The sequence below is a fragment of the Sorex araneus genome, chromosome 2 (genome assembly GCF_027595985.1).
Source record: "Sorex araneus isolate mSorAra2 chromosome 2, mSorAra2.pri, whole genome shotgun sequence".
In the NCBI taxonomy this organism is placed as follows: Eukaryota; Metazoa; Chordata; class Mammalia; order Eulipotyphla; family Soricidae; genus Sorex; species Sorex araneus.
Genome location: NC_073303.1, coordinates 150885598 through 151166063, shown reverse-complemented (window position 1 = coordinate 151166063; position 280466 = coordinate 150885598). Strand labels below are relative to the sequence as shown.

General features: G+C 37.3%; 1 protein-coding gene and 1 pseudogene across 1 annotated transcript; one reads left to right on the top strand and one right to left on the bottom strand.

Moving 5' to 3' along the window:
- Positions 1 to 11936: 11936 nt before the first annotated feature.
- Positions 11937 to 12876, top strand: LOC101551289 (40S ribosomal protein SA-like; annotated as a pseudogene).
- Positions 12877 to 101029: 88153 nt separating this feature from the next.
- On the bottom strand, positions 101030 to 265609 carry MORC1 (MORC family CW-type zinc finger 1). Its single transcript, XM_055128982.1, has 27 exons — positions 265545 to 265609; positions 260676 to 260729; positions 255533 to 255567; positions 251417 to 251485; positions 248641 to 248731; positions 247700 to 247808; positions 242797 to 242956; positions 240643 to 240748; positions 220965 to 221090; positions 209320 to 209399; positions 208355 to 208428; positions 203766 to 203830; positions 201317 to 201460; positions 197928 to 198082; positions 176738 to 176866; positions 173466 to 173571; positions 165425 to 165563; positions 145744 to 145809; positions 144212 to 144457; positions 140563 to 140667; positions 126876 to 126945; positions 122132 to 122198; positions 119429 to 119575; positions 113186 to 113270; positions 111897 to 111950; positions 103485 to 103679; positions 101030 to 101155 (listed from the first exon to the last, which is right to left on the bottom strand). Exons 1-27 carry the CDS (start codon positions 265607 to 265609, stop codon positions 101030 to 101032), a joined length of 2868 nt encoding a protein of 955 aa, XP_054984957.1.
- Between the last annotated feature and the right edge of the window lie 14857 nt (positions 265610 to 280466).

The window sequence follows — 280466 nt, the reverse complement described above, 5'->3', positions numbered from 1 at the left end:
CCCTACACTAATGTCCTCAGATTCCCGCACACCTTCCAGTCTGCCTCTTTCACAGGACTATTTTTAGTTTTGTTGCTGTGGTTTGGATCTCATGCTTACAATATTGACTGTGTGGTAAAGACATTAAGATATACCACACCTTGGGCTGGAGCAACAGTACAGCGGGTAGGGCATTTGCCTTGCATGCGGCTTACCTGAGTTCAATTCTCAGCATCCCATATGGTCCTCTGAGCACCACCAGGAGTAATTCCTGAGTCCAGAGTCAGGAATAACCCCTCAGCATCGCTGGGTGTGACCCAAAAAGCATATATATTTATACATATAAGTATATGTATATATACTTATATATATACAACTATATAACTATATATACAACTATATATATATATATATACACCACACCTTGTTCCCAAGGTCTTTTGCCCCTACACTTTTACTTCCCCTTTCAATTTCTTTAATTTGCTCTCCTTATTATTTCTATACTCTGGAGTCAAGTATTCTTCTTTTGATATTTTCCATCCCTGTGTCCTGTTACTCTATAAATTACATTCAAGTGAGATCATTCAGTACTTTTTTCTGACTTCACTTTACATAATATCCTCTAGTTCCAAATAAGTTAGAGCCAGTTGCACGATTTTATCCTTCCTTGAAGGTGCATAGTATTCTATTTTATGTATACAATGCACCTTCGTTATTGAATTCTGTTATAAGATACCTAGCTTGATGCCATGTCCCCACTATTGTGCTAAGTGATACTATAAATAATGGCTTACGTATGTCCATCTAAATGAATTTTTGTACCCCAGGATTAGATGCCAAAAACTGAAATTGTTGGATTATATGGCAGCTATATTTTGACTTTCCTGATAAACCTTTACACTGTTTTCCTGAGGGGTTGAATCATATAACAATCCCACCAGCAGGAAAAGTTTGCTGGGATGGAGAGAGGAGCACTAAGTGAATGATGGTTGGAAGGATCGCTCGGGATAGTAGATGCATGCTGAAAGTAGACTATGAACCAACCATGATGGCTGCTTGATATCTGTATCGCAAACCATAACACCCAAAATGACAGAGAGAGTAAGAAGGAATGTGCCTGTCACAGAGGCAGGGAACAGGAAGGGATGGGGGTGGGGGAGGGATGCTGGGGACATTGGTGGTGGGGAATGAGCACTGATGGGTGGATGAGTACTTAAACATTGTTTGACTTAAATGCAATCATGAAAGTTTGTAAGTCTGTAACTATCTCACAACAATTCATTAAAATAAAAAAATTATTAAAAAAAGAAAAGAAAAACTATCCCACCAGCAATATGAAGATTCCTTGTTCACTACATCCTTGCAACACAGTTCCCAGGGTTTTTTATATGTACCAGTCTCATTGGTCTAAGATGGTATCTCATTGTTGTCTTGATTTGGATTTACAAGGAATTATGAGCTCCTTTTCATTTGTCTATTGGTGATCCACCTATGTTCTTCTGAGAAGTGACAGAAATTTTTAATCAGACAATATTATTGATATTATTTAAATTCAGTTTGGGAACTTTTTCATATTTTATCTATCACACATGTTTATTATTTTCTCAGTGTTGCAGGAAATATTGAATATAGCTCCTATAATTTTTCTATAAATTTTATTATACCTATTATCCTGCATTTAAATAGTGAATTTTCCTCATTGTGGGTTGTATTTTTCTACTTCTTTGAAAATCTGGTAATTTTTTATTGGTGATAGACTTTTGGTTTATTTGTGTATCACCCTTAACTGTATCTAGAGATCACTCCTGTTAGGGCTTTGGGGGAACATATGTGGTGCCATGAACCAAATTGCACAGGCTACATGCAAGGATATTGGCTTTCCTGATGTATTATCACTCCAGTCCCTATGATGAGTATTTTTTTTAAAGAAATATTTTATTGAACCACCGTGAAAACAAGAAAAAAAATACAAAGCTTTCAGGTTTAAGTCACAGTCAAATACTGATTAAACCACCATCCCTTCACCAGTGCACCCGTTCCACCACCAAGAATCCCAATACACCCCCCTCCCACCCCACCCCCCACCTAAGTAGCTAATGATATTCCCATTATTCTCTATATATATTGAGTACATTTCATATTTCCATACAGAACTCACTATTATTGATTGGAAATTTTCCCCAACAATCAGGCCTGCCGAATAGGGATCATCTAATAATTTCTCTTCATTGGTAAGAGTGAAGACTTTGAGTCCGCGCGGCCGCAATTGCGGCCGCGCGGTTTTGGGTTTCTAATATTTTAGCTCAGTTCACAGTCAAGTCTTAGAGGGTGGCTCTCACCGCGTGGCTGCTGCCGCTGCCGCCATTTTCACTCAGAAAAATGGGGTGGAGAGGGAAAAAAATCCCTCCCCGGGCTGCACGAGGTTGTAGCTCAGTTCACAGTCAAAATGCATGATGAGTATTTTTAATATTTAATACTATTGTGCTTTTTTCAAAGGAAGTAGTAAAGTTACTTGGATACCAATTTGACACATTAAAGCTTTGCTTTCAAAATTTGTTAGACAGAACCAGAGCAAGATCTTGCCTCAGTGAGCAAGAACAACTTTAATTAGATTCAAAAGTACTCTGGTCCTTATGAATTAAGATTTACAATCTATTCAAAACAGGTACTTTTCTTAGTCTTGAGTGAGCTCGGTTAAATATTTTCAGGTAGGTCTCTTATAAGCTTTGATAAGTTTCTCATCTGCCTGCACTGATTTAGTTGAGTAGGCAAGAGGGACTCTCTAGGTTTCCAGAGTGCCTCTATATGCAGGCAGCTCCCCATTCTCCAGTACTTGGCTTTCTTTCTTTTTTTTTTTTTTTTTTGAGTCACACCTGGCGATGCTCAGGTATTACTCCTGTCTCTTCACTGAGGAATTACTCCTGGCGGTGCTCAGAGGACCAGATGGGATGCTGGGAATTTAACCTGGGTTGGCAGCATGCAAGGCAAATGCCCTACTCAGAGCCCCAAGTACTTGGCTTTTTTGATTTCTCTTGATCTGAAGCTGGATGTTGTCAGATTAGGAGATCAGTGGACATTATGCATTACTTTACCTGTGTAAAACCTGAAACTATCCCCCAGAATAACACAAGATATTCCTGTAAGTAAGAGTTGTCTCTTTATTTTCAATCTGCCAGGGATTTCAGTGCTTAATCATGTGATGTCCAAAGTCTGGAGTTCCATTGTTCCCTGTACTTTTCTTTGACTCCAGAGGTTTAAGATGGGAAGAAATATGTATCTCAGTGTAAGGGTGGCTCTAAGGTGTCATTCAATCTGACCAGCAGTGGAATGCTCAGTTCCTCATACTACTTAGGTATAAATTCTACATACATCTAATATGTCTGTTCGTTAACCAGTATTCTTTGAAACTATAATTGCTATGAATTTATGATATTATGCAGTTATTTAAAGAAATTTGTCACTCATGAAAGTTCATAGAGCTTATGTCTCAGAAAGAATATCATTTGAAGTTTTCACATTTCATCTTAAAAATGTAGAGGGAAATAAAGGGAACCTTTCACTAGGAAATAGATTAATCACAGTCTTTAGATTTTCCCTGAGAATGTCTTAAGGTCCCCAAAAGTTTACTTAAATCACAAAAATAGGAATGATAACTCATTTCCCTTTGGCATTAAAGAGCTTACTCCTGCCAGAGTAAAGGCAGGGTGATTAGTTTTGATATATGCCTTAAATCTCTCTCTCAGGCTTTTTCCTTCACTTGATGAACAGAACAGACAATTTATAAAACATCAAAAAGAAAAAAGATCAAAATTTATATATAGGAATAAGGAAGAATACAAATCAAAGAGAAACACTTTTGCTACTTGCCATTTCTTTGACCTCTTCTGAGTAATCAAGCTACCCAGCTGAGGAATGCAGCTCTTAGTGTCTAAGAACTCATGGGTGACTGAATTAGAGGTGAGTACCTGAATCTAGACATCCAATCCTTCTTTACGAACCAAACTAGAAATAGGAGACTGCATTGTTCTTAGTGAGGTAAGAGCTAAAAATCTGACATAAAACTGAGGAAGCAAGACACCACTATAAGGGCAATGATACTGAAATAAGCATAAGAAAATGCTAGAATAATATAGAGTTCAAGACTTTCTAAATAATCATGCTCAACAGATGACTGTTAAACAAAGACAAGTGGAATTTTGTGTGTTTGTTTCTTTATTTACTTCTTTATATCAGGGAGTGCTCAGGGCCAACTCCTGACTCTGTGCTCAGGGATCACTCCTGGTGAAACTCAGCGGACCATATGGGGTGCTGGGGAATCAAACCTTGGTCAGCTGTATACAAGGCAAATGTCCTACCCATGTATCATGACTCTGGCCCCAGGGATTATTTTTAAGAATTGCTAAATTATGTTAAATGTCCAAATGACCGTTAGAGGGGAAAAAAGTTTCCCCATCTGTATAATCTTCAGAGCGGCCAGGGGAGGCTCCGACTGCTCTCCCCCTCGCCACCCTCATTGGGGGTGGTCTCAGGCTGCTCGACCAGCCAGGGTGGTCCCTTGCCATGGGCAGACAGAGGAGGAAATGAGAGCCAAAGCGGTTGGTTGATCAGTTGCTGTTTATTCCATTCTCCCCATGCAACTGTTCCAGTCTCTCTGAGCCCCCTATTCTAGCCTCACACTGCCCCTCATTCCCGTCTCTTCCTGTCTCTCCTGCTCATCTCTCCATGCTCCATCTCACAGGCTGGGCTCTCTCTTTCTCTGTGTGCCTGCTCCTAATTCTACTTCTACTATGCTCCCCTTGCTAGTCTCTCCTCGCCCGTTCTTGCTGCCCTAGTCTCTCTCATTTCCCTCCAACTCTCTTGTCTCTCCATGCCTAGCACTCCGGGCCAATGCTACACCAACATAAGAAAGCCCTTCCTCACTGCCCAACAGGCTCAAGGGTAGAAACTCATCCAGGGGTGTTCCTCTTCTTCTTGTCCAATAACTTGATTAATATCTTAATTAACATCTTAATATTAGTTATTTTTGTATGGATACAGTAAGAGATACATTGAGGTTTGTCGAGCAGCTCTCCTGGGAACATCTTGCCAGACTAGAGTACAGTGCTCAGGCCAGATTAATCATTCCTAACTTTAGCAGTTTCCAAATATAGTTAATTGCTTTTTGGATCATGACAGCATTTGTCCATGACCAAGCTCTTAACTTATAGTTAAGAATTATGGCACTTTGGCCAGGCCCATTTCTTTTTTTTAAAAAAAAATTATTGAATCACCATGAGATAGTTACAAGCTTTCATGTTTGTGTTACAATCACACAATGATCAAACACCCATCCCTCCACCAGTGCACATTCCCCACCACCAATATCCTTGGTAACCCCCCCTCTCCCACCCTTCCCCCTGCCTCCATGGCAGACAATATTCCCCATCCTCTCTCTCTACTTTTGGGCATTATGACTTGCAACACAGACACTGAGAGGTCATCATGTTTGATCCATTATCTACTTTCGGCACACATCTCCCATCACAACTGACTCCTCCAGCCATCATTTTCTTAGTGATCCCTTCTCTATTCCTTCTGCCTTCTCCCCTCCGCTCATGAAGCAGTCTTCCAGCTATGAGGCAATCCTCCTGGCCATTGTATCTATTGTCCTTGGGTGTCAGCCTCATGTGATGTTATTCTATATTCTACAAATGAGTGCAGTCCTTCTATGTCTGTCCCTCTCTTTCTGGCTCATTTCACTTAGCATGATACTCTCCATGTCTATCCATTTATAAACAAATTTCATGACGTCATCTCTCCTAACAGCTGCATAGTATTCCATTGTGTAGATGTACCAAAGTTTCTTTAACCAGTCATCTGTTACAGGGCACTTAGGTTGTTTCCAGATTTTGGCTATTGTGAACAGTGGTGCAATGAACATATAGGTACAGATGTCATTTCTACTGTGCTTTATTGCATCCTCGGGATATATTCCCAGAAGTAGTATTGTGGGGTCATATGGAAACTCAATTTCTAGTTTTTGAAGGACTGTCCATATTGTTTTCCAGAAAGGCTGGACCAGTCGGCATTCCCACCAACAGTGAAGGAGCATCCCTTTTTCTCCACATCCACTCCAGCACTGGTTGCTTTTGCTCTTTTGAATGTGTGCCAGTTTCTGTGGTGTGAGATGATATCTCATTGTTGCTTTGATTTACATCTCCCTAATGACTAGCGATGTGGAGCATTTTTTTCATGTGCCTTTTAGGCCAGGGCCATTTCGATGCCTGGGTAGTACATAGTTCACTGCTTGCTCTGGGTCCATTCAGTCCCTCGTCAGGACCCTGCTTTTGGGGTGCTAGGAAGTAAGGGCAACTGAGGCTTAAGTCAAGAGAATAGATTCCCAGGAAGTAAATATCATTGAGAGTCAATTAACTCCCATGTTATAAAGCATAGCATTTACTATCTTCCTGTGCCCATACAAAAAGGACATTGTTCTAAATTTACCATGCAAAGGGCTTCAGGAGAAGAGAAAAACAATATTTTCAAGTCAACAGAGCACAAAGAAAGAAGTTACAAAAACACAGATGAATGGGAGCACTGTGATGGGAGTAACCCAATAAAACTAAGCTCCCTGCAGCAAGGCAGAAAGGACAAACCAATGTTATCCTACACCTGTCCTTGAATATTAGAGGGTCTTATGCTATGTAAAATGAATTTAATAAAAGAAACAAATATTTCATGACTTTACTCATATGTGACAGATAGAGAATACTAGCAAATAAATTTCTTTTAAATTTTGTAGGCATAAACTCAGTATCTGTATTGCAAATCATAATGCCCAAAGTAGAGAGAGAGTATGGGGGAAATTGTCTGCCATAGAGGCAGAGGGAGGGTGGGAAAAGGAGGGTATACTGGGGCTATTGGTGGGGAATGTGCACTGGTGGAGGGATGGCTGTTTCATCATTGTATGACTGAAACTTAAATATGAAAGTTTTGTAATTGTGTCTCACAGAAATTCAATAAAAATAAATAAATAAATAAAAATTTCTAGGCATAAAGCTTCCTTAAGGAAAGACATAGGTTACTATGCATCTATTTTATAGTTTGCATAAAATATGTATAACTCCATGTCAGAGAAGTAGTTCATGAGTTAAGGTGTTTGCATTACACAGTGTGAAATGGAATAAAGACAGCCTTTTCAACAAATGATGGTTGGATATACTTACTGCATAAATACAAACAATAAATTAAAGCTGGGTCCATATCTCACACCTTACACAAAAGTCAAGTGAATGTGGATTAAAGACCTAGAGATAAGAACTGAAATCTATAAAGGGCACTGAGAAAAATATAGACCTAGACTGCAAGGGGTCTTCAATGATACGATGCCTTTGGCAAAGGCTACAAAATCAGAACTAATCATATAAGACTACATCAATCTTAAAAGTTTCTGTATGGCAAAACGAAACCCATTCTAGAGTATAACATGAGGCTCCCATGGCCATGCCACCGGACTCCATGCCAAGCTGCTTCATTCAGGGTGCTCCAGAGGGGGGCAGGTGAGAGCCTTCCCCACCCTAAGGGACCCAGCCCCAGCAGCTGACTTCCACAACCCAACCACCACCATGCTCAAGGCCACTTCCCACATGCTTAGACCGAGCCTCACGCATGAGTGAAGTCTCATGGAACCCAGGTAATGAAGAACTTTGTGACCTTTAACTCTGGGCTCAACGAGACCCAAAAGCAAAGATCCTCTACCCGTTTCCCCCAGTCTCTGGTGACCCAGGGCTCACACCCATAAGGCACCTCCTGCTGGTGCCAGATAATCTCATCGGTCACCATCCAGACCCCTGGCTGCTTCTCCTGGAAGGGAGCATAACATGAGGTCCCCATAGTCATGCCACTGGACTCCGTGCCAGGCTGCTTCACTAGGGGAGCCCCAGAGGGGGGTGAGTGAGAGCCCTCTCCGCCCCAAGGGACCCAGCCCTGGGAGCTGACATCCACAACCCAACCACCACCACACGCAAGGCTGCTCCCCACATGCTCGGGTCAAGCCTCACATATGAGTGAATGTATTCCTGGACTGCATGGCTGTGACACATCATAAGACACTCCCTATCCACTCACCATAATTACCACATCACATTTGATGGGGTTCTGACACTAGGCAAAAAATCATAGAGGGAAATATATATATGTGTGTGTGTGTGTGTATTGGGCTTGAGAGATAGCACAGCAGATAGGGCATTTACCTTGCACATGGCTGACCTGGGTTCTATTCCTCCGTCCCTCTTGGAGAGGCCGGCAAGCTACCGAGAGTATCCCGCCAGCATGGCAGAGCCTGGCAAGCTACCCGTGGCGAATCCGATATGCCAAAAACAGTAACAACAAGTCTCACAATGGAGACATTACTGGTGCCCACTCAAGTAAATCAATGAACAATGGGAGGACAGTATTACATGCATTGTATACATATACATATTTTCAGATATATATGCCAAATCTCACATCACCCAAACGTCAACAACATGTTAGTGATATCCTATAGAATATTTTAATGACTCCTGCCAAAATAGAACAATCTTCATACTGTTTCCTATATGAACAATTTTTTTGTAATCATGTTCAGCAGTTCTTCATGACAATACAAAATATATTCTTTCAATTGTGTTTTCGGACAGGGCTTGGGGCTTGCAATGGAAATATCCCAAATTTGGTGTGGGAAGATGTAATGGTGGTGGGATTGGTGTTTGAATATTAAATGTAATCAAATAATGTGAACTAACAATAAAATAATTTTTTTAAAAAAAGAAACACATTCTACAACTAAATGACACCTTGAGTGAAAGCGAATAATTACACTCAATGCATCAGATAATCAGTTGATAGCTAGGATCTATAATGTGGAAGTCGATGTGGAGGTCTCATTCTGTTCAGCAGGGAGAACCCTTCATGGGGCTGAGAAGGGGATGCAGCTGAATGAACAGACGCAGAGCCCAGAGGAGGGAGAAAAGGCATTTATTCTATGGCAGTTACAGTATTTTATACCTCCCTGCTGGGAGGAGGTGGTATATTATGCACGCCCGGGATCCCCAATAGAAATGCAGGGTGTGGCACGGGATTTAGCTAGTGATAAACAAATGCTGATAGGATAAGATCAGTAAGATTAGGAGTGGCAACCTTTGCTAGGTGTGGCATGGGGTTAGCTAGTGATAAACAAATAGTGACAGGATAAGATCAGTAAAATAAAATGGCTCCCTACACTATAAAATGCTCACAAAGATCAATAGCAAAAAAATGTAAAAGCCCAATCAAAAAATGGGCAGAGGAAATGAACAGACACTTTTCTAAGGAAGACCCAACAGGCACATGAAAAATTGGTCAACGTCATTTATTATTAGGGAAATACAAATAAAGACAACAATAAGATTATCATCTTACACCAGGGAGAAATGGCACATATCAAAAATACTGAGAATAATCTGTGTTGGTCGGGATGTGGTGAAGAAGAAACCCTCATCCACTGCTGGTGGGAATGTTGTATGGCCTATCCCCTATGGAAAATAGTATGAAGGGTACTCAGTAAATTCAGTAAACTCATATTGAACTCCTATATGATCCAGCAATTCTACTTTTGGGTCTCTATTCCCAGGACAGAAAAACAATCATTCAAAAGAATATATGAACGCCACTATTCATTGCAGCACTCACTACAATAGCTAAGATTTGGACCAATGTTCAACAAAAGATAAGTGGATCGTGAGGATATAGCACATAAAAACAATGGAATGCTATAAAGCTGTAATGAATGATGAAATCATGCAATTCACTGCAGCATGGATGGAAGTAGAAGACATGTTAAATGAATCCAGAAGAAGGATAAACACAGGATGATATTACTTATATGTTATAGTAGAATAACTGGATAAGATAATGTAATGTTTTAAAAGGGGGATGCCCTAGTTAGCCTTCGTCCCATAGTAGAAGGAGAAGAAGAAAAGAATGAGTGGAAAGGAAGGGGGAAAGATACAGACAAGAAGCACCTGGAATCATTTCAGGGGAGTCTGGAACAATGGTGGTGTTAAGGAATGATAGAGCCAAATATCCAGACCACAGAGTCAGCAACATTGAAATCAATAGACCCAAACTTTAATAACCAGACTTAGTTGCCTGACAAGAGGATGGGCTGGTCAGAGTGGGGGATAAGGGAGGGAACCTGGAAGCATTGATAGAGAAAGTTGACATTGGCTGTGGGATCAGTGGTACACTATTTTATGTCTAAAACTCAACTATGAATATCTTTGTAAATCACAGTGCTTTAATAGAAAACAGTGAAAGAAATTTTGATGAGATCTTTGTAACGAATCCATTTACTTTCATGGCTCTTCTTTTAATAATTTTATGGGTATTTTATCTCCATCTATGTTTATGTAACAATGCTTATGTAAGATACATTCATTGGTTGTTCGTAAAGCACTGCATTTACTCATCACAGAAAAATTTATGCATGCCCATGTTTTATTGGGACACATAACAATGATCACTAATACAGTCAACTAACAACCTGTTGAGAGGCACCTAACTCAGGAAATTTTAAAAACATGATTTATTGGTCTAAGTATTTGTCATGCTGTGGTCAGAGGCCTGCACATTTGCTGGAAGAAGAGTGGCTGCCATACGGGAAGGTCACTTCGTTATGGTAGAGATGGGAGGGGAGGAGTGATAGGTAATAGTTCATTTAAATTGGTCCTTTTAAATCTCAACAACCTAAGGGATAGTCAGTCAATTAGATAACAGAAACAGCTCGAGGGAAAAGTTAAAAACATTAAAGGGGGCATATAAAAGGGGACTTCCTCTTTGACCTGTCACCTGTGCTGGGCAGATGACAGGAAAGCTGGGGTCTCATCATGTACACACAGCCAGAGAAAAATAGAAAAGCCAAAGAGACAAAGCACAGTGGGGTAAGAACCTTGAAAGGCCGACACAAAGCCTGAGCAACAGACTACAAAGCAGCAAATCTCAGACTATGATGGCCAGAAAGAACACAGGACATTTCAGAGCTGCGTGGGAGAGGATGAGTGACATTGTCCACTGGAAAGGGAAAAGCAGCAAGAGACAGAACTAGCAGCATTATCCACTGGAAAGGTCAGTGAGAGGATAGGGTGAGTGATGTCATACATAGGAAACAAAGAGGGAGCCCTGGACATAGGCTAAATAACTAGAATTACCAACTTATTACATAATAAAGAAACATTTATATACATGTACTTATATAAATTTATTTATTGAATATATTGAATACATAAATACATTTATTTATTGAATCACCGTGAGTTATACTGTTACAAAGTTGTTTATGATTGGGTTTTAGTCACATAATGTTCCATCACCTGCCCCTTTACCAGCATACATTTCTGACCACCAGTCTTCCCATTTCCCTTCTACATCCCCTTCCTATCTCTATGGCAGTCAGTTTCTCTCTCTCTCTCTCTCTCTCTCTCTCTCTCTCTCTCTCTCTCTCTCTCTCTCTCTCTCTCTCTCTCTCTCTGTTTGTCTCTCTCCCCTCTCCCTTTTTGGCATTATGGTTTCCAATACAGATACTAAAAAGTTATCATGTAATAAATAAACTTTAGTACCACAAGTATCAGAAGTTTTCAATGTTCATTTTACATGTAGAACTTAAGGACCCATACTTGGGAGTAACCAGTTTTAAGCTATCAAATTTACGAATATATTTTATCATTTTAAACCAAATTTATAGAATAAATTTTTAGAATTCTGGATCCCCCATACCCACAAAAATCCTTACCATGGAAGCCCTAATAGTACCTTACACTCTATGAATATAAAGACTCACTGAAACTCCAGTAAAAATAAATAAATAAATAAATAACTGGGTAGCCTTTCCGCGCTTCCCAGCGAGGGATCCATATGGCTTTGTTCAAAATTTCCGTCATAACTTAAAGGGAAATTTCACAATGTCCGGAGCCCTCGATGTCCTGAAGATGAAGAGGAGGATGTCCTCAAATTCCTTGCAGCAGGCACCCACTTAGGTGGGACCAACCTGGACTTCCAGATGGAACAGTACAGCTGCAAAAGGAAAAGTGATAGCATCTACATCATAAATTTAAAGAAAACCTGGAAGAAGCTTATGCTTGCAGCTTGTGCCATTGTTGCCATTTAAACCCCAGCTGATGTCATTGTGATCTCAGACAGGAAGGCCGGCCAGCGTGCTGTGCTGAAGTTCGCTGCTGCCACAGGTGCCACTCCAATCACCAGCCGCTTCACTCCTGGAACTTTTTCACCAACCAAATCCAGGCGGCTTTCTGGGAGCCGAGACTTCTGTGGTTACTGATCCCAGGGCTCACCACCAGCCCCTCCCAGAGGCGTCTTACGTGAATCTGTCTACCACTGCTCTGTGTAACACAGACTCTCCTCTGCGCTATGTGGACATTGCCATCACTTGCAACAACCAGTGAGCTCACTCTGTGGGTCTCATGTGGTGGATGCTGGCCCCGGGTGGTTCTGTGCATGCGAGGCACCATCTCCTGTGAACACCTGTGGGAGGTCATGCCTGATCTCTTCTTCTACAGAAATCCTGAGGAGATTGAAAAGGAAGAGCAGGCTGCTGCTGAGAAGGTTCATGACCAAGGAGGAATTCCAGGGTGAATGGACTGCCCCAGCTCCGGAGTTTACCATGACTCAGCCTGAAGTTGCAGACTGGTCTGAAAGGGGTACAGGTGCCCTCTGCGCCCATTCAGCAGTTCCCTACTGAAGATTCCCAATCACATGACCCACTGATTCCACTTCGGCATCTACCACTAAAGCACAAGTGCTCAGCCTGCCACAGAAGACTGGTCTGCAGTGCTAAAGGCTCAGGCCACTGAGTGGGTTGGAATCACCACTGGGTGGTCTTAAGCTATTCTTTTAGACTCAAACGGAAAATGAAAATAAGGTTGATGGAAAAATAAATGAGTTTCTAAAATTAAAAATTAAATAACTGGGTAGTTTTTAAGAACTGGCATGGGTTATCTTAGACTAAGCAAGAAAGTAAAACTATGTGGTTCTGGAATAAAGGCATACTCTCAGACCAATGGAACAAAATAGAGACCTATACCTAACACAAATTGTCAGATTTGTGGATAATTAATCTATGGCAAAGGAACTGGGTGCATACAGTGGCACATAGAATAAGATGCCTCTTCAATAGACAGTGTTGGAAAAACTGTATAGCCACATGCCCAAAATGGAATTAAATTCTCTGTGTTATGTCACGCACAAAAGTTAACTAAAAGTGGATTAAATACCTCACTCTTAGGCCAGAATCGATAATATACATAAAGAAAGCATAAGCAAAATCTTCAGGATATGGACTTCAGGGTAACTTCAAAGATTTAGCTCTACTTACATAGAAAACAAAAACAAAACCAGATATATGGGACCACATCAAACTGAACTGAATTTTTATAGAAAAAGAAACTCAACCTAAAATTAGAAGAAAACCTATTGAGTGGGACAATAGGTTTGCACACCATACATCAAGATATGTAAAGCACTTACAAATTCCAAGAACAGAAACCCTATAACCATATCTAAAAAATGGAGAAAGAAGATAAACAAGCACTATATTGAAGAAGACATATGAATGGGTAGTAAGCATTAAGCATATGAAAAAAATGTTTATTTATCATCATTTATTATCAGGGACATACAACTAAGACTAACAATGAGATGTTATCTCACTGGTGTGAGATGCAAGTGATAATGATGTTTATCAATAAGACAAGTGTGTGAAAAGGGATCTCATTCAATATCAGGTGGAAGTGGGGCAAGTATTGCTGTCTGTTTCAGTCTCTATTGAAAAGAGTATGGAAACATCTCTAAATAGTACTAGAACATCCATATGACCCAGTGATTCCACTTTTTTGGCATCTACCACAAAAGCACAATGAAAAAATAAATGCACACTTATATTCACTGCTTATTCACTGTCTATTGAAGAGGCATCTTATTCTATGTTCCACTTTATGCACCCAGTCTCTTGCCCCTGCACTTGGCTGTCTTCACCAGGGCCCTTTGGAGAGGGAGGGTTGAGTTCCCCTCCCAGCCCGTAGCAGAGCCCCGGCAGCCGAAGACCTCCAGAACCCATGCTCAAGGCCACTCTCCACATGTTCGGACGAGCCTCATGCATGAAGGAACCAGCAGAGGAACCCAGGTGTGCAGGACTCGGGGCTGAGAACTGCTCAAATCGGGACTAGGCCTCCTCACCCAGATCCCCCATTTTCCAGTAGCTTGGCAGCCACATCCACAAGCTGCCCCCCCTCTTTGCTGTGTAATCCCATCAACAGCCAAGGTACAGAGACTATAAAACAAAGCTCCCAGAAGTGCCTATAAGCGCCTCTTACAGCCTAGTTCTCACTCTCGGAGAAAGTGGCAAGGTACCAAGAGCATCCTGCCCATACAGCAGAGCCTGGCAAACTCTCCGTGGCGTATTCTATATGCCAAATGCATTAACGATGATGTCTCATTCCCCTTACCCTGAAACAGCCTCCAATGTGGCACCACTGGGAAGAATGAATAAAGAGAAGCTGCTAAAATCTCAGGGCATGGATGAATGGAGACGTTACTGGAGCCCTCTCAATCAAATCGATGATCAACAGGATGACAGTGATACAGTGATGTTCACTGCAGTGCTAAGTACATACACAGGTATGGAAAAAAAACCCTAAAATGTTCAACAAAAAATTATTGGATAAAAAAATGTGGTATATGTATATATTCAATGGAATATTAAGAAGCTATAAGAAAAGTTAAAATTTTGCAGTTTTTTGTCACTTGGGTGAATCAGGAGTACTTCATGTTAAGCAAAAATAATACCAGATGGACAAATGTGGGATTATGCCTGTTATCTGAGAAAACAAGGGAATTGATAAGACTGAATGATGACAAACTCTCGATTTTCAACTGCAACCTCAGATTACCAGATAGTGTGCTTAGGGGCTTGGGGTTGGAAGAAAGAGAGAGACTCAAAGTAATAGGACAGTGGTGAGTTTTTTTATACTTCAGTGGTGTTGAAAATACAGTGATGTTGTATATCAAAACCATAAACATTAACACTATTGTGATCACATTTCATAAATTATTTTTAAAAATGTTATAAATTCAGGAACATGACAAGCAATTCTTTAGACGTACTCTTCATTCATTCTTTATATCTTATTAAAATTGTCAGTAATAATATCATTTGTTTTATGTTATCACCAAGTTTATATCAGTTTGAATGAATTCACTTTAAAAAATAAGATTCTGGGAAAAATGAAGTTAAGAGACTTACAAAGCTCAAATGCTAGAGAAAAGACCGGAGAAGTGGGACAGTCACTTTTTCGCCAGAAGATTGTCCAACAGCTTTTGTTGTGGGAGATGTGTGAGGATGAGGTCTATTTCTCTAAACAGGACTTCTGCAGTGTGCCCTGCTCTATTGGCTCTTAAACTTTTTTTTTAATTTTATTTTATTGAATCACCATGTGGAAAATTACAATGCTTTCAGGCATAAGTCTTAGTCATACAATGCTGAAACAACCATCCCTTCACCAGTGCCCATATCCCACCACCTAAAAGAAAAACAAAAAACCACAGTACGCCTCCCATCCATCCCGCCCACCCCCGCACCCGACCTTGTAACTGATAAATTTCACTTTACTTTCTACTTACTTTGGTTACATTCTATATTTCAACATAATCCTCACCATTATTGTTAGGAGCACCCCACTAGAGTCAGACCTGTTGTGAAGGGAAATGAGGTCGTGCGGCCGCAGTAGCGGCCCTGCGGTTTTGAATTTCTGTACTTTAACAACTAAGTCCAGGGAGATTTCTTCCGGATATTGGATCATTGCAAGCTTGTAAACCCCATCTGTGGTTGTCATAATATGGCGGTCCCCGCGCCCTTCATCCCCGGGAAGGGACAGGCGAGAGAGAGAAATACCTTTCCCCTCCTGGGCGGGCATGCGGTCGCGGCTTGGTTCTCAGGCTGGAGACCTTCTGCAAGTAGCTGCCCATGTTGAATTTGGTTCAGCTGGGTCTGGATTCACTCTCGTGCAGCTGCGGAGGAGCCGCACGTGCGTGTGGTCCCTGGGGTCACATCTCAGCAGCGGCCTCGGCTCTTAAACTTTTGATTACCTTAAGAAAGGAATACATTTGCTGAAGTCTACTGGCATTTTTGCCAATTTCATATTGCTTTTGACAATAACACACTCCTCATTTGCAAAATCAGAAGATAGAGCATTAATATTACATGCATCTTCTTATACTGTTCATAAGAAAAATCTGATTTATCTCATATTCCCACTCTGCAAATAAAAATGATGCATAGAACCTGCATTTTACTTTTAGTGCCAAGTAATGGACTTCCAGATCCTAGCATTCATAAAAGTACTTTTCACAATTAACAAAGGAAGTCTGAAAGAGATAAAGAGATGTCCCCTCTTGCCTGAAGTTATGAAGACAGAGAGCGCTTTCTGCATCATAAAGCACATTCAAACATTCTGATTTGATAAGGTATTAAATTGAGAATATTCACAAGAATATCAATCTTGTTTCTTGTGCAACAAGGAGACTTGTGTGAATATTCATAACAGTTACCAACTTACATTCTCTTTCTATTAATATAAATTTGTCCTTGAAATATCATTTCAAAAAAATATTCTTTTAAGACTTGGAAGACTTTATTGCCAGGTCTTCTAGCGATAGCCCAAAGAAACTTCCCATTGTGATTAGATGTCTTATTTGACCTGGCAACATTATAAGTGTTATCTCAGTGTTGCTAAAAAATGCAAATACTTACATTATTAGTAGGTAATATCAGAGAAGAATTGCTGTTATTTTCCAATTCTCTGACAGGTTTGCAGAAAACTTTTTTTTTTGCTTTTCAGGTCAGACCCATCTATACACAGGGGTTACTCCCAGATCTACACTCAGGAATTACTCCTGGCAGTGCTGGGGGACCATATGGGATGCTAGGAATTGAACCCCTGTTGGCCGCATCCAAGGTAAACAACCTACCTGCTGTGCTATCACTGCAGACCCAAAACTTCATTTTTAAAATAGGAAATTTTAGTCTACAAATTTAGGAGGCATTATTTACAAATATTATCATACAAATATTACACAAATAGGGGAATAACTCCTAATTCTACCTGCAAGCAACATATATAAAAATAAGAATTAAATAGTTTTAAAAAATAATTATAAACAGGTAACATTAAGAATACTGACAATATTTTTGTTGATATTGGCAAAATGTCTTTAAATAGGAAATATTAGAGAGGGTTTCTGTACTCAAAGGATTAGCATTTAATACAAAAATATAAAAATTCTATGTTTTGTGTGCCTAATAAATATATAAAGTTAAATTTTATAGAAGTATAAAGACAAAAGACAAGAAAAGATTTAAATAAATCTTTGTTTATAATTTTTACTCTAAGGAGTCAGTAAAGACTCTGCAAGATTGGAAAACATAGTTCATATTGACCAAAGGTAAAATTTATAAACTGTTGTGTGTTGGAGAATTGTCATTCTCTGAAAGAATTCTAAATTGACTGAGATCTTAATTCCATCTCTCCTAGGAACAGCTGATATAAACTTAGGTATATTGAATATTATAGATCAATCTCATCTGACATTAAACATCTTGATTTACATGATATGAAATGACTTTGGAAGATTTGCCAGAAAAGACTTGTACATATGACTATATGGCAGCTAAACATTTTTAAAGTCTCCATTTATTTATAAAAATATAAATTTTTTCAATAAGAATTTTATTTTATTGAATCACCATGTGGAAAATTACAATGCTTTCAGGCTTAAGTCTCAGTTTTACAATGCTGAAACAACCATCCCTTCACCAGTGCCCATATCCCACCACCAAAAAAAAAAAAAAAACAACCCACACAGTACACCTCCCATCCCGCCCGCCCCCTGCCTTGTAACTGATAAGTTTCACTTTACTTTCTGTTTATTTTGGTTACATTCAATATTTCAACACAATCCTCACTATTATTGTTAGGAGTACCCCACTAGAGTCAGACCTGTTGTGAAGAGATATGAGGTCCGCGGCCACACGGTTTTGGATTTCTGTACTTTAACAACTAAGTCCAGGTAGACTTCTTTCAGATATTGGATCATTGCAAGCTTGTAAACCCCATCTGTGGTCGTCATAATATGGCAGTCACCATGCCCTTCATCCCCGGAAAGGAAGAGGCTAGAGAGAGAAATACCTTTCCCCTCCTGGGCGGGCATGGGGCTGCGGCTTAGTTCTCAGGCTGGAGACATTCTGCGAGGAGCTGCCCATGCCAAAAGTAGCTGGGTCTGGATTCACACTCGTGCAGCAGCGGAGAGGCCCCACACACGTGCAGCCCCCGGGATCACATCTCGGCGGCAGGAGGGGCCGGTGCCACTCACGTTCCCAAGAGCACCCTCGCATCCTTTTGCTGCAGTTTTTGTCGTAAATCCCATCTGTCATAAAAATATAAATTATTTTTAAGAACATACAGTATCTTTATGAAAAGTATTGACTATATTCTAAGCCATAAAATAAGTCCCAATGTATGACAACTAATGACAAAGATTTAAATATATATAAATGTACATTCCTTGTTAAATTATTAGAAATAATTTAATATTTTTAATCCTAAAATATAAAATTGCTGACAAATTTCATATGTATAAAATAACAAAAAAGTAAAATGGACAGTTAAAACTGAAGTACAATTTCACCTACTTGTGAACTGTAGTTAAGAAATCACTGTATCACTGTCATCCTGTTGCTCATTGATTTGCTCTATGTGCCAGTAACGTGTCCATTCTCGTCTGTTGCATTCAGGGTCAGGGGAATGAGGCCCATTATCGTGACTGTTTTTGGCATGTTGAATACACCACGGGTAGATTGCCAGGCTCTGACATGAGAGATTCTGCGTCGCTCTCTTCCGGTAACTTTGTTTTATAGTCTCTTTATCGTGGCCATTGATGAGACTACATGGCACCAGGGGCAGTTTGTGGATGTGGCTGCCAAGCTACTGGAAAACAGGGTATCTGGGTGGAGGAGGCCCAGTCTCAATCTGAGCAGGCTTGGAGATGTCAACCATGGGTCCCGCATACCTGGGTTCCTCTGTTGGTTTCTTCATGAGCGAGGCTCATCCAGGCATGTGGAGAGTGGCCTTGAGCATGGCTGTAGTTAGGTTCTTGAGGTTTTAGGCTGCTGGGTTTCTGCGTGGGGCAGGAAGGGAAACTCAACCCACCCCCTCCTAGGGGACCTGGTGAAGAAAGCCTGGCGTGGGGACAGGAGATTCTGCCAGTTAAGGGTGTTTGATCATTGTGTAATTGTAACCCAAACATGGAAACTTGTAACTATCTTGCAGTGATTCAATAAAATTTAAAAAATTAAAAATTAAAAGAGATACTTAGGGAAAAAATGTATGGTCTTTAGTGCAGTGTTAGAAAAAGGTTAGAGTGAAAATTGGTACTAGATATGAACCATAAAAACTTTAGAAATCAGTATAATCCAAGAAAGGAAAAGAAGATAAAAACAGTAATTAAACAGAAAATGAACAATTAGTATCAGTAATGCAAAATTGTATCTGATAAGGTGGCATATTGTTTTCAAACTTCCAAATCAGTGTTTTGTAACTGAGAGTAATTTTGCTTCTCTCTATCCAGGGGGCATTTGGTAGTATCCAGCAACATAGGGTAATGGGAAATTCAACATGACTATGGGGAATGTTATTGGCATATAGAAGGTAGATGCCAGAGGATTTCTATATATCCTTTTACACACAGGACCATTTCCCACAACTAAATGATTAGAGAATGGATGAAGAAAATCTATTAACCACTGATGAATAATATTAGGAGTAGAAAATACCAATGTTCATGTACTCAAAAAAAGATTAAACACCTATGTTAATGATTGTATAAAGCCCTTAGACATTTAAATTATGTACAAATTCCCAGAAAAATACAAGTTATTAAAGCTAACTCAAGAAGAAACAAACAAATCCCAAATATTCTATAACCAATAAACAAAAACATATAGTTTGAAATTTTCACTCTAAAAATATATTCCTGCATATCTAGTAGAGAAAGAAATATAACATACTAAGAAGAAAAATTTGGAAATATTTTTAAAAATTTTGATTAAATCATAAAATCCCATAATAACCTAAGAAATCTTATGAAAAGGCAATGCAAAGTATTGTAGCTCCAGATTTAAATTTTTACTACAAGTTATTGTAATCAAAATTTCCAGGCACTGGAACAGAGATAGACACTCAGATTAATAGAAGAGACAACAAGGAGATAAACTTGCAGGTGTATGGGCACCAATTTATGAAAAAGGAGTTATAATATAGTAAAGAGAGACTCTAACAACAAATGCGGCTGGTAAAACTGGACAGCTACATTCCAAAAAAATTTAATTGACCCCCATCTCACATGAAACAGGAGAAAATGGATGGTCTTAAGTGTTAACAAAGGTTTACTCAAAATGGTTTAATAATTTTATACAAAGCCTATGCCTACGAAATATATTGAGAGAAACATTAGTAGGAGTCTCCAAGATTTTGACCTCAGGGAATCTTTAATCTTCAATCCAACACCACTGACAAATAAAAAAAAAATTCAGAAACAAAAAAATGGGATTACAGTAGAGATCATCCTTAGCTGCAAGAGTATAAAAGGATAAGGAAATAAAGAGTGGAGGGGTGGGGGACAAGAGACAGCTGAGAAGAAACAGGGTGTAGGAATCAAGGGACTTCAGGTATATCAGTGGTGTTAAGGAATGATAGAGCTAAATATCCAAATGACAAAATTAACAACACTGAAATCATGAGACCCAAACCCTAACAAGGAACCTATAAAAATAGCAGACTTGGAGAGGGAATTGGAGCAGGAACCTGGGAACATTGGTGGCGGGAAATTGACATTGGTGGTGGGATTGGTGCTGAAACATAGTTTGTCCAAAACTCAACTATGAATAAATTTGTAAATCATGGTGCTTTGATAAAATTAAAAAATTATCTTAAATTTTGGATCCAGAGCAGCCGCACATGAAACAGCTCCTCTGCCCCTTAAAGACTATGATACTGGAGGGCTACTAATCACTTTTGGCACCCAGTGGCTTCTTATAGAAATGCATCTAGACTAGGAACTGAGCTACAACCCCATGCTGCCCCGGGAGGGGAAAGGTTTTTCTCTCTCTACCTTTCCTTTTGGAAGGGGTGGTGACAGCCGCGGCAGCAGCACCCACATGGTGACTGCCATCTTCTAGAACCCACTACCCAGAGGTACGAGCTAGCAGTGACGTGGTACGCTAGAGATCTTGGGATGGGGGTGTTACTGGCATGCTCTCCGCCCAGATGAGATCCAAAGCAGCCACATATGAAACTGTAAACTGAGCTAAAATATCAAAAATTCAAAACCCCGTGGCCACTATCGAGGTCACGCGAGCTCATATATTCTTCGTTCTCAGCAATGGAAAACAAATTATCAGATTATACCTTTTCAGCAGGTTTGATTGTTGGGGGAATATTTTAAATAACAAAATTTTTCTGTTGAAATATTGAATGTATTCAAAGTATAAAGAGAATAAAGTGAAGATCATAAGCCACGCAGGTAGGGGGGTGGAAGGAAGGTATATTGGGGTTCTTGGTGGTGGAACATGTGCACTGGTTAAGGGATGGGAATCTAATCATTGAGTGACTGAGACTTGAAGCTGAGAGCTTTGTAACTTTTTTCACGGTGATTCAACAAATTTTTTTTAATTATCTTAAATTTTGTACTGCAAAAGAAAAAGAATTCAAAATTAAAAGAAAAATCTGTACTGCAATACAAAAAGAGTACATAATAAAAAAGGTGTCTCATTGATCAAAAGAAAACATTCACACATAACCCATGAGACAAAGAGCCAATATTGAAGCATTACAAAGCGTAACAACAACAAAACAATGAGCATCCCCATCAAAAAAATGGGGAGAGGATATAAACAAGCACTTCCTCAAAGATGACTTAAAGATACTCATTATGTATATGAAAAACATCCATCATCACTTATCGTAAGAAAAATGCAAGTCAAAATGACAGTGAGATGTCATGTCCCAACTGCAAGAATAGTCTATGTCAGGGCTGGAACCATAGCACAGCTGGTAGGACATTTGCCTTGCACGTGGCCAACCCAGGTTCTATTCCAGCATCTCATATGGTCCTCTGAACACCGCCAAAAGTAATTCCTGAGTGCAGAGCCAGGAGTAACACCTGTGCATTACTGGGTGTGACGCAAAAAAAGAAAAAGAAAGAAAGAAAGAAAGAAAGAAAGAAAGAAAGAAAGAAAGAAAGAAAGAAAGAAAGAAAGAAAGAAAGAAAGAAAGAAAGAAAGAAAGAAAGAAAGAAAGAAAGAAAGAAAGAAAGAAAGAAAGAAAGAAAGAAAGAAAGAAAGAAAAAGAATAGTCTATGTCAAAAAAAGTACAAAACCATAAGAGTTGGTGGAGATGTAGCCAAAAAAGGTGCACTCTCATTCACTGCTGGAATGTTTGCTGCTGAGTTTGGCCTTTTGAAAATGGTTTAGAGACTTCCAAATAATTGGAATAGTGCTTCCATGTGACCCTGAAATTCCACTTTTGAGCATCTATCCGAGGATAAAAAAATCTGAAATAATATATGTACACATATGTCCATCACTGCATTATTTAATATAGCTAAAATATGGAGACAATCCAAGTGCCCAACAATAGATAAATGGTAAAGAATTAATGGCATATATATGCATATATATCATACTGATTATATATAAAAATAGTTATATATACAATGGTTTTATATATAAATGGTTATACATATATATATGTATATACACATATAAAATATGTAAACCAGGAGTTGGTACTTCCAAAGAATAAACAAGGTAGAGAATCCATTTGACCTGAAAAAAAAGACTCAAATTAATCATATCAGAAATGAAAGGGGAAGGGCTGGAACGATAGTAAAGCGAGTAGGGAGTTTGCCTTGCATGCAGCCAACCTCGGTTCTATTCCCAGCATCTCATATGGTTCCCTGAGTATCGCCAGGAGTAATTCCTGAGTGCAAAGTCAGGAGTAACCCTTATGCATCACCAGGTGTAACCCAAAAAGCCAAAAAAAAAATGAAAGGGGAGAAAATACAAGAGAACACCCCCCAAATCTAAAACATGAATAAGTTTATGAATTAGTCTACTATGTTAAGCTGGAATACTTTAAAGAAATGTACAAATTCCTAGAAACATGCAATCCCCAAATATTGAATGAGGAAGAAGTAGAAAGCCTGAACAGGCTGATCACAAGCAAGGCAATTAAAACAAAAGCGACCAGTATTGGCGCGGATGTGGGGAGAAAGGGACTCTTCTTCACTGCTGGTGGGAATGCCGACTTGTTCAGCCCTTTTGGAAAACAATATAGACGATTCTCAAAAAATTAGAAATTGAGCTCCCATTTGACCCAGCAATATCACTCCTGGGAATATACCCTGGAGAGGCAAAAAGGTATAGTAGAAATGACATTTGCATTTCTATGTTCATTTCAGCACTGTTTACAATAGCCACAATCTGGAAAAAACCGGAGTGCCCCAAAACAGATGACTGGTTAAAGAAACTCTGGTACATCTACACAGTGGAATACTATGCAGCTGTTAGAAAACATGAAGTCATGAAATTTGTCTATAAGTGGTTCAACATGGAAAGTATCATGTTGAGTGAAATGAGTCAGAAAGAAAGAGACAGACATAGAAAGATTGCACTCATATGTGGAATATAAAGTAGCAGAGAGGTACAAGCTAGCAATGATGCAACTTCTGGCAGAAAGCCCTCTGAACTTAGTCACTAAAACACTAAAATACAGAAATCTAGAACTTCACGGCCACTACTGTGGCCACACGACCTCATATCTCCTCATTCTCAGCAATGGAAAACAAATTATCAAATGCTTCCTTTCCAGCAGATCCGACTCTGGGGGGGGGGGGAAACTTCAAACAATAATAGTGAGTTTTTTGTTTGTATGTAATCAAAGTAAAGAGAAAGTAAAGTGAAATTTATCTGCTACACAAGCGGGGTGGAGGGCTAGGGAGGTGGGAGGTGGGGGGAGGTGTTTACTGTGGTTCTTGGTGGTAGAATATGTGCACTGGTGAAGGGATTGGTGTTTGAGCATTGTGTAACTGAAACTTAAGCCTGAAAACTTTGTAACTTTCCACATGGTGATTCAATTTAAAAAATAAAAAACAAATAAATAAATAAATAAATAAATAAAACAATAATTAAGAATCTCACCAAAAATAAAAGTTCCAGCTCATATGGATTTACAGGTGAGTTTTATCAAACCTTCCGAGAAGATTTACTGCTGTTGATCTTTAGGCTCTTCCAAAATATCGTACAAACAGGAATCCTTCCTAATACCTCCTACAAAGCTAATATCACACTCATACCCAAAGCTGACAGAGGTGTTAAAGCAAGTAAACAAACAAAAACCAAGAAATCTTTCAGATCAATCTCTTTGATAAATATTAATGCAAAAATCCTCAACAAAATATTGGCAAACTGAATCTAAAAGCATATAAAAAAATCATATACCATGATCAAGCAGGATTCATCCCAAGCATGCAAAGATGGTTCAATACACACAAATTGATTGACATAATACATCATATCAACCCAATGAGAGATAAAAATCATATAATCATATCAATTTGTGCAGATAAAGTTTTTGACAAGATTCAAAATCCATTCATGGTAAAAAGAAAAAAAACTAAATAAAATAGGGGTGGAAGGAATCTTCCTCAAGATAGTAACAGTTGTCTATAAAAGGCTACAGCCAACATTATTCTTTCTTTGTCTTTTTTAAAAATTTTTTAAATAGAATCATCATGACGCACTTTTACAAAGCATTCATGTTTGCGTTTCAGACCAATATTATTCTTAATGGTGAAAACTGAAAGCAATCCCACTGAGATCAGGCATGAAGCAAGGATAACCACTGTCTCAACTCTTATTCAACTTTATTGAAAGTCCTAGCCAGAGCAATTAGGCAAGAAAAGGAAACAAAAGAGATCCAAATTGGAAAAGAGGAATTAAAATTATGTCTATTTGCAAATGACATGACAATATACACTGAGGATCCTAAAGAGGCCACGAAATAGCTCTTAAAAACAAACCAATACAGCAAAGTGGCTAGCTACAAAGTCAATATTCAAAACTTGATTTAAATACTATATACAGATAATTAATCAGAGGAAAAAGAGACTTAGTGTCTATCCCTTTTAAAATAGTGTTCAAAAATATCTAGAACCAAGGAATTGTCTTAACAAGAGCTGAGAGACTGATACCACAAAAACTTCAAAAAACTTAGAAATTAAAGAAGACCTTAAGAAATGGAAAAACATTTCATGCTCATGGACTGGAAGAATCAATACTGTCAAAATGGCCATCTTACCTGACCATCCTATATAAACAATTATATGGATTCAATGCAATCTCTTAAAAGTTAGACAATATTCTTTAAAGACTTAGAACAGTCAATTATAAAACTTATGTGGTATCATAAAATAACCCAGATAGCCAAAACCATAATGAAAAATAAGAAACTTCATGATCCACCTTGAAGCTATAATATAAATCCATAGTGATTAAAAAAATGAGGTCAATGGAACAAAGAATTACTATCTGACAAATCTCTATATATATGTTTAGTCAATTTTTGACAAAGGAGCTGAGCGCATGAAACGGAATAAAGATAGGCTCTTCAACAAATGGTGTTGGGAGAAATGAATAATCATGTATAAGAAGTTAAAGTTGGATCTATATCCCACACCTTACACAAAAGTCAACTGAAAGTAAATTAAAGATCTTGATACCAGACATGAATCTATAAAATATATTGAGGAAAAGTATAGGAGGAATGCTCCAAACTCTAGACCTCAAAGGAGTCTGCAGTCCCATGATGCCATTGACAATGGCTACAGAATCAAAACTAGTCAAATGGGACTGTAAAAACTGAAAAGTTTCTGCACAGAAAAAAAAAAAACATGGGCTAAGAGTAAATGACAGCAAACTGTGTAGAAGAAAATATTTGCACTCAATACATCAAATAAAGGGGTTAATGCCCAGGATCTATAAACTACTCACTAAGGTCAACAAAAAAAACCCTAAAAATCCCATTCAAAAATGAAGAGAGAAATTGAATAGAAGGAAGACCAATGAGCAGTCAACAGGCACATAAAAATATGCTCATCCACTTATTATTAGAGAAATCCAAATCAAGACAACAATGAGATATTATCTTACATCAGTGAAAATGGCACGTGTCAAAAATACTGGGAAAAATCTGTGTTGGTAGGGATGTGGAGAAATAGGAATACTCATCCACTGCTGGTGGGGATGTTGTATATGTTGTTTTTCAAACCCTATAGTAAACAGTATACAGGGTACTCAGTTAATTCAGAATTGAGCTCCCATATGACTCAGCAATTCCACTTTGGGGTATATATCCCCAGAACAGAAAACCATTCATTCATAAGGAAAATCTACATTCAATACAATAGCTAAGATTTGGAATCAACCCAGATATTCAATAATAGATAGTGAATCATGAAGATATGGAATATATGCACAATGGAATACTACACAGTTGTAGGAATGATGGAAATATACAATTCACAGAAACATGGAAGAAACTGGAAGATATCATGTTAAATGATGTAAGCCAGAAAATAATGAGTAAACACAAGATGATATAATATATATGGTAGTTAGAATAACCGGATTAAGGAATGAAATTGTTTAAAGGGGATGTCTCGATCACCCTTATCCTCAGAGTATATGGAGAAGGAAAGAAATGGATTGGAGGGGAAAGAAAAGGTTTCTCATCTGAGAAGCAATGGGGAAAAGAATCAAGGGAATATAGGTATATCAGTGGCATTAAGGAATGAAAGAGCTTAATATCCAAACTACAGAATCAACAACACCGAAATCATGAGACCCAAACTTTAACAACTAAGCTGGAAAGGTGCCTGCCAGGAGAGCAGAATTGGGTGGGATGGGTTTGAGTGGTTGTGGGAGGGAACCCGGGAACATTGGCAGAGGGAAGTTGACAATGGGGGTGGGATTGGTGCTGGAATCTTGAATATCTAAAACCCAACTAAGAATAACTTTATAAATAATGGTGCTTCACTATTTTTAAAAAAAATAGGAAATTTAAGATGAGAGAATTTAGGATTTACGTCATTGTTACCTGTTATTGTCTGCTAAAACCCATATTTAGACCACTTGATCAACTTAGAAGCATCAATCCAAATGAACAAGGTTCATCTCGAAATAAATTGTTCTGTTTTGTTTCATATCATTGTCCTTTTCTAGCTCTCCTTCCACAGCCTACTCCCTGACAGAAATTTGATCCTGAGTGAATGTTTTGTGACGAAAGATAGCGATCAGTAGAGGACATGTTGCAGTGTGAAATCAAAAATAAAATTTGGCCAGACATGTAGAGATTCCCCCCAACCATCGATATCTATATCTGAAAGTAGTATAATCCCATGAAAACTGTCAGAAGTCAAACTGGCAGTAAGTAAATTTTTGTGAAAAAATTTTTGTTCTCAGAACCAATATAATCCCCTTTCCAATTATAAAAACATGTGAAACCTAAGGCAGAAAAAACATACTAAAACTTAGGAAAGATGTGACATGTACACAGCCTGTATAAAGTAGTTTCAGGAAGACATTTGGCTGGCATCTCTCTCTCTCTCTCTCTCTCTCTCTCTCTCTCTCTCTCTGAGGAGTGTGATATTTCTGCTTATTTTGTTATTAAATAATATCAACAAAAAACACAAGAGGTATTATTCAAATTTCTTTGGGTTAACAGAAACAAAGTTGGTTTTTTTGTTGTTGTTTCTATTTGTTTGGTTTGTAAAAGGGAAGTGGCACACAAAGTGAGGTTTTGAGAGCAGAAAACTCATTCATTTTTGTCAAAATTAAATTATTTGCAGCGATGTAGCAGGCATAGTTCTAGATACTCGAGTTTTTCAATAATAGAATTTGGCAGAGTTATGTCCTTCTCTCATGCTATTCTCTAAGCAACTTGGTGTTTTATTGCTCAGGATTTTATACTCTTGGGTATTATTAAAGCCAATGGGATGTGGGAAAGGCAAAAATATGGAGCACAGCCTCTTTCAAGGCTCTTGTTAATTACAGCCCTAGGGTCACCAGTGCCTCAGAGGGCTCTGACACCTATTAGTAGTAATAAGTGAACTAATATCAATAAAGCAACCTAATAAAATGACATTGTGTGCTGATTATTTTAGTTGATTCCTACTATTCAATATATGCTGTACTAAAATGATACCAATTTTTTGTCTTGAAATGTTATCGACCTCATTTACTATCCAGGATAATTAAACAAGTAAAGATAATTGGGCAAATGAAGATGAGAACGCATGGTAATTGCTTGACATTCGGTGCTCATCAGTAGATAATTCATCTAGCTCAGACATGATTCTTTTTAATCTACCTTTTTTCAATTTGGGTAATGTCTCATTTAAGTGGGGAATTAAAAGCTTGTTCAATTATAAAAGATTGTTCCATAGGTAGAATAACAAAAAAAAAAAGAAACGCTGAGCTATCTGTATTTGTTTTTTGTTTAATAATACATCTGTGATACTAAAAAAAATGCAAACTCTTTGGGTCTCCCTTTGAAGGCATTCAATGAATAGTTAATAAGTGCTTTCTTGATAATCAATACCTATGTTCACTAAGGAGAGAAAATAATTCAGAAGAGTGAAAACAAAATTATCTGATAAAATTTGAAATTTTTCCCAGTCCTCAAAACAAAATACTCTTATTAAGTAATTTTATTCTTTTATTTGAGATTTAGTAATTTTATGAAAATTTTTTCTAATAGCTTTTTAAAAAACTTTACATCTGGGGGAAAAGCCAAACAGCATAGCAGCAAACAGCTATTGTATCTGATAGGAGTTTCCTAGGAAAGAAAATATGGTTAATAATTTTGAATCTTTTTGTTCTGTTTTGAAAGCTTTTTCTAATGTAATGGTTTGTTTATAATATATTCACCATCTTATGTAAAATGTGAGATTATACAATGAACCTAATTATGCTCCATATATCAGAAGCAGTCTTTCCCTGAGCAGATATACAAGAATTACTACCAAATATATGAAAGCATATCAATTGCATATTACTGTTGCTTTTCTACCATACAAAGTAAGAGTTAGTTGTGATGTTTCCCTTTTGTTTTTGTGTAGTTACAGAAGGGATCAAAAGTTAAAGTTTAAGCTCTAAGATAGAGCTTCCTGCTACGACAAGGAAGACCTCTCTAAGGTTTTGAAGAAGCCCTAAAGGATATGCTATTTGGCAAAGATTTGTCACTCTTCTGACAACTTATGACCTAGAAGGAAAGCTGATATGTTTATTCTACGTTAAAAGTCTATCTCATTTCAAAAATAAAAACTGAAATAAAAAGACTGCTTGCTATTAATTACTTAGGTTCTGAAGATCCTTGAGAAGCTAAGTTCTCTGCAGGACAAAATACATAGAACATGAAGAATCCCTTTGTAGGGAATGAATTTGCATCCATTTTCAAAATGTGCACTCGTTTTGTAGTTCATATGGAAAAGTCAAAGGAAGTATTTGAGCATTTTATTTTTTAATCTATAATTTCTAATTTTCAAGAATTTAAAATAAATATAGCAAGTTTTAAATGTATCTACAGGAAATACATAGAAATAAAAAACTTAAGAAAAATTTATAATTTCTTTTTTACAAATGTACAGAACAACCTAACATATTAGTGAAAGATCTATTCTTCTCTGGATCTTTTCTTTGTCTACTTGTGATTGCCTTCGACAATTTGTCTCAACAAGTGTCAAACCTCTTGACCTGTGGCAAACTGAAAGATATACCATGTTGTGTGGTCTATAATGTGACCAGTTACAAGGATTTTGAAAACTCTTGGCAAGATGACAATTGCATAGAGCATTCAGATTCCATTTTTGTTATTCTCAGGTGAGATGATTGCGAAAATGATATATTTGATACCGCATCTAGAATGGGAGATACAAAGAGTAAGTAAAGCTATCTTAGTGGTGTTAACACTAGAACATTGATCCATGTATAAATCTTCTGAAATAACATCTGATGAATTTCTTCATGTTACCAGAGCAACTGTCAAATAGATTACCATAACACTGCGGTGCCATGAAGTATTTTCTTCATAAACTCTGAATATATTAGTATTTTATTCATTCAACAGATTTTGGTTTTGTTTAATTTTTTAAAGACTAAAGATGCTCAGGGCTTACTCTTGACTGGGTGCTCAGGGATAACTCCTGGCAATTTGGGGGGATGGGTATGAGAGGGGAATCATATACAGTGCTAGGGATTAAACCTGGATTGGTTACATGCAAGTCAAGTGCCTTAACCTCTGTACTCTTAACAAATTTTGTTTTAAAACATCACAAATTTCTCATCAATGATTAAGTAGTTTGATAAGTCTGGGTCAGAGTAGTAGTAGACTTGAGGAACAAGGGAAAGACAAAGTACCTCATCCCTTCAACCACACTGTATTCTCATCCTACAGGTATAATGGGCTGAATTAGCTTCTGTTTTAGAGATACAACCCATTTTGTTATGTCTGTCCGTGTTCTTCTTTTGCTGAGTAGTGGCCCACTGTGTAAATGAAACTCACAGTTGGTTCATTTATTCAAAAATCATTGGATATTTGGTTTTTCTAGTTTGGGTTATTACAAATAAAATTGTGTTAATATCCACATACAAATTATTGTGAAAAGTAAATGTAAAAAACTAAGGCTTGCCGAGGACTGGATCTGGACACCGAGGACTGGACAGCCTGTAGTCAAGGAAAGGCGAAGGAAGAACGAGGACCCAGCTGGTTGCTGATTTGTTACTGTTTATTCAATCTTTAAACTTCCATCTCCCCCATTCCCAGCTCTGGCCTCTCTCTGGATCTACTCCCCTCCTTCTCTAGTCTCTCCTTCCCCATGTCTCTCTCTCGGAACCCCTTTTTGCTCATGGCGCAATACATTGATGTCACCAAAGGCACCAAAAGATCTTACAGGAAGAACATTGAGGCAACATTATTCTCTTGTATCTGCAGGCCAGTAATCTAGGCCTCCGGAAAGAAGATACAAAACCAAAACCAAAGCCTTCCTTGGGCTCAAAAGCACTCAGATTTACATACCAAAGATTGGGCTGGGCTGCCACATGAAATCTACGTTTTCAATTACAAACTAGGCAGCACCTGAAATCTATGTCCCAAAGACTAGGCTGGGCCAGAGCCTGGAATCTACAATGTAACAATCAAGCTTAAAAGGTTCAATAACAATAGCAGAACACCTATTCTCTAGGACAGATACTCTTTCAGCAGGACCCATCAATGATGAAATCCCATGGTTGTGTTTCTCCTCTCCTTGTCCAACAAACATATAAGCATTCATAATATTAATCGTTTTGTATGGGCATAGCAAGAGATGCATTAAACTTTTAGAATTGCACTCCTGGGGTCATTTCAATCTCAGACTACAGTGCTCAGGCCAGATTAGTCTTTCCTATCCCTAGCAGGGTCCTAATCTTGTCATTACTTTAAGATCATGACAGCTCTTGTCCATGATCAGACTCTTAACTTATAATTAAGAATGAGGCACTTTGGCCAGGCCCATCTCGATGCCAGGGTAGCACATAACTTACCGCTTGCCCTGGGTCCGTCTCATCCCCCGTTGGGACCCTGCCTTTTAGAGGGCTAGGAACTGAGGGCAACCAAGACTACAGTCAAGAAAGCAGATGCCCAGAAATTAATAATATTCAAAGCCAATTAACTGTCTTTCTTTGTCCATACAAAAAGGATTTGCTCTGAATAAACTATGCAAAGGACTCAAGGAGAAGAGAAAAACATTATTTACAAGTCAACAGAACACTAAGAAAGAAGCTACAAATAAACACAGAGGAATGGGAGCACTGTGACGGGAGTAACCAAATAAACCTAAACTACCTGAAGCTATGTAATCCTACAAGTAAAGCATGCATTTCTCTTGGATAAACTTTCACTGAATTCCGATGGTATATGTACAAAAGTCCTTACTTAAGGTATTTTTTAGGTTTTGAACTCTTGATATTTTTAGCCAAGCCATGAATAATAAAAGAAAAATTTTAAATAATGTTATTTGGTTCTCATATAAATCTTATAATGAGACAATACTGAGCAAAATGATGTTATTTGAGGACTTAAATGGTTAAATAGTTAAGAAAATGCAAAAATGTTTTCTAAATTATTTGTCCCAATTTACATTGTCACCAACAATATGCAAGATTTCCAATCGTTCTTTATCCTGACCAGCAATGTATCTATAATAATAAAGGAAATCAGGATTCTCGAAGTATTTTAGAGATAAATTTATTCAAAAAAATGTGCATGGAAAAATTAAATAGCTATATGTAGCTAAGAGAACTTCATAAAAAAAGAATAAAGTAAGTGTAATCAGCCCTATTTCAAAATATACTTATAAATATACATATATAAATACATATTCCCAAACATATGCATGTATTTTTAATTGATTAAGTTATATAGTATTGACAGGAGTGTGATCACAAATTGATGGGATAGAACAAGGAAACCAAAAACAGATTTACACAAAAAAAGAATTTTTGACAAAATTGCAAAAATTATCCAAGTATCATAGTCTTTTAAACTAAAGGCTATGGAATCATTAGATAAAAGTAAGCATTAAAGTACTTGATTTGGTTCTCATACACTTTATAAAGATTAAATAAGTTGCTGGGAGTAGCACTCAGCAGTCAAACACTTTACATGCCTGTGTGAAAACATGGGTTTTACATTCACAATCATACCCCAGAAAATCAAGTACCTTGGAATCAGCCTAACTAAGGAGGTCAAGGATCTCTACAAGGAAAACTACAAAATGCTAATCAATGAAATAAAAGAGGACAGAGGAAATGGAAACATATTTCCTGCTCATGGATAGGAAGAATGAACATTGTCAAAATGGCAATACTCCCCAAAGCACTGTACAGATTCAATGCAATCCCTATAAGGATACCCATGAAAAATTTCAAAGAATTAGAGCAAACACTCCTGAAATTCATATGGAACAATAAACACCCACAAATAGCTAAAGCAATTCTTGGGAAAAGGATGATGAGGCATCACCCTCCCCAACCTTAAACATTACTACAAAGAGCATGGTACTGGTCCAAAGGCAGATCTGCAGACCAATGGAACAGGGTGGAATATCCCTACACAGAACCCCAATTGTACAAACATCTAATCTTTGATAAGGGAGCAAGAAATGTGAAGTGGAGCAATGAAAACCTCTTCAACAAATGGTGCTGGCATAACTGGACAACCACTTGCAAAAAATTGGGTTTAGATCTCAACCTATCACCATGCACAAAAACCAGATCAAAATGGATTAACGACCTCAACATCAGACCAGAATCCATAAGGTATATTGAAGACAAGGTTGGCAAAACTTTCCACGACATTGAAGCTAATGGTATATTCAAAGATGACATGCCACTGACCAACCAAGTGAAAACAGAGACAAACAAATGGAACTATATTAAACTAAGAAGTTTCTGCACCGCAAAAGATACAGTGACCAAAATACAAAGACAATCTATGGAATGGGAAAGAATATTCACCCAATACCCATCAGATAAGGGGTTCATATCAAAGTTATTCGAGGCACTGGTTGGAATCTACAAGAAGAAAATATCTAACCCCATCAAAAAATGGGGCAATGAAATGAACAAAAATTTTCTCAAGGAAGAAATACGAATGGCAAAAAGGCACATGAAAAAATGCTCTTCATCACTAATAATCAGCGAGATGCAGATCAAAACAACTATGAGATACCACCTCACACCACAGAAAATGGCACACATCCAAAAGAACAAAAGCAAACTCTGTTGGCGTGGATGTGGGGAAAAAGGGACCCTCCTACACTGCTGGTGGGAATGGCGACTGGTTCAGCCCTTTTGGAAAACAGTATGAATGCTTCTCAAAAAATTAGAAATTGAGCTCCCATTTTACCCAGCAATACCACTTCTGAGAATATATCCTGGAGAGGCAAAAAAATACAGTCGAAATGACATCTGCACTCGAATGTTCATTGCAGCACTGTTTACAATAGCCAGAATATGGAAAAAACCCGAGTACCCTAGAATACATGACTGGTTAAAGAAACTTTGGTACATCTACACAATGGAATACTATGCTGCTACTAGAAAAGATGAAGTCATGACCTTTGCATATAAGTGGATCAACATGGAAAGTATCATGCTAAGTGAAATGAGTCAGAAAGAGAGAGACAGACATAGAAAGATTGTACTCATCTGTGGAATATGAAATAACAGAATAGGAAACTAACACCCAAGAATAGTAGAGATAAGTACCAGGAAGTTGGCTCCAAGGCTTGGAAGCTGACCTCACACGCTGGAGGAAGGGGCAGCTCACATAAAGAAGGGAACACCAGGTAAATTGTGGTTTGAGGACCCACACAGGATAGGAGATATGCACTGAAAATAGAATATAGACCAAACATGATGGCCACGCAGTACCTCTGTTGCAAACCACAACACCCAAAAGGAAAGAGAGATCAAAAGGGAATGCCCTGCCACAGAGGTGGGGTGGGGTGGGAGGACGGGGTGGGAGGGATACTGGGAACACTGGTGGAGGAGACTGGGCACTGGTGGAGGGATGTAAACAAAATGCAATCATGAAAGCTCATAAGTTTGTAGTTGTAACTCATGGTGATTCACTAATAAAAAAAAGAAAAAAGAAAACATCGGTTTTATACTTGGTACCATACATGCAAACAAATGAACTCAAAATAAATCGAATAGCTAAACATAAAATATATGTAAATATTTTAAAGCACAAAAGTCTTTGAAATTTATGGCTTGTTAGAGTCTCTTCATACAATACTAAGAAACTGTCAATAAAAGGAAAATAGATAAGCTATATATCAAATCATTGATATATGGAGGATCTATTGAGAAGAAATAATTGTAAACTACAGAGAATAAGAAAGTATTCTTAAAAACATATAAATAACTCAAAATTAAACTGCCAAAATATCAAATTAGAATGTATCCTAGCATTTTAATGAACAGGATACATGGATGAAAAATTGGCACATGAGAAGATGTTCAATCATTAGTCACTAGAGAAATGCAAATAGAAACTATAACAAGATATCACTCCATAGCTATCAAAACACATTACATAAAATGGTGAGAAAACCATGTTGTGGTTTTCTACATAGAAGAATGCATGTAGAAACTGAGTTAGTCACACATGTTGGTGAGAATGGATCATAATACAGCTTCTCTAGAACACAGTAAGATAAATTCTTTCCAAACAAAACATAAAATTATCATACAACCCAGTAATCACTCTTTCTGTTTTCTTCTATACCTATACATACATTGCTAATAGCTTTATTAATAATTATCCCAAAGCAATAACCACCCAGATCTTCCTCAATGAGTGAATGAATAAGAAACTGTAGGATCTTCATATTACAGAATTAACATGACCCAGAAATAATAAGAAACTAACTATTAATACATACAACAACCAGAACAAATTGCAAGAGAATTATTCTAAGTTTAAAAATTTCAGTTTCACTAAAACTGAAAATTTGGTTTTCACTAAAACCAAAAGTAAATGATTAGATCAAGCTAAAACTTGATCAAACTACATCAAGCTAAAAAATTTTTACACGGAAAAAGAAACGAGCTTAAATTAAGACACAGTACTGTACTCAGATAAAGGAAGTTCAACAACACAAAAACAATAACCATATTAATAACTTGGAGATGATATGAACAGAAACTTACCTGAAGAAGACAGACGGATGTGTTGGAGCCTGACCAGATTCATGAGGAAGTTCCCTAGTCCCTGCTTCACAAGCAAGGCTGTGTCAGAGCTGCAAACAGATTGGAACTTTGATTGAACTGGGCTGGGGTCAGCATGTCACAACACAGCTACTCCTTATTATAGATTAACTGTGCTATGCTCGGATGAAAGTGAATCAAATACCTTACCTGGATATTTTGTAAGCTTGCATAGATTTAGATTTACAGAGAATGAGGAAACAGAATGTATGGGAGTGGGATGTAAAAGATTTACAAAGTAGTCTGCCTGGTTTTATTGGAAATGTTGTGCATTACTAAATCACAAGACAATATGTATTTTGATCTTAAGTTCTTTGATGAACTCTGATGCATGCTATGTGCCTGATAACCTAGTAAATAACCTAGTGAAAGGAGACTGCAGAAGCCAATCAGTGCTGAATGGCTGAGTGAGCTTCAGCCCTTGGTGCTTGATCACTCCTCTTTCCTTGCATATCTCTGTGCCCCCAACTGATCCATCAATGCAAAACTAACACAGATGTTCAGTAGGCTATGAGAAAGTTTTTAATCATAATTTTTTATCAGAGACATGTAAATCAGAATGATAATGAGATGTCATCTCACATGAAATGGCATTTATCAAAAAAAACTAGGAGCAACTAGTATTGGTGGAAAAATGGTAAAAAAGACCCATTATTCAGTGTTGTTTTGTTCATCCTCTATGGAAAAGAGAATGGATATTCCTGAAAATATAAGAATAGATTTCCCACATGACACAGCAATTCCACTATTCTGCTTCTTGGCTTCTACTTCTCCAACACAAAAATATTAGTTTGGAAATGTCTGTTTTCATTGTCTGTTGAAGCACTTAGTATAATACTTAGAATACAGAAATAATCCAAATATCTCATTATACATGAGTAGATAAAGAAATTGTGGCTTATACACACAATAGAATAATATGCAGCTATAAGAAAATTTAAAACTTGCTGCTTGCAGCAGAATGGATGGAACAGGAAGTTAGAAAGAGAAGGACAAATAGAAGATAATTTCATTCATCTGTGATATAAAAAAGCAAACAAAGAGATGATATCAAGTGATAACAAGATCTTGGTTTTGGATTACAAACTTGAGATTACTTAATGGAGGAGTGAATAAAAGAAATGGGGAGGCAAACTAGAAGTAGCATGGAGAGACTGGGGTCTTGGGCAATTTGTTGGTGGTGAGGTGTAGTAACTGTACATCAAAACTACTTAGTACTAAAGCTATTGTAAATGCGTTACCTAAGGTGCAATAATAAGAATAATGTTCATTGATTGATTTACTCGAATGGGCACCATCGGGAGACTTGTTGCTACTGTGTTTGGCATATTGAATACACCATGGGTAGCTTGTCAGGCACTGCCATGCGGGCGGGATACTCTCGGTAGCTTGCAGGGCTCTCCAAGAGGGATGGAGGAACTGAACCCAGGTTAGTCAAGTGCAAGGCAAACACCTTACCCACTGTACTATCGCTCCAGTCCAATAAGAATAATGATATTTTAAAATTCAATTCCACATTTTAAATATTCTATGATTGCATTGAAATCTTATTTTTGAAATGGCAAATATATAGAAATGAAAAACAGGTTAGCAGTTGCAAAGATTCCAGGAAGATGGGAAATTTGGTGGGGAGGGCTACTAAAATGGCAAATACGCAGTAGCTTGACTGTGCTAGTGTTAATACCATGGTATGAGACCATACTACAGTACTGCTGTTACCATTAAGGAAACTGGGTAAAGAGCTCACAGTCTCCTCTGTTTTCTTTCCACAATTGTGTGTATCTACAATAAACTCAGTGTTCCTTTTTCTCTTTTGCTTTTTTGGGCCGCACCCAGCAGTGCTCAGGGGTTCTTCTTGGCTCTGCACTCAGGAATCACTCTTAGTGGGCTCAAGAGAGTCTATGGAAGAATGCAGAGATAGTACTCACTGTGCTATAGTTCTGTCCCTGAAGCTTTGTCTCATCTTATTTTTAACATTGTCTCCTTAACATCTATCTTGGAGTTTAGCAGATAGCTGATCTACAGTAGGTGTTTTATTAATAAATTAATAAACACTGTTTTTGAAGTGTCCTCTTCATTCCACTGCCCAGCAGCACAGAATCTCAGATTGGCTTTCTTTTGATAATAAATTCACTAGGCTCAGTGGAGGTTATGGCTAAGTAAATGTGGATGTGTCTTACTTTATTTGATTTCATAACTGTTAAGGGGGATCGGCTTCTCTATGGGGTGGTGACTGCTAGTCTTTCTTATTCCTCTCAAAATGGTTAAAAAAATAAAGCAAAGGAAAAAATTAACATGGCATCTACTCAGCTGGAAATAATACAATTGTTCAAATAACTTTCTATACTAGTCATATAATTTACAATTGGTTAGGGATTTTATTAGTTTTTCATTCAAAGGATCATTTTAACAGGTAACAGAATATTATCCATTTTATACTTTTGTCATTTTAATCTTTTATTATCCAAAGCATATCATACATTTTAGTTTTTCACTTGATATGACATTAGCATTTTCGATTTCTATTGGGTCACGATACAATGCTGTGACTATACTACTTTGGCTAAAATATATCACTGTTACTGTTACTGTCATCCCGTTGCTCATCAATTTGTTCGAGCAGGCACCAGTAATATCTCTTATTGAGAGACTTATTGCTACTGTTTTTGGCATATCCAATATGCACGAGTAGCTTGCCAGGCTCTGCCACGCGGGCTCAATACTCTCAGTAGCTTGCCGGGCTCTCCGAGAGGGGTTGAGGAATCAAACTCAGGTCTGCTGCATGAAAGGTGAACGCCCAACCACTGTGCTATTGCTCCAGCCCCTAAAATATGTATGCATTTTAAACCAATGATGCTGAAAATATTGAATAATTTTTAAAATATAAATCCAGCAGAGTGTCAATATTTTTCAAAAAAATATTGATTCACTGTGAGATATAGTTACAAGCTTTCACATTTGAGTTACAATCACACAATGATCAAACACCCATCCCTCCACCAGTACACATTCCCCACCACCAATATCCCCAGTATACCCCCCCTTTCCCACCCTCCCACTGCCTCCATGGCAGACAATATTCCCCCATACTCTTTCTCTACTTTGGGGCATTATGGTTTGCAATACAGATACTGAGAGGTCATCATGTTTGGTCCTTTATCTATTTTCAGCACAAAACTCCCATCCCAATCGATCTTAATGGATAATTTTGTGCCATATAGATACATGTAGAATATATATATATGTATATATATATATAACACATAGAACACATTGGTAACTTAATGAGAGGAGAGGGTTGTGTAAAGAACTTCGTATTTCATTTGTATGCAAACCAATTATTTTTCACAGAGGTCTTTAAACTATCCTCTAATATGTTAATTATGCTGGATATTCGCTGCTAATGCCAAATTTCATTCATTTATTTTTCAAAAGAGCCTAAAGCAAAGAACAATTTGGATGTTATTTCATAGGATTCACATCTCTTATGCTGTTATCTTGATTATCAATGTCTTCACCATGTTCCAACACCCCAACTCCAAAAAACCCATTGTCTTTCTGATGTCATCCCTCATCACCTGTTCTAACCCACCTCATATTAGGCTTAAAAATAGATTAAAATGGAATCTAGTACACTTATGTCCTCAAAATTTATAGCTAGATCCGAAGATACATGGCTAAATTACTTTTACAGATAACATTCATGACAGTAGTAGCACTGTAGCACTGTTGTCCTGTTATTCATTTATTTTGTTTGGGCAGGCACCAGTAACATCTCCATTGTGAAACTTGTTGTTACTGCTTTTGGCATATCGAATACGCCATGGGTAGCCTAACAAGTAGTAATGAAAATAATATTTTATTATTATTTTTCAACAGAACCAATCTCAAATTAAAAGTGAACAAACTTAATGAGAAAAATGCTATATATCTTTCATACATAATGTTTTATGTGCATTTATTTAGCAAAAATATAAACCACCAAAGACGTCTTTACTGCAATCAAATTGCATTATAAAATAATTCAAGTGGCCAAACTTTCAATCAAGTTATACCCCTTTTTTGTTTCTCTCTGTTTGATTTAATTATTTGCTGACGGTTTTACAAACCCATATTTATGTTTATTTTTTAATATAGTCTATCTTACCATAAATAAAGTATCTGCTTCATTAAGTATCTGACTCAATTTCAACTAAATTTTGTGTGTTTTTAACTTACTTTAGTCATCTTCTTATAGAGAGTTCTGTCTTACTCCTATGCTTTACCAAGTTTAATTATAGCTTTGGGAAATTAAGTTTAGATTGGCTATGTAGTAAATTGTTCAAATTGTCACCACTTTTCAGACTAAGTTTTTGTTTTGTTTTGTGACCATGATAACAAGAGTATCACTTGAAATTGTGTGAATAGAATGCCTGATAGAACCTTTCTAAAGAGAGAACTGGTCAGAATAAGTATGCATTGGGTATTAGGTCTTGGCTGGGTTTCTAAATTAGTTGTTACAAGAATTATACTCAAAATCATTATCATCATCATCATCATCATCATCATCATCATCATCATCATCATCATCATCGTCGTCCCTTTGATCGTCGATTTTCTCCAGTGGTCTCAGTAACATCTCCATTCGTCCTAGCCCTGAGATTTTAGAAGCCTCTCTTTACTCGTCCTTCCTAATAGTGCCACATTGGAGGCTCTTTCAGGGTCAGGGGAATGAGACCCATCATTGTTACTGGTTTTGGCATATGAATAGAACACAGGGAGTTTGCCAGGCTCTTCCATGTGGGTAGGAAACTCTCGGTAGCTTGCCAGGTTTTCTGAGAGAGAGAACTAGGCTATAAGCAATAAGCTTCCAGGAGCTTATGCAGTAATACTCAAAATATCACCAATTATAAAAAAAATTAATTTAGGATTTTAAAAGTGTACTTTATATCTTCAAAGTTACATGTCTAATTTCCATGTAAAATGAAGACATATATCAGCAATGTTTTATATAACCTAGTGGGATATCTGAAAGTAAGTTGAATCTCAAATTTTATGCAATATCTAACCTGAAGATGTGCTTGTGTATTTTAATAGACAATATGAAGAAGACCGAAGTATTGGAGAACATCTTATTATGTAATTTTTCAATCAACTGATATGATATAAATATTGCAAAGCAATATTAGCAAAAGTTAAACGTACTTCCTTCCTTCTTTCCTTCCTCCCTTCCTTCCCTTTGTCCTTCTTTCTTTCCTATGTAGAAGTAGAATATATAATTTGCGCAACAATATTATGTACAATTCATTTAGTTCCATGTTGAAAATCTCCATTTCCTTTAACTTTTAACTGCCCAATTATCTAAGAGCACTCTCACATGGGTCTTGAATTGCTGCTAACATCTTTTTTTATTACCTTTCTTACTTAAAACACACATCCATACTCCTTAAGGTCAATTCTCACAGATTTTAACTGCCATACCTTCTGAACTTACTACAACTTGATGTCTCAAGAAATTTAGAAAAAAGTTGCTGATCATTTTTTTATTTAGCATGACAAAATTGTATTTTGAAGAGTTGTTAAAGACTTTTATTTCCCCTGCTGACATCTTTGAATAAAAACAATGAATCAGTTCCATGCATGTCCACAGATTTTAGGATGCTCAAAATTAAAAATCTTGTAACATACTACACTTGGCAACAATTTTGCTTTACATTGTGAGTTAACGAGAACATACTTTAAGAGTTTTATTCTTAGAACATTGGTTTTTAGGAAAAATAGTGATATTAAAGATTTATAACATACATGTAGGCAGTGAGGATTTCACTCACATTTGTGAATAAACCCTTGATCTTTTTTTTAAAAAAATGTATTAAATCTCCATGAGATAGTTATAAGGTTTCATGTTTGGGTTACAGTCACACAATGACCAAACACCCATCCCTCCACCAGTGCACATTCCCCACCACCAATATCCCGGGTATACCCCCCTTTCCCACCTTCCTTCTGCCTCTATGGCAGACAATATTCCCCATACTCTCTCTTTACTTTTGGGCATTATGGCTTGCAACACAGACACTGAGAGGTCATCATGTTTGGTCCATTATCTACTTTCGGCACACACCTCCCATCCTGACTGATTCCTCCAGATATCATTTTCTTAGTGATCCCTTTTTTGTTCCATCTGCCTTCTCCCCTCTGTTCATGAAGCAGTCTTCCAGCTATGAAGAAATCCTCCTGGATCTTGTATCTATCTACTGCCCTTGGTGTCAGCCTCATGTGATGTTATTCTATGCTCCACAAATCCATGCAGTCCTTCTATGTTTGTCTCTCTCTTTCTGACTCATTTCACTTAGCATGATACTCTCCATGTCTATCCATTTATAAGCAAGTGTCATGACTTCATCTCTCCTAACAGCTGCACAGTATTCCATTGTGTAGATGTATCAAAGTTTCTTTAACCATTTATCTCTTCTACAGCACTTGAAACCCTTGATCTTTTAAGTCCAAAGCTAGGTTTGATATCTGGTGACAAAGCTGACGTGAAATAAAGTTATCTTAAAAATAGCATGCATTTCGTGTACTGTGTAGACTAATTAACAATATAGTCTGAAAAAGCTGATAATAGTTATTTCCCAATTTTGTTCATTCAGTTCTCCATTCTTAGAAACCATTAAAGTTCAGGCAGCTCTCTATGGCAGAGTGTGAGTTTTAAAATGGCCCATTTTTTCCTGAAGTCTGTTATCAGTAGTGGAATCATTAACAAGTAGGCAATAATTCCCTGGATTCCTCTTGGAGGGAAGGGGTGAGAAATGGAGCTTTTGTGCAGTTTCTAAGGATATTTGAGCCTCTGAAACTAACAGGGTCTTCCTTGAGTAAAAGAGGAAGCCACAGTTTCCCCATGCGACTTTTATTTATTAGGCTTATCAGTTATTTTAGTTATTCCAGTCATTTTAGTTTGACAAGGTTTGACAAAGACATAATCCTTTCCTTTAATCAGTTTTCAAAATTAGCCACTGGTTAGCATCCTTCAAAGACAGCTCAATAACTTTAAAAATCATTATTTCATCATGTGAAATCAGCAGATTGATATGCTTCATTCACTGTTGCCATTATCCTTATTGTTGCTGTTCTTCAATATGTTCAGGGAGAACATATTGAATGTGTTTTCTGAATTTTTTGAACAATCACGGTGATTTTTAAGGACTTCCTGATTCTATGGCATTTAATTTGTAGATGTGATATTACAGATTATCCACAGTCACTACAGAAGTTTTAGTATGCACAGAAACCACACCTGACCGTATTCTCTCAAACGTTGTAGCACTGCACTGTAGCACTGTCATCCCACTGCTCATCGATTTGCTCCAGTGGGCACCAGTAACATCTGCATTTGAGACGTGTTGTTACTGTTTTTGGCATATTGAATATGCCATGGGTAGCTTGGCAGGCTCTGCCGTGCGGGCGGGATACTCTCGGTAGCTTGCAGGGATCTCCGAGAGGGGTGGAGGAATCAAACCTGGGTCGGCCGCATGCAAGGCAAACACCCTACCCATTGTGCTACTTAAACATTGATATTCAATAAATTTCTAGACCAGTAGTTTCCAAAATCTGGTCTGCAGAAATTCCCTGCCAGTCCATCACAAGTCATTGCTGCTTAATACAAGGTATGCCCTAGATAATTTTTTTTATTTTTACAGTATTTGTCTATTTAACCAATATGTAAAATATATAAAATACTTTCTATATTAATGGCTTTTATTCTGTCTTAGCAGTTCACAGAATAGTTCTATTTTGGGTTTGTTTGCTTTGAGTTACATCTTGTGATATTCAGGGATTACTCCTGGGCATGTGGTCAGGAACCACTCCAGACTGTGCTCGGAGACCCATATGTAGTGCTAGGAACTGAACCATGCCAGCCACATGCAAAGAAAATTCCTTAATACCTGTACTATCCCTTTGGCACTAGTTTTCTTATTTAGACCAGTACACAGGTTTGAAAACTCTAGGTAGGTATTAAGAAAAATCTGTTTTAGAAAAAAGTAAATTATATTTTTCACATACTTGACTGCATAGACTGAGAGCTTTATAGTGTATACAACATGTCTGTATAAATATTATATAGCTATGTTATCATATATAATATACTTCATTATTTAATATGCAATATATACTTCCCAGCATTTGTATCAACATTCAATAAGTAGCTTTAAGTGTAAATTCACCTTTTTGGACACTTGTCCACATGAGACAGGTAGTATGAAATTGGGAGTCTGCTTATATAGAACAAAACTCTCTTCTCCTTAAGAAAACAAAACTACTTATCTGAGAATAAGATTAATTATATATATACACATATGTGTATATGTAAGCTAGTGACAATCAAAACACTAAGGCCAATCAACTTAAGAATTCTCTGGGGTAGCAATACCACTCCTGGGAATATATCCCGGAGAGGCAAAAAGGTATAGTAGAGATGACATCTGCATTTCCATGTTCATTGCCGCTCTGTTCACAATAGCCACAATATGGAAAAAACCAGAGTGCCCGAAAACAGATGATTGGCTAAAGAAACTCTGGTATATTTACACAATGGAATACTATGTAGCTGTCAGGAAACATGAAGTCATGAAATTTGCATACAAGTGGATCAACATGGAAAGTATCATGTTGAGTGAAATGAGTCAGAAAGAAAGAGACAGACATAGAAAGATTGCACTCATATGTGGAATATAATGTAACTGAGAAGTATAAGTTGGCAACGATGCAACTTCTGGCAGATATCTCTCTGGACTTAGTTACTAAAATACTAAATTACAGAAACCCAAAACTGAGAGGCCGCTAAGTGTGGTCACTCGATCTCACACTTCTTCATCCTCGGCAATGGAAAACAAATTACCTAATGCTTCCTTTTCAGCAGGTCTGACTTTAGGGGAGAGACTCTCCAAACAATAATAGTGAGTTTTGTTGAAATATTGTATGCAATCAAAGTGAAAGTAAAGTGAAATTTATTAGTTACACAGGCGGGGGGGGGCTTAGGGTGGGGGGGCTAGGGGCGTGGGGGGGGTTGGGGTGTGAGGGGGCGGGGTGGAGCTATACTGGGATTCTTGGTGGTGGAATATGAGCACTGGTGAAGGGATGGGTATTCGAGCATTGTATAACTGAGATTTAAACCTGAAAACTTGTAACTTTGTAACTTTCCACAATAAAAAAAAAAAAGAATTCTCTGGGTAAATATCACCTAGGTGTCAAGGTACAACAAAGAAGTTGTTTGTTTTTCACAAAGTTTTTAACAGACTCATATCCCAATTCTCACAGATGGCTCAAATCTAATGAACTGCTCACCAGAGTAAAACAGCTTAAATCTGAATCTTCCAAAACTTGACTGTAGTCACTTTATGTTAGAGAATTTTGGCAAGTCGCCCTCTGCCTCTGAGCTTAACTGTCAGAACTATTTAGACAAAAGCATTGCCGAAACGTTTATCTATGCCCACATCTTGCTGATTCCTGATATCTACTTATATTATTAATTGTGGGAGCTCTCCTCTACCAGGCCAATAACTTCAATCTCATTCCACAGGATCTGTCATCAATAATGAGACAAACACAGTACTTGTCCAGGTAGTACGACCACCTGATCAGTCCTTAATGAGGAGTCACCAAGCCACTTTATTTAGTGATCCCACATTTCCCGTGATTACCATCATTCACCATTAGGCAGTACATACTTAAAAAAAAAAGATAATATGTTTATATAGCCAGGGCCTATGGATATATGATAGATGGGCGACCAAACTGCACATTTAATGTATAACTTTAAAGGTACGTAATGATCTACTTTTTTCTAGACAAATGTTCCTTGCAAGGCCACATAATTTACGGTTCTCATAAACGTACTAAAGCTTACTCAGACCTAGCAGGACATTTCCTGCTTTGTCTCATATTTGTAGCTTTCCTTGCTAAATTTGTTTTACTCAGGAGGCCTCCCAAATCTTGGAGCCTATTTAAACAGGGTGATTTTCCATAATTAATATTTATTTTCTTAGAATCAAATAGTTGAGAAAGAGAATAAAACAGACAGTAGAAGTTGAAATATGAAGATATGTGGTTGAGGTATTTGCATTTCAAGAATGCATGCTGGTTTGTGGTACCGGAAGACACAGAAAGTTACAATTATCAATCTTGTTGTTTTTTATTTACTTTCCTGTTGAGACCACACTGTAGAGATCAAGTCTAGGATCAGAACTGAAATTTTTCAGCTCCTTATCAATGTTAGTTATACTGCACCAAATGTCTCTAATTGTGTTCTGTGCGTAGAATGCTGGAGCAATTTTGGACTCGAATCTTTGCTCTGCTGACTCTACAGTTTTTCACCAAATAAAACAGAGAATATAAGGGGGGAAAAAATAAACTAACCCTGTTGATTTATTTATAGGCAGTAAACTTGCAAATAGTAATATTACGTAGACAGAGGATAATTCTAGAGACAGGAATTAGTGGATCTTGGAAACATCATGTTGTAATTGTTACTCAAAGTTTATGCTAAAATATTGTTACTAGAGAGCTGGAGAGATAGTACAGCTGGCAGAATGCTTGCTGTACAGCTGGCTGACCCTGGAACTACATGTGGTTCCCCCAAGCCCTACCATGAGTGACCTCTGGACATAGAGCCAGGAGTAAGCCCTGAGCATTGCTGAGTGTGACCCCCAAACAAACAATCCAACCTCCCCTCCAAAAAAACATTGTTTTTATGCTTAGTTTTCCATTCTCTGGTTTTCTTTCTTCATATAGATTTTTAAGGCCTTAAAATAAATAATATACAAATTCAGTCACCCTTTTCAAAATCCACTATTACTCATCTTTTTTTTCAAGTTTTGCCTTGTAATGAGAATAAGGGATTCTCATCACATTAAACTCACATTAAACTCATTAAACACAGGAGTTGCATTATTTCCTATCTGAAATGCTCATCTTATTAGCATTTCAGAATAATTAAGTCAGGATTTATTACAATTAAAAGAAAACTGTTTGCAATGTATGAAAAGCTTAAAAGGAAAAAAAATTAAAAATAAAATCTTGCATGCCTGCTGTTCTTTAATCCACAGTGGTAGAACTGCTTTCATCTCTATACCTTTGAGTTTTTGGTGAAGTCATATATAAAAAGAAACTGAAAATTATATTTCTCCCTTCTTTAAAAGTAAGTGACTAAGAAACAAGCCTTGAGCTGGAAAGACAGTCCAGTGGGTAAAGCACTCGCCATCTTTTTCATTTTGGTGAGGTGACTTCAGCCAGAGCAAGCACTAGAGTGAGGGTTGACATTTCCAGGGCTCTACTGACTGGGATTAAATGGTTTGTATTTCTATTATGAATGTTATTGCCCACTGGTGCTCAGCTTGCACGGTTGTATTGGTTCTGGATAGTTTTCCCTAATTCTGTCACACTGTCGTAGCACTGTCGTCCTGTTGTTCATCCATTTGCTCAAGTGGGCGCCAGTAATGTCTCCATTGTGAGACTTGTTGTTACTGTTTTTGGCATATTGAATACACCACGGGGAGCTTGCCTGGTTCTGCAGTGTGGGCGGGATACTTTTGGTAGCTTGCAGGGCTCTCCGAGAGGGACAGAGGAATCAAATCCTGGTCGGATGCATGCAAGGCAAATGGCATACCTGCTGTGCTATCGCTCCAGTCCTGGTTTCTCTTCAGATCGCATAAATTCCTAATTTTACTTTTTCATAAATTAGATATTTTTACTATGCAATTTGCAAAACATGGTTTTTCAGAGATAATTATCATTTTGTACAACATCAAAAAAACATTGTTGTAGGTATGGTTTCCTGGAAAGCTGGCTCTGAGAGTTTTTATGGCCAGACTATTTATTGTGAAGGGTCCTTGAATTATATTTGGAAAACACAAGTGAAGACTGCTGTCAATTGTGACGCAGGCTAAGCTTACCCGGCTAACTCCACTGAGTAGTTCTGGAGTTGAAGGGGGTCTTGGAGCACACATTTTTGGCTTGAAATAATGGGACTTTATAACCCACAGGTAGATTATGCAGTTCCTCTAAGAAAAGTTTTAGTGAAACCAGAAACTGTTATTCCAAAAGAGTAAATAAAAATCAACAAAGTTAGTGAAACTTTCAAGAAAAATAGAGAAAACCCAAAGAAATCAGATCAAGATTAAATGGGGAAAGTTGTAATGAACATCTCAGAAATTTAAAAAAAAAACCTCAGATTATCACAGAGAACTCTATGTAACTAATCTTGAGAACCTAGAAAAAATAGATAAATTCTTAGACTCATATAACCTTCCTTCTAAAATTAAGTGAGGAGGAAGTAGAAAACCTGAATAGGCCAGTCAAAAGCAAGATAATTGAAACAGTAACAACAAAATCTCTCCAAAAACAAAAACCCAGGTTCAGATGGGTTCACTGATGAGTTCTTACAAGTTTTCATAGAAGGCCTACTTCTCATACTATCCAAGTTCCTTCAAATTATTAGATAAACAAGAATCCCCCTAAAGAGTTTCTCTGAAGCCAGCATGGCCTTAATACCAAGAACACATACAGACATTACTAAAGAGTAGGGAACAGAACGGGAACATGTGGTTCCAGGGTTCAAATAGAAGCTCTGGATTACTATTCCAGTACTGAGAAGTTCATCTTTAAGACTCAGGTGAGAGAGCTAATGTATGCATCCCCAGAAAACCAAAACTCAGAGAGACAGCATGCACATGAAGCCTCAGAGAGAAAACACCTGTGTGCAACTGCAAGATGCTATTCATGCTTGTGCAACCTCAGACATCCAGCTGTCCATCTCAGCAATCACCCCCGATTACAAATTGAACTCTTAGAGCAAGAATAGTTTTGTTTTAGTGTGTCTTGCAACAACCAATATAAAGTAAGCTAATTGGTGCTTGCTAATGGGGCAAGTTTGGGAAGTGGCGAGTGAGAAACTGGGAACATTAGTGAAAGGATGGTCATACTGGTGATGGGATTGGTGTTGGAACATGAATGCCTGAAATGACTATATTATGAGAAACTTTGTAAGTCATGGTGCTTGAATAAAGTTTAATAGAAAAAAATATTCTATTGAGGTGAATGATGGTCTCCCCACTGCTTCTCCATTCATCTCACCAAGAGGAAGCATAGACAAGCAAGGCCAGTACGCCCTCCATTCCCTTGGAATTTGCTGAAACAGCAAGCCAGTCAAACTGCTTTCGAATTTGATATCTAGGTCTATGTGTGGAATGGTAGAAGAAATGAAAAAGAAAAATGAAGTGTAGGGACACAGTGTGGAAAGAGAGACAGACAGACGCAGAGACACAGAAATAAAGATTGAGGGCGATTTCCCTCAGCCTTGGGGAATATGTTGAAGAGAATGAAACCTATGCTCAGAGAATAGCAAAAGATGAGGCGTCTCAAGAACTGCTTTTGTTTTTGGGTCCTATGTTCAGTCTTCTGAATGCTTAAGTTACTGCCTGATGAGATTCCGTTTTCTACTTAAGCTGTTTTGAGTTACTTTTCTGCACTTGATTCCTGCATTGGAATTAATCAGCATTCTCTTCTTTTAAGCTGGTATAAGCAGAGTCATCAATTTACTCTAAACCATGATACACATACTGCTAAAATAGGATTTAGTTAGAAGACAAAATAAAACCCTTTATTTTCCATGCCATATTAAAATTTAATCAGAATGGAGTAGTGCAAGAGGGACGGGAGGAATAGACTATATACCCAGCCAACTGGACAGTAAATCTGGAGAGACACAAACTCTGACCAGGTCCAGCTTTCCCCAATACACATGATATGGGAGAGAAGCTCAGAGAGCATCCATGGAAGAAAATTTAGAGTTCTTCGTTGTTATAGCATCTAGCTTTCACTGTTAAGTCTGCCCAAATGGGCCTATAAATTCAATGTCATTCTAACAGGAAATAACAGCAGTGAGTTTTGTGAAAATTGATAAGATGATTTTTTTTTATATGGAGATGGTCAGAAAATTGCAGAAAGCTGATGCCAGATATCTTCAGTTATTTTAGCACTACAAAAACTGAGAAGAGTTTGGAATTATTTTAGGGACAAACAAAGCAATAAAACGGAACAAAGCATTAATTCTTTATCTTCAAAAGACTCTAAAACTATGCATAGACAAAAAAGTTGCAAGAATCTTATCAAAAATTTTCCCTACTACTTGTTACGCTGCCTACCAAATATTACCATCTTATGATTGTCTTTTAAAAATTTATTTATCGTTGGTTTACAGTTGATATGAAATTTCAAAGGTTTATCTTCTTATATCTGTGTGTATAACCAGTTCCATTATCAAAAATGCCCCTCTACCTATTCTTCACTCTTTCTCTTCCTGTAATTATTGTAGTTGTCACTAGATCCAGGAATTATTTTTATTGTTTTTTTTGCCAGTTCACTTTTTCACTTATTTATGTTCCACATGCTTGAAAACATCAAGCAATTTTCTTTTATTTCTATAGTTATTTAACTTAGAATCGTCACCACAAAACCATGCATTCTGTCCCCAAGCATAACTTCTTATTTTAAACGGCAAAGCAGTATTCCATTGAAAATACACTACAGCATCCTTACGCGTTTTATTCTATTTATTTTTGTCTGGCTTTGAGAAGATTTCCCCAGGAGTGCCTAGGAACACCAGGGATGCACACTGTTTGCTCAGGAAGGAGGCCATGAAGTTCCAGGGGTCCCCATCCTCGGCCTTGTTCATCCCAAGCATGTATCCTGGAGTCATTCTCTGTGCTCCCTCCTCTGGTCAAGGTCTTATTTTTAACTTTTGGTGTTTAGAAAACTCTCCTCTGTTTGCAAATAAATATCATTTATGTTTTCTCTTTCACAAAATTTTGTCCCTAATAATTGCCATGTTTGGGGAGTCTTAATATTTTTTTGTAAATGATGAGCTTTTATAGTATTAATGAAGTGCAAAGTCTTATATTCCTCTTTTTTGTATGTGTGTAGGAGGTTGGGTCAGACACTCTAGTGCTTAGGATTTACTCCTGGTTCTGTGCTCAGGAGTCACCTCTAGTGGTGCTTAGAAAACCATATACAATGTCCATGATCAATCTGGGGTTGCTGGGGCTTGGAAGACAAGTATTTTATGCGTCATTTTGTTTTCTTTCTCCGGCTCCCTTAAGTTTTATATATCCATTGTATTTAGTCTTTTGTCACACTCAAACATAATTCAAATTATTTTCTTTTAACTTTTATCAAAAAATTTTCTTTTAAAAATTAAAAAAAAATTAAAAAAAACATTCTTTGCATTTCCTGATTTTATTTATCTCCATCCCCCCTTCCTCCACCCCCGCCTAACACACACAACACTTTATTTAAACACTGTGGTTTACAAAGTTATTTATGATGATTCATTACAGGTATTCAATATTACAACATCAATCCCCAAACTACTGACACCTTCTCTCCACTATTATCACCATTTTCCCAACCATCCCTCAAGACTACTCCTAGTGGCAGGCCCACAATAATTAATTATACATTGCTTATTACCCATAAGTGGCTAATAAAAAATATTTTCTTAGAAGAAAATTAGTGAAAATGGTTCTAACTCACCACATGGATATTAAGTCCTTGTGTGAGGGATTATTACAATTTTTTTACAAATTAATCTTTGTTGATAACAATTTGTACTTGTGTTAATGTTAGTTGATATCAGTTGGCTTCTACATTACGTGTCATCATATCTGGTGTGCTACTACTGGATTGTCAGTGTTGCAGAGCTTGGAAAGGTCATGACAGGAAACTCAAAATTTAACTGGTCAGTCCAGTTGCCGTTAAATTCTTTAGTGCTGAGTTTACATGGTGGCAGAGGTGGTTCATGGGCATGCCTGCTGGGGCTTCCCGAAATACAGGGAAGTTAGCCTATCCCAATTTTGGGAAGGGACCACTATGTTATTGATAGGTGGAAATAATCAGTCTGGATAAAAACTGTGTGCTGGAAGTGGGTAAAAGAACAAACATGATAACCTCTCAGTACCTGTATTGCAAACCATAATGCCCCAACGGAGAGAGAGAGAGAGAGAGAGAGAGAGAGAGAGAGAGAGAGAGAGAGAGAGAGAGAGAGAGAGAAGAGAAATAGAGAAGTGCTGGTCATTGAGGCAGACTGATGGGGAGTAAGGGTGACAGGAGGGAAACTGGGGACATTGGTGTGATAGAAAATGTACACTGGTGGAAGAATGGGTGTTGGATTGTTGTATAACTAAAACCCAAGCATGAACAGCTTTGTAACTATATCTCATCGTGATTCAATTAAAAATGGTGGGGCTTTGGGCTCAATTTTAAGAATTTTGAGATTTATTCGGAATTTGAAAAGCATCTTGCTCTTCATAGTGACAGATCATTCTACTTTTTGAAAACATATTTGAAATTATACGAAGATCCAGAAATCATTTATAATCAAGTCAGGTAATCAGAAGACACATAAACAAATCACATTTTACTAAGAAAACAGACAAACTAAAGCACAAAATTGTCAGCCATCTGTGATGATAATGATGATAACAATATGATTTTCTTGTGTGATCAAGAAACTATTTAAAAGTCAATTTCAAAAGCATTTTAAATGATTGTCAGTTGAGAGTATATGAACTCCCATGAAAAATGAATTTAAAAGCCAGTATAAAATTATTTCTCCATTATGACTTTTGTGACATAATGAATAGACACCATGAGTGAAAGAGAGACTCTACAAAGAAAACTGAAGAGTTCTGTCAGAAGTGTCACTATTAAGATGTGTCATCACTGGCAAGTTTTGCGGTTCTGCCATCATTCAGCAAATATTTTTTGTACTATATCTCTTCATTGCTTGAGATACAGAGCTATTTGCCTTGTGAAAAAAAAGAAAGAAGTTAAGCACTGGATATATTATTTAATATATCTATTTAAATTGTTACTGTTAGATAATGACCACCATATCTAAATAATTATAATGAATTTATAATTAATTTTGATAGTATGTTTCTCAAAATGTCATTTAAGGCGCAAATGCATATGCACTTTTGCACATTGTACAATATAGATCCTCTGTATTATAACATAGAGTAGTAGAAGATAACAGATACTACAGAATAAATTTTAAAAGAAAGAGGAAACAAGTGTGGGAAGGGAGGGACATTTGTGATTACACATTATTTTTTTTTATTTCCATACTAAAGGACATTTTATTTTCCTATCCTCCCATTATTTTTTGTTGCAATGACCTGACCTGGGGTACACACACCTGGTTGAGCAACAGGCAGACATGCCCATGGGTGGTCACACTCTTCAGTTGTACTTAGTACATTTGGCTGTGAAACACCAAAAGTCCTGCTTTTTGTCATGGCACGGGGTCCAGAATCATGATCAGCCTGCATGGAGTGGTGCAAGGAATCCAATTCACGGTTAAGATTTGAAGGCAGGTGATTTGCCCCCAATCTCCATAAGACACCTGCAATTTTGAAACAAGTTGTCAGGAAAGGGCTTTCTGAGATTATGGCAGTTAAGTAAAAACCTGTAGAAGAGCAGAGGAAAGGGTCTGGAGCAATAGCACAGTGAATAGGGCATTTACCTTACATGTGGCTGACCCACGTTTGATTTCCAGCATCCCATATGGTCGTCCCAGCACCAACAGGAGTAATTCCTGAGAGCAGAGCCAGGAGTAATTCCTGAGTGCAGAGCCAGGAGTGACCCTTGAGCATAGCTGGGTGTGACCCAAAAAGAAAAAAAAAGAGCAGAGGAAAAATCATAAATCATACTGATATCTTGGGGAAAAAGCCTCCCAGAGAGAAAGAACAGCAAGAAGGAAGTCCCTGAAGTTGACTGGCATCTGGCATGTTTTAGGGAAACGTGGTTAAGAGATTATTCATTCCACTAAGGAATGAAAGTGTCTGAAGGCAGTTTAAACGTCTTTACAATTACCAAATTAGGAATTATCGTCTAAAAAGTGACCTTGGTTCCATGTATCTAATGCCCTAAACATTCTGAAAGCTGGATCCACAAACATGCACTTAGTAGGTAACATGCTAGGCACTAACTACATGCTTGAATACGTTGTCAACTTAATGACCATTCCACAAAATGTCTTTTCTTACTCTTCACTTTTGTTGCTTTGTGATGACTATTGCAATAACTGAAACTAAGTGCTTGGTTGTGGCACTTACGCACTTTAGTGTACATGGTTGTGTTGGTGATCATAAACAGCAGTGCTACTGGGATCATGTTTGGTGTGTGGGACTATGACTATGCAGGAAACAAAACTCCTGGCTTCACATCTGCAAAGCAGGGACACCAACACTTAATCACATTCCCAGGTTTGCCAGAGAATATTTTAAATTTCATTTTAGGATGTGGAAAGTCAGACTTACTGAGCTGAGATAAGTTATCAAGGGCAACATGGTTAGTGAGTGATGGAGATTAGATTAAATGAGCCTGCATGCATGAAAGTCTATCTCCTTTTTTGCTATCCCTCGAGTGTAATTTTCCATGCAGGTCACCATGGCTCCAAGCTACTTAAATGACCACTGATAGTGATGCACTGCAGATGGCCTCTCATTATTTCCAGAACAAGCCTGAGCATGGCCTCAAGAGAAGAGATATGAGAAGTTGTGCTTTCTGCACATAGTGTCACCAGGAATATCAGGGATTTTTTATTTTATTTTGAAAAAAAAAAGTTTTCAGGTGACTTCTTTGAAGACAACATATTCCAAACACAATGGGCAGTCACTTAGAATGAGGGATAGGGACCAAAAAAGTAATAACCTGAAGTTTAAGTCTAAACAAATTTGGTAGGCTGATGGAGAGCTGAGAGCATGTTTTATATAGAGGAGGCCCAGGTTCAATTTCCTGCCCTACATGGTCCCCCTAATTCCTCAAGGAATACCTACCAAGCACCAAACTGGAGTAGCTACATCATCAGTTGTAACCCCCAAACCAAAAAAAAATTAATAATAGTAATAAATAAAGAATCTTAGTTCATGCATCTTGTATCAAATGAAATAATCCCTTCTTTTAATTGAATCATGGTGAGATACACTTTACAAAGTGGTTCGTGAGTTGGTATCAGTCTTATAATGTCCTTATACCTGATCCTTCACCAGTGTACGTTTCTCATCACCAAAGTCCCCAGTTTCTTTCTTAACATTTTTTTTAGTTTCTCGAGCAACTAACCTTTTGTCATACATATGACATCATTTCCTTCATGGTAAAGTGTATATTCTCCGGGCGGCTAGGGAAAGCCCCAGCGGCTCTCCCTCTCACCCCCTGCATTCAGGGGACTCTGGCCGCTCCCCAGCCAGGGCTAGCCCATGCCATAGGCAGAAGAAGGAGGAAGCGAGGGCCAAGATGGTTGATGATCAGTTGCCATTTATTCCATTTTCCCCACGCGACTGTTCCAGTCTCACTAAGCTCCACATTCTCTTCTCACACTGTTCCTCATGTCTCTTCCTGTCTCTCCTGCTCATCTCTTCATGCTACCTCTACAGCCGCATCTCTCATCTCTCCATGTGCCTGCTCCAGCATTCTTCCCCTACATTCTTCTCCATCTAGTCTCTCCGTGCTCCATCTTGCTGCCCTGCTCTCTATCATGTCTCTCTAATCCTGCTTTGGGGGTAGACACCACACCCTGTCTGTTGGTAGCAAAATCGACATATCAAAGACCCTTCCTGACTACCCATCAGACTTAAGGGTGGAAATTCCACCTAGGGGTGTTCCTCCTCTTCTTAGTCCAATAACTCAGTTAACATCTTAATTAACATCTTAATTCTACATTTTGTGTGGACACAGTAAGAGACACATTGATCTTGTAGGGTGGCTTTCTTGGGGACATTTTGCCACAGATTCTGACTACAGTGCTCAAGCCAGATTAATCTTTCCTAATCCTAGCAATGTCCAAATCTAGTTATTACTTTTTGGATCATGGCAGAATTTATCCATGACCATGCTCTTAACTTGTAGTTAAGCATTATGGCACTTTGACCAGGCCCATTTCAATGCCAAGGTAGCTCACTGCTTACCGTGGGTCTATCCAGTCCCTCGTTAGGACCCTGCTTTTGGGGTGTTAGTAAGTAAGGGTAACTGAAGCTTAAGTCAAGAGAACAGATGCCCTGGAGTGAATATCATTTGAAGTCAATTAACTCCCAAGCTACAAAAGCATAGAATTAACTGTCTTCCTGTGTCCATACGAAAAGGACACTGCTCTGAATTAACTATGCAAAGGACTTAAGGAGAAGAGAAAAACAGTATTTACAAGTCAAGGGAGTACAGAGAAAGAGATTACAAATAAACACAAAGGAATGGGAACACTGTGATGGGAGTAACCCAATAAACCTAAGCTTACTGCGGCAAGGTGGAAAGGACAAACCAATGTAAAGTGTTCAAGGTGACCTAGAATCCTAGCATGGAAGGGACCTCAGAGATTGGCTCACTAAAAGGTCAGCTGAGGAGACCTTGACTCAGAGGATGGAAGTAACTTATAACTTATTTGGTCACAAGAATCCAAATCTAGGTTTTAGTCCATTGCCTTTTCCTCCACAAAACTCTTCCTGCCTAAATGTTTTTCTCAGTGTTGACAGTCATATTTCTGATCAACTTTATATTCCCTGGATTTAATTTGAATGTCCAGTTTTGCCTACAGTTGTCCCCAGGGGAAAAATGGGTATTAAAAAAGCTATTCCCTGTCCACACAGTTTTAATGATTTAGATTTCTTCAGCAAGCACAAGAGCCTAGCTTGGCTTTAAATGTCAGAACTTCTCTGTATTTCATTTTCATTTTTAAAGGTTATTCTGGTATAAATGGGGTGAGTAGGAGCAGAGCAAGTAGGCTCTTAGCACTTATGTCATTTCTTTAATGCACTAACCCTTCCTTTGGGCCTCTTCATTTGCCTCTTAGTCATATATTTAATTTTAAACAAACCAGTTTCTCATTTATTTCATGACTCCAATACATTTTGGAAAGAAAAATGAGGCATATATGTATGCCCAACTAAAACCATTTTTTTGACCCCACAGTAAACTCTTCTACTTTAAACAGCAGTTTCATAGCAGAAGACGTTTCTCTTGATGGCATATTCTCTGTTCCATGGAGTCAAAGCTCAGCAGAAGGAAGTGCTCATCTCTACCCGCTGACTTCCTTCCTTTCTTTCTAGTGTGTCTTCAATTATTTACAGAGTGAGTCTTGTGATTCTGCCCTTCTTTGAAGAAGCCTAATTGTGTTATTTTTACTTTGGGGGACTCATGGCCAGTGCTCAGAAAATGCAAATTTCCACTCTATGATTCTTTGGCATTCAAGGGTAGGAATATAAATGTTAGGGCCATAAAATATGGGGCTGGGAGGTTGCCAGGGCCACCCCAGTGGAACTTTGGGACTTCTGGAGCTGTGCCTGGGTGATAGATTTGAGAACCCTGTCTGGCACAGACAGAGGGACAAGACAAATTAAGTGAGGAAATAGAAGTTTGTTGCGGTGCGCTCTGGGACATTACGAACCTCTGTTGAGGCTGGGGTAGAGCTGCGACCTAGAAGAGATTAAGAGGATTTTTAAGTTGTCTTGGGTGGGAAAAGAGGAGAAAGGAACAAAGACCAGTGGAACCAGTGTGTTTGTTTTGGCCTGTTATCTGTATGGGATGGATGTGAGGTAGCACAGAAAACAGTCTGGTGGCTTCCTGTCCAGGTGAGCCGTAAATCCTGTACTCCATGCTGAGAGTAGGATGGTCTTTGATTTTAGGAATGTCACTATTTCATCTGCTGGCTGCCATCCTGGCCTGAGCAAACCTGACACTGGGGATGCTCAGAGTAAGTCTGGACTGAATCATATGCAAAGAAAGTGCCTTAATCCCTGCATTAATCCCTCTGATCTCTGACATGTTTTCTGATGTCAAACTAAGGGTAGCATTCAGAGAAAACTCTAAAGCCAAATCTGACTTGACTACGTAAGTCAGTTCTGATTCTAGAGGGTAACGGGCAGAGAAGGTTTCAGGTATGAAATACAGGGTTACTGGAGCCTGTGGAAGTCACGTGAGAACTACAGAGGCTCAAAGTCTAAATGGAAGTGGCGTCTAAGGTAAAGCAGAGTTCCATTGCTCTTTATATGGCACCCGCTAGGAGTAAGGTGTCCTAAAAGTTCTTGGCTTCCCAAAACTACCCCATTGGCCCTGGTTGGTAATAAAGCTGCAAACTTTTAGTTCTAAACTCATTCCTTTATTTTTCTCTGTGAAGTGGACTTTAGTTGTATAGGGATCTATGCTCGTTGCCAACTATTACCCTGTTAGCGTCAGTCAAAGATAGTGCTAGAGGAAACCCACAGGGTGGTAACTCTTGAAAAAATGTAATTACTTCTTTGAGTGTCAGCTACCAGACACAAAGTGGGGATAAGAGCCAAATTATTGAATTCAAGAGTACTTTGTGACTACAGGAAAAATAAATAGTGGGTTGTCCTTTCTTCCTAATGAGGATCGACACTTCAGCAAGGGCCCGGGATGAGTGAGGATATTGTTAAGGAGACAAAAGCTGCGCTAATTATTTTACCAGGGAGAATTTAATACTAGAAATGGGATAAAATGACTTCAGAGGACACACACAGGAAAGAAGAAGACAGGATAAACAGAAATACTGCCAGCATGAAGCAGCGTCCTTTCTTGGCCAGGGAACCACAGGGCAGCAGTTGAGGTGATTGGAACACAGAAGCGTCAAAGTGGGAGCTGAATTTTGGTTTCTGAAGAAGTGATTCTGAGGAATGCGGGGGTGGGTGGGGGAGGATTGAAGTCAATTGCCTCTGCCAGGATGCTGTCACTGGAGCAATACTGTAACTGTAATGATGTTCTCGATGTTCTCCTTTGTCAACTCTACTGTTAGAAAGCTCAGAATTCAGTGATTCCCTCCCCCCACCCCCCAACACACACACTGAAAATGAGTAGAGCTTTGTGGCATTATAATTACCTTTGCCCTGTTTTATCTGTAATCATTTTATTTTCACTTTTTAAAAATAGTACTACTTTATTTTCTTGTGAATAGTCTCAAAAGCATTTAAAACCCCAGGGTATTTTTCCCCACCTATGAGTTGTGAAGATATACACAACCAATATCTTCATGTCTACTTTTGTCTCTAACTTCCCTATCTCCTTTTATACTTCCTTTCTACTACCATTCATGCCTCATCCACCATATTCTTATTCATATCAATGACTATGAGGGAGAGCCCAGTTCTGTAGCTTCAGTTGTGTGTTTTTTACTCAAATTTGAATAAGAAAGCATAATTAGGACGCCTTTAACATAAAGACAACTCACATCTGCTCTTCATGGGCCATTGCCACTCTGTTGCTATAAGACAGCTTTGGTTTGCATTGACAGATGTACTAATGGGCCTGTGATATAGAACCCCAAACTTTAAAAAAGTTCTAACCATCAAGAAATCCCATTCATCATTTCATTTTTTTGGAAAGGATATATAAAATGAAATGTCAGAGCTATAATGTCAGGACCGTTTAAAATGTCAAGTGCTTGTTGTTTCATAGCCTAGCTGTCTGCTATTCTGATCAAACCTCCAACTGGCATAATAATTACTGATGATGCATTGCATTTTCAGGTACAACTGGATCAAATTTATAACAAATCAGATGGAAATATTCTCATTGCCCAGCCTGAATTTTTCTCTTTTTTTACTACATAACTTAAAACTGCTCCTTTGGAGCAGAACATTATTACTGATACAAGACAGTATTCAGGATTAAAAAAAAAGAGAGAGGAAAATTTCTCAATAGGAGAGAACTCATTTATAATATGCAAAGGTAACAAGAGCTAAGAGGCAGTAAACATATTTGCCAAATGCATATTTAAGATGCTGTGGAAAAACTGTCCAGACAATAAGTTTCTATTTCAAGATGCAGATTAATTTAAGTGTACAAGGAAATATACATGTGAATTCTAATTTGAACTGACAGATGAAGAGGAAATACTTCTTCAGTTTAGTCATCATGTTAAAATCTGCAGAATACTACTAGAAAAACAGAAAGGCAACAATACTTAATGTGCAGGATCTTTATAGCAGTCTCTGCTGGGTGTAAGTGATGCATATATAAGCTAATAATCCTAATTAAAAACTGAAATCAATAGCTTATACATGGAGGACATTTTCATTTCTTCTCAAATGAAAAATTGTATGCCCACTGAAAACTGGGAAAATATTTCTCATAGCTAAATAATTCTTATTTTTCTTAGATCAGTCTTATCAAATGATTTGAAGGAAAACTTTTCTCTTTTTGAAGCATTTGGACGCAACATCCAGAAAATTCTGATCACTTTCTTTGTGCTGCTGATGATTTCTGAAGTCAAATCTTCCGGAAAATAATCATTCTCAATGATCACTATCACCAATTGCTATTTCCAAAATATTGAGCGATATTTTTTATTGGCACCCTTTTTTCGTTCTTTTACCAAAATTATACTTTAAATTTATTGAAGAATTTTAGGTAGAGAAGTATAAAATGATGAGTTGCTAAAGTAAATAAAGATGATGAATTTTAATTTGAAGACATTGCATAATTCATCTGATACTCACATTTACATTTATATCTCTACACAGTTTTGATTATTTGACCTCTAAACTTGAAGCTATTCCCAAATCCTATAAGAAGACTGCAATCTCTAAGATATGAAGAAAATGACCATTTGCAAGTTTATTTTAATATTCTCTATGAGGAAATATTTTCAGTGGCAGGTAAAACATGCATTTATTCCACATAATTTTTGGTTGTCAATTCTTTTTTTTCTTATGTTTTATTCCTAATCTTGTCGTCTTAACAGCTTTTAGACTGATATTGGATGGCCTAGCATGATATGAAATATACCCTTATCGCTACATTCAGGCTGCCATATTTTTTTCACTATTCTCTCATCTCTCAAATCAACTTTTTAACTTTTGTTTGCTTGTTTGGGTGCCTTATTGAGCTGTTCTGCTCAGGGTTTACTCTTGGATCTACTGTGTAAAGGCAAGTGCCCTACCTACTATATTATCTCTCCAGTCCCACTTTTCAACATTATTTAAAGGAATGGGGGCAGGAATCTCTTCTGACATAAACTATTTGAATTGTAATTATGAATTTTTTTAAAGTTGAGGTATGTAACTCTGAATGTCAAGGTGATTGTACCTGCTAGGGTTTATATCTGGGTGTAAGATCAACCAAAGACACTCACTCTTGGTAACCACAGAGTGTACCTCAGAGGCAGAAACTCAGCAGGAACTAAAATCAGGTAGTGTATTTTATCTATACTTTTTACCAAGTAAAAACAAATATCTAAGATGCCACAATGATGATTCAAATTTAAATAAGCATGAATCATCACATTTTCACAAGATACTTACCTTTTTCTTTCACTAATAAATTATGCTTTTTAAAAAGGAAAATTTAGCTCTCCTTCTTGTTTCTTTATGCCAAAGAAATATGTGTAAAAACAACAACTAACAATGGTGGGGGTAGAATCCCTCATTATGTTTTAAGAAAAATACAACTAGGGAATAAATCAAAATGAAGCAGAGGAAACTCAGCGACAATGTGTGGAAGGGGGAAGTGGTGTTGGTGTTGCTGAAAAAACATAAGTAACATATGAATAATCATCCTTTGCAAACTCAGTTGCTAAATTACCACCAAATATTAAGACAAGAAGTCTAAGTGTTCAGCATGACTAAGCGAGCAGGGGTGGGGAGTCAAAGTATGTTTTCATCATTCTCTTATACTTCTTCCTATCCTGGGCTCTGATGTTGGGTTTTGTTACCATGCCACTCCAAAGCAAGGCAGGTTATGTTATTAATGTAGAAAAGAGAGAAAAAGATGCTACTTATTATTTTTGCTTTGTAAAGTTGAGTTATAAATGATACATAATATTGAGCTAGTTTAAATTTTATAATATAATGACTTGACATAGGTTTATACTACAAAACAATTACCACCATAAGTTTAGCTAACATCCATCAAGTCACATAATAATTTTTTCCAGTCATAATTTTTTTTAAGTTCTACACTCTTAACAACTTAAAAGATGAGATTATTTAATGCTTTCACTTTTTATACTTTCTTTAATGTAACAGAATTCTGGCTAATTATATATTTTTATGTGTTTTTTCACCATTTACCACTAAAAACTAACTTTCCCCAATTAAATCATTCTTCTCTTATAACAATTTGCAATATTTCTAGATGTAAGGCAGTACTGGGACCCCTCCTGGTGCTTATGGTATGTGGGGAAACTAGGCTACACCCAGTGATACACAGAGTCTTATGGTGCTGGGAAGTTTTTAATCAGTCTTTCACAATCCTGGGTATGTATTCCACTGCTTGAGCTCTTTCGTCCCTAAAGTACTTGTTATAAAATATTCCTCACTGTTTGCCTTGTAGCACCTGACTTTAGCTTACTTACTCATCAATAATTAAGCTTTAAGATAGACTATCATGTTTTCTTTGCCACCATGAAAGTAGTGAATGTAGAAGGGGCTTAGAAAACACATCAAACAAATTGCATTCCTCTACCTAGTGTTCTTTAACATTGCTCCCAAAGACTTTAACTTATCAGAGGATTTATCCCCAAAGGAATTAAAGGAGTGGCTTGCGGTCTCTCTAGAAAAACATCATTTGTGCTTCTCATCAAAGTATAGCACTGTAGCACTGTCGTCCCGTTGTTCATCGATTTGCTCAAGCGGGCACCAGTAACATCTCCATTGTGAGACTTGTTGTTACTGTTTTTGGTATATTGAATACGCCATGGGGAGTTTGCCAGGCTCTGCTGTGCAGGCAGGATACACTCGGTAGCTTGCCAGGCTCTCCAAGAGGGATGGAAGAATCGAACCCTGGGTCGGCACCAAAGTATATATTAGCAGAAAATCAATGTTGTAAGAAATAACTGAGAAAGAGTTCATGAGACTCACATGGAACTAAAAATGATTGCTGAATTTTAGTGTTCAGGTGTTTTTTGGGGGTGTGCATGTTTGTGTGTGTTTATGTTTAATTTCAAAACATTTCAATTGGTGTAGAACTGAGAAAGTACACTTTTTTTCTATGTTGAAATATACATATGTCCATAATATACATTTACATTACTCAGTGGCTGTTCATTATATTGGTGGGTGAATTCTCTGCTCTTAGGACCTTCAGGCCAGTGTTTCAGATGCATTTCCACATTCACTACCATCTCAGCAGTTTCATTATTGATAGCGTAATTATCATGAATATTTTCTCTCATCCTGTATTTGCAGTATGGCTTTCCTGGTGAAATTCCTGGATTATGTATTTTTTCCCAGTATCACTTGCAAAATCTTTTGTAACTAAGTAAAAAACCACACCTCCAAACCTTTACTGTGCATGTACAATTCGCAGTTTTTCCTATAAAACAAATAAGCCTTTAAAAAAAAAAAGCAGTGTACAGTATGGGAACACAAATCAAAACCTAAATGAGACACTGCCTCACACTGGTGAGAAAGACCAATATTGTAATGATTTGGAGCAACAAATGATGCAGGGGATGGGGAGGAAGGGAGAGTTCTGGTATGCTTTAGTGGCAATGTTAATTTACACAGTCTCTTTGGCATAAGGTATGGCTATTTCTGAGGGGGTGGAGACAAAAATACCATAAGAATCAATAAATAATATTACTCCTGTCATTAACTTAAAGGACACAAAAACCCCATTTTAATGGCTATATGCAGAAGATTGTTCTCCTTTTGGAAAATTTTATGCTTAATTATTTAGCCAAACATGCAAAATTTCATGCTTATTCATTTAGCCAAACTTGGCTTTTTATCCACTCTATTTAGATTATTTAGTAATAATAAATGCTGATGTTCAATTTTCCATATTTGTGATTCTCTTTGATTTCTTTTTCTTGAAGTTTTGTTCTTAATATTAAAATAAAATGTTGAACTAAACAATAATGTAGCCTCATGGAAAAAATTAAAACTAAACAGAAAGGTACAAAGAAAGAATCGCTCTTTTCTCTGCTTCCCAGTTCCACTTTTCACTGTTAATTAACTTCTGCTAAACAATTTGTGCCTGTATTTTATGGTCTGCAATGCATATGCATATATATGTATATATATACATGTGTCTGAATTTTCAAAATAATCCTTCTAGATGACTTTTTATTTTGCTTTTCATAGATAACTTCTTTTCACTCATGTTGCAATTATTTATATAGTACTTTTTATGTGCCAGGAAGTATAAAGGTATCACTGTATCACTGTCACTGTTATCCTGTTGTTTATCGATTTACTCAAGCAGGTGCCAGTAAAGTCTCCATTCGTTCCCAGCCCTGAGATTTTAGCAGCCTCTCCTCACTTGTTTTTCCCAATGATTGGAGACTCTTTACAGGGTCAGGGAAATGAGTCCTGTTATTTTTACTGTATTTGGCAAACAGTTCCTGTATTACATATTTAATATGCCTTCATCATCAAATTTGATATTTGATGAAGGTATACTACAATATGTAATACAGGAACTGTTTTTGATTCCTATTGCTTTTTTGCATTTCTTTGATTAATACATCTTTTTTGTTGTTTACATTTCTTTTGATTAATTTCACTTCCTGTCATAATAATTAGAAGATAATGCCCAAGTGCATGCTTTTTCCTGTCCCAAAAGATTTAATGTTATTCTTTTGCCATCATTTGCATTCAGATTAAGAGTTGTCACATATATTTTTGAGATTCATCTTATTGCATTTTGATGTGGTATAATATTCTTTATCTTAGGTTTTACTTTTCACTATATCATCAGATACCAGTGGTGGGCTTGCTTTATATTTTAAAAGATAATATATATTTATAGGCACATAGAATTAGTCCTGTACATCTAATTGAGCATCTCTGTTACCACCAATAATGATTTTAAAATATATACTTTGAAAATAATAATAAATATATATTTGAAATAATAAACAAAATCATTGTATATATGTACTTTAACTTGGCAAATGTAAATAGACATTTTCTTTGTAAAGTTTACTTTCTTTTTTATGTGTAACTGAAGCTCTTTATTCTCCTTTGTCAAATACTGACAAAATCTTTTTATACTTCTGCAAATATCAATCTCATCTCATTTTATTCTTTTCCTTGTCATCTGGTGCACTGAGCTATGTGTATCAGAACTATTTTAAAGTCTTTTTTTGTGAGCCACAAATGACCAAGCTGTATATCGATGAGGTGAAAATAGTCTCCAATGATTTTCATGTAAAATTACATTCTATCAGTTTAAGCTCTGACTATGCATTTACCCAAGTAAAAGTGGTATACCATCATTCCAACGTGCAACAATAAACATTTTAATTTTGTAAAGTCAATAATATTTTTATTGACTGCATTTATAAAAATTTTAAAAAATAATACTTACAATATATAGTAAATAAATAGCATCTGCTATTAAATAAATAGTAAAAGTTGCTTTTACTATGCTCTCATTTCAAATGCTAGAAACAGGACCCACAGATGTTTTCTCTTTTCTTTCTCTCCTTCACTCCTTCCTTCCTGCTTTCTTGATTTCTTGATTTCTTTTTCTTTTGTGCATTGAGGGGTGTTCAGGGCTGACTTCTGGCTCTGTTCACAGGGATCTATCCTGGCAGTGTTCACAGGACTCTATGTGGTGCCAGGGTTCAAACCTGGGTCTCCCACATCCAAAACAAACATCCTACCTTCTGTACTATCTCTGTAGCCCCTCTGCAGTCATTTTCAAACTCCTATGACCTTCCATTTTTAATTATTTGTGTACATTAAGTTTTAAACATTTATGAATTATTCTTTGGCTAATGATTTTAATCTCTGGTCGAAATAGTTTATCCTCTCTATTCTAGTCCCTGCCATCCAGAAACAAATTTTATATTAAAAATGGGAACTAAACAATAAATACAACAGCATTTCTCCTGATTCATGATGGCCAAACTCATCGTATATTTCAAGTAACATTTTTTATTAGCTTAATTAGCATCTCCATTCTCCATTTTGTTCAAGTTCTTTGCTGGCTTCCTTTAACCTTCTAACGAATTCAAGGTACTCTTCTTTTGTTCCTTGCAAATTTTCACATGAGAACTGATTGATTTTATTCCTATTTTATTCCTATTTGATTTCAAATGAGAAATATTACAAAATATGGATTTGATCTGAGTAATCTAGGGAGTGATCATACTGACTTGAGATTGAGGTGTATCAGGTCAACAACAGGTTCTTAAAGTGAAAGATTGATGCAAATGGTATAATTCCATCCCCCCTCACCCAGGATTATGCTATTTCCAGTTGTTTGGCTTGTTAATAATGGTGATTTTATTTGAACTTCCCACTAGCCACTTTTTTTTCTTATTGAATCATTGAGATAGAGCATTACAAAATTGTTCATGGTTACATTTCAGTCATACAATGTTGCAACACCAATCCCTCCACCAGTGTAATTTCCCAGCACCAGTGTCCCCCAGTTTCCCTCCCACCCCTTCAAGCTACCCCCCACCCAGCCTGCCTCTATGGCAGGGACCTCTCTTCTCTCTCTGTCTCTCTCTCTTTCTCTCTCTCATTTTAGACATTATGGTTTGTGATACAGATGCTGAAAGGTTATCTTTTATATCTCTTTATCTGCTTTGAACACTTAGTTCTTGTCTAGAGTGATCATTTACAAGTAGTAATGGACCCTTCTCTATCTTAACTACCCTTTAGCTCCTACGCCATTGACCCACCATTGACCAGTCCTCCTGGACTATTTTCCCTGGCCTTGAACATTAGTTTCATACTGTTGGTTTTTTTAAAAAATATTCCACAAATTGAATGCAGTCATTCTATGCCTGTCCCTCTCCTTCTGATTCATTTCATTCAGCCTCTCCAATCTATCCATGTATAGACAAATTTCAAGACCTCATTTTTTTTCTAACAGCTGTGTAGTATTCCATTGTGTAGATGTACCATAGTTTCTTTATCCATACTTCTGTTCTCTGGCACTCAGGTTGTTTCCAATTATGAATAGTGCTGCAGTGATCACTTTTATTAGTGTAAATTGCTACAATGTAAGTCTCTACTGCCCTCTGGTGTGCTGTGTTAGTGGTCTGTTTAATAAAGATACTTTCCTCTAAGTCTTGAATCTCTTAGTAGACTAGTTGGGGCTGAGAAATCTGGGGCCTTCTCACAATAGGCATATTCCCCCCACTCAATGCCAGAAGACCCAACAGCCCTCACCCACATTCGACATTTTCGAGTATAGAAATGAACCAGCTCCACAACTGAACTTTATCAAGATGCCAAGTCACCAAATCGTTCCATATCCTGAAGCTGTGAGGAACCACCAAATTTCATAGTACTGACAGCCCAGTAGGAACACAGAAATTTTGATGGTAAAATTGCGTGGAACACCAAGATCAATGAGCGGAAACAACATTAAAAGTTCAATTGGCACCAACTAGCTCAGTTAATCCTTTAGACAATGACTTTAATGACACTGTTGTGAAATCAAGCAATTATCAAAAATTGACTTTTATAGATCTATGTTTTGATAATCCCTAGTTATAAAAACAATACAAGTAAATTATTTTTGTCCCTGCTAAGGAGGCAGGCTTGTGGAGTGGTTAGGCAATGCCAATTTGTTCAACCAAAATAATGAGCTGTGCAGCCAAGTGTGCTGACATCAAAGCTAACGTGTGCAAGCTCAGAGAGCCAACATGCATGTGTTGCCTTGTCCATTCCAATAACAACCTCCAATACAAAGGGAATGTTTATGTAAGACTAATTTTAGGTTTTAAGGTCGGTTGTAACAACAAATATAAAATAAACTATTGTGTGCCTGCTAAGGGAGTGAACTTGGGAGATGGGCGGATATTTGTGGAGGGAAGTTCACACTGATAATGAGATTAGTGTTGGAATACTAAATTCCTAAAACTGTATTATAAACAGCTTTGTAAATTATGATGTTTAAATAATTTTTTTTTTTTTGCTTTTTGGGTCACACCTGGCGATGCACAGGGGTTACTCCTGGCTTTGCACTCAGGAATTACTCCTGGCGGTGCTCAGGGGACCATATGGGATGCTGGGATTTGAACCCGGGTTGGCTGCGTGCAAGGCAAACGCCCTACCCGCTATGCTATCACTCCAGCCCCTAAATAATTTTTTTAAAAAAAGCAAAAAAGATACTTTGGATTCTTTGTTATCTTAGCTTTAGTCTTAATGCCTCATTCACCTTCATCCTTAAAGGAAAAAAAAACTCATACTAACATGTTGAATAAACACTATCTTTATTTTTAAATCACCATTTGTAGAAATGTTACCTCAGCTGTAAATAAAATATGCTCATTTACTAGTTTGCTGAGATTAAAACTATCTGTTGGAAACACAGTTCCTTCTTTTGAAATATCCTTGTCTTTACTTTGAGTAAGTTTCTTACTTGGAGACAAAGTAATGCATATTTTAGAGTAGGAAGAGCATGTGGAAAAAAATAAGGCAGAAAGAACGAAAGGTAGAATAGATAGAGCACTAATGGAAACAAGTACAAACAGATTCAACAATTTAATAAGGGAAGAATAAAATCTGATTAAAGATAGCATAATGAAGGAAGGATACCTACATAGCAGCAATGAAAATAGATTTCTTGACATTTTCATTAGTTATCTTCAGTATAAAGTAAATAGTGATTAAATATATCCCAAAGAAACAGCATACATTTCTTCATTTTGTACTCTCCCATTTTCCTTTCTTCATATTTCCCTTACTTTTCATATATTCCAAACAGTTCCACATCATACATTAGATGTAAAATGGTTACTGAAAATTTAATCAATTGAGTCATACCAATCAGAGTCTGATCAAATTGTGAAACCCGAATGATATACTATTTAATGTGTCCTGCTTTCATATAAATAACACTTACCACCGCAACCACCTTTGTAAGGAAAAAAATAGTCCAAGGAGAGTAGCTGAGCATTATTGTTTATACTGATCTTATAAAACACCAAATTGGTGAATTTATTAGGACTCAGATTGCTAGCCATTGAGGCTTTGCACAGCCTGCGAAGAGAAATTGAATTAGAAGTTTCAACTGTGCTGGAGGAAAATACATTTTGTGACCTTTCTATCCCAAGGTGATGAAGAATATTCTAATGTGTTAATGTCAGTTTTGTGACCCAATTCGTTACAGATGTTAAAAATAAATGCAAAAATCGTGTGTCAGCTCTGAGTAATGAGCTTTCGAAATTAAATTAACTGAATACGGTCTGAAATTTTGTTTTATATCACACAAAGGAATCCATTGCACATGCTAGGTAACAAAATATGTTAAGAGCCCACTGAAGAGAAAATTATAGTGGTCATTATTATAAGAATTCTTCACCCACAAAACAGACAATGTTCTAAATTTCTGACAAATTATCTTTGATCTTAGGGCTGAGCATAAAAGGATATTCAGTCCGCATCTAAGGTTTCCTATCCGTATTCTGCCACTGGCACCTCTGGTGCTTTGTGCCCTCTGTGGAATGATCGACTCACAAGATAGATATGTATGCCTTGGAAGGACACTGAATTTTTCTCAAACTGTGGCAGCACCTTTTCATCATAAAAGCTGTCAGGTCACCTAGGAAAAATGACATTTTCTGCTTTCCTAGAGGAAAGATTTAACCACAGTCTTTCCCCAGCCCCCACCCCCTGTCATTAAATTAAATGACCCATATAAGATGAGAAAGTCATAGTTAAATAAAATAGGAGGGAAAAGGACTAGTTAGCTGAGATTTTGAGTATAAGTATCTTGATTTCACATGAAGATATCTTTAGAAAAACTACTAGTGAAATATTTTAATTAACAGGCATGGTCATATATATATATGTGACTATATATATGATTATATCTTTTGCTGCTGCCCGGGTATTAATCATCCTGAATCCATGATTAATGATACTAAATAATGGTAATAAAAAGTACAACTCCTGACCTTAATAAGTTGAGATCTCATAGTTAAATATATGGCCATATTTAGCATCATAGTAGCATAAATTTAGTATCATATTAATGAGAGTGTTTAGAGTTTCTGTCTACACATCAGTATCTTTTTTTTTTTTGCTTTTTGGGTTACACCTGGTGATGCACAGGGGTCATTCCTGGCTCATGCACTAAGGAATTACCCCTGGCAGTGCTCAGGGGACCATATGGGATGCTGGGATTCGAACACGAGTCGGCCGCATGCAAGGCAAACACCCTACCCACTGTGCTATCACTCCAGCCCCTACACATCAGTATCTTGCCAGAGGCACCAAAGTCTAGAAAAAAGCACCAAACATTCCCACACACTGACATGATAGAGGATTGCATTATTAAGTCATAATAAAAGATTATTAATGTTATAGGATATGTACATTACTCCTATTTTGGTGATATTAGTGAGAGTGAAGGATTAATTGGGAGGAGGTTGATGAGGTCTGAGGGGTCCTATTTTGGGAGTGAGTCATCAGTGTTCTCTGTGTTTTTCCTCTTCCAGGTGAAGCATGTGATTTTCCTCTTCCTCTTCCAGGTGAAGCAGGTGAAGTGTGATTTGCTCTTTCAAATAGCACATTTACTCCTTTGTTCCCATTTTGCTAGGTCTGACACTGATCACCTTTAAGCAGAGGCTTTAGGACAGCCCCTAAACTGACAGGTACTGTGTTTCCTAGACTGTCTTTTCAGAATGTCACAGGTGAATATTTTCTCTTGGAGTCTCCTTTTCCATCATGGAGACTTTTTTACTTCTAGTTCCTTAGAACATGAATTATATGTTTTCTTCTAGTTTGTCCTTTGAGGCATCTTCCACGGGCTCCTGGGTTAGATTTCTCAATATCTGCATGATTAATGTTTTGATTAGATAATTTTTCCTTGTTCGTATGATGCTATATATTACAGGATGTTCTGTGGCATCCCTGGTATCTAACCAATAGATAGCATCACCACATACTTTTCCATCCTAGTTGGAAATATCCCCAAGAACCGACTAACGTTTCCTCAGTATTAGAGTCAAAATCACTTTGATTGAGATCATCCTCTAATGATCTGCTTTCTTTTGAGATTCATTCACTTCTCCCGCAGCTCTGCATGTCAAGATCCCAAATCCATGAAAATTCTATCTTAACTTCTTCTCATAGTGGCCTGTGTCTGATTTGAAGCAAATACTCAGCATTCTTTGTCCCAACAAATTTGAGGACTAGAAATACTTCTTAAATACATTTATTTTATTCTGCTGTCACTTTTTTTTTGTTTTTTTAAATATATTTTTAAAAAATTTATTAATTCACCGTGAGATACAGTAACAAAAATTTCATGTTTGAACTTCAATCATACAGTCATCCAACACCCATCCATTCACCAGTGCATGTTTCCCACAACCAAAATCCCCCGTATTCCCCCACTCCCATTCCATATCTCCCCTTACCTGTTTGGCAGACAATTTGCAAGGTATCCTTTCTGTACCTTAGCTACCTTCAATATTTCAAGACCAGTCCTACCTCCCCTCATACCTGCTGAAAATACAATTGCTAGACAATGTGTTTTGAATTGCTATTATGGATATAATATAACGTGTGGCTTTGAGAGTGGCCACACACTTTAGGAATTCTAAGATTTTAATAATTAGGGTCTGAAGAAATTGCTGCCGCAGATTGCTCAGGTCCGAGATTCCTGTGGGTGTCTCTGGATCGTGGACACGTGGGAGCTGTTACTTCTTGTGAGCTTCTAGAAAAAGGTGACCGCTGGAACTCTTAGAGGGCAGGTGGTGGAACAGCACCTGCCCTTATCTGGAGTGGCTCAGTTGGGAAAGGCCTATTGCAGAGTCCCGGGCCATCTCTGCCGCAAGTTGCTTGGATCCGAGATTTCTGTGTGTGTCTTGCTGTCACAGTTTTATTCCTCAGATAGAACTACATTTCATTAGTCATTGGAAATAGAGTCCCATGCTATAGATTTGAAGGCTCTTAAACAAGCAACAAACTTTCTCAAAAATGTTCTTCTGGATCTGGAGACATACTGAAGGGGTTAAGATACACACCTTACATACTGTTGACCCCAATTTGAATCTTTGGCATCTCATATGGTCCTCCAAACACCAGCAGGACAACTTCTAAGCAGAGTTCCAGGAACGGTCTTTGAGTATTGTGGGGTGTGGTTGGGCCACACCACCAGCACATAAATATTTTTCTTGTCCTCTATATCCTTGAAGTGAAATTGAGATATACACTTGTTTATTGAATCATGGTGAGATACAGTTAAAAATCTTTCATGTTTGAGTTTCAGTCATACAATGATCAAACACCCATCCTTCCACCAGTGAACATTCTCTACCACCAATGGCCCCAGTATACACCCTCCCCTTTTTCCAATTCTCCCCCTGCTTCTATGGCAGAAAATTTCCCCCATACTCTCTCTCTCTACTTTTGGGCATTATGGTTTGCAATATAGATACTGAGAGGCTATCACATTTGGTCTTTTATCTACTTTCAGCACACATCTCCCATCCCGAACTATTCTTCCAACCGAGATGTAAACACTTGATTTTTGAATTTTGCTTATACTTTTGATGTCTAGGCTGAACCCTATTCTGATATGCTCTTATTGCATGTAGAAAAGATTTATGCATTAATTTTTTTATTCTTATGGGTACAAAGGTTTCATTCTTTTGCTATTTTTGACATTATATAGAAATATGTTTATGGGCCATTACATTTTAGTAAGTAGTAGTTCATTCATTTAATTTGTTCCATAGTTTAGGTTTTTAATTTTTACTATCTTATGTAATTCTTTGATGTAAATTATAGCACTTTTATTTTTAATAACATTGCTTTGTCGAATCAAAAGGAATGTTGGCTCTACAATAAACATATTTACCCCTTAAAATAGATCTTAGAGTTATTTTATCCATTTATACTCCCCCCATTTTATATTAGAGAGTCCTTCTTGCCTTTTCAAGAATTACTACTTGTGGGCTGGAGTGATAGTACAGTAGGTAGGACATTTGCCTTGCACGTGGCCAACCTGGGTTTGATTCCCAGCATCCCATATGGTCCCCTGAGCACCACCAGGAATAATTCCTGAATGCAAATAATTCCTGTGCATCACTCACCCTTCCTAGAGTGTGACCTAGAAAGCCAAAAAGGATTACTACTTGTTGTTTATAACTTTTATCAAAACTCTTTACAATTATTAAATTAATTTCTACTCTGTGCTTTTATTTTTTGTTTTCCTACATTTGTTTTTTTTATATATTGAAAAATAAAACCAAAAAGTTTACTACTTTGGTTCATTGATTTACACATTTTAACTAATGAAAATTATGTAAAACTTTCCCTTTCAATTTGCACAATGTTCCCAATAAACTGTTTTTGCAAAGAGGCAAAGAAAAAGATAAATTGTTTTGGACATCATGTTTATTTCAATTTTCAATGCCAATATTCTCTAAATTTATATGCTTCAGAGTGTACTGCACTAAAAAAAAATGCTGATTTGCAGTACACACTCAGAAAAAGTGTGGTGAGACGTACATTGGTTCAGCAATTCAAAAGGTGTGTGTCCAGAATACCCCCCACACAGAGAGTTGTTACCAAATCCATAGGAAGGAAAATTGGATTAACTAGATAATGTCCTAAGGATACTTTATTGCTTCACTTACCATGAAGATGTTTAGTGGTTCCATTTTGTCAATAGAAACATTTCCCTCCACATCATGCAGTTCAAAACACTGCTTTAACTTTAGCTCTGTTTTCCTTGTACCACTAGATTTACAGCAGTAATAAACTCTAAAAAGTCAATAAATCCATCTTATAAAAAGCAAGGAGGAAAGGGAAATAAATATTTAAGAAGACAAATTGTTTTCTATTTGAGAAGTCATCAGTCATAAGCAAGACTTTAGTGAAACAGTATAGTCCATAAGATTTCGGCATATAACTTTTCTCTAGTGCTTCATTAAAAATAATGCAAGAGGGCTGGGATGATAACCCCGATGGTAAAACATAAGTCTAGCTTGTACTAAACCTTGAATTTGATCCCTGACACTGCATGATTCTTGCATTCAGCTGGGTGCCCCCAAATATAACAGACCAAAGTGCTTCTGACTTTTGCTGAGCTGAGCTCTGCCATAAATTATATTTACATATATATGGCCTATATAAATATACATTTAATAATAAAATAGCACATGCTGATAGGTATATAAACAAGTAACTTTATTGTTATAAACAGGTGACTTTGGGGAGTAGAGAGATAATACAATGAGTAAGGGCTTGCCTTGCATGCAGCTGATCCAGGTTTGATCCCCAGCACCATATATAGTTCCCTGAGCACTTCTAGGAGTAAACCCTAAGAACAAATCCCGGGGTAAGCCTTGGGGTGCCACCACAAAATGAACTAACTAAAAATGTAACTTTTAGAGAAAATATCTATTTTTATGCCAAAAAGTTTCTTCTGAAATTCCATGGTGAAAAGCTGACTCCTCACTGCTAATGCTTCCTGCCCCGCCCCCCCCACCCACCCACCCCAGCACAGTGATCATTGTCTCCTGGATATTTTCAGTTTCTTTATTTATCTTTCATGACACTTTGTCTTCTCATTTTGGGAGAAGAAGAAGGGGCTGCTAATCCACACTCCTGTATCCCTGGACTCCTCCCAGCAATTCTAGGCCAACTCAGCCTGCAGTTGTGCAAGGGCCTGAGGCTACAACTCTGATTCAAGAATCATCTGGGTCATCTAGAAAGTGCTCAGGCCTCCATGGTCACACTCAGCAGCACACAGAAGCATTCAGTGCTACAATGCTAGGGGCATCATGTGGTGCCAGGGATCAAATTTGCATCTGCCATTTTAAAGAAAGCAGTTTAACCCCCATACTAGTTCTCCGGCCCCTTCTATTCTCGTTTTTAAAATATTTTTTAATACAGAAAATATATAGCTCATAGAAGCCTACTGAGAAAAAAAGTTAGAAACCATTTAAAAATAATTTATGCTCATCCACTATTTTGGGGGGAACAGTTTTCCCCCAACGTGCCCAGACTCATTGCCATTAGGTCCGGGCAGATGTGGGTGAAGGATGACGGGCACTCAGAGAAACACCCTCTGGGAGCAGCTGATGACTGCTCACTTTATTGCTAAATACACACATATTTTATAAAGGGTCTTGGCTTACAAGAAGGTCCAATCACATGAAGTTCAGCATTATTGGCCTACCACCTTTTCTTCTCTGCTTCGCCCTGGTCTAATCCCAATCAAGGTTAGGTGTTGCAGTTAGGATGACTTGCTAAGCATATGTGACAGTTTCTGTGTCTTCGGTGCATGTGACTAATAGGTTGAGTGAGGCTCAAGGCCATACACCCAGTGCTGACACCCTGTTCTTGCCAACTTTGCCCAGATACTCCCTCTTGTGAGGCTTCACTTCTGAGCCACATTACAGGGTCCGATCTTTTCTGCTCCCCAGTGCCCATCGCCATGCTCCATAATTACTCATCTTGGCAAAATTTACTTTCTGATAGGAAGTGTGGGCATAGAGAGATAGTCTAGGTGCTAAGGATCTTTCCTTACATGTGTCTGACTCTGGTTTGATTCCCAGCACCACACTGGTGCCCTGAGAACCCTTAAGAGCCACTTCCAAGCATGGAGCAAGGAGTCGTCCCCGGACACTGCTGGGTGAGACCCCAAAACAAACAAGAAGCACAAGCAAATCATTTTAAAAAGATAAGAAGTATGCTGGAAAGGACAAAGAAAAAGAGAAAAGCAGGGGTAGGAGGCGATTTCTATTCTCTTTTACTTCAGCATAATTATTTTTTTTTATTTTTTCAGGTTCTCAAAGGTTCTTAATGAGCATTTCAATGTGTCACATCAGACAGCATGGTGCAGAGGGAACACGGGAGTTGTCTTCTAGTCAAGAAACCAGTTTTTGAGGGGCCCCACACTGCAGTGCTCAGCATTTACTCCTGGATATATGCTCTGAAATCACGTCCGGAGGACTCAGGGAAATAGATGGGGTGCAGAGGATGGAACCTGGGTTGGCGGTGGGCAAGGCATGTCCTTTACTGTTGCTTTCTTTAGTCCCCAGGAACTGGTTATTAATAGAAGAGAAGCATGTCTATCAGTTTGCAGGTAAATTCCATACTCCTTCTGAGAAAATCCACTAAATCTTTCTGGATTGCTAAACTGCAGGATTCCTTCCATTTGAATCATTTTTTAGCATGCATCAAAATGTATGAGTCTCTTTTTCTATAAAGATTTCATTGTGGTTGTTAATCTTCATAAAGCTTGCTGAAGAGTTGGAAGCTTAGGTAGTTTTTCTCACCCTCTTTTATATTAGTGAAACATTTTCAGTTGAAACTGAAACATCTTTGTCACTCCGAAGACTCCAAACTTTGCTTGTCCAAATGTTCATGTTATGAAAGGTAAGCAACTCGGGGGAATGTGTGACCTATCCCATAGGCACTCATAAACCTATGGTAGTATATGCAGCCACAAGAACATGCTGTCAGCAACATTTTCTTTGGAATACTTGAGATGCCAAGTCCTACTTCCCAAACTGGATATTATAAAAAACAAACCCCTTCCTCTTAGAATTAAGGGCTTTATACTTATTTGTCTATATAGTGATATGTGCTTGTTCTAAGTCTTAAGATTTTGTGTTCACTTCAATCAATCCTGGTAGAACTAGCAACCCAACAACCAAGAAATCAACAGTAGTCCTGTTTAGTGAGTAGAACAAAACCTGTTGGATTGTTAATACTTTTCTCTTAGTATTCTTTATAAATACTATCTCTCATAAAACAACTAAAACACCACAGATGCTGAATGGGAACCTACTAACTACAATGTGTTGTTTTTAATACTCTGTAATTTTCTACACTGCATTTTATACCTGTAGCCAGAAAAAGAAAAAGAAAGCATTACATAGCATTTGGGTATTACAATTTCACACTTTTCAGCCTTTGCTTTTTTTGATTATTTTACAGATCTTTACTCTTTCAATACTTTTGTTTTGTTTTGTTTTTGAGCAATACACAGTGGTCCTGACTCTGCGCTCAGGAATCACTCCTGGAAATGCTCAGGACACCATATGAGGTACCAGAGATGGAACCAGGTCAGCATGCAAAGCAAGTGCCCTGCTTGCTGTATTGTCTCTCCAGCCCTCCATCAACACCTTAATATTAAGTTTCTACTATCAAATGGAAACTTGGTTGAATGGATCTCCCAAACAAAGTTTGCTCAAGTACGCTAACTATTAATGGATTTACCTTCTTCATTTACCATCTCCTTCATGCCTGTCACAACTTTGTCTTATAAATCTCTAAAAGACTATGGTCAAAGCAAGTGAATATCGGACTATAAATAGCTGAAATCTATTTAAGATGACATTAAGATTCCGCTCCAGATTCAACTAGATGTGACCATTATTTCTCAAAAACAGGACTGACAGGTGCAGAGGAGAGTATCAGCCTGGGGCACGTCTGCTCCAAGGTTTTCCTCCTGTGACTCTCAGACAGACAAGTCAATACAATTCTCTTCTCTCTCGTTATTGTGTTTGTGTTTACCAAAGGGTTACATGGGCAACCTCCCTACAAAGACCGAGCTGGCTTATAATGCTGATGTTCCAAAGTATTCAGAGAAACTTTGATTTCATTATGGTTTGCATGACTTTGCAAGAACCATTTCAGTAATTTTTCCCCTCTTTCTTTTTTGGGTGTCATCTGTGTGATGAATGGCAGCAGACTAGACTTAGTAACATAGCCTTTAGAATAGTTGGCATTTGATGAGTTAGCACAGCAAATGAATGGGTCCAAGGCCTTCCAATTCAGTTCTGTAGCTCTGGGTGAGCTCTGACAGGAAATGAGCATAAATGTTTTCACTGTATAGTTTGAAAATAGGCAACCTGGTAATTGGCAGCCAAAGTTGTTTATGTGTGACAAAACCTTTCTATTAAGCATTAAGTGTGACCTCTTTCAAAAGATCCTTCAGGCAAAACATGTCTTCACTTAAATTTGGCAATCTATTATGCAGTGAGGCAAACTTAAAACTCGGTCTTCACAGTGAACTCTTATTAAGATGTTGAAAATTGTGTTGATGAGATGATGCTGGTGAATGCGATTTAATAACTGGTGTTAATGTTGGATAATTTTGTGGGTAAATATCTATTCTGTAAGTCAGAAGGTAAAAGCAATAATTTTCTTCAATTCAGCTATAGATTTCAAGAACAGGAGAGGAAGATATGAGTCACAGCGAAGGTGAGATGTCCTGCAATGTGACAAGGAAGAATGTTGTATTAGAGAATTTCCAAGGGATAACTCTTTGGACCTATTCAATGGACTGTAGTTAAGGTCACATTTCTATAGTTGAGCTACAGGAGCCCCTATGTCATAAAACTGCTTGGAGATATTTGATGCCTATTGGCCTTGAGGCAAAGCAAAGGTCACAAACATTCTGTATAAGAATTATAAGATAAATCAGAATAAAAACTGACTAAGATTCTTAAGTCCATTATCCCAACAAGCAATATGAAAACTACTGAAGATGAGATCCAAGAGTCTGCTTATTTTAATGCTCCCCATATGAGTCTTATGGAATTCTAATACTAAGGAAATAAGGAACCTAAGTAGTTTCTCCTAACCATGCCTTTTTGTATAGGCAATATTATCATCTAACTATTCCTCCAAGTGGCTATTATAATTGCGACTTATTCTTATGTGAATTTATGCAACTTTATTTGAAAAATAATAAAAATGACAGTTTACTGAGTTAAGTCTCAAAATGATGACATCACACAAATATAATTCAGCAATCAAAATTTAATTTCAAAATTACTAGACTAGATGTATTTTCACTTCTGGAACAAACACAAACTGCAAAAAAATATTTTTTTTCACAACCCTTTCTTCCTCTCCCATCTGCTCCTCCTCATACATCCTGCTGCTCAGTCTTCAGAAATTGCCAATGCCCTGAAATCTTCTATGCCAACTCTGGCATAAAAACACTCCATCATTTTATCCCATTGATATATCTTATAATTATGCATCAGAAAGTCCTAAAATAGTTTGATAATGACAGTATTTTTCATTGTGCTTTGAAGGAGAAGAGGATATTGGGTTGACACAGTGATTTTGTAGCCTTGAGAAGGTGGGCTTGGGAGATTATACACAAAAAACTGGTACAGGTACTGGGGATCAAACCCAAGGCTCTACATATGCAAAGCATACACTCTGCAAGTGAACTATGTCATTAGTTAGAAAAAATCATTTTAGTTGAAACATATTTACATATTTACAAATCATGTTCTTTGGATTATTCCACTTGAAGAGTAAACTGTGGGAAGATTTTCATGGGGTTTAAGACATGGAAGTTTAAACATTTTTCAGGCTACTGAGGTAATTTTGGCTTTATTGACCTCTCATTTTCTAAAGAGGATTAAAGAAAAGGGAGAGAGAAAAAATAGAGAGAGAGACTTCAAAATTATGCTTCCTTGTGGTCTCCAAAGCGTATGGAAAACATAAGGCATACTTCTTACAACTATAAAAAAACATATAGAGCTTTAAAATTGTTTTCTTCTAACATTAACTAGATAAAATTTTAGAAGCTTAATGTAAATAAGGAAAACAAGACTCTGCTATGTTTCCATACTACAGAAATATCCATGAAACATATGGACTCTGGGAATTATTCACGACAGACATAAATGATCGTTATTTTTAGAATATGATCAACTTGAGATGCAGGTAGAAAGTTAGATCACAAAACATATTTAAATGAAAATAGTTATCTATTACTACATGTAAAAGCTACCACTAATTTTTCAAGAAGGAAATAAACTGCCTAAAGCACTTGCTTGTCACTTCCTGTGTATTACTTCTAATTGTACTAGCAGCCTGTAGGTAGCCTATTATTCTTTGAAAAGGAAGAAAATTAATTTTTGGTAGCAAAATTAGGAAATGAATGAATCTAGAATTTAACCCAATCAGCTTTACTCCAAGTCTTTTATTTTTGGTACCATCCAATGTTCACCTAAAATCTTGTTATAGTAGCTAAAGAGATAGTACAGTGGGTAGGATGCTTGCCTTGCAGAAGGCCATTCTGGATTATATCCACAGCACTCTGTATAGTTTCCCAAATGAAGAGCCAAGAGTAACTCCTGAGCATGGCTGGAGCCCCCCCACTCCCCTGCAACAAAACAAAACAAACAAAAACAAAAACACAAGAAATAAAAATCTTGTTACAGTTGAATTTTCTTTTGGAAAATTTATAGACTTGAGAAAATGGGGCACAATCAATGGAGTATGTTACTTTGGATTCCTTTGTGTGAATGCTATAGTGATGGAGCTGGATACAGCAAAGTGAGTCAGAGTGACAGAAACGTTATTCTTTGGAACTTGTGCTCCTATATATCTGCTGCTGCCAAGAAAAAGCTGACTTGCATTTTACTATGTGTGTAGTCTAAAGAATGTTTGTTGGGGCCCATGCCATAGTACATCGGATTGGTGTTTGCCTTGCACGTGGTCCACCAGGATTTGATGCCCAGCATCCCATATGATTCCTGCCTCACCATTGCCCCCGAGCACAGCCAGGAGTAATCAATCCCTGAATGCAGAGCCAGGAGCAACGCCTGAGTACCACTGGGTGTAGCCTCCCAAACAAAGCAAAACAAAACCAGAATGCTTGTCTACCAGTAACCTTTGCTCTCTGCCCACCTTTCCAGATGAGATCAATCTCCCAGATGACATCTTGAGGCAGACTTCCCTCCATGTCTGCCTAGTTCCAGCAGCCTCCACGTCTTCCCTCTGCATATTAACATGCCCACTGCCACATCTCCTGAAGCATTTGGCCGCAGATTGTGTCGTGCAGCAGCTCTACTTACCAAATCTCATGCTGTTCTGCTTTACTTCTTATAGCTGAGTAAATGACAGACAAAGAAGGGCTCTCTCTGTCCCTGAAACCATAGCCTAAGACCCAGCAGGATGTAGGAAGGGACTTGTTCTCTTCCACATCTACAGCTTCGTGGAGCCCTTGACCAATTCTTTTTTTGGAATAAGCCTCTCTATCTTTGCCTGTGATTTAGCCTCCAGTATCCCCAGAGAAGTCATATCTTAGTCTCTAGTTTGCCCAAGAAATATTTTCCCACTGTCTCTGCAGGATCTGACTCTGCTTCAATTGATCCTATTCTTTATCCACACTCAGACTCATGACTAGCCATCTATTACATTCCTGAGATGTGCAGCTCATTCTTGTTTGGATTCAGTATTTTGCATCTCTTCAGAGTGTCACACCTATACTACATTTTTTTACTAATACCTCTATTCCCCTCTTCAGCCCCCATGTCCTATAAAATCTCACTGTAGATACCATCTGTTGGGGTTGTGAGAAAAAGGCACCAAAATATTATCTTAGTATATTTCAGATACATCTGCTTTGGAGTTGTGCCCAATGGTGGAGAAGAACATTTGAAATTAGTAAGAATATTTGGTTAATTTCTTTGATTCAAATTGTAAAATTTATGCTGGAACCAGTATTTCATTTTCCTGATGAGAAACGAACAATTATAATAATTATTGTGGCACTATTAACTGTTGGAGTTGGTGTAAAGCTTGCTTCACATAAAAGTCTGGCTCAGTGGTTTTCATCCATATGCTTATATAACTATAACAAGACTTATATGGTATTAATCACATGGAAACATTATTATTGCTATAATAACTCATAAAGCCATATTTTTCTGTGCATTCTCTTATTTATGAAGGCAAATAATCAATATTCAACAAAAAGTCACTAAATTATAGCCACAACCTAACACTACTTCCTCTTACAGCATTAGTTTTTTTTTGCTACTTTACACTGAATCACTCTGTGAAAAATTCATGAATTGTCATAGCCCCTAACCTAAAGACATTTAGGTGTTTTCATCCCTTTACACATGAAACTCTTCAATGACATTTATCAAAAATGATGGGGAGCAATAGATGAATTGAAATGTTTGCCTTGAAGCCTTTGCTCCGAGGGTCAGAAATATGGAAACCCAGAGAATTGCTATGCGTATGCTATTTGATTGATCAACAATTGTTAGTGATATTGAAGTTGTGCTTTAAAAATGGCAAGGAAACCATAATGTCCATAAGTAGAGAGAGAGTAAGAAAGAAATTGTCTGCCACAGAGGCAGGGGGAGGGGTGGGACGGGGAGTGGGGGGCAGGAGAGAGGGATACTAGGGACATTGATAGTGGAAGATAGACACTGGTGGAGGGATGGGTGTTCGATCATTGTATGCCCGACACTCAAACATGAAAGCTCTGTAACTTGGTGATTCAACAAAAACAATTTTTTTTAAACTGAAAAAATAAAAACTGCAAGGAATGTAGGCACTAGATTGACTGCCTCTTTCGTGGTAAATACCTTTGAATATTAGTTAAATAGTTTTGTGAAATCTTAAAATCTCCAACGGAAAGATGTAAAGGATTTATTACCTAGCTCATTTCCCCTCTAAACACACTAACAGCAATCATCACCTCTATCAGCCATAACTTGCTGGCATGTCCTGAAGAGCAACTTGCCTTTGAAAAATGAAACATAATGCTGACTTGGTAAATTGGTTCTATAATGTGATTTTTATGCAGATCAGACATGGTTGTTCTTGACTCCACTATGATTTAAAATTCTGGGAGCTCTGAGACAAAGGGTTTTTAATAATATTTATAAAACAAGGTTCTGATTATGATAGGCGTCCTGCATACTAGAAAGCTCTGACCCCAGAATGCAACCAGGGCAGCAAGTATCTTGCTTTCTGTGAATTAGAAGTCAAACTCTGGTGAGTTTCGGGAGGGCTAGTGTTTGATTTTGCTCACTTCTGAATCAGCTAAGGGTTGGAGACATATGTGGGACCAAGGCTTGTCCGGCAGCCCTATCCTCCCATAGGTAGACAGTACGCATTTCACTTACAGCTTTCTCCCTAAACTGATTTGGCAAGGGATGAAATAAAATCCAGCCTCCCCCCAGTTTAATCAACCTTCTCCTAAGGTTGTTTGCTTTCTGATGTAAAAGTTTGAATCCCTGTCCATTGCTTCGTAAACAGAAGAGATAAAAAGAGGCTACAGAAAATAGTAGAATTGACTGTGTATATATTACTAATATTCTGTACCTGTATTATTTGCTTCAAGGCTGTATTGTTTACTCTGTACCTAAAAGACAGAGAGAAGCTACTTCTAAATTAATAATTTGAGATCCAGAATCTCATAAAGATATATAGATACAAATATAGATGTAATTGATATATCCAAGCACATAGCTTTTGAGAGTTGGATCTGAGCCTAGAGTCTAATTTTCTGTCACTTTTTTTCTGTCACTGATTCTGTCCAGCATCCATGCTCCTATCTGGTACTGCATTTAGAAGCACCTAATACCTAAACACAAAACAAAACCAAACACAGCTTATTCAGTTCTGTTCAAGTGTAGAGCTATCCACTGTGATTTTGTTAAACTCCTATGCACTTCAAATATGTAGCCAGAGCAAAGAACCACAATTTCAGAAAAGTTCATTAAAATTTTTACAACAGATAAAATTTAATATATGAAAAGGTAAATAAATAACTTGAATAGGAAAAAAAAAGTCCGTGAGAAGCTCAACTGAAATGTTGATATTGATGGTATATATAAGGATGCTTATTAATTTAGAAAGTGCTAAACAAATATCAGGGGTTATGTTTGTTTTTGTTTATTTGCTTGTTTGTTTTTCTTAGTCACCAAGAAATGCTTCCTGAGATTTTCTGTGCAGTTAGTTCTGAAGTTAGCAATCTTGTTCTTTACCCTTAAGAGATTATACCATAGTGATTTGCAATCTAATAAATGCATGGTTTTTTATTTTCATAAATGTATTATAAATAGCTGCACCTTGCACTTATAAATGGTCACCTTGTAGGCCAGACAACTAGATACAGTATTATAAGAAATAAGGTAGCCAGTGGGGGTTCATGAATAGCTGCAATTATGACACAAGTTAAAATCTTGGCCACAAGATCCACTTTATAAAGGCTCTATACAAAGAGAAGCTAAGAAACCAGATAACCAAAGGTCACTTCTGAATTTCAAATAGAGCTGGGACTCCCTTAGAGGTGTCCTGGGTTAGATTAAGATGACAGTGCAGACTCTGATTCCCATTGACTTAATTTCATTCTTTGACTGTCAAGCATTGCAAGGGGCCAGCATTACCCCAAGCAGCATGCCTATTTTAAGCACAAGGAATGATAAATGACACGAAATGGCAGGGAGGCAACCCATGGAAGACTAAGCACATTTTTTAAATTCAATAAAATAATTTAACTTAATTCAAAGTATAGTTAGTCTTCAGTTTTATCAAAGCTATTATTACTGTGACCAGAAGGATCTCCTTTATTTTTTTTTCTTTTGGGGTCACACCCGGCAATGCACAGGTGTTACCCCTGGTTCATGAACTCAGGACTTACTCCTGGTGGTGCTCATGGGACCATATGGGATGCTGGGAATTGAACCCTGGTCAGCCCGTGCAAGGCAAACACTCTACCTGCTGTGCTATCACTCCAGCCCCCAGGATCTTTTTTTTGACAGAGAAACATACATCCTGTGGTTTATATCTTCCCTTATTTATTTAATGTTCTCTCCTATACTTTTTCACATGAGCCCAGTAATAATAAGGGAAAGACAGACCTCTCTCCATTTTAGTCATGAAGACATTGACAGAGAAAGAAGAGTCTTGTCCAAGATAACATGCAACGAATAAAGGTCAGAGCTAGGAGAGGGGACCTGTAATCTTCTGGGTGCTGCACCCAACCAACTGCCTGATCTAAGCTGTGATTTTCATTATAAAAGAATTCACTGAATGGACCATTTCAGATCAGCCATACATCAAAACTAAGAGTTGATTTGTGAACATATCTATATGTAAATGCTATATGAAACTATATGTATATATCAAATGCTATATGATATATACATATGCTATATGAAAATACGATCATGCCCCCCGGCCTGCCTCACTCTTCTTTTTGTAACAAGCACAAGAACGTTGTGCTTAAGATTTCAATCCTACATCCCTTATCTTGATCCCCAGAATTGTTTGAGAATGCTAACTTAACTATCCTGTGAACTTGATTAGGCTGTTCTGTTTCATCCAGAGTTTAGATGTGTGCTAGTATTCTGGCCTAAATCTTTACTCTATGACTTGAATTCAACCCCACAATTCCCGAGAAACTACTTTTAGGCGTTTTTACAAAATGCAAACCTTCTGACAGGGCTTTTAGGTCAATTTCCCACCACTATACTTTCTGTGCCAGAAATAAGATTTTTATTATCCTATTTCTGCCTGTTAGAAATGGCCTCATCTCTGCCTTCCTGCACATCGCAATCTGACAAATGATGACTGTTAGAGTACTTTGAATTCCGTTTAAGAACCTATAATGGCACTTGATTTGATACAACCCAGATGCTTAGGTGTGACCCTGAGCTTTAAGTGTTTACCTTCACACTTGCTACAGCAGCAAAATGTGGCCTCAGAGCTAGAGGGACTGAGGATGGGTTTTCTGCTCCAAGATACTCCAGTTAAAATGCCTCATTTCTCAGCTACAGTAACTTGCAGTTTTAACAACAGTGGTTAGTTAGATGCAGAAAAATTTTCAGGCAAAATGCCTAGAGGGTGTGAGTCGTTATTAGCAGTAACACTTTTTCTTATTTAGGCCCTCACATTCCTTTTCTCTCTTCATACTTTAAGTTGATCTGTACTCTTCACTGCAGGTCTCAACTGCAATGTTAAAGGTGGAACGACATCACAGTTTAGGCTGCAGCCCAGAAAATCCAACTTTCAGTGTCTAACTGTGCTGTGCTGCTTAAGGAAAGATACATTACCTCTCTGTAACTGTTTCCTTTTCTGAAAAATGATTTAAGATAGATGGATGGTAAAAAATAAAAGTACCTCTATTATTAGTGTCATGAGGATCCTATGAAATGATAAATGTAAAGTGCTTAAACCATAAGGATAAGATTTTCTTTGCAATAATATCAATTATTTGCTTTCTTTAAAATCTCTCCAAATGACTGACTTTTCCAAAGTCTTTCTTAACGAACTCCAAAATTTAACTTTCATTGATTTTGATTCTATTATAGTATTTTGACGAGCATGATCCTACTCTAGTATAAGATATTATACTCCCTTAGCCATCACTTTGGGCATTTAATGTTAAAACTTTTCTCCTCAATCAGATTGAAAGATTTCTGAAGGAATAGAAGTCTATGTCTGCGACTAACCTATCTGCAACTCCCATTCCGTCAAAATATAATTTTGAAGTAGTTTTCTACCACTACTTTATTCTGAAATGGGACTTGGAGTTTTCCTGATTCTTCCATTCAGCTTGCCTTTCTAGCAAGTGGCTGAACCAGTCTCATAACAAAAAGAAGTTATAAGAAGCTTTATCATACCCAAGATCAATGTGAATCTTGAAACTAGGAAGTTAATACAATGCTTTGCCCTACCTAAATCTTTTACCACCTTTAATTTTTTAAAGAGAGGCAAGCAAATACAATTTTTTTAAAATTCTATCACAGATTATTACAGGAAAAATCATGTTTCTATATAAAAAGCTAAAAATAATTAAGTAGTTAAGCTGAAATATTTTGGAAAGGATTTTTATTTTTGAATCAACTTGAGATACACAGTGACAAAGCTGCTCATGATTGGATTTCAGTCACACAATGTTCCAACACCTATCTCTTCAACAGTGTACATTTTCCACCACCAACCTTCCCAATTTCCCTCTGTCAACCCACCCCACCCCCAGCCTCCTACCTATGTGGTCTATGTAGTAGATACTTCATCTCTCTCTCTCTCTTTCTCTCTCTCTCTCTCTCTCTTTCTCTCTCTCTCGTTCTGGAACTTTGAGTTTGCAATACATCACCTTTTTTGGTGCATTTGTCATCCCACTATATTGCAAACTCCTTTGAGGATAGGGACTGTTTCCTATATATCTTTGCATGGGTTTTATTTCACCACACCTCCATATGCCTAATAAATATTTGCAAACGCAGTGGTATTATAATATGGTGTGTTAAGAACTTGGCTTTGCTTATAGTAATCCTCCTATCACCCAGCCCCCTGACATTCAACACATTTATTGCCTAAGAAGAGTTATTGTGGCAGAAAATCAGAAATAAAGAACTTAGCTATTGAGTTTCAGAGATAAAGTTATTTAGGATTTGGAGCATAAAATTTGTCATAAGCAAAATATCTGGAAGAATAAATATGTAAAAGTCTGTTTGTCTAGATTTTCCTGGCTCCTCCCAAATGAGATGCAGATTCCACTTGCTCACCTTGAGGCACCTCCAGGACACCTGCAGCCACACTCACAAACTACCACCACCTGCGCCACATAAACCCATTTACTGGCCTTGTTCCAGACTCTCATAAATAAATCTTGATAGAAACCAACCGGACTGGAGCGATCACACAGCAGGTAGGGCATTTGCCTTGCACATGGGCAGCCTGGGTTCATTTCATCCATCCCCCTTGGAGAGCCCAGCAAGCTACCAAGAGTATCCCACCCGCACGCAGAGCCTGGCAAGCTACCCATGGCATACTCGATATTCCAAAAACAGTAACAAGTGTCACAATGGAGACGTTACTGGTGCCCAGTTGAGCAAATCGATGAGCAATGGAATGACAGAGCTACAGTGCAGAAACCAACCAGCCTCTGAAAATTTCTCATACTTGTAGCTGGCTGAGACTCTGGAACAATCACAGAGGGGGGCAGGCGAGCTCCTGCCCTAACAAAGCCCCGGCAGCCACTGTAGGAACACACCGCCTCAGGACTAAGTGCCACTGAGAACCTATTCTGTGGAAAACTCCAGGTACACGAGTCTTGGTGGCTGAGAACTCCAGGCCTTTCCCTCGTCCCCACCTTTCCATGCTTCCTGAATATGCAGCAGCCATGCCCAGTTAAATATTTAACTTCTGGATTTTCTGAAGCAACATGTCTAAACTCTACAACACTGACATCCCAGTAGTAGCACACAAGATTGGATGGGATGTAACATAGAAGCCAACCAATGTCGACTAGCAAACTATTAATGCAGAAGACTTAACTTGCAACAAGAGCTTAGTCAAACCTCGGACAAGGACTTAGTGTCCTCATAGTGAGATACAACAATTTTCACAATTTTTTCTATGGAAATTATATTCTTTTATCATTCCATTAGCCATTTACTTATAATAAGCAATATAAATTAAATTATTGTGGGCCAGCTATGGGGTAAGTCTTGAGGCAGCTTGGGAAAATGGAGATATTATAAAGGGAAGGTGACAGTGGTGTTAGGAATGGTGTTGTAATATCACGTTGCTGTAACAAATCATTATGACTAAGCACAAATAACACAATGTTTGAATTAAATAGGGAGAAATAAAAAGATTTCATTGACTGTGGAGTTGGTACCTGGTGAAGGAAGAGTTGCAAGACATTAAGTAATGATGTTATGAAGACCAGAAATGGTTGAAGGGTGGATGACAGAAACATCAGCTAGGGCTGGCAAATGTAAGAACAAAAGCACTTGCAATTCCCTGACTAGGCAGAACTTCACTTGAACTTAATACAGAGTAGAATAAAATACTGTAAGGAATATTGAACCAGACATTCCAAGACATCCCAAAAGGCTTCATGCCTTGGAGTGTGAATAAGGAGGAATCTGTACACTTACTGACACAGGGACAAAAGTCCCCTGAACAGAGTCACACCCATGAACCACCTTTAGTGCCATGTAAGCTCATCTACTGTCTTTATTCCAGAGACTTAAAAATAAATCTTGATAGAGATCAACTATCTGTCAAACATCCTTCAGACACCAGTACATGGCTGAGACATCTGGAGTACTTGGAAGGAGATGGGCCAGCCCAGGACCTGGCCAAACAGAGACCTGGCAACTGCTTGCTCTCACACTGCAAAATTGCTGCCGTGCTTCTAGCTAGACTCCATTGACTCAGGACCAAGCCTCACCCAGAAGCTAACTTGCCAAAAATTCAGATATTTAAGTCTTTGTGGTTAAAATCTCCAAAATTTATCAGAGTTGGGATAGGCTACCTCCCCCCACGTCCCTGATTTCTGGAAGCCACGGAAGTCATGATTACATCCCAAAGCCATCACCCAGTTAAATATTTAACTCCAGCTCTACCAGCTAGTAAAAATTCTGAATCTCCAAACTCTACAACACTGATAATCCAACAGTAGTACTCCAGATTGGATGGGAAGTAACAGAAGTCAACCAATCTCGACTAATTAAATAATAACACAGAATGCTTACCCTGTAACAAAATCTTAGTAAGTCTTCATACAAGAACTTAATGTCTCCATGATGATATACAATTATTTACACTAATTTTCTTCTAATAAAATATTCCCAATTATTCTTTTAGCCATTTATTTGTAACAAGCAATACAAAATCAATTATCATGGGTCTGCTATGGTGGCAGGCTTAAGGGGTGATTGGGAAAATTGAAGACAATGGTGGAGGGAAGGTGATAATGGTGGTAATGAAACTGGTATTGGAATACTGAATATCTGTAACAAATAATTATGAACAACTTTGAAAACCACAGTGTTTATATAAAAAGTAGGGAGAAATTTACATAAAGAGCCTGACCTATTTCATGTAAACTCCAAAATATATTAGCATGGAACTTCTTTAAAATTGTATTAATGACAGGTAAGGCATAAGTATTACCATAAGGAGATTCAAATATAAAACAAAAGTTAATTCAATATACTTTAGATTCCAGAGTTGAAAACTTATGAAAATGAGAATAAACATTTAATTATTAAAGATTTTATTTTCCTTATTTACATAGGTTACAATCATATAGCAATCACAAATTGGTGCATAGTGATTTATTTTCTGATCATTCTATCTGTCATTTCTTAAAGTTTTGTTGGAACAAGTAATATAATGTAAATTTGTTCTGTGTCTAAGGGGGAGCATTGTCTAAGGGCAATGGGAGGGAAATTGTTTACATTGGTGAAGGAAAGGTCGCACTGGTGTTGCCTGAAACAACTATACAAAGAACAACTTTTTAAATCAACTTGTTTTTTTGTTTTTTTGTTTTTTGCTTTTTGGGTCACACCCAGCGATGCTCAGGGGTTACTCCTGGTTCTGCACTCAGGAATTACTCCTGGCAGTGCTTGGGGGACCATATGGGATGCCGGGGATCGAACCCGGGTCGGCCGCGTGCAAGGCAAACGCCCTACCCGCTGTGCTATCGCTCCGGCCCCTAAATCAACTTGTTTTAAGTGAAAAACAAATTTTTAAAAAAAGTCTTCTGAGTGAAGTAGGAGTTGGAGATGGGGTCCTAGCAAATACCAGTATGGACAGGTGCTTCTGCAACACCTATTAATAATTTGAGGCTTAGATGCAGATGAACCCTTAGGGATCACATGCAACCATGAAAAGTGGAGATAAAACTTTTCATGTTGTGATAGGAACTCCAAATCAAAATTAACTTCATTGTTGGAGGCTAGCCACATTTCCTGAATGCATAAGTATGTGAGCTCCAATTCTTAGCAACTACAAGAATAATAAATACATTTTACAATTTCCCTTGAGGTAATCACTTCAATGGTACACTCTATTAGAATTTGAAATACATAGTAATCCTCTTTGGTATAAATATAAGAAAAGAAGGAGAGGACAGATGGAAACAGAAAGTAAAGAATTATGCACATTTATATAAATGATAGTTCTAACTTTGTCACTTGCAATAGTCCTTTATTAAACCACAGTAAATATTTATTCAGTATCTACTTTATATCACTTGCTAGTTGTTGAGTTTGGAGAGACATATGGTATAATTAAGCATTTTTTTTCTTCATCTATCTGCACTGTTGCTTAATGTGGATAGATTCCTGAACCACTCACACATAAAAAAAAGACAAGAATAAGAACAAAATGAGGATCTAGTGTGAAGGAAGAAGTATGGTTGAAGAGCAAAGAGTATGGGATAAATTTTAGTACTTGGAACACCTGAGAGATGGGCACTGCCTGCCCTATAGCAAAGATCAAAGTTCAGTTATCTGCATAGATTCCAGAGTGCTAATTCATGCCTAGAACATGAAGTGCTTCCCAGGTAAGTGCTTTGCAGAAATCTTCAAGTGAAGCATGTGCATTCTTAGGTGAGAATAGTGCAGCTCTGTACACTTTCACAGTAGTTTAGGAACTAATATTCAGCCGCAATCTATATTTTTCACAGGAATTCTTGCTTTTGAAAAACCTTGGATGGCCCAAACCCAGCTTTAGAGATCACTAGCTTTCACATTAACCTGCACATTCACAGAAAATCATTAAGGATGACTCTACTTCCCTAGCAAGTCAAAGGTTAAATAGGAAGGATGAGGTGTTTCAGTGGTTATACAGATATTATATTGGCAGTATGGTCAATTCTTGCACCTCACCTAATTTCAAGTCTCACTGATAAAACCTGTGCAGATTTAGTATTGAGTACAAGAGTAAGAGGAACCCAGATATGCGGGACACATGGCTGAGATCTCCAAGCCTGCTAAGATCGGGACTGAGCCTCCTCCATCCACATCCCCAGTTTTTCAGTAGCTTGGCAGTCACACCCACAAACTGCCCCCAGCAACATGTAATCTCATCAATGGCCAAGATCCAGAGACTATAAAACAAAGCTCTCAGAAGAGAGTGACACAATTTTTCCTTGTGACCTCTTTATTTTTATTTTTTATTTTTCCCCCACATGGCAGAGCCTGGCAAGCTACCTGTGATGTATTTGATATGCCCCAAATAGTAACAACAACATGCTCTTTGTGTTCCTGGAGTGAGCTGACACCATTGGGCTACACTAGCACTCAACAGAGACAAATGAAGACGTTACTGGCGCCTGCTTGAGCAAATTGATGAACAATGGGATGACAGTGCTACAGTGCTACAAGAGTAAGCATCATTTCATATTATTGCATTTAAAGGAATATTCACTTAAAATTATAGTTTAGGTAACATAGTTATAGAGTATTGAACATTATGGCATTAATGCACAAATTTACTGCACACCACAACCACGAAAATAACCAAGACCCTTCATTAGATGTTTTGAACCTGATATACAATATCAAGTTTGAAAAACACTAGCATCTCAGCCTTCAAATTAACAGGATTTCCATAATGCAATAGATAATTTCTGTCTGTAGAACTAAGGAATTACTCTGTCTATTACTCAGGCAGGTGCAATTCTAAGAGAGCAGTTTCCACCACAGACCTACCATAAAGATTTACCATTATCTTTTATTATGATTCAAAAAAATCAAATTAATTCCAAGGCACTTGATTTTCTGAGGCACAATTGTGAGCAGGATTGTGTTTTTAAATATTTCTTTCTTCTCTTTCATTATTTGTATATAGAAAACTGATGTACTTTAAGGCATTGATTTTACTAGACAGATCGTATTGTTTCTAGGAGCTTTTTTTGAGTCTCTAACTAAAGAAGTGAAGGACTTTTACAAAGAAAATTGCAAGATACTACTTCAAGAAATTGAAGAGAACAAGAGGAAATGGAGACACATCCCTTGCTCATGAATTGGGAGGATTAACATTATCAAAATGGCAATACTCTCCAAAGCATTATACATATTTAATGCAGTCCCCTATGAGAATATCCATGACATTTTTCAAAGACACAGATAAAACACTCCTGAAATTTATATGGAATAATAAATCCTCATGTATAGCTAAAGCAATCTTTGGGAAAAGGAAGACGGGAGGCATCACCGTCCCCAACTTCTAACTCTATTACAAAGCAGTAACAAAGTTTTATAACAGTAGTATTGAAATAAAGACAGACCCACAGATCAATGGAACAGAGTTGAATATCTTGACACATAACCCCATATATTTTATCATTTAATCTTTGACAAGAGAGCAAGAAATATGAAGTGAAGCATGGAAAGCCTTTTTATCAAGGGGTGCTGGGAAAACTGGACAGCTACATGGAAAAAAAATGAACTCTGACCTGTACCTAACACCATGCACAAGAGTCAGATCAAAATGGATTAAATATGTCAATATCATACCTGAAACCATAAGGTATATGAAGAAAACCATAGGCATAACCTTCTATCATATTGAAGCTAAAGGCATCTTCAAAGGGACCATACAGGAGGAGCAAAGTTAAACAAATGGGACTACATTAAACTAAGAAGCTTCTGCACCTCAAAAGAAATGGTGACCAAGATACAAAGATGGCCATAGAATGGGAAAAATTATTTGTCCAATACCGATCTGTTAAGGGGTTAATGTAAAAGATATATAAGGCACTGGTAGAACAATGCAAGAAAAAGACATCCAACAGCATCAAAAAGTGGGGAGAAGAAATGAACAGAAACTTCCTCTAAGAAAAAATACAAACAGCCAAAAGGCACATGAGAAAATGCTTTACATGGATAATCATCAGGCAGATGCAAATCAAAACAACAATGGAATTATCTCACAGCACAGAGACTGGCACACATCAACAAGAACAAGAACAACCAGTGCTACCATGGATGTGGGGAGAAAGGGCCATTCATACATTGTTGGTAGGAATGCTGACTTTCTGGGGGGAAAAAAAGGCAGTCCTCAAAAAACTGAAAATTTAGCTTCCATGTGACCTAGCAACACTTCTTCTGTGAATATATCCCGGGGCACAGAAACACACAGCAGAAATGCCATATGCCCTTCTAAGGTTCATTGAAGCATTATTCACAATAGCCAGAATCTGCAAACAGCCTGAGTGCCTGAGAACAGACAACTGATTAAAGAAACCATGATACATCTACACAATAGAATACTATGCAACTGTCAGGAAAAATGAAGTTATTCACTAGGGACATTAGTGGTGAGAAATGTATACTTGACGTACGATGGGTGTTGGAAAACTGTATGATTGAAAGCCAATCATGAACAACTTTGTTAGTTTGTATCTCATGGTGGTTCAATAAAAAGAATCATACAAATAAATAAAATTGTCCTGTAAATTTAAAATTCGAGAAGTTATTTTAATGACTCAACTAAATTTTGGAAGGATAGGATTAGCTGATTTTTATGCTAAAATTTTTGTCTATTTATAAAGCTGTCAGTTCCTTAATTTAGTGGACAATTTACTAAAATTTAAACAACAGTTATGTACTCATATACACTTCCAAGACACAGCTTAAGATCCCACTATCCATGTGGTCGTCCCTTCACTATCACTGGCATGAGAGTGGCATGCGCATCCCAGAAAGCCCCTTTGGAAACCAACTGGTCATGCTTCCTGACAGCCGTTTCCATTTTGACTGCTCTTGTTCCTGCCCACAATGCCTTTTCTTGTATTCCTGTTCTTGCATACAACCACAGTCAAGAACAGAACTCTGGCAAACACTGAAATAAGAACAAAATGACTGGCATGCGATATGATACTTAACACTTTTAGAGAATTCAACAGCTCATCTTCGAACCTCACCAGGTGCCATTAGAGTCTGAGAAGCTATCTAGAAAAGATTTTTTGGCTGAAACCAAGTTGTTACAGCACAGAGTCAATCAGCAGCAGCCACATAAATAGTGGAGCAGGGAATCTGAGAGAGGAAAAAGAATGGGATAAAGAGCATTGAGAGAACACAGACAGACACAACAGGACAATGTGTGTGCTATATCTTCATCTGTTTAGGTTGCTTTAACAATCTGCAGACTGTCTGTTAGATAACTTTAACAAAGGAAATGGATTTCTCATGGTTCTAGAGGTTTGGAAATCCAAGAATAGGGTGCAAGCAGATTCAGTGTCTATTGCGGGGCCACTTCCTGGTTCATAAATAACAATCTTCTATGTCCTCACATTAAAGAACAGTTAAGGAAGCACTATGAGGTCTCTGTTAGGACATAGATCCCAATGATGAGAAATTCTGCCTCCAATGATCTAATGAACTTGAAGATCACCAACCTTCAAGCACCATAATACTGGGATTAAGGTTTCAACGTATTTATTGGAAGGAATGTGGTGGGAAGGCACCTTTAGTTTATAACTGTCTTACCTATCAGAGTTTAGAGCAAAATAATTTAGACAGTAGAACCTGTCTTCTTTTTCTGGTGATTGAGAAGTTCCTTGGAGGCAGAACTTCTTTGCATCTAGAGTAAGTAAAATTTAGAAGGTGAAAAACAGTCTATCTAAAGAGTGTAATTGATGTATGATAATCAAAAAGACAATAATGCCTTAAAAGAAATCCATTCCTGTCGTTGCTACAAGAATTAAAATAGATGTTGATTTTGCAGTTATAATTCACCCATTATTAGTTAATATTTAACTAAATCTGTATTCTTTTTCATTTTGTGTTTGGAGAAGGATTCAAATGGCTATGCAATTCCTATATATCCCAATATACAGGCAACTGTTTTAAATGTTATCAGTGACCTATACCTTTATTCTTTTCTATTATCACTCACTGTCTTCAAAAGTCATTTACTTTTCTCTGACTATTATTAACTTTTCTAATATTCTTTCAAAATATGCACATTTTGAAGTGCACAAGTCTAAAGGAAAAGATCAGCAATACACACACACACAAAGCAAGCAGAAAAAACTCTGAGCCTAGAAATATTTTGTTGTTACTCTTCTAACTTATTTTTATTCATTTCTTTTTTGCTCTTCTGATATTAATGTGTTTCAAGAAGCAAAATTAAATTGCCATAGTTTCTCATGAATGAATAAATTCAAGACAACAGTTGGGCAGCAATTTTCAGAGACTAAGAATTATCTGAATTAAAAACTGAAAATTGTAACCTCTTTTGCAAACCACAACACCCAAAAGGAGAGAGAGAGAGCAAAGGGGAATGCCCTGCCACAGAAACGGGGGTGGGGGGAGGAGGAGGGGAGGAGTGGGGAGATGGGGGGCTGGTGGCAGGGATACTGGGATCAGTGGTGGTGGAGAATGGGCACTGGTATAGGGATGGGTACTCGATCATTGTGTGACTGGAATGCAAGCATGAAAGTTTATAACTCTGTAACTGTACCCCATGGTGACTAATAAAAAATTTAAAAAATAAAATTGTAAATTGTATATCTACAAAGTTATTTGTTAATTATATTTTGATTTTAAAAGGAACTTCCCCCAAATCCTGTAAATTTTGTTTTTCCCCAACTGAATTGGTTGGATATGAAAAATATGTATTGTAGAGCATTTCAGCTTTTCATTTGAGCACAGACAACATGTGGGATAATTTGTATTGATTTTATCTGCCAATCTAGATGCAATCACACTTTTAAAAGCAGATTTCAATAATTTGCTTTTGTGTAAAATGTCACCAATGCATTAAATACTTTGAAGCAGTTTTTGTAAATCAATCTGCACTTATTAGATTTGTTTAAATGATAGCATTAGAATTCCATGCCGAGATTTAATTTGGTTTTAAAATAACTCTCTACATGCAGAACATTTCCAGGGGTGGAAAGGCTAGTTCCCAATTATTTTCATGCCGTCAGTGCTAAATGTGTTTAATGACTCACTTACCTACAAGCTGTGGGTTCTCTGAAGATCGCCCTGTTCTGTGGTATATACACATTTTACCTCAGGCTAATTAATACTTTTAAAAAGGCAAAAATGCATAGCCATAGTTAAATAAATAAAGAGTAAAAGGTCTTACCTGTTCATAATGAACTTGAAAAACATGTTAGTCTTTTGATTTAAACTTTGCAGACTCAGGAGTATCTTAAATTCAGGCAGTGTTTGCAGGCCAGATGGATATTCCATCATGAATTGTGTATACATAAGTCTTTTTAGCAAGAAATGCTATCTGACCACTAGCTTCACATTCTCTATTCCCATTGTGACTTACAATATGCAGACTTTCTTTAAGCTGTTTACATGGAAAATTTTCCAGATTTAGACCCTCACTCGACTAAAATTTGAGACTGAAAAGCTACTCTAAGCCTCTTATAGCTTAAATAAGCATAAAACCTAGTGAGATTAATTCTGTACAATTTTAAGACAGATTATTTACCAACTAATGAGATTGCATTTTAATGTCACTAGTTCAAGTTTTCCATAAAAGATAAGAAAATATTTTAGAAAGGGTACTCCTCGCCACACTGTTAGTCATATATCATGCCTACAGTTGTATAGTGGGATCTAGAGGAATGTGCAGTTATCCCAAGTTCTAGCCTGTGTTTGCCACTATCAACCACATTGAACCACTACTTGAAGTTTTTAAGCCTCAGCTTCCCCATCTGCAAAATTTTGAGAGTAAGGAGAATATTCACCTTAGTAATATTCAAAATATATTTTTAAAAGTATGTCAAAATTCAAGGCAATGCCATTTTTAATCTATGATAAGCAATAAAAGAAACTATGATAATTCATTAATTAATGAAGGTGTGAGAAAAATACACATACACTTTTTGAGCATGCACACTGAATTAACTTTCCTAAAGTGCTATTAAGCAATATCAATTAATAATGAAATACTTATACCCTTTGATCCAGTAACTCCTAAGTAGTTACTGATCCAGTAATCTCCTGAGATGTACTTACAGATATAGTTGTATATGGAGAAAATGAACATATTTGTAAGGATATGTAAAATAATCACACTCTCGAGGGAGCTGTGTAAAACCGTATCTGCAGGACTATGTAGCTGTGTAAGCCCCTTACAAGAGCGGGAATTTACAAGTGAAAGGATGCTCTAGGCTCTCCGGGTGGCTCTCTCTCTTGAAGCCTGTGTTCAGTGCTCTCGAGCAGCTTCTTCACCCGGGATAGCTGTTGCTTTGGACAGACGAAGGAAGAACGAGGGCCAAGCTGGTTGCTGTTAAGTTATTGTTTATTCAACTTCTCGTCTCTCCCAGCTCTCTCCAACACCCCCCGCTCTCTCACCATGCAATTCTTTCTTCCCACTGTATCCGTCTCCTCTATCTCTCTCTGCTGTTTCTCCTCTGTCTCTGTAACCATCTCTCCTTCAATCAGTCCATCAATTCAACCATTCTTTTCATCCAACAATCCAACAACCCAATCCAATCTATTCCCCTTTCTCCCCATAGCCACTCTTTTTTATCCTCTCACCATGCCTCCCCAACCATGATCAAAAATGAGTCTTTTTTGAGTCTTCCCGACTACTGGAGCCTACAAGGGCAAAACAGCCCTTAAGGAGTGTTTCTCCTCTCCTTAGACCTGTAACTTAATTTGCATCTTTTATTCTCCTTCCTAATATTTACCATTCTGTATGGACACAGTAATAGATACTTTTAGGCTTGTAGAGTGACTCTTCTGGGGACATTTTACCACAGACTCAGACTACAGTGCTCAGGCCTGATCAATCATTCCTATCCCCAGCAAGATCCAAATCTAGTTATTATTTTTGGATCATGACAGAATTTATCCATGACCAAGCTCTTAACTTATAGTTAAGCATTAGGGCACTTTGGCCAGGCCCATTTCGATGCCAAGGTAGCTCATAGCTCACCTCTTGCCCTGGGTCCATCCAGTCCCTCATTGGGATCCTGCTTTTGGGGATCTAGGAAATAAGGGCAACTGAGGCTTAAGTTGAGAGAGAGCAGATATCCAAGAGGTATATTATCTGGAGTCAATCAACTCCCAAGCCACAGGCTTTTAAACTGTCTTCCTGTATCCATACAAAAGTCAATTGCTCTGAAATAACTAACCATGCAAAGGACATTAAGGAGAAGAGTAAGACAATATTTACAAGTCAGAGTCTGATCAGGAGACAAAGTAATTGACAGGTAGGGAGGCAATCAACAAACACAAGCTCCCCGAGGCCAGGGAGGAAGGAATAAAAAGGAAGGATAACAAACCAACTTTATCCTACAAGGATATTCACCACTGTGTGCATGTAAATTTGGAAGACAGGAAAGACCTAAACGTGTATCAATAAGTTAACAGTTAAATAAATTTTGGCAATCAGAAGTACTTAGTGAGGGAGCTCACTCTGTGCTGATCCTGTCCTTATGCAGACTACCTTTGGAAGCATATTAAGTGTAAAAAAATCCAGCATTTTTCAGTACTATTACATCCATATTTTTAACTATATGATGGTTTATATACTTTTATATGCATTGATTTTTTTTAGATAGGTTCATAGGCAATTAGTTAAAAAATTCTTCTGGAGATGGCAAAGGGTCTAAAGATAGGAATAGAGTGGAGATTTTTCACCATAGTCCATTTCACATGTTCTGAGTTGGTACTCCGTGTATTTACATAAAAATGAAATTACACGCCCTTTGGACCCTGCTGCGGAGCGAGCATGATGAAGAGCCCAAGGAAGCACCCTTGGACTCCAAGCAGCCCACTGAACTAATTCCGGCACGGGATCGGAGAACCCACGGCGGGCTGAAACAGTGGGAACCGGGCATCCCCCAATTCTTTTAACCTCTCTCTCTCAACTCCTTCCTCCCGAGCACAGCGCAGGGTCCGCGGCTTTCTGAGCGCAAAATGGAGATGCCGAGCCTCTCTCTAGGTTTCTCCATCTTATGAGCACCATAAAAGGGTAAAAGTTTGTAGTGATGTTATTTCTGGTTGTACTTTCCCTGGACCTTATACAGAAACCCAAAACCGCGTGGCTGCGGCAGCGCGACCTAATGTCATCTTAGCATCAGCAATATGTAATGGTTCCTTTTTAATGGGTCGGACTTTTGTGGGAGATCCTAACAAGAATAGTAAGTCTGTTGCTGAAATATTGAAGGCAATCAAAGTGCTAGCCATCTCTCTAGACTGAACTAAGCTATATCCCCACGCTGGCTGAGAAGAAATTTTCTTCTTTCTCGGGAAGAAACGCGGCGTGGCGTCAACTATAGTGTGATGTCCATTAAGCAAACAAACCTGGTGGCGTGGGAATGGGATATAAGGGGAAAAATTATGTACATGGAACAGTGGGACGCTGGTGGAATCTCGAGCCGGAGCCGATACCAGCGCAAGATCTTTGGTTCCAGAAACTGCTTGCAGACACTCTACTAGTCTATCAACTAAGCCAGAGCCCCACGCCTGCTAATGACGGGAAATAACCATCTTTTTCGTTTTTTTTTCCCTTGTCAGGCAGTGTGGCGATTACTAAACAAGCGTGAACTCGGTGGTGTGGGGCAAGGGGGAAAAAAGAAAAGTTATGTAACAAACAGCGGGACTTAATATCTCTATATTCTTAGCAGTGGAGAACTATCAAATGCCTCCTTGGCAATAGGACTGTCTTTTTCTTTTTTGGGGGAAACCCCAACAACAATAGTGAGTTGTGTGTTGAAACATGGAATGTAATCGAGATAAGGCGTAAATGAAGTGAAACTTATCACTTACAAGGGTGGGGACTGGGGAGGTGGGAGGGGGTGGCAGGTATACTGGGGGGGTTGGTGATGGAAGATGGGCACTGGTGAAGGGAAGGGTGTTTGAGTATTGTATAACTGACATAATCCTGAGAACTATGTAACCCTGCACATGGTGATTCAATAAAATTTAAAAAAAAAATGAAATTACACAATTACACAAACAAAACTGGAATGTTTTATTATGCTAATTCAAAGCTACAAATATTTCTAAATATATACAACAAAAAATTATCAAGGATAATATAACAATAAGTTCTTATACTATGTATTCATACTTAGAAGATTTATTCTTTTATTACAGCTCAACAATAAAATTACCATATAAATTAGAGTTTTGTAGACATTTATATTTTCTTCTTTATAGAGTACTAACTGTGAGTGGTCAAGAAAGAGCATAAAGTCTTTTTCAAAGCATATGTCAACAGCAATTATATAACCCTTTCAGTAAAGACTTTGAAAACAATTATTTTCCAATTTTACAATCTTTTAAATAAAACCAAATTTAAGCCTAAATAACATTACCATGTTTCTTAGCAACTCACATACAGGAATCACAACACTTCAGAAATGGTCTCTGAGAGAACAAGTACAGTGAGGGAGGATGACCGAGAAATGTGAAAATGGTAAATCAGTCTCCAAGTTTACAGTTAACAATTTCCTTAGTGCTATAAACAGGATAAATTTGACAATAACAAACTACTTTTTTGCAAAAAAAAATCTTTTATTAGCAGTTTTGAAAAGAAAATCTCTACCTTTAATTTTTGAGAAGTATTTTTACTTTTTTCCTGAGAGATTATGTCCTGCAGTCACTTTATTTTTAGAATTCCGCAAGAGGGGATCATCTTCTAGAAGCAAAGTTTCCACATAATTGTCAATTTCCTCCAGATCTTCTGGATGACCCTAGTAAAGAGAAGCAGCAATCATACAAAAGAAAGGACGACAAGGTTTACTCCAGTAATCTGGGTGACCTCCTAATAGTCTTCCCTATGATTCATGCAGCAACAGAATGTACCTTGCATTTGAATAATGCTTTTAACCTTTCAAAATGTTTTTGCATTTAATCTCATTTTATGCTCACAAGTGGTTGGAAACTTGGATCATTTTTCTTCTTTAGTGGAGGTTAGTTCAACTGTCCCCTTCCTCAATTAAATTGCTTGTCATGTTCTTCAAGCTCCCTGAACCCATCCCATCCTTCTTTGTTTTATAGGCACTCATATCCCATTTTTAAAATTCATGAAATCTTTAGACTTACAGGCAAAACAAATGAGGCAGCAAACTGACATCTTGGTTGCTTCTCTTTCCACAGCAGCATCTGTTCCCACAAACCTTGGTTTATGGCCTGCCCTGATCCCTTTTCATTCTTTCACTTAAATCTCTATTGATATGATTTCTCCTTTCCTAGTTGCTTGATCCTGGCAGATGCCCTCTTTATCAACATAACCTCTGTCACTCCCAACCATGAGTCACCTAGCTCTCCAACAGAGCTGATGGATAAAAGGAATTTTAGGAAAAACCTAATACCTATGTTCTCCATCAGGGCTGAATTATACAGAGTCCCAGCCTGTTCCTGTTGATAGGCTTTACTAACATTGACGTTTATCTAGATTTCTAAATATATAGTGATCTTGAAAAATGCTTTGACACTTGGTGCCCTTATTCTGTTGGGTGAAGTTTAATCCTTTGGTTCCAATTGCCTTTTGCCTGCCACACTAGACTTCCTCTTAGGAGTGCAGGTTGGTTCTATGCCCTGTTTCTTCACATGCCTGCCTCCCTCCACCTGCTTCAGATCCACGTCTCTGCTCTATTCCCTCTATTCCACTGCAGTTACTTTGCAATCAGCAACAGGAAAGATGGACATTTCAAGTAAGAAATGAGAGTAAATATATTTGGGCAGGAGTTCTCTGAGCACACTTTTCACTGATACTAGGTACAATATATCATCATTTACAAGTTAAATCCCTTTCCTTCCTATTAAATGGTTAAAAAAAAAGAAAGAAAGTTAAATTAATCTTACTGCCCTGGCTACTGCAAGGGACTTTAGAGGCTACTAAAAGAAAGATAAATAAATTATTATACCTTCTCTTTTTACCCTATTCAAATAGAGATTTTATATTAACACTGTAGCACTGTCATCTCATTGTTCATCGATTTGCTCGAGTGGGCATTAGTAACGTCTCTATTGTGAGACTTGTTACTGTTTTTGGCATATCAAATATGCCACAGGTAGCTTGCCAGGCTCTGCCATTCGGGTGAGATACTCTCGGTAGCTTACCTGGCTCTCCAAGAGAGACGGAGGAGTCGAACCCGGGTTGGCCGCGAGATTTTTATATTAGAAGAAATAATAATATTATAGACCTTTAATAGGGTGATTTTTAATTTATATGATATATATTTTCTTTAGTCTCTTATTTTTCTTGTTATTAAGACAATAGTAAGGTGCTGAGACTAACATGTGCCAGATTTCCTACCACGTTTCCTATATTAAAAATACTGTAACCTTTTATAATCATAAGAACGAAAATTAGGTTCCCTAAAATCCCTCCTGTACAGCAGTAAACTAAACTTTCTTACAAGGTATTGTTGATAAAAACACAAACATAATTTACCATTAAGTAAAACAGCATTACTTGTCCTTTTAAATTTTAATTATATGAGATTTTAATTGTTATCTACATGCTCAAGTGGGGAGGAATCGTATCTTTTTTATTTGTAAATCAAAAATGTCTCTTGGTATGAGGTGAAATTCCACCCATTTGATGACCAGAAATGTCAGAAGTCAATGTTCTATGTGAAAGTAAAGAAAAAGTACCGTAGAAAAATAACTGTTTTTCCCAATGTATATAGATATATGATGTTTCTTGACTACACAACCTCTTCTTGAAGATTATATGAGTCTCTTTTTATTTATGCATTAGGATAAAAATATATTAACATATTTTGCTTTGTCTGAAAATAAGAAAATATTTCCTACTAGAAACATGTTACTGAGAAGACTTAGAGCAAAATAAGCGATCCTAATTTAGTTAAAGGTAAAAAAGACAATTAAAATATATACTTTCAAGGTTTACTTTTGTATTTCAATATGCTTGAGAATAAGTAGCAGATTAAGAGAGTTAGTCATGGTTAGTAAATAGATGACAAGTTAGGATGTGCAGTGAAGTATACCTGCTGAGTGTGCTTTCAAAAAAATATGTCTTGGGTACTGTTCAGATAGAATTCTGTAACTTACCAACTGAAATTTCTGCAACAATAATGCCAGTTTTGCACGAAGATTATTCAGTCTCTCTTCAGTAATTTTTCTTTTTTCTTCACATTTCCCCAGAGACACTTCACTAATCAAGCCTCTTCTATTTGCATCACAAATAATAGACTGCATTTTTTTCCTTAAGTTTTTTTCATATTGGACCATGTATTCATTCTTGAACTGAAATTTTTATTAAAAACAATTTTTAATATTAAAAATGTTACTTACCCCAATACTAGAAATCAGTTTCATATTATAATGCTGTACATAGGTGTTATGTTAATCCTGTATTTATGGAGCATGAATGCTTTGATTTTAGACATAATGACACTCTGAAGGAACTTACAATCTGATGGAAGAGGAAGAAAGAAGAGAAAAGAAATACAGTGTCCAATGGTCCAAGGACTCACATAGGAGGAAATGAGAGTCAGTCGAACAAGTAAGCTCAGAGATGCTTGCTTTGAAATGAAGAAGGAACACTCTTGCTTTAAATTGCTCTTCCACTAGTGATGACAAAATAATGATTCAAGGAAAACATAGGGCAAGTGCTTATGACTTTCTCTCCCAACACCAGCAGCATCTAGGTAATGACCAACTGGCTGGGTGCTTTGGGATTTCTCAGAAGATAATGTCATCCCATTTGTAACTCAGTTCTATAGCATAAAAAGAGCACAGAGACTATAGTAAGAGTAATTCCTGTTCTTCAGGTTGCTTAGATTTAACATAAGGACTATGGTCATATACTTATGTGTATAATCCTTGCTAATTTTAAAGTTTTGGTTGTTTCCCAAGAGCTCATTTGTGCTGAAGGTGCTTACAATATACCATATATAATGTTAAGTCCAAAGACTTTGATTTCAATTCAGGTATGCAGGTTTTATGACTAAAATTTCCAGGATTTCTGAGTCGAGAGGGCTACCTCCCCCAACTTCTATATTCCTGAAAGTCCCTGTAGTCACATCCACTACCTACAGCTGCCACCAGTTAAAACTTTAACTCTAGCTGTACCACCCCATTAAAAATTCTAAACGTCCTGGAGTGCATAACCAGAAATACATCTCAAACTCTATAACACTGATAAACCGGTAGTAGCACTCCAAATTGAATGGGATATAGTGTAAAAGGCAACCAAACTCCATTAACAAAACATAAACATAGAAAGCTTAACCTGTAACAACATCTTAGTAATCTCTCATACGAAGACTTAACGTAGCCATGGTGTACAACAATTTACACTAATTTTCTTCTAAGGAAACATATTTTGATCATTCTGTTAGCAAAATATTGATAACAAGCAATATAAAACAAATTATTGAGGGTCTGGTATGGGAGCAGGTTTAAGGGGTGGTTGGGAAAATTGGCGCTAATGGTGAGGAAAGCTGTAAAGGTAGGATTGGTGTTGAAATACTGAATGCCTGTGACAAATTATTGTGAACAACTTTGTAAACCACAGTGTTTATATAAAGTGTAGGGGGAAAAATTACATATGTAGGCCTTACCTATTTAATATAAAATGCACAATATGTTAACCATAATTGCTTTAAAAGCTTTATTAATTAAAATAGAATTATTTTATTAATCAATAAAATAAATGCTGAGACATGATTATTACCATAATGAGGTCCAATTCACTGTCACTGTCACTGTCATCATTGAGCTCATCAATTTGCTCAAGTGGACTCCATTGTGAGGCTTGTTGTTACTGCTTTTGGCATATCGAATATGCCATGGGTAGCTTGCCAGGTTCTGCCATAAGGGCGAGATACTCTCGGTAGTTTACCAGGCTCTCTGAGAAGGATGGAGGAATCGAACCCGGGTTGGCCTCATGCAAGGCAAATGCCTACCCACTGTGCTATCGCTCCAGCCCTCAGATCCAAGTATAAAATAAAATTTAATGTAATATACTTTAGATTCCAGAGTTGAAAACATATATGTAAATGAGAATAGCCATTTTACTATATTGCATACAGTGGTTTTAATTTTCTTATTTATATAGGTCAAAATATGACAGTAATCACAAACTGGTTCTTGCATATTTATTTTCTGTTCATCCTATTTGCTATCTCCTAAAGTTATGTTGGAATTAGCAATATAAATTAAATTTGTTATGTACATAAGGGTCTAGTCTAGGATTTGGGAGGAAACCGGGGATATTGCTGGAGGGAAAGTCACAATGGTGATATTGGAACACTAATCACTTAAAAAAAAACTATACAATGAACAACTTTGTAAGTCACTGTTTTTAACAAAAGTATTTTTAAAAATTAAAAAATTTAAATAAACAAAAGCTTTGATTTCAAAATGTTATTATAATTGTATCAAATTTTGAGATGGCTAGGGAATATTCTGAGAGAAGAGAGACAAAAGAAATCCTGTTTGGGTAAATATTTGAATATTTTTAATAAGAAAAATACGTTTGGATCCTGAGAGATGTACAGCAGGTAGGGCTCTTGACCAGCATGTGGCCAGCCCAGGCCTGATCACCAGAACCACGTATGGCCCCTGAGTACAGCCAAGGCTGTTTCCTCAGCACAGTGCCAGGAGAGTGCCCTGAGCACTCTTGGGATGACACACTAAATCAATGATAATAGTAATAATAATAATAATGATATAATAATAATTCAACTCAGCAGAAACAAAGGCAGCAGAACTCTAGAATTTTACACTTTTTTTCTATACTAAACAATAGTCAGGATACTTTAAAAAACAAAATCAACAACAATAAAACAAAAATTAAAAGATAAAAAATATTCAAAATATCACTGCAGTTAAAACAGATATTTCTCCTAGGGACTGGAGAAATTGTACAGCAGGTAGGGCATTTGCCTTGCACTCGGATGACCAGGGCTCAATTCCCAGCATCCCATATCATCCCCTGAGTACTGCCAGAAGTAATTCCCAAGTGCAGAGCCAGGAGTAACCCCTGTGCATTGCCGGGTGTGACCCAAAAAGCAAAAAAACAAAAAACAAAAACAGATTTTTCTCCTAAACAATAAAAAAGAACATGGTGTCTTAAATATCTGAGTGGAGCTGAAGGGCATAACACTGAGTCATAAAGTGACCCATACTGTATGATTACATTTCTATACTGTCTCTAAATTCAGACAAAACCTTAAAGATGGAGAACAGGTGGGTTGTTGGTAGGGGTTAGAAGTGTCAGAGAGGAGGGCTGAAGCGATAGCATAGCAGATAGGGTGTTTGCCTGGCACTCAACTGACCCAGATTCGATTCCCAGCATCCCACATAGTCCCATGAGCACCACCAAGAGTTATACCTGAGTGCAGAGCCAGGAGTTAACCCTTGTGCATCGCCGGTGTGACCCAAAAAGCAAAAAAAAAAAAAAAAAAAAAAGTGTCAGAGTGGAGTGGTGGATTATAAAGGGAAGTACAGAGGAGATCTTTGTGGAAACAGTTTTGTATGCTGATTTGGGTAATGATCCCACATTTGGCAAAGATCAGACATGCATTTTATCTGGGTTGGTTATTATAATATATTATGCAATTATGTAAGATGAAAGCATTGAGATAAATTGGATAAAAGGTACACAGGTGAAAGATCTGTTTTGTAATTTGTAGTGATTTAGTAATTATTTCAAAATTAGAAGTTAAAAAGTCTCATTGTTAATACAACATTTAAAAAATATTTGCATAGCACCTTTCATTCAAAGTTAGTCTCTTAAAGTTTTCTATTTTATAACCAGCAAGCTGTATTTCCATCACTCATTATCAATTTCTTCATTCATTCTTTGGCCTTTTCTCAGGTCAGTATTTCTAGGATACTTCTATAAAGGGAATCATTTTTGACAGCTTTTAAAACTCAACACAAAAAACTTCTAGTTATATTAATATTTTAATTAAGGTGAATATAGAACTGAAGCAAGATGGGTGCCTTAGATCTGATAGTTAAACCTACTCTTGTAGAGGTATTTGTGGCAGATCAAAAATAGAATTCTTTCCTAACTCCTTTAATTCAAAACAGGATTAAGACTTGAAAGAAAGAATACTCAACTGAGATTTTTAATTTTCTTCCTTGAAATTAAAGTTTTAGCAGCTCTGAACTTGAGAATCCTAACAAGTTTGCATAAAATGAGGTTGGTTTATATGTAGAGTTTTGTACCCTACAAACAGCGATAAAGAACTGAGTGTTTTAGAGGACAGAATCTACAGTAGAAATCAGTAGAAATAGCCAACGTTGAATCAATACACGAAGAGTAGGGTCCTGAAGAATTCAAAGGTGCTGCTGAATTACTGACTGCTCTGATAGAACTTAGGAAAACTGTTGATTTGGCCAGGGTTCAAAGTGATCAAAGACTCATCATTTATCAAGAGTCCTATGCTTTGATATGACTGTCTGAATTAAGAGTACTCACCTTCAAGCAAGGTGAGTACTTACATATTTGTCTCCCATGTAGATTTCAAGAAATTACTTCAATAGTTCTGTTAACATCCACCTACATCTACTTTTCATTAAATTTGTTTTCCCCTAAGTTTTATTTTGTTAAAGAACAGTGAGTTACAAAGTTTTTCATAGTTGGGATTTTTATACACAATGTTCCATCACTGATTCCCCCCACACTGTCAACTTCCCTCCACCAGTGTTCTTTAGTTCCCTCACCTACTCACCCCGGACCCCAGTTCCAGTCTGACATCTTGACAGGCATCTTTTATGTTTGGGTATTGTGATTTCAGTGTTGTTGATTTGGGGATTCAGCTCTATCATTCCCTGCCTGAATCCCTTGCCTGAATCCCTTGATCCCTATCCCTGTTGCTTCTCCTCTTCTTTTCCCCTTCACTCTAATTTTTTATTTATTAAAAAGAAAAGCTGTGATTTAAAAAACTTTTATTAGTGAATCACCGTGAGGTACAGTTACAGACTTACAAACTTTCGTGTTTGTGTTTCAATCATATAATGCTTGAGTACCCATCCCCCTACCAGTGCCCATTCTCCACCAAAATACGAATGGCAAAAAGACACATGAAAAAAATGATCTTCATCACTAATCATCAGGGAGATGCAGATCAAAATAACTGTGAGATACCACCTCACACCACAGAGACTGACACACATCCAAAAGAACAAACTGTTGGCGTGGATGTGGGTAGAAAGGGACCCTCCTACACTGCTAGTGGGAATGCCGACTGGTTCACCCCTTTTGGAAAACAGTATGGTCGCCACTCTATTTCTTATCTTCTCTCCACACTCTGGGGCAAAGAGTGATTTAATCATATACCCCCCCCACCACCACACACACATTTTAAACCATTGTATTTTCTTATTCAGTTACTCTGAATATCTCATAAAAGTGGTATCTCTTATTTGTCCTTCTTCTGGCTTACTTCATTAACATGTTCCCTTCTAGTTCTATCCATGTTACAGCAAACTGCATGACTTCATCATTCCTTATGATCACAAGATCAGGCAGTTTTGTTAGTAAAGTCATGATTTCAATTATGCTGCATTTCACTTGTGACAGCTCAGTTCCAACATTCACATATTGCCTCTGCACTGTTTGTCTTGCTTTGATTTTTTGAATTCCACTTTCTCTGAACATTATGGGGATCTATGTTCATTCATCCTGAATAGTTACTTTATTCAACCTGGCCTCCTATGTATCTAGTAACCAGGCTCTGTTACTCACAGTGTAAACAATGAAAAAATTCTTTTAGAAATAAGACATATTTGGATAGACTGAGATGACATATATGGATAGATTCCATTACTAGCATACTTGTTATAATTGCTTGTGGGGCATTAAATAATTCACTATCTTTACTTTAACTCATATTCCCCTCTATATCTATCTATTTTTTTATTAGTGAATCACTGTGAGGTACAGTCACAGACTCACAAACTTTTGTGCCCACACCTGTCATACAGTGGTCGAGCGCCCATCCCTCCACCAGTGCCCATTCCCCACCACCAATGGTTCCAGAATCATTTACCACCCCCATCCCACCGTCTCCCCACCCCACCCAGCCTCTGTGGCAGGACACTCCCTTCTGCTCTTTCTCTCCTTTTGGGTGTCCTGGCCTGCAACAGAGGCATTAAGTGGCCATCATGTTCGGTCCATAATCTACTCTCAGCCCGCACCTCCTATCCCGAACGGGCTCCCCTAGCACCCTTTACTTAGTGGTCCGTTCTCTACCTGAGCTGCCCCTTCCCCCAGCATGTATCTTGTTTAATGCAAAGGTCTCCAGTAAGTGAAAAGCAATACTCTTGTAACAGTGGTGTGAGGATCTGTACTACAGCACATCTATTTTGAGTCTGGGGTGGAAGCTTTATCACAAGGACAAAGTATTGTATTTTAGATATTAATAAGGTTAAAAAGCACATAAATCATACAATGTTATAAAGTTGTATTACATTTTTAACTTAAAAATGTAAAAAAAAGTAATGTACTGTAAGAAATTTTGGATTAGGGCAATTTTAGATTTGATCCTTGAGTCTACCCCTTCTCTGCATCATGGCATTGGAATATTATCCTTCTGAATCTCAATTCCTCATTAATAAAACAGAGATAGCTACAAGTATCTCCCAAACTGTTGTAAGAGCTAAAGAAATTAATGTAATGTCTAGTTTTAAAAACCCAATTTAATCCTTAGTTATAATCACTCTTAATCATTGAGTGAAATGAGTCAGAAAGAAAGAGACAGACATAGAAAGATTGCACTCATATGTGGAATATAATATAACTGAGAAGTACAAGTTTGCAGTGATACAATTTCTGGCATATATTTCTCTGGACTTAGTTACTAAAATACTAAAATACAGAAACCCAATACTGTGAGGCCTCTAGTGCGGTCACACTTGACCTCATATCTCTTCATTCTCAGCAATGGAAAACAAATTATCAAATGTTGCCTTTTCAGCAGGTCCGACTTCAGGAGGGAGAAGCTCCAAACAATAATAGTGAGTTTTGTTGAAATATTGAATGTAATCAAAGTGAAATTTATCAGTTACACAGGCAGGGGGTGTGGGGTGCTAGGGATGTGGGGAGGTCTAGGGGTGTGGGGGGGGCGGGGTGGAGCTATACTGTGATTCTTGGTGGTGGAATATGTGCACTGGTGAAGGGATGGGTGTTCGAGCATTGTATAACTGAGACTTAAACCTGAAAACTTTGTAACTTTCCACATGGTAAATCAATAAAAAAGTTTTAAAAAAATAAGTAGAAAAGTGCCAAGTAATAAATAGTAAAAAGCAGCTAAAAAAAATAATTACTCTTCATCAATCGTAGTTTTACACTTACTCGTGTTGATGCTAGAATAGGGTAAATATATTGAAGGTAAATATAATGTTTTATTTTGGTTAAAAAAACATTGACAAATGTTTATTCTGAAAATGTGAAATTACTTTTTACTTGGGTAATTTACTTCACTTAGAAAATAAAGATATTCAAATAGATTTCCTTCTCTACAAAACTGATTAAGTAGTGCATTTGCTGAGAGCTGCACATAAATTCATTGTGGATGTACCATTTACTTCTTAGTCTTTGGAGACTGGCATAGTTTCTCAGAATATGGTCATAGCATAAATGCATGTGAGATGATGAAGATACATATGTTAGTAATGAAATCAGCGCACAGGTTGGAACAAATAGAGAAAAGATGCCAATGAAGATCTAACATCTTAATACCAATTTCAGTGTCATGAGAAGTTCTAGAAATTCCCCATATATTTGGCCAACTTTATACCTTGGTGTCTTGGCATTGACTCTAGCGAGTTGGGAGCATACTATTTTTTCAGATATCTCTGTGTAAAGCTGAAGAATTCTATATTTTTCCCTTGGGAAATATTTAATAACTGAATACACAGTATTATATGAAGATTGCTAAAATATCTACCCAAATAAATAGCAGAGTTTTCAATAAACTGAACCAAAATATTAAATGTTTAAAACCTTTAAAAAGAAATTTTTTTCAAAAGTTATTTTAATTTCTTTTATAACATTATTTCACAACTTTTATTAGTGAAAAATTCTGAACTAGAAATTGTTGATAGAATACTGAAAACGACCCAGGAATATAAAATTTTTCAAAATAATTTAGAATATTAATCTAAAAATTATTTCTAGTTTAGTTTACTCTGACTTATGGTATAAAAATCTAGTGTTTTAAGCATTCAGTGACTCTATTTCTTAAAGAGAATGCAATTTTTTTCTTCAAAATATAGTCCCCACTAAAGTGTCTCATAAGCTTTATGCTGTGGAAACATTTGCATTTTAAAATTCAACAAGATGCTGCTTTGTGACATGTGATATGTTACAAATTAATTTAAGCCTCTAAAAGTGAATGCAAATTTGATTTCCTTCCAAACCTAATGTTTAGAAATGTGTATTATTTCTCCTTTGGAACACTAGATCATTTTGAATTTAAATTAGTACACTGAAAAGAAGCTTACCTGTTTGAAAAACATTTTCAACATTTTATTTGTGTTCTCTGGACATCGCTCGAGCTAGTTTTTTAAATGATAATAGAATAGAAAATTAACTTTGGGGAATGAGCTATCTACAACAAAGTTACAATAAATAAGTACTTATAATTTTTTAAAAGCAGCCAATTATGACCAATATTTGGTACACTAGGTCTTTTAAGCATAATTCTAATTAAACTCAAGAACTAAAGTATCCATTGTTCCATTCAAAAACATATTAAGACATCTTACATAATGAATACAACATGGTTCAAAAATCTCTCAAAAATAAAACATGGCAAAGGGAAAAAGAAATGAAAAATAATGGATGCTTAAAAAGATGGTAAGCAGGCAGTTAAAATCTGGATTTTTTCCCAATGGGAATGAATGCCAGAGAAATAAGCCAGGGAATCGCTGACATATGGGGTTGTATTAAAAGTCAGAGATTATTAAAATCCAGAAATAGCATTTAATAAAGAAGAAAATAGAGCCCTCAGAGATGTCAACATTAAGAAACCAAACAGAGAGGGGTTGCCAGGAAAGAAGAGAGGGGAGGAAGACAAGAGATGGGAATTTGTAGTCATGGAGTTAGGCAATAAATGTGCTTCAAGAGGGAAGGAGTGGCCACTGGCTAATGGCCCACAAGTGTCAGAAAGAATGCAGCATTGTCCAGCACGTGGTCACCAGGGGCCTGATATATCAGACCAGAGGGGAAGTGTCACTGGAAGCCTAATGAAGAAGAGAAAGGGAGAATAGAAGCTGAAGCAGAAACAAAGAAGAGAAAGGGACTGGAGATATGGCACAGCAGGTAGGACGTTTGCCTTGCACGCGGCCTACCCAGGTTCGATTCTCAGCATCCCATATGGTCCCCTGAGCACTGCCAGGAGTAATTCCTGAGTGCAAAGCCAGGAGTAACCCCTGAGCATCGCTGGGGCTGGGTGTGACCCAAAAATAAAAATAAAATAAAAAAAAATAAAAACAGCTGGGATAAGCCCTGAGCATATCCTGCTATGGAGCAAAATTGTATTTTGATCTCTGCAACCAACTGTTCTCAGACTACAACCTCCCTCAAATTTATTTAGACCTTTGCTCCACTGGCTCTAACATGAGTCTTAATTTTGAGTCAACCATTTGATGAATACATGCCAACTATATTCACTTAAGTCACTTTAGTCCTCATGTTGGTAACACTTGGCATTTTCTTTGATGATAATAAATTCAGGTTATTTTGTCATTCCCCCAAAGTTAAAAACAATAACACACAAAAGGCAGCTTACCTCACAACTTTCTACAAATTGCTCTACAGATGTGCAGCCAAATTCTGATGGCAGCTGATACTCTGGTACAAAATGAAGAATCTCTCTAGGAACATAAGTACAAAATAGTTAGTCATATACTATAGAGAACAGGGATGTTACACCACTGTTCAAGAATTGGCTCTGCTCTTGGGTGCTAAATATCTTGGCAAAGATCAGCACTCAAGATTGCCAAATGCTGTGTTAACCACTGCATCCAAGTGCAGACTTGGGAGATGGAGTGGCAGAAGGAGGAATCCTCATGGAAATAGAACTGTTCTGTGTTTTGATCAGATCAATTACCTATATCCTAATGGTGATGCTAGTCTAATTACACAGATGCTATGCTGTAATACTATTCTGTATAGTTTAGTAAGATGTTACCATTTCAAATGCAACAGATTCTGAGAATTTGTGCACCCAACTGAGTTTACCATAGTGGGGCTGAGGGGAAGGATTGGGTAGGATGAAGGTGGGGGTAACATTCTGATGGTGGGTGTGGTGTTGGAACATTGCATGCATGAAACCTTGTCATTAACAATATTATAAATCATGGTGCCTCAAATAAAAGAGTAATAAAATTTATTTTTTAAAAAAAGTTATCATTAGTAGGGCTGGGTAAAAAGTAAAGGGTTCTCTATTATTTCATGTAAATGCTGTGAATTTATACTTACCTTAAAAGTTCATATATAAAAATTTTAAAAAGGCAAGTAAAAAAGCAAGCATGGTTTCATGTTTATCTCAACAGAGAAGTTCATGAAGTTCTGTGCCTAATTGAGTGTTTTCAAGAGAACTAAGTATAATAATATTCTTCAAAGAAAAGGCTGACCACAGGGCTTCTGGACTCTTTAAGAAATCAAAGAATTTAATTCTCCAGAATAATTCCTTCCATCACAGTCTCCAGGATTACTCTCACAAAACCTGCATGGATCCTGCTTTTTCCAAATAGTATGAACCATTGTTCTTGACAGGAGCTGCATTTTTCCAAAAGACAACTGTAACCCACCCTTCTTAAGTGACGTTTTTTTTTTTTCTAGGATTAACCACCTAGAGACATATATTTCATTCCAGAGAGGATATAAAATCTGGAAATTTATGGCAACCATATCTTAAAAATGTGCAGTGTGTCTTTATGTTCAAGTGTATCTCTTGGATATTATCCAAAATACTTACAAAATCTTTTCAATTGTAAGAAAATATGGTACATAAAAAGAAGTTATTTTTTATAAGTTAAATTTCTTGTATTTTAAGTATATTGTTTGTGTTAATTATTTTAAGGAGATTCGATATTTAAAAAGTTAAATTTAAAAATCCCTCTGCAATGCCACAAACATCAAATCACACACATAGGCACACACATACACACACATACACACACACACACACACAAACTCCTCAGAATTAAGTACTATTGCTTATCTAGTAAGAAGAATGGAGTTGTGATTAAGTGAAAGGAAACATCCAATTATATGTGATTAGTAATAATCAGATTTACACAAAGAAAAGCTACAAGCAGAGTGCTTCCCAGGCAAAGGATATAGTAGCCTTAAGTCAGAAGGGGTGAGAGGGCTTTTAAACAAAACCCCTACTTCTTTCTTCAAAATCAGCTTCCCATCTCTAACACTGGGTTGAAACCTATTCTGAGCATTTTTTCTTTTTACGATGGGTCTTTATTCTCTTGTATTCAGGTTAAGAACAAATCAGCACTCTAAGAAGTTACTTCTAGGAAAAAAATTGGGTGCCTGAGAGGGTAAAGAGGAGGTTGGGAAGAAAGCATTCTTAACTTGTTCTCGAATTACTTGAAATCTGCAATCTCTGCACTAATATTTACACAAAATAGAACACATGTAGTCTGAATAATATCTCATATATATATGCTGCTATTTCTAAAGATACATAGTATTTTAAATATAATGCATTATGAAAAAGTTTTAGTTCATTTCACAGTAGGTTTTTCCACTTGTATTTTTTTATCATATTCAAGCTCACTACTATGGAACGATAGCACAGCAGTTAGGGCGTTTGCCTTGCATGTGGCCAACCAGGTTTGATTCTTCCGTCCCTCTCGGAGAACCTGGCAAGCTACCGAAGAGTATCCCTCCCTCACAGCAGATCTGGCAAGCTATCCGTGGCATATTCTATATGCCAAAAACAGTAACAACAAGTCTCACAATGGAGACATTACTGGTGCCCACTTGAGCAAATGGATGAACAACAGGACGACAGTGCTACGACAGTGTGACAGAATTAGGGAAAACAGTTTTTAAGTTTGGTTGTTGTTGTTTTTATTTCCTGCTTTCAGTATTTACTGCTCCAGCTAATGGTAACAGACTATAAAAAGTGAAACTGCTTTAAAAATTATTTTGATTCTTTTAAAATTTAACATAACAGGCTTATTATACTTTACTAGAGTTGAAAAAATGAAGTGTTATAACTTTATATGTTTACAAATATTGCATTATATGAACCCAAGTGTACGTGTAAAGCAACCAATTAAAGTAAGACAACCAATTAAAATAGTGCAAACATTAATGCATTTGAATTCTAAAATTACTGCATCCCAGCACCACCAAAGTACCAAAGATCTACCAGCACTGCCTTGTGTCACTTTGATCTGCCCCCTTTCCTCCCACTTCCCACTGCTAGTTACCTCAGTTCTGTAGTCAAAGTCCAAAGATTTATTATAATTTGATACTGTCTATTCCCTTGCTTTGTTAAAGGAATCCTTAAAGCTCTCCACAGAGTGACAGGCAAGGCAAGTCTACAGAACAATCATAGATAGAAAGAGCGTGGTGCATTTCCATTGTACAAAGTCACATGAACTTCACGTGTTGAGAGATTTAAAATCTAGTTAAAGACAAAGCATACTATGTGGACCAGATATAGAGCTGTGTGACAGGAAAAAACAACAAGGATGAGAAATTTGTTTTACTACTGAAATGTGAGGAAACATATTATAGGTGGCTAAAGCAAAAAAGAAAATTAGCAAATAAGAAGTTGATTTTGTTCCAGGTACAGACTGACATATTTTTACTGAAAATTAATCACCACAAAAAAGTTCAAACTGACATAGAAAAGAGATGATTTATTAATACATTTATCTTTCAGTGTACTTAACAGGCAAGTATAATGATTTCAAGCATCAAAATTTTACGTGCTTATTATGGAGATGGTTTCTGGGAAATTTTAATTTTCTATTGATGTCTAATTATAGAAGTGAAGGCACTTTAAAGTATTAGTACGCTCAATCATATTATACTCTTTTTGATCACATAGAACTCATTAAAATTAATAATAATGATACACTTAGATACAGAACAAAAGTATAGAAGTAAAAAACAAGGAAAATGATGGTGTTTCATCCAACCCTTGGTACAATCAATACTTTCTGTCAGAGAGCTCTGGATCTCAGTGTGGAGAGGAGTAGTAGAGTGGAATGAATGTGTTTCACACACACACACACACACACACACATAAACACACACATACTACTCTATTCATAATTACATGTAAATAGCTGTGGTGAAAATGCCAACTATTTGATTCAGAAAATTTAGACTTTAACCTAGAACTGTCCTCTGCAGCTAGCTAATTGTCTATAATCTGCTGTGACTTTGAATATGTTATTTAGCTTCTCTAAAAGTCTGCTTCTTCGTACTTTAAAATAATGGTAATAATAATAATAATACCAATAATAATAAATACCAATAATAATACCTTCATACATTAAAATAATAATAATAACACTAGTAATAGCAATCTCTTGTACATTTGCAATTGGGAGGCCTGGATTCACTCCCCAGCTTCATATGGCCTCTCAAGCATAACCAGGGAGTGGCCCCTGACCACAACACTGTGAGCTGCACCTGAGCACTTCCAGATTGATCCCCAAATCAAAAGAATAATATTGATAATAATACCAAACTCTAATATTTGTGAGAGCAAAGAGCTAAAATATACAAAGAAATTGGGGTTAGTGTCTAAAATACAATGACTTCATACCAACAGCTCTTATAAACAAGCCTTGATTTATTTGAAGCAATGTCCCAATCACAGGACATGTGGTCATCATACATATTTAATGATATTCACACATTTGTTCATATATATCCAGGCACCGAAATATATAATTTATGGCATACTAACAAATCTTAATGTCTGACATGCCTAAATCTTACAATGAGTAACATGCAGGACTCAAAGCTAAGGATCTTAAATATCACATCTGAAAAACAGTAACAGAAGGAAAGAAACTGGCTGAGAATCCCTGTTTTAGGAGTATATTGTCAGCCATGGCAGGATGAAACTGAAAACCATCCAGATTTTTGGACAAGTGGCCTTTTTCAATCTTGCAGTGAAGAACTGAAGTCTGGCCTGTTTATGTCCCATTCGGGGGAAAATATAGCCTGCCAGCCCAGGCACTATGAGAGGGTGGTCAGCATTCAGTGTTCAGAAATGTACCATACCGGCTACATTTTGGATCCCTAGTATTATTTGTAGATGTTTGATGCAACGTCCAGATGGATCCATTTACATGTAACACTGTAGCACTGTCATCCTGTTCATTGATTTGCTCAAGTGGGCACCAGTAATATCTCCATTGTGTGACTTGTTGTTACTGTTTTGGGCATATTGAATACTCCACAGGTAGCTTGCCAGGCTCTGCCATGCGGGTGGGATACTCTTGATAGCTTGCCGGGCTCTCCAAGAGAGGTGTAACAAAAACTATTTTCTCCCTTTTCCTGGGACAGAATGGGTATTAGGAATGTGTTCATATAAGTAGGGAATTTATGCAAAAGTAAACACAACTAGAGAACTGTGTGCATTGCTACAAAAACTCCCCAAAACCCAGGACAGCTGCAGAACTGATTTCTTGTTTTATAGTGCTTCATACACAGAACTTCAGTCTGGTTCTAAATGGATATATAGCTCCCTGCATATTTTGTCTCATCTGTTTTCCTCTCTCTTTCACCCTACTTCGAAACTCTACTGCACATAAGGCATGTTCTGTGGTTTTCTTGCCCTAGATTTTACTTTTTACAGAACCACATTAGTTTGTGAAGGCCAACCAAATTGATTGCCTGTAATAATTTAGAGGTGTTACTGATCCCATGCTCACCCAATGACGCTTATATTAAGGTACATTTTATAATTCAATATGTGTGTATGTGTGTGTGAATTTTACACTTAATTCTTTACTGTACACATAAATCAAGTTTATTTACAGAAAAGCACTATATATGGGAATATATATAAATGGTTGGCAAATATATAAATGCTTATCTTAGGAATACAATGGAGTGGAGTGGTAGCACAGCAAGTAGGGTGTTTGCCTTGCACGCAGCCAACCCAGGTTCAATTCCTCCGTCTCTCTCAAGCCCAGCAAGCTACCGAGAGTATCCTACCTACAGCAGAGCCTGGCAAGCTACCTGTGGCATATTCGATATGCCAAAAACAGTAACAACAAAGTCTCACAATGGAGACGTTACTGGTGCCCGCTCGAGGAAATCAATGAACAACGGGATAACAGTGCTACAGTGCTACAGGAATACAATGATACCACAGCCCAACAGCCACCAAAGTGCCAACATTCCTCCACCACTGTCTGTAGGATCCTTTCAGTCTGGTATTCCCCCTCACTCCTCCCATCTGCAGCTTCCAATATTGTTGCATCTTTGTCTAGATGACAAAAACTCCCTTTCCCTATTATTGTTCTCTCTGTGAAAAAACCTGACTCCTGGACTTTTGTCTTCTTTCAGTGTTCTTCCTTGGACAATGAGATTCAGGCATTTGCATTTTTAAAAAAGTCCCACCCTGTATACAATGAACAAGAAAGGAAAAGACAGTTTAGCTCTATAAATTCAGTATCTAATACTAAAACAAGATTTGTCCAAAACAATGTCTAGAAGTTCTTTGTACAGAGTAAAGAAAAAAAAAAAACCATACCAAACCATAGGCAAATTCAGTAACATTTATTTCCTGCATTTGGAGAGAAGAATTACATCTACCATATTGCCATGCCATGGAATAACAGCTCGTGTCTTGTTCTACTTGGAGGGCCATTTATCTCATGGCATTCCTAATTCAGCGTAGTTAGGGGACACAGGATTAAAGTCATTCTGTCAAGTTTTCTCAATAATGTTACCACTTAATAGTGGAAGGAGCTGTCACTGTAATGAAAGTTCAGCAAAGCAGGAAGAAATATGTGTGCAAATATTATCCTACCTTAAATTAGACAACAAATTTTTCACTGTTTCCTTGATGTAAGTGCTTTTAGGAGCCTCTGTTGGTGAAGAAGAAATGCTACAAGCACCACTCACAGAAATTTTGGCATTAAATCCAGAACATGGATTAAAATCTTCTAACGGCACACTGGTCAAAAACCAAGAAAAGGTTTATCATTTTGAAGCAGGAACCACATTGGATACTGATAAATTCAGAAACATTAAAATGCAACAAATAAAATGTTACTACACAACAAAGGAATGCAAGGACATAAAAACAATGTTCAAAACTGCCATTGATGTAGTTGTATAAATCAATTCTTAATTAGGAGAATTACTATGTTCTCATGACAAATCTTGTTTCAAGACTATTGGGTAGCTAAAAGTAAATAGAATCGATGGTCATTTATTCTGAACAACAGTAGTCATATACTATTTATTTGCTGAAACAAACATTGAAATTAATTTTTTAGCTTGGGAGAAATATATGCAGAAATAAAACCAAAAAGAAGCAAAGCCAGTTGATTAAAAAAAAATTTAGTTAGTCGAGATCTGGAAGAAGTGTGTTCCGGATGTAGAGTTATGGTCTTCAGGCAGAAGCAATGTAGTGCAGTTAAAACACGAGTGAGAATGGGCTGGAGCAATAGTACAGGGGTAGGGTACTTGCCTTGCATGTGGCCTATGTTGGTTAAATCCCCAGCACCTCATGTTCTCCCAAGTCTTCAGGGAGTGATTCCTGTGTGCAGGGTCATGATTAATCCCTGAACACTGCTAGATGTGGCCCCAAAGTCAAAATAAATAATGAAGAGTAAGAAAATATGGGAGATGATGAGAAGAAGACAAGTTAGGACTGAAGTTGAAGCAGAATAGGCACTAACTTAGAAGGGATTCTTGCATGGGAACCTCATGATTTGACAGGTGTTTAAATAGAAAAACTGTCTATGGAATGGGAAAGAACTCAGTGACAATGCATAGAGCAGTGTGCTAATGAAACACAAAAGGATCATTCAGTGTCATAGGAACAAAAACTGCAAGATGACTGGGGTCATGAAATATGGGAGATAAAACTGGCAGGCAGGAAGAGGTCAGATCAAGCAAGGTTTTGTTAGCCAACTAATAAGGAGATATTTTTAAAACACTTATGCTAGCACTTTAAATTTAATACCATAACTTGAAAGTTCTGTTTATATTGAACAGATGTCCTAAAATTCGATAATAGATTTTATCAAATAGATGTACTTCTACTGTCAACAGTTCTCTTGACATTAATTTTACTGCCTTCAACTGATTTTTTTACTTAAGATTAAGAATATTTTAACTAATGCTCAATTGTCTGTTAAATAATAGTTGTAAAATGTCTGGATGTCCATTAGTTATAACCTGCTCAGTGCTGACATTTTATTATGTAAGGTTTTTTTTTCTTTCTTTTACCATCTTGGGGATACTGAAAGTTCACACTATTGATGGTGAAGGCTAAAATACAGTACAACAGAATACAAAGAATTTCATTATGTCTTTTATCCTGCCAGCAATATCTTACAAAGCTATACTGAGGATTAAACAAGATACAAAGAACTTAGTTTAACACCTACTAAGTGCTCAGCAAATTATACTGAATTCTTCTTATTAATGCCTTATTTAATGAAAGTAAATGTGACAAGATCATTCCATTTTTAAAAAAAATGGATTGAAATTTTAATGTTTATACTGTAATTATAATTATAAGGCAATTTAAAAATGATACAACTTTCATACAATTGAGTTGGTGGGGAGGGTGAGGGTGAAAGGAATGAGTGTTTGGGCCCTTGAGGGAGGTGGGTACACTGGTGATGGGTATGGTATTGGAATTATGTGCATGAGAAACCATTATTCACAGTATTGTAAACTGAAGAATAATAATCAATAAATTTCCTTAAAATCATAATTCATAAAAACCTCAAAGTAATAATGTATAAAATAGCACAGCACACAGAGAGTGTCTTACTTTCATAATAAATTTACAACTCTAAATCAAATTTTAAGAAATATGCCTTGGCCTAACAATATCACTAGGAAGGATAAAATTACTTATTGAGACATTAAATATTAAATAAGAATCTAAGACAAGGCAACCCTTGTTTTTTGAGTTAGGTGCTATTCTGGATACCAGGGACACAATGGTGGGCAAGTGAAAAACACTTTTGGGCTGCAGCAATAGTACAGCAGTTAGGGTGTTAGCCTTGCACGAGGACAACCGGGGTTCAATTCCCAGCATCCCATATGATCCTCTGCGCACTTCTAGTGCAAAGCCAGGAGTAACCCCTATGCATTGCTGGGTACGTCCCAAAAAGAAAAAAAAAAACAAACACCTTTAACTGATTCATGGTTTCAGAGTCATATCCTATATGTATATGTGCCATTTTCAGTTCTTTGACTATATTATAGTAAATTGAATTAGCCACTTGCTGTGAGTAGGACAGTAAAAATGTTTCATTTTTTAATTCCTAAATTGTCACAGAAGAAAATGAAAAGATTTGGGAAAATGGTAAGGAATCTAGTGCATCCTTTTCTTTCTTTACTTTTGTAAAATTGTTCTTATTTTTTATTGTTTTTGCTTGATGCTATTATTTTATTTTTTTTTTGTATTTAAACATGGATAATTACTTTTCAACAATATAACTGCACTCACTTGGAACTTCTTTAACTGCAATACACTTACACTTACCTTTCCCAGTTAAGTAATGGAAAATTTCTCTTTAATTCTGGAGTATCATTACATAGCTCTTGTTTTGCTTTAAAAGAACATAGACAAAAATGAAAACAAATACATTTCGATGTCACACAATAAAATGAAACCCAAATAAATGTTAACAGTTCATTAATCACTTGTCTATAATCTGGCTTTGTATTCAAACATTATATTGTAAAATTTGTACCATATGTTTTTAGGAATACTTAAAATAACCTAATATTAGACAGTGTATATAATTATCTAAGAGCTTCAGCAACTTAAAAATTTCTTTTGAAGCAGGCAGGTAGATAGGGAAGACACTCCCCCACGCCTTGCCTCCACCACTCCAATGAATTCCTGGGAAGTAATAAAACCAGTAGCTCCAAGGCTGCAAAAATCCACCTTTGAGCACAGATTAAGGCCTGATAAGACGTTTACCTGGCACCAGTACAGACCCAGAGAAGGCTGAACTTCCTCTACTAAAGAAATTCCAGCAGGAATAAAAGTCAGGAAAAGAATTTCAAAGCAGACCATCAACTACTCCCAACCCTACTGTTTGGCAACCAACCTAACAATGAACTCTTAGCTAGGTAGAAAGCCCCAAGTAGGGCAGCTTAGATAGAATAAACCCCATGGAAACCAGCTTGAACAAAGGAAGTGCATGCATATGCTGCCTGTGCCCATGTGTTGCTTCCAAGCGTGTGTGGTGCCTGAGCACAGGAGCTGCCCTCATCTCCCCTCTTGAGATGTGTACTTTGAAACTTCATATCTAATGCTGGCATGTGTACTGAAGCTCGCTCCACTTTTGGAGATGCCCGCCTTCTCTCTTGAGCACGATACTCTCTCTCTCTGTCTCTCTGTCTCTCTCTCTCTCTCTGTCTCTCTCTCTCTCTTTCTCTCTCTCTCCCTCCCTCCCTCCCTCCCCCTATTTAAAAACTCCAAAAAAAAATCTATTCTTTACTTCACTGCTCATTTCCTCCTAAAATTCTTTTCTGAGAGAAAGACAAAGGACCCAGAAGACCTGAGTAAGGTCTAGGACTGACTTTCCTATCTTGCAAACAGCAACCCCTCACTCCAGCCTGAGTTCACGGCTCCCCAGGAAATCGGGTATTGAGGATTAACTCTCATACTGCACAGAACAAGTGAATGTCAGGTGCAGTTTTCCAGATGTGTCATGGGGCTGGTGGAACACGGTCTGTGCGGTGTAGGGGCTCATCACGGACTTTATCAGTACTAGATTTCCCAGGAATTGCTGGGGTGGCAGAGGTGGATTGGGAGAGAGCAACAGATCCCCTTCTTGAGACAGTCTCTCTCCTCTCCAGTTCACATAAGTCACATGGGGGTCTTATTGTGAGATCTTATGTCTGCTATTGGGACGCATGAGCTAGTAGGTGAGGACTTGTTATAGACTCACAAGCTTCTGCCTAAACAACACCTCTACCCATCTTCATATCCCACTCTCTTCTGTGTGGGGTTCATATTCAAAGACACTCTGAAGAGTTTAATCAGTAACTTGTCTCTGGTAAAGAGTCAAACTTTACATCAAAAAGAGATCTAGCATTGAGGCTGGAGTGATAGCACAGTGGGTAGGGCGTTTGCCTTGCATGAAGACAACCCAGGTTCAATTCCCAGCATCCCATATGGTCCCCTGAGCACTGCCAGGAGTAATTCTTGAGTGCATGAGCTAAGAGTAACCCCTGTGCATTCATGGGTGTGACCCAAAAACAAAAAAAGGAAAGAAGAGATCTAGCATCATCTAGGTCTTCTCAGTCAGGGAACCTCAGAAATGGAAGTAAAGTGATATTAGTGACTTGATTACAGCCTGTAATTTCATCTTTGTGTAGTTCATCTGTAGAAGTCTTGGGAACAGAATTAGTAATTTCAATGATTCTATCTTCCAACACTCTCCAGAAAGTTTTGTGGCAACTGTCCAAATATTTTCTTCCATCAAATAAACCCTTGCCAAAAAGTTTAGGGCTATTGATAGCCAGATAGGGAAAGTTTTTAAGTGATGAGCAAAATATTGTGCATATTCCTGACTGCTTTAAGGAAGAAATGAAGACCAGAATTTTCCTCAACACAATGCAAGCACTATTGATTGATCTTATTCACTTGCATACAAAGTAAACTTTTTTTAACCCAACAGCCAACTAATATATAATTACAGTCATTGGAAAATATTTCACAATTTGTTCTTTCTAAATCTTGGATAAGTATTTGAAATTATGTATTAATTTTAGAATCAAAATCATATCATAATTTTTCTATTAATGTTTGGGAATTCAGTGGTTACATTTTTTAAGACATGCTAATAGTTTGAAACACATTTAAAAGATTCACTTTAAAATTAAGAGACTGTTATGAAAGAAATTCTGATTGTGGAACTAGAAATGATCACAATTACAGTTGAAAAGCAAAAGTGTGATTTTGAAGGGGACCTTACCAATGTGTTCAAAATAAAGATGTGAATGAATAACTGGTTAGGTTACCTAACCAACACTGTACGAAAAGCAGGAGAGCTTACAACCAATAGTGAACACAAAATGATGGCCTGGATTGATACAGTAAGGATTGTGAATGAGGAATCAAAGAGCTGTGATAATGTTGAGACCAAGAAAGCTTATTTAAAACTTATTTTGGCACAGGCATACTAAGCATGATATTAATTTAGGACAGGTTCAGCAGGCAATTCAAGAATATGGCAATGCCATTTTACTTCTCCCAACCAAAATTCAGCCTGATATTGGATTTTGCTAAAAAAATCTGGAAAACTCTGTCCCTTTTGGAGCACAATGGCCTAAAAAGATGGGACCTTATCCAGTTCTCTTAAGCACTCACTGCTGTAAAACTTAATGGAATTTCTTGTTGGATTCATCTCTCCAGGATAAAACTAGCTCCATCCACATTGCCAATGAACAGACTCTGACAGAGTGAATCAGATACTACTGTGAACCCATCAAAGACTTCATCATTACAGCTTTCTCCTTTCTCTCCTTTTTCTCTTTAAAAAACTCATTGTCACTGTGTGTTGCTCATCGATTTGCTCAAGCAGGCACCAGTAACGTCTCCATTGTGAGACTTACTGTTACTGTTTTTGGCATATCGAATACGCCACAGATAGCTTGCCAGGCTCTGCTGTGCGGGCGAGGTACTTTCAGTAGCTTGCTGGGTTCTCCGAGAGGAGCGGAGGAATTGTACCCGTTTGGCTGTGTGCAAAGCAAACACCCTACCAGCTGTGCTATCACTTAAGAAAACCCAACACTAAAAACTAAATTACTTATTTTTTAACTTTGAACATTCCTTTTCCAGTCACCTGACTTGGGAAAAAAAAACAAACCAGAAACTAACATGTTCTTTTATCGGCATGCGAAGAAAAGGAACAAAAAATTATGCTAGAGCCAATAATGTTTTCTTGTTTCCTTAAACACAACACTCTCCTTAGACCAGGGAAAGCTCTTCTCCTCCAGGCTCTAATGTTGTTAAAGGTTCTCTAATCTAAATGCTTTGTCCTTCAGATTCTGAAACCCAACAAAGCACTGTCTGGGCCCCATTAGTTAGGAAATTTCACTCCCTAGGCAGTCCTCTGCACCCATTGTCAGTATGAAGAAGTGACAGAAGACCCAAAATTCACCATTTATTCTTTAAATATTTAAGGGGGTGAAATCTGTAGGGGGGGTTGCAGGAGGTGGGGGAGCTGTAATGAGCTTTTGGGAAATAGTAACTTTTAAGAAGAAATTGCTTAGCTCTATAATAGCCCAAAGGCATGAAGACAGCTTCTTATTTGAGATGCAAAACCTTAACTCTTTGAAGATGGAGAAGCTGCTTCCCAGAGAAGGTTGGACCTCTCAGAAAAGAAGCTGAAGAAGAATCTAAACTTTGTGATTTGATTATAAAAGGTCTTTGTGACAACACCAAGATTAACTTTTTTTATGTATCCAGAGAATTCCAGGCTTACACTGTTTGGGAGGATTGTGTATGCCCTCCTTCCCAAAAGCCACTGGAGACTTGCTCTTTCAAGCCCCCATGCTCTCCTGAACTAGTATCTCACTTTTTAAGTCATTTTCTGCCTAGGAGAAACCCATGTTCTCTCTTGAACATGTTTTTCCTCTCTTTCCCCTTACATCTTTCTAAGTAAATTTATTTCAATAAAAACCATCTTGCTTCACACCCAAAAACTTTATTTCAGAATAAAGTGGCAATGAAAATAATGAATTTATTTAAATAAGAGTGGAGTGCAGAAGCAGGATATATTACATATGAATTATGCCTGGAAAAATAAACAGGCATTAGGAGTCTCATGTATTATGTTGTTGATCATTTCTTAAGAATAGGAAAAGCAGGAAAAGAACTAAATGGTTGCAAATAGTGGACTGTCATTATCTTTCAAAATAAATTTAAAAAATTATAGATATAATATCAGTCCTTGGGAGAATTCTAAATATAATTCACTAATAGAGGGTCATATCAGTACCCTGTTAGTGAACTTCAGGCAGTGTGGTAATTTGGGGGTACACCCTTTCCAGGCAGGGAATATCTCTCTAGTCCTTCAAAGCACATGATGTTGGTAAGTCACTCTCTACCCACAACCCCATCCACTTTTGGAAACAACAAATTAATTTTTTTTACTCCAAAGTGCTATTTTTAAAAAAAATCTGTGTCTAACATATAAAATACATGTCATATTTAAAATAATTCATACATTGTAACAGCTCATCTAGTAAATAAGAATTGTTTTTACCTTTTTTCATAAGAGGAATTTTCTGTTCTTCCTTTTTCAGTGGGAGATCAGCTGGGCTTTCATCCAAAACCTGAAAAACAAACTTTCAATATAAAACTCGGCAAATTTCTAAGACATATTACTGGAGGCAAAAGGACCTGAAGCAGCAGAAAATACATCAGTGAGAGAGATCATAACATTGCTAGTACAGTTTGTGTACAAATTATGAAGGTAGACACTGGTAGGGGTTAAAGAAAATTATATTAACATGCATTTCAAGGACACTTGCATTACAGCCAACATATTTACATATAGTATCTCTTTATGGGGATTTTTCCATGTTTAACAATATTTTCTAAATATTTTAAATCCCTATTTTATGTAAACTACTTCCAACAAAAGAACCACATATTTGATTCATCAGAAGCAACCAGAAAGTCTTTGCTCTAGTGGTAGAGCAGACCAAAACATTAGCTTAAGAGTGCAATGAAAAATTTGCAGTGGTTGAGTCCTGGGACATGAGATCCCAAGGCATGATGGGAAGCAATATTGGAATGGGAAATTCAATTGGAATACTGAGGGCTGGGGCATTTTGACAAAAATCTCAGAAATTGACATTGTAAAATGTCAATGTGTTGGATGCAAGACTAGAAGACTTAGTGATAGCTGCAAGTGAGGGGAATGTGTGTGATGCTGGGAGTATGGATGGGGGGTTGGGGGGCTGAGAAATTTCAGGGTGCAGTATGCCATCCAGAAGTCCAGCCTACTTTCAGTTTTGAAATTCTATTAAGATCCATTTTACAAGGCTCACACAAAGTAAAATTACATTTTGAACTGCCTTTGAGAAAGGTTGAAAATGGGAAGAGGGCAGGAGAGAGAGAAAGAAAAGAGAAAGAAGAGTTAAAAGAAGTTTATTTACTACCTAGGAAAAACAAACTCAGAATGTTCTCTTTATGTATTTATTTGATAAATCTCTGACACAGTGAGAGAACAGATAGTGAAAAACAAAAAAGGAGATTACAGGGATAAGGTAAAGAGCTCCTGTACAAAATTCAATCTATATTCCTCTGAACAGACGTTGAGGCATAGCCAGATTACTCACTCCTATTACCTTCTGGAAGACATGAAGCTTTTTTTACAGTCTTACTCATTGTATAAGTATCCTCCATGTTTGACTCCCCTTCTAATGGGCTAAAGAAATTCAGACTATGGAAGTTGTGGGTATATATGAATGTGGGCATGCATATATCATGTATGCCTCTGGGATGATATTGTAGATGCACTCACATATTTGCATAAACATATATGCTATATACTTAACATTACATTATATATTATAGATTATATTAATATACATACAAATATATACTAATGCTTTCTGTACATATATAATACATATATATGCAAATTTATATATGCACATATCTTTTTCTTTGACTGTGCTGTTGAAAGCAGAATAAATGGGCATACATGTAGCCTAGCAACAGAAAACTATATCTGTCATTGCCATTTTCTACTTTACCAAAATCAAGAGGAAAAACACCTTGTAGTTAGGAAAGAACACATAAAATTAAATCTAAGCTACTTTAGTCAGTAAAAATATTTTTATATTTAATACTTTAAATAAATGTATGCCTCAGATAGTAATATAAGTGTACATTTAAAAATTTATTTTGTAAATTTATTTTAAAATATCAAACTATTTCTGATGTAACATAAAATTTAAAGGTTTCTTTGGTTTGTCTTGATAAAGGGGGGAAAAAATCTCTCTACATATTATCTCCAACTTTTAACAGTGCCAGTGCTACATGTAATCCCCAACTTTTAATTACATTTTTTTATTATGTACACACTGTCACTGTCATCCCATTGTTCATCGATCTGCTTGAGCGAGTATCAGTAACGTCTCCATGTGAGACTTGTTACTGTTTTTGGCATATTGAATACTCCACGGGGAGCTTGCCAGGCTCTGCCACGCTGGGATATACTCTTGGTAGCTTGCCGGGCTCTCAGAGAGGCAGAGTAATCGAACCCAGATCAGCCTCATGCAAGGCAAACACCCCACCCACTGTGCTATCACTTTAGATTATTTTCTTTAGCAATAAATGGAAAAGTCATATTAAGCTTGTGAAGACTACTTAAAGCTTTTTGTTATGATTACTTTGCTATAACCCAAGATGATCCTGATCAGTTATTTTCATTGGTAACTCTTTATGATGACAAGAAAATAAGATGGAAAAACAATCAACATAAAAATTATCCCACTATCCCACAAAAATAATATTTTATTGGTCTAATTATTAGTACACTTTCCTTAAATTACATTTTCAAATTTCATTCTTTAGTTCATTTCTTAAATTCCTCCTTGTTAGAACTGTTTCCAAAGGCTCAGTTCTATATCCTTATCCTGGAAGAGATCTATACAGGGACATAGAGGGATGTACCGTCTCTAGTAGGGGAGAAACTTCTTCCTTTCTTGCCTTTACTGTATTTTATTTATTCTTTATACTAAAAGAAGAAAAATATTTAATGGATTTTGGGTAAACAATTCACAGACTTTAATTTCACCTTAAAATAACATTATACAAACAGCTTAATTCATAGGATAGCCCCTTCCATTACAAAACTTGTAGTTTTGAAGGTCTGTTTTGTTTATGCTGTAATAAGAAGATATGTATTTATCTTTTCAATGGTACTGCCTGTATATTTTGACATCAAATTACAAATTTTTTACTTACATGGCTTAATTTAATTATGTAAATGTTCTTCAATCACTTAGGCTTAGTTGTATTTCATACTCTGCAGTTTTTGGGGATATCTCATTTCTATGACTTTTACCTCAGTCATGAATCTGATAACACCTCCCTCACAGTAAATGAGATTATAGTTAAGCCTTAACATGGTGTTTCAAATACATTAAATTATGTTAATAATGAGCAGAATGGGATTTGTCAGTTCTCCAAAGGATGCATGGATCAACATAGTAACACATTCTCAAGTCCTTGAAAGAGCTACTTAAAAGGATAAACAAATCATACATAAATTAGAGAGAAGAAAAGAAAATACCAGTAAGTGGCACAGCATTAACTTGATTGTTGGTGAGAAAGCTTAAGCACTAAATGTTACTTAATAGATTTCTTCTACTTTATTATCCTTCTACCCCCACCTCAATCATTCATTATTATGAAAAAACACTCAAAACCCATAAAGACTTCCAGGCTTATAAATATGTTCCTACCAATTTAAAGGTCTCATTTGTTTTCACTTTTCCATAGAAAATGTTATATTTCTGTGCCTCTGACCAACTGATCGATCACTTCATGCAACAGTCCTAGGCTCTTCCCTTATTCGATGATTACAAAAAATGGAGTTCCCAGTTTGGGCCAGGTTTTGCATGGTAAGAAAAGATATGGTAAATGTATGGTACAGAATATATATGATAAACAATATGGTAAAAATAATTATGCCTTAATTAGGCTTACTTTCTTAGAGATATAAATTAAAAGATGAATACATGATTTAATATCAGATAACCTAAATTCCATAAAGAAAAATGACATAGTAAGAAAAAAAGAATATCAATTCCCATATAATCTGAGCCCAGGTACTCCTCTGGACTTCACTTTTCTCATTTCATATCCTCCATTTTCTTCAAAACTACATTTTCCCCCAAAATATATCAGGAACATAACTCTTTCAAAGCCTTTGATTTGTCAAGTAAATTGCTTTCCCAACTGCTTTTCTAGTTTTTCTCAAATAGACAACCATTCCCTGTTACTCTGCGCAAAACTGCCTTTTATCCTAAATTGGCTGGATTCAAATGTAATTTATTCAAAAACATCCTAGCACACTCAGTTGTAATCAAAATATTTTCTTCTGAATTCTCCGGAAGAACCGTAGCTATACTTCTGCTTCCACATCTCTGCCCATGCAGTTTTCTCTACTTTCCCGCCTTCAATTTTTCTTAGTCTTTCTTCTCACTTATAAAAATGATTCCTCCTCGCTGGGAAGGGTCACAACAGGGAAGTCCCGGTTACTTGGGCAAGAGGAGGGGGTCAGGGCAGCGAGGAGAGGTGACTAAGAGCAGTAAGGTGGGGATGGGGGCTTCAGATCCCCAGACCGCAGGAGACAAGGTTGGCAAAACCCTCCATGACACTGAAGCGAATGGTATCTTCAAAGATGACACACCACTGGCCAAGCAAGTGAAAACAGAGATAAATAAATGGGACTATCTTAAACTAAGAAGCTTCTGCACCTCAAAAAAATAGTGACCAAAGTACAAAGACAGCCTACAGAATGGGAAAGGATATTTACCCAAAACCCATCTGATAAAGGGTTGATATCAAGGATATACAAGACACTGGTTGAACTCCAGAAGATGAAAACTGTCAACCCGATCAAAAAATGGGGTGATGAAATGAACAGAAACTTTCCCAAAGAAGAAACCTGAATGGCTGAGAGTCACATGAGAAAATGCTCAACATCACTAATCATTAGGAAGATGCAGATCAAAATAACAATGAGATATCATCTCACACCACAGAGACTGGCCCACATCCAAAAAAATAAAAACAGCCGGTATTGGCGTGGATGTTGGGAGAAAGGGACTCTTCTTCACTGCTAGTGGGAATGCTGACTGGTTTAGCCCTTTTGGAAAACAATATGGACGATTCTCACAAAACTAGAATTTGAGCTCCCATTTGACCCAGCAATACCACTCCTGGGAATATACCCCGGAGAGGCAAAAAGGTATAGTAGAAATGACATATGCATTTCTATGTTCATTGCAGCAATATTTACAGTAGCCAAAATCTGGAAAAAACGGAGTGCCCAAAACCAGACGACTGGTTAAAGAAACTTTGGTACATCTACACAATGGAATGCTATGCAGCTGTTAGAAAAGATGAAGTCATGAAATTTGCCTATAATTGGATCAACATGGAGAGTGTCCTATTGAGCAAAATGAGTCAGAAAGAAAGAACAGTCATAGAAAGATCGCACTCATATGTGGAATATAAAGTAGCAGAATGAGACACTAACACCCAAGAGTAGTAGAGATCAGAACCAGGAGGTCTGCCCCACAGATTGGAAACTGGTCTCACATGCTGGGGAAAAAGGCATCAGAGACAGAAAAGGGAACACCTAGTAGAGAATATTGGGAGGACCCACTCGGGTTGAAAGCCGCATACCAAAAAGTGGACTATAGACCAAACATGATGGCCGCTCAATACCTCTATTGCAAACTGCAACATCCAACAGGAGAGAGAATGGGAGGGAGTGCCCTGCCACAGAGGCAGGGTAGGGTGGTAGGGGTTGGGGTGGGGGGGGTGGGAGGGAAACTGGGAAAATTGGTGGAGGAGAATGGGTACTGGTGGTGGGATGTAAACCAAATACAAACATGAAAGTTCATAAGTTTGTAACTGTACCCCAATGACTTAGTAATAAAAATTTTAAAAAATGTTTCCTACTATGAAGAAACTTAAATTATCCTAGGACAAAGAAATTTCTTCTTTCTCTGAAAAATTATGAACTCCATGTCACAGGTTATTAATACTATTGTTAATAGGCAATTATCTTATTTATATGACACAGAGAAGACCAGTTTTGATTCTTACCATGACACCCCAAAGCAGAATTCAAAACTGGAGACCATCTAGTCCAACTCAATTGTGGATTAATAAACATACATATTTTACTGAAGACAATGTCAGTTGTGGAGGAAACACTATGGCCAAGTTCAATGTAAAATTACAGGAGATATAATCTAATCTATGGACAGACACACATGTTTTGCACAAGGAGACCCAGGTTCAATCCTTGGTACTAGATTATCTCTCCCAATCACCACCAGAACAATCCCTGAATATCAAGCTAAAAATAGCCACAGAGAACTACTGGGTGTGACCAAAACTAAAATTAATAAGTAAAAATAATTGCCACAGGGACTGGTGAGATGACTCGAAGAACTGCAGGAGGGGCCCCAAGTTCAGTCCCTGGAACGCACTGATGCCCTGTGCCACCAGGTGTGAGATCTCCAAATTAAAATAAAATAAAGAAGAATTAAATAAAATTACCACTAAAGTAAGAAAAAAAAACAAATGAGTCTATATAAAACTAAAAATCCTCTGCAAAAGAAGCATCTCAAAACCAAGAGAAGTGCTACCCAGTGGGAAAATATATTTATACACCATAGACCTACAAGGTGTTAATATACAAAATACACAAAGAACTCATAAAACTGAAAAAGGAAAACCAAAGACTCTAACTAAGAAATAGTCAGAAAGATACTTCTCCAAAGACATGCAGATGGCCATTAGGCTAAATGAAAAGATGTTTATCATCCATTTTTATGCAAATGAAAATCAAAACAATAATGAGACAAGATCTCAATGATAGCTGTTATTCAAAAGACAAGAATCAGAGGGAATGTGGAGGGAAAGAATCCACAGACACTGCAGAGGGGTGTAGTAAACTAGAGAACAAGATGAAGATTCCTCAAATTTTTTTTGAAAATAGCACACCGGGTAGGGTGCTTGCCTTGCACACGGCCGACCCGGGTTCAATTCGTTAATCCCTCTAGTAGAGCCTGGCAAGCTACTGAGAGTATCGCCCCCACATGGCAGAGCCTGGCAAGCTAACCATGGTGTATTCAATATGCCAAAAACAGTAACAACATGTCTCACAATGGAGACTTCAGCCGTAACTGGTGCTCACTTGAGCAATCAATAAATGGGACGAAAGTGCTACAGTGCAAAAGTGCTACAAAACTGTCATTAAGCATCTTTATTTTCACATTTACCTCTCTCAGCTGCCTCATTTCTCTTTCTATACCTTCAGCCTCACTAATTCCACAACACCAAATGTTTCTGTTTCGGTGGCTAACCCTCCTATGCTTGACCCCTCCACTCTCTCACATACACACTCCACTCTATAGCTTCCTCTTTACTTCCACAAGGCAATTTTATTCTCTCAATTTTCAATCAATATTCCATTCGCCTAATCTACCCTATTAAACCTGAATTTGAACTCTTTAGATTACAAAGGGTGATTTAAAAATATATTTTTATAACAGAAAAAATAATTTTTTGTGTTACAAATAATTCCACTGATTCTAACAATGCCAAGGCTAGCTTGCCAGGCTCTGTGCGGGCAAGATACTCTCGGTAGCTTGCCGGGCTCTCCGAGAGGGGCGGAGGAATCAAACACAGGTTGGCCAAGTGAAAGGCGAACGCCCTACCACTGTGCTATCTCTCCAGAGTATATGATATGCCCAAAACAGTAACAATAAGTCTCAGAATGAGAGACGTTACTGGTGCCTGCTTGAACAACTCGATGAGCAACTTGATGACAGTGACAGTGATTCTAACAACGTCCTTGAGGATTAGATAGATAATGTTACCACCATTTTACACATAAGGGAAAAAAGACCAAAAGTTGATACAAATGGCATGAGGCATATAGTTCTGAATTTAAATTAAGGCTATGTCTACTACAATTTTTGTATCCTTCAAAATCACTAATATATTGTAGAGTAAATCTGCCCTAATTGATAGTTGACAGTACAATATGATAATTTATTATTCAGATACATTTAAGTTGCCCTTATGAAACTTTCCTTTAGGTGAGGGGCTGTATAACTCTGGTTCTGTCTATAAATCTTTCAGTGAATTGATGAATGAGGCTTTGAAGAGTAACACAATTTTCCCCTCAAAGCCCTTGGAGCAACTCTGAATTGTAGCTTGTAGAGGGATTGGTTATACCCATGAAATTTCTGGTAATTGTTGGCCGCAATAGAGACATCACTACCATGAAAACTGAGGACAGATCAATAATGTGAAATCATATTATTGAAACACCAATGCAATTTTCTCCTTAAAAAAAGAAGGTTGTTAAACAGAAAAATAAATGCATACAATTAGGATGAACGCAGTTGGTTTGGGAACTGTTTTACCAATTATTTGCTCTTTTTCATTGTCTGCTTTTGGGTTACTGAATCATTTCACTTTCATTGTTACTTAATATTGAAATTAAAATAGAGCACTAGGACTGAGGCTATTACAAGGATCAGAACAGTATATGAATTTTATGAGGTCACATAGAAATAAGAGATAACTCCAGGAAATATATATGCTCACACATATACCTGTGTGCACACACAAATACAGAAAAATAGTTTTATTTGGTCAGAGAACAATAAAGTGATTTCTTATTACTCTGAAATGGGGATAGGAACTATAGTAGTATTAATAGGATTGTGAAGAATAATGGAAAAATTCTGCCACAATATATACCAATAGCCCTAACAACATTTACAAAGATTTCACTAAGATGTTATCTAGGGCATTTTTAAGATAATTAAGATGTTCTTTAAACAAATAAGCAAAACAAGACCCCCGACTTCTCATTATTTTCATGGCCAGGTCTTTTTTTTTTTTTTTTTTTTTTTTTGCATTTCAACAATAATTTAATTTATATCATCTTCAAATCTTGGGTAATGCACTTGATTTTTACTTTTGAAAATAAATTCTAGGAAATAGACTGTTTTAAAATCAAAAGAAAATTATTTTCATATAGTGATTTGCACGATATAAGCAAATAATGTATAGTAGTCTAGTGTATAAATAATGGACTATAAAACAATTTTTGTCTTATGCATTCTGCCTAACCATTTTGTTTACCTAATATTCTTTTTTTTTTTTATTAATAGTTTATTTTTAATTAGTGAGTCAACGTGAGGGTACAGTTACAGATTTATACATTTTTGTGCTCATGTTTCTCCCTTACAAAGTTTGATAACCCATCTAACCCATCCCTTCACCAGTGCCCATTCTCCACCACCAGTAAACCCAACATCCCACCCCCCCTTCCCAGTCCCGTCTCCCCCCACCCCACCCTGCCACTATGGCAGGGAATTCCCTTTTGTTCTCTCTCTCTGGTTAGGTGTTGTGGTTTGCAATAAAGGTGTTGAGTGGCCATTGCGTTCAATCTCTAGTCTATATTTGGCCCGCATCATCTTTCCCCCACATGACCAACAACCACATTTTACTTGCTGGTCCCTTCTCTGAGTTGCCCAGAATGAGAGAACAGCCTCCAAGTCATGGCCAGGTCTTAATCTCTAGAAAAATTTCCTGGAGTTGAAACTGAAACCCTGTTGAAAATTTCCACAGCTGCAAAAAACATACAAAGTTTTATCAAGAACATTTGTAACATTATTATTTCATGGGCTTCAAAAATGAAAGTCAGGTGCTGAATAAAAGGCCAGCTGTATGCTAATATCAAAAAAGGGGAAATTTTATGGATGTAATACTAACAAAATATATAATCAGAAGCAGCAGCAAGGTATAGAAAACAAATCTCAAAAGCACATGAATGAATTGGGAGCATGTGAGAAGTAATACCAACATAGAACAAAACCTAACATCCAAAACTACTTAGAAAATAAGATTTATCTCATGGGGAAAAGTAAAAACAAATACATTTTATTTTTAAATAACAATTTCAAGGATCAGAGAGAGAATAGGTGTTAAAAAGTTTGCCTTGGGGCTGGAGCAATATCACAGCGGGTAGGGCATTTGCCTTGCATGTGGCCGACCCAGGTTCGATTCCCAGCATCCCATATGGTCCCCTAAGCACTGCCAGGAGTAATTCATGAGTGTATGAGCCAGGAGTAACCCCTGTGCATTGCCAGGTGTGACCCAAAAGCAAAAAAGAGAAAAAAAGTTTGCCTTGCATGCAGCTGATTCTGGTCGAATCCCTAGCACCACGTGGTCTTTTGAGCACTACTGGAAGTGTCATTAACCCAGAGCTGAGAGTAGCCACCAAACACTTCAGGTGTCTCTCCAAATTTCCTTTTCCCCAAAAGAGTTTCAGCCAGACTTTGGAGAACCAGAAAAAGAATAACATTCAAAAGTGGATCAGGAGGAAGCAAGTAGAAGACCAAACTATTGCAACACGGAATGAAAGCAGATAAGGTGACTTAGGAGAATATGGCTGAAAACTAACCAATGATGGTCATATTCAATATAAATCTGAGAAGATATAAGTATGAGTATTACCATGCTAAAATTTATATAGCTACCAGCACAAGTACCAGAATGAGGTATGTCCAAAGCTCAGAAGAAGAAGATGTAGTGTCTGATACCAAAAAAAATCCTTTCAAAAAATATTTCAAAATATTATAGCATAAGAAAGAATGTGTTGATCATAACAGAGTCATTTTCCAAACAACATTAAAAATACATTCACAGAATAACAGGTAGGACAGGGTAAGGATGCTAGCCACAGCTTTCATCTGACAAAGAATATACAAGATCTATAAAGCACTTGTAAAACTTAAAAAGAAAGAACCAATCCTATAAAAATTGGGGAGAAGAAATGAACAGAAATTTTCTTTGAGAAGACACTCAGATGATAAACAGATATATGAAAAAGAATGCTCTCCATCTTAATCACCAGGGAAAGGCAAATCAAAACAACAAAAACTGAGATAGCACCTCATGCCAGTGAGATTGGCACTCATCAAAAAGAACAGAAACAATTAGTACTACTGGTAGGGATGTGGGGCAAAAGGAATATTCATCCACCACTGATTGAATCTGGAATGTTGACTGATCCAACCTTTTTTGGGAAAACAACACGAAATTGTCTCAAAAATCTGAATTTGAGCTTCCATGTAACCTAGAAATTCTATTTCTAGGCATCTACCCCAAGGCCCAAACACTACCCAAAACAGACACAGTGCTTCTATGTTCACTGCAGCACTCTTTACAACAGACAAAATATAGAAACATCTCGAGTTTCCAAGAACAGATTGTTGCATAAGAAACTATGAATTTTTATACAGTTACCAATAGTCAGCTATAAGAAAATATGAAGTAATGCAATCTACTGCTATGTGAATGGAACTAGAGAGTTTCATGCTTGAGTGAAGTAAGCCCAAAGGAGAGCACTAGATCTCTCTTATATGTGGGATATAAAAAAGAATAATGAGGGAATAATAAATGGCCCAAAGCAATATAACCTGAAACTGCTCTGCAGAACTGAGCCTACCATACTAGGGAGACAGGATAGGGTGATGTTGAGAGGCAGAGCCTGAAGGAAAGGTGGAGAGAGGTGTATATTCTGATGGGCTGTGCAGTGTTGGAACACTGTACGCATAAAACCCAATCCTGAGCAGTATTGTGAATCATGGTGGCTAAAATAAAATTTAAACGAATAAAGGTATAAATAAGGATTTGGGTCAGTGCCTTTTAGTGATATAGTTACATTGGTAACATTGTCCCTTTGGGGGAAGTAAACATACAGCAGGTTGCTTTTAGAGGAAGCCTTACAGGATTCTGCACACAGCCCACCAACAATTGTGGACTGTAATATACCAGACCATGAAATTGGCATAAAGTACAGCGTAAGTTAGATGTGTTCTCCAACTGAACTGAGACTCTATTTATCTTGAAATGATGCAACAGCCATTATGATATTATGCAACAATTTAAGGAATTTATCATGAAATCATCCCAACAGATGTCCTAAGTGTGTTCAGCAACTTATTTCTGAGCCTATTACATCTGAAAGAAAGGTCCAGTCAGAATCCCAGAAAATCTACCAAATGAATAAAAGCCCAGCTTATTGTAGGGAAGGATATACTGTGTCAATTGAGCCAGCTAATTGCTCTTCCTTGAGCGATGACTTATTATACTACTGTTAGTTATGAGTATCTTTACTCTTTAAATATGACAGGTATAGGGTTTGAATTAAAGTATGTGTGTGTGTGCGCACACACACACATACACATAAGCATAAGCACCACAATCAGAAAATAACTACAAAGGAGTCCAAGTACAAACACCTTTTTTAAAAAAAAATATTTTTAAAATTTAAGAAAGTAGAGATAGGCAAGTATCCAGAAGCAATTCCTTCCTACTTGAATTACTGCAACTGTAGTTAAAAGAGAATTTAATGTGCATCTCTGTATAATGCATATTCATTCAAATTAATTAGGGAGCACAAATTTGAAAACAGGCATGCTGCTAAGATCACAGGGACACAAATATGTCAGACCACACACATATGAACAGGTAACGTAAGAACCTGAGAAATATTACATAAAAGGACAATAGCCATTTTAATATAAATGTCATTCCTAATTTATGAAAAATGACTAGCTAAAAACTTATGTGAATCTTAGAGGTGACAAGGAAAGGCAACATGAAAACCTCCAAAGACTTTGAAGATTCTGCAAAGCAGGTGGTGACTAGGACTGTTCCCAGGTACAGATATATCACATTTTGCTTCAAAGAGGCAACTAAAGGCAGCATTATTACAACACTCATTGCAGTTTTTTTCTTTCTTTCTGGTCTCTGATTTAATCTTGACCCTTTGCTTTGAAAATACTTTGGTGTTCCCTTTCTTCGTGTCCTGGATTCAGTTCTTTATTGTTAACATGACTTTTTTTTTCTTGTTCCCATTCACAAATCACTCCTACACCTTTTCAACATCCCTTCAGAGAACTTCTTAAAAATATTAATGCATGAAACTGGATGATGCCTGGAAGGAAAGTGAGAAAGACAAAAAGGGGACACAGGGAAGCACAATTTGTCTGTAAGTGTTGCCATGTTTGGGTATGGCAAATGGACACATAGGAGTTGATTATATTATTTTTTTAATTTACCCCCCAAAAACTAACACTTAATTATTAGTTTATCATATATTTTATCATTATGATTATCTTCTGAGGGGCACATAACAAACTAAACTCAGAAGACATATGTTCTTTATTGGCTCATTTGCAATTAAAACCTACTCCACAACTCCAAGTAGTATTTGAGGTACCTTATCTTGAAGACATGTACAATGAGGCCTAGCCAGTTATAAATCTTTTTATTTATATTATATAAGAGAATAGAAACCATCTAGTTGATTATAGTCATTGTTTTCTAAATTAAATTATAGTTGGAATTTTCTAGGTAATTTTCTAGGTAATCGAGGTAAAAAGAGAACTTATGAATAATAAAATCCATATTCTGATAAAGAAAATACCAAGGAGAAATTTTTCCTGACATAAACTTCTCATATATAAATCAATTTTTAATATAACACAAAGGATGCTAATCTAATGAACATATAGTAGTTTTAACATGGTTTTACATGTCAAACATTCTTCATATGACATTGCAGTCTTTAATACTTCCTAAATACCTCTCACACTTGATTCAGTGAGACAACAATCTATTGGGGTTGGAGACAGATAAACTGAACTTGATTTTTACTACTGAGAACCAGAAGTACCTAATCTAGGAAAGTAGAAAGAAAATATGTCCATATTTTAAAAATTAGACTTTTCTTGGTGGTTAGTTTGTTAATCTGAAATTATACTTTCTGGTGAAAGTCTGTATTCTCAACTTAAAAAGGCTTCAGGTGCTCTGAATTTTGATAGTCAGGTTATAGGCTATATTTCAATTTCTCTAAATACGCATAAATATAACATATGTATACACACACATATAAACACTTCTCACCTTGTTAATAGTTGCTGTAGACAAGAAACTTAACTAACTTTTCTGAGTCTTTTTCTTTACCCCTCAATTAGGCTATTCAGCTAAATATTTCAGTGACTTTGAAGCACTAATGTGAAATGCTTCTTGGATTTCTCTAATCTTTGGGAATGTAAATACATCTCAAGTTGTCACTTTGTCAGTAAACTTTATCTCACCAGGATTACATCTGGATCTCTGATGCTGTCTTCAACTTCAATCAAAGTTGTACAATCCTGCACAAGGTTTTGATTCCGCTTTCTTTTCATTTCCCACGAAGAGGCCTATACCATGGTATTATCAAAAAACATACAAGGATTAGTAGCAATCAATGATAGACATTAAATCACATAATTCTTTCCTTCAATTTACTTCTACTAATTACAGACTTCTATACAATAGTTAAAATTCTATTTCTGGCCTTCAAGAAGCATATGGTTTTGATATGAGAATGTAAAGGTTAACAATATGTAATAATCAAAAAACATAAGATGAATTAAATATGAAATTATTAGTATAAGCTATTGTTTCTAATTATGAATCTAGGTGATTTTAGTATTTTTCAAAGAATCTGTATGAATTACTGTTTTTCTGCTGAATAATAATCCCATATGGATATTCACATTCTTCTTTGAATGAGACAGCTATTAATGGGAATAATGAGGGACTATTTTTATTGCTGGAATAGAACACTGGTTTGATTCATGCAAGGAAAGTGCCTTTCTCTCACTCTCTGGCCTAAATTAATTTTTCAAGTGTATATTAAGACCATTTTCCTTGTCTTTGATCTCATTATAGGTTTTCTTAGCTATACACTATCTTCTGAGATGACATCCTTGTACCTTTCCAAGAGTTAACATGTAGCCTGTGCCGTTACCTTACTGTCCACTTGCTAAACCACTCATTCTAATCGAGTATTATCCTTCTTCAGAATAACCAGAAAACTCTCCCTCCATCTGATTTATGGAGACTAACACCACTACTACTAAGTCAAAAAACATTTTAAGGATTTTGGTCTCTCAGTAGAATTTAGGTCTTTTGCCTTCTCTTCCTGAACTGCTTTCCTCCCTCTCTCTTGATTTTAATGAAAAAAATTAAACCCTGGAGTTTCCCCCATCACTGGTCATTTCTTTGAAAGTACCTATGCACATCTATCCTCTCAGTTGGACATAAAATATTAATAAACCTAGCTATTTTGTCTAGTCTTTCTTTTCTCCTAACATTACTCCTTAGGTGGCATGGTTTCCTTGATTTCCCAAACTATATTGCCTAAACTCATGCATCTTCTTAGAAAATTGGTGATCTATAAATCCAATCACCTTCTTGGATTCCCCCCTTCAATAAATTAAATTGTCATTCAAGCTGGTGCAAGAGTCAGAAATTCTGTCGTTCTTCTTGCCAATTGCCTCTGCATCACGCCCTATATGTATGCTATCCAGATTAGTGTTTCTTCCTTAAAACAACATCTAAGGGACAAATATATCCATTTTTCTTTATTCTGCTATTCTTACGAATTCCTGAGACTTATATTGTTCAGGTAATAGCCTTCTCACTGATATGTCAGCACTCACTCTGCTTTCTATTAACCTTTCTCATACTTAGTCAAAGCAAGCTTTTCTAAAGAAAAATCTGCTCACTCTTGTTCCTTGCTTTAAATCCTTCAGCAGTCTTTCACTGCTTTCAGTATAAATGCAACTGCCCTTATTAAACTCTGCAAGCATGTGTGGTTGTGGACCTTCCCTATTCGTTTCATGCCATCACCTCTTTTAAGTCTTTCAAGTCTCTCTTTTTCCCATAGCTTAGTTGTCTTCTAAGTTTCTTCATATTAAATGTTTCCTCTTTAGCAAATGATGTTTGCACTGTGTGGATATATTCATTTTTTTTCATTGCTGATGTTGGAATTCAATCTTAAAATTTGGTTTTTTTTTTTGAGATTTCACTGTTCTCTCAGGCAAAGTCAAATCCCGTATTAGAAGATTAGAAATTGTGCTTCTTGTCATAAAAAGTACACAATAAGAGTTTATGTTTTGCTGTATAATTACTGGATTGTGTCTCCATTACTTAACTGTAACTGTAGTAAGGGCAGGGACCATGACTAGCTTTACTCACAGATGAATACCTTCTAGTTTATGCTATATAGAATGGCACATAATAGATATATTTCTGAATATAAGTGAATCTCTATATTTAAAGTCTAAAATATATCATCCTCACACATGAGCACACTTTAATTTTGGAATCATTTCTATGTTTTTGGAGCATTCAGCCTGCTTATAAAATAAGCAAGAAATCTCAACTATTGAAATTGCACAGTTAGTAAGTAAAATTAGGGCTAAATAGGGCAGGACTATAAATTGATAAAATTATTTATATTAAAGCATATGCAGTATTTTGAGCAAATAAAAGTTGAATAATATCTCCTGGAAATAAGAGTTTGGATAATCAACCATAACAGAATTTAAAATAATATCCTAAAAATTACAGCTGGATGTAGCCTTACTTCTATAGTATCAAGGAAAGATTTAGAGCCAAACTGTAAAATTATAGGAAACTAGATTTCAAATATATCAGAAGAATGAGTTACCCAAAACTGGAATAGAAAAAGACTGCTTTGGGAGGTAATGAGTCTTCATCATAAAAGATTTTCTGAAAGAGTCTGTACACTACGGCCAAAAATATTACAAAAGAATGGGTGAAATATTTCTGTAATCTATTATTCAGAATAATTCCTTTTGAAAGGACCATACCTAGAATATCTTGTCTCACACAATGTTTAACACACTATTTCACAAAGGACAGAGCTTCAGAAGATATTTGCTGATCAAATTAGTTTATTACTTCCAGAGCATATGGCAACTCATTTGAATATTTCCCATACTGGCTCTTATCCACATTTTAAGGGTGAATTTTTAACTTTTTGTAACATTACAAAGGCACTTAAAGTTAAATTTGGTCAGCACTAAAGATAAATCAGTAAATTAAAAATGGCCTATGAAATATTTAAATAGTTATAAGATAATTTATGCAATAATTTAGCACTGAATCTAGCACAGGACAAATGCTGACCAGGTTGTAGGAAATATTATTATTAGTTTAATATAAAGGCAAATTCTCAGAAATCAAAAAGCAATATTGTAAAAATGTATGTGTATTTACTTTTTAAAAATTGCAAATTTGAGACCAGGGAGATATTATAGTGGACATATTTCCAGGCCAGCACCCTGGATCTGATATTGCTCTTGATCCCTGCCAGGAGTGATCCCTGAATGCAAAACCAGGACAAAGCCCTGACCACCTCTAGGTGTGTTCCCCAAACAAAACAACAAAAAATAACACATTCATTTGGATACAGAAATTCTGATGTGCTATATTTATTAAATTCTGTCTTAGCACTTAGTTGTGTTATCAACAATTAATACATTGCAAAGAATGACCATGATTTTCTCAGAACCTGGACCACAGGAGTAAAAACCTGTATAGAATTTGTTTAAGTATTTTTGGCTATAAATAGTAGATAAAAAATCCTCAACATTACAGGCTTATCTTATATGAGTATTTCTCCTTAAATGCATATTCAAAGTTCTTTCCCCCATACAGGTATTATCTGGGAGCCTTTCAGTTAGCTGAACTCTATACACACTGTAATGATGTGCTTATAGAAGGAATCTAATTTTTTTCACCATAGAACACAGGGGGTGAGGAGGAGAAGGAAGGTTGGACTTTTTCCATGAAACTCAGATGAAAACACATATTGAAGTAAAACTTTTAATGAATGCTACTTCTATAATGAATTACTATACATTTTGTGATTAAGAAAGAAAATGACACCTGGGGTTTCTCAGCTAGTCTGACATTTTCTGTTCGGGTGACTGGGCGTCTTGGCTGTTGAAATTTCACTTTCTTCCACATAGATGTCTTAATTCTATTGGTCTCTGAGACAAATTCTGTATTGGAGTGTGCCCCTTCTGCATTTCTTTTCCAGCCTCTATGACTGATGGACAATTTGTTGGATACAAGTGACTCACGCTTCAAGTCTTTACCCAAAGATCTGATTTTCATAGTTTTCATATTTTCCTTAAATAATAAAGAACATGTATTAATTATAAGCCCACTTGATATAATTGCTACTTCTCTCATAACCTTATAACTTTAGATAATATTTATTACTATTAAAAACTATAAGAAGTTTAAAAAATAGACTGGCAAATGTATAATGCCATATAGTACAGAATGATATATAGCAAAACCAGACAACCACGAAATCTTACATTGATGTGATATGCAAGAGAACACAAACTAAGGTCATATTATGCTTCCTGATACCTCCGATTCCAAGTGAGATTTTCTTGCCCTGTCAGGCAGCTGCAAATTTATAGAATCTACTATTGTAAAGGCTGGTTGAGGTTTACTCATCCCATTAAGAAAGGTGAATAAATAAAATTATGAAATATTTTCCAATTCTGTATGTGATTTATTTAACTAAAAAATCTCTAAAATTTAAAAATTATTTCCTCTAAACTTAGAATTTTCAATCATTCTTGAATATAATATAAATATAACATTTCACAAGTATAAGAAAAAATTCAGAAAATTAATACATGATTTATTTCTAGACAAATTCACACAATGAATCAACAACTCTCCTTATAAGCATAGTAATTCCTGTGATATCTTTGAACTATATTTGTGCTATATTGAAAAAAAATATCTTAAAATGCATTAATTTTTGATAAAAAGTTATCACTTTGACCAGTAAATATATTGGCAATTTAAATTTTCTTATGGGCATTTTACTTTCTGAGTTCTGCCCTAATAAACACATACCACTCTTACAAGAAATTTGTGACTCAGGGTAGAGAGAGAGAGTACAAGAGTTTAGGCACTTGTCTTGTACATAAGCCAACTCAGGCTTGATCCTTGGCACAAAATACAGTCTCCAAGCATCACTGGGAGTGAACCCTGAGCACAAAGCCAGGAGTAGGCCCTGAGCAAAAACATGTGGCTCCCAAACAAAAAAAAAAAAAGAAACAAACAAAAATATCATGATGAGAGTAAAAAATTACCTATTTCTTTATACCTGTCTGAAAATATAAAAACACTCATTTGAAAGGAAATACACCTTCTGTATTTATGGTAGGAGTATTTACAACAGCCAAGATAAGAAGGCAAAGCAAGTACCCACAAGTGGATTAAGTGGATAAAGATACAGTGTTGCATGTACACACACACACACACACACACACACACACACACACATAAATAACTGCTGTGATTTAGTCATGGTCACATTTGGTCTTGATTAAGTATTATCCTTCAAGTAGTAAACATGGCACAAATGGGCACAACTCTAATTCGCTTACCTTAGGGGCTGACTTCTGGCAAGTGGCAGGGAACTCGGTGATTCTACTTGGTGGTATAAACTGAGGCTTTCATGGGAAAAAAAAGTCATTAGACAAACATTAAGTGAAAACAACTTTCAGTTGGTATTTTATAATTCAATATTCTTCATTTCTTAAGAAAAGTCAGATAGAACTTCTTGACTATTTTTAAGAGTCTTCTTTAAGCTCCACAATCTGAAACTATGTTCTGATTGGCAGTAACTGGATAGGACAGGAAAATACCATGCATGGTTCACTGAAATTACAAATAAATACACGTTATTTGTAATTTATAAAATAAATAAATAAGTTACATTACAAATAAAACCTTCAGTGAACAGTTTCTGGGTGCCACAAGATCAAACACTGTCTCCACAGTTATCATCTTCCCTCTCTTTTCATCGTCTGTTCCCCTTTGCAGGTCCTAGCATCTGGAAAGCGTCCTAACCTTCAGCAACAGCTCGATATTCAGCAATTACTCAGCAATTCAGGCGCCAGTTTCAGTGAACATTTGAGTGTATACCTTGGCCTGAATTGTGTCTTTACCAACTGAGATGCTGTTATGTACTCAGAGGGAGAACCAGGAAAGAGGAAACAATCGTTTATTATGAAAAATAATCTCTTTTAAAACAAATATTTGACATGATTGTTATGCTAAAATGACTAAAAGTGAAATAAAGCTAAAGAGAAATGGGAACCCTGCGCTTGGCCCAGGTTCAGACCCCTTGGAAGGGAATCTGGTTTGAGGATCACTTGCATTCCCTTTTGGTGTACCCATTACTATATACCATGCTGCAGTCACCATCATGGTAGTTGTTGCTAGGGAATTTCTGGCCAACCTGGGTTTGGTTCCTCTGTCCCTCTCGGAGAGACTGGCAAGCTACCGAGAGTATCTTGCCCGCACGGCAGAGCCTGGCAAGCTACCCGTGGTGTATTCGATATGCCAAAAGCAGTAACAACAAGTCTCACAATAGAGATGTTACTGGCGCCCGCTTGAGCAAATCAATGAGCAAAGGGATGACAGTGATACGGTGAATAATAAGCTTATGTTTTATATTCATGCAGTGTTTTGTTCACATTTTAATACCCTTGTTTCTGGTTTTGAGGGTATTTTCTGTATCTTTTGTATGTTTTGTATGTTTGGTATCCTTTGGTGTATATATATGCACATATATTATGTCTATATATATGTACATATACATGTACATATACATGTGTATACATATATGCATATTTGTATATATACACACATATGTCTCCTGGTATGCTTTACAACTAATTCATTTTTGATACCCCACAGTGTAAGAGGTTTTCCAGGAAGTTATTTTACCAAAGTTTTTTATATGAAGGCTAGGCGGAGGATAAGATTCTAGGAAGGTATTTTTGTTTTGTTTTTTTTCTTTCTTTCTTTAGTTAATTTTGCTTTTTGGATCACATCTGGCAATGCACAGGGGTCACTCCTGACTCTGCACTCAGGAATTACCCCTGGCGGTGCTCAGGGGACCATATGGGATGCTGGGAATTGAACCTGGGTCGGCTGCATGCAAGGCAAACGTCCTCCCTGCTGTGCTATCACTCCAGCCTCGTATTTTTTGTTCTTATAAACAAAACCTCTTTTTGTCTCCACAAACACTGCTACACTGCTTCTGGGATTCTGATTCACTTTAATGTGTAACCCACATCTACTTCTGTGAACCAAAAAAGGGTAAAAAGGCTTAAGTTGTGATAAGCCTTCAGTTGCCTCCTTGTCTTTGCAAACAATAGCTATAATTTTCCTATCTTCAATGTATGTTCTTCAGTAAGTGCATCCATATCAATTCTTTTCATGTCCCCAACTTTCATATTCTTCAACTTTTTTTTGTTTCTTATGGTCATACCAGAAGTTCTCAGGGCTTCCTCCTAGCTCTGTGTTCAGGAATCAACCCTGCAGTGTTTAGCAGACCATATAAGAGCATGAAATCAAACTTGGGCTAGTGTGTGTAATGGCTTGTCCATTGTACCATTTTTCTGTTTCCTTCAACTTTTTATTCTGCTTCTCCTCCCTCTATCTGGTGAAATTTTCATATTAATTGGACAGTTCTAAGAATTTTTGAGCAAATATTATGTATTTAACTCCCACTTTGATATTTTCTGCTTTCTTTGTTGCTCTTAGAAAAAATCTAGAAAAAAGTGTGAGAAGATGTTATATAGTCATATTTATACCAAACGCCTCTGTAAAGTTTTTAGCTCCCTTATAATAGTATGTATCACCCTGTTTTATAGTTAGTATTTGTATTTTTCTCAATAGATTGTAGATTCCCAGACTCATGTTTTTTATCTGTAGTACCTAGCATAATGTTTAACACTTTATAGATACTCAATAAAGTGTTGATGATTGACAGGATAAACAGATATTCCCAGAGCGCACGGCTCATCTCTTCCGCTGTTGAAACACTGCCACAAGTCTATTCTGTATTCTTAATGTGACTATTTCTCTACTACCTGTCAGATATTATCTCATCTTTCTGAAGCTTTCTATTAACTGCAAGTGTATGGTATTTCTTCTCGTGTCTGTGTGATCCTGAGATAAATTCTGATCCTGATATAGCAAAAAAAATTAGACCTATACCACAACACTACACACACACACATGCACCCTCCACACATATATATGTATATAATTTTAACAATTATACAGTTATCTTGATTTACACCACTTTTAAAATTAGCTTAAAGATAATAATTTCTTATTAGGAGATAATATTGTATAAGGTGTGATTTGATTCATATCTGTAAATGAGTTGTAATTAAATAAAATTTTATAAATTCCATAAATTTTTTTCTTTTATGTTAGTTTCAAAGTTGCTTATACTAAAAAGCTTAAAACATTCTAGGAAGCAAAAATGTCTCAATTGCATTTTGAATAGAAAAGCATCAATTACAACATCCAAATAAAACCTTTTAAGGCAATACAAAAGCCAATACCAGACACTAAAATCGCCTCTGGTAATTATAGGATAAAGGAGAATTCACTTCTAACTGGAAGAATGCAGCAAGAGACAAAGAAAGAATTCAAACAGAGCTGCATAACGGGACTGAAGAAATAACTCAAGAGGCTGGAGTGTATTCTTTGTGTGCAGAGGCCCAGGTTTGATCTCTGGCTCTACAGGGTTCCCTGAGCATTACCAGGAGCAGCTGGGCACTGTTTGGTCTACGAGCCATGAGCTATGAGCTGCTGGGCACTGTTTGATCTGGCCAAATACAAACAAACAAAGACGCACGGAACACCGTTTTCTCTTAGTTCCGCACTCAGAAAATTTTACTACAGTGAATAATTTAACAATATTTACATCAAAGAGACACTCCACCCTTAAGAACATTGGGACCCCTTACCACACTGTCATAGTTCTGCTTATCTTTTAAAATTTTTATTGTCAGTTCATAGATATTTCCATATCTTAAAAATTATCTAGTTTTAAACCAGAGAGAGAGGTGAAAGGGTTGAATCTCATTGTTTAGGTAGCCATTTTACCTAAAAAAAAAACCCACAATAATTCAATGCAATGCTTATTAAAATTAAAATTTCTTCAAAAGGAATAAAATTAAAACTCCTAAAATGACAAGTAATGTATGACAACGGAGCCAAGAACATATAATGTAAAAGGAAGTCTCCAATAAATGATGCTTGATGCTGATGGAACTGGACAACCACATTCAAAGAATCAAACTATGTAACAATATAGAGAAATATCATATAATATATGTTCATAGTGAACATAGAATATATATGTGTTTGTGTGTAGGCAAACATGCAAAAAATTAATTGAAAATAATATAATGTTTGAAACCATAAACTAGAAAAACACAGATGATAAGCTCTTCAACATTGATCTTAGTGAGTTTTTGTGAAATTCTCCAACAGTAAGGTGAATATATGTGTGTGTATACATATGTATTCACACACACACACGCACACACATACACATAGAAACATATAAACGTGGGATCATGTCAAACTAAAAAGATTCTTCACAAGTAAAAGTAACCACACTCAAAACAGAAAGGCAGCCTACAAAATTGAAATAGTTATTTGCAAATCATGCAGATAAAAGGTTAATTAATATAGAAAATATGAGGGCAGCTAGGAGTGATCCATGAGCAAGAGCCAGGAGTAAGCTCTGAGTACAACCAGGTGTGCTTCAAATACAAAACAAAAAACAAACAAATTAAAATGCTCCCATAAATACATAAATAAACATGTTAGGATGAGCCTCATGCATGAAGGAACTGACAGAGGAACCCAGGTGTGTGGGACCCGGGACTGAGATCTCCAAGCCTGCTCGAATCGGGATTAGGCCTCCTTCACTCAGATCCCCTATTTTCCAGTTGTTAAGGAGCCACACCCACAAACCGCCCCAGGCGCCCGTGTAATCCCATCAATGGCCAAGATCCAGAGACTATAAAACAAAGCTCCCAGATCTCTTGTAGCCTACTTCTCCCTCTCGGAGAACCTGGCAAGGAACTGAGAGCATCCTGCCCACACGGCAGAGCCTGGGAAGCTCTCTATAGTATATTCAATATGCCAAATACAGTGACAATGATGGGTCTCATTCCCCTTACCCTGAAAGAGCCTCCAATGTGGCACCACTGGGAAGAACGAGTAAAAGGAGGCTGTTAAAAATATCAGGACTAGGATGAATGGAGACGTTACTGGTACCCACTTGAGCAAATTGATGATCAACCAGATGACAGTGATGACAGTGGCAGTGATACAGTGATACAACAACAAGGCAATCACACAATCACATTAAAAACTGGGCAGAGGATCAAAATAGATTACTTCATCAAAAGTCATAGACTTTTAGTCATAGCTAATAGACACATGGAAAAACATGTTCTTCATCACTGGTCATTAAATAAATGCAAATAAAAGCTACAAGACTTCACCACACACTACTTAAGTATATATTACCCAAAAGTAAATAAATAGTGCTGGATACCTAATGTTAAACGCTGTGCTTAGTACAAGAGCCAAGATATGGAAACAACTCAAATGCCCAACTCTAGACAAAAGAATCAAGAAGTTATTATGTATATACACAATTAAATGCTGTTTAGCACTAAGAAAGAATAAAAGCATGCAGTTTGTAGCAACATGGATGGAACTAGAAGGTATCATGTTAAGGGAGAAGGAATATGAAAATACAGATTCAAATAGATGAATATCAGTTCAAATAGATATATTCAGTCTTAGGTTTATGGTATTAGTAGACAAGATATCATGCTAAGTCAGATGGAAAGGGACCGATACAGAAGGAGGCATAATGGGAGAACTGATCCACACAATTAAGCTTGTGAGCAGGACAGAATCAGAGGGATAGAGGTTGAGGTCCTGGGGGAAGGAAGATGGGTACATTGGTGATAGGTGTCGTTTTGAAATTATGTCTATGAAAAGCTATTACTAATAGTATTACAAACTAAATTAAATTTAGATAAAAGAAAATAAAAACAAAACTTTTTTTTAAAAAAAAGGAATAATGCTGCCATGGATGTGAAAAAAAAAATGTGGGCGCTACTGATGGAAACATAAATAGAGACATGATGGTGTTGAGTATAGAGATTTTGCAAAAACTTAAAAACAGAACAACCACATCATTTAGTAATTCTGTTTCTAATATTCCCTAAAGAATATGAAAATACCAGTTGAAATATATGATTATCAGTCCAAATAGATAGATGCAGTCTTAGTCTTGTGAGACTTACACCCAAGAATAATAGAGATATGTACCAGGAGGATTGCTTCATGGCTTGGAAGCTGGACTCATATGCTGGGGGGAAGAGGTAGCTCAGCTAGGAAAGAACCACCAAGTAAAGGGTGCTTGGAGAGCCCGCTCAGGATGGGAGATGTGAGCTGAAAGTAGACTATAGACCGAACATAATGGCCACTCAATGCCTATATTGCAAACCACAACACCCAAAGGGAGAGAGAGAACAAAAGGAAATGCCCTACCACAAAGCCAGGGTGGGGTGGTGGGAGGGATACTGGGATCATCGATGGTGGAGAATGGACACTGGTGGAGGGATGGGTACTCAATCAGTGTATGACTGAAAGATAAGCAGAGAAATTTGTAAGTCTGTAACTGTACCTCACAGTGATTCATGTAAAAATTTTTAAAAAATCAAATCAAAACAAAACAAAACACTAGACAAGATATGAAACCAAGTGCTTAACACTGAATGATTGAATAGAGATGCAATCCACATTAAAGGTATGAGTTCTCATACCCATGGAATAAGACTTGGCTGTAAAAGTGATGATAATGCCATTTTCAACTACAATGATAAACCCTGATGAGATGATGTGAAATGAAATAAATCAGAAGGGAAAAAACCTGGTAGACCATATGATTTCTGTATTCTATGGAATATAGAAAAAAAGCAAATGAACAAACAAAATAAAAATGAATTGCTGCTTACCAAATGAAGTGGGGAAGAGGTGGAAGAGATAAAAATGATGGACTGATGTAAAGTGGATGATTGCTACTAGACATCTGGTGAGGGATGTGGGTGAGTTATACAGCTGTCAAGGTGAGAAACTTATACCAAAAACCTATGCAGTATTGGAAACCAACATTACCTTTCTTAAAATTGCCGATATCTAGTGAACTTAATACAAATGTATTAAATACAAATGCATTAATACAAATGTACAAATTAATACAAATGTACAAATTAATTAATACAAATGTACAAATTAATACAAATGTACAAATTAATTAATACAAATTAAGGCAAATTTAATTAATACAAATGCCACTAGTTCCTCCAAATGTTTGCTGTCCTAAATAATAGACATACAGTTCCACTAGTAGATCAGTGTATCACTGTATCACTGCCATCCCGTTTTTCATCGATTTGCTCGAGTAGGTGCCAGTAATGTCTCCATTTGTTCCCCGTCATGTGCTAGTGTAGCCTGATGGCATATTGGGGACTCTTTAAGGATCAGGAAAATGAGGACCATCATTGTTGCTATATATATATATATATATATATATATATATATATATATAGTCCTCATATATATATATGGCTGAAGATTTTCAGCATCAGTTATGGAACTGGATTATAATTGCAAAGTATTTTTGAATAGTTACATGTTTGTGAGAAACACCTTTTAACATCTTTATTGCATTTTCTGTTAAATAGAAATTAACATAACAGTTAATCCACTTAAAATTATTTTTAGAGTACAATGAAAGACTTAGAATTTTTTTTAGTGGTGAGTTTAATACAGTATAAACAAATGTTGACTTTTAATGATGTATATTAAACTTATATATTATAATGCAATGTTACTTCAGGAAAAACTGATACAAAACTACACAATTTTTAAAATACTTTGTTTGTTGTGGAGCTAGAGCAATAGCACAGCGGGTAGGGCATTTGCCTTTCATGCGCCAACCTGGGTTTGATTACTCCATCCCTTTCGGAGGGCCTGGCAAGCTACTGAGAGTATCCCACCCACATGGCAGAGCATGGCAAGCTACCCGTGGTGTATTCGATATGCCAAAAACAGTAACAACAAGTCTCACAATGGAGACATTACTGGTGCCCGCTCAAGCAAATCGATGATCAACAGGATCACAGTGACAGTGACAGTAACAATGGGGCTGGAGATATAGTAGAGTGGATAGAGAGCATGCCTTGAATATGGCTGATGCAGGTTCAATCCCTTGAATTCCATAAGGTCCCCCTAAGCACTCTCAGGTGAGCCCATTAATTAATTAATCAATCATTTTTGCATGTTGATGAATGTATATTCTTTGTCCACTAGCATCATTTTACCATCATCATTGCATTTTCAAATTTTAAAAAATCATCACCGTCTTAGAAAGCTTTCTAATAAGTGTATCTAGTTATATGTGATACTCATATACTCTCACAGAAGTCTGTTATATTTCTAAGTTCAAAAAGTCCACAAATCACAGACTGAGACAGAAAAGTCTGCCAAAGATGCCAGAGATGAAAAATCTCTGGTAGTAGAAAAGATGACAGATTGTTAATGTAGGAATGAGGAGAGGATATCTATGTTGCATAAAGATTATATGTAGAATCAGGCAAAAACACAGGTTCCAAACCACAGCCCCATAGATTCAGCTTTCATGAGATGTGGTACATGTCAGCAATCTACATTTCTACAGATATGCGAGGCTTTATAGTGTTTTCATACATACGATCCCATTATCACAGATTTAATACACTAGAATGAAAGAATTCTTCTCAAATTTGGTGGCAATTCTTTGTGGGAATGCAGAAAAAATATTTTTAACTTTCTATACCTGTCAGTTTCAAAGGGAAAGCAGTACGATGGGCATGTGAGGGGGACTCAAGAATTGTTGGCCGAGAGCCACCTCCCCTGGCTGGTCCACAGCAGCAAACGGACAAAGGACCGGGGAATGGAGAAACAAGGCCCCAGGCTGGTTGGTAGACAGTTTATTTCTCTCACCTCCCCAGCGTCGTCTGATCTATCCCTTATGGCGCAGTCAAAGTCGTCGTTTTGGTTGTAGTCCAAGTCATCAGAGTTCCATCATCCTAGTCTCCTTGTGGATCTCAAAGTCCTCTCCTTCATTTTATCTTCTTCCTCATTTCAACGTAGTCTCATAGTCCTCTACTTCCTGTCGTCATCATTGTCATCTGGTTCTCCTTCTAGTTCCAAAGTCTACAAAGTCTCAGTTCTCCTCCTCATCACTGACCTTCTTATCCTCAGCATCTAGTCCTGACTTTCTCATCTCCCGACATCTTGTTTTCACTTTCTCCTTCTCAGCATCTCTTTTCCAGAGTCTATTTCCCTCTTACCCCTTATAACATAATTACATAGAAATCATGAAGGGTGGGGATACAGAAGTGGGGTTGAACATTAGTATAACAACAAAGAGAGGTAAAGACTCTCGTTCAGGAGATCAACTCAAGGACAAACTCTCATCTGACGATTCAACATTCCAGATTACTAGGGATCCACAAGAGAGGAGTCCATCCAGGGTGTGTTGCTTTCTCCTTTCCTCAGCTAGTAATCCGTTTAAACAGTCATAGTAAATTTACTTCTTATGATATTTCTAGCAATGCCATTTTGTATGAGCACAGTAAGAGATATATATTAAGCTTAAAAATGGGCTCTTCCTGGGGACATCTTGCTATATATATATATATATATATATATATATTCCAGACCACAGTCCTCAGGCCAGGTTAGTCTTTCCTAACTCCAGCAGGGTCCTTATTCAGTTACTTTTTTGGGTCATGACAGAGTTTGTCCATGATTGTGTTCTTAACTTATATAGCTATGCACTACAGTGCTTGGCCTAGCCCATTTCCATGCCAGGGTAGCTCACAGCTTGCCCTGGATCTATCCAGTCCCTTGTCAGGACCCTGATCTTGGAGTGCTAGGAACTAAGGGCAACAGAGGCTTAAGCCAAGTAAATATGAATGCCCAAAAATAAATATTATTTTGGAGTCAATTAATGCCCATGTTACATAGCATAGCAACAACTGTCTTCGTGTGTCTATACAAAAAGGACATTGCTAAATAAATCTGCAAATGACATAAAGGAAAGAGAAAAGTAATATAGGATTATTAGTGCCTGATGGAACTGGGTGTGCCTCAGTTGCACTGTTGTGGGAGCAGCTCAATAAACCTTAAGCTCCCTGTGGGACGATCAAGGACAACGCAATGTTATCCAACATACACCATTGGGGATTTTAATGAAATTTGACTAAAAACTTGAATTTTACACAACAAATGATAGTGTATATGACTAGTTATCAGTTGAAAAACATTTGAAGAGATTTATTTCTGGAGAGATTGACATCCTTGACCTTTAGAGGTCAAGAAAGTTCTCTCTAAAGTTAACTTTAGATCTGGTTCCATGAGCACCCCAAGAGCTAATTTCTCTTCACCCAGAGATATTTATCTATATTCTGAAGGGTAAGAGTGAGAGAATACAAGATACTTCCTAATGGATAATATTGTGTGTGTACCAGGGGAGGCTGGAGGTGACAGGGTGCACTTAGGAAGGTGACTTTTTCTTTTCTATATAACTGTGTGCAGATTCATTTTTCCCCAGTTCCTTGATGGTAGTACAAACTTCCACACATGTCCTAGAACATTTGGTCTGATTCATTTCATCCACTCTTCCAGGAGCAGGAACCAGGAAAAAAGGAGTCAGCATAATTATTTTTTATAATTTAATAATAATCTGCTCTGCACCAGAAGCTTTATTTTAACTTTATTTATTTAAGCTTTATTTAATAGAAAAGTTATTACAGGTATTTAAACTTGTGAGAGCTTGCCATGTGTATGGAAATCTCAACAACCTGAAATAATCTGTGCAAGCCTTTGGATTTGTTTCCTTATTTTTACTGCACTAATGGGTTAAGATGGAGGAAAGACTAGAGACTTCACACAGGTATGAGGTCCTTTGCTCATAAACAACAGAACTTCTACCAGGCTTGCACTATCCTCTCTATCGCCTCAGTATTTTTTTTTTTTTGGACCACACTTGACAGTGCTCAGAGCTTACTTCTGACTTGGCACTCAAGGATCATTCCTGGCAGGGACTAGGAAGACCAATAGGAGTAGTGGGGATTAAACCCATGTCAACCCTGTATAAGAAGTCAATTCCCACTCTCTAATCTACCTCTCCAGTTTCTACATCAGTCTCCTTCAAAGCACCCTAAACATACCTCCTTCTTGCTTTCAAAAGCAATTACCTCGCCTCCAGATAGTCTGAATACAAATAGAGCGTCTCAGAATGAAAAAAAAAAGAAACTACTAGACATTAATTTCTCAATTTCTCCCACACAGAATCCAAACTGAAAGTAGGATAGCAGAGAAGTCCAAATAACTTTGAGCTGAGAATCAATCTCACCTTATAGATTGAGCTCAATTTCTACCTTGTTTCTGTGACCTCAGCAGAGAGACAATACAGGTTAGTAAAAGAGGGGGCTGGAACCTGACAACGTGTGGACTGAAATCACATTTCCCCTGCTTCCCAGCTCTATGCTTAGCAAGTTATTTTTCTGTATCCATGTTTTACCAGCTATGAAATAGGATTTATGACAATCACAGTATTGCCATAAGGATTAAGTAGGTCGGTGCATCTCTAACCGTGCCACATTCTAAATGCTGTTATCATTTACTTCCTCCATTTATCCTTTTCAATTTACATCCCCTTATCTCTTTAATACATAAAAGTTAAGGTCATCAGTCAGGAGAGTTTTGGAATTCACCAAATCAGGCATAATAGTGGGCACTTTTAAAAGTTGGAGAGAAGGTGATTGAAAATAAGGAAGTGCTATGCAATTAGATTTTACTACAAATAGCCTGTGGTGATCAAATGCATCATAAGTGTGGAAATTGTGGCAAATAAACCATGAAGTAAGTAAAATTTAGGTTTGTTACTGTAACTTATTTTGAAATGTGTGAGGGGGGGAGAGAAAGCGAGAAGTAAACACTCGAGAGAACATGGGCTTCTCCAGAGTGAAAAAGCATACAAGCAAAAGTACATAGAGAGAAGTGGGGAAATACATGCTCAGGGGAGAACATGTGCTGGAAGAGCAAGCCCATAATTTTGAATTTTTTAAGAAGATTCCAAACTTGAATAAACCCAGCTTCCCCAAACACCAGGGACTTCTCTTCTTTGAAAGCTTTTAAAGTGATACTTAGCTATTTTTAAATTCCAAGATTATTATTACTAGTGTGGGTAGGGCGTTTGCTTTGCTCATGGCTGACCTGGGTTCGATTCCTCCATCCCTCTTGGAAAGCCTGGCAAGCTACCGAGAGTATACTGCCCACATGACAGAGACTGGCAAGCTACCTGTGGCATATTCAATATGCCAAAAACAGTAACAACAAGTCTCCCAATGGAGATGTTACTGGTGCCCACTCGAGCAAATTGATGAGCAATGGGATGACAGTGCTACAGTGCTACAGTGCATTATCACTAGTGAGCCTGGTTAGATATTCTTGAAGATTCACTGAGAGGAGAAAAGATCCAGAGGCTCCTAAACTTGCTTGGCCCACTGTCTCGTTTTCAGAAGACACCCCCCCCCACACACACACACACATGCACACAAACAAACTAGCCCCTGTGTCTTTCTGGAAATCTGCCTTCTTGATGTGAACAAATGGAAAGCACCCCCCAAAACACCTGACACTACTACCTCCTCCCAAACAGAGGCAGGGGAGGGGTGGTGTGTTACCACACACTGGGAAATACTGTTAGACCATTGTGAAGTAAAGGTCTTGGACAAACCAACTTTATGAGAGGAATGAATCAGGATCCTCAAGTGTGCCAAGCAAGCCCACAATTTTATTTGAAAGCCTTTTTTTGAAAACTTGGTCAAGCAAATGGAATGGTCGAGAAAGATAAAAGTGCATTGCTGCGAATGCACAAGAAGGAAAATGGAGCTCAAATGAAATCACGCGTGAATTTTACTTGAGCCTACAGGATTTAAGATCAAGCAAAAAGTCAGACTCATAAAAAGAAAATGATCAAGAGACAAAGGTGTGATAAGGTTAAATCAAAGGGCATAGAATTGTGTCAAAGCCAGAAAAGTCATGAAGTTACAGGTCCAAAACAGAATTCAAAATGTAAAACTGAAGGCTGGGGATGAGCCTTTGGGTTATAAACCGGAACACACACACACGCATACACACACACACACACACACAGAGAGAGAGAGAGAGAGAGAGAGAGAGAGAGAGAGAGAGAGAGAGAGAGAGAGAGAACTTGGCTCCTGAGTAAGAGGAATAATTAGTTTCAACTAGATAAGAAATAGGAGTTGAGCTCAGAGATGACTCAGGAGAGATGTTGCACAGCACAAGATTTGAGACACAAGATTCTACTCTGAACAGTGTCAAGAAAGAGGCCCTGAGGAATATTTAGGATGCCAGGCAGCCTCTGACTGTCGCCGATAAGCTTGGGCACTAATTAACTAGATGGTTGTTCACTCAGTTCCTGGGTTTGAGGAATTTCTGTTGGGTAGAGATCAAATAGTATACCTATTTGCATTGAAACTCGAATGAGTATTTGATTTGTTGCAAATCATTTCAGGCAGCACACCTTAACTTAAACTTCTCTTTCCCGCTCTGCAGATGTGAATAGGAATGATGGCTTGGATGTGAAGACAGTGATATGAAGGGGCAAGACCGTTTGCTTCTGTCAAATCTATCTTTGCCATCCCTTTAGGAGAAAGGATACATTGTCTGTTAACACACATTCCTATTAGCCCCCAGCAGCACTGTGATGCAATTCTCGGGAACAGACAGTAAGAATGTTATTCCTTAGTTGCTGTCTCCAGAGAAAAATAAGAAACGGATGAAGCCAAGAGCAATCACTATCCTGGGGTTCCCACACTATACTATACCCTGCACCTACCTTTTCTGATGTCTCTCCAACAGCTGGAACTGTCCAGATGGATTTAGTAAACTAAAATGGCATTCTGTCAGGTAATGTGATATTAGCTTTTCAAAAAAGAATGAGATGGAAAAATAATTTGCATGTTAACTATTTGAATAGTTAACAAATAGTTCAATTTGTTAACTTGAATTGAACTATTGAACTATTGGTGTATTGAACTATTTGTTAACTATTCAAGTTAACAAATTGAACAGCTTTTAAAAGGTAGAAATTTATTTATTTTTTTGTTTTTTGGGTCACTTTGGTGATGTACAAGGGTTATTCCTGGCTCTGCACCCAGAAATTACTCCTGGTGGTGCTCATGGGACCATATGGGATGCTGGGAGTCGAGCCTGGGTTGGCGGCATGCAAGGCAAATGCCCTACCTGCTGTGCTATCACTCTAGTCCCAATCGATTATGTTTAACACTGACCCAGGTCTGGTGCTGGGAAGTACAGAATTTTTAAAAAATTAACAATTGCCTTCAAGGAACTTCTCAACTTGTTCATCATAAGCAATTTATTTAGTGTCTCACTTGCTATGCAACAGATACAAGACCCACAAGTGTGAATATGTTATGCATTATCCCCTTTTAGAAAAGAAATGCATCACCAACAGAGGAATGAAATCTTAGTCTCAAAAGTAATAAAGTAAAATAGTTCAACTACTGTGAATATGAGTCTCTTGTTAAACAAGGGTCTTGAGGAGTCATACATTTTAGATTATGGCAGTTTATGTAAAAGTTGAAATGAATACAAATATTTTCTAAGACATCTGTAACTGTAAGTTATATATATAGTTGAAATGTTGGCAACCTACACAATAATGATGTTAAGAGATGAATTCTTAATGGAAAAATGAGTACACATTCGTCATTAAAAAGTTGTACTCAAAAAAAAAAAGTTGTACTCAGGTATGCCCTTTCAATTTGAAAAACACAGCGAAAAATTCAGCCACTTTTTTTGGTCTCTATATGTAGTGCTCAACAACCAGTGTGGGAGTTGTCAGGTTATATTATTTCATTGTTTTACGTGTATCCACATGAGCACTACAAAGAATAGAGTGCTGTCACTGGAATTCATTTTTCAACCGGCATGAAATTTACAAATGCTATTTATTTGATACTAAGATTATGAAGATAAAAATGTAATCTAAATATAGCTGAGAGAGAGAGAGAGAGAGAGAGAGAGAGAGAAGAGGTGCTTGCCATAGAGGCAGGCAGCCTGGGGTGGGGGGTATTGAAGGGGTGGGAAGGAAACTGAGGACACTGGTGCTGGGAAATTACTGTGGTGGAGGGATGGCTTTGGGAACATTGTATGACAAATGCAATCATGAACAATTTTGTAACGCTTTATCTCACAATGACTCAATTTAAAAATAGATCTTTGTAAGCAACATTATTAGGCACAATGTTATATGAAATACATTTTGTTACTTTTTGAGATAGTTTAATGTAATTTGGACTGGAGAGATAGCACAGCGGGGCCGACCTGCGTTCGATTCTCCCGCCTATCTCAGAGATATTACCGAGAGTATCTCGCCTGCACGGCAGAGCCTGGCAAGCTATCCGTGGTGTATTTGATATGCCAAAAAACAGTAACAAGTCTCACAATGGAGACGTTGCTGGTGCCCGCTCGAGCAAATTGATAAGCAACAGGATGACAGTGATATAGTGATACAGTGATATATACATATCTAGTCTCTATATTCCTAGCCAAATGCAGCACTATCTAAATCAAGTGTAAGAGCATTTGAATTTGCAATACTTTGGAAATATGTATTTGATCTATGTCGTGTCAGTCAACTCAAACGAAAAATATGTTTTTGTATCTACTTGTGAAGAATTATGTATAAACCAATTTTTCCTTCAATTCTTCATTTATTATTTGATATATACCTATTCAATAAAAGGTCTAGGCATTATTGAAAATACAAAGATAAATTTTTAAAAGGTCCTTTCTTTTTAAAAAAAGGTAAAAATCTGGTTCATAAGCATAGTAATAGGAGCTGATTTCATATAGGAATGATGTTAATATGCACTCTTTAGGGAATGGAGAAACTGTAGAAGCATCTTCAGGCACCATGATGGAGTAAAGGCATTCAAAGAAGCTGAGAGGACATATTAAAGGAGTAAAATTAACTCAGTGGGAAAATCATGCAAAAGCAAAGAAACTAATGGCAAACAGCAAACTAGTGTTAGATTAAAGGGATCCTGAACTTCAGGATAATGAATGATCATTAATTAAAAAATGCTAGCTCATAAATGCCTAGAGGATACATAACTATTACAACACCTGTTGCACAAAAATATTGATTATATAAATATTCTGCCCTGAACATGACTTACAAATGAATGAGAAAATATAGAGAGGACTTAATTCAGGAAACCATTGTATGATATCTTATGATTATTTAAACGTATTTAAAGCATTATCAAAAATGAGAATAAAGTTTACCAACTCTATATTCTTGCTCATAAAGAGACTCAGCCTTGTCATACAACACAAGACAGAGACATCTAAGATGCTAGTGACACTGAGAAAGAGAAAATTTGAGTAAAGTTCTAAATTTTGAAAGAAAAATTTTGAAAATCTAACTTATGACTTAAAATATACTGTACAGGCTTACCAAAAAACAGAACAATTACAGGTAATATGCTGTTTGGCAGTTGAGCAATGACAGAATGAAAAGGACAGTGCTTCATCATTTGGCCGGCAGGTGGCACCAACAACTTGATATTTAAATTTTTTTTTTAAAGTGCAGGTTTTTGAAGCCTGTCATTAGGAACAGATTATTTATTTATTTATTTACTTACTTATTTACTTATTTATTTTCATAAAGAAGAAATTGTGGAATGGACTGAATCAGAAGAACTATTTGCGGCAGGTCTTAGCTTGTCAACACAGCTTATCTATTATCAATTGAATTTGAGCTCTCATAAGAGTTAGTGAACTTACATATTTTCCTTAACAAGTACGGTTTACAATATGTCAGTCTGTAACCTTTGTACATGTTTCTCTGTCTTGTGTGTGTGTATTTGGCCTGAGAGGCTATAAGAGGATTTATATTGATATTAGGATTTAAAACATTATAATAATAGCATTCAAGATGTGAGACTTATTTTATTTTGAATTCACATCCCCTTCTTGTGACAATATAACTAGCTAGAATAATAGCTACTAAATTACATTTCTTGGGCCAGGGAGATAGTAGAGAGTCTTTGCCTTGCTTGTGGTTGACCCTGGCTTGACCCCCACACTATTTATGGTCCCCTGAGCACCATTAGGAGTCACCTCAGAACACAGTCAGAAGTAGCCCTGAGCGCTGCCAGGTGTGGCCCCAAAACTGGAAAGGGGGAGGGAGGGAGGGAGAAAAGAAGGGAGGGAGGCAGGAAGGCAGGAAGGCAGGATGCTTCGGAAGGCAGGCAGAAAGGCAGTCAGGAAGGAAGGAAGGAAGGAAGGAAGGAAGGAAGGAAGGAAGGAAGGAAGGAAGGAAGGAAGGAAGGAAGGAAGGATGGAAGGAAGGAAACTATCTTTTGTGTCAATTATAGCTTGGACCTAGCAGCTTCATTTTGTTCTAGTAGATAAGATATAATCATTGAGATACATCTTTTATCTCCCTCTGAGTGCAATCAATGGACAGTTCCTGGAAAATATATTTGGCACTTACACACTGGAATAGTGTGTGAAGGCTAACTGCTGATTTCTAACCAGAGTGTAGCATACTATCATTCCTGCGTCTATTCTATCCCTCCTGTTTACACAAAACACAAACCACAGCATGGAAGGTGCGGAAATGCCTTTCATTTACCTAGCCAACTCTTCATTTTCTAGCTCAGCATATTTTTCTGTGCCATTAAAGTGAAAGCTAGACCCCAAAAGTAGAGAGAGGGTATGGGGAATATTGTCTGCCACTGAGGGAGGAGGAGGGTTAGAGAGAGGGGGTATACCCAGGATATTGGTGGTGGGGAATGTGCACTGGTGGAGGGATGGGTGTTTGATCATTGTGAGATTGTAACCCAAACACGAAAGCTTGTAACTATCTCACAGTGATTAAATAAATTTTTTTTTAAAGTCAAAGCATAGAATAAAGAATATAATATGCTGACCAATGTCATTTTTATATTTGATTCTAAGGTCTGGCCAATGGATTAGTAGACATTAGTGGAATAAAGCAGGAAAAGAGAGCAGGAGATGGGCAAAATATAATTACATTTTACTATTTCCCAATGCTGAAAGATGGCACCACCAAAAGAAATGGAGCAAAATGGGAATAAATGAGCTCACTCCTGATTTCCAAGTAGTATCCAGCCTACACTTGAGTCCTATGTGTACTGATTTGGAATGGCACTGAGATGTTTTTCTGAATTTCTCACCCTTCCCTTTGCTGCATTCTAATGACGCTTCCTCCAAAAGTCAGTCAAGAAGAGAAAAAAATCCGCACTGAACACTTTAACACACACACACACACACACACACACACACACACACACACAAGACCAAGTAATACAAATCTGTTATTTCATGTTATCACTAAAATCTCTGCCTTAAAAATGAAAGAAACATTCCACCATAAAGACACAAACAGGCAGTTAAGACATTGTGATTGACACCATTAATACTTAAGAGTCAACTCTGGCCTCTATAACAAATAAAAATGCACAGAGGCTACAATGAAGATAAAATCAATACAGCATGTGTCAACTGCCCTCGTTAAGCTATTAAGAGTGATAAACAAATTAAGATACATTGCACACTGGAAATATGTGACTTTACCTATAGTTGTATGAAAAGAACCAGGGGTTGTGATAACCATATTTCTGATCTACGTGTTATCAAACCTTTCACTCTAAGACTCAAGCCTAGAAATTTCAGCTTCTTTGTGTGTTGGATGGAGGTGGGGGTCAGAGACTCTGGAGAATGTGCTTCCATGGTGATTCTGCTCTTATGACAGACACCAAAATTAGGGGCTAAAATAAGTGTTTGGGGATCCCAAAATAATAAAACTTATTTTCTTAAGACTCCAAGAGTGTAAATAATGAAGCACAATGCCTGTGGTCTGTCTGGAGAATTTTCTATTGGAATGGGCATTTCATTACCTGATACCTGCAGGAAGGTCAATACATTGGGCATATGTGATTGGCCTCTTCAAGTTCTATTTGGGAAAGCTGACAAACTACACAGTTTAAAAAATGCTGAATTTTGAGTATAAATTCTATAAAGTAAGCAGAGATAAATCATTTCCTTAGTTCAGCGATTAAAATAGTACTTCTGCATGGAACTTTTCTCATTTGATATTATCATGGTTTCCTACACGTATTGATGTTAATGGTTTATTTAGTATCATTAACTTAAACATGACTGATATTCCATATTAATTGTTTACTGCTCTTTAAAAATAATTATGGTTGGTTGGAAGCTTGACACAAGTGTGTGGGGGGCTAAGGCCAGTTAGGATAGAGAAGGAACCAGTATAACAAAAATAATTGAAAATGATGCCTTTGGACAGGAATTGAGTGTTGAAAGTAGGTAAAGGGTTATAACTGCTAACCTTTCAGTATCTCAGTATCTGTACTACAAACCATCATATGCAAAAGGAGAGAGAGAGAGAGAGAGAGAGAGAGAGAGAGAGAGAGAGAGAGAGAAGAAGAAAAGTGCCTGTCATGGGGTGAGGGGGAGGGAAACTGGGAACATTGCGGGTGGGAAACAGACACTGGTGAACTGGTGAAGGGATACGTGTTGGAACATTATATGACTGAAACTAAGAAATGAACAACTTTGTAACTGTGCATCCCACTGCAATTCAATTTAAAAAATAAATAAATTTTTAAAAATTATTTACCTAAAAATTGTGCCCCAAGGAACGAATCCTAATAAAATGAAAGGATCCCAAATTTTGAAATAATACAAAACAATGGTCTTAATTTGTCCCAATGCATTGGCTGATCTCCATGAGGACCTACATGAACTACAGAAAAGAAATAAATTCCCTATACACTGTTGCATAAATAAGTTTAGATAGATCCAATTTGCAGTCTTTTATGGAGAACTCTTCTTCCTGTCTTATTTCATTGGTCGCCTCTAGTATACCCTAGAATGCAAAATTAATTAAAAAAAAAGAATAGGAAAACACAAGACTCCACATTTTAGTAGGATAAGCCACATTCGTTAAATTTCACATGTAGAACCAAGTGGTAGGATAGGATTTTGAAAGGATTACTAGCTCACCTGTGGCTGCCATTCTGCCAGTCGATGATGATACCTTTGCACAGAGTCTTGAAGCTGCTTTTCTTTCTCATGTTTCGATGTTGACACACTGCCCATGGTGCCCAGGGGGATAGAAGGTAAGCGTTGAGCCCCATCGCAACTTCTCAGTCAACAAGTGCAAGAAATCATGTCAGGAGGAAATACACAAGTAGTTAGCATCTATAGGAGTTGACTCAAATCTACAGGAACTTTTGTTTTGTTTGGGGCAATACCCAGTGATGCTCAAGAGTAACTCCTGGCTCTGCACCAAGGAATCACTCCTGGTGGGGTGAGGGGGCCATATGGACAACAAGGACCAAACCTGTGTCATCTGCGGGCAGGGCAAGCACCTTACAGCCCTTTACTATCACTCCAGCCCCACTCTTTACATTTTATGCTTAACGTTTAAGTAAGAGTTTTAAAATTTAATTCCTTGAGGTAATACATGACATTAAACTTGCGATTTGAATAGAAACGCATTAACAGAAAGTGCAGAGAGTGGCAGAGTTAGCAAAATGAGAGAATATTATTTATTCTACCGCTTTCCTTTTTTTGAATTATCATCAAAAGAGAGCCTTGGAGAAAGTGTCTTTTAGATCATGGAGCTTTGTCACTACTGTCATTGGCACCAGAAAATTTGGAAATAAATCCATATATCTTTCTAAAACCACAAAATAATTTGCTTAATAATTGCAAAAATATTCTTGTTTCTTAAACACATGGATCTTTTATTTCCTGAGGATGATTCTGAAAATCGGTGACCGTGCACTATAATAAGTATTCAGTGGACTCTAAGGGTCTACTGAGCAATTTGGCATCCAATAACCCCAATGTCATGTTGCAGCATCCTTCATTCCCTGCTGCTGCTTATGTATCTGCTTCTCGTAGTCATTTTCCTAGTCAGTCTAATTTATATGCTCTTTCAAAACACTAGCTGAGAAATCATATAATTTATCTGCTATTTAAGGCATTATGTAGAACAATAGCTTTTTTTGCAATTGTGTGTAAATGAGAATAAACGGATCGTGGATGAGACTTCCCTTGTTACTGTGACATATGGCTTGGAAGGTTTGAAGTTTCCCGACCACTACTTCTGGTTTCATGGCTATGTTCTGGCAAGCTGTTAGCCAGACTGTTGAAAAATTGAGATCATATATTGTTCATGATGGCATCAAGGCTTACACGGAAAAGTTCAACACCTTCTACCATGGCTTTGATTGAAGGTGGAGCTGGGGAAGTGAGGTCATTTTGTTTCGCATCTGCTTTACACAAAGATTTTTCTATTATTGATGGGTGTCAGAAAAAGCTGGAAGGGACAAATTTCTGTTAAATAAATATTTTATTTTCTAGAAAAGGGAAGAGGCAGCTAAGACTTGAGAGACATATCTCCCATCTGAAATAGCACAGGAAGAGTAAAGCAGCTCACATCCACTATTTGTTTTTCAAGGCTGAAACAGGGATTATTTTTGCCCTCTACTAACAGAAAAGAATATGTAAATATAATCACATACAAATACTACAAACAAAAAACAAACAAATGAAAATCTTAATCCAGTCTCCAATATGGTATTTGTTGTTAATTTTTTTAAGACGGTAAGCAAACAAATCAGGTAACACCTGCTGTAGCCACCTGAAGTGCTCATTGTCAGACATCTGTTGAGTGTTCCTTCTATATAGCTTTCTATTTCACTTGAGAGTAGAACCCATGGCAGCATTAAGTTTCTATTTTAAAATAAGAACCTCAAGAAGTTTATTAAAATAAAATTGATTCACCTGTCTTCAGTGGAACATTTTTGTAAACAACAAAGTATTAATATTCAGCGTAACTCTCAGATAGCTTTTAGCATTCTTTTTCAAAAGATTCAGTCAAAAGGTTGGCATTATTTCTACCTGACTTATGATTCATATTTTTAATACAGATAAATGCATAACAAGAATGAAATAAGAGAGTGCTGACATTATTTCTTGAGTAAAGTTTAGTACTAGAAAAATTCCGTGTTTTAATAAAGAAACGCTTCATTTTGCCCTCCTGGGCTTCTAATGCTACTATTTGCAAAATGATGTGTTTCATTTTTACTTATTTTTTGTTGCTGTTAGTAGGGGGCACACCCAGTGGTGTTCAGTGCTTACTCCTGTCTCTATACTCTGGGCTCCATACTCTATACCTGGTGGTTTTCAAAAGACCATGTTGGTGCCAGGAATCAAACCCAGGTTGGCTGGATGCAAAGCAAGCACTTTATCCACTGTACTATCTCTCCATCTCCTTTAAACAAATGCACCAGTTTATTTATTTTGTTTTTTAATGGTTTGCTTTAACCATGAAGTATTTGATTACAATTACTCTTCTTGAATGTAAAAGTATAGCTTCAGAGAGTGGATTGTTAAGGTTAAAAAAAGAACAGGCTTTGCATCAAAATGCAAGGTGTCTTCAAGCTTCAGCTCAAGGACAGAATTCTGTAAAAGTCTTGGATGACCTTCTTACTTTCATTCTTTTGTTTTCTGACAAATGGAGAAAACTCATAGGATTATTATAATATGAAATAACTGATTTTATTGCTATGTACAAAAGAGCTAAGTATTATGTTTCCCATTCTTAATACAAACAATATTTATTCAAATGTTTTCTATGGATATTGACCTTGTGACAATTTGTAATTAACTACTGACAATAAATTATGTTTTCTGTAAATACAGACAAGGCTAGTTTATTTTTTTAACTTTTTTATTGAATCACTGTGATATAGACCCTTACAGAGTTTTTCATGATTGGATTTCACTCATATAGTATTCCATCACCCACCCCTTCACCAGTGTACATTTTCCAGCACCAATGCTCCCAGGTTCCCTCCCATCGCCCCCCACACCCCACCTGCCTGCACTATGGCAGTGCTCTCTCTCGCTCTCTCTCTCTCTCTCTCTTTCTCTCTCTCTCTCTCTGTGTGTCTCTGTCTCTCTTTATCTCTCTGTCTCTTTCTCCTTTTGGGCATTGTGGTTTGCAATATTGATACTAAAAGGTTATCATGAATATTCCTTACCAATTTTTAACCCTCAGGTCTTGTCCAGCGTGATCATTCCAGCTATTATTGTCATAGCGGTCTCTTTGCTATCTTACCTACCCTCAGCCCCCCACACACTTGTGGTTAGTTCCAACCATTGACCAGTCCTCCTAACCTGTTTTCTCTGGCCATGGATATTATTTTTTCTAATATATATATGCATATATATATCACAAATGAATGCAGTCATTCTATATCTGTGCCTTTCCTTCTGACTCATTTCACTCAGCATTATACTCTCCATGTGACAAGGCCAGTTTTTCTACATTACTCTATGCTTCTACTTAATGAATGCTGCATAATCACTAACTGTACTTGAATACATTTAATGTGATTCTATCCAAATCAATAGTATATATGTATCAGTGTTTTGTATAACAAATATTTATCATATATTCTTAAAATATACATGATCCATCCTATCATATTGAGTCTGAAGAATGGATGTGGTCATGAGATCATTTTCTCTTCACCTTGAAATCTTACCTACATTGTTATGACTAACCTGTCCTATGACAAAGGACAACTCAACATTTAAGTAACTGCCCTTATGATTAGTTTGTCTTTATATTATCCCTATATCTCCTGTCAAACTTATTTTTTATCATAATTTGTCAGTGGAAATGAAACACAGTCAGTACTATATCAGTAAAGAATTAAGGACTCAAGACAATTTTAAATATGAGGGGATTTCTTGTCATGAAATTCACTTATAAATGGACGGACATGGAGAGTATCATGCTGAGAGAAATCAATGAGAGGGAGAGGGACAGACATAAAATGATTATCCTCATTTGGGAAATATACAAAAACATAGTAGGAGACTATTATCCAACAACAGTAGAAACAAAGACTGGAAGGACTGGTCGATGGTTGAAAACCTGCTATAAGTGGTGGAGGGGAGAGGGCAGTTAGGATAGAGATGTCCACTATGACGGTGATAGCTGGAAACGATCACTCTGAACAAGAACTGAGTGCTGAAAGCAGGGAAAGGGAGAAACATGATATCTTTTCAGTACCTACACCGTAAACTATGATTCTGAGACAGAGAGGAGTGGGGGGGAGAGAGAGAGAGAGAGAGGGAGAGAGAGAGAGAGAGGGGAGAGAGAGAGAGAGAGCTGGGGACATTGGTGGTGGAAAATGTACAGTGGTGAAGGGATAAGTGTTGGAACATTGTATGATTGACACCCAATCATGAACAACTTTGTAACTGTGTATCTTATGGTGATTCAATTAAAAAAAAATAAAAAAGAGGACTTCTTGCATTTTTAGAATTTTTAAGGTCCATCAATTTTCTGTCAACATATACCTTCCTTGTTATGACAAGTGGCACTGTTTTGATGTGGAAAAAAGAGACAGAATTCATGCAGTTTCGTAACTAAAGCAGGCAGGCAGGTAGTTAGGAGGTGGGTGGCAATGAATACCTGGGATGCAATAGAACCAAGAGGAGATTAGAAGTTACTCTCTCACTAGCTCTGAAGCAGCTAAGAACATTACTGCTGGACCCACTTTGTGGGTACTGTAGCTGAGGCCTGATAGAACTCTAACTGGTGCCAGAGATGGTTTGCCAGAAGCCTTGACCCCCCCAGCCCCCATGGTAGAGGACCAGCAGAGATGAAAAAGCTGTGATAAGGGCATCAAGGAAGATCGCCAAAAGTGTAAAGCTCTTTCTTTATGACAATACCCTGTTTGACTCTCATGCCCACAGAAAGCGCCAGGCCAAGACAACCTTAAGAATATCCATATATAAGCCCATCCTAACAGTTATTCAAGCCTGCATTATCTCTTTAATGTGCTACTCCCATTAGTTACTCTTTTTCCTCCTTACTTCCCCTTATTCTATCTCTAAATGAAAGCTGTCTTTATTTCACCATCTCATCTTCTACCGAAATTCTTTTCTGTGAAGGCAAGGGAACAGAACCAAAATGTTTGGGTAAGTCAGGGCTGACTTTCCTTTCCTGCAAAGAGCAGTTCCTAGCTCCAGGCTGAGTCCATACTTCCTGAAAAATCAGGTGGAGGGGAATCATCTCCTATGCTGCACAGAATGAGTGCATGTCAGGTGCAAGCTGCTGCTCATGGGACTGGCAGGTTATGAATGTCTGCACCATGCAAGGGCTCCCAGTAGACTTTCACCAGTACTAAATCTCCTAGGTGCTTCCCAGGTGACAACAGACAGAGGGAAGGCAGTGGATTTCCTTCTCAAGGCTGCTGCCTCTCGCTTCCCACCTCACATAATCACCCAAGGAAACCCCAAATACACGGAGCTAATATTATAATGCCTTTTGGTTGCATCACCATTTTTCAGGTAGAAGAGGATAAGCATGTATCAACTTAAGGACCCTTGTTAGCTGAAGATAAGGGAAACTGTAGAGGTTCAGGTTCACTGGTCTGTAGGTCAGAAAATACTCAAAACTAGCCTGAGAGGTCATAGATAAATGATTCTATCCAAGACCCTCTGCTCCTAAAGACTATGATCCAAGAGGTCTTCTAACCCATTTTGGCACCCAGAGCGGCTTCGTACAGAAATGCATCTAGACTGTGAGCTGTACTACAACTATGTGCTGCCCGGGGAGGGAATTTCCCTCTCCACCCTGTTTTTCTGCATGGAAAATGGCAGCGGCATCATCCACGTGGCAAGAGCCACCCCCTAAGACTTCCACCCACAGGTATGAACTTTGCAATATTGTGGCTCATAGGCGATCATGGGAAGGGGGCATTACCAGGTCTTTACCGGCTCACCCTCAGCCCAGATAAGATCTGGAGCTGCTGCTCGCAAAAGAGACCCTCTGTTCCTAAGGACCATGATCCAAGAGGTCTTCTAACCCATTTTGGCACCCAGAGCAGCTTATTACAGAAATGAATCTAGACTGTGAACTGAGTTAAAGTATCAGAAATCCAAAACCAAGAGCTCATAGAATCTTCATTCTCAGCAATGAAAATAAATTATTAAATGATGCCTTTTCAGCAGACCTGATTGTTGGGGGAAAATTCCAAACAATAATCTCTATTGAAATATTGAATGTATTCACAGTATAGAAAGAATAAAATTAAGATCATTAGCTACTTAGGTGGGGGCTGGGCGGGAGGGGGGTATATTGGGGTTCTTGATGGTGGAAATGTGCACTGGTGAAGGGATGGGGGTTCAATCATTGTATGACTGAGACTTAAACCTGAAAGCTTTGTCTTTTTTTCACGGTGATTCAATATAATAAAATAAAATTTTAAAAAATGATTCTATCCTGGAGAGAGACCTAAAATCCACATGGCCTGTTATCAAGGGAGGCCATCTGATCAGCACTGAGCAGATTGTTCTCACAAGAAACTCAGTCAGACTCAGAAAACGATGCATCAGTACTATTATTCTGCACTCTCCCAGGTTATAGGAAGACAAGAGATAGAGAAGGCATGTCATTTGCCTCAGGGTTTCAGCTAATGGAGTCAGGAGTCAAAATTGGACATTCTGGGCCCAGAGCCCGAACTCTATAATACACTATCCTGTGCTGTATTAAAAGTTCTCAGGTTATAGTAAATAATCAATTTTATTAACCATTCTGAATACTGAAGCTGAGGCAACACTTTGTTTCCATTTGATGAGTATTCAAGATCCAATTTAGAGATGGAATTGAGTTAGGAATCTGAAGACTCTGACCACTGGCTTCATAAACAGATTTCTCACACTACCCCGCCCCCCGCCATGAGTGCAGCCTGGCTTTTTTGTAGAAAATAGAGAATAACACTGAGATGGGGTTGGCCTCTGTTTCTCAGACTTCAATTTGATCAGGATGGTGCTGCATTTGCCTTCTTTATATAGTCGGGATCCGAGAGAGATTTATTTATTTGTTTATTTATTGGAGAAAAAAATACAAGTTCAGCTACAAATAAAGGACATGGAAAAAGCCCTGGGCTAAGTGAAATGTAAAATCCATTGAGACCCTGACATTCTTTATAACAATTGTCACTGTCACTGCCATCCTGTTGCTCATCGATTTTCTTGAGCGGGCACCAGTAGCGTCTCCATTGTGAAACTTGCTGTTACTGTTTTTGGCATATCTAATACTCCACGGGTAGCTCACCAGACTCTGCCATGCAGGCAAGGTACTCTCGGTAACTTGCCGGACTCTCCAAGAGGGGCGGAGGAATCGGACCTGGGTTGGCCACATGCAAGGCAAATGCCCTACTGCTGTGCTATCGCTCAAGCCCTTATAACAATTAACCTGTGTTATAGGTAGAGTTTTAGTAGAAATTCTTAAATATTTTATTATTTTTTTAATTTTTAATACTTGTTCTTTTCTTTTCCAGGGAGGGATAGAATTAATCAAATAAGAGTTATTAAAATAATATCTTCTTCAGTGATACTGCTATACATATCCAGGGCTAAGAAATTAGTATAAACTTCAATACTTTACATAGGGGTTCCATTTGCAGGAGAGATAAACTAACTTTCCTCTTTTCTCCAGGGAAAGAATGTAATTCTAAAAGGGCTTGCAATAATACTGACATTCATCAATATTTAATAGGTATTTTTCCTGTCTTAGTCTGGACATCTTCCTCCAAAAGCACAAAGCAACAAAATCAATATATGACTTAAATAGAAAAAGCTCATGGTGTAACAATTTAGTGCCCTGGAGACACCCTCTGGATAAGACTACTGCACAATAAGATTGTATGTTGCGTGAAAATGAACTGGAAAGCTGAACCCTTAACTGTTAGGTCATGATCTCCTGACAGTGGAAGCTCTGGATTGCACACCTCAATGCTTGTGGAGTCATATCTATGTCTCTTCTTTCTTGATGGAAAACTATACTAGCAAAATACTTCCTCCACATGACAAGGGGCTGCAAATAGTTGGAAGAACTGACATCTACTAAGTCAAAATCCATATAGAGACAGCATTTTCTAGTTTTATAAATTTGTATTTTAAGAATTAAAATATTGATAAGAAATTTTAGAAAACCATCAAGAGCTACCTGTTTTCCAAGAGATTGGTGTTGTTAGCACAAATCCAGATGTCAGCAGATTCTTTGTCCTGGTAATTAGTAGATGTAGGCAAAATTCTCCATTTAAGGCAAAGATCTGAGAAAACAAAATTACATGTAATAAAAACACAGTCAGAAGTGAATATATCATAGTAAAACGCCAGGTTGCAAATAACAGAAGTATGAAGTATCTTTTGATCCAAAGACAAATAAGTCGTTGATCATTTACTATATGTATTTACTGGTATAAATACTCTAAAATTCTATGAAAGCACCAACAAAGTATAATTATAATCATTATTAATAAAGTACTTTTCAAAAAAATCTTAGATAATCGTCCATTTCACTTTTTAGTCTACCAAGAAACTTAAAGTGAGTGAACTCTTCATTTACTCTCTTCTGACAATACTACACTGTCTCCAAACATACAGCAGAAGGAAAATCTAACACTCAAAATCATTCATGCAGTTCCTTCTTCTATACTTTTTTTTTCTGTTTCTATCCAGTCTCCAGCCTATATTTTAACTTCTTTTTCCATTTCTCCCTTATAGTTTTTCCTAACTTTTATGACTAAAGTCTTCTAGTCTCTCCAGGATACTTTTAACTTTACCTTAGATTACCACACAGGTAATGGTTCTCTATGTAAATACTGCTCTCTATTCATCTAAGGTAGGGAAGTATGCAAAATGGCTAAGAACATGAATAGATTATACAGTGCCTAGGGAAATCACATCTACAGCCTTGGCAGAGGTTGACTAAATTAGTGAATTGAACTAGTCAGATGTAGGAGTAGGTAGCTCAGTAAGTGATAATTTGGAGAAGAATGAAGAAAGGGAAATGTCGGACCTCTGTTGAGACTATTGTCAAAATGTTAGGATCAAGGTAAGAAACGGAAAATGTCTGAATAAGGGCATGGTAGTGAAATTTAAAAGGAAATTGAGTTATAGATATATAGAGGGTAGAACTGAGGAAATGAACAACTGCATGCAACAACCAGCTGATATTAAAAACAATGACTAAAATTTACTGCAGTTTACATACTACAGCGTAGTTCTGTTTGTCTTTTCCAATGGAAGACATATTCCTTACGGATAGTAGAGACTGTGTTTCAATATTATTCTCTTACTGAGAAACTTCCAATGTCTCTAAATTTTATTTCAGAATTTAAAAACTCCTTATCTTGCATTTGAAGTCCTTTAACATGTTAACTCAACCTAATATTTTGTCTCTTAATATTTATTCATTATTCATTCAGTACTCAATCACTAAGAACCAAAAATGTATTAAACATTTTAATATTTAATATATTTAATTATTATTAAATGTATTAAATATACATTTCTTTTATATGTATTTATTTTATAGGTATTATAAACTAATAAATAACTGCTTCTATTATTTATCACAAAATTTTTAGCTGAAGTATGCACCTGATAGAAATGCAAGTTTTCTACTACATCTCTATCAACATTCTGCTTTAAAGACAAAAATAAACAGGCAAAGGTTGACTCTGTCATGAATTTTTTTCAACTTCTTCCTCTTCCCTTTCATTGATACATTAGAGGCCAGGAAAATAGTACAGTGTGTGGGAAGGTTGCCTTGCTTGTGGCTCACCTGGTCTGATACCTGGCACCTTAAGAACTGCCAAGAGTGATCCCTGAGAGCAGACATAGGGTCTGAGCACCACATCCAAAAAGGAGGAGAGGGAAGGGGAGGGGAGGGGAGGGAAGAACAGGAATGAAGGAAGGAAGGAAGGAAGGAAGGAAGGAAGGAAGGAAGGAAGGAAGGAAGGAAGGAAGGAAGGAAGGAAGGAAGGAAGGAAGAAAGAAAGAAAGAAAGAAAGAAAGAAAGAAAGAAAGAAAGAAAGAAAGAAAGAAAGAAAGAAAGAAAGAAAGAAAGAAAGAAAGAAAGAAAGAAAGAAAGAGGGAGAGAGTAGAGAGATAGTGAGGGAGGAAGCAAGCAAGCAAGGGAGGAAAGAAGGAAGGAAGGAAAGAAGGAAGGAAGGAAGGAAGGAAGGAAGGAAGGAAGGAAGGAAGGAAGGAAGGAAGGAAGGAAGGAAGGAAGGAAGGAAGGAAGGAAGGAAGGAAGGAGGGAGGGAGGGAGGGAGGAAGGGAGGGAGGGAGGGGGGGAGGGAAGGAAGGAAGTAATTTCAAAGAACTCTGTGCTATACTTCCTTTATATTATTTCTTTTATTTTATTTTAAAATTCTTATTAGAGAATCACTGTGATGTACAGTTACAAACTTATGAACTTTTGTGTTTGCATTTCACTCATACAGTGATCATTTACCCATCCCTCCACCAGTTCACCTGGTGAACTCAACGGGAGGAGTGCCCGTTCACCTCCACCAATGACCCCAGTGTCCCTCTCACAACCACCACCCCATCCCCCACCCTGCCTTTCGTTCTCTCTCTTTTTGGGTGTTGTAGTTTGCAGTCTATTTCACCTATATTATTATTATTATTATTACTATTATTATTATTAATTGAATCACCCTGTCCCTGTCCCTGTCATCGAGCTGCTGGAGCGGGCACCAGTAACCCTTGTTGTTACTGTTTTTGGCATATCAAATATGTCACAGGTAGCTTGCCAGGCTCTGCGGTGCAGGCGGGATACTCTCGGTAGCTTGCTGGGCTCTCCGAGAGGGGTGTAGAAACCGAACCAGGATGGGCTGCGTGCAAGGCAAATGCCCTACCCTCTGTGCTATTGTTCCAGCCCAATTGAATCAACAAAATAAAAAGTTACAAAATTATTCATGATTGTGTTTCAAGTATACAATGTTCTAATGCCAATCCCTTCACAAGTTCCATTTCCTTCCACCAGTGTCCCCAGTTTTTTTCTGCCTCCCGATCTGCCTCTATGGCAGGCATTTTTTCCTTTTTTATTTCAGGCACTATGATTAACAATACTGTTACCGATAGAGTATCATGCATAATACTTTACCTCCTTTCAGCACCCAGTCCTCACCCAGAGTGACCACTTCCCTGTATCAGTGTCAAAATGGTCCCTTAACCTGCCGCTCTCCCCACAACAGTAGCAAGCTTCCTAATAAGGGCCAGTTCTTTTACTCTTTTGATATTGTAACTTATAAATAACATTTTCATGCTTATCTTAACCTCTTTCTTGGATCAAAACTTCCTTGAAAAACAAATATATCTTACCTAATATCTTTGTCTTCCTCTTATGTCATTTTTCAAAGCACAATGACATGCATATAGAGAAAATCAAAATATTTGGTAAGTAGAATGGAATTCAACACTCACCACACTGAATGATGAATGGGATGGCCATAGAGTCTCTTCTTTGACTGTGAATAGAATCTAAATATTTTCCAGTATTTTCATTATTCTGGTTTCCAAACTCATTCCAAAACAATGTGAGATTCCTATTACCTAAAAAGAAAGAAAGCATAAAAGGGCTATGAAAATGCAGAAGGTAATAAAGAAAGAAAATTAAAATAAAATAAAAATGCAAGCATAGGAAAGTTTGGCTATACATACATGTATATGCAATATGAATTCAACTAAATGAAACAAATTCATATACAAAAATAAGATATTAAGATATAAGTTTTGGTTTTCTCTGAGTATGGAGAAATTTGCTTTCTGCTTGTTAATTTCTTACAATTTCTGACATACATATAACAAATATGCAATAGCTTTATAATAAAATATAATTTTAATAGCAGTTATAAGTACATATACATACTTTTATTGTTTCAATAAAATACATTGACATTTAAAACTTTTTTCTTAAAATACTCCCAAGAGGAAATGTACTGATTAAACTTAAAGGTCAGCCTTAACACTCTGATACATATATTTATCATTCTTGTCTCACAGTTAAGAGTTTCTTTATCTTTATTTTATCTCTGGTTCCATTTCCTCTGAATCTCTATTATTTATGCCCTATTCTCATCCTAGATTATATAGTGTCTCTTTGCTTAAACACAACACATATTATAGAATATAATTCATAAATCCTCTTTGAGGGGGTATGTTCTTATTTGACTCAGAAATTGCACTGCTAATGCCCACAGATATCACAAAATTATCTGAAGAGCAGAGTGATATATTTACACATCGCATACACTGTATAATGTATAATGTACAATGTATAATGCACAGTGTGTACATTTATATATTTTATAATAAAAATGTGCACATAAAATTGTGATAGATACATTTTTCTCAAAACATAGAAAAGTAAGTTTTAATAGTGCTTCTAATGGAAAAGCGCTAATGGAAAAAAATGGAATTTTTTTTACTTTCTTTTAACATTTTAAACATTTTTATATGTACATATTTTATTTAAAAATGTGTCATTATTTTGTTATTGTTCAATAACCCATAGCCATATGCAGTTAATGAGCATCTGAAACACATAAAATATAGAAGTTTTTCATCATACAGATACAAAAGTGAGGTTTTAACATATAAACTTCAGAAATAAAATATGTGAAATAAGAGGTCCTACGACATTTCTAACATACAACTTCAATAGGTGAAAAATACAAATAGATGTCCTTAGACCTTACTATTGCTGTTTAAGTTTAGGTTCAGAATACCATGTGCCCTTAGGATCAGCAGGGAAGGGTGTCAGTCTTAATGACTGAGCGGGGCTGACACCTCCCTCACAAATTTCCAGGCCTTCACTTTTTTTTTTTAAATTCTTTTATTAATTCACCATGTGGAAAGTTACAAAGCGTTCAGGTTAAAGTCTGTTATACAATGCTCAAACACCCATCCCTTCACCAGTGCACATATTGCACCACCAAGAATGATGATATACCTCCCCCCTTCCCCCCACCTCCCCAGCCCCCCACCCCGCATGTATAACTGGTAAATTTCACTTTACTTTCACTTTACTTTGATTACATTCAATATTTAAACAAAAAAATTCACTATTATTGATTTGGAGTTTCTCCCCCCTAAAGTCGATCTGCTGAAAAGAAAGCATTTGGTAATTTGTTTTCCACTGCTGAGAATGAAGAGATATGAAGTCAGGAGGCCGCACTAGCAGCAGCGTAGTTTTGGATTTCTGTATTTTAGTATCTAGTAATTAAGTCCAGAGAAATGTCTGACCAGGCCTTCACTTTTATCTCTTTGCAAAATTCCTAATAGAGATGACTTCATATTTCCCCTATATTCTGTTCTTTGGGTTTTTCTCAACTCAGACTTCCAGTATTCTTTTGTCTGTTCTGTATCTTGTCTTGGCCCAAAATGAATCAAATTCTCTGAACACCAGATCATGAAAATTCCTTGGAATCTGGACAGAATTCCTAAGGCCTCGTTCTCTGATTTCCGCAGAAGCTAGATAGTTCTTATTATGTCAGGGTGGAAGATGGTGTAAACTAAAGGCAGGAGGCTTCAAGTTTTAAATCTGTCACACATTAATGGTGCAATTGTGTGGGAAACCACTAAACTTTATTACGCACAAAGCATTATGCCTTGCCTTGTAGGGTTATCATAAAAAATAAAAGTGAAAGCACATTTAAAAACAATACTGTCTTGCAGAAATTTTGCTGTATTGTATTTTTCCTCTCTCTAAGTGTTCTTTCTCCAAGAAGATTGTAACTTTTCAAAGGAAGAACCGTGCGTTATAACTAAGCACGCCCTGCACATAAAACTCAGCATTCTGCACCTAACAACCTTTGCAAAACACTGCTGATTCTCTTGACGAAACGCTTCATTACTGTGCTATTTGGGACAAAATGAAGGTGAAGAAGGACTTTCCTTGAAAATATTAACTAAACACTGTGTTTAGTTAACATAAAATAAAAGCCAACCGTGAACCCCAACATAAACATTTTAAGAGGAGGAAAAGCACGAGGATGCTAGAAATATACACACACACACACTCCTCAGGGGCAGGGTGATAGTTGCTCTGTGATCACACCACTCATAATGCTGACACACGGCATTTTAGTCACTTTATTCCTATTTTCTCCTTTACAGAGTGAAATCCTTAAAGATAGTGGCTATATTTAAAGGTTGTTTTCAACAATTGACACATAAAGCTTCACTTATTCTTACTTGTAACAGTAAGTAATACCGAAGAATTACAGGTTATCAAAGGCAGAAATTGAGACATTCAACAATCCAAAAACCTAATGACCAGACTGAAAGAAGGTACGATGCTACTTAAGGTTGCTATCAGGGCAAAGTAATTCAGCAGTTTTTTTACTCTGGAGGGATCAGAAATTTGTTTTTTAACTGATAGTGAACCTTAATTTTCCCCTCAGATAGAAGTTATTCCCACTTGCATACCTGGCTTACATTTCTGTTTGGCATTAGTAAAACAAGTTTCTAAGGAGTGGCCCCTAAAGACGAAGTAGAAGCTTCAGCAAGTTGACAGATACACTGGTTACAGAGATGACAGTAGGAAGAAAACATACAATGTCAGTTTCTATTTTCTTCTATGCATTTGTCTGTATAAGATTTATATAGCTAACCTGAGAGGGGAAAAATTATTTCCCATGCAAAGGAACTCACATGAGCCTAGCAGTAGAATTTTCAGCAGAAACCTCTCAGGTCAAGAGAGACAGAGATAACTTTTAGTGCTGAAGCCAAACAAACTGCCAGATAAGAGAGTTAACTAGGCAAAGTTGTCCTTCATTAATGAAGAGATTTAAAAAAAAATTCCCCAAACAAAAGTTAAAGAGGATCTCATTACCATGATATCTATCTGGCTTATAAGAAATGCTAAAGGGAGTTCTTAAAGCTGAAATAAAAGTACACTAATTACAAATGCTAAAATAAATATAAAACTCACTGGCAAAGCTAAGTATATAATTAAATTCAGAATATGCTAATAATATAACAGTGAAAAATCTCATCACTTAACTGTAGTAGGAAAATATAAAATAAAATATAAAGGCATTAATAATGCATTCAGAATCTTTTCTAATTACATATGATATAAAACATGAACACTGTTAACCAAAACCAAAACAGGTGTGTTGGGATGTAGTAGAAAGAATTTTTCTATGCAATACAAGTTGTTATTCTAATGCTAAAATGGACTATAAGACACTTTGTGTGGGCCAGTGGTTATTGTGACAAAACAAAATCCCTTAGTAGATATAAAAATATGATAAAAGATTTAAAGCAAGTAGTATTAAAAAATCATCTCACAAAGGAAGACAATAAAAACGAAGGAACAAAAGAACTGCGAAACAGAGGAAAACGTTTTAAAAACAGCTAAGTTTCTCAGTAAGTGTTTGTAGGCTGAAGAGTTAACACAAAAGTCTGAGTGCATGCTCTATATGCAATAAAGCTGGGTCCAATCCCAGCAACACTAGGAGACACCTCGAGCACAGAATCAGTCACCCCTGGATTGGCCCCAAAACCAAGATTTTTAAAAAAGTATATGAAATGAATTAAATTATTCATTCACAAAATATAAAGTGCCTGATGTATGCTGCCTTAAACGATATTCACTTCAGTTTTAATAACACAGAAAGCTCAAAGTGAAGGGATAAAAGTATATGTTTCATGCAAATTGAAATTAAAAGGGAACAGGAATAGTTATGCTCTCATGAGAGTGTGAACACACACATATAAATACACCAAATCATACTAATATAGGAGGCATTAACAGATCTGAAATAGATAGTAATGCAGTAATAGTAGAGGACTTATTTGTCCCAGTTTAGACAATGAATTTATTATCCAGGAGAAGTAATAAGGAAATAAAAGGGTTGCAAATCAGGCTAGAAGTATGCATGCAATATTTCACCCAGTAGCAGAAGAATCTATATTCTACGTTTTTTTACTATTTATATTATTGAATCACTGTGAGATAGAGCATTACAAAATTGTTCATTATTGCACTTCAATCATACAGTGTTCCCAATTCCACTGGTGAAATTTCCCAGGACCAGTGTCCCCAGTTTCCCTCCCATCCCTTCAAGTCACCTCTAATGCCAGCCTGTCTTTCTGAAAGGAATCTCTCTCTCTTGCTCTATCTCTCTCATTTTAAGGATTGTGGTTTTCGATAGAGATGCTGAAAAGTTATGATGTGTATTGTATATTTCATTACCTGCTTTCAACACTCAGTTCTTGTCCAAAGTGATCATTTCCAACTAATATTGTGATAATGGACCCTCCTCTTTCTAACTACCCCCCATCTCCCACACTATTGACCAATCACTGACCAGTCCTCCTGGACCATTTTCCCTGGCATGGATATTAGTTTCCTACTGTTTTTTTTTTTCTAGCCCACAAATTAATGCAGTCATTCTATATCTGTCCCTCTTTTTCCAACTCATTTCACTCAGCACGATATACATTCTTAAATGCATATAAAACATTCTCCAGGATAGACAGTACAATAGGTCATAAATTAAGTCAACACCATTTTTTAATGATCAAAATGGTATATAAAATAATCAATTATTGGGGGTGGAGTGATAGCACAGCGGGTAGGGTGTTTGCCTTGCATGCGGCCAACCTGGGTTCAATTCTCAGCATCCCAAATGGTCCTCTGAGCATCACCAGGAGTAATTCCTGAGTGCAGAGCCAGGAGTAACCCCTGTGTATCACTGAGTGTGACCCCAAAAGCAAAATAATAATAATAATAATAATAATAATAATAATAATAATAATAAATTATTAAGAGAAAGAAATCTGAAAAACTGGAGTCAGAGCAATAGTACAGTGGGTAGGGCCTTGCATGTGGACAACCGGGGTTTTATCCCCAGCATCCCATGTACTCTCCTAAGCACCAGCAGGAGTAATTCTTGAGTGTAGAACCAGGAGTAACTCCTGAGTTTTGCTGTGTGGGTATGGTTCAAAAAAACAAAAACAAAAACAAAAAAATAAAAACCTGAAAAATTCACATATATATGGAAAAAACAAGACATGTCTTGAGTAGGACAAAGATAAAATGATACAAGTTTTTAATATGTATATAGGAATAAATAAAAAATGAAAACAGTAGGGTCAGAGCAATATTACAGTGGGTGTGGCACTTGCCTTGCATGTAGTTGTCCTTGGTTTTGGTTTAATCCCTCATGTGGTCTCTCAATACCACTAGGAGTAATTTCTGAGTTAGAGTCAAAAATAGCCCTTGAGCATCACAGGGTGTGACCCCAAAACAAAAGCAAAACAAAAAAATGAAAATAATATTACAAAGCTTACTGCATGCACCAATAAAAGCATTTCTAAAGGAAAATCTCACACCAATAACTAGCTACATTAAGAAACAAACAAAAATTCAAATTTAAAAGCCACCATTTTATCTCAAGGAACTAGGGACACAAAGAACAAATAAAGCAAAAATAACAATTATAATTCAAAATATGAAAACGACAAGACAAACAGCAGAATCAATAATATAGAAAACTACTACTCGAATACATAAACAAAATTCACAAATTGTGAAGCAGACAAGGAAAAAGAGCAAGGATTCAAGTGAATTAAATCAGAAATGAAAGAGAAGACATTCATTCCCATTAATAATGCAGAACTACAATCATAAACAACTACTATGAACAATATGGTGCTCACAAACACTATAATCTAGAAAAATAGGTAAATTACTAGAAAGATATATAATGTCAAAACTGAATTCTGAAGAAACAGAAACTGAAAAATGTGGAACTAGTAAAGAGATTAAATCAGCAAACAAAAAGTTCTTTATAAAGAACAGAATCTGACAACTCAAATGTTGCATTCAATTCAATTATAAAATTTAAAATAGTTAATAATTATCCTCAAAATCAAAAAAATTTAAGAGGTGGACACACTTTTTTTTGCCTTTGGTTTTAATTTAGTTTTGGGGGCCACACCTACCATTACTCAGGGATCATGCCTGATGGTGTTTGGGGGACCCAGTTCAATGATAGAAGTTGAACTTGGGTCAGTCACCAGCAAAGCAAGTGTCTTACCCACTGTACTATCTTTCTGGCCCCCACACTTTCAAACTTGTTTTTGAGGTTATCATTACTCTTATACCAGAAAAAAGTGCTGGAGAAAAAAAAAAGTTCACATAGGGAATCAGGCACTGTCTGCCTCCCAAGCATGAAGTTATGAGTTTCATCCCAGGTGCCAATACATGTACCAACCATGATCCTGACAGCTCTGCTTTTTGTGTTTGACAATTCTGCTGTCTGCTATCTTTAACACCACATATATTTCTGGCCACACACAGAGCCAGGTGTGTATAAGCAAAGCAACTAATGGGAACTATTCCATGAGCACTACAACTAAAAAGATATATGCACACTGTGGTAAAAACTCTGACCCCCCCACCCCCCCTTGAGAGCATTTGAGAGTAACAGAATGTGTGAGAGCAACTAAAGGATTGCAGCCCTCAGGGAGCATATGTACAATCACAACAACTGAAAATTCAGACAGGGTCTGCTATTCTCATCTGACTAAATACTTTCAATACAAACAGGTAAGAGACAAAGATGGTAACGATGAAGGAGGTCAGTCCATCAAGATATAATGGTAATCAGTCTTTTGTATGCAGCCATAAATCAACAATTCTGAGTTATTTAAAAATCTCGAGATATTCATTGACAGTGACACGATAACAGCAAGGATCGCCATTCCTCACTCAAAAGCAATGGACAGATCATCCGGACAAAAAGTTAACAAGGAAATAATGGCTTTAAAGGAAGCAACAGGAGCTAGAGAGATAGCACAGCGGGTAGGGCATTTGCCTTGCACGGGGCCGACCCAGGTTCAAATCCCAGCATCCCATATGGTCCCCTGAGCACGGCCAGGGGTAATTCCTGAGTGCAGAGCCAGGAGTAACCCCTGTGCATCGCCAGGTGTAACCCAAAAAGCAAAAGAAAAAAAATAAAATAAAATAAAGGAAGCAACAGATGAGGTGAACTTTATAGATACAGAAATTTCTTCTTTCCTCTTTTTTTGGGAGATATTTATATCTCCAATATATATGTATATATATATATATATCTACAAATATCCAATATATATATGAATCACCATGAGATACAAAATTACAAAGTTGTTCATTATTGGGTTTAAGTCATATAAAGTTCCAATATGGGTCTCCTCACCACTGTGCATTCCCATCACCGATGTCCTCAGTTTTCTGCCTGCCATAGATTTCTATCCTCAAATATAGGAATACACATTCTTCTCAAGTACATATGATACTCTGGTATACTGTTGGTGAGGTGTAAACTGGTACAACCTATATTTTTTAAAAAACTATAGGTTTCTTAAAGAATTTTATATGATCCAGCAACACCACTAATACAAAGAATGTGAAAATATTAATTTGAAATGATACACATCCCCCCACATGTTCATCAAATTACTCATAATAGCTCTCCCATTTTTATTCTCACATCTCAAAGTGTTCTGTTTGAAGTAAAGAAAAGCAAGAGAAGATGTTCAGTGGTGCTAAAGCTGCCTCTGGTCCCATTTTTTTCTCTTAGGTCTTGGGTATGGGGAATAAAATTTGGTGAGGTTAGCATCATGGGTACAGTCAGCAGCAGAGTTGGTGGAAGCTTCAGCCAGAATTTCTTCATGTCTCTACTGTGAGTACAGAAAGCTCTAGAGCAAACCTCCAGAAATACAGGCTCAATCTTAGAGTACATAAAAAAGATGATATACTTGTAAGTATCAACTTCATTACTTCATCTGGAAATGTAGAATCTTTTTCTTTTGTTCAATATCAGTGGCTTTCCATAGATGCATATTTTAAAAGTATGCAGAACCACATCCTCCCAACCAGAGAAATTTTACATAAAAAAAAATCAACAGACTATGAATTTAAAAACATTTTTATGTGATTTTACACTTTACTACCCACAACTGTATATATGAATGCATATTCTTCTCAAGTACACATGGTCATTAAATATAGTATATATTTGTATGAGGTGTCATGCCATTTTATCCATTACTGGAATGGATTCAAGGACTCCGACCCAAACTCCAGGTCCCTTTGGGTTTCCAGGCTTCCAGTGCAGACCATAACAATCTACAAACTGGAGACTCAAAGGCAGTAGGTTAGGGATTTTGTTATGAAAAATTTGCGAAAGCAAACGCAAAGACAGTGCACTTTCATCTGTGTCTTTTCTCAGAAAGAAGCTAATTTTTTTAAGTTCTGTTTATATTTGAATCATTGTCATTGCTTCACTTTAATAGACTCCAGCTTTTCCAGTTCTCTCTAAAATGTGGAAATCAAAAAGCATAATTATCTATAGCATACATTAGCATAGTATATCTTGTTACCAAAACTCTGCCTTACTCATATTCTACTTTGCTCATTTACTCATATTTTCGCTCAAACATGCTTACTGGTCTATGTTCTTTTTAAAAATTGTTATGTAAAATTGGATAATAGTTTAGTTTAGGTGATATGATTACAGTACTATTAAAGTTTGTAGTGTTGATGTACAAAATACTGTACCACACCACTATCAAAATATCTGCAAGACTCATGTTTATTAATATACTTCCTTAGCCAATGCAACTTGTGTTTAATTCTGATGTATTTTTAAAATTCAGTCATTAAATATGTTACTGTTCTTTTCTAAGGTATAAATAAGAATACTCATAGAATTTTGAAATCTATTTGTGGTATGTTAGCAAAAAAAAGTCAAACTGTAAGAATCAAAGTGAATTTAATTGGTGATAAAATAAGAGTACTTGGCTTTTTATTATATTATTTGCAATGCAAGTGAGAGTCTCAGATATTTTTGTAAGAAACTTAATTGCAAATGTAAAAAAATGTCATTATCATGATAATAATACAAGAACTGTCAGAAAGAAAAGGAAACATAAGTGCTGTCAGTGGCGATAATTTCAATTACCAGGTGAAAGCAGTGTAAATGAATAAAATCTGTAAGAATGTGGATTTTTAAAAACAGAAATCAATCTGATGAACTCCTGAACCATTCTATTATTTGCTGAAACACTCATGAAATAATTATTTTAGTCAAAGTACTTATTTATGCCATATAAATCAGGTGTAATGCGATGTAATTTTTAATGCTTAAATTGTGTCTTGAATTCCTCTCACATTAAGTCTTTATCAAATCAAAATTATTATAAGTATGGAGTTTTATTGTTCCTTCTGCCCAGTAGTATAATATACCAACTTAAATTATGAGTACCTGGGGCCAAAATAATTCATTGGGCAAGATGTATGCATGCAGCTAAATAGGGTTTGGTCTCTGGCACTTTATATAGATGTCTGAACATGCCAGGAATGATCCCCAAGTACAGAACCAGGAGTAAGCTCTGAGCATCACTGGATGTGACCCAAAACAAGGAAAATGCATAAATAAAAATGAATAAAATAAAATTCTGTATTTCCAGGTAATAGATGAAAGGTGCTTTTTTAAATAGAAGTATTAGAGCTAATAAATAATGAAAATGTGATGGAACTAGACTATATGGCTTTAGAATTCATAAGTAACATAGGCAATGATAACTGGCAGTATAATTTCACATAAACAAGAGAGCCAATTGGTAAGTGGATAATGAAGGTGTTGTGTGTATACACAGTGAAATATTATGCAGCTGCAAGGAAGGATAAAATCATGCAATTTGCTGCAACTGCAAATGGGAGGATATCATGGCAAGTAAGTCAGAAGAAGGAGAAAGACAAATACCACATATTTTCACTTATCTATGACATATAGAATAATGGACAAAGGAATGCAAATTATCAAAGGGGAGACTACCTAGATCAACAAGTTCCCTCGATTATAGAACTGAGAAGAACTGAGAAGGAAAGAAACCAAGAGGGTCTAAGAAGAGGTGAATGAGAGGTAACAGAAGCAGGGGTCAGGGGCCTCAGACACATTGTTGGTATTGAACAACTGTATATTTCAGAGCACTGAAACAACAAAATGCAAAGTGTAAGATCCAAAGTGCAACAAACTTAAAAATCTGCCTGCCATGAAGGCAGGCTGGGGTTGAGAAGGAAACTGGAGGCTTTAGTAGAAGAAGTTGACACTGGTGATGGGGTTGGTATTGGCCTGAAATTCAACTATAAATAACTCTGTAACTCATTATGCCTTGATAATTCTTTATAAAAAAAAAGGATAAGAAATACAACTGGGTAATATATGCATCCCTGCTCCCCAAAGAATGCATACCACTATAAAGCATTGTGACAGAAAAGCAAAAACAAAAACAGCATCCAAATTTGGTCTAGCTGCTAGAATCTAACAAATTTTTGAAATACAATAATAGAAAGGAAGGAGGAACCTATTTAACTATACACAATAATGCAGCAAGTACATCTTGAACTGTGTGAAACCTAAGATAATTCCAGTTTTCCCCATGAAAAAAATTACAAGGAAATACAAGAAAGTAATGAAAGGTGTGGGGATAAGGGAGGGGAGCTGTGAAATATGCCAAGAGATCAGTAGAAATGCAAACAATAGTCTAGATGTCATATTAAGAAAGCATTGATAATTTTTAGATGTGACATTTGTATTATGTATGTTTCTAAACAGAGCTCTATCTTTTACAAACGCATGCTAAAAGACACATGGATATAATTACACAGTGTTTGGAATTTCCTTCATAATCTAGTTGTGGAGAATAGGTAGGAATATGGATAAAAACCAATTTGCCAGGGAGCTAAATGTTGAGTTTGGTGATGGATTTAAAGGTCTCATAGAATAGTTTCTTTAATTTCAATCTTACAATTTTCAACATATGCTACTTTACTAGAATTGCTATAACCAAATACCATGCACCATGTTTAATAAAAATATAGGCATTTTCTTCCATTTCTAAAAACTGAAAGTCCAAATTTTTCTTAGGGGATGTTCTTTTGGGGGACAAGGCCTCTCTGTCTTTGACTTACAGGTGACCAACCAATTTGCTGTGTCCTCAAATGTTCTTTTGCCTCTGTGAAATCATCACTCTTGTCTGTGTATCCAAATCGCTTCTCCTTATGAAGACACCAATCAAATTGGATTAAGGCCCATCTAATGGCTTCATTTTTAATATAATCACCTCTTCAAAGTCCCCAGTACAGTTGCCTTTTGAGGTATTGAGAGCTAAGGCATATTTATATGAGACAATTCAGTCTATTAAAGCATAGCAAAACTTTTCATAACAATGTCAATCATCATCATCATCATCATCATCATCATCATCATCATCATCCCGTTGATCGTAGAATTTCTCGAATGGTCTCAGTAACGTCTCCATTTGTCCTAACCCTGAGATTTTAGAAGCCTCTCTTTACTCGTCTCAACAGTGCCACATTGGAGGCTCTTTGAGGGTCAGGTGAATGAGACCCATTGTTACTGGTTTGGCATAAGAATACACCATGAGGAGTTTGTGAGGCTCTCCCTTGTGGGCAGGAAACTCTCCGGTAGCTTGCCAGGTTCTCCCATTGAGACCTCCAACAATTTTAATAACAAAAATATGTTATTAAAGATACAAAACATTTTTAAAGAGAATATAGTAAATTTGTAACTAAATTTAATAACTCAAAAAAGAGCTATGGATTGTTTATGAGACTACATCATCAAATATACTTGTCACATAGTCTCACATTTTAATATTTAAATAGCTGCCTCACTCAATGTATATTCATAGCAGGAATAAATATTTCAATTTTCTTATAGTACTTTTCTGAGCTCTTAATATTAATATGTATCATAATGGAAAAAAATATAGTTGTGTGCAGCTAGCCATATCGAATACAAGATTTCACAGATGGAATGTTTATAACAACCCAAATTCTGACATTGAAACCTAATGATTACATTTAAGAGATTAGGCTTTGGCATATACTTATAAAATGAGATGGAGACATCATGAATGGGATATGTGACATTTTCAGAAGAGGGCTAAGTGTTAGGTCACTCCCTTACCAGCCTGTTGGGATAAACGAGAAAGTGAGCAGTCTGCAAACCAGGTAAAGGACTCTCGCAGATCCCAACCTTACTCAGATCCTGATCTTTTACTTCCAGCCTCCAGAACTATGATGATATTCAAGAGTCAACTCATGTGTCTGTATTGCAAGCCATATGCCCCAAAGTAGAGAGAGAGAGTATGAGGAATATTGTCTGCCATACAGGGGGAGGGTGGGAAAGAGGGAGTATACCAGGGATATTGGTGGTGGGGAATGTGCACTGGTGGAGGGATGGGTGTTTGATTATTGTGTGATTGTAACCCAAACATGAAAGCTTATAAATATCTCATGATTATTCAATAAAATTTTTTAAAATAAAATAAAATAAATAAAGTGCTTGTCTTGCAAAAAAGAAAAGAGTCACCTCATGGGGCTAGAGTGATAGCACAGCAGGTAGGGCATTCGCCTTGCACTCGGCCAATCTGGTTTCGATTCCCAGCAACCCATATGGCCCCCTGAGCACCGCCAGGAGTAATTCCTGAGTGCAGAGCCAGGGGTAGCCCCGTGCATTGACAGGTGTGACCCAAAAAGCGGGAAAAAAAAGTCACTTCATTTATAGTATTTTGTCATAGCAATCCAAGTTAATACAAAAACTTTGCCTATACTAGGAAATAAGGAAGTATTCATCTAACAATTACCATTCATCACTTTAAAAACTAAAACAGAGTTATTTTGAGTTCAATAAAAATTAATGTGCTCTGACCCAGGATCCCAGTTCTACCTCAGTAAAGGTGATCAGTGGAAGACCACATACTTAATTTCCTGGTGCAACAGGATTAAAATCACAGAAATATCCTGGCAAGCTAAATATATCGAGAAAAATAGCACAGTAGTTAGAATCAACATTCAATTTCCCAAGGTTACTTATTAATAAACTGAAATTCTGGGTCAAAAAAAAGTAATAAAATATGATTGGAATAAATTCTACCCTAAGGTTCAAAAATGCTGAAAAATATTGAGAGGCATGAGTTAAGAAGAATACCCAGTAAACATTTTATTAAGAATTTTCATTGGTAATAAAACACTGAAGGTTAATAATTTGTTTACTACAACATCAATAGAATTGTAAATTAAAAGAAAGAGCCAATGATCTCATTTCACTTGCAGCTGTTGAGGTTTCATCTGGAATTTTTGTTTCCCAGGTGTTACCCTTTATGAAGTATAAATGTTAAAATGGTGGATATATTTAATACCATTTCAAATGAAGAATAGCAACTGAACTGAACTGGAAAATGTTAGATATAATAAGACTAAAGAGATGAAAAAAAATGTCAGTAAAGCTGTCATTTGCTAATGCTGGAGGCTTATCAACTTCATGGCCCCAAGAAGGATTAAGAAGTTAAATGAAGAATTAAATTGACCTGAATCAGCCCTCCTCATTCCTTAGGAAATATCACTTCTTGTGGAGTTTTCTCTGGCTTCTGGCCTACGGTAAAAGATCATTAAGGTGTACACATTCACCAGCACTCAGACTTCTCTTATAGGTATGAGTCCTATTTCTACTGTCAAGTCATGTTAGCCCTGCTGTAAGTGTCCAGAGAGACTTTACCAAGCCTGGTTTGTTAGTCCTGTAACATTTAGTCCGTAAAATAAATAAATAAAAGGACATATGACAAATAGGTTTGACTTTCATGTGAAAATATATTTTTCTAATAGTTGTACAAGCTGCCTCAAGAATTAACTGTTTTAGGGGCTGGAGCAATAGTACAGCAGGTTGGGCGTTTGCTTTGCAGGCAGCCGACCCAGGTTCGATTCCCAGCATCCCATATGGTCCTCTAAGCACCACCAGGGGTGATTCCTGAGTGCAGAGCCAGGAGTAACCCCTGTGAATTGCCAGGTGTGACCCAAAAAAAAAAAAACTGTTTTAATTTTTCCTTTGTGAGACTCTCAACTTAAATGGCAATTCAATTACCTTGAGTAAGTGAGGTAGAAGGGACATCATATGACAAAGTATTGTTAATTTTCTTACTAATTCGAAGCCTGTTATTTGAATTCTGTTTGGAGATGTTTTGCTTGTCACTCTATAGACTTAATTTTAGAACATCAGCTGTATTGTGACCTATTTTAGAAAAGTTTACTGATAATATATACATAGATGCTTTTGCTCAAACTTAAATTTCATTTGATGTTTCTCTCTTTTCCTTCTTCTTTTCTCCCTGTTCTAAAAAGCTGATTAATATTTCCATCTCACTATAAGAATGCACAAATCTTCAGAAAACATAGCAACAGAAAGTTGAGGTAGGGTCAGGCTCTGAGACAAGAAAAATATTTTTGTGATTCTTAGGATCAACTGTGCCAACAGTAAATAAAAACTTGATAAGTGACACAAAGTCATTAGCTCTCAATGTCCCTTTCTCCTGATTTGATTTTTATAAGGGCCCAATTTTCCATAGAAACAGATCAAATTTACAGCAAATACAAAGATTGCATCTTTTATTTATAAGGCAAAAAGATCTATCCAAATAATTTCTCATTAAAGTCTGTTCCCTGTAATAGGCATTCAGAATAATCATCATGCAATACTGCTCTTTGGTTTATCCTTTGGAAATTAATAAGCAAAGACCTTGAAGGCCAATCTCCTCAGCACAGACCCTGATATTACCAATTCTGATCTTGGTTACTTGATTCAGCTTAATAATAAAGTTTTGGGATGAAGCTGTGAGATATGTGAACACAGGCAAATTTTTTTTCTTTTTTTACTTCTTTCACTCTGCGTTCCCTCAAGGAAGTCATCTTTCAGTAAGAGTATCCCCTGGCCCTAAATCAACTCAGAGATAATTGTGCCATTCCGGGAACAATATGTTAGTAACCAGAAATAACTAAAATAGAAGTATAGTGTATTTACTTTGACTCATTACATTTAATGAGAGTTTTGAAAAAATCGGGTAAATAAGATATAGCACTGTAGCACTGTCATCTGGTTGTTCATCGATTTGCATGAGCAGGCACCAGTAATGTCTCCATTGTGAGACTTGTTGTTACTGTTTTTGGCATATCGAATACGCCACGGGTAGCTTGCCAGGCTCTGCCATGTGGGCGGGATACTCTCGGTAGCTTGCCTGGCTCTCTGAGAGGGATGGAGAAATTGAACCCAGGTTGGCCGCATGCATGGCAAACGCCCTACCTGCTGTGCTAAATAAGATATATAGGATAAAAAATTACATAGAGTGATGGAAGGTTGGCAAAAGATACTGTAGCACTGTTGATACAGTGGTTGGGAGAATAGTCATGCATGAGGAAAAGGAACTTAGAGAGAATATCCCCCACAAATAGGACTGAGCACAATTTTCCTAAGTGCCAGCTGACTCCTAAATGTGAGTTGTTAATTTTTTTAACTATGCCCTCTAGAAAGTTTGTTAAAATATGATATACACAAATATTTGGGTGTAACCCTATTTTTCTTTTTCTAATAGAAAAATATATGCTTGTCTTTTTATACTGAGTGGGGTATCAAGCTACTTGCTCATAGCTACCATAGTTGGATTCATTAGTTTCTGTTGTGAACCAAGCAACCACAAACTCTCAAAACATACAATAAGGAGGATTTTATTTTCTTGGTCACATGTCTGCTGGCCAGCTGAATTTGGCTTTTGAGACTGGTGATGTCTTCTGGCCGTGAGTTCAGTTTGGAAATTTTCTTCTGAAATAAGAGTAGTCAGATTTAGCAAACAAAAGTATGGGTCTCCAGTTAATGTTTCATTTCAAAGAAGCCACAAACACATCCCTAGTTTAAGTGTTAGGCTACTTACATTAACTTTTATTTGTTGTTTATGATGGTGATCTTTATTATCACTTGAAGTTTAATGCCTAATTCAGAACACTAATTTCTTTTTCTTTTTTAATTTTTTAATTTTTTTGTAGTGAGTCACAGTGAGGGTACAGTTACAGATTCACACCTTTTCATGCTTGTTTTTCCCTCATGCAATGTTCAAGAGCCCATCCCTCCACCAGTGTCCATTCTCCACCACCAATGAACCCAGTATCCCTCCCACCCCCAGATCCCATCCCCCGCCCCACCCTGCCTCTGTGGCAGGGCATTCCAATTTGTTCTCTCTCTCGCCTTTGGGGTGTTCAGAACGCTAATTTCTTATTTTAAGGATTAATCAAGGAAAGGAAGGAATTACAAGAAAAAATGAGAAGAACAGGGACATTGCAAAAATGTCAAGCGTTTAACATTTTATTCCATGCCATGCTAACATTTAAAGATAGGGAATAAGGTCTGAAGTGATAGTACTGTGGGTAGGGTAGGGCGCCTCCCTTGAATGCAGCTGACTCAGGTTCAATTCCCAGCATCCCATGTGGTTCCCCAAGTACTACTAGGAGTGATCCCTGAGCACAGAACCAGAAGTAAGTCCTGACCACCACTGGTATGAGACATCTCCACCTCCCCCCCCAAAAAAAAAAAACAAGAATAGAGATTAGATGCTTCATTGCTTAATTTATAACTCACTCTGTTATATTCCTGTTTTCCATAGCATTACACAAACCCTGTGAAATAATGTAGTCATTGCTATGTTTAATATAACCTCAGGTTATATTAAACAGGTTGCTGAAAAAATAATCGTGAAAACTCTACAACTATGCTAATATTTCATGGATAATACTCAAAGTTCAAGATAGTACTTCTCAAATTTTAAGGTGCATACAAATTACCTGGATGTCATGCTAACAAGCAGATTTTAATTCAGTAACTTTTATGTGGAGCGTGAGTCTGCATTTAATATTTGTTCTCTTTTATTTAGGGAGACGTGAGTATATGAGAATTCCTCAGAGGCCCAGGGGCTGCTTCCAATGATACCCACCTAACTGGGCAACAGCTTTGAATGCCAGGGTCTGAGGATATGGTGCTGCTTTGCCTCTGCAGTGCCAGAGATCACCACGGCTATCCCGGTGGAGCCACAGACATCCTGAGCAATAGCTGGCAATGACCAGAGGACCATGTTCTTCCAGGGATGACAGTAAGCCTGGTTATATACAAGGCTTCATTCTAACCCATATACTATCACCCTAACCTCAAAGGTCTGCATTTCTCATAAGCTCTTAGGTTTAGCTGATTCACAGAACACACTTTGAGGAGCTTTTAGACCATTCATAAAAATATAATTTGGGTAGGAAATCTGTGTCCTCAACACTATTCCACTTTCTGAAGTTTCTGAGTTTCTGCAGTTGTTTCCATTTAAGTAGTGGGACTCAGAGAATGGCCAAAGTGAGTGTCATATACAATGGACCCAAATGGAAGAATTTAAAAAAAAAAAAAAACACCTTGCTTTTATGAAAAAAAAAAAAAAACGTTCCCTTGTGGAGTCACTGAAAAGTTTAAAAATTACAAAATCAAACAAAATGAAAGAAATATTTATAATCTGACACTAAGGCCGGTAACTGCTGTCAACCCTGTTTTTAACATGTTCACATCAGTGAAAAGCTGTTTTTGGTAAATTCCCATATTTGATCAGATTTTTATTGCAAGCCCACACCAAGTCCCAAAGTCTATGCCAACAGAATTACTAGTGCTGGACACTAACATGTGAAAGCAATAATGCGTAAGCCCAGTCATAATAAAAAAACTGAACCAAGGGACCCATATATAACCCCGACTTCCTCATATGCTCATACTAGTGCATTTACATTATTAAAAAAGCACACCCACACATAACTTTACCATTTCTAATTGCCATGGCAACCCAAGGAAGCCACTGAATACAGTTCTAGGTGGTGCTCTGAGTAATCACTCCACAAAAGCATCCCTCTCCTGTGATATCTTGGGCATATTCTGCCCCTTATTAATTGACCCCTTTTTGATTATTTATAAACCTATAAATTTATGTAGAAACTGTCTTATTCTCTCCAGAGTATGCTTGCACTCTGATTCTGTGTGTACTAGTTTATTTAGTAAACTGCTTGTCTGCAGTCTGACCCTTGAGTCTATCCCTTTGCTTTCGGTAAAGAGCTTTCCTACTCTAGCTATCTGATTTGTTATTTAACTCTTTCCTGCAGTGAAGTCAAGAACCTGTATTCCCAGGAAGGACTAACACTTAGGGTTCTGACATAACTGAGACATCTGTTATGGTGAGTCATTCAAATGTGTGCCCTCCACCCTCGATAATCTACACTTTCCCAGTTTCCAACAGTCAGAGCAGCTAGCAAAGCTGGCGTTAATCTTATCAAGCCATTGAGGGCACCGCTGGTTGAGAAGGTCCATATACAGATCTGGTCAAATTCATTGTTTGCCTCCTGCCCTATGTACTAGGGACTTGAGACTTTCTCAGTAAAAGTATTGCCTCCCTTTTCTCTAAACTTAAGGGACAATAAGTGTTGTCACCTGGACCCTGGTCCAGAGTAATTCCTTGGCATCCACTGAATACATAAAGAACAGATGAGTTTTGGTTGATTTCATCTGTTTCTTCCTGTGTTACTCCCACTGGGTATGTGGTCGTCACCTCCACAGGGAACACAGAGATTAGCATCATAAGGAGATCCACACTTTCTCTCATTGCCTTTAATCTAAAACTACTCAGATCTCTTTTTTCGGCTGTTGATTCTGGCTTAACCACATTTCTACAACTTTTAAAAAGCTTACAAAGCTTAAGACCTAAAAAGTGAAGCTGAAAATATGATACTGCTCCTACAATTACTTAAAAAATTGAAATTAGACAATAAATGGAATATTCACTTATAAACCATGTTACCCTTTAGTTATGCCTGCACTCAATTCTTTAGCGTATAGCGGCATTTTATTAAATTTCTTGCTGTACTTTATTTCTCTAGCTTTTCTTTGGAATTCTCTCCTGAAAAGTCAAGAACCTGTATGCTTAGGGTAGGGTAACAACTTTGGTTCTGACAGGGCTTTTTCTCCACTCTATTAAGAGAAATTTCAAAACTAAGCAGCATTAGTACAAAAGAGAAAAATATTTTATAAGGTGCTCTACTGCAAGTATACAAGTGGTACTACTATAAAAATACATTTATATAAAAAATTCAAGTGACAAGAACATTATTTTGTGGTTCATTTGTAAAGAGACAATGTATAGCTCAAAAAAGAGTCTTCTCAAGAGCAGAGATAATTTTTTACATGAAAAAGCTATATCCTTTTATTGTTTGTCTTGAGATCATATCCATCAGTGCTCAGGATTTACTTCTAGCTCTTTGCTCAGGAAAGACTCCTGACAGGCTTAGGGGACAATAATGGGTGCCAAAGACTAAACCCAGATCAGCTATGTACAAAGCAAGTGACTTAAACCCTGTACTATCTCTCCTGCCATGGCTTATCCATATTTTTATGCAACCTATAAAACAAGTACATGGTAGTCGAAGTATTTTCAAAAATGAGGCCCTCTGACCTCAGATATAATTTACAAAATGTTTACTTATTGGTTATCTCTATGACACACATGAGTAAGGTCACATAATATTTGTCTGTTTTTAATCTGACTCATTTTACTCATCATAATATGCTCTGGTACCTGGGGATGGGGAAGCCTTTTACGCTAAGGATAAATGTTTATATTGTTTATAAATGTTTATAAACATTCATAATGATTATAGCATCATTCTTGACCATACAACAGAGGCAGATGGACTGCAATAAAAAACAAGAAGCATGCTTGTCTATCCCGTCATGTACCACTGTCAGACCACATGATTTTTCAGACATTTTATGGCCTGTGGGCTGAATGCTCCCCTAGCCCTACTTTAGGTATATCCACATTCTTGCAAATAGCATAATTTCATATTTCTTTATAGCCCATTGTAGCTTATCATATAAAACAAACACACAAACTAAATAAAATAGTAAGATGTTGGACTATAAAATTAAATTAAATGTACCCCTTACTATCTTTAGATCCTAGTATGATACTACACCGATACACTGTGATCAAACGATTGGGAGCTATTAGGAGATAGTTAATAAGTGTTTAAATATTGAATAACTGAAAGAGTAAATTAATTAGCTAAACAGGAAGAAGATTAATTAATACTCACCACACTATCTCATTGCTCAAATATCTCTGGGGAGTGAGATGATGTGGAAAGTCGAATTTTGGAAATATGTTGGGATAACATTTTTAATTTACAAATATATTCATTATATGTATTTTTATTCAGAATTATTTTAGAATTAGCATAAATACTAAATATATAAAAAGTTCAACATAATTACAACTGTCCAGAATCAATGATGATCATACTCGCACAAGATAATAATGAGTAGAAACTACTTAGGTCTGAGTGGGGTTATGTGCCCCCACTAGTAGAGTCCTCTGAGCTTTTTCACCTATTTGATGCAAACTTCAGCCAATTTTCTCCCTGGTCAGCTGCTTCTTTTGCCCTCTGATTAACCTTCTTCTGTTTTACAATTTCTAATCTAGTTCCTGATTTTTCTCATACTAATCTGTGAAAGATCCTGACACTGGTTTTTCTCCTCATTTATTTCCCTTTTGTTTTTAATGCAGGAGCTGTCTTTCTGGCTTTTACATTAATTATGGTCTATCTGAATGAATGTAATCATTACAGCTTAAAGAAATCACAAAGTTGATCTTCAAATTAACACCCTCTTAACTGTGACAATTGGATACTCACTGATGCCAGTGTCCTTACAGTACTGGACTAAGTACTGTCCCATGACTTTTAGTAGATAATTATATTCTTGCACATTGAGAAATTCTTGTTTATTGTGGGAAGGCTCCATGATCTCCAAGGGTATATTAACAATTCCAACCACACCTGCACCAAGTCTGGGGGAAATAAATATACACAAACTTTTGGTAAAATTTATCTAAGGACAAAGAAAAAGAGTAAAAATGCTCTGGTCTTTTGGAATATATTTTAAATGAATTTATTCATTTTGAATTAGAATACATTAAATTTTTATTTTATGTCATCACATAAATCTATAATGAAGCCAGCTGTGTTTGGTTCCATTATACAATTCACTTTAATATGTTATTAAATTAACATTAATTCTCTTCTAAACCTATCACCTTCCATGGCAAATCAGGACTAGTAGGAAGAGATTAGTTAGTGTTAAATAGAACTAAAAATGTCTTCCTAAAATAAATTTCCATGCTCCTTTTGATGATACTGGCCCAAGAGTTTCTTTCTCATTTTCTTTTCCATAATTGATTTTTTTCTCAGCATTGTGGAGATACACAGGTTGCGCAGTGAATTCTACTAAAATATAAGGGAGAAATTGTTTGAAAAAAATGATGGGTCATGAGGCTGACACCCAAGGACAGTAGATACAAGGGCCAGGGGGACTGTCCCATAGCTAGAAGCCTGCTTCATGAGCGGAGGGGAGAAGGCAGATAGAATAGAGAAGGGATCACTAAAAAGGATGGCTGGAGGAATCAGCTGGGATGGGAAATGTGTGCTGAAAGTAGATAATGGACCAAACATGATGACCTCTCAGTGTCTGTGTTGCAAGCCATAATGCCCCAAAGTAGAGAGAGAGTATGGGGAATATTGTCTGCCATGGAGGCAGGGGGAGGGTGGGAAAGGGGGAATATACCCGGGATATTGGTGGTGGGGAATGTGCACTGGTAGAGGGATGGGTGTTTGATCATTGTGAAATTATAACCCAAACATGAAAGCTTGTAACTATCTCATGGTTATTCAATAAAATTAAAAAATAAAGAAATAAATTTTTAAAAATAGAGGAAAAAGTGATAGGTATCTATTTGTTAGTGTGATGAGTAAATTTACATTTTTTCCACATTTTTGGTAGTTGATAATACATATAGATGGGATAATTTGCTTTATGAAACAACCTATCTTAGGAAAGATCATCTTCAGAGGTTCCCCACTGCCAATGGCACAGCACACAAATCAAATGTTTCCAGTTTTAGGCCCTTGTGTGCCATATATTTCACCCTTTTCCCCTTTGAACCTCCATGCTCTTCACTATTTATTCTGTAATACTCAATATGAGCATTATTTCGTCTAGAAAATTTGAACTGAAATCCCTGGCTTGGCTTACGAAATATCTTAAATGTTCTTTGAATACCTAATGCTTACTTTAAAACTATATTCATTCATTCAATCATTCATAAACACATTTAAGATTATCTTTGGCCTTATTCTAGGAATTAGAAATACAGCAAGAAACAACAAATGTAGTAAGGTCCCTACTGTGAAATATATCTCTAGATATATAGCTATTCTTTCCTTTTTCTTTTTCTTCCTTCTGGACTTCTTAAGAATCCAAGACTGTTCCTTCTAGCATTGTCAAAAAGAACATCTCACTTTTTTCACAACCTTTTTTCTGTTACTTCTTCATTAATAGAGTTGTGATGATCACTTTCTTTTGAGGTCACAGATTTGATTTTCAGCTTCATCAATTCTTTGACTAACACTTGCTATAGTATTTCTTATTCCTATATTTCTATTTGAATAAGTCATTTATTAATAAATGATGAATCATTTATTCATCAGAATCTCTTTATGTTTATTGGTTCTCTGATCAGTATTTTTCCCCCAAATAATTATACATTAAGAGAATTTTTGTTCCAAAGTCTTATTCGGTAATCGGGAATCTGATATTGGGGAGTTTCCTGAACTTTTGTCGCCATTTATATGGCTGAAATCCTTTCTTCATTGTTCCTGATGATATGTCGTCTGCTGGGGTGGGACTCTAGTCACTCAAGTCTTGGGGAATTTTTGTTATGTATGTAGGTCTCATCTTGCAAGATGATGAGATAAGGATGACGACAGTGCTACAGTGCTATGTAGGTCCAAGCTCTTTAGATTTGGAGGTGGATGAGATAAAAATGTCCTGAGGTCCACCTCCCTAGTCTGAATGGTGGGGTTCTGCCACTCCTGGCTCCAGGAGGTGACTCTTTTTTTTTTATTAGTGAGTCAACGTGAGGGTACAGTTACAGATTTACATATTTTCGTGCTTGTGTTTCAGTCATACAATGCTCAAGTACCCATCCCTCCACCAGTGCCCATTTTCCTCCATCAACGACCCCAGTACCCCTCCCACTCCCCCATCTCATCCCCCGCCACTCCACCCGGCCTCTGTGACAGGGCATTCCCTTTTGTTCTCTCTCTCTTTTTGGGTGTTGTGGTTTGTAATGGAGGTATTGAATGGCCATCATGTTCAATCTATAGTCTGCTTTCAGCACGCCTCTCCCATACCGAGTGGGTCCTCCAACCACACTTTACTTGGTGTTCCCTTCTCTATCTGAGCTGCCTTTTCTCCTAGCATGTGAGGCCAGCTTCCAAGCCATGGAGCACACAGGACGTGACTCTTTCCCATAACTTATAACTTTCTTTATAATACCACATGGTCCCAAGATTTGCTTATACTTTTTCCGCCAGGCAACCTGCCTGCCAAGTTCAGGAGGGTATGGGGGTAGAGATCTCAATGAGGTGAGAAAGGACCAATCATGTTGATTCTTGGTCACCTTTCTGTCTGTCAACTAGGTTCAGGGACATTTTATGCAGGGGTTCCCTTGCAGTACTAAATGAGTGCCTACTAAGAAAGGGCTGGCTCTTTGGGTGCTCCTTGGTCACCAGATCATCTTCCTTCTGGGTTTGCAGGCACCACAGAAGTGGAAGTCTCCTTATGGTGGGAAAGTGTTGCCTGTCTGGTTCTCTGAAATGTCCTTTGCAGCCACTTGAGCTGCCTGCTGGGTTCTGGGGCACGGTAGGGAGAGCAGTTTCCTTGCATTATTTTAAAATGGGTGAAACGTTAAAACAACCTGAACAGATGGTGTAAGGAGTAGTAGAACATGAAATTGTTTAGGGAATGCGACAAATTTTTTCAATGGTTCTTTCTCTTTAGAGAACACATGCAGTGCCAGTAAGATTATAAATTAGGTAGATTAATGCCAGCACACTGATGGCAAGGGTGAAAGAAGGACATGACACCTGGTCCCATTATGATTAATCATCTAACTCCACAGACAAAAATCTTAGCATATTCCCTCTCATACAGCCTGTGACTCTGAAAATAAAAACATACTTACAAGGACTTCAGTTTCAACTGCGGGCCCACTTTCTCATGCATTTTGATCAATCGATTATTACTATAAATGAACATCCCAGCTTGGTTTCGGCTTTCTGTGTTCACTCCAAAGAACAGGAAGAGAGTCCTTGCTTTTCTTAATTCCCTGGTATCATATTCAGAAAAAATTTAAATATATTATTAAGCAAAAGTACACATTTTACTCAATTACTAAAAATTATACTCTAAAAGTAATGGCAAATAAATATTTTTGCAAAACATTTTAGATATTTTACAAAATTCAGTAGGTACTCTCAATATTTCCACAGAACCAAGTGTTTGGCAGAAAGATAGCACTGTCACCCTGTTGTTTATCTATTTGCTCGAGTGGGCACCAGTAACGTCTCCACTGTGAGACTTGTTACTGTTTCTGGCATACCGAATACACCATGGGTTGCTTGCCAGGCTCTCCTGTTTCGGGCGGGATACTCTCGGAAACTTGCCAAGCTCTCCAAAAGGGATGGAAGAATCAAAGACGGGTCGGCCGTGTGCAAGGCAAATGCCCTACCCACTGTGCTAGCATTCCACTCTATTAGTTGCTAGCAAATGTTATTTTCTTTTCTCAAAGAAGAATGGTGCCTAACATAATTCTTATCAATCTTAAAGTTCTTTCCATCCCCCAAAATAGCTATTTCTTTTTATTTCCATGTGCTACTATAACTGACATGCATACTTACTAGGCTGATTAAATGCATTAATTATTAAAATCTAACAATTAAATTTTGTAAAATATTCTATATAAATATGCAGAATGCATCGGATATCCCGAGAAACTTATTAACATGAAATAATATATAGATATAATATTATAGGTCCATACATTTGTAGAATTAAGTATCACTGTATCACTGTATTATTATCCCATTGTTCACCGATTTGCTTGAGCAGACACCAGTAACGTCTCCATTGTGAGACTTGTTACCGCTTTTGGCATATCGAATATGCCACAGGTGGCTTGCCAGGCTCTGCCGAGTGTGGGTGAGATACTCTCTGTAGCTTGCCGGGCTCTCCACGAGGGGCGGAGGAATCGAACCAGAGTCAGCTGAGTGCAAGGCAAGTGTCCTACCCACTGTGCTATTGCTCCAGCCAGAATTAAATATAGAGAGGTCAACTTATCAAAAATATCTGTTCTTTCATTATCCCAACTCTTCAACATCAAAAGTACTGAATTAAAAGAACACATAACATGGTGGTACTAGATATGATATATTCACCACAATATAAAGTGGTATAGACTATTTACAATTTCTTTTAAAAACTAAAAAAAATAGCTCAAAAGCAAGTTCAAACTGGAACCATTATTGGGGCTGGAGTGACAGCACATCGGGTAGGGTGTTTGCCTTGCATTCGGCCGACCCTGGTTCAATTCCCAGCATCCCATATGGTCCTCTGAACACCCCCAAGGATAATTCGTGAGTGCAGAGCCAGGAGTGACCCCTGTGCATCGCCAAGTGTGACCCAAAAAGAAAAAAAAACTGGAACCATTATTAATGAAATATAGGTTTTTCACTTTTACGCACAATATTGTTAAGAAAAATCAAAAAAGTTTTCTTTCTGAAAACTTTTTCAAAGCTTTTGCTTTTTAATTACTACTTCTATAACATCAATTTAATATTACTGTTCATAACTGCATAAAAAGAATTCAAATTTAAGTTTTGAGAAAACTATGATTATGTGACACTTCATAGTTCACAAAGGAATTGTTAAAATGACAAGTAACTCACCAGAACTTAATCCTACCCAGAACTTAATCCTATGCTAAGTTCCTCCCTACCTGGGGAGTTTCTCTTCTACTTTCCAGTGAATCTTTTTATTGCCAAAAATTTAAAAAATAGCTTCCCAATATTTTCCCCAGTTACTGCTATTTTTCAAATATGACTTTTTCTCAATAACGTTAATTATTTTTTATTTAATTTACTTTACAAGCTAACATGGAGGTCAAGTTTGCCTTTCAAATATACAGAATGATTTTTTACAAGTAACATACTGTTTTTATTTTTAGCTCTATGGGTTACAATGACTTGAAACATTTTCATCTTTATTTTTAAGCAGTGTAAGAAGGTGGAAGTTGAGCTCAAGTCTTCAGAAATGAAAAAGCAAACTCTACAGGAAAGTAAGTTTGTTAGCTGATCCCTCAGTGATTCATGTCTCTAACCACACTGAACTGGTTGTGAAATAATTTTTCTCTCTCACTCTCTACTCATAGGTGTTAGCAGATAGCAACACACATATATTGCATAAACTATATATTTTATACATATTTATGATGGTTTATATTGGTTTAATATTGGTTGGGGAATTTTGACTTATAAAAGCTTAAGATGTCATAGACTCAGAAAATGTCACAATAACTATCAACTCTGTCTATTCAAAACAGAATTTCTTTCTAACAAACCCCAAATTGATCTTACCTCTTTTTCTCTTTGAGAATCTTATGCTTTGCTTCTACATCTTCCAAAGCTTTCTGCAATATATCCTGAAGAAGCACGTTTAGTTAGTATAATGCCATGAAATTAACAAAAGTCCAGCATAACTAAATTATATTATTATACAAAGGTTTCACGACGGTAACAATGATGGTGAGGCGTGCTCAGTGCCTTAGGCAGGATTTTCAAGGCACGGCATCAAATGGACACCACCTGCCATGTTCACAACCTGCATATCTTCTCTTAAGGCAGAGCCTGGCAAGCTACCCATGGCATATTCAATATGCCAGGAACAGTAACAACAAGTCTCACAATGGAGACATTACTGGTGCCCGCTTGAGCAATCAATGAGCAATGGGATGGCAGTGACAGTGATACAGTGATGGCTTGAGACATCCTGATACTGGAAACCCAGTTCCCTTAGCAACTCTATCCTATGCCTGCATGCCTCAGAAAGCATATGGCAGGGAACAATTTTCTTAGCAGGTGGAAATTTACACCCATTCTTAGAAATGAGCCCACAACCACCCTGTACTAGGTGTTCAATCAAGAGTCTCCCAAACAAATCCTAAACACATCTGAGTGGGAAAAGCCAAAAAAACAAGAAAAGTCACATTATCCCCTGATCTTCCAATCTCTTCGACCTGCATACTAGAAACAAGAACCCAGAAAAACGGCAACAATAGATCACAATTCTACCACAATCTACCACTGTCCACCACAGTCTATAGTTAATAAATACTTGTAACCCTCTTGTCACCCAGTCTTTTTCCTTTTGTACATATTTGCACATAGCTACAGAATAGCTTTCACACAAACTGCACTTTAAAAAAATGTTTTGTTTTGTTTTTGCTTTTTGCGTCACACCTTGCGATACTCAGAGGTTACTCTTGGTTCTGCACTGAGGAATCATACCTGTCAGTGCTCTGGGGGCCAGAGATGGGAATCAAAGACAGGTCAGTGGCGTGCAAAGCAAATTAATGCCCTTACCTACTCTGCTATTGCTCCAGCCCTCTAATTGGTTTTTGTTTTTTGTTTTTTTTTTTTGCTTTTTGGGTCACACCTGGCAATGCACTGGTGTTACTCCTGGCTCTGCACTCAAGAATTACTCCTGCTGGTGCTGGGCGGGGGGGTGGGCGGGGATCATATGGGGTGCTGGGGAAAAAAATCTTAATGTACCTATACTCTGACTTTTGTCTAGAAGAACAGAAAATTGAATGATGATTATTAAATAGTTTTAAAGAGAAAACTGCAATTAAAGTTTTGTGATGGGACAAGAGATACCTCAATGGACTGAAAACATGCTTTGAATTCAAGAGGCCTCCTTCAATCCTTTTCTTTTTTAAAATTTTTTAAATTTTATTGAATCACCGTGAGATAGTTACAAGCTTTCATGTTTGGGTTACAATCTCACAATGATCAAACACCCATCCCTCCACCAGTGCACATTCCCCACCACCAATATCCCCGGTATACCCCCCTTTCCCACCCTCCCCCTGCCTCCATGGCAGACAATATTCCCCATACTCTCTCTCTACTTTTGAGCATTATGGCTTGCAACACAGACACTGAGAGGTCATCATGCTTGGTCCATTATGTACTTTCAGTACACATCTCCCATCCCGACTGATTCCTCCAGCCCTCATTTTCTTAGTGATCCCTTCTCTATTCCATCTACATTCTCCCCTCCGCTCATGAAGCAGCTTCCAGCTATGGGACAGTCCCCCTGGCCCTTGTATCTACTGTCCTTGGGTGTCAGCCTCATGTGATGCTACCCTACAATCCACAAATGAATGCAGTCCTTCGATGTCTGTCCCTCTCTTTCTGACTCATTTCACTTAGCATGATACTCTCCATGTTTATCTGTTTATAAGCACATTTCATGACTTCATCTCTCCTAACAGCTGCGTAGTATTCCATTGTGTAGATGTACCAAAGTTTCTTTAACCTTTCATCTGTTTTAGGGCACTTGGGTTGTTTCCAGATTTTGGCTATTGTGAACAGTGCTGTAATGAAAATATAGGTACAGATGTTATTTCTACTGTGCTCTTTGAGGCCTGCTTCAATCCTGACCCCTCAAGGTCTGAGTTGTTCTGAGTAGAGCCAGAAAACGACAACAAAAAGATTTTTAAGTGGCCAAATGAAAATGACTCCCTTTTTTATCAATTTTTTATGAAGTCCTTCACAATATTTCATTACATTTTACATTCAAACACCAATACCACCACCATTACACCTTCCCACCACCATATTTCAGATGTTGGCATCCTGAACCCAAATCCCTGCCCCAAAGCAGAACCAAAAAAATACATTTTGTATCGTTGTTATGAAAACCCACTGAAAATGCTACAAAAAAGTATACTTAGAGGAAAGAGTGTGGATGTTGTTCTATTTAACCCAGGGGCCATTAAACCCTTCTATAAGAGATCACTAACATGTTGTTAAAGGTTGAGCCTTGGGGGCTGGAGCAATGGCACAGCAGGTAGGGCATTTGCCTTGCACATGGCCAACCTGGGTTCGATTCCCAGCATCCCATATGGTCCCTGAGCACCGCCCCCCCAAAAAAAAGCCTTGTGTGATATATATAGATAGAGAGATAGATATAGATATATCTGTAAAAAAATGTATATTTCCCTTTAAGATTGGTTGCCTCCTACTTTGAACCCTACCAAATGTGGTGCAGTAATCTTGGAGTAGGGGTAGGTAGAGTGGTTTGAAGCATTCTCGGCCACTAGGTCCAGGAATAGTTTCACTCGTGGGTGAGTCTCAGCCTGAGCTTGTGGAGAGCAGTCGCAACCATGGTGGTGACTGGGTTCTTGAGGTTTCAGCTGCCAGGATTGGGTCCCTTGGGGTGAGGAGAGGTCTCACCCGCCTCCCCCCTGGGGCACCCTGAGTGAAACATCCTGGTGCGCATCCGATGGCATGGTTATGGTGAGCGGAAAATGACTTATTTATATCAAGTTTCAGATATTCCTAATATGCCTTGACCTCCCTTTATATAGGATATCCCATCCTAGGCATCTCTCTAGATGCTCTATTAGTGTGCAACTGCTTTTCTTCGTTTCTTTCTCAACTTGTTTTATCAGTTCTTCAATACCCTCATTTTAACACGGTAAGAAAACAAATCGTTATCACTAAGAATAAACTTTAAAGGTGCACCCTCTTCCTGACATGGAAAAAAAGTGGGACTTTTCATTTGATGGGTACATACTGATTGAATAGTATTTCCACAAAGCTTAAAGTAAAAGAAAAAGGTAAATGGTTGGTAAGTATTTCGCTTTAAATTCAACTATCCAGTTGCCCAGAGGAATTTGAGAGGTCAAAAGTTGAGGTCATTCTGCTTTGTTCTCTTCTCTATGTTAAAGAAACTAGAGGCTTCAGAGTCACAAAGAAAGCTGGTCACAGACTTACCTGCCCTTCCTGTCAATGCATTCAGAGCAATAAAGCAAGGGGGCAGAGAGAACTAATGGGCTAAGGTAAGAAGAAAGCAAGGTCCTGACCCATTTGAAAGAGTCTGTCTCTCTTGTCACTCAAGTAAATAAAGCCAAGGAAATTGATTTCTTAGAGACAAAATATAAAAAGCTTATACTAAATCGATAACAATAAGGTAGATATACCTTTAACTTAAAACTAATGAAAAAAAAAAAAGAAGAAAGAACTTTAGGACAGCCATGGGTAGCTTTGGGGCATTTTCGTGTCTACACTTTGATTTTATCCCCTATTCATGATTGCTAGATATGAGAGCACTTCATCAGGCACAACCCCAGTCCTTGAAAGTTTAAGGGCAAATAACAGAAATAATTCATATATTAAGACCAAAGAAGAGGATGAAGGAAAAATAAAATGATGCATTCTTTTTCTCCATATACCTACTTAGCCCTTTGCATACAACATATAAATATGTTTAATGATACACCATAGCAGAGGTTTCATACTATATTTCTGGTAAAAGTTAGCAAACTTGCAACATTCTTTTTCTTTTTGTTGTCATGCATAATAATTAATAATAATAGCTCTTTCTAACCCGTTTTACTCATGGGCACAGCGCAAGGATTGCGCAGAATGTTTATGAACTATGTGTAGCAACTTATAAGAAAAAAGCTTTGTAAGCTGGAAGCATTGCTATTAATATTCATAATTATAGTACATAATTCCTAGCAAAAGAAAGAAGGATTGCTTATTAGTCTATTCCTGCTCTCCCCATTTTTTTTAGTCCAAAGGGAGCTCTAATTTGAAAATACATTTTCAAGAAATTCATAGGCTTTTTTTCCTGTGAACTTTCCATTATGTTCTCCTTTTCTTGTATTAATTTTCATTTTAAAGAAATAAGTTGTGATGCACTTCCCTACTGTTCCAATTTTACTCCACATTTTATCCCTCTTTGCTCTGTCTCAGCTTCACTCCCACTTGCTGGGTTTTCTGTCTTTTCTCTGCACTCACCTATTCTGTTTACTTCCACTGAAATAAATTTAATCTTCTGAGCCTGCCTATGTTTAAACAGTAAATTATGAGACACCCTGTACAAGGAAAAAACTGTTGTTTGCCATTTGAGTACAAGGCTTTATATGTCATACCTTTGTTGGAGAAGACAAAGAAGTTCTGCCAGGGTGGCTAACCTTGATTCGTGTTTCTTCCAACATGAGTTCAGCTACAAATAAAGGCAAGATTATTATAATATAATGAAATTGGTAAAAATTTAAGTGAACTTTATCTACATACCGAGCCATGATCAGAGCAATGGCTTACAGATAATAATGACAGAAAATTCTATATTCCCTCCATAGCTCTAATACATTGCAAAGCTAGGTGGCCATACCGGGGCTTTCTTCCAGGCATCACAACTATTAAAGCATAAATATATGCAAAATGCAAAAGTCCTGCCTGAAAAAGTGGGTGATTAAAAATTCTCTACAATCCGAGGCTGGAGCAATAGCACAGCGAGTAGGACGTTTGCCTTGAATGAGGCCAACCCGGATTCTAATCACAGCATCCCATATAGTCCCCTGAGCACCTCCAGGAGTAATTCCTGAGTGTAGAGCCAGAAGTAACCCCTGTGCATCACCGGGTGTGACCCAAAAAAGCAAAACAAACATAAAATTTCTCTACAATCCACAAAATAGTTTTGCAGAAGTTACTTTTCACTCCTGGAACACTGGAGAAGATTTGACCTTGATGATGTAAGAGTGAATTCATTGACTATTTCTCCTTAAAGATAATGAATCAATAGTCACTAAACAATCTAAGTTAGCATCATGATATCTAAGTTAGCATCAGGGCAACTAGAGCTTCTAACAGTGTTCATGTTAGAAGCTTAATGTGTTATTCTAAATGTGTTCATGATTATACCCATAATAATTAATAATATCATAAAACAAAACTAGAGATGAAAAAAATGTATACAAAAGTCCCTAGAAGCAAGGAGTGTGCTTGATTAATTACAGTCTATGATAGCTAAAGCCGTGTTATGTCTCCAAATAGCACTCAATTATTTGCTGGATGTATGGAATCATAATGGTGCAAGTCAAAGGTAAATACATACCAAGCTTTACTGCTTCTTCTGCTTTTTTTACTTCATTTTTAAATGCTCCCTTAAAAGAAGATGTGACGTACTGATACTTTCTAAAATGAAATGGAGAATAACATAATCAAACAAAATTGTCAATTTAAAATTTAACAATTATCCTTAAGAAGATTATATGTCAGAATTACATGATTATTAATAGAGTCCTGAAATATCTAGCTAGTAAATCACCTAAGAAGATGCTTCTTACTTTCTATTTTAACATCTGGCAACTTTGTTTTTTTAAGGAGACAACTGCTGGACTAGAGCTGTTACTGACTGGATTCCATGGGACATCAAAAGAATGCCTGGCTGCCCACCTACGAGATGGTCAGACTTCTTTGTCAAGACTCTGAATGAACAGTTTGATGCTCTTCATGTTCCTGGAGCGAGCAGACGCCATTGGGCTACACTAGCATGCGGCAGGGATGAATGGAGACATTACTGGCACCCGCTCGAGCAAATCAAATGAGCAACCGAGGCAGGTGAAGGCAATTTCAAGAAACATGTAAGAAGACCTCACTCAGCCTTGGGGCCAGAGTAATAGTACAGAGGGTAGGGTGTTTTCCTTGCATGCAGCCAACCCAGGTTTGATCCCTGGTACCTTATATGGTTTTCTGAATCCACCAGGCATGGTCACAGAGCCAGGAGTTAAGACCTGAGCACCAGCAGGTGTGGCCCAAAAACCAAAAAAATTAAAAAAGAAAAAAAAAAGAAAATCTCAGTCTTTACAAATATTCACTTATATATAAACAGAATAATTTTAAGAAGAAAAAATTTCTATGTAACTGATCTATTATCACAGTTTCTAATTAATTACAAAGCTACCTTACCCAAATCATCATTAACACTGGATAAACTGATTCTCTCAGTTCATAAAAAATTTGCTTACTCCTGAAATGCTCAGAAGCATACATTATTAATTTTTACTACTAGAAATTCATTTTTACCATATTCATCAAGAAATCTACTTTTGAAGCATACTGTTTAAAGAAAGCAAAGAAAAAACTTAATGTTTTTATTGACCTATATATTTATATGTCCATAAACCCAAATTAGGCAAAACTGAATGTCTCTCAAACTGTATTTATTATACAGAATTCCTGGAACCCAGGATTTCAAATATTGGTATCATTTGAACTCCTGGCTGATATCAGAAAAAAAAGGGGGGAAAGGGTTGGCTCTCTGGCTTGAAAGTGCTCAAATGTGTACACCACAGTCTATAAGTTTTCCCTAAAACCTCAGACTCATAGTTCACCATTCTCTTACATTGTCAATGTGATTTTCAGTGCTTACCTATATAACATATATTCACGTCAAAATGCCTGTTTGTTTTGGTTTGACCCAACTGTGCTCAGGATTTTCAAAGTTTACTCCTGACTCTGCACTCAGGAATCACTCCTGATTGGGGCACAGGGGACAGTCTGCATCTTCCCACCTGTACCATCTCTCTGGTCCCTTGATATCAAAGTGACTTAAGATATAAAAGAGGCATTTGTTTATGCAAAATAGAACACTTCATGGTTTTATTAAAAAATTTCAATACCACTAAAGAACTTGGAACAGAGTAAGAACTATTATTTAATAAGCACATCAACAAATATTAAGTAATTATCCTGTCAATTTGTGTTTTAGATGTGTTTCACAGGGAAAACACACAAGAAAAGAGGAAATAAAACAAGCAACTGAATAAATTTATTTTCTTTCAAAAATCTGAAGAATCTGTAAAAATTCTGTAGTTATCTGCATGAAATGACTTAATGTTAAAAACAAAACAAGACTGTCATTCTATATTCAACAACTTTAGTGGCTTAATGAATCATTCAAGTGTTAACTGTGCCTTTACTGCTAGCTATTATGTTCAATTTCAGGTTAAGATTAAATTGAAAAGACTCATAAAATTTAAGGTGAAGTTTTCTCAGTTCATTCTCTTCATTTTTCTTTATATAATAAAACAAATTTTAAAAAATATTTTAAAAATTCTTTACAATTAAAATCATTCATTTAGGTCAAAACCTAGGTTTATTCCTAATTCATTCCTGCTGCATCTAAGAGGGAGCTTAGAAAATAAATGTTTTCTTTCTATGTTTTAAAAAAATCCTATACTGTGATTCTTGGTGGTGGAATATATACACTGGTGAAGGGATGGGTGTTTGAGCATTGTATAACTGAGACTTAAACCTGAAAGCTTTGTAACTTTCCACATGGTGATTAAATAAAAAAATAAATTAATTAAAAAAAATCCTGGTCACTCCATAGTGGGATTATTACCCATTTATGTCTGTGTGTGTGTTTCTTTTCCTTTTGTTTTACTCTCAGATCACCTTGGAATTATCAGTTGTTTCTTAAAAAGCACATAATAATGACATAATCTGGTTGGAAATCATTTGTTTTAAATCAAAATGTTTTTTAATCAAATGAAAATAAGAGGAAATGAATTAAATGAGATAACCCTTCTAAGATGCTATCAATTATGTCATTGCAAACAGACTGTATTTGCATCCACAGAAAGCAAAGATAGCAGAAAAGTTCCAGGCTGTCTTAATTCTAAACAAGAAGGATCAAAAGAAATAGATGCTCTTTGTGTGTTTGCATCATTGAGATAACCCAATTTGAGATGATGTGCACATCTCAAATGAATCCACGCTGGCTTATAATTTACATTTTATCACTGTTCAGAGCAATTAAAGCAAACTAAGAAATATTCCTTAAGCCCAGTGAAATGAATCTGCCCATTCTTCCAAAAAAGAATACGTTTCAGTTACATCCCTTCCCTAACGGGGAGCATCCATCAGTCTGAAACATCTATATTTCCTATGGGTGAACTGACAATGCCTTTGAAAAGCAGAGTAATAAATGTACTGGTGGATAGGAGGAGAATCCATCTGACTCACAGTGCTGGCAATCTGTTTCTCAGTGCTGTCAATTTCCTTCCGGAAGACGAGGGGGGGCAGGGAAGGGGGAGGTGGAATTCTGTTACTCTAGGACTCAGCCTCCAGTTTCTTCAAAGTCAGAAACTTTTCCAAACCTATCTCCTTAACTGCATTTGCTTTACCTTTGCCCACAGCCCTTGGGTTCAGCCTCTGTCTCCAAACTCTTTCTTCTTTTTAGACAACATTTTGTTCTGTCACATTTTAGGACTTTGTTCTTCCTTGCACATTTCACGGCCTACCTCTAACTGTATTCTATCAAGTTAATAGCTCTTAAAGTTTTTGCTTATCTCACTTTTTACAACTTACTATCTTACCTCTAAAGAGCTTTTAAAAAATAAAAGTATCAATGGAAAGTATTGAATGGAATGAAAATTAAAATAATATAAAAGTTTTGCTACTTAGAATGGTAAAAATTGAAAAAGAAAGTTACTGCTAATAACAACTCTGAATTTGGAACACTATTATACATTATCATTGTATAATTAAATTGGGGTTTTGCTTTGTGGATGGTAAATTAACAGCAGCCATAAAAATTAATGGTGTACTTAACTTCGACCTAGGAATTTATTTCTGCAATTATTTTCTACAGAAATCATTGCAAACTAGTACAAATATACAAATGTCTAATTATGACAAATATGAAAACCCTACAATTCCTAAACTTATATTAATAATAAAGAAATAAGCACTAAACAGTATATTTAACAATGACAGATAATCAATTAAAGATAAGTAATAAGTGAAGACAGAAGTTGTGTAAGATTTTATGCTTTTAAAAATGTGATGTGTGTGTGCTTTTTAATGTGAAATGATCTGGAGAGATAATTAAAAATTCTTAACAGAGGGTCCTTTATAGAGAGATTATGGCTTGCTATTATACAAACTGAATGATTGATAAAAGAGACTTTGGTCATTTTGTGTTTTTCTTATATCTAATTCCATATCATGTGAATTGATTTATTTTTCTGTATTAAAAATAAAGTACAATAACTCTCCAATGGAAATAAAAATATTTTAAGTGTTAGGAATTTCAGGCTTTACATTGTTTTCTATATGTTATTATTTTATAATTCTTAGTTCCTTTTTATCAGAACATCCTGCAGAAATTTAAATTTTCAATGACATTTAATATCTGGACTTATAAAACTTGGCCAAATACTTTGTCTTCCAGCAACTATAACATTTAAAAATTTTAAGTTGATGAAACAGATCATAAGAAAGCTACAATTCTGAACTTTCATTTATGTTGAGAAAAATCATCTCACATTTATCATCATAGCTACATTTGCACAATTCACAATCACTGTATCACTGTCATCCTATTGCTCATCGATTTGCTCGATCGGGCACCAGTAATGTCTCCACCGTGAGACTTGTTATTACTGTTTTTGGCATATCGAATATGCCACAGGGAGCTTGCCAGGCTCTGCCCTGTGAATGAGATACTCTCGGTAGCTTGCCGGGTTCTCCGCGAGGGATGGAGGAATCAAACCCAGGTCAACCGCATGCAAGGCAAATGCCATGAACACTTACCTGGTTTAGTCATATTGTAAATAGTTATAATCCTTTGTTACTCAATATAGCATGTACTGCAGCATGCTCAAGAATTTTCTGGTGATTTAATGTTGATAGTTATGTCTGAATATTAAGTATACCTCTCAAAATTAGTTTGTGCAGAATAAGGGAAGAGAACAGTTACTCTAATTCCTCAGCCCCTCACACCAGCACCTTCCCTATCATTTCCATTTTGTTCAGAGCAGAAAGTTAGAAGGCGTTCTCATGGATTTTCATTCTCACTCCACTGATATTCAATCCACCAGCAAGTTTTGTTGGTGTTATTTTTTTCATGTATCTGTAATCCGAGCACTTCTAATTGCTTTCATTACTACCAAACTAGGTCAAGACACTGTAATTTCTCACCTAGTCTACAGTAACGGTATCCTAGCTAATCTTGCGTCCTTCCTTTTTGCCTAATAAAATCAGCTTTACACTTAGCAGCCAGAGTAATTTTTAGAAGGTTTAAATCAAGACTGTCACCCTCTTTTCAAGTCTTTGCACTTTCAATATAACCAAGTTTCTCAAGGCCCTATGATATTTGCTCCATCTGCCTAGTTCCTTTCTAATCAATATGCAATAGCTATACTAGCCTTTTCCCACCTTTACACTCTCCTCTCTTCCTGGAAACATCTTTTCATAAAAGTGAGATCTACCCCCAAGATGTTTTTTGGTGGTTCCTGGCTTCTGTTAGAGGCAATCTTTGTGCAATTCCCTGTGTAATGCCCATTCATATTGGGTTTAGGCTGGCCTGTGTAACTGAAAGAATAGAGAAGAAATAACAATGATTTTTGCAGCTGCATTCAAAGAGATGTCAGTTTCTACCTTGTTCTTCTTAATTTTTCACTTTTAACTGAAGTTAAGAAAACTTCAGTGTGGAGTGATAGCACAGTGGGTAGGGCATTTGCCTTGCACACGGCTGACCCAGATTCTATTCCCAGCATCCCACATGGTCCCCTGAGCACCACCAGGAGTAATTCTTGAGTGCAGAGGCAGGAATATCCTCTGTGCATCGCCGGGTGTGACCCAAAAAGAAAAAAAAATGAAGAAGAGAAGAGAAGAGAAGAGAAGAGAAGAGAAGAGAAGAGAAGAGAAGAGAAGAGAAGAGAAGAGAAGAGAAGAGAAGAGAAGAGAAGAGAAGAGAAGAGAAGAGAAGAGAAGAGAAGAGAAGAGAAGAGAAGAGAAGAGAAGAGAAGAGAAGAGAAGAGAAGAGAAGAGAAGAGAAGAGAAGAGAAGAGAAGAGAAGAGAAGAGAAGAGAAGAGAAGAGAAGAGAAGAGAAGAGAAAGAAAAGAAAAAGAAAAGAAAAGAAAAGAAAAGAAAAGAAAAGAAAAGAAAAGAAAAGAAAAGAAAAGAAAAGAAAAGAAAAGAAAAGAAAAGAAAAGAAAAGAAAAGAAAAGAAAAGACACAGGGAGTCCCTTGCAGTGGTCCTGGTCAAGAAAAGCTAATCTATTAGCCACGTGAATCAGCCATCTTGGAGTCAGATCCTCAACCTCCATGAAGGCCAAATCTCTAACAACTACATAAGAGATTCAGGACTAACTTAAAACAGGAGGGATAACTCTCAACTTCCTGGGCCACAGAACCACAATTTTTTAATGGTTATTTTATTTTTTAATTTTATTCAATATTATAAACCTGGGGGAGATTTATTATGCAAGAATAAGTAACACATTCAGTATATTTAGCTCTTATGTGTTGGAAAAGTTATTTGTGGGCCAGGGAGATATAAGGTGATTAGAGCGCATGCCCCACATGCACCCAACCAAGGTTCCATCCCTGGAACATATTGTCCCCAAGTATCACTGGGTGTAGCCCTGGAGGGCCCAAGCACCACCAGGTGGGTTCTGGAGGCCTTTGAGCCCTGCTTCAGGTGTGTCTGTGGTCCCAAGCAATGCTGGGCTCACATAATAAATAGTCCTTCATCAGACCCTCGAACTGAATAGTTGACCCACTTGGCTAAATATAGCTGGGAGCCCCCCAGTATCCTGAGTCATTTCACAAAAAAAAATAAATTAAATGGAAAGTAAAATTAAGTAAGTTATTTGATTACATCTAAGAGTCATCTAACACACCACTTAATTTTCTATCTCCTGACATTTTAATTCTGGCTTTTTCCATAGCACTTTGAATTACTCACTATTGATTTTAACTTACTGCCCCACCCCAACATACACTATGTAAGCTTTATGATGGAAGAACTTTGTGACAGGTATTTTTATTGTTCCTTTCACTGAATCCCCAAATTCCTATAAAATTCATTTACACCTAATGTTTATTCCATCAATTTGTTACTATTCTTTTGTATGGTAACAGTTATTTATTTCTCAACATGTCAGGGACTGTGCTAAGCCTTTTCATATTTAAATACAACATGTTTTTAACCCCAGTCCTCATAACAATCCTACGTAGAGAAATTCCCAGTGCACAGTAGCAAATCATTTGACTTAAGTCGCTTCTGAAGATCCACAACTAATAAATATAAACTCAGATCCAAATTTAGTATAGCAAGCTTTTTTTTCAACTTCTTTTCTTTATTGAATGATGAAATAATTCAATACTATACAAAATCATCAGGGGAAAGACATAATATGCATGGCATACCAACGAGATAGTTTCAAATCATTATTTCTCTGTCTTGGTGCATGAATGAGAAGAAGGTGTGTGGTATATCCCTAAACAAATGACAGTGCTGTCCCAAAAGCCCAGTAACAGAGAATATTCAACAGCAGAGCATAAATTTAGTGTCCCTGAACAACTTTTGAAGGATTATTTGCTCCTATGAAAGCAGGTGATTCTAATTCCATATCATTTGTGCTCTTTTCAATGTTACAGGCTTATGGTAAAGCAGCATCAGAGAAAAACGGAATCTTCAGAAACTTTGGCTAACTTCTTTGAAAAAAAAGAGCTTTCTTGGGGAAAGAGAAATAATACAACATGTAAAGCACTTGCCTGGCATAGGCTGGTCCAGGTTTGATCCCGAACACTGCTGTGATCCCTGAGCATCTGGAGTGATCCCTGAGCACTGCTGGCTGTGATCATCCCCCGTCCCCCCCAAAAAAAACCATGAAAGTCTAATACACTCTTTAGTTCCAATATGCAGAGGTTTAATGCTTTTATTAACCTAATAGCTATTTTTCTCAAAACCAAAGAAAACCAGTAATGCTGTCTATTGCATATAATCAAGTAACACTGTAATATACTAATTTGCTCTATCATGCAGATGCAGATAAACAATATTTAAAAGTTCAAGAGTTACAGTTACATGAGTTGGAGCGATAGTACAGTGGGTAGGGTGTTTGCCTTGCACATGGCCAACCCGGGTTCAATTCCCAGCATGCCATACAGTTCCCCGAGCACCGCCAGGAGTAATTGCTGAGTGTAAAACCAGGAGTAAACCCTGTGCATTGCTGGGTGTGACCCAAAGAGCCAAAAAAAAAATGGAAATTATAGTTGTAAAAATTATAAAGTTATATAAAATATATTTTTTAAAAAGTTGAAATAGGTCTTTAAAATATCCTAGCAGAAATTCTTCTCAAAGCAATTCTCCCCAGCTACAATCTAGACTACAGGGGCAAATCTGTCCTCATTTTAAATGACAGTACTTTCTACTGTTGCTAAGCATAAACTTCATTAATCTCAAGCCAAATTCCTTCCGTTTTATGAGGGAATGTTCTATGTCTTCAGAAACCAACTTTCCATTCTGTACATACTATATTTAATATCTGAATATCTAACCTGTGAATTAGACCAAAGGATTGTGCCCAACAAAATAAAGCTTTCTGAGAAAACAAATCCCTCTGAAGTGTCTCATCTCCAAACTTTGCACAATAAGGAAACTTTGATTGTATGGTGGAAAAGCCAATACTCAGAATAGTGCCATGTACAAGCCCATATATACAACTTTGTAGAGTTCAGGTATATCCTGAGCCAGATGAGGCTATTTAGTTCTTCAGAACATCCTAGCACAGAAAACCTTGTATTGATGGTAACCTAGAAGCAGTTGAAATGGCTCCTTACTATCTGAGTTCTTTATATATCCTTATACTAAACACCAATGGGAAAAGGTAATCTGCATATATTTTCCTTACAGTCTCATTGATGTGATTCTTTGCTAGCTCTGTCTTCTCAGTGTTCTAAGTTCTAGAATACTGTCAGTGTTCTGAATGACAGTCTTCCTTGCTTTCACTCAGCCCTAAGCATTCTCACTTCCATCATATGTATTCTAAGTTCCATCACCCCTCTCCCACAAAACGAAAAACCAAAAACAAAAAGCAAAAAAAATTTGCTATGATTTCAGTTATTAATATTAATTCAGTTCTATCCTCTGAAGCATTTCTTTCTGAACATCAGCCCCCAGATATTGTTTTCAGCAGGATGCTGGTACTTTTAGCAGGAAACAAATATAATCATTGTCTTGTTCTGCTTACTAAATTTCATAAATACTTCTAAGAACCCTATTATATTATAAATTATACAATATTTATGTTTAATTAAAATATCTGCATTTTTCTTCATGTAGCTAAATCACTGTAAAGTCTATACTTATTCAGTGGATTATTTTCAACTAAACGAAAGTCTGCCAATTATGTGTTACATTCAGCTTTTAGATGTAACTCTTCTACATCTTTCTTCTATTATGCTAGATTAAAGATAATCCTAGTTCATATTTGACTATGAACTCAATAATAAACAAGTTTAGTTTTGATCTAGGTTTCAGATAAAAGCAGCTAACAAAATATGCTCAAGGAAAGAAAGTGATGACAATACTAAAAATTCTTTAGTCCTCTTCTGAACTTGTTAGATTCCATTTTTAACAAATATACAGAAAATGAACACCATCAAATGTAGAAATTGATTCATGTTTACAATACTTAATATTTCTTGAAGCTTATTGTAGCTTGGTAATCAAGTAAACAGTAATCATTTTTTAATATGCTTTGAAACTGTTTAAATGTCTCAAATAGTCGTTCCCATTCTCTTAATTTGTTCTGATACCACCATTAGAGGTACAGTGCCTTTTGGGGAAGGAATAAAGCAATAAAGCAAGGGTCCTCTAATGATAGGTGAGAAAACAAGAAGGGAACACTACATATGCAAAATGTTGCCACCATAGAACATATGTGTATAAAAATCATATGTGCGTAAATGTGAAAGATGTATAGAGATAAGAAATTATAAATCCACAAAATAATAAATTTTTCCAAACTAAGCCCTGAACACTAAATATCAGATTTGATAATTTATTAGAGCTCCTTATAAAACTTAGTAAAGTTATAAGCCTCCATAAATACATTTGATGAAACAAAATACATATTTCTATAACATCTAACTTCTAGTATAGTATGTCTAAGTATATATATAGTATACCTAAGTATATATAATATACCTAAGTATATTATGATATTTATTTAAGAAATATAAAATATACTAGAATTAGAAATAACCATCACTTCATATAAGTAATTTAGGTGATAAAATTCAATCATCATTTTCTCAGAGTATAGAGACAAATTCACGTTTTTCCATTGACTTAGATTGTTTCTTTGACTAAATTCAATTAAAGGAATAATTCAATTTGAAAATATCACTGATATTAATTGACAGATCCTTGGTACTTTATAGAAGGAGGCCAATAGGGATAAAAACCATCATGATTTTAATACTTTAAATTAGAGAATGAATAGGTAGATTTATGAGAAAAATCTAACCTTAGTTTACTTTATATTGCAAAATATTAGCTGCAATATAATCACAAATCAAGCAAATACTTTGAGAATTTCTCTCGTATGTATACAATTCAGAGACATATCTTTAAAATCAAAATCAATAAGATTGCTTATAAGGCCCCAGGACAATAACTTTTTTTCAAACAAAATAAATCCAGGATATTATGAATAGTGTGGTATGAAAGAAAGGTCATTAAATATAAACTGGTAAAGAAAACTGGAGGCAGAAAAATGATACTTTTCTAATTGACATTTTCTTACCTATAAAGTCATAGTAATATAACATACTACCCAAGGTCACTGAAAAAATTTAAATAATGCATGCAAATTGTACATACACATATACACACAATAATTACAAATAAATTTTCCTAACAAATTGTTTCAAAACCAGAAATATTCTTATCTCTTTCTAAACTAACTAGAACAGCTTTAGACTCAAAAGATTTTGTTGTGTAGTAAATAAATTAACAAACACACAAGAAAAAAAAAAAGACCTGTAATGCTGTTATGACTGCAAGTATAGTTGGGCAAGAGAGACAATATATAAATGTAAGATTAAAACAGTGTATACTAAAAATGTAAAAGGCAAAGCAAAAATAAAGCAGATTAAGGACTGAAGCGATAGCACAGAGGGTAGGGCATTTGCCTTGCATGCAGCTCTCCCTCTCAGAGAGTCCATCAAGCGATCAAGAGTATCCTGCCTGCACCGCCGAGATTGGCAAGCTACCCATGGCATACTTGATATGCCAAAAACAGTAACAAGTCTCACAATGGAGACATTACTGGTGCCCGCTTGAGCAAAGATGAACAACGGGATGACAGTGCTACAGTGCAGTGCATGTTAATTATGTTCATTCAATGTAAAACATGTGCACATATATATATATATATATGATTTAGCTATTCAAACAAATAAACAGAAAACATAAGTGAACTATGATTGTTTAATGGGACTTAATATAAATAAATCACCTAAGATTCAATGAAGTGAATAAAACCTTGTTGTTATTCACCACAGTGTGCTGCTATTATGACCAAATATTTGTTACGTGTAATTATTCTTTCAAGCTTTCCTAAATTTAGCTTTAACTTAATTTACAATATAAAAATCTTACTATAAAATTAATGTTCTCAGGGCTGGAGGGACAGTCTAGTGGGCAGGGCATTTGCCTGGCACTTGCTCAGCCTGGGCTTGATTCCTAGCATCTCATATGTTGCTCCAAGTGCCATCAGGAGTAATTCCTGAGTGCGGAGCCAAGTGTAAGCCCTGCACAATTTGGGTTGTGGCCCAAAAACCAAATAAATGAATAATAACAATAAAATTAATATTCTCACTTTGATAATTTTTGAGAGGTGAGCATATTTATGAATTAAAGTCTATGAAAAAAATTAAGTAAGGTGAATTACCTGGGTCTGTAGAGAGAGTAACATAGGTGCTTTGTTTTAACTCTTTTGGCCTGAATAAATATTCTCATCCACGGGTCAAAATACAGAATAGATGTATAAGCTCTGAATGACCACCTCTCTGGAAAACTAGAAAACAAAATGTCAAAGGTCACACTGTAGAAAATGAAATAATATGTATCTGAGAAGACAAAATAAGTCAGGCTATGATGGCTACCACTACTACTTCATAAATTTTACCTCTAAACATGACACAACAAACACTAGCATATCTATAGACACACATTCTGTTTTAAGCATGCCTCTAAATACAAAGGCTTATGTAAATAATCTACACAATGATTATAAATGAACTTTAATTTGCAAGTAACCCTGCCTAAATAGATTTACATCAGCAATAGAAAGAATATTTTCCATCTGAGCTATTTCCCAGAGGACGAAACCAAGTTAAATAAAACAATCTTACACCCCAGCCCCCAACTCTAACGTAAACAAAAGGAATCTAGACCACATGAATAAGGCACACATTTTCATGGATTTATCACAAACAAAAAATAATAAAAATATTTTATTTAATTTAAAAATATGAATAAATAAAATTTTATTCTGCAAATGCAGCATGTATTAAATAAGTATTTATGGCTATCTGAGAGAGAAAATAATGTGATAAAAGCAAGAAAAAATAAGGATATAAATGCAATAAAACATTGTAAATAGTTTATAAGACAAACCATTCTTATAAAACTGTATATTGTTAGGAAATCACTGTCTTACAGTCTATTAACAACTCCCAGGAAAGTTCATTTATGAACTATAAATCCTCTCTTGTTTTATACGAAATAAGAGACCAAAATACAAGCCCAGTCATTCTTAAGAAGCAGTTCTTAAATCTCTGGGTTCCAGAAAAGGCTACAGGAAGGGTTATTAAAATAATAATAATAAAGCAGGAAGCAATAGAATCATCATTTTCACTATTTTGCCTCTTTCTAAAGTGAGACAGCACAATTAAAATATAAAATCTGTCTAACAGGGTGTTCAAAGAAGTTATAACACTACCAGTCAGGTTAAAAACAAATAAGAAAGAAGTTCGAGAAAATTACAAAAATGATGAGGTAGCCATATGAAATTCATGGATTTCCTTGTTTATCAGAAATTCCTGCAGGTAGGATCTGAAGCTTACTAAAATTTTAGAAATGTTCTTTAATTGTTCAAAAATACATTCTTTTCAAACAAGCCTTGAGTAGAATTTCCTTACATAAATTATATAAGATATCTAGTGTATGACTCCTATTCCATAATACTAATTTTTTAGGGGGTGGGCCTCACCCAGCAATGCTCAGAGAGTACGCCTGGCTTGAATTCAGGGGTGACTCGTACTGGTTCCTGGGGATCATAGGCAGTGCTGGGGATTGAAGCCTGGTGAGTCATATGTAAGAACTAGTACATTTTTTTTTTTGATGAATCACTATGAGACACACAGTTACAAAGTTTTTCATGACTGGTCTCAGGAAGTATTAATAGGTTTTTAAGTGAACAGAAGAGACTCTTCTAATTAAGATGTTATGCTGCAGTTCTGTAGTTGGCTTTTCATGTATCATAAACAATAAAGTTAAAAAAAAAAATCACGATCACCTTGAGACACTAAAAATGTTCTGAGGACTTTTGCCACTATCAAAATCTTTTCTGGATCTGAGTTGTAACTGCCTTACAGCTAATACCTCTTTCTCTCAACACTCCACAAAGCTAACAGATCTGTCATTTGAAGGTAAGAATCAGAAGTTTTTTTTTTTTAAAAAAAAAGGTAATTCAGAGCCAAACTTGAGAATTCTAAATATATTATGAGATCAAAATAGGCGAAATATGCTTAAACATTTTAATCATATAAAGATAAGTACACTAATACTTCAACTCTCGGTAAAGCAATTTTTTTACTCAATAACTTTTTTAACAATATATTAAAATCATATATACTGGAGATATTTAAGACATCCTTTGTAATAAAACTGGTTAGTTTTATTGATTATCATTTTTAACCTTGGCATGTAATTGGCATAGATAATATTTATGGCAGCAATGCAGTAAGATTTTGGTGGATCACAAAGGAAACATATTTAGATTCTGAAGGAATCAACGAGTGACTCTCTCCCTCATAAGTCACACAGTATACTCACCCTCACTACAAAAAAAGTAGAACATCTTGTGTTGTTTATGCCTAGGGAAACCCATTAGACACTCAGCACCAAAGGTTGTTTGCTTTCATTTGATTGCTTGTTTGTTGGTTTTACTGGGGGCTGTAACCCTCTGCTTAGCATATATCAAAATTCCAGTCTCAATGAAAGAAAGTTTTATACACAGTAAGCTAGCCAGCTTTACTTGTGAGGGGAAAAAAAGAAAATCTTATATTGGTGTGAAAGCTATTTATCAGCCAAGTTCCTAAAAGCTAATCTTAAAAGCAAGCTTCCAGTGTTAATTTTCTTCTACATACATGACTTCTTTCGAAAGCTCCAATTTATGTGTGACGAACAGAATGGCAATGCCTATGCTACTGTGATGTTTATGGTAGAGGGTAAACAAAGAAGCCTAAATAAATATAAAATCTACATATGATATTGTAAGAGCATAGCAAGCTCCCCATGGCATATTCGATATGCCAAATACAGTAAAAATAATAGGTCTCATCCCCCTGACCCTGAAAAGAGCCTCCAATTGTTGAGAAGGACAAGTAAAGATAGACTGCTAAAATCAAAGGGCTGGGACGAATGGAGACGTTACTGGCACCCGCTTGAGCAAATCGAACAATGGGATGACAGTGATACAATGATACATATGACATGGACCATTCAATGTATGGCCAAACTTCTTTATATGATGCAAAACAGCCTTCATCAAACTCTCCAATCTTGTCTTTTTTCCTGCAAGATTCAGTCCAGGAATATAACGCTCTATGTTCTCCAGAAAAGGGTCATGCTTTCTTAAGCCAAAACCATAGCACATTCAACTCCTTGACCATTTGTGCTTTCTTGGTTCCACTTCTCCCTGAGTTCTCAATTCCTCTCAAAGTCTTACTTGCTCCCCAAATCTTTAGGCTGCAACAACAGACACAAAATAATATGCTGAACATAACTGTGTAAACTGGGTGACTCAGTCAATTTCTCAGAACATCTTGCTATTTTTGGCTTGAAGGCATCATTGCCTACTGTGAAAAATCCAATTTCCTGCAAAATATTTATAAAATTTTCTCCTAAAAGAAACATGCAGCATCTCTGTATTCTAAGGCTATATACTGCCATCACCCTATACATTGGGCATGCTGTTCTTTCAGCCCTGCCCTACTGCTTTCCTGTAGGGTACTCAATAAATATGTTTCTTTCTTGCCTTCAGACTAGAGCAATAAGCACAGCAGGTAGGGCGTTTGCCTTGCTCCTGGCCAACATGGGTTCCATTTCTCCATCCCTCTCAGAGAGCCTGACAAGCCCGACAAGCTAAGTACCTTACCCGCACGACAGAGACAGGCAAGCTACTCGTGGCATGTTCGACATGCCAAAAACAGTAACAAGTCTCACAATGGAGACGTTACTGGTGCCCGCTCGAGCAAATCGATGAACAGGAAGATAGTGCTACAACTGTGCTACAGTGCTTTCTTTCCTTTACTCTAGGCTTTGGTAATTTCTTTTATCCCAGGAAATTGACAAAACCCTCTGTTCAGGACACCCAAAACCCACTTTCCTCTAAACTTTCCTAGTTCTTTTGAATTTCCCCCATCATAGAACTTAACACTTAATGTTATCATTGTTTTTTCTAAAAAAAGTATTTCTCCATCAGGGTATAAATCATTGCACTCATTTGTGAGACATTAAAAAAAAAAGTATGAGATTAATACCCAAGGATAGGAGAAACACAAGTCAGAAGGATTGGTCCATGTTTGGAAGCCTGCCTCAGGTGCTGGCGTAGAAACCAGCTGGAATAGAGAGGACAACTATGGCAAGGATACTTGGAAATGGTTGCTCTGGATAGGAACTGCATGCTGAGATTACGTAAAGGAAGAAACAGGATAACCTCTCAGTATCTATATGGCAAACCATAATGCCCAAAAGGAGAGAGAGAGAGAGAGAGAGAGAGAGAGAGAGAGAGAGAGAAAGAAACAGAGAGATAAAGACAGAGACAGAGACAGAAGAGGGGGATAGGGGTGGGTGGGAAGGAAACTAGGGTCACAGGTGGTGGGAAATGTACACTGGTGGAGGGATGGGTGTTGGAACATTGACTAAAACTGGAGTATGAACAACTTTGTAACTGTGTATCTCATGGTTACTCAATTAAAAAAATATTGTGTAGTATATACAAACATACAACAGATACATATTATTTCTCAAAAATTCTGAAAAAACTGTTTTAAAGATTGGTACTGCCAAAGACTATTGATAAATGCAAGTATTTACTGGCATAAAGTAAAATACTTTATACCACTAAATTTAATACATAAAGCTTCCTATATATTATTTCATATGCTAGACATCAAATGCATGGTTTTCAATAAATATTCTATTTTTACCTATATAAATTATTTATATGATGAATTATTCCTTAAGAAATAATATATATTATTCAGAACTTCCTTGGATTAATTAAGAATGAAAAAAAAGAGAGCTGCCCATGTAAAAATATTTTTTAATAATTGATTATATTCAACGATGCTATATATCCTTATAAATAAAGTAATTCAGTTAGGAAACAAATATAAAACATACTAAGTAACCTAGGTTATCTATAGAAGATCTTAAATAAAAAACAATTATTATTCACCTATTAAGTACTGCTTCACATAGCTTTTTCACAAGGTTTTCTGCTCTTACATTTTTCTAAATGTCGCTTTTCTATCTTAAACTCTTCCAAAATTGCCTGTATCCCTTTCTCTGTATATATTATTCTTACTTTCTGTAAGCGACAATAAGCCAGGAGTCTGAAGAGAAAGATCAACACCCCTCATACAAACAGACACACACACACACACACACACACACACACACACACACACACACTCACACCCCTCACCACCACAACCACCACTACCAGACAATGCATGGAAACCAGACCTGGGGGAAGAGGAGAGGAATTTTAGATACAATCCAGCTTGATAGTCTGTGGAATATAACTGGAGAAAATATTTGAAAATATTTGTCTTTGTCCTTTACTAAACAACAAATATGTTTGCTTAGTAAAAACAAGTCCTGAATTCAACTTCTAGATGTGGCTGTGATCTTCTCCCCACATATCCATGTTGTTCTGCTGTTGTTTCAGACTTTGCTCCTCTAGCTGCATCATTAATGAGTGACTGGTGTGTGTGTGGGGGGGGGGGGGGGGGGGGGCAGTCATCAAACTGTATTCAGGGGAGAGATAAGCCAGAAATGGGGGACTGGCGAGCAAGTTGATCATGACTTTATCTATCAATTTTTCTGTGATTAGAGCCTGATAATGCAAATTTTTTAACCTGCCCTTTAACCTTACTAATTTTAAGAACTATTGCTTGACAAATCTAACTGAACATGGTGGTGTGCAAAACAGACTGTCTAAATGAGAATAGTAGAACTATCTCTTTTGGGTGTCTGAACATAGAATACCCTAAATGTGTCCTATGGCTACAAAGCCAAGATACTTCCATTCAACCAACCATTGTGCTACCCTTACAAATTTTATATTTGAGAAAATAACTTCAAATTCTAGACATTAGTCAAAATCTAATTGATTCTGAAATACCTTATAAGTGCCATTTGTCATGAAAATACCATGGACTAAAAATAAATAAGTTTTCTAAATGTATTGATAAAGTACCTACAAAATCTCTGAAGATTTTTTGAAGTTGCAATGATAAAAACCCATATTATATTGAATAAGAAGAAGTGCATAAAGATTTTTAACTAGTTTTAATGTTGAAGTTAGAAGGGTAACATTATACATGAGATCAATGTAAACTCCAAAAGGTGGTTTAGAAATAGAAAATTATAAGCTAAGAAAGCAATGGAAGCACTTCTGGAATATAACATGGTATTTTGAGCAGCAGATTATAACAATTTGTAGCTGTAAATTTTGATGTGTTCCAAGTCAAGCTCAGTTAAGACATAAACTGGAGACATTATGGAATGCTTCCCAATGACTGTAAATTTAGAAGCACACTGTCAGTACAGTACCATGTTTGAAATATTAGCAAAATCTTCCACTCCATAATTTCATATTATATAATCACTCTAAGTTGATTTTTGTATGGGGTTCCCTAGCAGCCTGAGATTAATAACTCGTATGGACACCAGGAATACAGCAGGTCCCTTTATTGCAGCCAATTCCATAACATGGGTCCTTTCTTTCGAAGCTTGATCTCTGCTTTTTTCCATTTGCTCAGAGAGCTGGGTATATGTAATACTTATAATATTAAGAAGATAATGTCACAAAGGCAACATGAGCAAAAGGAAATCAAACACACATTGGACCTGGTAAAATTGTCAGAGGGTAATGTCTGACCCACTAAATGGTAATTTAGAACTATTGTTAGAGTAATCAAGATTTGACAGTTTGAAACTTGTAAGAGATTTTTCAGAGGTTGGAGAACTTTATAATATTTCTAAAGTTCTTTATCTCACCCTAATTAAGAAACCCAATGATCTTTTGAAATGGAGCGAAAAGGCACATTACTAAGAGTGCTTTCCCCTTCCAGTAAAGTTATTTACAATATCCTTAGAAAAGTACTGATCACTGGCATAGAACTCAGCCTGCTTGAATTAAATTTATTCATTGATTTTTATGTACCAAAGTACTGAGTTAATTTTCTGAGCACTATGATAAGTGCTGGAAAAAGTCTGGAAGAAAAAGTAGCATGAAGAAAAAGAAAACTCTTTTTTTTTTTTTTTGCTTTTTGGGTCACACCCGGCGATGCACAGGGGTCACTCCTGGCTCATGCACTCAGGAATCACCCCTGGCGGTGCTCAGGGGACCATATGGGATGCTGGGATTCGAACCTGGGTCGGCCGTGTGCAAGGCAAACGCCCTACCCGCTGTGCTATCACTCCAGCCCCAAGAAAAAGAAAATTCTTTCAGAATTTTTCTTATACTTAGTATCCATATGCTTTTCTTATACTCATATTAAGTAGATTATGTTATAGTCTGGGCTTTAAAATGAGAAGTTCAGTGATTATAGAAAACTAATTGTTAGAATAAAAGGTGTCTCGAAGCAGAACCGAAGTCACTTGAGAGAAGAGATAGTGGTTTATTTTGTTTCTTTTTTGTCCCAAGCCACTAAAACAGAGGTAGATGCTTAATAAACATCCATAGAATGAGTGAACATAAAATGAACTTATGTTCTGTTAGATGGCTTCAGTCAGACAGCTTCTAAAAAAAACAGGACCTGAAATAAGTTCTGAGCTACAACAAAGTCTACTCTTTCTATGGTGTACCATTCTGCTTCCAAGAATGATAGATTTAAGAAAAGACATTGGTTCATGAGTTATAAGAAAGGGTCAGGCAACTGCATATGCCCATAATTTCCAATTCTGTACATACCTTAATATACATAGAATAAAGAATATGATATTGCCCATCTCACACCACAGAGACTGGCCCACATCCAAAGAACAAAAGTGACCGGTGTTGGCATGGATGTGGGGAGAAAGGGACTCTCCTTCACTGTTGGTGGGAATGCTGACTGGTCCCGCCCTTTTGGAAAACAGTATGGATGCTTCTCAAAAAATTAGAAATTGAGCTCCCATTTGACCCAGCAATACCACTCCTGGGAATACATCCCAGAGATGCAAAAATGTATAGTAAAAGTGACATCTGCACCTATATGTTCATTGCAGCACTGTTCACAATAGCCAGAATCTGGAAAAAACCTGAGTTCCCGAGAACAGATGACTGGCTAAAGAAACTTTGGTACATCTACACAATGGAATACTATGCAGCTGTTAGGAAAGATAAAGTCATGAAATTTGCATATAGGTAGATCAACATGGTAAGTGAAATGAGTCGGAAAGAGAGGGACAGACATAGAAAGATTGCACTCATTTGTGGAATATAAAGTAACAGAATGGGAGACTAACACCCAAGAATAGTAGAGATAAGTATCAAGAGGAGTACTCCACAGCTTGGAAGCTGACCTCACATGCTAGGTGAAGAAGCAGCTCTGATAGAGAAGGGTGCTAGGTGGGCCCACTAGGGATGGGAGACACAGGCTGAAAATAGACTATAGACCGAACAAGATGCCTACGTAATATCTCTGTAGCAAACGACAACACCCAAAAAGAGAGAGTGAGCAAATGGGAATGCCCTGCCACAGAGGCAGGGTGGGGTGAAGGGGACAGGGTGGGGGTGGTGGGAGGGATGCTGGGACCATTGGTGGTGGAAAATGGGCACTGGTGGAGGGATGGGGACTCAATCATTGTATGACTGAAACATAAGCAAGAAAACCTGTAAGTCTGTAACTTTGTCTCATGGTGATTCAATAATAAAATTAAATTAAATTAAGTATATGGTATTGGATTATCAGTGTACTCAGCTATTTTATTAACTCTAATGCCTGTACTGGCACTCCATGTCAATTATCATCATCATCATCATCATCATCATCATCATCATCATTCCGTTGATCATCGAATTTCTCAAGCAGTCTCAGTAAGGTCTCCATTTGTCCTAGCCCTGAGATTTTAGAAGCCTCTTGCTACTCATTCTTCCCAACAATGCCACATTGGAGGCTCTTTCAGGGTCAGGGGAATGAGACCCCGCATTGTTACTGGTTTTAGCATATGAATACACCATGGGGAGTTTGTGAGGCTCTCCCATGTGGGCAGGAAACTCTTGGTAGTTTGCCAGGTTCTCCCAGAGGGAGACAGTAGGGTATAAGATGTCACTTCCAGGAGCTTGGTTTTAAGTCTCTGGATGTTGGCCATTAGTGGGATTACACAGCGCCAGGGGTGGTCCCTGGGTGTGACCACCTAGCTACTGGAAAATGGGAAATCTGGGCGGAAGAGGCCCAGTCCCGATCAGAGCAGGCTTGGAGGTCTCAACCCCGGTTCCCACAGATCTGGGTTCCTCTGCCAGTACCTTCATGCCTGAGGCTCGTCCGGGCATGTGGAGAGGGGCCTTGAGCATGGCTGTGGCTAGGCTCCGAAGGTCTTCAGCCGTGGGAGTTCTGCTTGGGACGGGGAGGGACACTCCATGTCAATAAGAAACTTTTTTTAAAAATCAAAGTTCAGAGTTTCTGAGATGCAGACTCACACGTAGAGAGCAATCCTTATAGTACTCATATTGGGATCTCCAGTACTGGAATACGGTACAATCTCCAGTGTACCATAGTCAGGCTGTGCCAAAAATAATAATAAGCATCCTTTTAAAAAGAAAGAGAGAACATGACAGCCCACGGGGATGCTAGCCTGCCAAAGATTTCAGGTACACTATTTTTTCCTTTATTCTGGGAACTCATGGTTTCTCTAGTTGGGATGGGCTACTTCCTACCACCCCCCCATACATCTGGAGCCCCCGGAAGCCACATCCACATCCCACTGCCACCGCCATGCAAGGTCATTTACTGGCCCTGTTCCAGAGACACATAATTAAATCTCAAAAGACATCAACTATCTGCAAAACTTTCTTCAATGGCAGTCCCAGCTGAGACCTCCGGGGCAATCTCAGGAAGGGATCTGTTCAAGTTCCCACTCTACCAAAGCCCCAGCAGCTACATTGGTGGTGGGAAATGTACACTAGTGATGGGATGGGTATTGGAACATTGTATGAAATCATGAACAACTTGTAATTATATCTCACGGTGATTCAATTAAAAATTAATTAAAATAAAGTTAATGGACAATTTAAAAATTATCATTAAACTCTGCTAAAGAACTGAGGTTACCTCAGAAGAGCAGAGTGGAAGGGAAGGCGCCTATGTGGTGTGGTAGAGGAATATTGGCATGGCAGTGTAGTGGCAGTGTGGTCACAAAACAAACCCCAAATGTATAAACGTAATTTACGTTCTTCATTTTTTGATTGCCACAACTGGCGATACTCAGGAGGTATTCCTGGCTCTGCACTCAGAAAGTACTCCTGGCAGTGCTCAGGATGCCACATGGGATTCAATGGATTGAACCCAGGCTAGCTTCAATGCAAAGCAAGTGTTCTACCAATTGTACTACAGCTCCAGCCCTACATACTTTTAAACTGCTATCTCAATAACTTAATGATGTATATATGAAAAATTACAAACTAAATATAAATTTAAAAATTGGAACAAGGGGGGGGCTGGAGTGATAGCACAGCGGGTGGGGCATTTGCCTTGCACGCGGCCGACTCGGTTCGATTCCCAGCATCCCATATGGTCCCCCAGCACTGCCAGGAGTAATTCCTGAACGCAGAGCCAGGAGTAACCCCTGTGCGCTGCTGGGTATGACCCAAAAAGCAAAAAAGAAAAAAAATTGGAACGGAGGGCCTGGAGCAATAGTACAGTGGGTAGGGCGTTTGCCTTGCACATGGCCCACCCAGATTTGATTCCCAGAATCCCATATGGACCCCTGAGCACCGCCAGGAGTAATTCCTGAGTGCTAAACCAGGAGTAATCCCTGTGCATTGCCGGGTGTGACCCAAAAAACAAACCAAAAAAAATGGAAAGTAAATATGGTTTGTTTTAAAATCCAAGTCATTGAGATTTCTTGAGAGCAAGAGAAGAGAAACTAAGGAAACTATAGAGGACAAGAAAGAAGCACTATAGCATTAATTTGTGTATTCATACAGGCTCAAATAATTTTCAATCAATTAGTTTGTATCAATTTACTTTAAGCCCACGTCAGCCTCATCTCAAAGTCTAATAGTTCCTAAAAACAAGTACTTTATCATCGAGTAAACAAGAAAGAATGAGATATAGAATATACTAAATAGAACTAATGTTTAGATCCAGGATTCAGCAGCATGAAATTTCATACAAATTTGAAATCTAAATTATGAAATTATAATTCAAATGCTGTTATTCAGATTAAGAATTCTGTGCCCTAAGAATTAATTTTAAAACATGCAAATTAGATGATTGCAATTCAAATCGGGCATCTACATAAACTATCTGGTAAAGGATGTTGAAACAGAATTTCAACTCTGTAGACTTCACAGATGAAAACTCTTTCAAAAACTTAATGATGGACACTGATTCATTTAAAAGCATCCCACTCGCCTGTCATCCTCCTGTGCATAGCCCTTCTGCGCTCAATCAACTTAAGATCTTTGGAATGATTCTAAATTGTAATCATCTGTGTGACTATGATTGGACATTCCTAACAGTCACCAAGTGAGAAGAAAAGAATAAATAAACTAAAGGTTTTGTTTAGCACAAGTGGACTATTTCAAAGGAAATTAAAATGCAACATGGTGATGGAAAAGTTTACAAAGGTTTGACATGTAGGACTTGGTCCAAGTTTTCTAAAATTACCACAACCTAAATTAATAAACACTGTCTAAGTTAATTCTAAATAGAACAATCCTGTTTTCTATTATTAGCTATTATTAGCTCATACTTACTTTCTTTAATAATCAGAATTTCCAGTCTTTCCCCGCTCTCAGTCCAAAATCCTTTTCTTTGAATTTCCTACAAAGTTATTTTTCATGCTATCTCTTCCCTTTTAGGGCCCTTTGCCTACAATGAATATGGCGTATATGTGAACACATCTATATCACAACCTACTTTATACTTTTAACCCTGGAAACAGTATCTGATGTCCTGGCAGTCTCACATATTACATTCACAAATTCAAATTCTGATTTAATATATCACATGTTAAAAGCAAATTATGACCTCATCAGAATTCTGAAATTCTGAAGTGCCTATTGTGTATCCACACATTTTAAAAGTGAAAACAGATTGTCTTTAGACTGATTTTACAGAAGTACAAGCCACCACTGCTTCTATGCTTGAATATAACTTCAAATGAAATTTTCTCAATATTACTGTCATCCTTAAATAAGACCATGCCGGTGGTCTGATTACTACTGTGAAAGCCTCAGCCCAAAGCAGAAAGTTTGAATGCTAAGTTTAAAACTGATGCCTCAGCTGAGATAGAGAAGGGAACACCTAGTACAGGATGTTGGGAGGACCCACTTGGGTTGAAAGATGCGTGCCGAAAGAAGACTATAGACCGAACATGAAGGCCACGCAATACCTCTATTGCAAACTACAGCACCCAAAAGGAGAGAGAACAAAAGGGAATGCCCTGCCTCAGAGGCAGGGTGGGGTAGTAGGGGATGGGTGGGGGTGGTGGGAGGGATACTGGGAACATTGGTGGAGGAGAATGGGCACTGGTGGAGGGATATAAACAATCACTGTATGACTGAAATGCAAACATGAAAGTTCATAAGTTTGTAACTGTACCTCACGGTTATTCATTAATAAAAAATTAAAAAACAACAACAAAAAAAAAACTGATGCCAAGGAGCCGGAGCAACAGTACAGCAGGTAGGGCATTTGCCTTGCATGATGGTGATCTGGGTTCAATCCCTGGCATCCCAGATGGTCCCCCAAGCACTGCCAGGAGTAATTCCTAAGTGCAGAGGCAGAAGTAACCCTTGAGCATTGCTGGGTGTGAGCCAAAAAGAAAAAAAAACCTGATGCCTAATACAAGCAATTCATAAAAAGTTTAATGATGAACTGCTCAATAGTTCTTTTTCTGGGACTTTATCTTAAGGAAAGAATTTTTAAAAGCACATATATATAAATGTTTTTAAAAATTAAAAATAAAGCCTACAGAGAAGCCCACATGTTTGTTACATAACTTCACTACTGTTCCGTTCTTCCAGTTCTCTCATTTTAAACATTGCCAGAAAGAAAAAAAAAATATTCAAGTAAATCATATATTGATAGAAAAATAATAAATTGCACTTATTACTAATATTTATTACTAATATTTATTATTTTATTCTTGTGTTTCTTACCACACATAAATTATTCCATTTCACTTTTTCTTCTACAACAAACAAAACTGGGAGAAAATAAACAATACTGAAAAACCTTTTCTTTCTGAGAACAAATAAAAATCTCAAAGTCTGAATCTCCTATTACTATACACAGAAAATTAAATCACTTTCACCATTAGTAGAAAGACACCATCTAAGACCAAAGGGAACAACTATACAATTCCAAGATTTGAAACTTTTTTGACAGATGAACAATGTCAGAGACTTGAAGAGGATATAATTACCACAAGGAAAACAAATGGTAAAGGAGTTGTTATATTACAACAAACCATTTGTTTTCAAAATCAGCTGATGCCCACTACTCTTAATTAACAGAAATACAAGTGCCAGAAGTCATAAATGGGGAAAGAAACAAAATACAATCCTTCTTGGATAAGCTTTGATTTTCCAGTCCCCAAATATAATGTTTTCTAGTCCCTTTTGAGGTGAGATTCATTTGGTGTTAAGCATGAACCTACTGAATTCTTTTTTTTTTTATTTTGGTTTTTGGGTCATACCCAGCAATGCACGCAATGCACAGGTGTTACTCCTGGCTCATGCACTCAGGAGTCACTCTTGGCGGTACTCAGGGGACCATATGGGATGCTGGGAATCGAACTTGGGTTGGCCACATGCAAGGCAAACGCCCTACCTGCTGTACTATTGCTTCAGCCCTGAACCTACTGAGTTCTTAAAAGAGAAAACTAAGGTGGCATTTTTTTCCCCAGGACATCTTACTGATGGTCCTTCTTCAAACACCATCTGATGATACTCATACCAGGACCTATGAAACATACAGGATCCTTGGTACAAAATCATCATTGTTTTATAATAATCCTTCTTATAACCTCTCATCTCTGTCTTGAGAGACTTTAGATATAAAAATTCTGAAAATGTTTTGTTCAAAAACAATACAAAACAAATCCAATGTGGTCAGTATTACAAAGGAAAAATGGTACTTGTTGGAAGACTAATAAATTTCCTTTCATTTGTAATTAGCTGCATAAGTGTTTTAAGGAGCATCTGGCTTCCTTAATCAGGAAACAGTAAGAACTTTTTTTCCCAAATAATTAGCTAATTTGACAGCTGTCAAATTATTCCTCCGGTACTGTGTTGTTTCCTGATGCTAATGTTGAAATGCCAAGGCATTCTGACAGATAAGTATTCGAAAGTATGTGTTCAAAGCTTTTAAATGGCCTGAGATACTGGTTTTGGATGCAGCTATTAAGTAGAAGGGCAGGCCAGGGAGAAAAGAAAATAATAACAGAGGTGCCAGAACAATTCTGGCTTCATATTTTATATTGGCATGTTAATAATGGCAAAGGATACCCAACATTTTTACAAAACAATTAGTGTTGGCTATTTTTTCTTCCAAAGAAAAAATAAAAGTAATCTCTTCTGTGTAACTGTAACAATTCTGTATGCTGGAATAAAATTTAAAATTTGGAAGATTGTAGAAAAGATCATCTAAAAATGTGTCATCAGGGCCAGAGGTACAGCAAAGGGGATAAGGTGCTTGCCATGCATGTGGCCAACCAGGGCCCTCTAAGTAATGCACGCAACATTTCCAGTACTGATCTGGGAGGAACCCAGGAGCAACACTCTGTGTGGCCCAAAACACTCCCCCAAATAATAGTGAAAAATAAATGTATGCTCTCAAACATATCTAACTGGCGGAGGAACTTTTTAAATTTTACCTTAAAGGCAAAATAAAAATAAGTTCTCAATTAAATGAATGGATTTCAATATCTCTGTCTAAAATTATACCCGCTACTCTGGGGAATCCTGCTTTAGGAGACCTCTCCCTTAATCTGGGAGCTTCCCTGCTTTACGCTCCCATCCTTTTTGGTTCCCTAAAGTCTTCTACTGAACTCGGCCATTCTATCTCCTGCACCTTCTTTCAGTTTTGACTGCATGAGGACAAGAATCTGACTGCCTGGGCCCCCTACAACATTTGTCACAAGCCAGTCAGAGAATGCCATGGTTGTCATCATCATCATTCGCCACAGTAAACTGGCTGGATTCAGTTTGCCATTTCTTTCTCTCTCAACACTCTCTCTCCGTCCTGTGTGTGACATAGAGGACAGCAGCCACTCTTCCTGGGAGAACCTACGCAGGCTCGCTCTCTGATCTCTCTCTACTGACCACTTTGCTGGTGGTGGCAATAAAGTGGGGACCAGAAAATTGACAATCTTGCCCCAGACCCCCTTCCTCCCTAAGCCCTGTCTGAGGTGCTTAGTCACTGCAAAAGGACCATTTGACTCTCCGCACTCTGATAATGTTTCTTTTGCATCTTCCTTTCAGAGTCTCTGGGAGTAAAATGCAGGTTCCTAGGACAGTTGAAGTATGCTGGGGGCATTCTCTCAGGCATTCCTGAAGGTACATCTTGAGAAACTTGAGACTAGAGTAGGTGGAGAATTTTCTTAGTCTCTCTTTATCTTATCTTCAGCCTGATCCTAAATTTCGTCACTCAGGTCCCACTTGGTGGTCCGACCCCCACTGACCATTTTCTCATTCCCACAAAACAAGGAAGGAAGGAAGGAAGGAAGGAAGGAAGGAAGGAAGGAAGGAAGGAAGGAAGGAAGGAAGGAAGGAAGGAAGGAAGGGAGGAAGGGAGGGAGGGAGGGAGGGAGGGAGGGAGGGAGGGAGGGAGGGAGGGAGGGAGGGAGGGAGGGAGAAGGAATTTGTTCTGTAAGCTCCAATCTGTAAGCTATTGGTCATGAGTAGCTATTGGACATTAGACAAAGTTGATGCATGCTATATATATATATATATATATGTAATATATATATATATTCATGCACCTTGCATGAATCAAAATTCAATATCTCTTGTATTCTTTGTTTTAGAATTTCATTTTTTTTGTTTTGTTTTGCTTTATTTGGGGCAACACCTGGCTGTGCTCAAGCTTACTCCTGGTTTTGTGCTCATGGATTACTTCTGGTGGGACCCAGGGGACCATATGGTGTGCTGGAGATTGAATCTGAGTGAACAGCATGCAAGGCAAATATCTTACCCAGGGTACAATCTTGTACCACTAGACTTGTAACTTTTAGTTAAAAAAAGTTGAAAACTTGATGAAGCTTATAAAAATTCAAAAGTTCCTCTTTCTATTATTTTGATGTATTCCATTTTTGAGCACTGTATAAGAGTCTCATAAAGTTTTTTTAATTAAGAGCATAGGGTGCATCATTCAACGATATAGAATATTAATTAATAATAAATATACTAAATTTATAAATATAGTTTCTACTGTTGAAAATATAATCAGAGGATTGCCTTTTTTCAATTGTTTCAACCAACTGAAGATGATTTTTCTTCTTTTATATTAGGTCCGGAAGCGTGCAGCCGAACAACATCTTATAGCCTAGTTCTCCTTCTCAGAGAACCTGGCCAGCTACCAAGAGTTTCCTGCCTGCATGGGAGAGCCTGGCAAGCTCCCTGTGGCATATTCATATGCCAAAACCAGTAACAATGATGGGTCTCATTTTCCTGACCCTGAAAGAGCCTCCAATGTGGCACTGTTGGGAAGGACAAGTAAAGAGAAGCTTCTAAAATCTCAGGGTGAGGACGAATGGAGAGGTTAGTAAAACTGCTCGAAAAAGACAATCAACGTGATAATGATGATGATGATGATGATAATGATGATGATGATATTAGGTCCACTGGAGGGTCAGGGCTTTTGCCCAGAGGTAGCCCACAAGCCTTTCACGTAATAGACACAATCCCTAGCATCAAAAAAAATTACTAGATTTATACCAAATTAAACAACATTTGTATAATAGACATTAATAATAAAAATAAAAGGTAAAAAAGTTAATATTTTATTCATGTTTAGATTGAAAATTAGATTACATTTACATACAGCTGATAAAAATATTATTTAAATGAAGTTCACTTGTTTGTTGTGAATTTTTCTTAGTAAGTGTCCAAAAACTTAATATTATATATGCAGTTCATATTCCACATTCTCATACACCTCATATTGGATGATATCAATATGACCCAATTAATGAGTCTAATTAAATTTCTGTAAAATCCCTTCAGGCTTTAATTTCTGACACCAAGAAATTTCTGTCTCAACCTAAGTTTTATATACAAAGTAATTTGAGTGAAATCTCAGTTTAGTAATTATTTCATTTCTTCTCCACACTTTTCCACTCAGACCATAGTGGTTTCTCATTTTTTTCTCCTATGAATACAAAATAGCCAAAAAAAAAAGTTTGCTTACTAATAAACTGCATGGATACCGTTTACAGAATCATTCTTAATTTTTATTTGGTCATATTCCCTTTAACTGTTCTAAATACCTATTCTTAATTATAAGTTATAAACATTCATTTTCAATTCTAATTTTATGAATTCATAAAATTTATAAAAATAATTTTGTGATTTTTTTCATTTGATATTCATAAAATAGAAGTTTTTGCTTAAATGGTGACCTACCTATTGGGAGAAAATATTTGCACACTGCAGATAAAAGAGTAATATCCAAGATATATAAAGTATTCACAAAGATCAACATAAAATACCCAATAATACATTAAAAGAAAAAACAACAGAAAGAATAGGCTGGAGCAATAGCACAGTGGGTAGGGCATTTGCCTTGCTTGAGGCTGACCCAGATTTGATTCCTAGCATCCCATATGGTACCCTGAGCACTCCCAGTAGTAATTCCTGAGTGCCGAGTCAGGAGTAACCCCTGTGCATTACCAGGTGTGACCCAAAAGAAAAAAAAACATATATATATATATATATATATATATATATATATAAAATGAACAGATATTTTCAGAAGAAGACAGATAGATAGCCAGTAGGCAGATGAAAAGTGTTCACTATCACTATCACTATCATCTTGAGCATTAATTTGCTTGAGCGGGCGCCAGTAACATCTCCATTCATCCTAGCCCTGAGATTTTAGCAGCCTCTCTTTACTCATTCTTCCCAGTGGTGTCACATTGGAGCCTCTTTCAGGGTAAGGGGAATGAGACCCATCATTGTTACTGTATTTGGCGTATCAAATACACCACGGAGAGCTCGCCAGGCTTGCCAGTGCCACTTGCCAGTGCCACTTACTACACGAAAATCCAAATTAGGATGACAATGAGATGTCACCTAACACTTATGAGAAGAGTGTATGTCAAAAAGGACAGGAATAAGTTGTGCTGTTGGGATGTGTTGTGAAAGGAACTCTCATGCACTGCTGGTGAAAATGTTGTCTAATTCAGCCTTCATGGAAAACACTATAGAGATTTCTAAAAAAAAAAAAAGACCACAACTACCCATGACCTGGCACCTCAGGTATTGCTTGATATCTTCCCTCAAGATGCAAATCATTTATTTGAAAAGATAGGCATATATTTGTTCAATGCAGCACTGACTACACTGGCCAGTTTATTGAAATAACGCAGTTGCTAAGAGCAGAAGAGCTGATAATGAAGCTGTGGTATAGCGACACGCTAAACGGTCAAAAGGAATGATGAAATTATGCAGTTCACTGCAACATGGATAAAACTGGAGGATCCTATGTTAAGTGGAGTAATTCAGAAGGACAAGGAGAAACACTGGATGTTCTCCCTAATCTGTGGCATACAGAATAGCATGTTGAGGGAATGATAGATAACAAAAGCAGGCAAAACACTGGTTTTAGGTTACCAAGACAAAAGGAACAAGGAAGGAGAAATGGATAGAGGAAACAAGAAGAGGAGATCTGGAAGTGATATAGGGACAAAGGTCAGAGGCCACAGGCCCTTTTGTAGCATAGAAGCAAGTATCTGTATATTTCTTAACCACTAGACCCAAGATAATCATAAACATGGGAACCAAACTACAACGATAAAACTTTACATGTAGTTCATATGTGGTGGGAGAGAATCTGAGATCAGTGGTGAAAGGATGGAGACACAGTATATTGGGATTGAAGGTAGGGACATCGTAGATTTTTTTTCTTTGTTTTTTGGTGAAGCAAGAAATTTTTTATTAAAACTTATTTAGAAAGATGTGAGGGGAGAGAAAGGTGAAGTGCATGTTTGAGAGAGAACACAGGCTTCTTCAGAGTGGAAAAGACCAACCAAAGAAACAGAGAGAAGCAAGTGAGATACACATTCAAGGAAGAACACTGTCTTAACGCGCGTGGGAACTCTGTATGCCTGAAAACCTATTGCAAACAACTATGTAAGTCCTGCTGTCTAAATAAAATTTTTAAAAAAGCAAAAACATAGAAGTATTGAAATCAGAAAGCCTTAGAGATCTTTTATTCCCGTGATCCTCAAATATGTGAGCAGCTTCAGATCACCTAGGAATATGAAAATATACTGATTCACAGTTCTCCTGTCTAACGATTCTGATTCAGTAAGTATAGGGTCAGACAGGTTCCTACATCTCTTACTCAGGAAGCAGACATGTAGCTCAGAGGCAAAGTGCATGTCTGGGCTTCAGCCCTGGCTACACAAAACAAGGACAACATGACACAACAATCCCCCGTTCCTTCCTCCTCTCCCCACAGTCTTTAATAACCAAAAATAAATAAATAAAAGTTTCTTGGTTATTCACAGTCCCAGTTTGGGAAACAGTGGTCTAGCCGAATTTACTTCACTGTAATTGGAGTGAAATGAATTTGCTCCATGTGACGTCCAGTGGAACCAGTTGTCAGTACTCTAATTGCAGCTCATTGCCACTTTGGAAAGACATTTTGTCAAACACACACATTACTCACTCCTCAAGAGCTCCAGCCATCAGGATATCTTCCTTGTCAGTTTTAACATCCAACTCTGGTTCTCCACTAAGCAGAAGCTTCAAATTAAAAACAACCAGCAAAGTACCTAGTGGAAAAGCAGATGTTTGACTTATTAATAATTTCATTACACAAAATGTTAGACAACGTGCTACTATCTCATCTATAGAATGAATCCTGCTATAGATAAATTTCGTCCTTCACTTCAGGAAAAGAAATAGTTTTGGATAAGTTCCAAAATATATCTCTTACAGTAAATTCAATTCTCTGCCAAAGGATGCTGAATTTCTGCAGTATTGGGCTTCTTACTGCTACTTGATTTCATTGTCTTTCATTGTGGATTCTTATACTATGGTACTCTTTTCATAACTTGCATTGTTAAAACTGCTAGAAGCCTGAGTCAATTTGTATTATAGGCAATGCTCTTATTAATGAAAATGATATCAATATACAAAAAACAAAGATGAATTTCTAAGATTTGTACAAATATGAAATCTGTTTTTAGATCCTCTTATACATACTGGCAAACTTCCTTTAATGAGTCAAGTGATAAATATTTCTGTTTTGCAGACTATATTAACAACACAACTGTTTACAAAACATTTCTATGTTCTAACACAAAAACTATTATAGAGATTACATGAATGAATGGCGATTCTAATTCAATAAAGGTGTATTTATAAAAACAAAAAAAAATTGATTTGGCATGTAGACCATAGTTTTTTGACTCCTATTAACTGACCTAAAGAATAGTTAATTTTTAAAAAGTTAATTATTAAAAGAACAAACAAGGCTGTAATGTAAATTAAAAGAGCTACCAATTACTTTTTTTTCAGTTTGTACTTAAACATGGGGAAAAAGATAGTGACTAATAACTTGGATATAGCACAAATATCTGTATCTAATTCCTGGATCAAAAATTTATTAGTGGAAAGACCACAAAAAAATTTCCTAACCTCTCTGAACATAAGCTTTCTAATGTATATAATGGAGCTTATGAAGTTGACAAAACATAGAGATGCTTTGAATTTTAGAGGCATTAATTTTATTAAACACTTATATAAGTCTTTAAAAATTATAAAATTATAAAATAATTTTATAATTTACAATTTTATAATCTTTGTAAAGCACACAGAAAAATATCCAGGAAAGAAAGAATATACTTGCCATTATTATTCATATAACCATTTAATAACTAGGTGTCAGAGCCCACATTACTATCTTAAAATCACTTCTAATGGAAACCTTGCAATAGGTTTGTTACATTAAAAGATTACATTTACTGATCACATTAATGTAACTAGTACATTAAAAGCTGTTAACGCTAATAAATATATATGCCCGCATGGTAGAGCCTGGCAAGCTCCCCCTGGAGTTTTCAATATGCCAAAAACAGTAACAATAACAGGTCTCATTCTCCTGACCCTGAAGGAAGCCTCCAATCATTGGGAAAGATGAGTAAGGAGAAGCTGTTAAAATCTCAGGACTGGGACGAATGGAGACATGACTGGCGCCCGCTTGAGTAAATCAGTGGACAACAGGATGACAGTGATACAGTGAATTCTAATAAATCTGGAAGAATTTATTAGAGTTCATACATTGCAATTCATATCTCCCAATTTTGGTACTTGGTGCAGAAACTATGTATTGCTACCCACAGGTCAGAGCCTGAACATAGTTTCAGTAATTATACAAGCACAACCCTTCCTCTCAGTGTCAGATTTCAGTCACCCTTGTTGCTCTCAAGACAAAACTGGTATAGATACAATTAGTGACTGTGTCCATGTGAGATTTCACAAAATAGTAGCACTGTAGGATTGTCATCCCTTGTTCATCTATTTCCTCATCTGGGCACCAGTAAGGTCTCCATTGTGAGACTTGTTACTATTTTTGGCATATCGAATATGCCATGGGTAGCTTGCCAGGCTCTGCCTTACGGGCTGGATACTCTCGGTAGCTTGCCGGGCTCTTCAAGAGGGAGAGAGGAATTAAACCCAGATCAGCCACGTGCAATGCAAACATCCTACCCGCTGTGCTATCTGTCCAACCCAGAAAAATATAAAATCACATATACAGTATAATTTATAAAACATAGAAAATATTTTAATAAAAGTTTCTGAGTTTTGATGATCTTACCACATTTCCCATAGATTATATCAAACTGTTTCATCAGTTCAGCTTCAGTTTTAAATGGAGAATACTTATAAATTATAGACAGTTCCACTGACAATTTTTGAGGATCATCTGTAATAGAGTGTCTGGATCTTGTTAACCATGAAGGTATGGGAACAACAACCTAAAAATAATAACATAAATATACAAACAAAAGCCATCATTATTTTGTCTGTCCTAATAGAGTCCACTCATAAAAAAATTATGAAACAAAAAATTAAAAGTTTATTTCTTTCAGTTATTATATAAAAAAGAGAGACATAATAAATTTGCATATGCAGAGTTTTATTCTAAAATACTCCATTGTAGAATTTGGAGACAGATGGAATCTGCTTCAGCTTCTACTGAAATATGGTAAAATAGCAGGAAACAACAGTTTATCAGCATTTTAGAAGTTGAAAGTAGATGAAGACATATTGAAGAAAACCAGTCCAACACTTATCAAGAAAAGAGAAGGCTCAGCCTGATTTACAATACAGAGTCCCCTAAAAGGCTTAGAGATTGATGGGATGAGTTGACTAGGGGGTAAGGTAATAAAAGAAGAGATAGAAGTAGCATCTAGATTCCCATCTTCCAAAAGCCCCTTCACCACATGCAAAATGATTTACTGTTTATTCTGTGGAAATAGTATGAACAGTATTTTGGGATTAGATGACATAGCATACACAGTTGTCAGGAGGAATTTATTGAGCTTAGAGAAATCAAGTAAAAGCATATTTGTTGGATACCGAGACTTTTCTCCCATTTGGATCCTAGAAATCTGCCAGCTATAATTCAGGCAGAAAACTGTAAAAAAAAAAAAAAAAAAAAAAACAGTTTGACCCTCAGTACCACAAATGGTCCCTGGAGCACCTTCAGAAGTGACCCTGAGCAGCAAAGATGTGGGTCTAGAGAGCATCGTGCTGAGTAAAGTTGGTCAGAAGGAGAGAGGAAGATACAGATTGATACCCCTCATATATATATGGCATATAAAGGAACGTAGCAGGAAAATAGTTGCCCAAAGGCAACTTTCTCCAAGTTCAAGTATACTAAAATGCAGTAATAATTAAAACAGTGTGTTACTGAAATAAAGACAGATCCACAAGATTAATGAAACACAATTAAAAATCCAGAAACAAACTCGTAAGTATAAAGTCTTGGATAAAAGAGCAAAAATATGAAGTGAATAAAGAAAAGACTCAACAGTAATTGATGCTGGGAAAACTGATCAACCACAACCACATGGAAAAAAATGAATTCAGACCTCTTTCTAATGCCATGCACAAAAGTCTAATCAAATGAATTAAAGACCTCAATATCAGATCTGAATCCATAAGGTACATAGAGGAAAACTTAGAACTAACTCTCCATGACATTAAAGCCAGTTGCATCTTTAAGGATGAAATGCCATGGGCCAGAAAGTGGAAGATAAGATAAACAAACGGGACCACATTAAATTAAGAAACTTCTACACCGTAAAGGAAATGATGACCAAATACAAAGACAGCTCACAGACTGGAAAAAAATGTTTGCCCAGGACTTATCTGATAGAAGGTTAATATTCAAGACATATAGAGTACTTGTAGAACTTGATAAGAAGCATCCATATAAAATTGGGGAGAAAAGATGAACAGAAAATTCTCAAAGAAGAAACACAAATGGTCAAAATTCATATAAAAACACCTTATATCACTACTGATCAGAGAAATGCAAATCAAAACAACAACAATTAAATATCATCTCATACCGCAGAGATTGAAACTAATCAAAAAGAAAAAAGAAGGCACCAGTGTTGGTGTGAATGCAGAGAACAAGGGACACTTATTTACTGCTGGGAAATATCTTCCCAGACTTTTGGGAAGATAATAAAGACATTCTTCAAAGAACTAGGAATTGAGCTTCCATATGACCCAGAAATGCCATTCCTGGGAATATGCCCCAAGTCCCCCAAACCACAATGCAGTAAACACATCGGCACCACCATGTTCATTTCAGCACTATTCACAGTAGTCATATCTGCAAACAATGCCCAAGAACAGATGACTAGATAAAGAAGCTAGGATAAGAATACACAGTGGATACTACTCAGCCAAAAGAATTTGCTGATACCTGCATAGGATCTGAGAGTATTATGCTGACTGAAATGAGTCAGAGAGACAGGGACAGACAGAGATCTCACTCATATGCAAGATATAAATAAACATAGTAGGGAAATAACGAAAGCCCTAAGGTAACAGAAATGAAGAGCAGGAGAACTGGCCCTTAGTAGGAAGCTAGCCAGCCCTGAGGGTGGTGGTGGTGTTTGGGAGGGGGCGTGTAGAGTGGGGAGGGTTGGGGAGGGGGGTGCTGGAGTAGGTCAGGGAAGGAACTATTATGATTCCTATGACTCTGACAGTGATAAAGGGAAGTAGTGACTCTGGACCAGGGCTAGGTGTTGAAAAGCCGTAAATTGATGTGCACGGAACCCTTTCATAAAAAAATTGAAAACCACAGTGCTTAAGCAATAACACAGGAGGTAGGGCGTTTGCCTTGCATGCAGCTGACCCAGGTTCGATTCCTCCGTCCCTCTTGGAGAGCCCAGCAAGCTACTGAGAGGATCTCACCCCCAAGGCAGAGCCTGGCAAGTTCCTTGTGGCTTATTCGATATGCCAAAAACAGTAACAACTAGTCTCACAATGGAGACGTTACTGGTGCCCACTCGAGCCGAGAAAATCGATGAGCAATGGGATGACAGTGATACAGTGCTTAAAAGGGAGAAATAAAGAAAAATGGAAAAAGTGCCTGCCATAGAGGCATCTCAGGAAGTGGGAAGTTACCTGGGTACATTGGTGGAGGGAAGCGGACATTGGTGAAGGGATTGGTGTTGGAACATTGTGGTCTGAAACTCAATCACAAGTAACTTTTTAATCCTGTAATTTAGTGATTCAATTAAAAAAACTTTTAAAAAGAAACATTTGCTTCTATGTTTCTTCTAAACATTCGCAAACATTCTATGCTTCTTCCATTGATAGCGATATTGGCGATAGTATGGTTGAATTTGAGACCAGTACAATACAGCAAATCTCACAGTAATGCTAGTCACATAATTCTGTTGGTTACCTAATACATACAAAGTTATTCTTACACTCTACTACCTTAGTTAAATGTGGCACCGATACTTAAAGTGAGCATATGCTGTTGGTAAAGTGATGCCCAGAGTTTTACTTGGCACAGGATTGCTACAAACCTTCACTTTGTGAAACAAAACAAAAACAGTATCTTTGAATCACAATAAAACAAAGATGGTAGTATTACAAATTAGGAGGATTTGGACCAATACCTTCAAAATCATCCCAACCTGGAAATAACATCAAGCCAAATTAACAGTAAGTGTTCTAGTAGGAAATTGTTTTCATGTAATTGAGGTCTGTATCAAAAAGAGACCAAACTCAAGAAAGACATGAGATTTAGGATCTGGGTTTTCATACAGAAGAATAGTAAAAAGAATTGCCACAAAGTCAACAAGTTCCTAGACCAGAATGGCAGCTGAATGTCTCTTATGAAAAGCAGGCATTCAAGCTGCAGTACATGAGAAGACTCCAGATAAAAGTTCTTCAGGAATATTAAATAAGTGAGCACACTAAGACATTGATTTTAACAGAGATAAAAACATAAAATCCAGCAATTACACAGAGATAGTGCTGAGTACATAAAACAAAACACTAAGCAGAAAATTATTAATTCTAGGTGGGAAATTGTGGACTAAACAGAAAAAAAAAATATTTTATGACATGGTATAATTGGCGTAATTGTGAGCAGTGTTTATACAGCCTTATAATGTAAGCAGAAAACATGGGCATATCAAAGTTACTTCTGAGCTGCACTGAGGGAGAAGAACTGAAAGTTTGTATGTGTATATAAGAAAGTGACAGACGGTGGGAGTGGGGAGAGAGAGAGAGGAATCAGAGAGTGACGAAAAGACAGAAATAGAGCAGAGAAAAAAGATAAGTTCTCATCTTTTGTAGTGGAAATTTAATAGATAGTGCCCAAATATAATCAAATATGTGCTGTAGCACTGTCCTCCCATTGTTCATCGATTTGCTCAAGCGGGCACCAGTAATGTCTCCATTGTGAGACTTGTTATTACTTCTTTTGGCATATTGAATATGCCACAGATAGCTTGCCAGGCTCTGCTGTGGGGGTGAGATACTCTCGGTGGCTTGCCGGGCTTTCCAAGAGGGACGGAGGAATTGAACCTGGGTTGACTGCATGCAAGGCAAGTGTCCTACCTCTGTGCTATTGCTCCAGCCCATAGTTCAGACAGAGAAAATTAGTAAATGTTTGAGTCATCAAGCAGGGTTGAAATTATATTCACTAAAGTTATAGATTTAGATCTATATTTAATTTAATTTCTTTAAATATTTTATTTCTAATATCTGAATAAAATATATTTAAATACATATAATAATGATAAATATTTTAAATATATTTATATATTATAAATACATTTCATATATATTTATAAATATATAAAACATATTTTATATTTGTATAATATATATTTCTGTAAATATATAATTAATATTTTAAACTCATTTATACATTGTAATATATATAATTCATTTGTGACACAAATGTGAAATGTTTTACACATTTGTTTGAAAAGGCTCATTACACAAAAGGGAGTGTGTTATTTTGGGAGGTTTGACACATCGATATCGAAAGTAAAGTTCTGAAAATTGCCCTGGAATCAAACACGAAGAATGGCCAACCAACATCTCTTAATTATAAACAATGTATTCTTACATTCTGTAAATCATACTCAGAAAAAAAAAACATAAACACTTCACCTTCTACGATACAAATGTCAATTTTGCTATTGAAACCCAATAGAGACTTTAGCTCTTACCTCATTAAGACCTTCTTTTTCACAGAATGTCTGAGAAAGAAAAACACAGGTCATCGTTTCTTCCTTCTTTGTAAAAAGAATAAAGTCTTTTCCAATCCTCATGGATCCACTAAATTAAAGTCAAGAACATAAATATTTTCAAGTCAAGCACACAATTTGTGGGAGGGGATGAATGATGTGCTATAAGGGGTTAATTTTTTTCCCACCAAAAAAAAATCTTTTTGGTGACTCACCATCAAGAATACAATTTTAATTTCCTTTAAAGTTGAGCTGATGAAGGCTGGAGTAATTGTACAGTGGGGTAGGGTACTTGCCTTGCACACAACCAACCCAAAATCAATCCCTGGTACCCCATATAGACCTTCCAATCCACTAGGACTTGAACACAGAGCCAGGAATAAGTCCTGAGACCCACCAGGTATAGCCAAAAAAAAAAAAAAAAAAGCAAAAAGAGTTGACCAAATGGATTTGATTTAGTCCAGACCTACATTCTTTTTTGAGATAGGCAGCTGGAGATAAGAGTGCTGTGCAGAGCTCAAGAAAGAAACTCATCTGTCCCAGACAGGTGTCACTCAGGTGACAATACTCCGGTAGCTTTACATTTCATTTTGGCAGAGTAATAAAACAAATTGCAGAATATATAAAATTTACACTAAAATATCCTTTGAGAAGCATCTGAACATAAGGATGTAATGAAGCTCTCTAAAGTCAGGGATGCTGCCTCAGCAATTTCTGAGAGACAATTCATCCCACATTTGAGAATAAATTAAAAGTTTCTGTAGTGATTGAAGTCAGGTATGGGTATGGAAATTTCAAATCAAGGCACTACTCCCAAAGTTATACTTTTTTGGCTTCCAAACATGTATTCCTCATAGAGCATTATCTTTTAATGGAATCCCAATATTAATAACACATACTTTGAAGTAAGATTTTTTTCTCACCTTTTAAGTCCATTGCCATACTGTCCAATAAACTTCAGGGTTGACAGCCGTTTCTTGGATGTTCCAAAATAAATTATATCTGTAGCTTCCTCTATAAATGAAAGATGCACTTATAAATTAGGAATTATGAGTCTGTAACACTGGGAAAAGTTCCTACCTCTTGGTGAGACCTAAAACAAGAATTCTTATTGAACACCATAATATGTGACCAGGATCTTAATAATATTATACAAAGTAGGTCAAACTGACCTAGACAAGTGACCTTGAGTAAGCAGAGTTTAAAACCCTTGAGCCTGGTACCAGAGAGGGAGTGGAAAGGTTAAGGTGCTTATTACCTCTGAACACAGAACCAGGAATAAGTCTCAGGCACTACTGATGTGCTCCACCGCCCAACCCCCCCCCCACAAAATCCCCCAATTAAAAAAAGCCTCTTGAGTTTACTTTTCTTATCTCCAAGAGTAAACTATATTAGAGGTATTGAGGAGATAAATGAAATGGATTAGATAATGATTTTGAAAAACCCTGAATGAAATACAAAGCCCTTGATAAGAAGTTTTCTTTGGCTTAGTTAAGAATGGAAACATTGCTGGCAGAAAGAGTTCTGTGGGTAGGGAACTTGGCGTGTATACAGCCCAACCTAGTTTGATTCAAGGCACACCACATGATTCCCAGGACCCTGCCAGAAGTGATGCTTGAGTGCAAAGCCAGGCAAAGCCATGAGCATAGCTGGGTGTGGACCCCAAAATAAATCAGTGGGAACATCATGTGTTTTATTTGGTCCCCAGTCCTCAGTTCCTGAAAGCACTTTGGAAACAAAGACAGAAAATTCCATTCCAGACATGAGATAAACTCTTCATTATAACTATTAATTTCCGATCGATTTTCTGTAATTTTTTTCCAGCTCAAGTAGCATTCATTTACACAACTGAATATTGTGTTTCTGGGGAGAGATTTTCACACCTCTTCAAATTTCATGTTAACACAACACAACCACCACTAAAGTGCCAGTATTCCTCTACTACAAAATTAAATAACAGATCTCAACCTGGTAGGGCTTGATTCTTTGTTTCATTTAGTGAGGGGGGTGTCCAGCAGTGCTCATTGGCTACTCTTTGCTTGGTACTTGGGGGTTGCTCCCTGAGGGGCTGAGAGGTAGAGAAGTTGAGAAGGTGGTGGGATTGGAACCAGGCATTAGTCATTGGAGTTATCTCCCTCACTTTAGGTTTTTCTTAAATATTATTATTTTGAAAAGAATTCAAGTTTCTTCTGAAGATCTGAATATTTGTCATTTTATTCAAAGACTCAAATAAAAGGTGTTATTTTTTTTAAAATTTCGCTAAATCCCCAGGTTTTAAAATTTCATTAAAACCTGATTATTCATAGTCAGGTTTTAGACATACTGTGTTCCAGCACCAGTCTTACCACTGATATCTTCATTCCTTTACAAGGGTTCCCAGGTTTCTCTCACTTTGCCCCCCACACACAAACACACCTCACACACACACACACACACACACACACACACACACACACACACACAGCCTGTCACTTTAACAGGTACTTTCTAAAGTTTTTTTGTTGAAGTTTGGACCTCTTGTTTTCAGTGTTGCTGGCTCTGTAATTTGGATATTTAGCTATACCACTAAAGGAGTTACTTTTTTAAAGAAAGTGCCTTAGAGTGTGACACATAATCTTTCATTTAAAGGCTTAGGGAGAATGAATTTAACAGTCTCGATGTGAAAATAAAGCTCTTTTTTCAGTGTGCTTTTCCTCACAGATCATTCTCTGATTTAAACACTAAGGAAGCAACAATACTTATCATCAAAATGACCCAGAAATATCAACAATTCCAAATAGAGCAAGAACTGAGTGGCATGTTTGAACATCTAATAATTTTTGCCAATCAATAGTCTTTGATTATTCAGACCAAAGAGGGGGACTTCAGAAACTTGAAAGAAGATAATTGCTCGCCTTTTGCATTTTAGTTTCTATCAGCACTGCTGGTCTTTTCTCTGACATGGAACTGACTTCCATATTACCATTTTTCAAGACCCAGTGATCAGGATCCCTGGCTTGTGGGACATAGGCAGGTGTCATAAGCATGCTGGGATAAACTTTTCCAAATAACTTCAAAGTTCTTTTCAAAGTGAATAGCAATTCAAATCTGCCGCAAACGGGCATTGGGTACCTAGTACATACTGGCTTTTGCCAGCCCTAAAAATACAAAGCAGAGTCATGTAATGCATTGTTGATATATTCAATATGAAGGGAACATCCAAGTGAAGCCTCTAGACCTTTGGTCCCACAGAGAGAAAAAAAAAAAAAGCCGGCCCAGAAATTGTTAGAAACCAGAATGGGTGACCTCTGCCTCGAGGCTAAGCAAAAAATTAAAAATAGCCTAAAGGCACTGGAAATTCTTTCCGAGTTCTTGCAAACAATACCTAAAGGGCGATCTAAAAATAATCTGGAGTTCGCCAGTAACTATTTCTTCCCAGATTCTTCTTTATCTTGCAAGTAATAAATCCCTCTGTCTTTCACTTTTATGGCAATATTTCCTTAAATTAACTTCTTAGCTTGGTATAGACAGTTGCAATGACTTCACTTGTCAGATTATTTCAGTATGAAAAGTAGAGCAATACGTTAAATCTGGGTTTTATTTTCCTTAATAGCGCCATCCCTGTTTTGGCATAGAGAACTCAATTTATTTATATTTATTTTATGGATTTCCAGACTATTTTCTCTAACAGCCAGTTAGTTACCCAGATAATTAACTTACCAGGGCTCATACCGCATCCATCATCCAGGAAGCACAGCATGAATCCACCCTGCAGTTTTTCATTATCCACTGTAAAACAGTTATTACTAATAAATATTGAGCTTAATTTGTTCATCAGAAAGGCATGTTGCTCATAGAGTTATTTGTTCTCCTCAAACTCAGCCAGAAAGTGACAGAGTTATGGCATGGTAATGGAGCACAGAAAGGAGTCTTGGCTACAGTTTTAAAGAAAAAAAAAATAATAACTATACGGGAAAAATAAGCATGCAACACAGAAGGCTTTAGATGAACATAAAACAAGAATACACTAGAATATACTAAAATATAATATTTTATATGTCAAGCCCTGTTCTGGAAGTGGACTGGCCCTTTAAACTTCAGGTATTGGGGCTGGAGCAATAGCACAGCAGGTAGGGCATTTGCCTTGCACATTGCCAACCCAGGTTCGACTCCCAGCATCCCATATGGTTCCCTGAGCAATGGCCAGGAGTAATTCCTGAGTGCAGAGCCAGGAGTAATCATTGTGCATCACCAGGTATGACCCAAAAAAGCAAAATAATAATAATAATAATAATAATAATAATAATAATAATAATAATAATAATAAATAAATAAACTTCAGGGTTTTTTTTTTGACAGGAACCTAAGATGGGGATGTGATCCCAACATCCCCCTATCAAACTGATCAATGTTTATGCTCTTTCACCAAAGTTTCTGAAATCAGCATAGGCCACTCTGATGAAATCCTTAGGCTCCCTTCAAAGTAGTCAATCTCCATACGAACAATTTCTGTGAGCTTCTACTTAGTGGCACATATTTGTATCCTGGAGATATGTGCGGCTTTTGAAAACAGCTAAGCTTATTTGGAACCAATTTGATCATTATAAACGATCAAATATAATTATCAATATAGTCTCTTGTTTTAAAAATATGGATCACTGTATCACTGTCATCCCGTTGTTTGAGCAGGCACCAGTAATGTCTCCATTGTGAGACTTGTTGTTACTGGTTTTGGCATATTGAATACGCCACGGGTAGCTTGCCAGGCTCTGCTGTGTGGGCGAGATCCTCTCAGTAGGTTGCCGGGCTCTCTGAGAGGGGTGGAGGAATCAAACCCGGGTTGACTGTGTGCAAGGCAAATGCCCTACCCGCTATGCTATTGCTCCAGCCCATGAAAAAAATATATGGATGGGTAACTAAAATTAATTTTAATTTACAGTTTTCAGTCTAACTCTGAAAGTAATTTTAATAATTGGGTTTGTGAGTTCTGGCATCTCTCTCTCTCTCTCTCTCTCTCTCTCTCTCTCTCTCTCTCTCTCTCTCTCTCTCTCTCTCTCTCTCTCTCTCTGTGTGTGTGTGTCTCTGTCTGTCTCTCTCCTTCCTCTCTCCCTCTCCCCTCCTTTCTTTCTTTCTCTCTCAGTCGCCAATGTTTCAAGTATAGAATCTGGTAAATTTATCTTGTGTTCATATCTATAAAACTATCACTAAAATCAAGGTAATGAATGTGTCAAGGAAGTAAGCATATCCTTTATCCTAGATGCTTTCCTTGTGTCCTCAGCAAACTCTGTGCCCTCCCATAGCCTACTTCTTCCTCAAGTAACCATTAATTTTCTGATTCTGGCTGGCCCTAATGATCCATTTTTAGTACATTTGTTATGTGAATGCTTATGTTTATAGGTCTACTATAATTGACATTTTAACAATTTACTTTTGTTCAAATAAAGTATAAATATCTTTTAAAAATACCTACTTATGAAATTCTTAATTTTTAATGATGAGCAAGGGTCCTATGCTTCTAGTCTCCCTCTTCTAATTCACCCAATATCTATAAATCCTTTGGCCCTTTCCTATCACCTAACGGTCCCGGTTCTATCTCTACCTGGCTTTCCGGTTTGCTTGCCTCAACCTCAAAGTCATTATCCAGCATCTCTGACCACCCAGGGATTTTCTTTGCTCAGTCTTCCCTAAATTTTTTTTTTTTTTTAACAAAACACATGTAACCTAAAACACATATTCCCTCAATTCAAAATGCAGATTCATTTTTATGTGACAAATGTCAAGTGCTAGTGTAAGTGGGTGAAATGAACGCTCTAGCATGCCTGGGTGCTGTCCTCCTGACACAAACCCCAAAGAACGTAACATGAACTCCGGTTACATTTATTAGTACACCATGATTCCAGATAATTCTTCTCAAATTGTCAACATGCTCTCAATGGGATGCAGATGGAATCTAGTCTCCCCTCTCCATTTCTAAAAACATCTTCCCCTTTCAAAGTCACATGAAGGCTTGTTTTAGTCATGTCCACAGATTCACTCTCCTGTTCCTCTTTTCTCACATTTCTGCACACTGTCTCTAGACCATCCTATTGTTCTTGATGGAATGTCTTTCTTTTTAAAAAAAAATCACATTTTTAATGTTAATGGTATTGCGCAAAATTCTCCCACTGCCTTCTCTATGCATAAAAATCAATATAGTATTTAAAGTGCTCACCCATATTGTTTTAACATTTTATTATTGTAGCCTTTTATTCTACTTGTTACCTGACAAAAATCCTCTGCATACTTTATATTCTTGTTCTTTAAAAGGAAACTCCTATGCTCTGTGCTTTCCCATACTTTCAGTTTCTTTCAAGCAAGAGATACTTGCTTAGTTTTTCTTTTCTCTATCTAATGAATATGCAAGCGGAGTCCACTTCTCCACCATATTCTTTTCTTCTGTATGAAATCATTATCAGTAAAAGAGCCTTTCTCAGTCCCTATTCTCACTTTTCTCCTGTCACTGTCACTGTCATCCCATTGCTCACTGATTTGCTTGAGTGGGCACCAGTAACGTCACCATTGTGAGACTTCTTGTTACTGTTTTTGGCATATCGAACATGCCATGGGTAGCTTGCCAGGCTCTGCCATGTGGGCAAGATACTCGAGGTAGCGTGCCAGGCTCTCCAAGAGGGGCGGAGAAATCAAACCGGGTCAGCACTGTGCTATCGCTCCAGACCTCACTGTTCTCTTATACCAATAAATTCATTCATTTGCTTGGTCATTTGGGGAGGCACAATTCAGATGCTGCCCAATCTCTCAGGAGCAGTCTGTCTGTAGAGAAGCATCATTTGCTCCCTGGGAAACCAGTTCTGGGGGGAAACAGCTCTGTTGAGGTGGGTGAATGCTTGATTCTGGGATTTGAACACACACATGTTGCTTCACACTGGCCTGATTCTCTAGCTAAGTAAATTTTCAGTAATAAGTACTAACTCCTTTGTTGTATTATTCAAACTTTTAAGATCCGGGTGAGTAGAAGAGAGGGAAATAAGAGTGGCCTATGAGTTATTTGATCCTCATGTACCTCCAAATGACCATGTAGTTCCCTCATTAATTATAATTATCTACCTAGCACAGGGTATTAAATGATTTGGACATTGTAGTGAACTTAAATTTATTTTTAAATACAGATAGAGATTGACTTCTTGGCCCATATCCTCTCATCTAGACCAATAGTCAATATTTACAGGGGAGTTGATAGAATCAGGAATAGGGATCAATTTTCATATCGTAAATATTTTTCTAATTCGCATTAACTTCAGAAGTACATCACAGGACTCAACTTCATTTGCATCATGTTCTAATAAAAATGAGCTAACATGTGCAATAAATAGTTGGTGCATAAAAATGAAAGAACAAAGAAGACAGTTGATAAAGAATATATATTTGGTCTGAATTTTATAGCTCTCAACCATTCATACTCACATCCACTTATGTATTTCAAAACTGTGGCAAGTTGGGAATGATGTATACTTCATTATGAATAACCATTAAGTTAATATGTTTTTAAAAGTAAAACTGTTTTCTCATCGGAGACGAATTGACTACTCCGAACACTGATGCTTTCAGGAACCCTGTAGGATCTAATTTTGCAAATGGGACCTCCAACAAGTGAGCCATTTCACCCTTGGAGTGTTCTTCGCATAACCTGGCTTCCCATAGGGTCACTGTACTCACAAAGCACTTAGATTACATTAAAAATCAGCAGAAAGTGGTTTGATTTTATGAAATAAAATAAAAGCAAAATAACAACAGGCTTTTCCATGAGAGCTGAGAGAATAAGAAAGCAAACTTGCTCACCTGAGAACACATCAAGTCTTGTAGCGCCTGCATCTCTGAAAACAATAAAACATATCACTGCTTCAGTAAGAAATTATGTTTGAAGAAATTACACTAATCTGAATTGCTTATGTGAGGTAGAACATATTGATAGGTAGCAAACAATACAGTAATTCATTTAAATTACTTCAGAAACAATTACTAAGATGTTTCCCTCTGCATTTATATACCATGACCAATGATCTCTCAAATTGATGTGACTTAGTGTAGTTACACAAAAAGCCATCAAAACATGTCTGATTTTTTTATTAGATGTAGAATAAGACATACATCATAAAAAGATATTCATGATTTATAAAAAAAAAAAAGCCACACCTGACTGGAAACCCCTAATTTCTAGATAGTATGTACCATGTTATCATATTTTAAAGAATATTTATGATTCTCATGTATGTATTTTTAAGGAAAGAAATCAAAACAGTAACTGTTGGGGCTGGAGCAATAGCACAGCAAGTAGGGCATTTGCCTTGCACACGGCCAACCTGGGTTTTATTTCCAGCACACCATATGGTCCCCCAAGCACCGCCAGGAGTAATTCCTGAGTGCAGAGCCAGGAGTAACCCCTGTGCATCACCGGGTGTGACCCAAAAAGAAAAACAAAAGTAACTGTTTTTTCCTAGGATACAGGCTTACAAATTATTTGTTATCATTATTTATTTGATTATTTGGAGGCCTCTATAGCAGTGCTCAAAGGATCCAAGGGCCACTCCTGGCAGTACTTGGTGGACTGGGCTAAAGGATTCAATGTGAGAGACCAAGGATGAGAGCTGTTCAGACCTTGGGTCACCCTGAAAAGACCCAGGGGGGTCCAGAACCACGCCCAACAGTGCTGGGGAGCCGTAGAAGGCTGCGGATGAAACTGATTTCTGCTTATCCAACGCATGCATCCCTGACCTATATCCTTGTTCTATGTCCTTGGCCTCTACCAGCAGGTTTGTGAATTAACTTTCACTGAAATACAATTATGTCCATTCATAATGTCTGTGCTGCCTTCATTCTACAATAACAAAACTGAATGTTTCAACAGAGAAAACGTGGCCTTCAAAGATAAAACTATTCAGTATCTTGACCTTTACACAGTATTCTGATCTCCACTTCTATGGAATGAGATTGCTGGTGAGTTTTAATTTTTTTTTTTTTTTTTTTTATTGAATCACCAAGTGGAGGGTTACAAAGTTCTCAGGATTATGTCAGTTATACAATATTCAAATACCCCTTCCTTCACCAGTGCCCATCTTACATTCCCAACCCCCCCAGTCTATCTGCCGCCCCTCCCACCTCCCTAGTCCCCACCCTTATACGTGATAGGTTTCACTTCATTTGCGCTTATGAGTTTTAATTTTTTCTCAGTTCTCTATAATTCACAGATATGATTTGTTTACATGCATTTTAAAAGATTTCATTAAAATCATGTTAAGAAAAAGTCCAGAGCTGGAGTGATAACACAGCAGGTAGGGCGTTTGCTTTGCATGCAGCTGACCCGGGTTCGATTCCCAGCATCCCACATGGTCCCCTGAGCACCACCACTAGTAATTCCTGAGAGCAGAGCCAGGAGTAACCCCTGTGCATAGCTGGGTGTGACCCAAAAAGAACAAAAAAAATTCAAAAGGAAAAGAGCAAGAATCATATCTTAGCTTCAATATCAAGAGTGTAAAAAGGAGCAAAATGATGAGATCTCAGCTGATACGGAAAGAATGCTGAGGAAAGGTGAGAGTCTAAGAGGAAGTACAGAATGAAGAATAAAAAATTTTAAAACCTAGTGAGTCTCTGCTGCAGAAACCTGAGTCTCTCCTACTCCCACATAAGTCTAATAAAGTACATTGTAGTTGCGCCACAAGCGTCATTTCAAGTCGGTCCACTTGTTCCTCTCTGCCTCAGTGCTGCATCAACGTTCCTCCTCTATGGGATTCTGGTTACCAGGGCCATTTTTTGAGCATTTTCTGTGTGTCAACAAAGTACTGAATGAAATATTAATGCGACTTTCCTCCATGTTTAAAACAGTCCCATGACACTGACGGATCATTATTTCCTTATACAGTTATTGTAGGATAACATTGGTTTGTCCCTCCTCCCTTGCCACAAGGAGTTTAGGTTTAAGTGCTCTGGAGACACTCCCATTCCTTTGTTTATCTGTAAACTCTTCTCTGCATCCTCCTTCCCAACCAGTTAAACACCTTTTCCTAATCAGATTCTGTAAGATTAGATTCTTTTAAGGATCCTGGACTTGTATTGTAAGTTAGTGCCTTTTGCATAGTTTACCTTAAAGCAATGGCCTTTCTGTATGGACACAAGAAGACAATATTATGCTTTTGTAACTTGGGATTTAATTGGCTTCGAATATTATTCATTCCTGGGTATCTGCTTTCTCGACTTAAGCCTCAGTTGCTCTCAGTTCCTAGCACCCCAAAAGCAGGGTCACATCGAGGGACAGGATGGATCCAGGGCAAGCAGTAAGTTATGTGCTACCCTGGCATCGAGATGGGCCTGGTCAAAGTGCCTAATTCATAACTATAAGTTAAGAGCTTGATCATAGACAAATGCTGTCATGATCCAAAAGACTAAGACCCTGCTGGGGTTAGGAAGATTAACTTGGCCTGAGGACTGTATAGTGAGATGTCCTCAGGATGAACCAAACTTTATATCTCTTACTGTGCTCATACAGAATGACATTGCTAGAAATATTAGAAATAGATTTACTATAACTATTTAAGCAGATTACTAGCTCACACCCTAACACACCCTTGTTTGGAATCACACCCTTGAGTGGATCTCCTTAGATGAGATTTCCTTAGATGAGATTTTGTTAATCTCCTCAAGAAATGGTCTTACCCTTCTTTGTTGATTTGTTGATGTTAAACCCACCTTTGTGCTACTGCCCTATGTAATTTGCTATATAAACTGAGACTGGGGGGCAGAGAAGGGACAGAAGAAGACAGGGGAGAGAGAAGAAGGAGATAGAAGAAGATCCAGAGAGAATTCCCAGACTCAGAAGAAACAGAGAGAGAACGAAATAAACTGATCACAACCAGTTTGGCCTTCTTCTTTCGTCGCCTGCCCTTGACCGACAGCACACACAGTGGTTCCGGAGCACCGAACTCGGGCGGTGAGACAGAGCTTCCCGGAGAGCCCGCGAGTGCACACGCCCGTTCGGCTCGCCTTAGTTTTTTACAGTTATACATTATACAAATTATCATATGTATAGCAGCAATAAATGTCACTGTACTGAAACAGTTTTCACACAGTTTCTTCATACAGAATTCACCGGGATAAGAAACAGAACAGGGGCTGGAGCGATAGCACAGCGGGTAGGGCGTTTGCCTTGCACGCGGCCGACCCGGGTTCGAATCCCAGCATCCCATATGGTCCCCTGAGCACCGCCAGGGGTGATTCCTGAGTGCAGAGCCAGGAGTGACCCCTGTGCATCGCCGGGTGTGACCCAAAAAAGAAAAAAAAAAAAGAAACAGAACAACTATTCACCTTTATAGCAATTTATGGCATTTTTATAATGAGCTTTGTACTTCAGAAAAAGTAATTTCTTTCTAAATAGCTATTGTATTCGGAAAAGACCTCTAACTTTGGAGAAGAAAAGACAGTAGACAAAATAGACAAATGTTTTCATTCAGAGTTACAAATGTCAAGTTGCTGAAATATAGATGTTCAGAGGATCCATGAATCATTTCCTTGACCCTATCTCTTTTAGCTCCTTCTGAGCTGACTTTGTGCTTCTTCTGATCAATCAACTTTCTTCCTTTACTTCTCTTCCCTCCATTTCTTGGTGGCATGATTCTTTTAGCTCTTCAGTAAAGGAATATCATAGAAGAAGGAGCAGGTGACTTTTACGTAGTGTTGAACATCATTACTATACAAGAAGTTCTTAATGGCTAATTAACTAATGATATACTGTCATCCCATTTCAAAATGGGACAAAGTAAAAAACTGAAAAATAGTTATAGACCACAATTGGGAATCTGGGCTTTCCTACTGAGATTCCTGACCTAATAACCACAAACTCCTTCTGACTTTGCTTTCTGTACAAAAGGTAGCTAAAATCTTCTGTAATAGGAAAATACATATATTCCTTTTTATATATTCCAATATATATAAAAATAAATTAGCCCTGGGGCTGGAGCAATAGCACAGCAGGTAGGGCATTTGCCTTGCACAGGGTCAACCCGACTTCAGTTCCCAGCATCCCATATGGTCCCCTGAGTACTGCCAGGGGTGATTCCTGAGTGCAGAGCCAGGAGTAACCCCTGTGCTTCGCCAGGTGTGACCCAAAAAGTGGAAAAAAAAAGAAAAGAAAAAAGAAAGAAATTAACCCATCTCAAATTATCTTGAAAAAGCTGACTTACTCACCAGTCTCCTTGAATAAATCATTGAGTGCAACTTAAATTGCTAAAATGTTCCTTAAATATTAATATTCTTGACAGAGACGACATAATGGAGTAGGTCCATTCTAGAGCCAGACAGACCAAATTTAAATTCTAGTTCTGCCAAGTATTAACTCCATGACCTTGAATCTATGATCTAATACCTCTGTACATTAATTTTATCATCTGTAGTAAAAATTCTACTTCAATTTTTGCAAAGATGGAGTAATCTAAAAATCCATATAAAAGTCTGCAATTCAGGGGCTGGAGCAATAGCACAGCGGGTAGGGCGCTTGCCTTGCACGCGGCCAACCCAGGCTGACCCAGGTTCGAATCCCAGCATCCCATATGGTCCCCTGAGCACCGCCAGGGGTAATTCCTGAGTGTAGAACCAGGAGTAACCCCTGTGCATTGCTGGGTGTGACCCAAAAAGCAAAAAAAAAAAAAAAAAAAAAAAAAAAAGTCTGCAATTCATGCACATGTTTATTAAAACAAAGCAGAGGTCCAATTTACTTGCACTTCAAGTTTGGCCATAAATACAAAATGAAGACGAATAATCTTCTTCTAACTGTTCTTTTTTCATCTCTTGATTTTATAGAAAATCAAGCCAGAAAACATTTTAGATGGAGGATGTGGGTAAATGTGACATGAACTTTTTTAATATTAAATGTACCTAGTTCTTATTTGTACATGTAAAGTTATTGCCGTAAACTTTCTTCAGAGATAAGCCTTACCTTGCATTGTCCAGCAACTCAGCCAGTGCTCCAAAAAGAAAACTATGAGTAGTTCTAATAAAAAAAAGAGAGAAAACAGAAAGCTAAATGAACTTTGTAAACAGTGTTAAAGGGTGAGACAATTGCATACAAAATTTCTCCAGTTCTAGACATATAATCAATAAATGGTTATTCTAGAAATAGTCGTCCCGTTGTTCATCGATTTGCTGGAGCAGGCACCAGTAATGTCTCCATTGTGAGACTTTTTGTTACTGTTTTTGGCATATCAAATACACTACGGGTAGCTTGCCAAGCTCAGTCTTGCGGGAGATACTTTCAGTAGTTTGCCAGACTAAGGAATCGAACCGGGGTTGGCCTCATTCAAGGCAAAGGCCTGACCCGCTATCCTATTGCTCCAGTCCGTTTGGAAAGCAAACAGCTGAAATAGTGCTTACAACTAAAACAATGTTTAAAATATTCTAGTCTGGGCCGGAGAGATAGTATAGTGGGTAAGATGCTTATCTCACAGACTTCTGACCCATGTTTGATTTCCAGCTCCCCATATGCCCCCTCCAAGCCCACCAGGAGTAATCCTTGTTATCGCAGAACAGTTAAGAATCTGAAGTAGTGAAGTAGAAGCATTCCATTACAAAACCAAGACTAAGAACAACATTGCCAAAACACCCGGCTATTAATAAGACAGACTTTGAGGGCCTTTTTTCACTTAGAGATCATTTAAATTCTTTAAAATTGCTTTATAAGCATTTATTCAAATGCTTATAGCAAATTTTTCATTAATATTTAAGTCCAAATTGTTCCTGAAAAAATAATTCTTTTTTTTTTTTTTTTTGGTTTTTAGGCCAGACCTGACAGTGTTCAGCGCTTCCTCCTGGCTCTGCATTCAGATATCACTCCTGGTAGTGCTTGCGGATCATATGAGATGCCACAGACCGAATCTGGATGGGCCACATGCAAGGCAAATGCCCTACCCACTGTAATATCATTTGACTCTATTTCTGAAAATTTTTATGAACATTCTGGTCCTGGCAGTTTGGGATGTAGCTCAATGTAGGGCACATGTTTTGTATGTTGTGAGACCTTGGATTCTATCCTCAGTATGCATACAGAAAAAAGAAGGCCATAATATCTAACTAGAGGAACTGTCAAGGGTTCCTGATTTGTACCTCTAATCTATGTTTTTCTGTGGAGTGAAAATCTACTACTTCAATAACTTCCTGGATTACCTACAGTCACTTTGTCCTGTAGCCTGGCTCAGAGTCAACTAGAATACATCACTCTTTATAACACTAAATGTTGATGACATTAGGCTGCCTTCAGGGTGTCATGCCTGCTTTTCATTTCCTGATGTGAATATTTTAGTAAGCAATATTATCACAGCATTAAGGGAAGATTCAGTATGCAAATTTCCTTTTAGATTTAGTAAATAGGTAGCAGAAGCAAGAGACCCATTTATCAAAAAAACCCAAAACATCTGCTCATTCATACATAAAGAAAGATCATCTATAATGTCTCACAGACTTTAGATACCTTAGGCCATAGGACAACATGTTAACTTAAATTTTATCTTTTAAAATACATTTATCTTATTACATTATGTTAGCTTTGTTATAAAATTAAATAATGTTATACAATTATTGCATTATTTTAAAAAATTTATTTGGGATTTTAAACTTCAATTACTTAAGGATGAGTAGACTACAAGTTAGCTTCCAAATTTTTTATTGTGAAATCAGTACTAAATACTAAATTCTATTTATAAAAAAAGTAGTCTCAAATCAAAATTATCTCAATCACTGTCAATAGATCATGTCATCCCATTGTTCATCGATTTGCTCAAGCGGGCACCAGTAACATCTCCATTGTGAGACTTATTGTTACTGTTTCTGGCATATTAAATAGCCACGGGGAGCTTGCCAGGCTCTGCTGTGGGGTCGAGACACTCTCGGTAACTTGCTGGGCTCTCCAAGAGAGACGGAGGAATCAAACCCAGGTCGGCCGTGTGCTAGGCAAACACCCTACCCGCTGTGTTATCGCTAAAATATAAAGTAGGAAGCTGTAGAGATAATACAAGAGTTAAGATGTAATTTGTCTTGCTTGTGGACAACCCCACATTCCCAGCAACAATAGGATCATCTGCACACTACCAGGAGTGATTCTTGAGCACAGAGTCAGGAGTAAGCCCCAAGCACAGCCAGATGTGCACACTCTTCCCCCAAAACAAATAAAATCAAAAGTAGGTCATGTGACCAAAAGTAATATACACATTCAGTGCAATCCCTAAAGGAATGAAAAAAAGCAAGGACTGAAACAAACAATTCTAAAATTTGTGAATCACAAGAAACCAAATGGCGGAAACAATTGAGAGAAAAGAAGACATTGTACTCACTCACTTCAAACAATATTATGAACTATCATCATGAAAAAAAAAGATATGGCACAAGAACAATAACAAAAAAAGGGATATTCTTTCCCAATATAACAAAGGGATAGAATAAATGGCACAGCAACAAATCCACATACCTATATATATATATACTCTATGATAAAGGAACCAAGACCACACAATGGAAAGGAAAATCTCTAAGAAATAGTGCTGGGAAAACTGGAAAGCCATAAGCCAATAACAATAATAAATAAAAACTAAAGAAAACCAAAAAAGCTAGAACACTACTGACATCATACACATAAAACTAACTCAAGATGGACTAAAGATTTGCTTCATACACCCGAAACCATAAAATACAGAAGAAAAAAAAAAGAGATGATTCTCTCCAGGATCTCAACAGGACAGATGTATTTGGAGACACAACTCCAGTATCAAGGAAAACAATACCAAGAATAAACAAATGATGGAATATGAGCACTGGTGAAGGGATGGGTATTCGAGCATTATATAACTGAGATTTAAACCTGAAAACTTTGTAACTTTCCACATGGTGACTCAATAAAAAATTAAAAAAAAAAGAATAAACAAATGATATGGCATCAAATTAAAAAGCTGCACTCAGTAAAAGAAACATACACAAAAAATCTGAGACAAACAGTTGGGAGAAGACATTTGCACATCATACATTTGACAAAAGATCAATGTCCAAAGTTACAAAGATCTCCAAAATTTAACAAAATTTGCAAATGAGCAATGGAATTGAGCAGATACTCCTCCAGAGAAGAATCAGAGATGATCCACAGACACATTAAAAAATAGCTCAATATCAATCATTAGTAAAAATTATAAATGAAAACCAAAAGGAAGTATCGCCATACATCCGTGAAAATAGCTTATATTAAAAAATAGATTGGGGACTTTACTTGGTTTACTTTTTGAAATGTTCATCCTGTCAGCTTTCAGGAAAATGGATCATAGGGTAACACTACTGTCTAGCAGGAAAGACAATTTAGAGGCAACGTGGAAGAAGGGAAAACGTCAGTGGTTTGAACTGAAGTCAGTGAAATTGGAGAGGGAGAGAAATGGGGGATATTTAAGACACAATAAAAGTTATTATTAAGAAGACTTGATGATAGATTGAATGTGATGTGAAGTAAAAGGAGATACAAATTAATCCTGTTTTCACTGAGGGAACTCTCAATGGAAATCTACAGGACTGGGAGGATAGTAAGTGGCGAATTTGGCGGCTTGGGGGGGGGGTGATGGGGAGAGGAAAAATTGTATCTTTTACCGTTGTTGCTTCATGCTACAATCATTTTCATTACTGAGTTACCACACCATCCATGGGTGATGGGCTGAGAACACTGAGGGTGTGTGTGTGGAGAGGTGGGGGAGGATGGGAAGGAGTGTTTCACAGCAGAAACTACAAAATCAGGTTCTGAAAGTTTCCAGAGATAAAAACCCATGGTCCTGCCAGCAATGTGCTTGTAGTTTTACTTAAGCTCACTTAAAACATGTTTGTTTGTTTGGTTTTTGTCTTTGACCTCAGTTAACTTTGAACTACCTTGTCCCATATTTCCAATTTGAAATGATTGGCCATGCAGAAAGACAAAAACAAAGAATCCGTTGAGTAGCGTCTGTTTTGTTCTGTTTTCTGTTAAAAATTACACTGCATACGCCAGGCTGGCTTTCCCTGACTTTATTTTATTTTTACTCTTCACTCTTCTGTTACCATGATTTCCAACCTGAAGCTCCCCTTTTATTTCAATCATTTCTTTCAATAAATCCAGATTCCAAAAGATTCCAAAAAGTCAACACACTAGTGTCAATAACACAGTACTCTGTGCTGGGAATGACGGAAGGAACAGAATGCCTTTGTCACCGGAGTATCTGAATCACCTTTTGAGTGGACAGGAGGGATCTGGACCCAACCGAGAAGAGTGCCTTAGTAATAACTAAAATGTAAGGTTCTGATCTTCAGAGAATTCGCAATTCTGAAACTACTCAGGAGTTCCAAGAGGTTGGCTTCAATAGATAAAAATTACGCTGTCAGTAGGGGGACTGAGAACTCACTGGGGATAGCAAATTCGCTAGAGAGCCTCCAGCTAATCTACGATGAAATTGTTTTTGCTAAATGTGGGCCTTCCTACCACTCTACCACTTGCTGTAATTGAAGAGCACAAACGGTTTAGTCTGGTCCAGAATATCTACCAGGAGCAATTTTCTCATTCTTTTCAAAGGGCATCTACAATTTATTAATTTTTTTAAACCACACCTGGCTGCTCTCAGGGCTTACTCCTGACTCTGTACTCAGGAATTACTCCCGTGGGCAAAGCAAACTCCTAACCCGCTGTACTCTCTGGCCCTCAATTTAAAATATTTCTATAAATCGAAGATCCCGAGCTGTTAAAAACTTTAATTTCTCTAGAAAACTCTCTATATGTGAAGACCCTGCCCCATTTGCTTTCTACAGATACACTCACGAATTGGCGTGGATGAAATCCAGATGCAGCTGGGCCCGCTGCAGAGATGCATACTTGTCGCCCATGTCCGCCTAGGAGAACCGTGTGACCCCGGGAACACGTCGGCGACGTCCCACCGCGCAGCTGTTCACCCCTGGGACGCCCCCGCCCCAGCGCCCGCCCACGCCCGTGCGCAGTCCCGGTTCACACATAGTACGTGCTCCCCCTGGCGGCCTTCTCGAGAAGCTCACCCTAGGCCGTCCCCTCCAAGGTGTCAATTGAGTCTTGGAGCCACTAGCTGAGAACTCTGCAGCCACACTCCTCACCCAAGTAGAGAATTAAGTTCATTTCCTTGGAGTCAAAACAATAATGCATTGGGCAGGGCGTTTGCCTTGCATACGGCCAACCCGGGTTTGATCCCTGGCATCCCATAAGGTCCCCCAAGCCCGCCACTGTGCCCCCCTGCTACCCACTTCCGCCCTCCCCCCTACCCCCCAACACACACACAACGAAGAATCTTGGGCTGGTAAGTCAAGAGGTGTAGGGAGGCTAAATAAATAGTTCCTTTTTTTTTTTTTTTCACTCAGCACCAAATAAACACGATATTTCTGGTGTTTATTAAATTAATCAAAATAAGAAAGAGAAAGGAAAGAAAACTAACGGCAACCAGATAGATTTTGGAGTTTGCTGTGAAATGGATATTTGAGAACTTTTTTCATCTGGCAGATGATATTCAACTGATGCCGGAGCCTGACTGAAGGAATAGATGTTCTGTATTTTCCAAAAGACTAAAGAATGCAAGTGAAAAATAGAGAGAAGAGGGTTGAAGATAAATAATATGAGAGGATTGAACACAATAGCTACCCAAATGGTGCTAATCCCAAATCACTGAGTACCAAAATCATCCAAATCCAAGAAAAACAGAATTTGCCAAGATGTTGTATGGGAAGAGCCTGATTGAGAAGAAAACTAGTTGACCTAGTAAACCTTTAAGAAATTCCAAACTCTGGTTTCATCAGAACTATATGACTCACAAACAAAGACAGTACTCAGCATATATTCTACATAACAATGCAGTTCTAAAATCAGAAATAAACATCTATTCAAAAAAGAACTTGAATTAGATGTATTATGATTTCTGGGTATCTTAAAGGAATAGAAATCTTCGGAAAAGTAAAAAAACAGTTTTGGGATAGTCATTCTGCTATTAAAGTTTTTTAGCAACTACATTTAAAATAATCAAGAGAGGAAAAAAGAATATGAAAAGCAAGCCAAAGGAACATGATGCTCTAACTTTAATTTGAAAACTAAAAGTAAACATAAACATTTCAAGTAATTTTCCTGATTGCATGTTTGTCTTACTAGCGGCTGATATGGGATGTTTTGAGAGCAGAATTCTCTTTACTAAGAAATTGAACTGCTTTCCAATTTCTCCTTCCATAGAATTTTATAAATAAGATAGTTTACTTCCATTTTATGGGTAAGAAAAGCTTGATAGGCCTCTTCTGGATTTATTTTACTACCCCAATTTCCAGCTGCCTTCTCCAAGCAATTTACTATTGGGAGGGCACAGAAGCCACTAGCCTGTAATTAGTAAAGGCTATAATATCTAATTTCTACCAGAGGGAAGGACGTGATTATCACAGAAGTACCCTTTCCATAACCCTCCCAGAACCCTCCTGCACTAAATGGCCAATCCCAAAGTACTAGACGTCACTAGTCACCCTGGTGACAGGCATGCAGGAGATCTGTTAGATGAGGCTGGAGAGGCCCGAAAGTAATTGCACACAATTTAGCAAAATTCTTTTACCTTTCCCCATTTCAACTCTGTGCCACCCTTCTGTTATAACAGGAAAGGCAAATCTTATTCCACTTTAAGGCTTGTTTTTTAAATTATTGTCTTACTTGTCTCTCTCAAGATACATTTTAGTATAATTTTATTATAAGAATCCTGGAGAAGTGGAAGGAAAGGAATTTTTAGTTGAGAACATTGTTTTCTCATCTTGTGGTCAATCCTTATCCTTTTTGTTGTTTTGCTTTTTCTAATATTTTTTTGTTTTGGGGCCACAGTTGGGGGTGCTCAGGGCTTACTCCTGGCTCTGTGCTTAGGGATTGGTGGAGCTCAAAGGACCCTCCTTGGTACCATGGATTGAAAATGGGTTGGCCATATGCAAGGTAAGTGCATTCCCCACTATGCTATCTATAGCTCTGGACCCTCGATCATCATCATTTAAGAGGTTTAATTTGGTATAATATACCTTTTGTTTTCCTAACTAAACATTTCAGCTTTGTGGTGTTCACATACTTCACTGTCACTTCACTGTCACTGCCATCCCATTGCTCATCCATTTGCTAGAGGGGGCACCAGTAATGTCTACATTGTGAGACTTGTTGCTACTGTTTTTTTTTTTTAATTGTATTGAATCACTGTGAGGCAGTTACAAGCTTTCATGTTTGGGTTATAATCAAACAATGTTCAAACACCCATCCCTCCACCAATGCACATTCCCCACCACCAATATCCCCGGTATACCCCCCCTTTCCCACCCTCCCCCTGCCTCCATGGCAGACAATATTCCCCATACTCTCTCTCTACTTTGGGGAATTATGGCTTGCAACACAGACACTGAGAGGTCATCATGTTTGGTCTATTATCTACCTTCGGCACACATCTCACATCCCGACTGATTCCTCCAGTCATCATTTTCTTAGTGGTCCCTTCCTATTCGAGCTGCCTTCTACCCTCTACTCATGAAGCAGGCTTCTAGCTATGGGGCAATCTTCCTGGCCCTTGTATCTACTGTCCTTGGGTGTCAGCCTTATGTGATGCTACCCTACACTCCACAAATGAGTGCAGTCCTTCTTTGTCTATCCCTCTCTGACTTATTTCACTTAACATGATACGCTTCATGTCTATCCATTTATAAGCAAATTTCATGATTTCATCTCTCTTAAAGCTGTATAGTATTCCATTGTATAGTTGTACCAAAGTTTCTTTAACCAGTCATCTGTTCTAGGGCACTTGATTTGTTTCCAGATTTTGGCTATTGTGAACAGTGCTGCAATAAACATATAGGTACAGATGTTGTTTCTACTGTGCTTTTTTGCATCCTTGGGATATATTTCCAGAAGTGGTATTGTGGGGTCATATGGAAGCTCAATTTCTAGTTTTTGAAGGACTGTTCATATTGTTTTCCAGAAAGGCTGGACCAGTCAGCATTCCCGCCAATAGTGAAAGAACATCCCCTTTTCCCCACATCCACTCCAGCACTGGTTTCTTTTCTTCTTTTGAATGTGTGCCAGTCTCTGTGGTGTGAGATGATATCTCGTTGTTTTGATTTGTATCTCCCAGATGATTAGCAATGTGGAACATTTTTTCATGTGCCTTTTGGCAATTTGTGTTGTCACTGTTTTTGGCATATTGAATACACCACAGGTAGCTTACCAGGCTCTGCCTTGCGGGCGTGCTATCGCTCCAGCCCGCATACTTACCATGAATAATGATTCAAATCTTTAAAATTATAACCCCCTCTCTCATTTAACATGTTGTCCATTGTCAAAGTCACTGCAATCTGTGTTAATTAAGCCATGTTCAAGTGTGAGCCATTAGAGGTATGTGCCATAGCTGTTGGTCAAACAAAGATTTCATTCCTCTACAACCAATTTGTATTCAAGACAAAATACATAAACATAAGCTGGTGTTCACACTCGCCAACCATGAACTACAGCTAATAGAAGTAGCTATTTCCTAAGAACTCTAAGTAGAAAGTGACTCTGACAAGTAGACATGTTTTAATGGCTCAAAAAGAAAACGCTATTATATCAATAATGTGATACCTCTATTGACAATACTGAAGTAAATCTGAGAACAATTTAGGTTCATATTATCTCTTTTGTTGCATTCGTTTAAGACAATCTGGGTAAAATATTTTCATCTTTTCCAATCTACTCCATGTTAGATAATGATGGAATTTTTGTTATATCAGCTCTCAGTTACCTTTGTAACTGGCAGTTATTCATACATATTTTATGTATGAAGCACTGTGGTAAGCAATTCTAGTTACAATGGTAAATTTAATGTCTGGAACTTTATTTAAAAATAATGAAAATGGACAGAGAGATAGTATGAGAGTAAGGTACTTGCATTTCACATGGCAAACCCCAGTTTGATCTCTAGTACCCTGTATAATTCCTGAGCCTCCCATCACCCAGTGTGATCCCTGGACTCACAACCAATAGTGCAACTGAGTGTGCCCCAACAGACAAAACAAAACAATTAAAGAATGATGGCCTTAGGGCTGGAGCGATAGCACAGCGGGTAGGGCGATTGCCCAGGTTCGATTCCCAGCATCCCATGTGGTTCCCTAAGCACCGCCAGGGGTAATTCCTGAGTGCAGAGCCAGGAGTGACCTCTGTGCATCACCAGATGTGACCCAAAAAGCAAAAAAAAAAAGAATGATGGCCTTCAGTATATGTGGTATATGGTTCATCAGAATATATGGTAGGGTCGCTGGGTTGCCTAACCCACTAGATATTTTACCAAGTCTCCTTTCACCTTTAGTGCTAGCAATTTGCTTTCCTAAACACTCCAGAGCAAATTATGGCCACCTGACTCAATTTTCATAAATAATCTTAGATTATTTATGAAAATATACTAAGAAGTATAAGTAATATTACTTTTGGGAAAGTCTCTGCTTTCCTGATTTAATTTAATATTTTAAAATTTAGTATTTAAAATTTTTAATTTAAAATAAAATTACAACAGAACCATCACTATTCTCTTTTCCCTTGTTTCTGCTGAAGTAGAAAAATAATACCTGCACAATACCTGGAAGTTGGAGTGTCATATGAGGAAAAAATTCAAGGGAATCACATGAAATTGTGCAAACATTCTCGAATCACCAATGGTAAGAGTAACCTCCATATTTTTGTTATGAAACAAACTTCAAATTAATCTTTACTAGTTTAATTCATTATAATTTAAGTGTCTAGTACCTACATCAAAATGATTCCTAACCAATAGAGAGAGATATAATAAAGCATAAAGCAAGAATAATAGTAGCATGCTTTCTTTTCATCATTGGGCCTCATCAGAAGATTTTTTTATTCTGGATTATAATTTGTCTTTTCATGCCAATAATGGTGAAGGACAGTTGCAGAGAAGGAAGGTTCTTCAATGAGGAGCCGTCATTCATAATGAAAAGGTAGCTAGAAAGAATAGAATTGCTGAAATCATTGAGCTGAAGCATAAGGAGAGATAGTTTTTCCAGATAAAGAAGAGTATTTAAAAAAGAGATAAAATGTGTGAAGGTAGAGGAGGAGGCTAACTTTACTATGATATATTAGAGGTCTGATGGGCACATCCAGTGAAGTAGACACTAATTTGATGAAAGCCAGACCTATGGAACATTGTAGGAATATACCGTCTACAAATATCTTATTGTTGTAAGAGAGTAATAGTTTAAGACAGGCAGACAAAACTAGGTTTTATCATAAGAAACAGAAACTGTTCCAGGTACAATAATCACACGAAAAAAATTAATGCAGAGAAATGGGCATAAATAAAATCTCTGGGAAGGATTAAAGGGTCAAACCAGGAACCTACAATTGGGTCATGAACAAAGAAAAGCAGTTAGCTACTTCCACTATGTTACCTGACACTGGGTTGGTTTTCATATGCAAGAATGTTGGGGTGTGGCCATTGCCTCTACATACTCATAGCCTGTGTCCTGCATAGGTACCAATAAAATGATTTCTTTTTTCATGTTCATAACCTTGACTACTAGGGCTGTATAATTGTCATCCCATTGCTCATCGATTTGCTTGAGCAGGCACCAGTAACATCTCCATTGTGAGACCTGTTGCTACTGTTTTTGGCATATCAAATACGCCATGGGTAGCTTGCCAGGCTCTGCTGTGGGGGTGAGATACTATTGATAGTTTGCCAGGCTCTCCTCGAGGGGTGAAGAAATCCAACTGGGGTCAGCCGTGTTCAAGGCAAATGCCCTACCCGCTGTGCTGTATAGTGTGTTTCTAGTTTTCCTGTCTCTATGAAAATATTGGAGAGAAGATGAACAGAGGAAATGTCACATTTACAACCACATCAATGTGCTTTTAAAAGCATCTGCTAGTGCATTACATGACTGCATTCCTCTGAGAGAAGTCTGGGTGAAGTACTGAAATGACAGCAAAAATGACAAAGAAATTATGAGATTGGATAGTGCCTTTTAAAGATGCACTTATGTTAGCTAGGTGAGCACAGTTGTTATTTGTGTTCTAGGTAGAATGCTCAATTAAACTAAATAAAAGTCTGTGCATAGCTCATTCCAGCAGAAGAGTAGAGTATAAAGAGAAACAGGTTAGAAGGGCCTGCATGTTTAGACAGGATGGAAAAGGAAGTAAACACCAGATTATGGAGGGCCCCACATGCTACGCTGAAGAATCTGCAGTGTATCCTATAGGGAGTGAGAAACCAGTTAGGCTTTGAGCAGTAGTGAGATGAGTGCAAGAATCAACTTGGAAGCATCTGAATGCTAGACGGAAGGAGGGAATCCATCTTATTAGAAGAATATTGTGATATAAAGTGAGGAAAGACCTCAGGTTATGAAGAACCTTGATTTTAAGGGGGAAAAGATTGAACTACATCCCAAATAGTTTAGTTAGTTTAGTTAGATAAGTATGCCATTTATTTACTATTTATCATGGAGAGAAAAAAATATATGAATAGAATTGATCTGACCCCTTGAAAATAAAGAAAATACTCCAAGTTACATATTGTATATCTTATTAATGCACCAGTCTATAACTAGAGAATTTCTGCTCAATCCAAGCACTGTGCTTTTGAAGGTAAAAGCATGCAGCATTGTGTGTTTTGTGGCTACACGTACAAAGTGTTGATAGCTTAGGAAGAGGAAGTTTGGACTCTGGTGACTATTTAATAAAGGAGATCAGACCCACCAAAATGAGAATTGCAGACTAAACACAGTGTGCAGAAGAGAATTTGGGGGATCGCCAATTCTCAGAATATCCAATTCTTCAGAATACTAGCGTGACCCGGAGGAAGAAAAGAATCATTCAACCCACTGAGGCTGGGTGCTCTAAGCTCCTAACACAGTAATGCACAGGTATAACTTAGCAGGTGACACCCACTCTCCCGGGCCATCATGTGCCACAGTACTAAGCTTCATCAGCCAGGCAATCAGTTTACAAACCCCATGCTGCAGCTCTCCCCAGCAGAAGCAGGTTGTCTTCGGTGAATACCGTAATTTTAAGAGGGAAAGTGCCTGGATTTTAAGGATACACAGGTCTCTAGAGTACAGGCATGTGACCACGCAAAGCAGAAAGTGCCCCAGAATGCTAGAGGAAGCTTCCTAGATTTGGAATGCCAGTGATGACCCTCTGCAGGTGTAAGAGCTTTGGGCTGCCAAATCCCACCCTGTAACTCAGTACTTGCAAGGGTGTTGAAGGTTGAGGCCTCACATTTCAGTGGAAACCTAGTCAAAACTGTCTCAAAGGAAGACACTGGTCCGGTAACCAGACACTGACTTCAGAAAAAGAACAAGACTGGTTACACAGGAAGGGAAGAGTGAGGAATTTCACACCCAGGCCTGTCCTCCCAACGAAGGACAACAACTGAAGGGAACTCCCAAGAGATCTTTTATTTTTTAGTTCATTTATTTTTTGAGGAGTCACACCCAGCACAGGGGCTACTCCTGGTTCTGCACTCAGGAATTACCCCTAGCAGTGCTTAGGGGACCGTATGGGATGCATTAATAAAATGAAGAAAATACTGGGGTAGAGAAAATTCTTTACTTAGGAAATTGAATCTATTAAGAAATTTTACATAAGTATTGGATATAACAAAACACAGTGAACAAAAATGCCTTGCTCATGGCCAACCAGGGTTGAATCCCTGAAACTACAATATATGTTCCCCTGAGTCCTGCCAAGTAATCCCCGAGCAACACCAAGTGTGACCCCTAAACAAGCAAGCAAATAAATTAGCAACTCAAAAACAATAAATACTCCAATTTTTAAAATTTAATTAAAATCTTAGTTGTTTTTCTTCCCTCCCCCCACCACCTCGTCCCTTCAGTGACTGGGAATTGTGCACACAACTGTTGCAGCCTTGCACACTTTGAGCTGTGGTTCTCTCTAAAGTTGCAGATCAGGTTGAAGAGCTAATATCCTCAATCACAGTGCTTATGGAAGGTTTTCGCTCCTTCAGTTGTGGTACCTGTATTCTGCTCATCAGGACTTACACTTTTAGTTGAACTTTAAACGTTACGGTTGTGATGTTTACCAAGGATCACTGCAGTGCTCACACATATACTTCCAGAAGTTGCAATTACTGGCCATGATGCTTACTCACCCGTTTTTGCATACCTCTCTGTGGTATCTACACACACCTCGCTGTAGATAGTCAGAAATTACTTAAAGAACCAATAATAACAGACAGCAGTGCTACCAGGCTCATTCTCGACACATGTGGAACTCCAAGATTTGAATTCACAACATCTGCGTGTGAGATAAGCACTCTAGCCATTGCATTACTCATCCAGGCTAGAATAATCAAATTTCTAAACACAAAGGTACATATACCAAAACATGTTATTAATAAATCATTAAATCTTAATGGTGAATCACTTGTATCACTTGTAGTCCCGTTGATCTTCGATTTGCTCGAGCGGGCGCCAGTAATGTCTCCATTTGTCTCTGTCGCAAGCTAGTATAGTCCAATGATACCTGCTCACTCCAGGAACAGAAAGAGCCAAAAATCGTTCATTCAGAGATTTGACGAAGAAATCTGATCATCTAGTTGGTGGGCGGCCACGAGATCTTCTGACTTCCCGTGGAATCCAGTCTGTAACAGCTCTAGTCCAATGGTCATCTCTGAATCGCATTACATGACCGGCCCATCTGATTTTTGATGCCTTGGCAAATCGAGACAGTGTCCCTGATTTTTGACCATCGACGGAGGTCAGAACTCCGGATCCCTTCCAGGGATGATATCACTTGTATCACTTGTCATCCCATTGTTCATCAATTTGCTCAAGAGGGTGCCAGTAATGTCTTGATTCATCCATGTCAGAAGCTAGTGTAGCCCAGTGGTGTCTGCTCACTCCAGGAACACGAAGAGCCTCAAGCCATTGGTTAAGGGTTTTGATGAAGAAGTCTGACCATCTCGTAGGTGGTGGCCAGGTGTTCTTTTGACATCCCATGGAATCCAGTTGGTAACAGCTCTAGTCCAGCAGTCATCTCTAAATTGCATTACGTGGCCCATCTGATTTTCGACACCTTGGCAAATGAGACAGCGTCCCTGATTCTTGATCATCAACAGTAGTCAGAACTCTGTATTCCTTCTCTCACTTGAGTGAAACTTGATATTCCAAACATAGCTCTCTTGGTTTCTCTTTGGGATACCCAAATAGTGTTCTCATCCTCTTTTCATAGGGCCCAGGTCTCTGAGGCATATATTTGTGCATGAAGAATGGTGGAGTCAAAAAGATGTGCCTGGAGTCGAAGCTTCTTCATCCTCTTAACCACTTCTTCGATGCTATTGAAGGCATTCCACACTGCACTTCCTCCTGCACAGCTCACATGCCAGGTCATACAGCATGTTGAGTTCTTGACCTAGGTATACATAACTGCTGCATTTGGAGATGTTCATTCTGTTGAGAGAAAATGGAACGTCAGGAACTAGTCTGTTTCTCATGAACATTGTCTTCATGAGATTCAGCTGCAGTTTGACCTTTCCACACTCATGGTTGAAGTTGGCCAGCATTTGTGCTGCTTGGCTAATGTTTGGTGTCATGAGGATGATGTCATCAGTGAAGTGGAGGTGGTGTAGTTGCTGGCCGTCTATCTTCATTCCCATTCCTTCCCATTCCAGTCATTGGATGATGTTCTTGAGGGTGGCACTGAAGAATTTTGAGGAAATGTTAATGTCCTATCTATCCCCTCTCGTTATGTTGATGATCACTTCCTTGTAGAATGGTTAGGTCCTGGTGGTGAATCTGTAATATAGCTCTCAGAGGATCCTGATGTACTGAGTTTGAACGCCCTGTTTGGCTAGGGCTTCAATGACCGCTTCAGTCTCAATAGAATCAAAGGCCTTCTTTAACTCAATGAACATTAGACAGAGCGGCATCTTGAGCTCTCGAAAGCCTCGATGAGCTTGGTCACCATGTGGATATGGTCTATAGTGCAGATCCTTTTCAGATCCCAGCTTACTTGCATGGTTGTCCTTTGTCTAGTGTTCTGCCAATCCTATACAGTATGACTAGAGTGAATAACCTGTAGATGATGGACAACAGGCAGAGTGGGTGATAGTTGCCAATGTCTTGGATATCTCCTTCTTGTACAACAGAACGGTCCTGCTGGTTTTCCATTAGGATAGAAGTTTGCATTCATACAGGTAGCATGTGAAGAGCTGAGCCAGTGCATTGATGAATACTGGCGGCATATTCTTAGGTGTTCGGGTCTGACCTTGCCTGGAACGGGTACTGTACAGTTCTTTACTGACAAAATGGCATGTCGGATTTCAGAAGGGAGAACACTGGAAACAGTATATTAATCCTTCAGAATTTGGTATGTGGACAGGTGGACATGGCTGTCAAAGAGATCTGAGTAGAAGTAGTAGATAACCTTTTCCATTGCCCTTCTGGAATATGTGATAGATACATCAGGATATCAGAGGACAGTTATCTTGGTCTTGGAGATGGCAAAAGACAAGTGGTGTTGCAAATACTTTTCCCGGCTTCTGCCACATCAGCCAACACTGCTGCTTTTCTCTCTTTGAGGTCTTCCTTTATTGCTTCTCTGCACAACTTTGCAATCTCAGACATTACCTTGTGATTGCCTGAGACTTGTGCCAAACCATGTTGGCAAATGAGCTCAAGAGTTTCCAGACAGGCGTCTTTTTGTGGCTTTCTCTCTCTTGGCATTTCTCGCACTATCATGGAGGTTCTGAACTAGTTGATTGTATTCCTTGTCAATATTGTCTAAGATGGCATCTTCCTATGTTGCCACAATGTGCCAAATTGATTCCAGTTGGTGGTCATTCTGGGAATTCTCTTCTTAAACTTTGCAGCCCTTTCTCCCAGCTCAGTAAAGTAAAATTTCACATGAAGGAGACAGTGGTTGATCTTGTTTGCAATTTTGGGACAACAGCAACATTGGTCAGGCAAAACCATCATTTGAACATGATGTGATCAATTTCTTCATGAAATTGATCCACTGGGATCAACTGTCCACTGGAAGACTCCCATGTCCAACGTTTAGATTCAGCCTTCTGGAACTGCAAGTTACCATGAATGGTCTTGGTCAACACGCTGAACTCAGACAGTCTCTCACCCTGTTCATTCCTTTCTAGGCTATGGGTCCCAATGTGGAGTTCTTCAGGTGACCTTCTCATTCCTATCTTGGCATAAAAATTATTGACAATGACCTTGTAGAAGGTGTGGTTTTCGTTATAGAACTTCTCCAGCTCCAAGTAGAATTTCTCAATTTCTTCTTCATCATAGTTGGATGTTGGTGCATAGACAACAAAGAGAAACTGTTGGCAATGAGCCACATCTATTCAAATGTAAGCATCCAATTTGGGTTGTTAAGCATTCAAATGAATCAATGCTCATGGCCAAGTTTATGTTGATGACACTGACACCACAAATGCCTCTACTATCGCATTTTCCGAGGAACATGTCGAAAATGGTGTGATGTGATTGATACCTTCTCGTCTTGGTCACTCCAGTGATGTCGTATTTGGTCTTCTATGCTTGCACCATAAGGTCCTCAGTGGATGCTTCTGATGCCAGCATACATGTGTTAAAAGTGCAGACAGTCATTTTAGTCTTTCTTCGTTTTGGCAGTCTGGCTCGACCCTGAGATTTCAGCAGCCTCTCCTTGCTCGTCCTTCTCAACACTGCCATATTGGGGGCTCTTCCAGGTTCAGGGGAATGAGGCCCATTTTTGTTACCATTTTTGGCATATTGATTATGCCATGGGTAGCTTGCCAGGCTCTGTGGGTAGCATGTTGTAACGATCTGCACACTGATGAACACCCACACACTTTGTGCATAGATGTATTGCTCACATATAGAATGTTCTTGCAAGATCTACACAGTTGATGCAAGGAGTCCATCCCTGCACCTGCTTGCATCTCTGGGCTGCACCTGTTGGTTCGCTCTTTGCTGGTTGGTACCGTGGCAGCCCACTTGCCACCATGAGGTGGTGAACCACTGAGGTCAGTGGACCTTCCTACCCCTCACTTATCTACAATAGCCGGCTCCCTCCCTACTCCTCTCTTATCTACAGTAGATGAACCCCTCCCTAATCCTCCTTTATCTACAGTAGCTGGCCCCCACCCTTTTCCTCCCTTATCTACAGGGATTATATATGAAACATAAAGTCACTTTGTTCAGACTATCATCAAATCTCTCAGCAGAAACCATACAGAATCAGAGAGAATGGAAGAACATAGTCACAATTTTAAAAGAAAAATTTATATTCATTAATGCCCTGCAAAATCATCATTCGAGTACAATGGAAAAATAAAGATTTTTCTTCAATAAACAAAACTGATTTGAATTTTCACTAGGCTTGCACTATGGTACATACTGAAATCAATTATTTTATAGAAAAATTTATTTTGCAGAAATGAAAAATACAGAGGGACAAAAATACCCTAAGTATTGTGATAAATAGAATAATATCAAGGCCAGAATGATAATACAGGGGAGCAGGGTGCTTGCTTTGCACATGGCCAACCCTCCTTCAATTTCTGGCACCTCACATGCTTCCAAAGCCTGCCAGGAGTGATCCCTGAGAGCAGAGACAGAAGGAAGTACTGAGCACTGCTAGGTGTGTCCTGAGACACAACCAAGCAAAAAAACAAAAAGTAACATAGAAATGGAAGCAAAAGTTAAATAAGATAACAACAAAACACTAAATAAGAATATGACGACTCAGCCGAGATGTGACCTGGGAGGCCACATATGTGTAGCCTCTCTGTTGCTGAATGACCATGTTCCCGGAGGCCAGCTAAACTACTTTTGGTACCAGCAGCTTCTTGCAGAAATGTCCCTTAAAAGGACCACTAAAGAGAAGTACGAGATTGAAATGATGCAATTTCTGGCAGAAATTTCCCCGGACTTAGTTACTAAAATACAGAAATCCAAAACCTCATAGCTCTTCATTCTCAGCAATGAAAAACAAATTATCAAATGCTTCGTTTTCAGCAGGTCTGATTTTGAGGGAAGGGGGGACTCCAAACAATAATAGTGAGGTTTTTTGTGGAAATATTGAATGTAATCAAAGTAAAGAGAAAAGTAAAGTGAAAATTATCACCTACACAGGCGGGGGTGGGGGGTGTGAGGGGAGGTATACTGGGGTTTTTGGTGGTGGAATATGTGCACTGGTGAAGGGATGGGTGTTCGACCATGTATAACTGAGACTTAAGCTTGAATGCTTTGTAACTTTCCACATTGTGATTCAATAAAAATAAAAAAGAATATGACTGCTACTGAATTAGATTAATTCATCTAAAGGTAACAAGTTAATACCAACATTAAAAACAATTGATTGATTTGTATATAGAGTGATTTGTGCTTGTATGTGTGTGTGTGTGTGTGTGTGTCCCTTTTTTTTAAAAAAAAAAAAAAAGACTTATCAAAGAGCCATGATTTGCAAAGTTACTGATAGTTGCATTTTAGGCATACAATAATTCAACACCAATCCCTCCACCAGTGTCAACTTTCCTCCACCACCGTTCCCAGAGCCCCTTATTCTCAAACCCCTACTCCACTCCCACCTGTCAACTTGACAGGCACATTACAAAGTTTCAGTGGTTACCACTTAGATCTCATGTTTTCAGTTCTGTTGAATCTGTATATTTGCGTATATGGTTACACCCCTCACCCATATCACTAGTACAACAGAAACTCCGATGCCTGTTAATCCATTACTTATTCTTTTCTTCTCCCCTTGATTTTTTTCTTTCTCTGTCTGTCTCCTCTCTAATAACTGGGGTCAAGGTTGATCCAAGCACCCCCCCCCCCTTTTACTACAATTCATTTCCTCATCCAAAAGTCTGTATTCCACAGGTAGGTGAGAATAACTGTCTTGTCTTTCTTCTGGCTTACTTCATTCAACATGATATCCTCCATGCCCACCAGCTTGCAAAAAATTGCATGGTTTCATCATTCCTTGCAGCTGCAGAGTATTCCATTGTATAAGTATACCACATCTTCATAGTCCATTCATACGTCATCGGGCACCTAGGTTGATTCCATATCTTAGCTATTGTACTGAGTGCAGCAATGAACAATGGTGTGCATGTATTCTTTTGAGAGATTGCTTTTAAGTAGTACCCCCAAAAGTGTAATTTCAGGTCATATGGTGTAGGATAACATAGCCTTAGGTAGTTTAGGTTTATTGGGTTACTCCCGTTACAGTGTTCCTATTCCTCTTTGTTTATTTGTAGCTTCTTACTTAGTGTTCTGTTGACTTGTAAATAATGTTTTTCTCTTCTCCTTGAGTCCTTTGCATAGTTTATTCAGAGCAAGTCCTTTTTGTATGGACACAGGAAGACTTAACAAATGTTATGCTTTTGTAACCTGGGAGTCATTTGACTCTACATGATATTTTCCTCCAGGGCATCTGTTCTCTTGACCTAAGCCTCAGCTGCCCATACTTCCTAGCGTCCCCAAAGCAGGGTCCCGATGTGGGACGAGAAGGACCCAGGGCAAACGGTGAGTTGTGTGCTACCCTGGCATCAAGATGGGCCTGCCCAAAGTGCCTAATGCTTAACTATAAGTTAAGAGCTTGATCATGGACAAATGTTGTCATGATCCAAACAGTGATAACTAGATTCAGACCCTGCTAGGGTGAGGAATGATTAATCTGGCCTGAGGGCTGTGGTCTGAGTCTGTGGCAAGATGTTGC

Excerpts from the sequence above, each read along its gene's own strand:
- MORC1 (XM_055128982.1), bottom strand. The coding sequence starts at position 265,609 with ATGGGCGACAAGTATGCATCTCTGCAGCGGGCCCAGCTGCATCTGGAT. Across the intron at positions 145,810-165,424 it reads TGGCAGAATGGCAGCCACAG|CCTCAGTTTATACCACCAAG; the intron begins GTGAGCTAGTAA and ends TTCCCATGAAAG. Across the intron at positions 101,156-103,484 it reads TGTTGCAGAAATTTCAGTTG|GGTCATCCAGAAGATCTGGA; the intron begins GTAAGTTACAGA and ends TCTCTTTACTAG.